Raw genomic sequence first — 288358 nt, 5'->3', positions numbered from 1 at the left:
ATGTTTAATAAAATTATGTTTATGTTTAAAACACTTGTTGCAAATTTCACATTTGAATTCAGGTGCCGACCTACCACAAGTAATACAGTTATTCCTCATGGTATATACTATCATAAATATATTTAAAACATTTGTTCAAATGATTGTCTTAATTCAGAGAGTTGTCGTTCATTGTCGTTCCAGATACCCTTAACTATCAAACAACAAGGTCATGTTTGTATTTACTAAAATTTAATATAGATTAAACAATTTTTTTAAAAGTTAAAATGCTTAAGGGTTGTCAATCTAGTGGTCTCGCATTCCTATATTCCTTACTACTGGGGCAATTCAACTCTACCCGGATGTACAAGTTACTCTTGAGAGTTCCTTAAGTGGATTGGATAGAAGCAGTAGTGATATTTCTAACCCAATGAATAGATTGGATAGAAGCAGTAGTGATATTTCTGAGCCAATGAATGGATTGGATAGAAGCAGTAGTGATATTTCTGAGCCAATGAATAGATTGGATAGAAGCAGTAGTGATATTTCTGAGCCAATGAATAGATTGGATAGAAGCAGTAGTGATATTTCTGAGCCAATGAATAGATTGGATAGAAGCAGTAGTGATATTTCTGAGCCAATGAATGGATTGGATAGAAGCAGTAGTGATATTTCTGAGCCAATGAATAGATTGGATAGAAGCAGTAGTGATATTTCTGAGCCAATGAATGGATTGGATAGAAGCAGTAGTGATATTTCTGAGCCAATGAATAGATTGGATAGAAGCAGTAGTGATATTTCTGAGCCAATGAATGGATTGGATAGAAGCAGTAGTGATATTTCTGACCCAATGAATAGATTGGATAGAAGCAGTAGTGATATTTCTGAGCCAATGAATGGATTGGATAGAAGCAGTAGTGATATTTCTGAGCCAATGAATAGATTGGATAGAAGCAGTAGTGATATTTCTGAGCCAATGAATAGATTGGATAGAAGCAGTAGTGATATTTCTGACCCAGTAAATAGATTGGATAGAAGCAGTAGTGATATTTCTGACCCAGTAAATAGATTGGATAGAAGCAGTAGTGATATTTCTGACCCAGTAAATAGATTGGATAGAAGCAGTAGTGATATTTCTAAGCTAGTTAATAGATTGGATAGAAGCAGTAGTGATATTTCTGACCCAGTAAATAGATTGGATAGAAGCAGTAGTGATATTTCTGAGCCAATGAATGGATTGGATAGAAGCAGTAGTGATATTTCTGACCCAGTAAATAGATTGGATAGAAGCAGTAGTGATATTTCTGACCAGGTAAATAGATGGATAGAAGCAGTAGTGATATTTGTAAGCCAATGAATGGATTGGATAGAAGCAGTAGTGATATTTGTAAGCCAATGAATGGATTGGATAGAAGCAGTAGTGATATTTCTAAGCCAATGAAGGGATTGGATAGAAGCAGTAGTGATATTTCTGACCCAGTAAATAGATTGGATAGAAGCAGTAGTGATATTTCTAAGCTAGTTAATAGATTGGATAGAAGCAGTAGTGATATTTCTGACCCAGTAAATAGATTGGATAGAAGCAGTAGTGATATTTCTGACCCAGTAAATAGATTGGATAAAAGCAGTAGTGATATTTCTGACCCAGTAAATAGATTGGATAGAAGCAGTAGTGATATTTCTGAGCCCATGAATGGATTGGATAGAAGCAGTAGTGATATTTCTAACCCAGTAAATAGATTGGATAGAACAGTAATGATATTTCTAAGCCAATGAATGGATTGGATAGAAGCAGTAGTGATATTTCTGACCCAGTAAATAGATTGGATAGAAGCAGTAGTGATATTTCTGACCCAGTAAATAGATTGGATAGAAGCAGTAGTGATATTTCTAAGCTAGTAAATAGATTGGATAGAGGCAGTAGTGATATTTCGAAGCCAATGAATGGATTGGATAGAAGCAGTAGTGATATTTCTGAGCCAATGAATAGATTGGATAGAAGCAGTAGTGATATTTCGAAGCCAATGAATGGATTGGATAGAAGCAGTCGTGATATTTCTGACCCAGTAAATAGATTGGATAGAAGCAGTAGTGATATTTCTGAGCCCATGAATGGATTGGATAGAAGCAGTAGTGATATTTCTAACCCAGTAAATAGATTGGATAGAAGCAGTAGTGATATTTCTGAGCCAATGAATAGATTGGATAGAAGCAGTAGTGATATTTCGAAGCCAATGAATGGATTGGATAGAAGCAGTCGTGATATTTCTGACCCAGTAAATAGATTGGATAGAAGCAGTAGTGATATTTCTGAGCCCATGAATGGATTGGATAGAAGCAGTAGTGATATTTCTGACCCAGTAAATAGATTGGATAGAAGCAGTAGTGATATTTCTGACCCAGTAAATAGATTGGATAGAAGCAGTAGTGATATTTCTGACCCAGTAAATGGACTGGATAGAAGCAGTAGTGATATTTCTGAGCCAATGAATGGATTGGATAGAAGCAGTAGTGATATTTCTGAGCCCATGAATGGATTGGATAGAAGCAGTAGTGATATTTCTGACCCAGTAAATAGATTGGATAGAAGCAGTAGTGATATTTCTGAGCCAATGAATAGATTGGATAGAAGCAGTAGTGATATTTCTGAGCCCATGAATGGATTGGATAGAAGCAGTAGTGATATTTCTGAGCCAATGAATGGATTGGATAGAAGCAGTAGTGATATTTCTGAGCCCATGAATGGATTGGATAGAAGCAGTAGTGATATTTCTGAGCCCATGAATGGATTGGATAGAAGCAGTAGTGATATTTCTGAGCCAATGAATGGATTGGATAGAAGCAGTAATGATATTTCTGACCCAGTAAATAGATTGGATAGAAGCAGTAGTGATATTTCTAAGGTAGTATATAGACTTGATAGAAGCACAAGTGATATTTACAAGCCAACAAATAGAGGGGATAGTAGTACACGTACCAATGATATTTCTGATTCAGCATATAGTGTCCAAAAAGTCCAAGTCAATACTTCAAGAAATGCCCAAAATGGTATATATTATCAGTATAATGGGTGTGATTCATTTATATGTACCTGTATTTTTTATTTCATTGGGTGTGACAGGCAAATAAAAAAGGTTGGTTTCAAAGGTTTTAACAAAATACTTGTTAATCAGGGTTGAGATCCGCTAACCTCATCCAAGAAAGTTGACAAGAAATACATGTGTAAACATAAACAAATGATCAAAGTAATATCTGCACAGGCTATCATACTCAAGATTAAAGGGGGACATGTTCTCAAAAAAGACCAAGCACTAGGTGCATCGCAAGATGTGCTGTCTGAACACAATTCTAAGATCTTTCCCAATCAAAATTCTTTAAAATCAGGGCAAGTGCACATCATGGGGCAGATAATAGAGATTATTCTTGCAGATGAAATTTTTATTGACACTAAACATAGTTTTTAATTAGCAGGCTTGCTTCCACATGTAAGGAAGGAAGGATATAAGTTTATAGACAGATGCCTAGAAAAAAATCTGTGGAAGGATGCAATACAAAGCTACATGAATGGAAAAAAGTTTATCAGAATATCTTCACTTAATTTAATTCTTTGTCAGTTCAGGGGAGGGAACAAAAAAGCAAAAGAGACTTTAAGAACTGGGCTTGCCGCAATTGTTCAAGAAGAAATGATAGCAAATTTAGCCATAAGAAATCAGCTAAAGACACTGATAAGAACAGAAGTACAGAGAAAGTCTAGTGTGATCACTAATACACCAGGTAGTCCACCCCTGAAAAACTCAACTGTTAGAAACAAATTAGGATTTGCTACAAGATTGAAAAGCAAGAAATCACTAACTACAAAGCTATCGACAGCACTGAAGAGATTTGCTAAACAATCAACAAGTCAAGACAGATCCAAGTTTATAAATGTCCTTTCATCCTTGTTTTCATTGGAAGATAAATCCACTGAAAAAAATAAGTTTGATGGGTATTTCACCAATGATGACATCATAGCAATGATCAGTCTGTCAGGAATTTTAAAAAGAAAAGTAATTTTCAATCAATTATTTCAGGATTCTGACAGTTCACCAGTTTTAAAACTTTCTGAAGCAGATTTTGTAAACTTAGAAGAAAATTCTTCTGGTGTAAGGTTGACTGAGGAATTACGAAAACTGTTGCCGGGCATTATTCCTAAACGTAGAGATGTACTCCGTTCTAAGGCTAATATCAAGCATGAATTTCAGGCAGTGTTGCTACCTAGACGCACTGCTACGGGGTGGTTCATAGACCCAGAGATGATGTTTCAGGTGCTCATATTTAGATACAAATTTCTTGAAAAAAAAGCAATGCAGCATTGGAAAATTTATGGAGATGGACGTGAGATTGGGGGACAGATGAGTACCTATGTTGCAATGAATTGCTTGTGTACTGAAATGTTGCTGAATAAAATGAGTTTCCACATCACGAAAGAAATTTGGCCATTGTACATTTTTATATAGGCATTTATATATATTTTCTTCTATAGGCATCGCCCCGCGTCTGTCTGTCTGTCTGTCTGTGTGTGTGTGTGTGTAAACAACTTAAAGTCAAAAACTGCTGAACCGATTGCCATGATATTTGGTGAGTCCATTACCTTGGGTGTCTAGTTGGGAAATTGTTCAAATCAAAATGATCGCATCACAGGTGTGTGTGATTTTGGTCAAAAAATGTGATTTTTGGTCAAAAAACTTAAACTCAGAAACTACTGGCCAGATTGGTGCGAAATTTGGTGGGAACATTCTTAAGGGGCTGTAAAGTAAGATTTGTTCATGACATGATGATTCTATCAGTAATATGCAAATTACGGCTAAAAATGTATCTTTTTGGTTAAAAATCTATAATTCCAAAACTACTGAGCAGATTGGGCTGAAATTTAATGGGAATGCATCTAGGGATGTATGGATGAAGAAATATTAAGCATACAATGATTCATGAGTGATATGCAAATTAGGTGTAAAATGTTCAATTTTGGTCAAAAACTTATATCTCAAAAAATACTTGGTCAATGAGTCTGAAACTTTAACTTTAAATGCTGATCATGCCCTGGCAATTATAAGTCCTCCATCGGAAGGAGAAGATGATTCTTTTCCACATCCTCTTCAGGGTGTGGTGTCAGAAATGTCCTGTAGTTTTGTGTTGCCCCAAAATGTAAGGGCTGCCTTGCATCTTGATGATTCGTATTCATAGCTTGACCTGGTCAAATTAATTTGGAACAGTTTCTACCAGATGATCCGAATAGATAATGAAGAGAAAATGACAGAATTATTAACAGATAAGCCTGATACATGTATCTTTGTTGACAAGAAGCATTTTAAACACTCACAGGAAGACATCACAAAATATAAGGAAAGTACAGAAGTTTTTTATCAGTTATATAAAATGCGGTATGGTTATGAAGCTCTCCCACCCTACATGATGAAGTATATAGATATTGTGCCACAATTAATGGAAACTCTTCCTTTTCCAATTGGCAGATTGCAGTCTCAGGGTAGGGAGCATGCCAATTATCAACACTCCCGCTTGTACTTTCAGCACTCTACAAGACATGGGGGTGCATATAAACAGGATCCAATTTTAGCACAGTTCTTTCATATTTAGAAAGGTATCAAGTATCAAATGAGTTTGATTAAGGAGAGTGAAGACTCTCGAGAAGCAGCTGATGCTTTCAATAAGTTTTGCAGGGAACATGCTGCTGCTCTTCAAATTCAAAAAGTATTCTGAGTATACAGTGTGAGGAAAAAATGTGTTGAACTTAGAAAAGCTTGTGATACATCAGGATCATTACCATTGTACACATTTGCAAGTAAACTGGCCATGCAGCTCAAATGTGATGAAAGTAATGAAACCAATAATCTTTTCCATAAACTAGTATTTGTGATAATGGTGGAAGGAAAAAATTACCTACAATACAAAAGGTGTGTCAACAAAGAAATATTTAGTTCTTGTCTCACCAGTGAGCAGTATGAGGAAAGATGTACATGTATCTGAATTGTGAAAATTGCCCTGAAACGAAAATTATTAACTACACTTTTGTATATGAAATTTTGGATGTCAAAATATTGGAGAACTTTTGTCGTGTCCAATGTTTAGATGATTGTTTAACTTATGTCTATGAATTCTGATAGCTTTATGTATTTCTAAGTTCAAGAATAGTGTCAGGGTTTTTTTTATTCATCATAACTAAAAGTTTATTTCTCAGCTGAAATGTTCAGGAAACAGAAACTTATGGAAAATATTCTGAATATGAGTACTTATTTCAAATACCACAGTTTTATATCATTATTTGATGAATATCATAATTTGTTATGCTTCATATTATGTCAGGTGTTGTTGTTTTCAAAAGTTTTTTATGTTATGCATTTGGCTGGATTTCATCATGTGTAATTCTTATTTTAATTGTTGTATGTTAGAGTTACCTATAGCAACCACTTCGTGTCAACATACTAGTAAATGTTTGAAATCAAAGCAATAATTTGTGACTGAAATTGAAAATGTGTAATTATTTACCACACTTTATATTACATAATATATACATTTGTATATATATATACATTCATATATACATGTACACATACAGTATTCTAGTCTTGTTATATTTTTCATATTTATTTGTTTCACATGAAATCATGGTATAGCTTTTATTTAATAAGTGAGTTTCAGATATATATTCAACACTTAATTTTTGTATCTATGCCTATGCTGCGCTCATTGTCTTTTCAAATTAACATTATGTTCATGTGTGTTTAAAGAAAAATAAAAAAAGTAGTCCCAGGAGGGTAGGGGCCTGATAAAATTGACACTCAAGGATGTAATCTACTTTGTTGACATAAAAGCTAAACTTCCCTTGTTTATGAGGTACTATTTCTCTAGTCTAAATATGAACTAATGTAGTCCAGAGATAAAAAGGCTGTAATGATAAGATAACGCTACCTGAATCTGAATCTGAATCTGACGCCAACTTTATACTCGTTCGATCGATTAATTACTCAAATTGGTCATTAATATTCATCGGATTATTACCAAAACCTAATCAGTTCTTGCCATTACCCTATTAAGATGTCTATGAAATTTCGTTTGAATTGCTGCAGCCATTTTTTCGGAATCGTGATACAGACACACACACACGCACAGACACACAGACTTCATCGCTATATATTATTAAGACCTTCCTTACAGAAGGTAAAAATGATGTGGTACAGATTATGCTCAATTTTAATACGTGGGATTTTAAAAAAAATTCTCATTGAAGCTATTATGACTGCTAGGTTGCTTGTTATATATTATGATTCAAGTTCATTATTCAAGTGCACAGCCCAACCTGGCTAAGAGCCCAGCCCAACAGCACAGCCCAGATTTTGGTATATGCTGGCTACGTGAGGACTCGTACTGTAACATCTGTTGCATTTTACAATTTTGTTAACTTCCCTATCCCATTTCTTCATTTTTGAATTGAATTCTTAGGGACAAGCTAAAACAGAATCAGAGATAGTAATTGACATAAGAAAAGAAGCTGGAGATGTGCGAATCAAATGGCCTGATGGTGAAATTTGCAGGTGAGTAGTGAATTAAGATAAAAATAGAAACTTCTGTAAGTGCAAAGCCTTTAGCTTTTTAGCAAAACTGAATTGAGAAAATTCAGTAGGCAAGATGGTGTCCATCTGTCTGTGTTTGTCTGTGTGTGGACAACTTAAACTCAAAAACTACCAAACCAAATGACTTGGTACATTGTATTTGGTGGGGGACATTACTTTTGTTGTCTAGTTGGGAAATTATTCAAAGTAAAATGATCACATCACAGGTGTGTGATTTGTGTCATTTAAACTCAAGAACTACTGGGCAGATTGGTCTGAAATTTTGTGGGAATGTTCCTAGGGGTTTGTAGATTAAAATTGTTCATGACATGATGTTTTGGTAAAAAATCTTTACTTCCAAAACTACTAAGCAGATTTTTGATGAAATTTAATGGGGATGCATTTGGGGGTGTATAGATGAAGAAATATTAAGCATATAAGGCAAAAAAAAAAAGGTTTTGTTTCTCGTCCTAAGGTAATTAAAAAAATGATGCGGTGATGGGGGGGTTATGGAAACACACAACTGGTGGATCGATCACCCATAAACATTCCCCATGAACGCTGGCAAACTGTTCTCCCAAGGATTATTTCTGCTTTTGCCATCCCAAGTTACGATCTTGCAACCACCTGATAATGGCATTGTGGAATTCAAAACATCTGTTTGGGCGATCCAAATTATGAAATTTAGGCCACACTTTTGAATGTCTTTGAGTCATCAGAACATGGAAGGCATCTGTGGATGATTCACAATTGAAAGGGGTTCGAAAACAGCAGTGATAGTAATGACGATACAAGAAAGTAGTAGGATACACTGGGAACTCTGTGAACTCTGTACTGTAGTGTAGTGGTGGAAAAGGACATGTAATCGGTTTGCGAGTTGTTGAATGATTTCAACTTTAACAGTTCAGCGTTATGTACTTGTGCGTTGAGCAATTTGGAGAATCGTTCGGTAACAAATGATCGATCGGCGCCTTCATCAAATAAGACGTTAGCAATGGTTTCTTTACCTCGGTAACTTGTGCGAATTCATGCCGTTTTTAATAGTACACGGTGAGGTGGATGTGAACGTTTAGTAGAAGTCGAATTGCGTGATACGTGTGAGAAATTTACGCATACTCGGGGTGTATTGGTACCATTAGAGGTTGAACCGAATTTGCTGTCATCATGCAGTGCGGTATGATGTCGTTGTTTACACACACGACAAGTATATCTGGATTTGCAATAATTAGCAGAATGCTTACCCAGACAGTTGAAACATAGGTGGTCGCGTTTGACGATTTCCTGTCTTCGACTTGGTTCGGAGAACTTGATACAATCATTCGGTGAATGTTGTCCGCTACAGAATGCACATTTTCTTTGAATGGGTTGCGAACGTTCCGCGGATGTAGCACGTGTAGTATGATTCGATTTGGAACGATTATATTCAGTAGTAGTGTGGTTAGATCCACGCGTGGTTTTCGTGTAGAATGCAGAAACCTTTGGTGTATGTACATCTTCATCAGTAAATTGATCGGAGTGATTTCTTCCGATAGAAAGTACGCGAATTTCCTTAGTCATGGCTTTAGTTAAATCTGATAGAGTCCAGTAGTCGTCGTTGCGACTACGAGCAAGTTGCATTTGGAATTCTTTGGGTAATTTATCGAGTAGCATTGGGATGAATTCGTTTTCATTTTTTTCCATGACGTTCAGCTCTCGAATAGTGGTTTCTAATCCATCGTGAAATTGACGCAGACTGTCTGGATTGTTAGTAGGGGGTGGCTGTTCCCATAGATATCTCATGTGAGCGTTGATTATGAGTTGAGTTTGTCCATATCTTTCTTTCAGTAGTTGAACTGCTGTGGTATAATTCGCATCGGTAGTCGCAAAGCCATCGATAGTACGTTTGGCTTCACCTCCGAGGAAACTGCACAAGTAGACGAATTTCTGTACATTTGTCAAATGTTCGTTGTCGTCGATGGCGGATCGAAAATTATCGAAAAACTGATTCCACTGCTTGTGATCTCCATAGAAAATCTCGATTTTCAAGTTTGGTAGCTGTAGGGTTTTGTATGGTGCAGTTGGTCGGAGTTGTTGTGTAGGAATCGGTTGCGGTGAGTTTTCAACAGCGTTGACTCGTGATGTCTCGGTAGTAATACGCGTCTTTTCAGCGGTTTTGACTTTGTCGATGTATACGGCGACATTCGTGCATCGGGCTGAAATATTTCGTTCGAGGTCGGCAGTAGCTCCAAATTCGTGGTGAGAAATATCTAGTTGATCGTACAGTTCTTGACAGACAGTCAAGAGGCTTTCAAGTTTTCGATCGAGTGTGGGCTTCCCAGTGAGGATTTCGTGGAAATCCTTTGTTTCAGCGATTGTAGAATTGTCCACGTACCTCTCCGCGGGTATGAGATCCTCTATGTCCGATGAGTAGGAATTTCGCCTTTTGAGTAGAACTTGTAAAGTCGGCAGAGTTTGCTGTGATCCTGGTCTCGGCACCAAATTGTGGATGATTCACAATTGAAAGGGGTTCGAAAACAACAGTGATAGTAATGACGATACAAGAAAGTAGTAGGATACACTGGGAACTCTGTGAACTCTGTACTTTATATAAATGTGTGTTCCAACTAGTAACGGAAAACTTACATCACATAAGAATGCACGCGCATTCCAACTTGTAACGGAAAGAACGTAGAACACAAAATAAGAATCAATAATAAAAATGTAATTCACGACAGCATCTTTAACAGGTTGCTGTGACACTTAGTCACAGTCTTCGATCAAAACGATCTTTAAGTACTTGCCAAATTCCACTATGTCTTCCAGTTTTCCTTGTAGGGGGACACTCTGGAAATTTCCGTCATATACATGTGACACCAAAGCCTCAATACGGCATAGTTCGTACTGTTCGGGTAGAATAAATCGATCCCCAGAACTTAGAAAACCTTTACATAAGTCCTTGTACAATCTGCATACCTTGGTGGAACTTTCAACATCGATTAGTCCAAATGGACACAAGATTTTGCTGCCAACGGACACTTGAATGGACAAAAGCATAGCAATACAAAAATAAAACATCCCCCTCACTGATCTACCACAGGCAACTGACAACGTACAAAGTATTTCAACTGTAAAAAAAATTCAGTGATTGTAATACTATATATTTATGGTAATTAAAGAATTCTTGTTCTATGCATTTCGTCTTCTTTACATGTTAGTTACATTCGAACGTGTTCATGTTTATCTCAGCGAATGCGTACGCGTTCTCTGTAGTTCGCTTCTCCTCGAACGTAAGCGCACCGTGATATCACACTAGTACACATGAATGATGATATAGATAAGGTGGGAAAGCTTGAGAGGACGTAATCGAAATCCTCACTTCAGTTTGTTCATGAGTAAAATGCATGATTAAACAAAGACTTATCTATGCATATAAAATTGTAGCGTTGTGTTGTCGGGTTTTCTCTTAAATGTTTGAAGGATATTGTTAGTAACTTCCGCATTTCAAGCTTTCCTACCTTGTCTATTTCTACACATACATCGCAAAAGTAGTCATGAAGTATTGTACGATTCATAGAAATATTTGCCACAGTTGTGTTATGTGAACTCAGAAAAGGGGAAATTTAAGAAATAATTTCTAAAAACCGTTGTCCTTATCGTGAAAATTTTGGTCGCTTCGCATAGCATTGCGTATACTATAAACTGTCTGTGTGTCCGCTAGATGTTCTGTCTCACGAGCTTCAACAACACATGTATTACAGAGTACGCGTTCATCCTTATAACATGTATGTACGTGTCTACATGATATGCTATGTTCCAACGTATTCAGACGAAATGTATAGAGGTACCATCAAATTACCAGTACTTTAATTACCCTTTAAATATACTAATACAATCACTGAATTTTTTTTACATTTGAAATACTTCGTACGTTGTCAGTTGCCTGTGGTAGATGGGGGAGGGGGAAACAAAATAAAAACGTACGATGCGCATGGTTTGGAATGACGTGCGCGAGGACGGGAAACAAAACCTTTTTTTTTGGCCTAATAGTACCGTAATTCCTCAGGTTAGCGCCCTGGGTGGTTTCAAGCCCCCCAGACCCCCAAGTTGGGGTTGGGCGGTTTCCTGCGTACCCTATTTTCGCTGTGACCAAAACAATGCCTCATACCTACTATGAGTATTGCAAATGTGCAGTCTGAATACACTGATCAAAAGCTCCGACAATTCTGACTGGATGATAGATGTCTTGAAACAGAATACACATGTGCTGGAAACATACAATGTTGCAATCTTTCATTTTCACTCAATTCTACTATCAAACCAACACACATTGATAAAAACCATGAGCGGTCCCTTTGATGTAATCTCTGCATTTATTAACATTGATACAACGATTTTCCAAGTAAAAAGTACCAGACATTGTCGGAAGACATATGAAAATTAGAATTTACATTAGGTAATGCAGGAATTGGTAATGGCTTCTCCTCTGTGACAAGCACAACTGTTTTTAATGTATATTGGATCGTGACACATGATATTGTGCATGTAGTATGATGTACCCAGTCCCATGACGATAAAGACGTAATACATGTAAGTGTTGACAACTTTCAATGCATGGTCAGTGAATAGCTCTGCCAGTATCATATACCCAACGTGATTGGGTGAAATTGCTCACTTTTTTGTAAGCTGCGATCCTATTGGTCATATATGACGTAGTGACCTAATTACATTAATTATTTCACAACATGGCGACTTGTAAAAAGACCAGCGTAGCGATCACACTTGGAGGTTGGAATGCGCCATATACAGTCATCTTATGAAGGGAAATATACATTTTTAGCAATGTTACATTCCTAGAAAGAATACTGATGTTTCTGTGATGTAAATAGCAGATTGAATTACGACATACCGTCATAGGAAGAATTGAAGCTACGTATGTTGATGTGAGTCCACCCACGTGGAATATGTTTACAGTTACACATCGTTGTATGTACATGTACTACAGAATATACCAATGCATGCCAAGTCATTTTCTAAATCCTCCAAAATAATATAGATTAAAAAATGAAATTCTTCAGTTGTCCCCCCCCCCCCCATTTTGAACTAAATCCCCAAAAATTTTATGCAAAGGAGGGGGGGGGGGGGGGGGGTCAATCAGTATAAGGCGTATTATCGTTCGTATGTAGCCTGCACAACTTCAAATTTATTGTGAGGGAAACCGCCAGCTGTTGTCCCATGGGCGTTACATGAATTTTGATTAAAAGTATACCTTGTCAATCATTTATTAGCTTAGGTATCATACTGTCTTATCATTGGTATGAATATTATACAAATGCTAACTTGTTGCCAAGTAGACCTCTGTAGTAGAACTACTTTTGCGACAGTCCCAAGAGAATTACGTGAATAAATTACGTGCTTGTCAATCATTCAACTCTCATTACAATGCAGTCTCATTATTGCCCCCAACACACATTAGCACTGGCGGTGTCTCAAAGGGGGCAAACATCTTTGGCAGTACGTCAAAATAACGATGAATAAACAATGCAAGGTCAGATTGTGAATGAATTTTTAGACGCATGAATGCGGGAGAATGGGAAGAACAAAAATGTCATTCGTCACATACCAGGATTTACGTTCTTCTTTTATTAGCTCACACATACACAATCATCTAGTCAAAGTTTAGGTATGGGGGGGGGGGGGGGGGGGGGGGGGGACATTGTAAAAAAGAAAGGCCTGGGCGCTTGCCCGTGTGAGGACGCAAACCCGAGGAATTACGGTATCATCAGCAATATGCAAATAAGGTGTAACAATGTGAATGTTGGTCAAAAACGTATATCTCAAACAGTATGCGGTCAATGAAACTGAAACTTGCTGAGACATTTTTCAAAGTGTTATTCTGCAGATTTTGTTCAAAACATTTTGACACAATTGGCCTTGGCCACTAGCAACCATAACCATGCCCACAACCAAATGGCAGTATATTTTGCTTGAATAACATCATCTGGTAAGCAAGTATGTATGCAAATATCCCTAGCAACCATGACCACGCCCATAGCAACAATCAAATGATGGAGTATTTCCCAAAGATAACAGGAATTCTTAGACAACATTCCAAAGTGTAGGCAAATATACCTAGCAACAAGACCACTCCCAAAGAAACAACCAAATGATGATGTATATTGCAAAGATAACAATGGATTAATAGAGTGAAGAAACATGTATGTAAATGTGCCTAGCAACAAAAACATGCCCATAGCAACAGCCAAATGACAAGTGAACATTCAAAAAGTGCATGCAAATATCCCTAGCAACAAGACCATACCCACAGCAACAACCAAATGGTCTCATGTATTATACATGTAGATAGATAACACAGGGATTAATAGACAAATGAATAAACATTAAGAAATATATGCAAATATCCCTAGTAACCATGACCATAGCAACAACCAAATGATAATGTATTTCACAAGGATAACAGGGATTCTTACACAAGTGAACAAACATTCAAAACGTGTATGCAAATATACCTAGCAACAAAACCACTCTCATAGCAACAACCAAATGATGACATATATTGCAAAGATAACAACTGGGATTAATAGAGAGTGAGGAAACATTCAAAAAATGTATGCAAATGTGCCTAGCAACATAACCACGCCCATAGCAACAGCCAAATGATTACATATTGCAAAGATAACAGGGATTAATAGACAAATGAATAAAACATTCGAAAATGTATCCAAATATACCTAGCAACAAGACCACTCCCATAGCAACAGCCATATGATCATGTATGCTGCAATGATAACAACAGGGTTGGATAGGCAACTGCATAATCATTCAGCAAATGAACACCCATACCTAGCCTGAATGCCTTCCGTAAGGCCTAAGGGTATAGTCTTGTAATTTCATGATTTATGCAAGAAATTTAGCTCTATATCTGTGATTCGTCAAGTCCCAATGAAAGTTAGTTGTCAAAAATGTTGTTGAAATGCACAGCACAGGAAAGCTTGCCTTCCTCAACTTTCGTGATCCCCTACATACCTGGGATATGGCATGCAGCTTGGACGGAGGGTACCAAATTACGGGAACTGGCGTACGGTCTCAGAAACTACGCTGTGTATTCAAACAGAATGAAAATTTTCTTTGAAATATAGCCATTTCGATTGACAATGAACCATTTACTAAGATTCTTTAAAGTATTTGACTAGAGAGCAAGCAATTCATTTATGATGGCAGAATTTCCGAGGATGCAATGAACCACGCATGCAAACCTAGCTCTAGCCGAAAACACTTACTTAAAGGGCCTTATTGGGCTTGAGCCAAGGGGAAACTTTCACAAACTGCTACCTGTACCATCGATAGTAGCTGGTCCAAATTTCAAGGCCGTACAGTACATTGCATGTATTTGCGGCTTCATTAAGTGACGCCGTGCAGATACCAATATGTCTATTGAATTCTGCGCTATGCAGGGAATGGATAACACAAGTGTATATGGAAAAAAATGACTGTTTTTACGCTGGTTGTTTATGAGTTTTTCCATGACCACAGAAATAAAGACACCCTAACAGTTTGTTTTTTCCCCAAAATATACTGCCATCATAATCCAGGGCTGTTGTGCCCGACTGTCTCGCTTTCATACATAGCGAGAACATTGCATTATAAGCTTATTACATCATTTCTTAGTTTTTGGAAATCCAATTCAAAGTCTTTTAGGTTATTTTTCTTTTCTTTTTTTAAAGTTTTTTACATTTATATTTATATTTCTTTTACTATTATGTTTAGTGTTTTTGAAGTATTATTATTATTATTACTATTATTTTTATTTTTAAGGTGATATTGATGTGTACTTTCATGTACAGGTAATACCGTAACTTAAATACCAAAAGTGAACAGCAAGACCAAGCTAGAAAACTTGAAAACATCAGAAAGTAACAATTCAAACATCATTTTCAAAACAGAAGCTATTACGTTGATAACTCTTTACTCAGGCCTAAAAAATAATTGTTTGGTTCCGATTATCCAACCCCACCTAGTTTTTCACTGCTGAGTCGACCCTAAACTTTTTTTACGTATTCGAGAAAAAATAAGATGTGAATTCTCACGAGAAATAATGGATGTGGAAACTGACACCAACATAGGAAGACAATACATAATAATACTTTATTTTTTAATACTTTACTTTAATGAGGGCAAAAATAGTTGACGAAACAACTAATCGAGTTTTGTCCTCAGAGAAACTATTCTTCCAATCTGAAACGGCTGTATATCTGATGGGAAGAAATAAACAGTCAACACAGAGACCTTTTGGAAAACAATGGAAACCCTAAACTAGACACTCACACATGAAAAAAAATATATATAATAAAATAGACTAAAAATTCTACCTACACATGTACCCCACCTATGCTAAAATTTGATAATCGGAACCACACATTTTTGTTAGGTTTTATGTTTGATTTTCTTGAAACTAAAAATAGTTATCACCCCAATCTCTGTCCTCGCCCTCATCCCCATCACCTTCCCTCTCAAACACACATTCTTCTGGTAAATCGTATTCTTCTTCAAACTGTACAAGAGTTTCTAGTTCATCAGTAATGTCAAGTATTTCTTCACCCTCTGTTAACACGATGTCATCCACTTCCATATCATTCTCTCCCCTATGTGTATATTCGTTGCTTTCACAATTTTTGCAGTTTTTACAATAACATCCTGGCCCACATTTAAGACCTTTTTTTAACACAACCACATTGTTTGTTTTTGCACCCCCTTTATATTTACAACTCTTTGTGTATTTGTCAACAGTATCTTTAACCATTGCTATATTTTCTTCTGAATCCCACAAGATACTTAAATTGTTACCATTAGCAATAAAACCATGACTATTATAATCTGGTAATACTATCGTACTTTGATGCGACTGATTCCATATTTTAGATACAAAGCAAGACCTCAGCCAATGATACTTAATGGGGTAGGGTTTGGCATATTTTCCTCCTCAAACCGTGTTCTTACTTGTATCCGATACCTTATTATTTCAAGTCACAACTTATTTTTTTTGTATTTTTCACGCTTCATTATCTGTTTCAACCATACCTCATATACGCATACATCTCTGGGAAACACTTCTGTATGTTTTATTATTGCTCATAAAACAAACCAACTGTTGCAGCTTATGTTGAACGATAGCTTTTTGTATTGACCCATTTCCACCTCTAGATCTAATTTTCCTCTAACATTTGTTGTGACATTTTATCACATCATGGGTTTCACAACATTTGTTCATGTATTGTTTTCACATAACTGTCATGTTTTCTATCAATCTGATTAAAATCCGATGTAGATGTCGGCTAATCATTCATTGCTATTTTACCTTCGTTATGGCGAATGACTCGGAAAGCTGAATGTCTTGTCACAAATCTCTCCTTCAACCAACCATCAGCTACTATGTACCTGCAAGACGAAACAATTGTGTGTGTGAAGTTGGTCTGAAATTAATTACGAAATGCTTATATCCAATATTACTATTAGTATTAGAGCTGAGTCAAATCTAGTTTCAAAGACCGAAACGGAATATACCAGAAACTAATTCGCCGTTGTTCCTTCTACTGCTACAATGTCACGTGTATGCGTATAGCTCAGCTCTCGGCATGGCAACACGCGTAGTCAGTGATTCAATAGGAAGGTCGCCATGATGAAAACATCGATTCACGGCTCAACTTTAAATGTCTGTAAGTTTGTATCAAGACCTTGAGCCAAATAGAAATTACGTCTCAATGTTTATCATGATAAATCGATAGCAGGACTTATTTTGAATGTAAATATCATTGCATGTATTTGCGGCATCGCTAAACTTGTAACAATACCCCATAGCATCGTCAAAATGACAGTTTCACTGCATAGAATTTTTTGAAAAATTACATGCGAATACTGACCAACAAGGCTATTCAATATCACCATAAATTAGGTATGGTTGGTTAACGACGAGGATAATATGAAGGGACGAAAATTTCTGTGAAAACCTACTAACGGTCACTGTCCACCTAGAGGGCACTGTGTGAATTCAAATATAATCCTCATAAATATATGCTAATTAGGTACCCTCCGTTCAAGCTGATGTGCGTGTTGAACTTCCTTTTGTCCCACCATGAGTTTACATTCCTTTAATCAATCACTCCGGGAAAATTGTCAAGATTTGTTGAGTGGCGTGCCCTCACTGTACACTAATTATATAGAGGTCAATGTTTAGGTCACCATTATTGATACATTGTCGCGAAATTTTCTTCGCAGGCTAGGCGAGGCTTGGTCTATTTTCCATATTTTGACCACACACATTTGGGTATAAATTATAGATTATTACATTTGATAAATATGTGAGAGTGTATTTATATACTGAGAACATAGAGCTAGATAAATGATTATGTACAAGCCTTGCAACAAATAGCAGTAGTTTGTTATCGAGACAAATCGGAAAAGAACACGGTAAAAAGGAGACAGTTCGAGGTCAATATGATACTTCCTAAACTTCTAATCGAAAATCTAAAAAGACACGATTTCTCTTTATTCATCTGCGCATTAATGTGTGAAATTTGAAAATGATAAATCCATATTTGAGGAAATTGAAACGATGATAAATATTTCACCTGTTTGTGAACTCAGCTGCTCATTGCAAACCTATTTTAAGGCCAAGAGAAAAAAAAATGTTTTCTGGTGAGTTTGAATCACTTAAAAACCCTGCCTCGGTCTTCTTTTTTCTCGTGTTTGTCCAGCCAATGCAGAGTGCAGATCCAAGGGAAACACAAAATAAGGTTGGCATGAAACATCTGAAAACAGAATCTTTCTCAATGTAGAGCACGAGTATAAAGTTGGCGTCAGATTCAGATTCAGGTAGCGTCATATTGAGCATCAGATAGCCTCAGATCCAAATACGCCCGACGGCAGTGAAGCAGAATCCTTCCCTGTAGTCTCAACGGTATTATTTTAGGTTTGAGTCTAGAGGGAAGGATCCTGCTTCACTGCTGTTGGTTGTATTCGGATCTGAGGCCATCTGACGCTCAATATAACGTTCATAAGATAACTCTACCTGAATCTGAATCTGAATCTGATGCCAACTTTATACTCGTTCAATTGATTAATCTTTATCTTATGAATGTTATGAACGCTATATTGAGCGTCAGATAGCCTCAGATCCGAATACAACCAACAGCAGTGAAGCAGGATCCTTCCCTCTAGTCTCAACAGTATTATTTCAGGTTTGAGTCCGTCAGGTGTTTTCGGATCTGAGGCCATCTGATGCTCAATATAACTTTCATAAGATAATGCTACCTGAATCTGAATCTGAATCTGATGCCAACTTCATACTCATTCGATCGATTAATTACTCAAATTGGTCATTAATATTCATCGGATTATTACCAAAATCTAATCAGTTCTTGCCATTACCCTACGGAACATGTCTATGAAATTTCGTTTGAATTGCTGCAGCCATTTTTTCGGAAATGGTGATACAGTCACACACGCACGCACAGACACACAGACTTCATCGCTATATTAACACCTTCCTTACGGAAGATAAATATTGTACAGTTGTGCCATTGGCACTATTTTTAAAATTGTGATGTGTAATTTCCATATAAGTAATCATTTCAATAATTGAATAATTGGGCAATATAAATAGAATGCAAACTTTAAATTTCAGATAATTTAGTGAGTGCAAAAGTGTACATTTATGCTAAAGACGTGCATGATGTGACTTAAAAAATAAATGGTTAATTTGCATAATTAGTGATTTTTTAGCACAACTGAACTGTGGTTCAGTAGTGCTATAGGGATTGCCCTGTGACTGTCTGTCTGTCTGTCTGTCTGTCTGTGTGGATGTGTGTGTGTAAACAACTTAAATTTAAAAAAACACTGAACCAATTGCCATGATATTTGGTGGGCCCATTACCTTGGGTGTCTGGTTGGGAAATGTTCAAGACAAAATGATCTTACTACCCGGTTTTTGATATGTGTCAAAAAATGTGATTTTTAGTCAAAAAACTTAAACTCAAAAACTACTGGGCAGATTGGGCTGAAATTTGGGTGAAACATTCTTCAGGGTGTTTTTACTATTAAAGAAGTGTTCATGATATGATGGTCCCATCCGTGATATGCAAATTAGGGCTAAAATGTCTTTTTGGTCAAAAATCAATAATTTCAAAATCACTGAGCAGATTGGGCTGAAATTTAATGGGAATGCATCTAGGGATGTATGAAGGAAAATAATATTAAGCATACAATGATTCCATGAGTGTTATGCAAATTAAGTGCAAAAATATTCATTTTTGGTCAAAAACTTATATCTCAAAAAGTACTTGGTCAATATTAAAGTCTGAAACTTGGTGAAATGTTTCTGAAAGTGTTATTCTACCGATTTTCTTTGGAATATTTTGACAAAATCGGCCCTAGCAACCATAACCACGCCCATAGTAACAACCAAATGGCAGTATATTTTGGTTAAATTACAACATCTTCTGGTAGGCAAGTGAGTAAACATTTTTAAAATGTATGCAAATATCCCTAGCAATGATGACCACGCCCATAGTAACAGCCAATCGGTGGTGTATTTCACAAAGATAACAGGGATTAATAGACAATTGAATAAACATTCAAAAAAAATGTATGTAAATTTGCCTTGCAACAAGACCAAGCCCATAGCAACAGCCAAATGATCACGTATATGGTGAAGGTAACAACAGGAATTGAAAGACAAATGAATAAACATTCAAAAAATGTATGCAAATGTACCTAGCAACAACACGGCCATAGCAACAGCCAAATAATCACATATATTGCGAAGATAAACTGTCTGTGTGTGTGTCATATGTCGATCTGCGCGCGCGTGTGTGTGTCTGTCTGTCTTTGTCGTCATTTTCTAAAAAACGACTGGCTCAATTGTAATGAAATTTAGTACATATTTGGGGTAATGGCTAGACCTGATTATTTTTTGAGCGGGATCTGGTCATGTTAGAGAAATTTGCATATCAATGAAATTAACTAATTAAGCAATATCTTACGACTGTATAGTTCAATTTCAATATAATTTAGTACATACGTTAACCATTAGCTAGAAAACGCATAAAATTTGTTGATGTACCTTACAGTGTTAATGAATAATTTGCATAATTAATGAGTTTCGGTAAGTACACACTTAAATTTCAATATAATTTACTACATACATTAAACATAACAAAGTCCATATGCCCTATATAGTTGATGTACCTTACAGTGTTAATGACTAATTTGCATGATTAATGATTTTTTCTTCCATAAGGAAGATATGTATTAGTGGGTGAAAAGTCTGTATGTGTGTGTGTGTGTGTCTGTCTGTGTCATTGTTTTCTCCAAAATGGCTGGCTCAATTCAAACAAAATTTGGCACAACTGTTCTGTTGAGTATTGGCAAGAACTGATTAGGTTTTGTTAAAAATTCCTTGAATATTAATGAGCAATTTGCGTAATTAATCAATCGTTCCTCTGGTCACACATGCGCTTCGTTTAGAAAGTTTGCCACCAATGTCTATGCAAGGTAAACCGGAAAGTTGTTCTACACTGAAAAAGATTCTATTTTCATGGGTTTCATGTGTTTCCATTGATATTTTCATTAAATCTGAAGATTATTACATCAAAGCAAGGAGGTGAGCACTGAAAATATACATCATCTGTAAGCTTTATTGCAAAAATATACAGTCACGATCGTCTGCTTACTTCACACCTTTCACGCATGTGTACAATTTGGAGCAGATGGTTCGTCTGTTAATCTCGATCGAAACAAGAATGTATACACTTTACCCAGGGACGGAGTAGGGCAATAATTCCTATCATTAAAGTTTTATGTATTAAAGTTGTTCAACTGTTACGATGCGTACCATGAAGTATGTAAACTTTCTGATGCATAATAGCAATGTTATGCGGGTTTCAATTTTGTTTATTTATTTGCCATGGAAACGGGTGTACATATCCCAGGTATATCGAAAGCCGAGTGCAGTCGAGGATGGCAAGCTTTTCTGGCATTTGAACAACGTTTTTGACAACTAACTTGACAAAATCACAGATGTAGAGCGAAATTTCTTGCATAAATCATGAAATTGCAAGACTACCCTTAGGAAGGCATTCAGTTAAAATCTGGTCAGTAATTAGGATACATCTTAAGAATGCATACTTGAATTTCAATATCATAACAAAGCAAATATTACCAATAAATTTTGTTGATATAGCTTACAGTTTTAATGAAGAATTTGCATAATTAATGATTTTAGGTAACTGGGCTGTATCTTAAAAATGCAAGCTTCAAATTTCATATAATTTGGTACATATATCAACCATAATGATATGCACCTGTCTTATGAACTTTGTTGATACAACTTTTACCTTTAATGAGTATAAATTTGAATAACAAACTATATTCAGTAATTAAGCAGTATCATGCACTCTTCAAATTCCGTATAATTTGGCACATACATTAACTTGAGAAAGCACACTTGTCAAAAAACCTGTTTTTAGTGTTACCATAGTTTTTTTAGTCCCTGCCGGACAAAGTCTGGGACGGGGACTTATGGATTGGGTTCTGTCCGTCCATCCATCCAGAGCCATTTCTTGGAGATGCCACCTGGACCGATTTTTTTCAAACTTGGTACAGGGGCAACATACTATGGCATACATATGCACATGAATTCATTTCATGATACGATCCAATATAGCCGCCTAGCAGCCATTTTGTTTGCGAATTTTCCATGTCCAAAGCCATAACTCAGACATGCTTGAACAGATCTCATTCAAAGTTGGCATTAGGACAGTGTTCTATGACATACATGTGCATATCCATTTTCGTCATGATACAATCCGATATGGCTGCCTGTTAGCAATTTTGTTAGGGCAGTTTACATGTCCAAAGCCATAACTCAGACATGCTTGAACAATGCCAACAATGTGTGTAGGCCTAAAAATCCATGGTTTTGCACTTTAAATCTGGTTATCTGTTGCATGGAGCTGCTGGAGGGTACAGCATATAACAATGTTTCTTAAAAATACTGCAAGGTCTAGATAAATGTATTCCATTATAATTTTTTCCTCCGTAAGGAAGAGGTGTATTAGTGGGTGAAAGTCTGTGTGTGTGTTTGTGTGTCTGTCTCTGTGTCTGTCTGTTACATCGTTTTCTCCAAAACGGCTGGCTGAATTCAAACGAAATTTTGTATACATGTTCTGTAGGGTAATGGCAAGAACTGATTAGGTTTTGAAACATCCCATGAATGTTAATGAGCAGTTTACGTAATTAATGTTTTTTTCTTTCATAAGGAAGAGGTATATTAGTGGGTGGAAGTCTGTGTGTGTGTGTGTGTGTGTGTGTGTGTATCTTTGTCTGTGTGTCTGTCTGTGTCATCATTTTCTCCATAACGGCTGGCTCAATTCAAACGAAATTTTGAAGACATTCTGTAGGGTAATGGCAAGACCTGATTAGGTTTTGGTAAAAATGTTAATGAGCAATTATGTAAGTAATGATTTTCAGGAATTAGGCTATATCTCAAGAATGCATGCTTCGAATTCATTATAACTTGATACATACATTTGCGATACCACAGCGCACCTGTTCTGAAAATATTACTAATGTAGCTTTTAGTTTTAATAAGTAATTGGCATATTTTCAGTAAGCCACAAAAAAGAAAAAAATAATTTCAGGTCAGGAAATGTTGTCTAAAGTGGTGCAGCTTTATCACCATTTTCCAAAAAACAACTGGGTCAATTCAAACGAAGTTTATTGTATGTGTTCTGTAGGGTAGTGACAAGAACTGGTTTCGGTAAACATCCCATGAATATAAACGAGCAATTTACATAATTAATGGTTTTCGGTATATTTTTATTATTTTCTCCGAAAGTGACAGTCAGAATTCTTCGATATTTGGTGTGCATGTTCCCTGGGGGGAGGCTATTCAGATTTGTTCATGCCAAGTTGATCTGTGCCATTTTCAATTTTTTATGATTTTTTTTCATAAAATGACATTTTCATCATCTCCTCACGTACTTCATGTCAGATTGCTTTGATATCTGGTGTGTTGATGTGCAGGGGGTAGCTTACTTAGATTTGTTAATTTCAAGTTAGCACGTCTTCTTTTCTATTTTTTATGATTTTTTTTTGTAATTTAAAAAAAAAATGAATATGTTAATGAGCATTATGACCGCCGCCATATTGGAAATCAGTCTGCGAGACTTTAGGTAAACTTCAACTTTTCAAAAGACACTATTGACGCCAAACAAGCAATGTAATATGTGCTGTAGTCTTAATTCTACGCATTGTGTGCCCAAATGACAAATATTTGTTCGAAACAAGGTTGTAAACTTCAAATCCAAATTCTCCACCCTCCTACAGAATGGTTCATTCCAGTATACGCACCACACGATCAAATGAGAAGTCGTGCATGCCTGAACTGAAGTGTATGGGATGATTTTTGACAGAGTCAGTCGTCAATAAAAACGATAATACTCTTTCTAAAATTATCACATTTTGAAAGGGAAAGTACTTTGTGGTTCATTTATGGAGTTTTGTTTTTGTACGATCAATATTGGTGGCAAAATTACAGTGTCAAAATTACCGATGTGGTAATGCACGACAAGTGAGTTTCCGTACGGCGACAATCCCAAGTACCCGGATGCACGAGGGATTAACCCGGAAGCAAGTCGTTGCCAGCCATTCGTTACAGTGGTAACATCGTCTGAGAAATCACTGCGTTCAGAGTGTCATTATTCACAGAATTGTTTTTTTTGAGTGAAAACCCGTCTTGAATTGTATAACTCTAACAAATGAAGACATGTCAAGTTATATTTTGAAAGTTGTATCGCTAGTTTGAGACGATTTCCTCACGTACTATCGAGGCTTGGACCTTGCTCCAGTTCAGCGGGAAGTTTAGCCAGTCCGATAATTCTTTCTGGTTTAGTTTACAACACTTTTGATCACACAGATTTTGTTTTTGTGATGAAAAGAAATTTAAAAAAAAGATCACTTCAACCATTTCGTTGTGTTTTCTTTATGAAAGGTAATCGAACATGAACGAGTGTTACCGCTGTAACGTATGGCTGAGAATGACTCTCTTCCGGGTACTTGTTGCCGTACGGAAACTAAGATGGCGATTAATACATTTCTTCCCTATGTACATGTATATCTACTACAACTAGTACAAGTTGAATGTTGTTGACTTGGTAAATTTGTTAGAAAATTGAAATTCAAATTGCCTCAAAATTATGTTAGATCCTTAGTTTATGTCATTCATCATTAACATTTTCCAGGGTTAAAGCTGTAAGACACTGGAATTATTTATAGCCAACCTCAAAATCCTCTTCTTTTTTTTTCTTTTTCTTGTGTGCATTTCCCAGTCATTTTTTTTTCAGAGATTTTGTGCAACTTTTCATAACAGTAGATTTATGTTATAAAATGGTGGCTATGGTATAAAAGTACAATACATTACCAACTTCTGTGTAAAATGTGTTTTATAGTGAGACATCATATGAAACCAGTAACCACTTTATTACATCGCTAAAACAAAACTGCATAGTGAAGAACTGATCATGAACCACTTCTACATGTCACCAAAATACAAAAAAAACCAAAAAAAAACCAGCGGAGCTATTCTGACCGATAGGTCGCTTGTTTAATTGTTCATGATTAGTTCTGCAGTTGTCTTTACTGAAGTAGCAATTAAAGTAGATAGAGTTATTTTGTGTTTTCCCATAGATCTGCAGACTGCATTGGCTAGAAAGACACAGGGAAAAAAATATCGAAGTGGGGCACTTCAGTGCTGCGCTGTGAAGAGTAACAATTCCTTCTCTTTTGTTGGCCTTTATTAAAACTACTACTACAGTGAAAGCTATGCTACAACGTTCTATACAAAGCTTCACATTACATGCTGTAGTTGGCCATATGATCGCATCTGCAGGCAATCATACAATCTCTTCACTATTTCAAAATTTAAAATCTTGTTTTTACTTTTTTACCTCTGTTTCTGAAAGCATGCATGGGGAGATCGTCGGTCAAACCTGGTCAGCTTCAACTTCCGGGTGAAATCACCAGCTTTCTACCGAAAATTCTTGCTGGAGAATTCGCCAAGATAAATCCATACAATCTTTTCTTCGATCAAAATTGAAAATCTTCTCTCTTTGTTTTAATATAAATCTTTTGATACTAGAGTGAGTGCGTTTATTCATAAAAAATAACATATTATCACAACAATGCAAATGTGAAAAGTAAAATTATATATATAATTATTAATGAGTGAAAAAAGATGACTTGGTTACTCGTTACATTTGATTCTCCACTACAAATTTGTTTCGTATGGCCAGTGTTGCATATAGTATATTATATAGTATAGATTTTAGTAATTAAATAATATTATATAATAATAATAATATTTGTAATAATCGAGTTTATTTGAATATTAATCAACCTACCTGGGGTAGTTTTCTATGCTGAGTTCAAAAAATGGGGTCATTTTATTACAAATCCTGAGCTGACCAGGTACTAAGTAGTAGTAGTAGTAACTTCAATATTAAAGTTCCAGATTATGTCGCAGTACAATTTGATCAAAACTTATGAGATCATGTTTACAGAGCACACAAACATCGGGAAATTCTACACAAGTGGACAATGTGTAACAATGTGATTTCAATTGTCTATTAATCCCTGTTGTTATCTTTGTGAAATACACGACCGTTTGGCTGTTGCTATGGGCGTGGTCATGGTTGCTATGGTATTTGCATACATTTTTTGAATGTTTATTCATTTGCCTACCATATGATGTTGTTATTTGACCAAAATATACTGCCATTTGGTTGTTGCTAAGGGCGTGGTCATGGTTGCTAGGGCCAATTTTGTCAAAATGTTTTGAAGAATGACATGCAGAAACATCTCACCAAGTTTCAGACTCGGTGACCAAGTACTTTTTGAGATATAAGTTTTTGACCAAAAATGAACATTTTTACACCTAATTTGCATATCACTCATGGAATCATGGTATGCACGCCCATAGCAACAGCCAAATAATCACATATATTGCAAAGATAACAACAGGAATAGAAGACAAATGAATAAACATTCAAAAAATGTATGCAAGTGTGCCTAGCAACAAGACCACGCCCATAGCAACAGCCAAATGATCACATATATTGTGAAGATAACAATGGAGATTAATAGACAATTGAATAAACATTCAAAAAATGTATGTAAATATGCCTAGCAACAAGACCACATCCATAGCAACAGCCAAATGATAGCATATATCATAAAGATAGCAACATGGTTGGATAGGCAACTGGATAGTCATTCACCAAATGAACACTTATTGTTCGCATGTTAGCATTTTTAAAAACTGTACAGTTGTGCTACAACGCCATTGGCGGTATTTTTACTCAGCACGTCTACATTTCCTTTGAAATCACTTGCTTTAAACCTGAACCTATAATTATATATTGAATAAATGGTTTAAAGTAGTCCCAAATAAAGTCAAATGGTGCTTGAACCACATTTTCTTTAGATAAATCAGTTTGCAGCCAAAAGTTACGCAATACTGTGTGTTTCTGTTGATCAGTTTAATATGGTGAAAATGATTTACCATCATGATTATTACATTCGTTATATGTACACCTTGGCATGTTTGTCAATGAATGTCTGCTACACACACCTAGATCTAGATGCCATTGGACGTTTAGGACATGACGTCACAAGCAGGGAGTTTTCCCAGCATCCTTTGTGGCAAATGTTCCCAAAATGTTGGCACACACTGAGGCGCTCAACACAGCAGAATTTGTCAAAGTCACATAATTTTAATACGATTATTTTTTTTTTTTAAATTCACATACATATAAGTCAAAAACACTTAGGTTGAGCTATCTCAAAGTGCCTAATGTATTTAAATTGGACCTTCCCTTTAATACATACAGTTATTACATGCATTCACAGTTGCGCAATCCCTCCATTCAATCTTCCAAATCAAATTGTAGTGATATTCTTTTGACTAGTATGGACATTGGTTGAACTATTTTGACTATATAATCATCAAATTAATATCAGTGACAATGAGCTCTAAGATTCTGATTTTTCTATTTGTCAGTTTTGCTAGCATCTGGTTAAAACATAATTGCCATTGCACACAGTGCAAGCAAGATCACAGTGGTCAAAGATTGGTGGATTCATCAGAGATAGATTTGAAAGCAGTTCCATCTGAAGTCAAAATAACAGGTAAGTAGTGTCCAGCCAAATTGACTCAAACTCAGAATGCATTGTATGTCTTTGAATGTTAAAGGACAGCCACATTTTAAGCCCCCTCCCCAAGGAGTGCTATTACAATTGGCAGCCATATTTGTAGTAAACAATCAGTGTTTGATACTGCAAAACTAAACAACTTCAATCATTGACTCTTCATTATTCCAGACCTTGACCTCCAGGGTCAATTATCAAATCCAGCCTTTTTTTGCATATTGCAGACACTTTGTGGCAATTATGTCTAGCCAGCAACACAGAACAAGGGAAATGTCAATTACCAAAATCCAGCCATTTCCCACATTTTCCACACATCACAAATAAACAAAACATTTATATTACAAACAAAATTCAAAATACCAACATTTATGTTTCTACAAAAATTATGTACTTTGGCGTCCCGATTTGGACTCGTATACTACCAACTTGTGGGCATGTTTTACTGATTTTGAGCATAAATTGGTTGATAATTTTTTGTTGTTCTATTAAATAATGATATATAATTACACAAACTGATTTTTCAGTAGGTATTGGGGCGATGACTTCAGATATTTTTGTCCCGTCCATTGCCGATGTGGGACTGACTATTGCGTTGTAAGCAGATTAGTGAGCCGTTAATTATTTTCGTTCAAATTGTACATAATTTTAAGAGTGCATGATACTGCTTAATTACTGAATATCGTTCATTATTCAAAATACTCATTAAAGGTAAATGTTGTAGCAACAAACTTCATAGGATTTTTAAGATACAGCCTAGTTACCTAAAGTCATTAATTATGCAAATATTTCATAAAAACTGTAAGCTATATCAACAAATTTTATAGGACATATCCACTTTGTTATGGTTAACTTATGTACCAAATGATATTGAAATTCTGTATGCATTCTTATGATATATTTTAGTCACCAAAATCATTAATAATGCAAATTAGTTATTAACACTGTTATAGGGCATATAAAGTTTAAGGTATGAAGTAAATTATATTGAAATTGAAGCATGCAGTCTTAAGATATAGCCTAATTACCAAAAATAATTAAGTATGCAAATTATTCACTAAAATTTTAAGCGAAATCAACAACTTTTATATGACATACACAATTTGTTGTGGTTAATGTAAGTACTGAATTGTATTGAAATTGAAGTATGTATTCCTAGGATATAGTCTAATTACAGAAAATCATTAATTATGCAAATTATTCATTAACACTGTAAGATGCATCAACAAACTTGATAGGACATATGTATTTTCTTATGGTTAATGTATGTACTAAATCATATTGAATTTGAAGTATGCATTCTTAAGATATAGCCTAATTACCAAAAATAATTAATTATGCAAATTATTCACTAAATCTTCAAGTGAAATCAACAACTTTTATAGGAGATATGCACTCTTATGTTTAACGTATGTACTAAATTGTATTGAAATTGAAGTATGCAGTCGTAAGATATAGCCTACATACCAAGAATCATTGATTATGCAAATTATTCATTACACTGAAAGGTACACCAACAAGCTTTATGGGACATATGCGATTGTTATGGTTAACGTGTGTACTGAATTATATTGAAATTGAATTATGTATTCATAAGATATAGCCTAATTACCGAAAATCATTAATCATGCAAATTATTCATTAACAGTTACAATGTACATCAACAAACTTGATAGGACATATGTGTTTTCTTATGGTTAACATATGTACTAAATTATATTGAATTTGAAGTATGCATTCTTAAGATATAGCCTAATTACCAAAAATGATTAATTATGCAAATTATTCATTAGCACTGTAAGGTACATCAACAAATTTTATAGGACAAATGTATGTTGTTATGTTTAACAAATATACTAAATTACATTGAAATTGAAGTATGCAGTCTTAGGATATTGCTTAATTAGTTGATTTCATTGATATGCAAATTTCCCTAATTAAACATTAACAGATCTAGCTCAAAACTTAATCAGGTCTAGCCATTACCCTGGAGATTATACATTCCAAATTTCATTACAATTGTGCCAGCCGATTTTTAGTCCCCGCGGACGAAGTCCGGAACAGGGACTTATGGATTGGGTTCCGTCTGTCCGTCCGTCCGTCCGTCCATCCGTCCGTCCGCAGCTGTTTCTTGGAGATGCCTGGACCGATTTTTTTCAATCTTGGTACAGGGGCAACATACTATGGCATACATATGCACGTCAATTTGTTTTATGATACGATCCAATATGGCAGCCTAGCAACCATTTTGTTTGCGAATTTTCCCTGTCTAAAGCCATAACTCAGACATGCTTTAACAGATCTCATTCAAAGTTGGTATTAGGACAGTGTTCTATGACATGCATGTGCATATCCATTTTCATTGTGATACGATCCAATATGGCTGCCTGGTAGCCATTTTGTTTGTAAATTTTCATGTCCAAAGCCATAACTCAGACATGCTTGAACAGATCTCATTCAAAGTTGGTATTAGGACAGTGTTCTATGACATACATGTGTATATCCATTTTCGTCGTGATACGATCCAATATGGCTGCCTGCCAGCCATTTTGTTTGTGAATTTTCCATGTCCAAAGCCATAACTCAGACATGCTTAAACAGATCTCATTCAAAGTTGGTATTAGGACAGTGTTCTATGACATACATGTGCATATCCATTTTAGTTGTGATACGATCCAATATGGCTGCCTGGCAGCCATTTTGTTTGCGAATTCTCATGTCCAAAGCCATAACTCAGACATGCTTGAACAGATCTCATTTAAAGTTGGTATTAGGACAGTGTTCTATGACATACATGTGCATATCCATTTTCGTCGTGATATGATCCAATATGGCTGCCTGGCAGCCATTTTGTTTGTGAATTTTCCATGTCCAAAGCCATAACTCAGACTCCATTTTCATCATGATATGATCCCCCATACCCAACCAATCCTTTATTGTTGGAGGCATATCCCATGTCCAACAAGCACACACAACATATCTAAGTCTGTTTGTTTTAGGTTCACAAATGTTGTTGCGTGATCAGAGTAGTGATAATTCCTTAAAACCCAATTATAGTGGGGACTATGTCATTATCAATGACTTGTTAGAAAATGATGACACAGACACACACAAACACTCACACAGAGACATTTGTGCCCTAAAGTATCTCCTTCCTTACGGAAGGAAAAAATGGCAGGTTAGATAAACAAGGCTAATACGCATGTGTGGAACTAGTTATGGAAGCAAATTTTGCAGCAATAGCTGCCATTGAACGGTTTTACGGCAAGATAGGTGAATGAACTTTGGTGTCCTGGTATACCGGGTTCTGAAGGGCATCCTAGCGCGTCCCAGTATACTGGGTACTGGTGATGAACACTAAATGTCTCTGTGTCTGTAGTGGCAAATGCATTCGGCGGGTCCTACTAATTACTGCCCGAGACCACCTAAGATGAAACGTAGGGTTCAACTACTGTTACAAGTTGATATCTGCATACCCTAATTGTAACCAGTATATATTGATCCTAGAGACAATAATTCTAGACCTCAATTACATTTTTAGCACAACTGAACTGAGGTTCAGTAGTGCTATAGGGATCGCCCGGTGTCTGTCTGTCTGTCTGTCTGTGTGTGTGTATGTGTGTAAACAACTTAAAGTCAAAAACTGCTGAACCGATTGCCATGATATTTAGTGGGGCCATTACCTTGGGTGTCTAGTTGGGAAATTTTTCAAATCAAAATGATCGCATCACAGGTGTGTGATTTGGGTCAAAAAATGTGATTTTTGGTCAAAAAACTTAAACTCAGAAACTACTGGGCAGATTGGTGCGAAATTTGGTGGGAAGATTCTTTAGGGGGTGTAAAGTAAGATTTGTTCATGACATGATGATTCCATCAGTGATATGCAAATTAGGGCTAAAAATTTGTCTTTTTGGTTAAAAATCTATAATTCCAAAACTACTGAGTAGATTGGGCTGAAATTTGATGGGGATGCATCTAGGGATGTATAGACGAAGATATATTAAGCATACAATGATTCCATGAGTGATATGCAAATTAGGTGTAAGAATGTTCATTTTTGGTCAAAAACTTATATCTCAAAAAGTACTAAGTGAATGAGTTTGAAACTTGGTGAGATGTTTCTAGAAGTGTTATTCTATATCTTTGCTTTTCCTCAAAAATCTTCAACTCTGAAATTACCCAGTAGATTGAGCTTAACTTTGTTGAGAATGTGTAGATTTGTCCTCATTAATAGCTGACACAGTGAGAACAGTACATTGTTAATTAACTATAATGTTTACTTTACTATTTCCTCTGGTGGTAAAGCCTGTAGCATGGCCAGTTTGGTTTATGGCTTGATTATGTAATATGTTGTAAGACAGCTGTTTCATCACCTACCCATATAAACTGAATGTAGCTTGTGTTTAAAATATTACAATAAGACAACCAAGAAAGTTAAACATGTTACATTGGTATGACTTGGTTCCAAATTGATTTTAAAAAATAAAGAAGTACAAAACCTTGTAGACACATCCCTTTAAAGTTTGATTAGGATGTTGCTATACTTGTCTTGTACACTTCCAACATAGGATGGCTGGATTATGATGATGGAAATTAGGTATGAACATTTTGTTTTGGTTACAACTTTAAATCTTCAAAAAATTATATATCTATCATTGCCCTGAACATGAAGTTGTGCGGCAACGCAATATTTGCGCTATTTTTTATGTACCGAAACTTGCCCACAACACAACAGTATATTCAACAGTGAAACCATACAAGTGTATTACACTGACAATTTATTCTGTGACCAGAGAACAGCAATCGGGACCCCAGATTAATCTGCTTCAGGTCAATATATACTGGTTATGATTAGGGTTATTTTAGATATCAACTTATAACAGTAGATGAACCCCTGATTTTACTTCAGGCAATCTATTTTTTGTCTCGGGCAGTTATTAGTAGGACCACATTTGGCTAGCTATACATGTACCAGACAACACATTCTCAGGCACATGTAACTTCTAATAAGCCATGAGTTCACCCTTTGCCTGTATTTATCCAAGCTTGAGTTTAAAAGTTGCAAAATTCTAGCAAGTCGTCTATGCACTACATGCATTTTACATATGCGATGACTTATTGTTTTGGATGCAAGGACTACATACATGTACCCTACATGGTACTAGACTCGGCCTAATTTCAAATTTTCCAAGTTCAATACCTATTTCTGTACAACAAGCAGGTATTTCCTCAGAAAAAAGTGTAGCAAGCATATGAAAGTATGCATTGATACCACACTGTATGTACGCCAAAGTTGTCACTCCGGGAACAAGGCTTTATCCAATGCTGGCATTTCTTTGTTGTGTTTTTGGTTTTGAGAATCTTATGAAGTGAACACCATCCATGTAATTTCAGTCTTGGTCATAATATCAGGAATCCTATGTACATCATTTTTCAACCATACTTTTTAAGTTTCCTTCACTTGATCGATCATATGTGCAATGACATTCAGCTGATGACATTGAGAACAATAGTGTTTTATACTAAGAGTTTGACTCTTCAGCTTGACGACCCTCATGTGGTTGCTATGGACTCAATGGCTCAAGTGGGATCTTCTGCAAGATGAAAAATAGCTTATTAGGACTGCAATAAGAACTGTGGGAGATACAAAATGTACATAAAAATAGTTTTCATTCTGCATATTGTTAAATGAATACAATGAACATTTCATGTAAACTATTTTATTTTGTACATTTACTGTTCTCATGTACATGCATCAATTGATTAGATAATGGGTGCCTACATGTGAGTTGGAGTGGAACTCTTCAACATAACACAACCATTCCACTTAATTGGTTAAAACAAAACAACTACTCAGAAAAAAATAGAGAATGGAATGGAAGAATGAGAAGAATTCAACCACTTAAGGTATGTTAATGTCATCAGTTTGTACAAGGTATTGCCATGCAATATTCTAGAGACTGGACACTCTGGCACAACATACTGTTAAATGACAATGTTGTCAAGCCAGACAGCTCTGGGACAGTGAAGCAGAAAAATAGAGAGGATATTTAAAACTGTGCGAACTCTTACTTTGTCACAAGAGGAGATCAAAATTAGTAGCATGTTGGAAAGCTACACATTTCGCAGCCTGTAGCTACATGTATTAAAGCTATGTGAAAGTGGCCAAACCTAATGACAAGTATGTGAAAGTGGCCAAACCTAATGACAAGTATGTGAAAGTGGCCAAACCTAATGACATGTATGTGAAAGTGGCCAAACCTAATGACAAGTATGTGAAAGTGGCCAAGCCTAATGACAAGTATGTGAAAGTGGCCAATCCTAATGACAAGTATCTGAAAGTCGCCAAACCTAATGACAAGTATGTGAAAGTGGCCAAACCTAATGACATGTATGTGAAAGTGGCCAAACCTAATGACAAGTATGTGAAAGTGGTCAATCCTATTGACAAGTATGTGAAAGTCGCCAAACCTAATGACATGTATGTGATAGTGGCCAAACGTAATGACAAGTATGTGAAAGTGGCCAATCCTAATGACAAGTATGTGAAAGTGGCCAAGCCTAATGAAAAGTATGTGAAAGTGGCCAAACCTAATGACAAGTATGTGAAAGTGGCCAATCCTAATGACAAGTATGTGAAAGTGGGCAATCCTAATGACAAGTATGTAAAAGTGGCCAAACCTCGTGACATGTATGTGAAAGTGGCCAAACCCAATGACAAGTATGTGAAAATGGCCAAACCCAATGACATGTATGTAAAAATGGCCAAACCTAATGACAAGTATTTGAAAGTGGCCAAACCTCGTGACATGTATGTGAAAGTGGCCAAACCCAATGACAAGTATGTGAAAATGGCCAAACCCAATGACATGTATGTGAAAGTGGCCAATCCTAATGACAAGAATGTGAAAGTGGCCAAACCTAATGACAAGTATGTGAAAGTGGCCAAACCTAATGACATGTATGTGAAAGTGGCCAATCCTAATGACATGTATGTGAAAGTGGCCAAACCTAATGACAAGTATTTGAAAGTGGCCAAACCTCATGACATGTATGTGAAAGTGGCCAAACCCAATGACAAGTATGTGAAAATGGCCAAACCCAATGACATGTATGTGAAAGTGGCCAATCCTAATGACAAGAATGTGAAAGTGGCCAAACCTAATGACAAGTATTTGAAAGTGGCCAAACCTAATGACAAGTATGTGAAAGTGGCCAAACCTAATGACAAGTATGTGAAAGTGGCCAAACCTAATGACATGTATGTGAAAGTGGCCAAACCTAATGACAAGTATTTGAAAGTGGCCAAACCTCATGACATGTATGTGAAAGTGGCCAAACCCAATGACAAGTATGTGAAAATGGCCAATCCTAATGACAAGTATCTGAAAGTCGCCAAACCTAATGACAAGTATGTGAAAGTGGCCAAACCTAATGACATGTATGTGAAAGTGGCCAAACCTAATGACAAGTATGTGAAAGTGGTCAATCCTATTGACAAGTATGTGAAAGTCGCCAAACCTAATGACATGTATGTGATAGTGGCCAAACGTAATGACAAGTATGTGAAAGTGGCCAATCCTAATGACAAGTATGTGAAAGTGGCCAAGCCTAATGAAAAGTATGTGAAAGTGGCCAAACCTAATGACAAGTATGTGAAAGTGGCCAATCCTAATGACAAGTATGTGAAAGTGGGCAATCCTAATGACAAGTATGTAAAAGTGGCCAAACCTCGTGACATGTATGTGAAAGTGGCCAAACCCAATGACAAGTATGTGAAAATGGCCAAACCCAATGACATGTATGTGAAAGTGGCCAATCCTAATGACAAGAATGTGAAAGTGGCCAAACCTAATGACAAGTATGTGAAAGTGGCCAAACCTAATGACATGTATGTGAAAGTGGCCAATCCTAATGACATGTATGTGAAAGTGGCCAAACCTAATGACAAGTATTTGAAAGTGGCCAAACCTCATGACATGTATGTGAAAGTGGCCAAACCCAATGACAAGTATGTGAAAATGGCCAAACCCAATGACATGTATGTGAAAGTGGCCAATCCTAATGACAAGAATGTGAAAGTGGCCAAACCTAATGACAAGTATTTGAAAGTGGCCAAACCTAATGACAAGTATGTGAAAGTGGCCAAACCTAATGACAAGTATGTGAAAGTGGCCAAACCTAATGACATGTATGTGAAAGTGGCCAAACCTAATGACAAGTATTTGAAAGTGGCCAAACCTCATGACATGTATGTGAAAGTGGCCAAACCCAATGACAAGTATGTGAAAATGGCCAATCCTAATGACAAGTATCTGAAAGTCGCCAAACCTAATGACAAGTATGTGAAAGTGGCCAAACCTAATGACATGTATGTGAAAGTGGCCAAACCTAATGACAAGTATGTGAAAGTGGTCAATCCTATTGACAAGTATGTGAAAGTCGCCAAACCTAATGACATGTATGTGATAGTGGCCAAACGTAATGACAAGTATGTGAAAGTGGCCAATCCTAATGACAAGTATGTGAAAGTGGCCAAGCCTAATGAAAAGTATGTGAAAGTGGCCAAACCTAATGACAAGTATGTGAAAGTGGCCAATCCTAATGACAAGTATGTGAAAGTGGGCAATCCTAATGACAAGTATGTAAAAGTGGCCAAACCTCGTGACATGTATGTGAAAGTGGCCAAACCCAATGACAAGTATGTGAAAATGGCCAAACCTAATGACAAGTATGTGAAAATGGCCAAACCCAATGACAAGTATGTGAAAATGGAAAAACATAATGACATGTATGTGAAAATGGCCAAACCTAATGACAAGTATGTGAAAATGACCAAACCCAATGACAAGTATGTGAAAATGGAAAAAACATAATGACATGCATGTGAAAGTGGCCAATCCTAATGACATGTATGTGAAAATGGCCAAACCTAATGACAAGTATGTGAAAATGGCCAAACCTAATGACAAGTATGTGAAAATGGCCAAACCCAATGACAAGTATGTGAAAATGGAAAAACATAATGACATGTATGTGAAAGTGGCCAATCCTAATGACATGTATGTGAAAGTGGCCAATCCTAATGACAAGTATGTGAAAGTGACCAAACCTAATGACATGTATGTGAAAGTAGCCAAACCTAATGACATGTATGTGAAAGTGGCCAATCCTAATGACAAGTATGTGAAAATGGCCAATCCTAATGACATGTATGTGAAAGTGGCCAAACCTAATGACATGTATGTGAAAGTGGCCAAACCTAATGACAAGTATGTGAAAATGGCCAATCCTAATGACATGTATGTGAAAGTGGCCAATCCTAATGACAAGTATGTGAAAGTGGCCAATCCTAATGACATGTATGTGAAAGTGGCCAACCTAATGACAAGTATGTGAAAGTGACCAAACCTTGTGACAAGTATGTGAAAGTGGCCAATCCTAATGACAAGTATGTGAAAGTGGCCAATCCTAATGACAAGTATGTGAAAGTGGCCAAACCTAATGACAAGTATGTGAAAGTGGCCAATCCTAATGAAAAGTATGTGAAAGTGGCCAAACCTAATGACAAGTATGTGAAAGTGGCCAAACCTTGTGACAAGTATGTGAAAGTGGCCAATCCTAATGACATGTATTTCTCTGGTGACATTCATTCTATGGTGTATAAACTTTGTTATGTTTAATGTATGAAGTAAATTATATTGAAATTGAAGTATGCAGGCTTAAGGTATAGCCTAATTACCGAAAATAAGTCTGTATATAATATATATATAATAACGACTTCCAGAAGAAGTTAGGATCTGACATCCAACGTATCAAAAAAACTGACAAGATGTTTAATCCGGCGGATAAGACACGTAACTTCTATCAAGTTGAAAAACAACAATATGCAAAGCTCCTTAAAGACAACATCACGAAGACATACAAGAAAGCAGACCCAACAATGTATGATGAAATCAACATGGATGCCAAAAGAATATCTTCTGACCTCGATCTTGACGACAGAATGGAGATAATGGCGTAGTGGCAAGCTTTTATCACTCTCAAAGATCATAAAGACAACTTCGCCAACAACCCTACCTGCAGATTGATCAATCCTACAAAGAGCGAAATGGGTAGAGTGAGTAAAATAATTCTTGATAGAATAAATGCCAAGATCAGGTCTTCCACTGGGGTAAATCAGTGGAAAAATACGGCATCTGTGATTGATTGGCTTACCAAATTACCAGACAAACCTAATTGTACGTTCATCATCTTCGACATCGTTAATTTTTATCCATCTATAACAGAAAATATCTTACGTACATGTAATGCATTAAGCTTCGCGAAACAACATGTTGATATCCCAGATCATGATATAGAAATTCTTATGCACGCCAGGAAATCTCTCCTATTTGATGATAACATTCCATGGGTTAAAAGAGACAACAAAGATATGTTTGACGTGACTATGGGAAGTTATGATGGAGCCGAGATTTGCGAATTAGTGGGTTCCTACATCCTAAGTACTATTGCATCACAGTACTCTAAAGACCATGTAGGTCTATACAGGGATGACGGTTTAGCTGTTTTCCACAAAATATCGGGTAACAAGGCAGAGCAGATAAAGAAAAATATCACAAAAATCTTCAATGACATCGGTCTGAAAGTAACCATTGAAGCTAACCTGAAAATTGTAAATTACCTCGATATCGTATTAGACCTTTCCAGTGGGAAATATTACCCATACAGAAAACCAAATGACAACCCAGTCTACATCAATTCACAGTCAAATCACCCACCGGTTATCATCAAGCATCTCCCAGCAGCCATAAATAGAAGACTGTGTGACATCTCATGTTTTCAACCAGGCAGCACTCCTCTATGATGACGCACTCAAAGCAAGTGGCTATAAAGACAACCTTGCTTTATACACAGATAGAATTAACACCATCAAGAGACGGAGAAATAGGAAACGTAATGTCATCTGGTTTAATCCCCCATACAGTCAAAATGTAAGCAATAACGTCAGGAGAATTTTCCTCCAACTTCTTGGCCGTCACTTCCCTAAGGAGCACAAGTTTCATACAATTTTCAACAAGGGGAATGTGAAAGTGAGCTACAGTTGTATGAATAACATGGTTTCCATCATCAAAGCTCACAATACTATGATCCTTAAATGCAGAAACGAAGCTCCCATAGGGACATGCAACTGTCGTGATAAATCAACTTGCCCGCTTGATGGGAAATGCCGATCTGATAATATCGTCTACAGGGCCCAGGTCAAAATAAACAACAGTGATACCAATCCTACATTGGCTCAACAGAAAACAGCTTCAAAATGCGTTACGGCAACCACAAGTGTTCTTTCGCCAATAACAAATATGGAAATTGTACTGAACTTTCAAAGAGTGTCTGGAAAATAAAGGAGTCGGGCCACCAGTATTCCATCAACTGGGCCATCATTGCCCATGCAGCCGCCTACTCTAATGCAACAAAAAGGTGCAACCTGTGTCTTACAGAGAAGATGTTTATCATCAGTGCAAATAAATCAGGTCTCCTTAATAAACGATCAGAACTGATTTCAAAGTGCCGCCATGAAAACAAATACATTCTTTCATTCCACCATGTCAAACCTCAACGCTCATCACATCCGGGTACCAGTTCTTCTGCGAGTTCGAATTCAATCACTTGAATTTCCGTTAAAATTTAGTCGTCCGAAGATCGCATTCAAACGTGAAACTCTGAGTAACAGCTCCATACCATAACTTGTGTATTTTGTATATATATATATATATATATATATATATATATATATATATATATATATATATATATATATATATATATAACTCGGTGAGTATCAATCTGCTAAAACAGTGCTCTATACCGCAGTGGCAGAGCGTAATAGTTTCTGAATTGTCTGATGATCGCACTATGCGTGAAACTCCGAGTTACAACCAAGAAAGAGTTCCAGTACTACCAAAACTATTACGCTCTGCCACTGCGGTATAGAGCACTGTCTTAGCAGATTGACACTCACCGAGTTATATATATATATATATATATATATATATATATATATATATATATATATATATATATATATATATATATCTACCAAAACTATATATATATATATATATATATTATATATATATACACACATACCTTTCAAGAGTTTTATAAGGGTGGTTCTGTTTCTTTTCAGGGTGAAATTCCATCCTATTCATATGCTGACATTTTAAAAAATGAGGAATCACTATTCAGGTATGTGTACTGTTACAGTTATATATTTTAGCACAATTGAACTGAGGTTCAGTAGTGCTACAGGCATGGTGAAGTGTGTGTTTGTGTGTTACTTAGGGTGTGTAGATGGAAAATTGTTCAAAGGAAAATGATCGCATCAGAGAAGTGCGTTTTTTGTCAAAAAATGCTATTTATAGCACAACTGAACTGACCAGGTTCAGTAGTGCTGTAGGCATGACACAGTGTGTGTCGGTCTGTCTGTATGGATGTGTGTGTATGTAAATGACTTAAAAACAAAACCCGCCAGACCGATCGGCTTGGTATTTGGTGGAGACATTACTTTGGGTGTGTAGATGGAAAATTGTTCAAATGTAACTGATCACATCAGAGATGTGTTTTTTGGATCCAAAAACATGATTTGTTGTGTGAAAACATGCTTTCACTGAGCCTAAGAAATGAAAGGTTCTTGTTTTATTGATGCAATTAAAAACCATTAAATCTTTTATGGGCTTTTTCATACGTCATCTGTATCTGTAGCTGTATCTTTTGGTCAAATAACATCATCTGGTAGGTGAGTGAGTAAACATTAAATAAATATATGCAAATATCCCTAGCAATCATGACCATGCCCATAGCAACATCCAACTAATAACATATATTGCAAATATAACAACAGGAATTAATACACAAATGAATAAACATTCAAAAAATGTATACAAATGTGCCTAGCAAGAAGACCACGCCCATAGCAACAACCAAATGATCATTTTTATTGCAAAGATAATGTCAGGAATTCTTAGACAAGTGAACAAAAACAAAAACATTCAAAAATGTATGCAAATATGTCTACCAACATGACCGCGCCCATAGCAACAGCCAAATGATCACGTATATTGCAAAGATAGCAACATGGTTGGATAGGCAACTGGATAGTCATTCAGCAAATGAACACCTACATATATAGTTAGCATGGACCAGCATGTGGATAAGCATTTTTTGAAAACTGGACAGGTCTGCTACAATTCCATTGACACTATTTTTTGTCTTTACCATATGGAAGATGTGTAGCAAGTTTAATTGGAATTGATGTTGTAGTTTTTTAAATATCGTGTCCACGGACAGACGGACACACACATTTACACACACACACACACACACACCGACAGACAGGAGCATAACATAACACTCCTTTGGGAGGTAAAAAGTGCTTATACTACAAAGACAGTATAAATGAAGTGGGAAGTGATACAAATACAACAAAAAAACAAGTAAAGTTAATGAAAATGCCAAAGAGAAATGATATGTAGCAAAGCAAGCATTGGAATTAGTTTGTCACTGAGTGCTTCAAATATATTTTCTTAGTTAAATCTTGAATTTTTGCCGTTACCTTTTTAATTTTAATGGGGCATGGTAAAGAATAGCTGATTTCCGGGTTCTATTCATTGCTATGTGACGCAGCACCCTCTATCATCAAATATTTCATCTGCAGTGTGGGGTTGATTTTTGGAGTTTTTGGAGTTTTCCATACAAGACTAATAATAAGTATGGCTGCTGCAGATATTGAAAAGATGAAAGTAGGTGAGCTACGGAAGGTGTTGCGGGATCGCTCAAAGAGAGATGAACAATTTCAGTTTCAGACGATAATCGACAGGTTACTTTCCCATCTCCATCATCTAACATCTTGGGATGCAAATCAATAATTTACCGGATGTTGAATTAGCAGACATTTTCATTTATTTACTGTCACTGTGCCAATGGCCATGTTATGTTTCATCTGACTGTGTCAAACAAATCAGTGTCCAAGATGTCCCATATAAGACTTGGGTTTTACCATAGGGAAAAGGACAAATAATCATTTCCATTCCTGTAAGGGAAAAATAAGGAAAGCAATGAGTTTAGAAATAATTCTTTTAAATTACTCTATTTTTTATTATCTTGTACACCTTATGACTTCTTCATGATCAGTTTATCAATTCATACCTTGGGGTCCTTATGCACTTAAATTTGGTTTTTGATATAATAAGTATTCAAATTTGCCCGAAAGCAGCCATATTTGTAGTTAAAAATCAATATTTACTGCATAACTCAAATTCAAACACTGTAATACGCAGACACCCCTTTCCAGTGTTTACCCCATATAATCAGATGCAGGCCATCTTTGGAGACCTTTGACCTTGCCCTTCAGGGTCAGTTATCAAAATGACACCAATTTGTGCCTGTTACTGACACATTGTAGTGTTTATATATTGCCAATTTCTTTTAAATGATGTTCACAAGTGATAGTGAAGAAAAGTAGTATACAGAAACATTATTTTTGGTGCTTTCTACTGAATGGTACTCTTATTTGTGGTAAAGAATCACTCTATTGTATAAGTGACTGTTCACCTTTACCTTGACTTACAGGGTAGACCATCAAAATTAAGCTATTGTGTTACACATTACAGTGACACTTTGTAGCAATTATGTATGGCTAATGGCTTTTAGATCATGGATATTAAATAATACAGAACCAGATAAACATAAACATTGATTATTTTTGGTGGTCATGTAACCTTTTACTCAATGGCAGCCATATTTATAGTGAAAAATCATGATTTACCACATAAACTCAAAAACGTTATACATGGAGACTACATTAAAGTGTTTACCAGCATATTGCCAGGTTTAAACTTTCTTTTGAGACATTGACCTTTGGCCTTGATTCTTTTTTCTTTTCTTTTTTAAAAATAAAATGGTTATGCTGCGAATTGCTCCCAGCGATTTTCTGCCCTTGATTGTTATCTTCAGGTTCAATTATTGAAATTCAACGATTTCCTGCATTATCAGGTACTTTGTAGTATTTATTTGTTGCTACCAATGTGTTTTAAGTCATGTCTCCATTCAGTCACACAGAAGTATAGTATTTTAGCGGGGAATGTGTCTTCTATGAAGACTTGTTTATACCAAACATTGTCTGTATGTATGTACACTACTGGAAGAAAAATAATTCGGGTGATGAACACGCGAGGCATATTCAATGGCCCCTCGTGTAATCTCGAGTAAACACACGTAAACGTGAGTATAGTGGTACATTGCGAGAGACTTCCTCGCGAGTTGATGAATTTCAGTATGACCGGGAGTATGGATAGCATGCATATGTATACAGACAAATTGTGAAACAGGTGCAAGCCTATCTTTTTTGTAGTACACTAGTTCATGGAGACAAATAAATGTAGTGTGTTTTACGATACTTTCGTCTTGACACATGCCATGTCGGATTGTAATCACGACACATCGAAGCCCATCTACAGGGCACCCAGGAACCGTGTGACAAACAAAACAAAACAAAATAAAACAAAACAAAACAAACAAATAAATAAATAAACTATCAAATAAATGACAAATGAACAAGCAAACGAATGACAAGTATAGGGACAAATAAAATAATTAAATAAACCAGCAAATAAACAGATACTCATGGGGGTATACCTAAATATGTTTTTTGTACCCATCACTATACAAAAACACAAGGGTTCACTCAAGGTCTTTCTCTGTCCCTCTTTTCAAGCCTCAAAAAATACCCGAATCAATCTTAAATGACAAAAAACACTCAGTATACGTAATTTACAGGACTCTGGCCTCTCGATTCAGCTAATATTTTTACCTTTCATCGCACATGGACTACAAATATCGGTGATTTAAAAATCAATTTCCACCATCTCCATCGCAGTATATCGCTAATTTGCTAGACGACATGTTTGTGAAATGCATTCTGGTTTTAAAACTTTTCAAAACCGTCTGCAAACACCTTAAAATGACCTTTTTTCAGTCACTTCCCTTCGGATTTACTTCGAGAGTTTTCGGGTATTTCCGGTCCCACCTAGACTACAGGATTTTATGATGTCATAGTCACTAGGTGAACAAAACTCAACAGCATTGTGAAAAAATACATTGCTAGTGGTTGAAACAGACATCAGTAAACAAAAACTACACTCTACATGTCTTATTAAACAACATTTACCGATATTTACTCACACTTTCTCACTAATTGGCAGTGTCTGTGGGTATAAATGCTAAAATATGATCTCCCCATATTATGGCAAAATAAATCAAAACGGCTAGACTACAGTGTAGATATACATAAACACTTGTAATGTCGCTCGCATGTTTCAATTTTTTTTTTTTTAATTATTTGCCGAGGAGAAGCATTACAATATCTTCGACAGGCATAGCGTCGACAGCATATTATAGCCCACTATACTCGACTATACTCACTGATGTGGCCTTTTGAACGGCGCATTTAGCAACAAAGTAAACATATTTATCTTGAATAAATATACTAGCTATTAGATTGTCATATTATCAGCAATAAAATTGTAAAGAATTGAGGAAATTTCGTGAGTTTAGTGTTGTCATTTACATGACTTTAGCAACTCGTCTGGAAGAAAACTTGTATGGTTTCCCTTGTTGCGATATCACTTAATTTAATGCAACAAGCCTATTTAATATTCATTAGAAGAATTCTGGAAAGAATCATGGTATTCGAAGTATACAGTTTAGGAAACCAACAAATCAAATATCGCGATGTGTTCATGATATTAAATATGATTGGACAATATTGACGTCGGCAATCAAGGCCGGACCCCAGCACATGCATGGTTATGAAAGAAAGCCTGCAACTAGATACTTGGCTAGCCACGTCCGGTCCCGTTTCTCAGGGTTTGTTTTGAAGTTAGAGACGTTATTTCTGTACGACTTGAAGAATTTTACAATATATCTGATTGATAAATATGGATTACATCAACACGTGGATAAATTTAACCAGACACGAATGTGCGCTGTGCTCTCCCGATTCCATACGTACATTGTACATACACTGCTTCAGCTTTGATCGGCGGAACTATCCTAGTGTAAACTTACTGCCGCGGCCGTGGTGACTGCACAAAACTTGACAACACTACCCCTCTACCGATATATAATAATCACCTGTATACCGTGATAAAAACAAGCAATAATTCGAGTCCCCAACAAGTCGATGAGACCTACTTCTGTTCTGTCCGATCCGAATGCGAGTTTCTTAGGTTTTATATGGGTTTCAGACTCGGACTAGAGTATTACGCCCTAGACAATAATAGATGTAAACTTGTGTACACAAGCCAAACATGTGACAATACAAGACCACAACGAAAACTGTGAAAAATTTACAGGTCAGTCTCATTTTATGTATGGACAACAAAATTAGGTCGGTCACAGTTCCATTTACATTTACATGTACATGATGTAATGACTCGGAGCGTACTTCCATATGCTCGGAGCAAATCGAATCAATTAGTGTATTATGGGACCAACAAATATATTGTGGCACATGTCCTGATACGCCTTCTTGAAGTTTCCCATTGGTATACTAATAGCTAGTATATTTATTCGAGATGAAATATGTTTACTTTGTTGTTAAATGCACTGTTCAAAAGGCGACGCGAGTACGATTGGGCTAAAATATGCCGTCCTTGGCCCGGGGATGCCGTCAAACATCACGACGGTATCGTAATGCTTCTTATCGGCAAATAATAAAAAATCAGATAAATAAAAGTCAATGAATGTGAGACACCCAACATTACAAGTGTTTATATATATCTAGTCTAGCCATTTTGATTTATTTTGCCATAATATGGGGAGATCATATTTTAGCATTTATACCCACAGACACTGCCAATTAGTCAGAAAGTGTGAGTAAATATCGGTAAATGGTGTTTAATAAGACATGTAGAGTGTAGTTTTTGTTTACTGATGTCTATTACAACCACCAGCAATGTATTTTTTCACAATGCTGTTGAGTTTTATTCACCTGTTGACTACGCTCGTCATAGGCTACGTGCTAACCATGTCTCCTTATGACGTCATAAAATCCCGTGGTCTAGGTAGGACCGGAAATACCCGAAAACTCTCGAAGTAAATCCGAAGGGAAGTGACTGAAAAAAAGGTCATTTTAAGGTGTTTGCAGACGCTTTTGAAAAGTTTTAAAACCAGAATGCATTTCACAAACATGTAGTCTAGCAAATTAGCGATAGTGAATGTGAGCATTTTGAATCACCTTTAAGTTTTCTATAAATCAGCTCAACATCAAAAGCTCCAACCAAATTTACAAGATCTTTAACCAAAATTAGATCTGAATTTATCCAATTGCTGAAAAAGAGTGTTTGTCCTTTGAAAGTAATGTTCTTATTGCACCAAACGATTTGGTTGAGTACAGATTCTGCATCGCTAATAGAAATATTTCCTCCACCACACTCATGCCAGGGAAGGATTACTTCCTTGTAAAACTGAAGTATCGTTTTAAGACATTTACAATGCTTGGGCTCACTAAAGTTCAATTGAAATATTAACTCGGCGATGCCATCTTGATATAAGTTTCCACGATGGAGAATTACAATTAATGGGTTCAGCAGCTAAACGACTCACCCATGATGCCTTTATAGTCCGTTCACACTAGGACATATCCTCCGCAGAATCAGTGACTTAGATTAACTCTGGAGGTAATTTGCGTGTGTGAATGGTCGACTCCAGAGAATTTGTGGATTATTTTACTGCAGAGGTTTTGGTCGATTCAGCTCCGCAGATCCTCCGGAGGCAAGGATTAGCTTGTACGAAGTTGTAGGTGTGAATGCTTTATGCCGGTGTAAGCGCCCTCAATCGGTGTTTTACAGTCATCACACTAATTTCCGGGACAGCAAACTGTCGATGTTGCCAGCTAATTAGTGCGCAATATTGAGAGTTCGATCGACAATTACCGAGCCACATGTTTATATTGTAACTGATGTCACTGCATACTTAGGCCTTTCATGTTTATTAGAACAGTGGTGTGTAGCACCGCAGGTGAAGTCATAAAACTTTGTCCGGAAGAATCCATTTCATGTACTGGTTATAAGTTGGCATAAACATATTTGTATTCATATACTCAACTTTACACACTTTGGTACATTGTAAGCTTGCTAATCTTTATTCAGAACCACCAATGTATAAAAAAAAAATTGAAGTCGGCAACGAATCAAAAATATTGTTATTATGATTGATGCACCACACTGCATCATCCCTTCAATGAATCAGCCTTCCATGTAACGTTTACATGGTTCACTCAAACTATGTCTTATACTAACTGCAATATCTGTAGCATGTACTGTGATTTTGGGGTTCTTTCCTCAGTTTATGTACCATTTTCCGTTCCGATGTTTGACTGGAAGCAATAGCTACAATTTCTCCAACGGTAAAGCAAATGGTCGAAGTGACACTGAAAACGTGAGTGAGATGTCAGCGTACTACCTGTTTCAAAATGTTGCTACTTTTGGGTTTTCCTCACCATCGAATTGCAGAGCCAAACTTACGCGAAATATTAGGAGAATGAGAGGTTAATTTGCTATTTCAACCACCGTATTGCCCAAAATTTAACATGTGTGAGATATGTTTTCGTTATCTGAAAAGATACCTTATGTTAGAGCACACGATGTCTTCGCCACCGTATTTACGGAAACTGCTATCAAAGAGGTTGTTGCCGAGAATAAATATTCTCTTCAGATTTTGTGGATTTCCTTTGTATTGAGTCAATTGACTCTCGATTATAACTTTTAACGATACATTTAGGCCGACATGCGAGCATCACAGCCATAAAAGTTCAAACACTGTGAGCATTGGAGGTACATGTATCTGTGAATATATGGTTTGTGTAAAACGGTTGCTATTGATGTCTACGTTTTAGGTACTTGTCCTCTGGTTTTAATTTTACGATATTTCCATCTTTTCACTGAGACTGAATGTGAATGTACTCGGAAAAGTAATGGGGTGACTGGGGGAACCCGTCCTGTTTTACATGTGCAAGTCAGATGGCGTCACATAATTAATCTGCAAATAAATGCAGCTAGTTCTCAACATCACGTAATTACGTACAATTAGTGTTCGGTAGGATTTTTTTTCGTTTGGTTTACTGAAATATTTCATAGCAGACGACTGATGTGCGAAGTGAAATTGATAACATATATTGGGTCATTTCACCAGTGCCGTAAGTGTTTGGAAGTTGAGTATTGCGTGAATCATTTTTGACTTTTTTACCAGTGAATGTCTACGCCACACTAATTCCTCTGAAGATTGTTCAGTTCAAATGAATTAAAGTAAAGACGATACGAGATTTGATACATACAGATATTGTTACATGTACAGTAACAGACATGCACACAGTGCACAAATCACATACGGAAGTGCAAATTTGCCGCCATAACAACGAAAGGCCTAACGTGGGAAGTATTTCGGAAGGCAGAATTTGCCTGCTGTCTCGTTGCGATATTATTTTCTTATTAGCGGGTTGTTCACCATTTCCATCACTCCTACCTGGCTTACTAGCCGGAGAAAAGAAATTAGTTATTTGCCGTTTTCTCCCGGGGTTTACTCATACTGAAACCGGCGGTGGTTCTCCACTATGTAGGCTATCTGCTGTACTATGTCGACATAGTACAGAGAGACGTTGATTGTCAGGGGCAAATGGGACTAGAGAGCGAAAGAGGTAACAACTGGTGTGACTGAATTCAGAATTTGTACGAATAGAAAACACATGAATTCACGTTGGTCGACATGTTGACGTCGAGCGTGTTGCATGGCTTGTCGAAAGTTAAACTTGGCATCACGACGACGAGTGAAATTGTTAACATGCATGAGAAGACGTCTTCACTTATTTCTCGAACGCATGAACGTATACAGCAATAAAAAACACAAGGCATTCTCTACAATGTCAGTCATGTTGTTTACATGCGTTTACGCCGGCGAATAATGGTGTGTGAACACATACAGCTAATCCCCTCTGTTTACAAATCGTTCTCACCTATTTACGCCAAAGAAAAAAAACACGAAAAAAACAATATGAACATGCCTTTAGATCCTTATTCTGGCAAAATACATCAAGAGCATTAATTCCACCTTCGCAATACTCACCAATTATGGTAGCTCGTTTGACATGGTCAATTTTTGAACCCCAAATAAAGTTGGCAAATAACCTGTCCAAATAGACAAGCAAGTCATTAGGAGCGACACATAAATTAAAAAGGTAGGTAAGTTTTGAAGCAGCTAAGGATTTCAAAACTACTACCCTACCATACAAAGTCAAATTTCTCATTGACCAATGATTCAGAATGTTTTCAATTGAATTCAACTTGGCATCAGAATTTAGCCTTAAAATGGACTCTGTGTCACATGTGAAGTATACACCAAGTGACTTTATTGGTTTATCTGGCCAACTTATATTATCAATCTTTTTTCTCCTCTTTTTCCACTTCCCAACCCAAAGACCCTCTGACTTCCTATTGTTCAAAACAGGTCCAGCAAATTTGCTAAATTTGTTGATAACATAGAGAGCGTTACCAATTGATTCCTCATTTGAAACAAATATTGTAGTATCATCCACTACCTGACGGGTTTTGATTTCTCTTTCAAAAAGATTACCTACTTTGATATTAATACCTTGAATTTCGTTTGAGGTTCTTATTAACCCCAAGAACCTCCACAACCAACAGAAATAATAAGGCAGAGAGTGGACAGACCTGTCTGATACCTGTAGTGAGTTGCACAACCAACAGAAATAATAAGGCAGAGAGTGGACAGACCTGTCTGATACCTCTGGTGAGTTGCACAACCAACAGAAATAATAAGGCAGACAGTGGACAGACCTGTCTGATACCTCTAGTGAGTTGCACAACCAACAGAAATAATAAGGCAGAGAGTGGACAGACCTGTCTGATACCTCTAGTGAGTTGCACAACCAACAGAAATAATAAGGCAGAGAGTGGACAGCCCTGTCTGATACCTCTGGTGAGTTGCACAACCAACAGAAATAATAAGGCAGAGAGTGGACAGACCTGTCTGATACCTCTGGTGAGTTGCACAACCAACAGAAATAATAAGGCAGACAGTGGACAGACCTGTCTGATACCTCTAGTGAGTTGCACAACCAACAGAAATAATAAGGCAGAGAGTGGACAGACCTGTCTGATACCTGTAGTGAGTTGCACAACCAACAGAAATAATAAGGCAGAGAGTGGACAGCCCTGTCTGATACCTCTGGTGAGTTGCACAACCAACAGAAATAATAAGGCAGAGAGTGGACAGACCTGTCTGATACCTCTGGTGAGTTGCACAACCAACAGAAATAATAAGGCAGACAGTGGACAGACCTGTCTGATACCTCTAGTGAGTTGCACAACCAACAGAAATAATAAGGCAGAGAGTGGACAGACCTGTCTGATACCTCTAGTGAGTTGCACAACCAACAGAAATAATAAGGCAGAGAGTGGACAGCCCTGTCTGATACCTCTGGTGAGTTGCACAACCAACAGAAATAATAAGGCAGAGAGTGGACAGACCTGTCTGATACCTCTGGTGAGTTGCACAACCAACAGAAATAATAAGGCAGACAGTGGACAGACCTGTCTGATACCTCTAGTGAGTTGCACAACCAACAGAAATAATAAGGCAGAGAGTGGACAGACCTGTCTGATACCTGTAGTGAGTTGCACAACCAACAGAAATAATAAGGCAGAGAGTGGACAGACCTGTCTGATACCTCTAGTGAGTTGCACAACCAACAAAAATAATAAGGCAGACAGTGGACAGACCTGTCTGATACCTCTAGTGAGTTGCACACGTTTTTGGACAGCCCTTCATTGTTTATGATAAAAGCTTTACAATTAGAATAGATTGTTTTTACCCATGAACAGAAAGTGGTACCAAAATTAAACTTCTTTAAGACTTTACAAAGAAAGTTCCATTCCACAGAATCAAAGGCTTTACAGAAGTCCAGGAATAAGACAGCGCCAGGCATGTTTTCAGTGTCTGTAAAAGAGATGACGTCGTAAATCAGCCTTACATTTTCGCCAATAAATCTTTTCTTGATATGAGCAGTCTGGTCTGTATGTATAACGTGATTCATCATAGGCTGCAAACGTCTTGCCAACACACATGCAAGAATCTTATAGTCAGTATTTAGAAGACTAATAGGTCTCCAATTACCAAGATCACTGTGATCCCCTTTCTTAAAAAGAAGTCTTAGAATAGCGACGGATTGAGATTCCGACAAAAAACCTTTACCCAGTCCTTCCTGAATCGAGCCAAATACTACAAAACCTAAAACATCCCAAAATTCCTTGTAGAACTCGGCAGGTAGCCCATCGTAACCTGGAGTTTTACCACTTTTCATTGAAAGAACTGCCGATTTGCACTCACCCAGTGAAATAGGATTATCCAATGTGTCCTTGTTTTCCTCGGAAAGATAATTCTCTAAGTGAACACTGTCCAAATACTGCTCAATATCAACATCATTAACATTTGTACTAGTATACAGATTTGTATAAAAATCATGAGCTATCGAAAGTATCGTTCGTTGAGTCGAGACCTCCACATCACCATTTTTCAATTTAGTGATAGTATGTTTTGTCCCATTACATTTTTCAAGATTTAGAAAATAACGGTTTGACCTTTCACCTTGAACATACCAATTCGCTCGAGCACGAATTCTAGCACCCGTTGCTTTTTCTTGATAAATTTCCTCTATTTCTTTCTTTACTTTCTCGTCGTATTCAAGAAGTACATTAGGGTCTAGTGATTTGTCAATATTGTTTTCCAAAACCTCTATAGCTTCAAGAGATATTTCAGTTTACGATTATGTTGTATCATTCTTTCCTTGCAGTAAGATATAGTAAACTCACGTATTCGTGCTTTATAAAACTCAAGGGTGAGTTGCAAACTGAAAGAATTATCATTGCATTCATTAATGGAGGTTGTAATGACGTCACACATTTTTTCTTTGTATACATCATCGTTGAGCAGGCTTGTGTTAAACCTCCAAACACCTGGGCCTCGCTTCTCGAGACTATTTTTCACCGTCAGTATAACTGCACGATGATCGATTAAAATTGAGGGTTTGATTACACAACTGTCTATTGACTCTTTTGTAAATTTCGAGGTAAATAAATAATCTAAGCATGTTAAAATGAGGGGATTTTTTTGCCAATATGTAAATCTCATTATTTCGGGATTTCTCTCTCTCCAGATGTCAACTAACTTTAGAGCTTTACATAATTTACATAATGCTGTTTTAGAATTTGAGACTTCAGCGAACCGACCTCCTTTCTTATCCTTGAATGCATCAAAAATACAATTGAAGTCTCCCCCTACAGTGCAAAATTTTCTACTGCATTTACCCAATGGCATTGAAAAATATCATTGAGAAAAGCGTTGCGCTCTCTGTAGTAGTTTGGAGCATATACCGAGACTAAAGTAAACTTTATACAGTCAATTTCACAATTTACAAGAATCTTTCTACTCGAAGAACCCTGCTTACAACTCAACAAGTTAAAGTACATCGATGGCGCTATTAGAATAGCGACCCCATGGCTATTACGCTTTCCAAAGGCATGAAACACCTCCCCACCCCATTGTCTGTCAAATTCAACAACAATATCCTGAGTAACATGTGTTTCTTGTAGAATTATAACATCAACTTTTTGCTTTCGGAGCCAACTAAAAACAGCTGCTCTCTTTATAATATCTCTCAAACCTTTAACATTAACATTTTCAAATAGCTATTAAGCATAATGTGTGTAAAAAAAGTTATACAACATTTATACTAGTCATCCATTTTGGTCAGAGTCACTTGACATTTCTTGGTACGTGTCACGTCGCTTGCTGACTGGCTGGTTTAATGGGGTCGCTGTGCTGACTGGCTGGTTTAATGGGGTCGCTGTTCTCTTTTTTGAGACGGAGATCAACGTTTCTCCATCGGTAGCTTGAAACATCGATAGGATTGTGCGCTGGGAAGTCAAATCCAATGAATGCGAGCGGGTGCGAGCAGGTCCCCTATTACGGGGACACACGTTGGTCTCATCATTGGTAGTTGATGTTGATGCATTTGCGCTACTTGATGCACCTGTCACGATTCCCTTATTGTTATTATTTATTTTCTTCTTCTTTTTCTTCTTGTTTTTGACTTCGACGAAATTGTCATCATACGCTACCCCCTCCCCATCAGTGAAGGGGTATGCGATGTTGTCAATTTCAACGGAGTGGTCGCTTGTACCTTCAGTCTCAAAGGAAGGCATAATTGTTTCATGGAATTTGTTATCGATAAAAGTCTCCAACACACCGATTTCATCTCTTCGTAAAGTTGACTGTGGAGAGAGAGTTTCAACGTTAGCAGCTGGTTGGATATTCAGCTCTATGTTATCTGCACTGGTACATTCATCGGCTTCGGAGTTTCTTTTCCTGCAATCCATGTTGCTTGCTTGTCTTTGCTGTCCATCAAGTTGTTCACGTTGACCTCTGTAAAAAATACTGGTGACGAACTTTCCCATTTTAATGCCATAAGTCGGAATTGACGTTTTGATTGTTTTCACATACACGAATCTGTTACCAGTTTTACAGTCCGTTAGTTTACCATTTACACGTAACGTTCGTCATCGATTGCAGTTATTTCACAGCCATACTTTGCAAGCCCACTGCCAATGAGTGTGTTGTCAGCTGAATATGGTAGGCCTTTTACAGTAAGGCGAATTCCTTCGTGCTGTTTAACAAAGGGATTCTTCACCTGCAGTTGCACCTGGTGATTTCTGATCGTCATGCCTGTGCTCAAATGTTTGGCCCTTTCTGACCTACCTTGCAAGTATATTCTACGTAATCCTCTAGAGAACTGAGTACATTTCAAGCTTTTTGCTTCTATGATTGAAGCAGCTGCTATGTACACTTCTTCTTCTGTCAAATAATCATCTCTATTACTTCTGTGAATCTCATTCAAAACCATGAAGACTGGTTTGACATCATCACTGTTGGCAGCAACCATGATTCACAGTTGATAAACACACACACCAGAGTTTCAATTCCTCAAAGACTACGAATATACCGCCAGCAGGCAAAAATTTTACAACGGTATGATTCAACAGTGTTTATAAATAAGTTCACGAGCTCAAAGGCCACAGACCTGTATATATTTCGGCAAAAGTCCACAAAAACAGCTCGGAGCACAGTCACACACTTTCCGTAGATTGCGATACCACAGCGCCCTCCCTGGGCAAATATTATGGCAAAAAATTTCCTTTCAGTGCACAAATTCGAGGCAAACTTCTTCAACATAAATATCAACCTGGGACAAGTGACACAGGGTCATCCCCACGTGAGAGCTCATGTGTTTGGTCGGAGGGCATGAAGCGGGTATTTAAACTGAATTCAAATACCGGAATGTTGCCGATAATTAACACATATGAATACTGTGCATGTATAGTCCATGTGCGATGAAGGGTAAACATTTTAGCTGAATCGAGAGGCCAGAGTCCTGTAAATTACGTATACTGAGTGTTTATTGTCATTTAAGATTGATTTGGGTGTTTTTTGAGGCTTGAAAAGAGGGACAGAGAAAGACCTTGAGTGAACCCTTGTGTTTTTGTATAGTGATGGGTACAAAAAACGTATTTAGGTATACCCCACGAGGATCTGTTTATTTGCTGGTTTATTTAATTATTTTATTTGTCCCTATACTTGTCGTTTGTTTGCCTGTTCATTTGTCATTTCATTCGATTATTTATTTATTTGTTTGTTTGTTTTGTTTTGTTTTGTTTTGTTTGTCACATGGTTCCTGGGTGCCCTGTGGCCCATCCTTGCATGTTACCATTGCATTGTTATTGTCCTGCTTGTGTTACTTACGAATATGTCTCACTTCATTCTCTACCTTCATGCCATGTCTATTCTGAAACCTTGTTTTCAAATACCTTTAATAATTCACAGTAAGCAGCGTGTGAGCCGGGTGTGTGAAATCTGGTCATTTTTCGATACAAATATTCCTTTACCCGTCTTTGCAATCGACAGACCAGCACGAGTGTACTGTGCTGTGCATAAAGTGAGAGAGGGGGTATATACTCATAAAATGGAACAGCCAGCTTGTGGTGCCTCGCTTTGCCAACGGTACAGTACACATGATAATTATGTCCTGTATTGTCGACCACACACTCGTCGATTGTCTGGTTCAACGACAGCCATTCTTAGACAAAACAATTTGAGGTCAATATCCATCCATCTCGGCTTTTTATGTTACTGTTGATTTTGTAGAAATATGAATTGCAGTGTATTCTGATTTATGTCTCCGCATTGCGGCATATCACCCATAGACGCCGGTACAAGTTACACAGCAATGATGCTGTATCCATGTACCTCCTTGATCATACAGAGACAAGATGTGCTACAGCTAATCATCTATGTATTTCTATGGAAATTTTAGTATGTTGATGAGATTTTACTTCAAACCCACATACACACCAATCCACTACCATTATGGACGTGTTTGTTTATCTCCAAAAATAAAGGAGTGTACTCGCCGTTATAGAATTCAACGTCATCGACTATCAGTTTTATGAAGGTAGGTACATATGTAAAATTTGAACATGAATAGAGTGTGACTTTTACTAGATCCATTGTGTGTGTGCCAGCTAAAATTTTTGGTAAATTAAGATCTGTACGATTTACAAAATCATGGCCAGTGTTTCAAAATTAGGAGTGAACGTTTAGGTCTACATCACAAGAAATATGTGTTCTTGTCTTTGTTTGGTTGTTATCGTTTCAAATCGACCAGTAGAAATCCATATGCTTCACACCCAGCATTAGCAGTGGCATATAACCTTGCTCATTAAACTGTACATTGACATACATTTTGGAGGGAAACAGCTAGATTCAGGGGTCAGACACGATTAGCATAGCTATTTTCTAACTCCTGTTATCCGATGTGATTGCTTTTTTGTATTTGCTTTAAAATTTGTGATGTCATTTTTTTGATCGGGTAATAAAATATATATCATATTATATATCAGATTTTAGCATTGAATCACATGTAGACATGTCATATTTTTGTGAATTTAATATTTACAATACCAACAACATAATATGTAAAAACACCCAAACAAACCCAAATGCATTTGTTTGTGAAGTTTTCGATTTGGTTGGGAAAATACAGTGTGACCCATCCCCTTTTTTTTTTTTTTTTTTTTATTTATCTATTTATTTTTTTACATCGGTACATACATGTTGTACACCTTTATCGAGTTCAAATAGAATATCTTCACACCACACGCAGTTTTGTCATTTTTGGTACAAATTTTGTCTCTTTTTATTTTACAGGAATGGATACTGAGACTTTGATCCCATTATTGACTAGACATGAAAGTGAAACCCCACTTCCCTTCTAGTCCTAAAACTTCCTCAAAACACAAAGACAGAATACTATAAATAAAGAAAAGCACACACGTTCTCGACAAATCAAGGAGTGTACATCGTATGAGTAGTCATGAAAAAAATACAATAAATAAAAAGATTGAAAGATTGATGATTCTGAGATTTTTCGACCCCAATGGGAATGGATGCCATATGCACATTTACCACAATACGTTGTTACATCATCACTCATGACTGTCTAAGTGATTTTCTAATTACGTGTCAAATTTAAATACATTACCATTTATGAACCACATAAGGCAAATACGCCAATTTTGACTAAGATAATGGTGATAAACTAACATTTCAGTCTTCAAAATTTTTAGTCGTTCTGAGCAATATGAACTGTACCAGCCACGGCAAATTCAATACAGACATAGCGTAGTTCTTACCCACAATTATTCACTTGAAACTTGTTAGACTGTAAGATACGTCGTGATGTTTCGCCCTAACCGGCCTCCTCTCACGACTGTACTAGGGACTGTGTTAGGGGTTGCCTGATGTTTGAGTGGAGTCATGATGGGTGAATGGTTGGCGTGACCGGCTTGGAATCTACAGGTTGCAGGTTCGAGCCCCGTCGCTGCCTGCTGTTTGTTTCTGAGTGGCTAAAGTCCTTGGGCAAGATTTGAACCACGACTGTGCCTCAGTCAACCCAGCTGTATAACTGGGGACCTGGTAGGATGTGGGTTGCAATGTGAAGGCTTTAATCCTATGTGCTTAAATGGCTGCAATGGATTGTATGCTCCCCGGGGAGTTGAGGAAGACTAAAGGGCCATTGCGCCATTCTGATCTGAGCCAGGGGTAATAATTGTAATTTTAAAAAAGCGCTTTGAGCATGAAGTGGGAAAGCGCTATATAAGAACCAAACATTATTATTATTATTATTATTATTATGTTTGAGGGCGCCCTGTCACGGCGTACCTTACAGACTAGGAACTTGTAAGGTCAGATTGAAATATGTGTGGAATATAGACCACATAAGGTATAGAGACACCAAATTTGATTATAAACCAACATTTTAGTTCTAAAACAATTGTGGTGTTTCAAGAGTATGGGAACCCACCTCGCTGGCAATACAAAGTTTGACATAGTCATTAGCATAGACTGTAATTTCTTCACCAAGGCATTATTGCGTAATTTGTTCACAATTAATTTGAATATTGTTGATGTGGACAAATATTGGTTTTCTATTTCTCACTTGTGACTTCCATAGCAGTACAACAATAAACAAAATGGAAGCATATTACCATGCACTGAGCATAGTACACATTTGACTGTTTCGTTTATGCGTTTTAACATATATATATTTATATGTAGTAAAAAAATTATTTTTGTATTTAATTTATTTATTTAGTTTGAGTAAGCATTGTAAACAAAATCTGATATATGAGAGAGAGAGAGAGAGAGAGAGAGAGAGAGAGAGAGAGAGAGAGAGAGAGAGAGAGAGAGAGAGAGAGAGAGATCTGGAGGTGATAACATTGAACATCATTCGACACGGTAAACATCAAAGGCTACTGCTACCCCCTTACACTGGGCAACTCATGAAGTAAAGAAAGAAACTTGAGACAAATTGCAGAAAACCCTTTTTTTCTTTTGATGCAACTATCAATCTGCATGAAGCACGTACACGAAACATCACGTGTCAATTCAACTGCTCCGCATATAGTATAATTGTAGAATTGCCCTGTGTAAATGTGAATATGTTCAAATCAGACCACTATAGACTCTTTACAATGCCCTAGGTTTAAATCTAGATGTAGCTTAAAGTTGATTCAAAATGCTCACATTCACTATCGCTAATTTGCGAGATGACATGTTTGTGAAATGCATTCTGGTTTTAAAACTTTTAAAAAGCATCTGCAAACACCTTAAAATGACTTTTTTTCAGTCACTTCCCTTCGGATTTACCCCCACCTAGACCACGCGATTTTATGATGTCATAAGGAGTACACATTAGCACTAAGACTATGACGAGCGTAGTCACTAGGTGAATAAAACTCAACAGCATTGTGAAAAAATACATTGCTAGTTGTTGTAATAGACATCAGTTACAATATAAAACCGAAATATCTCTGCTACACCATCTGTCTGATCGCTATTTATAGTAAATATACGTTGGACAGTTTAGTTTCTTATAAAGTTTCCACTGTGTACAGTAAAATAAAAATGCTTTCATTCATTTTGTTGACTTTTGCATCTTTGATTATTCATGAATTGTCGATCGATGTACTGTTTGAAATTTATGTCCATTCAATTCTTTAAATACAAATGTAATCGTTTTGGTTGTTTTCATTAAATATTAAAGAGTATTTTAGTTGATGCTTTAAAATAGTTAGGGAACAGTGCCATTGAAAACATCTGAAAATAAATGCAATCCGTTCGTTCTGTCGCAAGGGGTGGCGTGGGGGTTCATTTCAGTTTTGATGCGTCAAAATCGCAACTCTTAATAAAACGGAATCAACTATAAAAAACAGTGCTAGTTTACTAATTGTCTTGGTGTTATACTAAGAGATGAAGACTGAAATTAGGTGCATGAATGTCAATTCCTGACCAAGGGGGTATATTATTGATTCAAGTTTGCTGGTACATGACGAACTTATGCCAACCACTTACTACGTTATACGGCATACCACTCATTGTAGCTATTGCTGTGGACATTATCCTATTGCTCAAATTCCTAGTACCTGCAATTTATCAGTTTTATAACTTTAATCATTTCGAGGATCCATTTCCTGATGTCCACTCCAGATGAGTGAGTCCACTGTTTACACGATCCAACAATGTACAAAATTTAAGAAATCAAGAAAACTGCACAAACGTACTGTATGTAGTTCCATGGCATGGGTCATGACAAGTGGACCATATTCCGTACATTCCTCTTTCTCAATCTTTTATCCCATATGTAATTAAGATTGGCGGTACATATTATTGCCTTCAAGTTAGTTTTTGATTATATGCCCGCGGAGCCAAGGTATGATCGGCGCTACACCTAAAGACCCGGTTCGACGCTGCGACCCATGAATCAAATCGTTGCATACAACGTTGCAAGGCCCTGCGACGGAGTGGTTACACGGGACAATTCATCAAATGCGACAAGCTGCATCGTGTAACCAGGCCTTAACGGCGTGCCAATCCAATCCTTGAACCTTGAGTATTTATCAACCAATATCAAGGTTATATTATTTTGTAATATACATGTAATGGGAATTCATTTTTATGCAAAGAATTTCTTTCTGGAACTTTAAAGATAAATAAACTGAATTTTGTACTAGAACTGCGACTTTTCAAGATGTTACATTTAATTTTAACATGGCATCAATTTGCTGAAATTCATTAATTGTCGAAACCCATTCAAACTTCTAAAGATTACAGTTACAGTACGATCAGTTCAGATACTTGGATGTTCACAAGTTTATTGAAATTTACTTTCTGCGTAGTGCTGGGTTTCCGGTAATATTTATAACATTTGCCATGTGGTGTGACCTCTTAGGGTATTCTCGCCTGTGTGGTATATGTATATGTGTCACCTTAGGGCAGGTTTTTTCACCCTTAGTTGTAAAATGGGTAGTGTCTTTTCAGAAGGACAAACTTGGTGTATAAGATGTGGACCAATTGTCACTTTAAAACAATACCTTTCATCAAAAACGGAGACCTGGATGGAACTCTTTAATAAATTCTAGACTGCATGTACTTCGTAATATTCCCCTGCGGATATTTTCACCCCTTGAATAGCTTGTTAGTCCCCGCCGGACGAAGTCCGGGATGGGGACTTATGGATTGGGTTCCATCTGTCGGTGCGTCCGTCCATCCGTCCAGAGCCGATTCTTGGAAATTTTTTCAAACTTGGTACGGGGCAACATACAATGGCATACATATGCACGTCAATTTGTTTCATGATACGATCCAATATGGCCACCTAGCAGCCATTTTGTTTGCGAATTTTCCATGTCCAAATCCATAACTCAGACATGCTTGAACAGATCTCATTCAAAGTTGGCATTAGGACAGTGTTCTATGACATGAATGTGCATATCCATTTTCATTGTGATACGATCCAATATGGCTGCCTGGCAGCCATTTTGTTTGCGAATTTTCCATGTCCAAATCCATAACTCAGACATGCTTGTACAGATCTCATTCAAAGTTGGCATTAGCACATTGTTTTATGACATACATGTGCATATCCATTTTTGTCATGATATGATCCAATATGGCCACCTGTCAGCCATTTTGTTTGCGAATTTTCCATGTCCAAAGCCATAACTCAGACCTGCTTGAACAGGTCCCCCCCCCCCCCCCCCCCGTACCTGACCCATCCTTTATTGTTGAATGGTTTATTCCATCACGTCATCTTGAAGAGTAGGCATGACCCATGTCCAACAAGGAGACACAACATGAGTAGGCATGTTCCATGTCCAACGAGCAGACACAACATATCTAAGTCTGTTTGATTTAGGTTCACAAGTGTTGTTGCATGATCAGAGTAGTGATATCAAGAAAATGACAACATAAACTGCCAGTACCTTAAAACCCGCTCATAGCAGAGACTATGTCATTCTCAGTGACTTGTTCTTAAATGTTGCCCCATAATGCATTGTTACGTTGACTGCGCATGTGTAACTCCCGATTCATCATTCAACCATGCGGTCACTATTGGTTTAAAATGGAGTCGTGGATCACACACCCCTACCAGACCTGGCCAGTAGTAAGCTCAGGGCAATTTTCAAATTTTCTGAAAATTATATACAGACTAAACATATTTGTGGATGTTCACGGGAGGGCGTGGGGGTATTGTCCTAAATTACCACGAATCGATTAGTGTTAAATTGATTGTCTGATTATGAATACCACATTTCGTTAGAATATACCAACTCCACTCTTACTGTTATCTAGTCTGGTTCCCGATGATCGTATTGCGATTACCATTGAAAGTTAATCGCAATACGGTCGTCGGGAACCAGACTAACTGTTATCCTGACGTGGTGTCGACAGTGCTGGTGTCGTTGGCCTATCCAGTGGAGGTGTCGGTGGAATTGGTGACAGAGTGGATTGTGGCGTGGTTGGTTGATTAGCCGGTGGCGGTGATGGTGGTAGGGACGTTTTCCGTATGGATTTCTCTTAGACGTCATTTTTGGCTGCAAGAAACCAAAAGAGCATTGGTGAAACAATATGTAACAGCAGTACAAAACAGACATGGGCTGTCACAAATACAACTTTCATTCTAAACTGTGTAACCTACGGCCCAATTTGAATTACTTCTTACTGTAAATTACCTCTACAATTCTTATCCAATATACTAATCTAGATTTACATGGCAGTGTTCGGTACCAGAGTTACCTAAATTTCCTTTATCAGCAATTACGTACTACAGATGCTGGTTGACGTATGACAACGACATTGTAATTCATACTGCATGGAAATAGAAATTAACCTCCACATCGAATTGCAAATATGCTGTCGTTTAGGTATGACAGTGTTTCAGTATAAATAGTTCTCGACAGCTACCTGGTGAGTATACCTGTATGATTTTTAATACAACTTATTGTGTCAAAGTGTCAATCCATGTACACTGGAATTGATATCATTTTTGGTGGCCCATAAAATAGTGATTGATTGATTGGGTTTTCTTTAAATAGGCGTAGTTTCTATACACTTTGCAGGTAGGAATATATTGTCAAAAAATTGTTATATTTTGGCAAATCTTATGAAATATTACAAGCCCCTATATTTGGCAGTGTTAAAATTGATTCACAATCACATTATGTGCCTTGTCGTCGATAATATATTAGAGTCTAAATACATGAGGACTTCATATGTGTATCAACACTGAAATTTGGAGCACAAATTAGGCAAGACCAGGAAGTGAAACGGCAGACTGTGTCTTCATAACTACTATCCTTGATGATCCGACTTCGAGGCCATGTCATTTTAAAACTGATGCATAGGAAACATAATTTCTTGGTAGTTAGTTTAAGACGGTTTAGACCACTACAGTTATTATGAGTTTTCTCCCCTAAAACGACATTTCGGAATTGGAAAAAAGAACCGCCTGCCATACACGTATTTTGACTTCATGTACCATAGTATCGACAAGAATAACAAACTCAAAATGTAAAACGTTTTTCCTCTCCCAAAACAAAGAATAATCTACTTCTAACTGGAAATTGTATTTACCAATTTTGATGCTTTTTCGTCCTCGAATTGGGTCTTTCGAGCTGTGTGTATTTACCACATTTCCGTAATTTATACAGGTTGGTTTTAACTGTTGTGTTTCTATGTTCTATCATAATGTTCATAGTTCCATGTCTATGCCTAGAGCTCTTAAGAGAATAAGCGGATTATGAATTGGCTTTTTTACAATTATTATTATTATTATTATTGGGTGGCGGTTAAATTCAACGTATATACATTTAAAAACGGGGCATCAGGTATTCCTCCAACTCGGCTCCAAGCTATGTCTGATGTTAAAGAAACCAAAGTTACAGGTACCAATTGAAAATATTCTTATTGTGATTTTGGCGCACGCAAAACGAAATGAACTCTTATCACCCCCTCCCCCATGAATCAATTAACGTCAGTCTTGCATCAGTTTTAAAATAAAACGGCTTTTATGAACTGCATCATGATCGCATGTGAAATGTGAATATGTTTGGTACGCCGAGTACAGATGAATGAGAATGTAGTGAAGGAAGACCAGTGCACAGTGACAGTGGAATTCACACACAATACAATGGATGATCTGTTCTGACTTGAGTTTATATTGACTATGACTGAAGGAAGTAACCCATTGACAATATGAACAATAGGGTAATAGGGCTGAGACGACAGTGGCACCCTCGCTCTCTTTTGAGTGTGACGAGATAAACAATGCGATGAAAGATTTTGGAACTAGCCCAGCTGGACATACTAGTATCTTTACTGATCAATCTATAGTGAAACTGCATTCCTAGGAGTGATTGCATGTACCATGACTTTTACATATACTGTAAAATATCATATCATACACGGGACATTTTTAACACAAACATGTCATCATCCATTTTTACTGATGTACAATAAACCATACCTTTTTAGCAGTCTTCGCTCTTTGTTGCCCTTGTACGTGTTTGGGAAGCTCTTGCCCTCTTGTCTGACTTTTGGCTAGTACTTCCATTTCCACCAGTACTAGCCCCGTTTCTCTTCTCTGCTGACGTATCAGTCGGAGTGTGTAACTTCTCCTCTTGGTGCATTAAAGCGTCCTTGTCGTCTAAAAGAAAAAATGATCATGATAATAAAGTAATTTCATCGAGCCAAAATATGCCAAAACATATCGCACACCTAACCTAGTAACAGTACATATGGGTGTCTTCATGGTAATTCATATGGTCAAATGTATAAGTAGAGTGATCATTTTGATTATTCTCAAAGCTCTTTTCAGAGCATATACGCAGGGTCTGTGATAGAAATAGAAATATTAAACGGTGATGTTGGCTATCTCTGTGCTTTTAAATGTATCTAATGCAAGATGATAAGCACAAAACATTATTTTGTATTGCGAAGGATTAGATTATTTGAACTGTGCGATCCTGTCTGGGGTCTTTTGAGTCAAATAATATAATTCATATTCATATTCATATTATTTATTTAATGCAGGTTTAACATAGAGTTTCCTTCCAATAAACCTGTGAACAGTTGAAGCGTTGGGAATAAATAAACAGAATGTTAAACCAGACTTGTCCTTTGTTTCAAACTCATGAAATACCATGTGTTCTAAACAGAGTAATAGTAATAGTAGTACGTGCGACCTTGCCCTGGGGGGGGGGGGGGATTCCCATAGACGGCAATACGGGGATGGTCCATGCAAAAGGGGTTTGTTTTTTATGCTGCTTGGTATCAGAAATGGTATACTTTTCATGAGGTGGTATGAAAAAGGGTCCAGTGAATCAAAACTGGTGATAATTAACATTCAATATGCAGTCAACACTGAAAGCGTTTTCGTCTATCTCCCTTCTAAACTTCCGTACTCTTGTCGCTCACACCATACTAAATCTGGGGCTAGCTTAACCTGGGAGCTCTGTCTTTTAGTGTTAAAAGACTGGAGCGGAGCTCTTTCGATCGATAGACCGTTGGAATGTAATGATCTCAAACTTTTCTTAAATATCTTCACCCTATCCTAATATGAGATGATATTGTCTTCTTAAGATGTGAACTATGTATGACAGTGTGCTAAGATAGTCTAAAAAGTGCCCTGCAAATCTTCCCTACCAATGATACTACCATTAGATGTGATTTGTTTAATCATGCCATTTAACTTTAAAAGAATATATTAACCATATGTTAACTACGGACAGGATCGCGTCTCCCCGCAGAGGTTGTAGGTGTATCAGTCACAAATAATGTGCAACCACCACTGCAGCACTTTCTACTATGAAATGTTACACATTTGCTACACTTTGACTGGCCACATATGTAAAATCATGTAAATTTCGGTTCCGTACTTCGATTCCACCATAGCGTTCAGACTTATAAACGATTTACTATAAGGCTTACTAGTGTTGTTTTATGTGCATTTTCATTGAAAGACTCCCCCCAATTTCCTCGGGATTTAATCGCGAGTTAACCGCGATATACCCGAACTATTTTTCTTCCAGTAGTGTATGTCTGTATGTATGTATGTATGTATGTATGTCTGTCTGTATGTATGTATGTATGTATGTATGTATGTATGTATGCATGTATGTCTGTTTGAATTCACTTGGTACTGTCACAGTCAGATACTATGAGATCAAATCCAGATATATATTAATTAGTCAACTTAACATAAATTTACTGATTTTTGATGTTTCGCCTTGTACATTTATCTCTTTGTAGCTGGATCTGTGATATCAATGAGCATGGACTTGCAATGGTCAAAGATGTACCTCGTGAAAAGAATCAAGTTGCAAAGGTAAACTTGCTTCCCTTTTATAGCACAACTGAACTGCTTAGGTGCAGTAGTGCTATAAGCATGGTGAAATGTCTGTCTGTCTGTGTGTGTGTGAACAACTTAAATTCAAAAACCGCCACACCAATTGCCTTAAGTTTGTATTTGGTGAGGGCATTACTTTTTGTGTGAAGCTGTGAAATTGTTCATTAACAAATGAAAATGATTGCATAAGAGATGTGTATTTAAAAAACTTAAACTCCAAAACAAGTGTCTTGAGCAGATTGGACTGAAATTGTGTAAGAGCAGAGTTTTTAGATTAAGAATCGTTCATAACATGATGATCCCATCAGTGATATGCAAAAATTAGGTCTAAACACGTATCTGTTTGCGCAAAAATCTATAATTCCAAAATAACTGAGCAGGCTGAGCTGAAATTTAATGGCATGCATCTGGGGATGTGTAGATGAAGGTGAATTCAGAACATGATGAGCCCAGCCCATAGACGATATGCAAATTAACTAAACAAATTTCAAGTTTTGTCAAAAACATATCTTGGAAAACTACATGATGAATGGGGCCGAAACTTGGTAGGGATGTTTCTGGAGGTGTTATAACATAATTGATGAAACTGGCTCTAGCAACCAAGACCACGCCTTTACAAACAGTGAAAAGATGATGTATATTACAAAGATAACAACAGGAATGGGTAGGTAAGTGAATCAAGATTGTTAAAATGTATGCAAATATCCTTAGCAACAAGACCAAGCCCATAGCAACAGCCAAATGAGGGTTAATATAATTACCAGTAGTTATTAAAGCAGCTTTCTTTTTGTAATATTTCCTGATCTTAATTTGCCAATAGGCAGAATTTACATCGAACTTAGAAACCTACAAGGGTGTCTTTGCATTCTTCTACTAGGGGTAGGGGATGACATCCTTGGTTATGTTGGTGTTAAGTGCACAGTAGTCCACACACCAACATTTTCATCTCGTTTTCGATTGAGAACGGGAGCAGAGTGTTATGCAGTCAAATTGATATAAAAATGCTGCTCTCGGAGCATATTTTTGAAAAATCCGGAAATATTTAAATCAAAGCGCAACTGAAACATTAGTTCATTCCCTAATTACTTCACATCTAGATTATGCGAATACCATAATGTTTGGAATGTCGCAATACTTGTTTGATAGGTTGCAACGAGTTCAGAATAATGTGGCACGTGTGGTTAAAGGGTTAAGAAAGTAAGACAGTATCTCCAAAACTCTCATTGAGTTACACTGGCTTCCTGTAAAGGCAAGAGTTGATTTTAAAGTTATCCTCACAGTTTTTAAAGCTCTAAATAACGCAGCACCTGTTTATATTCGTGACATGTTTGTCCGCCCTGATAAGCCTCGTTATAATTTACGCAAAAACTCCGTTAGAAATCTTGTAATTCCCCGTTCTTATAACAAGATTAATGATCGTGCCCTGGCCATTGCAGGACCTAGATTATGGAATATCATTCCTGATGAACTCAAAGACCTTTCAGAACTTGAACTTTTTAAACGAAAACTTAAAACACACCTCTTTAAAATGTATCATGAATTGTGATTTGGTTATTTGACTCAGAGTACAAAATTTATATTATCTTAGCGGTCATTTACGTTCGTTTTAATATTTGACATTTTTTAAGGCTTTTATAACAAGTCTCAGTCTATAATTTTAATGACCATTCACTATCCTTTTAACATTTGACATTTTAAGGGTCTTAACGGTGTACTTGTTTTTGTAGCATTCACCTTATTTATGTTTTTGTATTTTATGTGCAGCGCTTTTGAATATTTTAAATAGAAAAGGCGCTTTAGAAAATAAATAAACTTAAACTTAAACTTAAACATACATTCAAATGTCACACACTACCAAAATATGGATTAAAGTAATAAATTACTAATAAAACAAACATGAGTTGTTTATTTGACATATTACAAATAAAACAAAATATTTATATCACAAACAAATTCAAAATATCAACATCTATGTTCCTACAAAACTTTTGTATACTGGTTAAATGGTCAAAATCGGCAAAAATTTGGCAGAAAATGATATAGTATTCAAAACCGTATAACTCCACTCTAGAATATTGCCTATTGATATAAGGTTGGGATGCGAGCATTGTTGAAGGCTTATTCTGAGCAAAGTATTAACTGTCTTACTAGAAGTGTGGGTGGGTTGGTGAGAAAGTAAGGAGATGTCGCTTATGTTTGGCATCCTTGATGGATTGGCTAACTACATACTATACACTAGTCTTCTATAGTGCCACTTAGCTCACCACACTGCACTGTCTGCCCTTTACTGTTTGAGGAGTGACAAAGTGTCATCGCTGAACGTTTCTCACAGTACTTCGCCAAGAAGATCAAAGACATACAGGCCACTCTAGAAACTACAACAATCGTTGAAGAGTTTGATTCTAGTGAAGTATTCAGCTCATCTACTCTGTCAACATTTAAACCAGTCAATATTGATGCCGTCAGGAAATTTATCATGCAATCACCCACCAAGTCATGCTCTCTTGATCCGATTCCTACATCACTGCTGAAACAATGTCTTGATCCACTTCTCCCATTCATTGCAAATGTTATAAACCTATCTCTACAAACTGTTGAGGTTCCATCCATGTTCAAGTCAGCCATTGTCACACCTCTGCTGAAAAAACCATCCCTAGATCAAAACATTTTAAAGAACTATCGACCCGTTTCTAACCTACCATTTCTGTCCAAAGTGCTTGAGAAAATAGTTGCCTCACAGATTAACAGCTATCTCAACGAGAATTCACTTCTAGAGCCACTTCAGTCAGCGTACCGCAAGTATCACAGCACCGAAACAGCCCTTCTGAAAGTTCATAGTGACATTTGTACATCACTGGACTCTGGAAAATACGTCATACTGATCTTACTCGACCTCTCGGCGGCATTCGATACAATCGACCACAGTTTACTCCTAAATAGGCTATGAAATCTTGGCATCACGGGTACACCATTGAAATGGTTTGAATCCTACCTCAAAAACAGATACCAGGCAGTAAAAATCGAAAACGTCACAAGTGAACCTTCAGTTCTCAAATACGGGGTGCCTCAAGGGTCCGTCCTCGGTCCCCTTTTATTCACAATTTATACAGCACCACTCGGTAATCTGATTCGTCGCCATAACTTAAAGTTTCATCAGTATGCTGATGGTAATGAGCTATACCTTGCGTTCTCCCATCAAGGTTCACCAACTGCTATTCACAGTATGGAGTCCTGCATCCATGATATCAAGGCATGGATGACACTTTATAAATTACAGCTCAGCGACAGCAAAACTGAAGTTCTTGTTATTCGCTCAAAATTCAATCAGCTCCCAGATCCTGTTCGCTCCGTCAATATTGGTTCTGCGTCTATCACACCAGTTACAACAGCACGAAATTTGGGTGTATTCTTTGACAATATCCACATGTATAACCAGCACATCAAGAATACATGTAAATCAATGTACTGTCACCTCCGCCGCATTGGATCTATACGTCAATACATCTCAAGTGCGGATTGCTGTACTTTAATTCATGCTGTTATATCCACTAAACTTGATTACTGTAATTCCTTACTGTATCGTCTCCCTGAATCAGTCACAAACCAACTTCAGCGTGCACAAAACACAGCTGCAAGAATCATCACCCGGTCAAAGAAATATGAACACATAACTCCTACTCTCATCAAACTCCATTGGTTACCAGTTCGTTCTAGAATCGACTACAAGATCTTACTCCTGACTTACAAAGCAATTCATGGTCTTACACCGGAGTACATTTCCGACCTTATACAAGTATATACCAGCTCGCACCTTACGCTCAAAGGACAAAAACCTTCTTACGACAACAAGTTACAAGCAAATCAACTACGGTGGACTTTCTTTCGCTTATGCTGCTCCAAAGCTCGGGAATTCACTGCCAACTGACATTAAACTTGCACCAACTATTGATTGTTTCAAAAGAAAACTGAAGACACATTTGTTTTTTAAAGCCTACGGTGTGGATTAACCATCCAGCGCCCCTGAACAGAACTTTGCCTGGATTTTGGCGCTCTACAAATTATTTTGATTGATTGATTGATTGCCCTATGACCTTTATGTACTCTATGAATATTGAAATTTAACATCTGCGCACTGCATGATTGGGCTTTGAAATGTATTTAAAGCCATATCACTCCGCTCAAGAATATTGCCTATTGTTGTAAGGTTGGGATTTGAGCATTGTTTTGGATATCCCTAAAAGTATAATGACATTGAATTAGATCAACACACCAAATTTTTAGCTCCACTGCCATCGACAGCTGAGCTGAGCTTAAGGGTTAGGTTGATTCTCAGCCTTCATCTGTCGTCCATCCATAAACTTTTCTTCTTTCATCTTCTCCAAAACTACTGGGTCAATTGACCTGAAATTTGATGTGTTGGTATCATTTGATGAGCAGATATAAGTTTGTTCAAGACAAGTTGATTGGGTCATTTTTATGCAAATTATGTCTAAAAATAGAATCTTTGGTGGGTCTTTTTTATGCAAATTATGTCTAAAAATAGAATCTTTGGTAAAAATGCTTCAAAAATCTTCTCCAAAACTACTTGGCCAATTGAGTCGATATTTGTTGAGTAGGTGTCTTGGGATGAGCAAATATAAGTTTGTTCAAGACAAATTGACTTAGTCATTAGTTTGCAAGTTAGGTCTAAGAATAGAATTTACAGTAAAAATGCTTTAAAATATTCTTCTCCAAAACTACTGGGCCAATTGAGTTGAAATTTGTCATGTAGGTGTCTTAGGATGAGCAGATATAAGTCTGTTCATGACAAGTTGATTGGGTTATGAATATGAAAATTGGGGGTAAGAATATAATTGTTCTAAAAATGGTGGCTACATTGATTTTGTATATTAAAAAAGTACAGTATTTTACCAACTTTCCGTGTTAAATATACGTGTTAAATATGTTGTATAGTGTGGGTGAGTTATCATACAAAACCACTAACCACTTTATTACTTTGATAAAACAAAATTGGATAGTTGAAGAGCTGAATAGCAGAACCACTTCTACATGTTACAAAAAAAAGCTCAAAAAAACAGCAGAGCTATTCTGACCAATATGTCAATTGTTAATTCTCCCTTAGCACTGAAGCTAGCGCTGTGTCTAGTGGTGTTATCTGGGGTTACTTAAATGCAGAAAGTTTCTCATGTTTTTATCATGAAAGTATTTCAATGTTTTTATCAAGTGCACACATCTTTCAACCACTAATTGAATTTGCATTTGTTGTTGCTGTAGTTGCAATCCTTTAACTGGGCAGCCCTAGACAAGACCATGCAAAAGGCAGGCTGCCATAAAGGCAAGGGCATAGAGGAAATTCCCCTGTCTGAAGATACACAAGTAAAAGAATATAATTAACCTGTGTGCAGATAACTCGTACTAATTACAATTTGATTCTTACTGTCATTGTCTTCCAACATGTGTACATATTTACACCCTAACTTGAACATCCTATTCCTCCTGGCATTGCAAATCATAGGGGGCTCGTCTTCCAACATTGAATAAGTTGCAATAATAAACAAGTGATGTAGAATATCTATCTATCTATCTAATACATTTATATAGCGCCAAATATCCAAAGAAAACAATGTTCAGTGGCGCTTAGAGTTAGAAAGGAGATGAAAAAGCTCTCTGAAATATGTGGGTTTTCAAGCGTCTTTTGAAAATGTTAACATTGGGAGAGGTTTTAATGTCCAGGGGTAGAGAGTTCCAAAGTTCAGGAGCTGCTGAAGAGAAGGAGCGGCGACCATAGGAAACCAGATTCCATTTGGGTGAATGCAGAAGGCATTTATCCGATGAACGAAGAGTGCGTAATGAAGAACGAGGTGTAATTAAGTTCTTGAGATATTGTGGAGAGATTCCATTTAGGGCTTTATAAGTGAAGAGCAGAAGTTTGAAAACAATACGATGAGATACTGGAAGCCAATGAAGTTGTTTTAGAATAGGGGAATTTCCTGGTGCGCGTAATAATCCTAGCTGCCGTATTTTGGGCACATTGTAAGCGCTGTAAGTGAACGTCAGGCAGACCATATAGTAAGGAATTACAATAGTCCAGCTTCGATGATATGACAGCATGGACGAGGGTGGCACAAGAATCCTGAGAGAGGTATTTCCTGATGTGTCCAATTTTACGAAGGAGGAAGTGAATGGTGCAGCAGGTGGTAATTATGTGTTGTTGAAATGTATAATTGTCATCAAATATGACACCAATGTTTCTCGCAGATGAAGTAGTTTCAATAACACTTGAACATATGTTGATGGAAGTGAGAGGCAACGGCGAATGATCAAATTTGGAACGAATTAAAATGACTTCTGTCTTAGAATCATTTAACTTCAGTTTACTTTGCGTCATCCATTTTTAATATCGTTGACACATTCTTCAATAGAAGATACGGCAGAGGTGGTGTTGGATTTCTTAAAAGACAAGTACAGTTCATTATCGTCGGCGAATTGGTGAAACTGAAGTTTATGACGGCGAATGATCTGACCGAGTGGTGAAATATAAATAGTAAACAATAGAGGTCCTAGGACAGAGCCCTGAGGTACTCCGAACCGTAGCAATTGAGCAAGTGACATTTTCCCATTTACTGTAACTGATTGAAATCTGTCTGTGAGGTAAGAGGAGTTCCTTTGATACCAAGATCTGACAAACGCTTTAGAAGTATTTCGTGATCTATGGTATCAAACGCTGCAGATAGGTCTAATAGAACAAGAAAAACATACAATAAAATGAGATAAAATGAATTAATACTTAGTCTGGGTTCTTTTTTTTTGATAGATCGAGAATGTGCGACTTGATGAGTTAGATGGATTAAATTAAAAGAGCCAGGACTGCTCTACTGTATTAATATTGTGTCAAGTTGCTTGTAACTCAAAATTATTGGCGTGAATTCCTCTGTCGATTTTATGTTACACAGAATTTATTCGTGAAATGATTCTGACAGATATTTAAGTTCATCAAACTTTCTTGGAAATAATAAAGATGAAGCCTTTTATTACACACAAAGCATACACACGAGTATGGGAAGCCGTTATGGCCAAAAGTATTTTTTTATTTTAGCTGTAGTATTTTATATTTTTCGTACTTACAAACTAATTTTAACCGTTTATGTACTTTTATTCCATGGTTACATTATTTTAATTGAAATAAGTTTTTCATTTATTTGAGAATATTGTTTTATTTTTCGTCAAACCAGAATTTTTTAAAGGATTATGTATAATTAAAAGTCAAAATATATTTTTTGTTAATTTAAAAGTTATTTTATTTTATATTTTTAATTTTTAAAAAAAAAATACTTCAACGTTTTTTTTTCTCTCAACTTTATTTTTTTTTTTTTTGGCCCAGTCTGCTGCCTGGCGCCAGTCACGAGCACGTCGTGCTCGTACCCGGCGCCTGTCACGAGTATGTCGTGCTCGTGACAGGCGTGTCCTTCGTCCTCCATTACGACGTGTTTCGGCGTCAAATACACGTTCTTATTACCTTCGAAATTGATCGCTCAAACATTATATCAGATCTGAAAACCGTTAATTTACATGTGATAGTATCTGTTTTTTCCAACAACCGCGACTTCAGCCACGTACACACATATGTACACCGCATGTGATGATGACCGCATGTATGATGTATTACATGATGTAGTACGTAGGATACGATCCATGTGCAACGGGTAAAGGTAGTTAATCTAAAACAACTAAAGTTTGTTGCATCAATAACAATTACATTCATTATTGTGAAACTGACCAGAATTGAAATAAGATGGTACACACTATACTGTGAGCGTGAGCAAAATAGCTTTAGGAACAAAAACATGAGGAAAAGTGAACGCGTATTTCCAATGGGTCAGTCAGGTACTACTTCTAGTACAAGCGCACATGTTGACCTCGACCTGCTGTATTACATATCAACATAAACAAGCTTTTCTATATCGCCTTGTAACGTTGTTATCATTGTTATTGTTATTGTTGTTGTTGTTGTTGTTGTTGTTGTTGTAAAGATTCAGTTTACTTCATCGTTCATTGTAGTATACATTCTCTTGGTGTTCAGAGTACACATGTATCATGAAAAGTTGAGAACAACACGTCTATGTATGTAATACAGCAGGTCGACGTCAACATGTGCGCTCATACTAGAAGCACCTGACTGACCGTTTGAAAATACCTTTACCCGTTGCACATGGATCGTACGCGGCTGAAGTCGCGGTTGTTGGAAAAAACAGATACTATCACGCGTAAATTAACAGTTTTGAGATCTGATATAATGTTTGAGCGGTAATAAGAATGTGTATTTGACGCCGAAACACGTCGTAATGGAGGACGAAGGACACGCCTGTCACGAGCGACATGCTCGTGACCGGTGCCTGTCAGCAGACTCGGCCAAAAAAAAAAAAGTACGAAAAATATAAAATATTATAGCTAAAATAAAAAAAAATAGTCTTGGCCTGAATGGCTTCCCATACACGAGGACATCTCTACTATTCAGAATGGGCTTCTCTACCCACACTCACAAACTTCCTTTGATGCACTATTGCATGTAAACACCTTGACTCGGGTTTTCATGTAACTAGCAGTGTCATTTCTATTATTTTTGTTATTTTCTCTCTCTCTGTCCCTCAGCAGACTGTTAAACCCCTTCTATTTTAGCACAACTGAACTGATAAGGTTCAGTAGTGCTATAGGCATGGTGCAGTGTCTGTCTGTCTGTCTGTTTGTGTGTGTGTGTGTGTGTGTGTGGATGACTTTAACTCAAAAACCACCCGACCAGTTGCCTTGATATTTGGTAGGGACATTACTTTCAGTGTCTAATTAGGAAATTGTTCAAAGCAAAATGATCACATAGCAGGTGATTTGGGTAAAAAATATCATTTTTGGTCATAAAACTCAAAACGTACTGGGCAGATTAATCAGAAATTTAGGGGAATGTTCTTAGGGGTGTGTAGATTAAGATTTGCTCATCATATGATGTTTCCATAAGTACAAGTAATATGCAAATTAAGAAGGAAGTTGTGTCTTTTTGGTAAAAACTGCGGATGAAATTTTTTTAGGGGATGAAGGGGGACTGCGAAATCAAATTTGACCAAAATAATTTCTCCCCAGGCCAACCATAAATTCTGAACCCAGCCTTAGCAACAATCAAATGCCAGTATATTTTGGTAAAATAATAGTGTCATCTGGTAGGCAAGTGAGTAAACAATCAAAAAAATGTATGCAAACGTGTCTAGCAACAAGTCCATGCTCATAGCTACAGCCAAACAATGATGTATATCGCAAAGATTACAGGGATACATAGGCAAGTGAACAAACAGTCAAAAATGTATGCAAATATGCCTTGCAACAGCCATATGATGATGTATATTGCAAATAACTATCTCTTTCAGTTGATGTCAGTTTCCGCATCCACTATTTCTTTTGTCATTATTTGTACACACATTTAATCCATCTAACTAATCAAGTCGCACATTCATGATCTATCAAAAAAAAAAAGAACCCAGACTGAGTATTAATTCATTTTATCTCCTTTTTACCTCCCGTAAGGGTACGGGAGGTATTAAAAGGGGAAGGTGTGTCTGTGTGTCTGTCTGTCTGTCTGTCTGTGTGTCTGTGTCATCATTTTCTAAAAATCGGCTGGCTCAAAAATATAATCTTTAGGGTAATAGCTAGACCTGATTAGGTTTGGAGCCAGATCTGTTAATGTTTAATTAGAGAAATTTGCATATTAATGAAATCAACTAATTACGCAATATCTTAAGACTGCATACTTCAATTTCAATATAATTTAGTATATTCATTCAACATAACAACATACATTTGTCCTATAAAATTTGTTGATGTATCTTACAGCGTTAATGAATAATTTGCATAATTAATTATTTTTGGTAATTAGGCTATATCTTAAGAATACATACTTCAAATTCAACATAATTTAGTACATACGTTAACCATAAGAAAACACATATGTCCTATCAAGTTTGTTGATGCACCATACAGTGTTAATGAATAATTTGCATAATTAATGATTTTCGGTAATTGGGCTATATCTTAAGACAGCATACTTCAATTTCAATACAATTTAGTACATACGTTTACCATAACAAAGCAGATATGTCCTATAAAATCTTTTATATAGCTTAGTTTTAATGAAAAATTTGCATAATTAATGATTTTAGGTAACTAGGTTGTATCTTAAAAATGCAAGCTTCAAATTTTGTATAATATGATACGTACATCATAATAATATGCACCTGTTCTATGAAGTTTGTTGCTACAACTTTTTCTTTAATGAGTATTTTGAATAATAAATGATATTCAGTAATTAAGCAGTATGATACACTCTTACATACATTAACCTAAGAAAGCACGCTTGTCCAAAAAAGAAAGCCTGCTCCATAGCTTTTTAGTTTAAGGAGTTATTTACATAATTAGTGATTCCCTTACGGGAGGCATTCAGTTTAAATCTGGTATTGTATATTCTACATCACTTGTTTATTATTGCTACTTATTCACTGTTGGAAGACGAGCTCCCTATGTGTTTTGGCTACTGTGGAATCCCAGTAGACAAGGTTAAAGAAATGTCTATATGCTATTTTTTGCCATATTTCCAAGGCCCCCTAGCTTACTCTCAGATATATGATCTGAGGCTTACTGAACATTGTTGGTTAAAGGTAAAATGCCTGTCTGTCTGTCAGTCTTGTAGATGATGAGAGTGATTTTGAAATTGAGCTTTAACGGGGATGAAATTTGGTTATGATTTTGAAAGTGTTACTGTTAGTCTGCAAATCATGAGTGTATCATACTTATGTAATTGGCCCTAGCAACCATGACCACGCCATTAGCAACAACCAAATGGCAGTATATGTTGATTAAATAACAACATCATCTGGTAGGCAAGTGAGTAACCATTCAAAAAATGTACTCAAATGTCCTTAGCAACCATGATCATGCCCATAGCAACAGTCAAACGGTGGTGTATTTCACTAAGATAACAGGGACAAGTGAACAAACATTCAAAAACTATGCAAAAATGCCTAGCAACAAGACCATGTCCATGGCAACAGCCAAATGATCACAGATATTGCAAAGATAACAGGGATTAATAGGCAAATGAATAAACATTCAAGAAATGTATGTAAATGTGCCTAGCAATAAGACCATGCCCATAGCAACAGCCAAATGAACGTGCATATTAGGCATGTAGGGTTTGTGTCTTGTGACCATTATGACAAATGGCGGCCATATTTATCCAAAAAAAATCACATTTTTTCTTCTGTAAGGAAGAGATATATTTATGGGTGGAAGTCTTTGTGTCTGTGTCATCATTTTCTCCATAACAGCTTACTCAATTCAAACGAGATTTTGAAGACGTATTCCGCAGGGTAATGGCAAGACTTGATTAGGCTTTGGTAAAAATCTTGTGAATATTAATGAGCAATTTACGTAATTAATGATTTTCGGTAATTAGGCTATATCTAAAGAATGCACGCTTCAAATTCATTATAACTTGGTACACACATTTACAATACCAAAGCGCACCTGTCCCAAAATTATTACTAATGTACCTTTTAGTTTTAATAAGTTATTGGCATATTTTCGATTAGCCACAAAAAAGAATAAAAATAGTTTCTCGTCAGGAAATGTCGTCTAAAGTGGTGCGACTTTATCACCATTTTCTAAAACACGACTGGCTCAATTCAAACAAAATTTATTGCATGTGTTCTGTAGGGCAGTGACAAGAACTGAATAGGTTTCAGTAAACATCCAAGAATATTAACGAGACATTTACATAATTAATGGTTTTCGGTAATTAGGCTATATCTCAAGAATGCACACTTCAAATTCAATATACATGCATTTGCGATACCAAAGCGCACTTGTCCTGAAAATATTATTGATGTAGCTTTTAGTTTTAATAAACTATTGGCATATTTTTGTAGGCCATTAAAAGGGAAAAAATAGTTTTTCGTCAGGAAATGTTGTCTAAAGTGGTACGACGATGCGCTTATTTTTTTTTTTACATTCTCAACAAATGTCACAGTACATGTTGTGGTTGGCCAGGAGATCACTAACAGCAATGAGCAAATAGCAATCAATGAGAAAAAATAACTTATTACATATGTTCTGTTGTATTCCAACAATTGTCTGTAGGAACGACAATCTCAAAACTTTGCCCTTACGGAAGACATTCAGTTTACATCTGGTATCTCATATCTCCAAAGGATTGATACATACGGACACTACTTTAAAGGGGAATGTCATTTTTTCATAAAGTATGGCATCTGGAGATTCATCTCATGATTTTACATCACCAAAAATTTCTTGCAATTTCAGAAAAACATCAAGTTGATTCTATTGCAATCAATCGACTTACCTGATGCATAACAATGAGGCTATATTTGCATACTCAACTCCTGTAGGCAAGAATTCTTTGGTCTTTGGATGACATTGCCCTATCACTGATACTACCTCTCCTAGCCAGTTCTTATTTGCCTAGCACTCTGTACGCATTGTACAGATGCACCACCTTTGCAGGTATTTCCATTCTTTCCTGTCCCTTTGGACATTGCTCTATTTTTGAGGTGACATTATGGTTTTGACCCTTTTAGTTGTACACCAGGTCATTTTATCTGTCATACTTTAACGTATAACATGTTGTCGGTCGGAATTTCCAGTTTGTCAACTCGGCATATTCTACAACTGGAACTACCGTTCTCGTGTTTTCTAGTGTACTTTCTTTTAGAATTCTATGAACATGGATGAAAGTTCTACAACAGAGACCTCTGGGGACCCTGTTTTATGCACTTAGTGCTACAAAACGATGGCCCCTAACAGTGGACACAAGGTATGTGAAGCTTGCGTTGGCATGACCCAACAACAAACTGTGCCGAAACCAGTGACAACCCATAGTTAGTCAAGGAATTATAGCATAAATACAAGTAAGTCCACCTCGAAAGGTAATAGTACCAAGTCGTCCGACATTTTGTCCAGGCAGGATTTGGATATACTATTCTTAATGAACGTTTTGATAATTTTTCTCAACAAATGGCAAATCAGTTAGAAAATTTGTTTGGAAAATGTACCCAGAATCTGCTGAGTGAGGGCGCTGTAGCTCATCATAATAGCACTACTAATAGCTACTCAGCCTACTATGGTTCCCGAGATCGGTGTCATTCCTAGTTCAGCTAAACGTTTTGATAGATCCGATGGGGTATCTCTCTATGCTGGGAATGAGTTTGATGAGACCACAAACCTCCCACAGCAGGAGTTACCATTTAGACATCCTTATCCTTATGGGGATTCCTCACATAGTATAAAGGCTCCTGAGGATCGTTCTATTTCAGACAGTGAGTCAGTTTCAACTGTTCACAGTGTTTCTGAGGGTGATGGCTCTGCAGGGAAATGCACCAGTATTTTAAATCTCATTTCTATGGAACTCAGGCTGTGAGACTACTAAGGAGGATAGTACTGTTCGTCCCTCCTATGTCAATACAGTTGAGGACAAGTCACAATTGCCTCCAAGACTGCCTATTGAAGGTGAGTTGGTTAAAACATGGCAGAGTATGGAGAAACGATTACCTTGTATCCCTAGATACAGGAAGTCTACTGACAGTGTTTTCAGATTGTTAGATAAAGACTTTGAGGAGTTCTCTAGATTTCCCAGTGTGGAACCATTGATTCACACTAAAATAAAGTCTGATCAGATATTCAATGCTTCAACTAAGGTTGCAGACAAAGCAGAAACAGGGATAACAGTACTAGAAAGAGCACTTCGTGTACAATTATGCTGACTGTCACATTCTCTTATCACAACGGCTTTTATTAACAAAGCAATGACAGCAGGCTCTGGTATTTCTGACCAAAGCGCTACAAGGCAGTGTCTATTTCTTAACCCACGATATTATGTCAGCCACAGACCAAAACATCTGGGCAATTGCACTTGCTATTCATGCTAGATGGGAGATATTTTTAGACCAGATGACTTTCCCACTTCTGTTACAAGACAAGTCAAACTTCCTATATGTGGTGACAAGTTGCTTAGGGACTGGTCAGTTTTTCCAGCCGGGGGGGGGGGGGGGGGGGGGGGTGCGGTGGATCAAAAACAGAAAACGGAATTCGGTGGATTCTTTAATCGGGCCGACAAAAAGTTACTGACCCCATCTGTAAGACCCAAAACAGGCTACCCCCCCCCCCCCCCCCATCACTTGATACTAAAACAAGACCCCCCCCCCCCCATATGATATTCACATGACAGGTATTTTTTGATCGTGACTATCTTGCATCTACTTTATACAAGATCCCAGGTTAGCACTATCGTAATTATAATTATTGACTACACAGGGGATTATCACTATCGTAATTATAATTATTGACTACACAGGGTAAATATATTCAAAAGGAGTTTAAAAGCATCTTGACAGTGAAAGGTAGGGGAAAGCTTGAGAAGGGGAATATGTACATCTCTTATTAGGGGGGTCCTAGATCTCCCCTAGAATCCCTGGAGATTTTTAACTCTGAAAAGTCAATTTTTAGACTATTCAGACCCTTTCAGACAATAATTTCCAAGCTTTACAAGACAGCACCAATATGTAAAAAGCAACTACATAGGGTTGAAATATTTTTGAAATATACTTTGATAGCATCTTGACAGTAAGAGGTAGGGGGAGGAGCTTGAGACTGGAATGTGTACACCTCATGTGGGGGTCCGAGGGGTCTCCCTCTAGAAGCACCCTGGAGGATTTTTACTCTTAAAGCCAATATTTAGGCTATTCAGACCCTTTCAAGCAATAACTTAATCCATGCTTTACAAGACAGCACTATCAAGTATCAGAAACTATTCTTTATAACTTACATAGGGTTGAAATATGTTCTTAAAATGTTAAATGGCATCATTATATACATGTAGTAAAGGCCAGCACATCTAATGGTAGTATCATTAATATTGCATGTATATAGTAAAGTCACCGGTATGTTAGAGAACTTTATGTGTCAAATCTAGTGTATAATAGAAACAGGAATCTGATTAGATGTGGTGATTTGTAGTGGCGATAACATGTAGTGTCCAAAATAGAAAGTGTTTTAATCCCTTCTGAAGTGTTAACATAGTGATGAGTACAACAATTTAGATTATTATATAACTTCTTTTATAAACTATCTAATATCAACAAGGTAGCAAGAAAAATAAGTACAAGTACTGCCCTACTGCGTAGAATACATTGTTACTTGCCGACTGAAACTCGTATAATGTTTTACAAAGCTTTCATCCAACCATACATTGACTACTGTAATACTGTCTGGGGTAATTCTTGCAATATTGTATGAATTACAGTTTTGCAAAAAGTGACTCTCAGATTGATTATGGATGCCCCCAGAGCTGCTCCGTCTGCCCCACTTGTTAATGGATGCAGAGTTATGACCGCACAAGAAATAGTTAAGTACAGAACCAGTTGCCTTGTTTACAAAACACTTGACACCTCAATATATTTCAGACATGTTTACAAGGATCAATAATGTATCATCCCGCAATACCAGACTCAGCAGCCAAAACAATGTCCTATATGTCCCCACCATGACAATCAAATTAATGACAATGTCCAGAGCATTAAGACATGCTGATGCAATCACTTTTAATAAGCTTACCGAAAAAGTTAAGAGTTCATCATCTTTAAGCGTTTTTAAGACTAATTTTATAGAAGCATATTTTAAATGAGTTTTATTGTTTCCTGCATATTGTATTTAATTTGTTTATGATTCCTGCATATTGTATTTAATTTGTTTATGATTCCTGCATATTGTATTTAATTTGTTTATGATTCCTGCATATTGTATTTAATTTGTTTATGATTCCTGCATATTGTATTTAATTTGTTTATGATTCCTGCATATTGTATTTAATTTGTTTATGATTCCTGCATATTGTTTATTGTATTTGTCTTATTTGTATTTCTGTGTGTGTTTTAACTTATCCTGTTTTGCTGTCTTTAGAGAGCCCTGGGGAAGACTAGCTTTTAGCTAACCAGGTTATCTGTATGATATTCAACCCTCTTTAAATAAAGTTTATTAAAATTAAGAAAAATGAAAATATGAAGATTACCATTACAAAATTTTCAAGTTCACTTTTGCCCCAAAGTGCAATATAAGTAAAGCATTAATTGTGAAACAGCCAAGCATTATATGACATGATCTGTAACTAGTGTGGTAGCTAGGTAATACATGTATATGTATATGATATGATATGATTTTATTTGGGTGAAAATTTATACAAGTACATATTATTAAAATACAAGGATAAAAAATCACCGAGGATAACACATAAAAGTATTTTTAAAAACATTTATTTCCAATGTGGTCCTCATAGGGGTATTCAAAATGCCATGGCAACAATGTTACAACAACAACAAATGAACAAACAAACAAACAAAATAAAAATAATATTAAATGTATTACAGATGACAGAGCACAAAAAAAAAAAAAAATTATAAAATACACAGACTACACCCACAATTTAAAAAAGGAAGGACTAAAAAGTTACAAAATATTATGTTCTTTAACCTCTAATTTGTTCCATAGAAAAGATTTGACATGGTTTTTAAAACTATTTTTTGTATGAGATTGTTTCACTGAGAGTGGGAGACTATTCCAAAGACCAATGCCTGTGTAAGCGAACGAACTCTTACCCATACCACTGACTCTTGGAACTACACATGACAGTTCACTCGCTCTTCTATATGTATAGTTATGTTTGAACTAATAAGTAATATTAAAGAATTCATGTAAAAAACCGGGACAAGAACAAATATCTACATGTACCACATTTCAGACAAGGCTGTATGCCATTGTGTAGAAAAGATTTTTTTCTTCCATCACAATCCAAAACACAATGACCCCCCCCCCCCCCTCCATCCACAATTTTCAAAACAGCATGACCCCCTCCCCCCTACTGCCAATTTCAAAAACAGGATGACACCCCCCCCCCCCCCAACAAATCCACTGCCCCTCCCCAGGCCAAAGAAATGTTCTGTAATGGTCATATGTTCTATAAATGTTCTATCATGGTCATAATCCTTCATGTTAAAACTGCATTTATTGCATGGCCATGTATGATCATGTTTTGACCATGGTCACACTTGGTAAAATTAAAAATCAGACGTTATGACCATGGTCAACCATGTTCTGCAATGGTCATGGGGTTGGTGCTCAAATGAAAATGGAAGTGACCATGGTCGACCATGGTCACCATTGCTTAGATCTCACCGTGGTCTTAACAAAATTCTAAACCACAGTTGGGCACAGTTAACCATGGTCAACCATGAAAAACCCGGTTACCATGGTTTACATGAAAGCGGGAGTTAAGTGTGACTGTACTGTGCATGCACTCATATGCACAATGTACATTAATAAGATGATATTTTAAATAAAAAAATTTTACATGACTATTGGGTTATTTTGAAGTTGTTAGCTTATATTAGAATATTCATCATGACAATTGGATTGTGTCCGATAATTTGGTCAGTCTGTACATGCTAGACCATGGTCGACCCATACTAGACTGTGGTCAACCATGGTCTGTACTATTAAACCATGGTTGACCATGGTCTATACCTACTAGACCATGGTCAACCATGGTCTATACCTACTAGACCATGGTCAACCATGGTAGAGATGATGGCAAGTCATCAAGACCCTGGTTATACATTTTAGACCTTGGTCAGTAAACCCTGACCATGGTCTGATACCATGGCAGACCGTGGTAGTTCATGGTCAACCATCAAATACCATGGTGACCATGGTAGACCAAGGTTGCTTTTTTGCAGGGGTTGTTATGATAACTATTGAGATTTTGCCCATGATTGGGAGTTAAACCATATCAAAATTAGTGCAGGTTACTCACAGTCAAAGGGCCAGGTCGAAAATAGTAACATCTGTAAAAAGGCTAATGATGAAAGCATACAAAAGTGGTCAAGATCCTTTTACATATCCTTGTTAGAGTTCCGTAACACACCATTGGATGGAACTGATGGATTCTTCCCTAGTTAGTTGCTAAAAAGCAGAATTCTAAAATCAAGACTTCCAACCACAGAAAACTTGATCAAACCACACATTGTTCCCCCAGTGCTCAGTAAATTGAAGGCCAGACAATACTGCTCTGACCACACAGCTAGTCATAACATCCCTCAGCCCATTGCTGGTCTACCAGTCAGATTTTGTAACCCTAGAAATGAATGGGAATACAGAGTAATAAAGGAAACATGCCACAACCTAGATGTGTACTAGTTGAGACACCATCTGGTAAAATGTAGAAAAGAAATCATAGACATGTGTACCCAACACGTGAGGACCCACCACTGGTAGAGTTACCTGTTGATGATGGTGACCCACCAGAACAAGCTGGTAAAACCATTTCAGACCACAGTCATCACATGACTGAACCTAAATTGTCAAGTAGCCCATATGTATCAGTTGATCCAACAAAAGCAGTTCCCTTGACAAAATATGAACACATTAAGGTCCAACAGGATATCACTACTGGTAGTGGCAGAGTGTCCAAAGGAAAAAACATTCAAAAAACATATTCAGTATTGAAATAACCAAAAATCACCATAGTGCATAAGCACAACTGTGATATGCATTGCGAATTTCAATCAAACCTGGCACAAATGTCAGATACAGTTGTCCACATATATTGCTTTGTTGACCTTCATGATCATGGCTGATTGACAGTCACATTTGTCATAAACAATTCAGAATAGGAATTATTGAGTTGAAATGTTGGGGGGGGGGGGGCTTACTGGTCTTAGACGTCTTAGACAAAGACTTAAAAATCTTATTTGGAGCATTGCGTAGCCAATGATACAATGTCACTGTCATGATGATGAATGAGCAGGGTATCAATCAATTTGTCAGTGAATTCATTCAACTTGGGTTGTGTGTAGTATAGTCATTCACCTGCTAACTATATTGATACATTGATTATTCTGTATACTTGGCTAGGTAGCTGAATTGATAGCTCCAGTACAAAGAACAATCTATGGCAAGGTAATTATGGGATCACCATATACAGTTTTATCTTTGTCTATTGTATTTTATGTCAATGATTTGTTTTCAGAGCCCCACAAAAGCACACAATTTATGTAGGGCAACCAAATTTATTTTATGTTTTTCAATGTGGGATATCTCATTTGAAGCAAAGTTTTATTTACTTATAAAACATATCAGTAGTAAATACACAACCTGTTATCATTTCAGGCGAGAAAGTTTTTGAAATTTGGTAAGAAGTGCGAAGAATAGGCTCAGCAATCGCATTAATGCCAGACCCCCTCTGCCTAAATGAACGAAATCATTTATTGTCATATTGGGTTTGTGTGACATTGTATGATCTTTGCTTAGAAAGTCACCATTATTAACATCTGACTAGGTGAGTCAGAAGATAACCATGCAGGATAAAGATGCACATAAAACTCAAGATATGGGCAGAATTACATGCAATATTTAATGCAATACACTGCACAAGGTGATCAGCATAAATTGACGTTGTCCATGAGATTTGCACTGGTAATTTGTTTTCTTACCATGGTTAATGTCTGACAAACATCTTTAAATTTGATTCACAGCCTTCTCTTCAATTCTCTTCATAGGTGTTTGACATTGTGTCTGTCCAAAAACCCATTAATATAGCATATACTCCTACAAAGTTAGGATTTCACATGGACTTGGTTTATTATGAATCGCCACCTGGTTTACAGTTACTCCATGCTCTGAGGTAAGGTTAAACATTTATTAATTTTAAACAGATTTATGTTTTCTGTCCTTTTAGTACAATTGAACTGAAACAATATTAGGGATTGTGTGTGTGTATGTGTGTGTTTTAACCAATTAAAAGTCAAAAGTGTCAGACCGATTGTTTTGGTTTTTGAAAGGTTCAATTGTCCCAACAGGCACTGCCCAGAGGGAACTTATACATTGGGTTCCATCCGTGCATGTGTCTGTGCATGCGTGCGTGCATTCGTTCACCCTCGTATCTCTGGCATGCACCAACTGATTTCAACCAAACCTGGCATAAAGGTAGCATACTATGTGAAACATGTGCGTGCCATTTTTTTTTACTAAAGTTCATCTGGAGAAGATACAGGCTTCTTGGTACACCCTACACTTTATGGAGTAAAGGAGGAATCTTCGTCAGCAACAAAAACAACTGGACCTGTTATTCTCATTGACAAGGACATTTTTAGCAAACTGAACTGATAAGGTTCAGTAATGCTATAGGCATTGCAAAGTGTCTGTCTAGTTGTGTGTATACAACTTAAAGTCAAAAACTACTGGACCAATTGCCATGATATTTGATGGGTATACAGTAAACCTGGAAATTTTCACTAAAGAGTTATTTTCGCTAGAAAACAAAATGCAAAAATAAGTAGTGACTACAACACCTTTTGTACTTGAACACAATGTACCAGTCTGCTAATTAGTGAAAATTAATTGAGATCTTGTTTGAGACTGTATTATTGCAAAATTTTTGAAATAGTGAAAATATCTAGGTTTACAGTACTATTACCTTGTTAAAAAGGGATGTTTCAAAGTCTTCCAAGAATCCTTGCCCATCAGACTGGCAAAATAACTGTTTTAAGACTGCTAGGATGTCTAGTCGGTTAATTGTTCAAATCAAAATGATCTTACCACCAGTGTGTGATTTAGGTAAAAAATACATATTCAACCCTTTCACCACCGATTCCTGCTATTGTGGGAATGCCAAAGTTCATTCACCAACTCACAGTTGGGCCGTTTAATGGCAGCTATTGCAGCAAAAATTACTGCCATAACTGCCATTTTGAATGCATGACTGTCTATGGTTATGTATGATCCATCCAAATGATAAGTGACCGTAATTTTAATGTCCGTTCTTTTGCTGACAAAATTGAAATTAATAAGAAGAAGTAATAAACTGCTCTCATAGCATCATCTACAATATAAATTAAGGTACTGTCCAAAGAAATTTCCACTGAATTTGACTAGAAATACATGGTTGAATACATATACACTGTAGTTGACCATGGGAATAGTGTATACGCTAAAGACATAAACTCTACTTGATCCCCCAACAGCAAATCTAACAGTTGCCTGAGTGAAAGTTGGCAAATTACGCATTTTGTTGCCATTGTCAACGCCCATATTTCCACCTTTGGGTTATTTTTAGCAATATTATAATTATTTTGGATTTTCTTTTTGGTACTGTTTGATAATGACGTTCATACAAGCTCACAGTAGAAAGGTCACTTCACTGGAGGAAAAATTACGCACGATCATAGTTGTTTTCTGATTGGGTTTTTACGTGATTTAACCATTTTTTGACGTCAAATTCAAATTTCATCATGACCAAAGCAAAAGTTGTCTTCCCTAACATCGTTTATGATGTAAATAAAGGTGGTGTTTGGAAAAAATCCTGTTCAATTTTGACTAGGATTACATTGTTTAATACAAGTAGATGACTGACTGAACTTGATGTAGTTTATGTATATGTCACCCTTCTTTGCCTGTCTAATGCATATAAAATGCCCTGAAGTGGTGCAAACTAAATTTATTCTAAAAGGGGCTTTAAATTCGCTGGCACAGAGGTTGGTTTCTTTTATGATATAGGACTTGTTCTGGGGAAAGGGGATAATGACTCTCACAAAGACACAGGTTAATAAAATATAAATGTATCTTATTAACAAACAAGACATCAACCAATGGTTGATATGCAAAACAACAACTTTGATAAACAACAGTCTTAGTATACAACAGTATTTCTCAACAGACTTCTCCACTTTTGTAAGACTTCAACCCAAATTGTATATCCATGAGAAACAAAGCTGTACTTATACGATCTGACAATCCTCATCCATTGCATAATAATTTTATTAAGACTAGGACCAGCATCAGATACCACTCAATTCAATGTCACACAAACAGATTTCGAAACACATTTGTGCCTTCAGCTATCAGAATGCTCAATCAATTGTCTACTAGGTAGACCTGCCTGTTGTTCATACAACGTGTGTAATGTGATATTGTACGTGTTTTGTTGGAATTTTATAATTATACTTTTTATATTTTGCATTGCTTAATCGGTATTTAATCGGAATGGTGCAGTGTTGTATTTATTTTGTTGTAATTTGGGGAACCAAGTCACATTTCCAATTTTTTATTGGACAAATAAAGTTTATTGTTATTATTATTAGTAGTAGTAGTAGTAGTATTAGTATTATTATTATTATTATTATTATTACAAGTGAAGGGGTTTAAATATTATATAATAATAAAGCATTGTGTGAGAGACAATTTAGAGGAATGGTGCCTTTTGGTCCTATTGTCAATAAAATGTATCCGTTTGAGCATATATTTGCTATGCCTGCTCATATTTGTTTGAGGGCGCCCTTTCACAACTTTATCTGTACATACTTAATTCAGCATTCAATTTGTGAGAGTCTAAGTGTGACCTTTTTTTTGTTTCTCATCTCCAGTGGAATAATCAGGTGGGGCGGGCGGGTGAAATAAAAAAAAAGGGGGCAAGGAAAAAATCTGTATTTTTTCAGTTCTACTCTCTGTCCTTTCTGTCTCTGTACAACTTCTCTTCTCTTCTCTTTATTGAACTCCTTCTTTCCTTCATTTTAGCAAGGTTGACAAGTCCGTAGAACAACTTTGTAAGAAGATGAATACTTATCATCCTGATGGGTGTATATCTGTAGCCATGAAATATTGTATGATTTTATCAGGAGTACTAATACATTCGTCCTATTAATTAAAGTGGCATTGACATCGCTTATAATTGTTTCAAGTTATCCAATTTAAACTTTAGTATGTAACTTTTTGAAAAACTTGCGTGATTGAGGAATGTTCATTTATATATATCATTACTTCTATGAAACATTTTTCTTTGGGTTACCATGGCAACAGATGTTCCTAAAATGATAACTATTTTTGAACTCGGCATAACAAACTACTCAAGATAGGGTGGTCAATATGCAAATAAACTATGTTATAATTAAATTTATCATGTTATTTTCCAGATATGTAGGTGTTTAACCAACACAACATTTTTTACTCTACTCTATGTTTCGATGGAAACAGCTGTTCTATTTTAGGCAATTTGTGTTACAACAGATAGCCCCATGTCAAATATGTCAAAAACAAGGAAATTCTTTCACTAATTTTCATTTCTTTCCATGTTTTTTGTCAAATTTTGGAAAAATCATCCATATATTATGGTGATTTTGGTTACCATGGCAATGGATGTTAATAAAATGACCCTTTTTTTGAACTCAGCATAAAAAACTACCCCAGGTAGGGTGGTTAATCAAATAAACTCTATTATTACAAAAATTATTATTATTGTATAATATTATTTAATTATTATTTGAAAATTTATTTATTTTTGGTTTATACATAATATTTTCCAAAGCCTGAACATTTCACTCCTCCATGCATCCAGCTTACAAACTCTCATGTGCACAGACATATCAGAGATGTTTCAAATATGCTCACAGGAAATGCCAGGGGATGTATGTCATCACCACATCATTATGTAAGGGGAGCACAGGAAATTGTCAATGTTTGCAAATACTTAGTCAAATAGAACAGTCACCTTGCCATCCAATGATTTTAAGACCGACTAATTGCTATGCATAACATGCCCATTTAGGCTCCTTTATTGACATTATCTAACACATGTTTCAAGCCTCAGTCTAGTTCAAGCGGAGTGTGGAGAACATTGCTAATTTTGTCTCTGCCTCCCGAGTCAATTCATTTGGTAACCTTCAATGAACTCCGTACGTATACACTGTACTGTGTATGTTACATGTAACCCTCAGACGATTAGCTCCATCAGCTCCCAGCCGATAACGAGCTCACTTTCAACTTTAACTCCGGCATCCTCAACAGAGTCACAGAAATCGCAATGCCACCAGTGAGGGCCTACCTGCCGGGACCTCCCCAGGTAGCCTATACTCCTTACACCTGCTGGTGATCTTCCCAGCTGCAAGTGGTGCTGAGTAGCCCCCACGATAGCCAAAGTTTGTGTTTTGTGTTTCGTTTATTGATTATTAACAGTTAGTTTGTTACCAGGACATTAAAGCTCAAGTTTTTCTAGACATACTTGCCTTTCACTACTTCATTCTACATTAACACAGAGACAGTAACAGGTACCCAATATGTGGGTATAAATATAAGTTACAGTTCTTAACTCAGTTGAGACTCAAATAAAACAGTTTATGATTGTCAGTACACGTTGTAATAGCCAACACACAAATACCACTACTGATAACTTCTCAATGGCGATGCTGGCTTCCCTCTTTCAAAAGGACTAGGGGTTGCTTCGACTGAAGTACAAGTTGGAAATCTCTTTTCAACAATGCAAATATTGAAATATTCAAAATAAGTATAGTTCGTCAATGATGCTGTGCTTATCGTCTACATGAATGAAGTTCTCTAGTCTCATTCACTGTTGTCCTGCCATTCGTCAGAGACAGCACAGTCAAAGTTCAGCAAAGCTCACACTTTTCTCTCACTCTTCTTCACTACTTGTCATTCCTTCTTCACACAACAGAGTGCAACATCGCTGTCTCACTCTCTGTATCTTTGGACAAAATACACTCTATCTATATTTATTACTGACAGGGATAACACAGTTCAGTCTTTCCTTCTAGTCTTGAACTTCATCCCATCCCAAATTCAACTTTGTCTCCCACTCATGATGTCTTTCAACTCCCTAGCTCTCTCACAATAAAGTGGAGAGGGTGCTGTACCACACTACTATATTCCCAGTATGCCCATAAAAAATGCTACATATGGATCAGATTTACCGCTACGTAAGTTCAAAGTTCAAACTCCAGTTTACTTTGATCACTATGTAAATCGAAAATTTAGCGCCACCTTGCTGACATGATTCGGACTCCCACATTACCAACTTTGATGCAGTTTTACTGATTTTGAGAATAATTTTTGTGATGATTTTTCTCTGTTCTGTCAAATAATGAATTAGATTTACACAAAATCCTTGTTTAGAAAGTCCTTGGACGAAGACTTCAGATAATTTTAGTACACTTTCACTGCAAGTGTGGGACTGACGGTTACATAGTAAGTGGGATTCATATGATATCATTAATCTAGCTCAAATTTATTATAACTAAAACAAGTGTGCTCTGCAATGTGGACAAGAAATATTTGGCTGTTCAGTAGGAACTTGTGATAGATTTTGTTCATTGACAATGATTCCCTAAACAACAACAACAACAACATATTGCGTTCAATATCAAGCTCGAGGTATGCAATTTCTGAAAATCAAATGTCCTTTAAGACCTTATTCATCAAATTTCAATCATATTAATTCATAAATTTTTAAAAACCATCCTGATAGTGACACCATATTTCATTTCTGAACTATATATTAAAGTTCAATGTATGTACTGTAAATTTGGGTACTATGCTCTGATATCATTTGTTTGACTACTAGTATTTAACCCCCCCCCCCCCACACACACACACACAAAGTAAAATGTAAAATAATGTGAAATAAAACAAAATGTGCATTTCAATATCGAGCTCACATAGATGTAATTTCTGTAAAGTATAAATTATTTATCCACGTACAACCCTTATATGTTCCTCCAAGCCATCCTGTAGAACTATCAATGTATAATGTGCATATTGCGCTACAGAATGAACAACTTACTTTGTCAATCTCATATGAGCGATCAGTTTTTACGGCCGGGGGTGGGCCGGTAAATCAGAGGGGGGGGGGGGACCTCAATTTGGGACTCAAAGAAGGGGGGGGGGGGGGGGGGTTCACCTTGTTTTCAACTAAACAAAATCATGAGCCATGCTCCTGTACTTCAATGTCCATACATTTAATATCATAACTAGGCCAAAGCCCCTAAGCTCGCACAGCTGGATAAATTCATTTGTGACCAGCTGCCTCACAATGATATCATAGATAGCGCTCTCGGCATGGAGATTGTACATCATACATAGAACTTGTATGTGTAGTCATTGTACCGCAATGCATCCTTGGGTAAAACCACCAAAAAACATCACTTAGTGTATAGGACACGTATGCGTACTAGTCATTGAGCCGCTATGCTGCCGCTTGTGGGCACTGTGCAAGCTATTAAACAAAAAATGTATGTGCATAAAATAAACCATAAACAAATAGCTATAAATATACATTCAAATATAACATAAACTCCGTCTCTTGATACATCCAATACATATGGTATGGTGTCACAACACTGCACCATGGCCACCTTTAAGCAACAGTTATTTGTTAGAAAATTGACTTCTCGCTATTGCACGCCATGAGTTGCATTGTGTCATCTTGTGGTACAAAAACTTGCATGTGTAGCTGTACATGTAACACATAAGAAATGAAATTTACCTTAAGATTTACTGGCTCTAAAATCTGTTCCTCCATTGACCTGAACATGTTGAATTGTGTACAAACATAACCAATTTAGGACACTTTGAAATAATATGTGGAAAACACTGTGACTGAAAGTAACTGTCACAGCCTGTGTCTAGATATTAGATATTCAATGTCTATGTATATAGTTAGTCTAGTTCCTATACATTTTTGTACATATAATGTATGATAACTACGATCATCTCCATTAGAAGTTCCAAATTGATTTATGGTTGATATCAATAGTTCAGTGTAGGGTAAAAACTAAATTCTTTTAGTGAGGGGTGGGGTGAGAGGAGGACTTTTATAATGAAATCTGTTTTGTACCCCAATACAAACATTTCTAAAAATGTCAAATTGAAAAATGGGAAAAACATTTATTATGCATGGCCCTAAAATACATTATTGTGCCAATAAAAAAGCTATTTTTTCCTCACTACATACTGGCTTTGTATTCATAGCACTACATGATACTACATACTGATTTGAAATTGATTGTGCTGTCTGCAACAATTTTACCAATTTAGTTAGAAGGGGTGAGGAAGGGGTTCTGAGGCCTTACTAAAAGAATTAGTTTTTTACCTACTGATCTCAGCCCTAATATGTTGATTTATCATACATGTACAAACTATTGAACTGTTACTTGGCATAGCTATAGTACGAACTACATGTCTTATCAAAAATAACTTTTCTGTGTTTGTGTTTCACTTCTTCTCTGTGACCATCACCAAGTTTAATACATGTTACCAGGCTACATGTGAAACCCCCTTTTGTCTTGCTATTGTTTTACACCATAAACTACCAAGAAAGAAATATATTCCAAGGTGAACACAATATTAATCGGATTCTCAGAGAATATATATTATGTGAATGACTGATAAACAAAGTTATAAACACAGACTTGTTTGATGATGATCTAGTAAAGGGCTATTTACTGTAGCCAGAACTTCTATAGTACTGACACGGTGCAAAGTTATGAGGAAAATTAGATTTTACATCTCCTCTGGAATATCTAGTATTCACATTGAGTGACTGTATACTGAGAGTAAAATTTTGTCAGCAGATCATAATGTTACATTTCCTTGGTATTAGAGTGTATTTATTTTCAAGGCTATCATGTTGCCAGCAATTATACTTGACAACATAGCCAGTAGTAAGTGAATTGAATTTAGTAATCTAGTAATCTGATTTGATGTTATCTCAATTGAGAAACTGCAGTGTTATTGTTATTGTGCCAGCCAAAAATCACTCAAAAATTTAGCTTGTATTAAGACATGAAAAACGCCTTAAGAATGTTATTTTATTTATTAAAAATTGTACTTCCATGAATAGCTGATAACATGCAATAATATGTTAATCTGAATGCAATATAGTGTACCTGAAATTATAATATGTACGACATAAGGTGCATGTGATATAGGTCATTCCAAGAGTGGTGATATTGTTACACTGTGTAACATTGTATCATATCATATCAGATGCTTACTTGTACATCTGCACAGCCTGTGCATACAAAAGCAATGCAAATAAAAGATTGCAACTTAGAAGGTAACACAACCATGAAATCATGGATAATTTATCATTATTCCTGTAAAAATGGAAGGTTTTTTTTTTATATTTTTTTTTTATTTTTTTTTATTAATTTCCAAAACAACTGCAAGACAATACAAAGGCAAACAATACATTACAGAGAAAACACAGGACGTACAAACAGAGAGGGGGAGGGTTAGTTAACTTAATTAAATAAATTAATACATGGGATTGGAAATAATTACAATTGATAAAGAATAATGTAACAATATCTTGAACAGAAATATCCGTCTGTAATGAAAGGACTAAGCACAGAATCCTAACTTAATCACAGGAAAACACCCAATCCCCACTCAGTTGAAAAAAACCAGTTGCATGACTTACAGTAACGTAATAATTACAAAACTAATGATTCCCACTTGTGCTCCAGGGCTCCTCTGCGCGCAAATTTAATTTCCATATCCTTAACACTTTTGAGATAACTAATAAATGAATCAAAATTGGAGTCTGGACGTCTTTCAATTAACCTAGCTTTATACAAAAAAAATTTGCCCAAGATGATAAGGTGATTGACTAAATTGAAGATTTTGTCGCTAATGTCAAACTTACCAAAAATCACATCTGACATAGACAAATGAATATCAGGAACAAAATTAAGGAGTAAAATAAACTTGTCCCAAAAAGCTGTAGCTGCAGGACACTCCCAAAGGAGGTGATGTAAATCTTCATTTTCAGGACACCAGTTGCAACAACTGGTGTCTTTAATTCCCCATGTATTTAATTTCTGGTTTGTGGCGAGAATGTTATGCAAGATTTTAAACTGAAAATTTCTGATTTTTTCCTCCTTGGTTACCCTAAATGAAAGATTCCATATAGTTTTCCAGTCAAACTGTGAACAATCAAAGGAGGAATCCCATTTCCCCAATACAGTTGGGGCTTGAAAAACAGAGTGTAATAACAAATCATATACTTCCTTTGTAGTAACCTTATCAAGTAGTTTTCCTCCAACTTTCGGAACAAAGCGATTCACATTAGGTGTTTGAATAATATTGGGACTATGTGATCTCATCTCTGTCTTCCATTTACGTGGGATTGCATCTAGTAAACCAGCATAAGATAAAAAGTCAATTTGAACATGGAATTTCTGTTTGAAATCATTCCAAGAGAGAATATTACCATAGGGATCAAACAGATCCTTAATGTATAATATACCCCGATCATACAGCCTTCTATAAAACACTGATTTTCCGCCAATCCTAATATGTGAATTATTCCAAATAATCTCCTGAGCTATATCAAGACTGGTTGACGGTTTCTTCCTATATACTTTTGAAAGAGTAAACCAACTGTTTAACGCCTCTTTGTAAAACAAAGGCAAGTGACCTAAGCCTAAACAAGAGGGATCAAAGTTGCAGCAAAGAAGCAATCTAAGACCACCAATTTTATTAAAATAAAATTTAGGAATTATTGACCATGAAGCAGTAGATTCTAAAAGGCGTTTTAGCCACATCACTTTTATTGCCTGATCAGTAATGGCTATTGATGGTAATTTAAGACCCCCTTCTGAAATTTGACCAATCATAGTACTCCATTTCACTTTAGGTCTTTTATTATTCCAAATGAAAGAATTAATAAGTTTCTGAGCTGCAAATTTGATATCCTGAGGAATAACTAAAGAAGACATTTGGTAAATAAACTGGGAAATCCCAAAAGTCTTTGAAAGAAGGATTTTACCCCTAAACCCAATATCCCTGCTAGACCAAATATTTAGCTTTGTCCTCAGAGTGGAATCAGTTTTACCAAAATTATTCTCTAAGTTTGCCGTACTATTATATGATAAATAGATTCCAAGAAGTTTAACTGATTCTGAAGTGGGAGTCAAGCTGCATATTTTATCTTTACACTTACGCAGGGAGCCCATATAAACAAGTTCTGTTTTTGCATTGTTGATTTTAAGACCTGAACAAATAGAAAACAGCTGAATAACTGATAAACATGCAATAACAGAATCTTTGTCATTGAGGAGGATTGACATATCGTCTGCAAATAAAGCCAATTTTGTGCTATTGTTTTCAGGGAGTTTTACCCCTTTTATCTCCTCGGTATTTCTGACAGCAATGGCGAGGAGCTCTATTGACATAATAAAAAGGATCGTAGACAGGGGGCACCCTTGCCTAATACCTCTAGAAGGACTGAACCAACCGGTGGAGTGACGATTATTTAAAACACAACTTTTTATATTAGTGTAAAAAACCTTAACCCATTTAATAACCGAGGGACCAAACCCAAACAGATTCAAAGACTTGAACATAAGCGGCCACTCTAGGCTATCGTATGCCTTCTCTAAATCTACAAGTAGTACGACACCTGGGATATTTGTCATTTTTGTGTACTCAAGACAATCGCGAATAAGGTGAATGTTTTCTGCAATATTCCTACCCTTAATGAAAGCCCTTTGATCAGGGTGAATTACTGAAGAAACGACACTGCTCATTCTCTTAGCAATTGCTTTACTAGCAACTTTATAGTCAATGTTGAGGAGTGAAATTGGTCTCCAGTTCTTGATTTTTTCAAGCGTCTGACCGGACTTTGGAATTAAACTAATTACCGCTTCACATTGCGAAGTAGACATTTCGCCTTGATTAAAAGCATAATTAAGGGCGGCCGTGAAATGGTCTCCCAAATCATCCCATAGAGCAAAATAGAATTCTACCGAAAGGCCATCCGAGCCTGGCGACTTATTTTTTTGCATTGACTTCAATATTTCATAACATTCTTTGTTTGAAAGTATGCCTTCGCAACTTTGTGCATCTTCTGGACGTAATTTAGGAATACGGTTTACGTTGAAGAAGTTTGTATTGATAACGGGGTCATTCATGTCCGGAGAAGTTGTTTTGTAAAGCTTACTATAAAAATGCTTAATATAACTTAGTAAATCACTTCTCTCCGAAATCCGAGTACCATCGTCATGCGTAAGTTCCTTAATTGTTTTCCTAGACGAGTTTTTGGATTCCAAGTTAAGAAAATATTTTGTGCTTTTCTCCCCTTCCTCATACCAGCGCGCTTTTGACCTTATTGCTGCTGCTTTGGATTTATAAATATATATTGACTCTAACTGCTGTTTATAGTCATTGTATTCATTGAGGACACGCTCGTCAAGATTTTCATTAATAAGCGCTTCAAGTCGAGAAATTTGAGAAGTTATTTTCTTTTCTTGGTCTCTTAATTCGCGGGCTTTGTTACGACTATACTTCATTGACATTTCCTTTACCTTAAATTTAAAGAATTCCCAACGTGATTTTGGATTACCGTCGTGATCGTTAAGGATGCTATTCACAAGTTGACGGACTTCCATTATGTAATCTTCTTGAATTAAATGACTATTATTGAATTTCCAAAAATCCAGTCCACGAGCGTCAGCTGTAGAATTTAAAGACAAAGAGACAAGACTGTGGTCAGTCATAATAGCTGGTGTGATGTCACAATTCATCAAATACGATTTCCAGGTGCGCGGGACAAAGAAATAATCAAGCCGGGAGGCTGATCTCCCCCTTCGCCACGTATACTGTACTCTACCAGGGTGAAGCAGACGAAATGCATCTACACAGTGATTTGTGGTTAAAAAACGAAAAACTGCCTTTCTCGATTTTTTTTTATCATCGATAGTACCCACCCCCATAGAGCAACGATCCTGTTCCGGGTCCATTGCAATATTGAAATCACCTCCACACAGAATTGGCAAATGTGGAAAATTCAAACTAAGATGCTGACTTAACTTGTCAATAACATTAATTTGTTCTGTTCCCGCATTGGGTAAATACACATTTACTAACACGAAATGACGTTTGTTGCATTTAACTTCAGTGGCTACATAACTTCCATCTGTACTAAAAATGAATTTCATAATGTCAAAACTGTGGTTTTTCTTGAAAAGAATTGACACACCCCGGCTACGATTTGTCCCGTGGCTAAAAAACATATCACTTCCCCATTCCTTCTGCCAATACCTTTCTGATTGAACGGTGCTATGACATTCTTGCAAAAATACAACATCCACTTTTTTACTTTGCAAAAAATTGAAAATACATTTCCTTTTCCTTTCATCACCTAACCCTCTCACATTCAAAGAAAGAAATTTAAGACAATCCAAAACTACACAAAACACGCAACAAAAAAGTGCGACACGGGAAGGGCACACTAAAGGTGGCCCAAACAAGAGAAAAACTGCAGAGAAGACGCAAGCAAAAAAATAAATAAAGCAGCAAGGTGTACAAAAAGGAAGCACCTCCTCCCAACAAAAACAAACTAGAGATTACACAGGGGGATATCACTATTCAATACAGTATCATAGTAATTTGGAGACCCGTTAAAGTTACATGTACAAAACACTCTTAATTGTTCTATTCCCGCAAAGTTTTTACTCTGCCTTCTGAGTCTCTATACTTCAGGATAGCAGGGTAGGCGATAAACGGCTTCCAAGATGGGTGATCCCTTTTCAATTTTTTCAGAGCTGGTAATAACGCCCGGCGTTCTACACGGAGTTTTGGTGAAAAATCTTGAGAGATGAAAATGTTATTGCCTTGGAATGGGTTTCCTTTTAAAGTGGTTGCAGCTCTCGATAGAATCATTTCTTTTTCATCAGTTCTCACAAATGCAACGTGTATAGGGCGTGGCTTCATGTCCTTGTTTCGATTTTGTACCGGTGTACGGTGCGCTCTTTGTATATCTACTTTGGCATTTTCCAGCTTCATATGCTCCCGTACAAACTTCTTAATAAATTCTGTACAAGATTCACCTTCCACTTTTTCAGGCACGTTATAAAACACCAGGTTATTCCTTCTCAGTCTATTAGCGAAATCATCATGCTCCTCTATTAACTTACTTACATCCGCTCTCTCAGCTTTTGAAATTTTCATTTCACTCACTTCTTTCTGAGTATATTCCAAGGACTCTCGAAGCTCTCCACATTCTTGTTTAACAGACGATACCACTCGAATCAACTCATCTAAACGTGCGTCAATGACATCCAGCTTTGATAAACTTGCAATGATAAAATCGAGTTTACCTTCATTGGAAACAAGGTCACTTGCAACAGGTGTGCTCGGAAGGTTACTAATCCCCAACTACATCCAGAAGCATTGTTTTGAATAGCAGGGGTCACTCAGTCAACAAAGGGAATCGTAACTGAACCCGAAGAAGGGAACAGATGAAAGTTTAACAATGAAATTTCACACAAAGTCTGTCTTTTGATGACTCCTTTGGAAATGTTGACTGCTAAATTCAACAAATATATTCTTAAAAACTGCCAAATGTAGTCAATCTTTCTTAGATGCGTTGCTAGTATTTACTTTAAGTTAGTTTGAAATTGATAAATATTCATACAGTCTACATGGTGATATCACAGGTACATGCACAGGCCTGCCATATTTGAATTTGCCTTGCGAGTTCATATCGTACATAACTGAATTTACATTTCCATGGAAAGTTTTCCCATTTTAGATCATTTGTGTTACAACAGATAGCACAGACTCGTATGTGTGAAAGGTTAGGAAATTGATTTACAATTTTGAATGAATGAATGATATAATGCAATGGAAGTCTATGAGGTATAGTTATATAATGCAATGGAAGTCTATGAGGTATAGTGATATAATGCAATGGAAGTCTATGAGGTATAGTGATATAATGCAATGGAAGTCTATGAGGTATAGTGATATAATGCAATGGAAGTCTATGAGGTATAGTGATATAATGCAATGGAAGTCTATGAGGTATAGTGATATAATGCAATGGAAGTCTATGAGGTATAGTGATATAATACAATGGAAGTCTATGAGGTATAGTGATATAATGCAATGGAAGTCTATGAGGTATAGTTATATAATGCAATGGAAGTCTATGAGGTATAGTGATATAATGCAATGGAAGTCTATGAGGTATAGTGATATAATGCAATGGAAGTCTATGAGGTATAGTTATATAATGCAATGGAAGTCTATGAGGTATAGTGATATAATGCAATGGAAGTCTATGAGATATAGTTATATAATGCAATGGAAGTCTATGAGGTATAGTTATATAATTGCAATGGAAGTCTATGAGGTATAGTGATATAATGCAATGGAAGTCTATGAGGTATAGTGATATAATGCAATGGAAGTCTATGAGGTATAGTGATATAATGCAATGGAAGTCTATGAGGTATAGTGATATAATGCAATGGAAATCTATGAGGTATAGTGGTATAATGCAATGGAAGTCTATGAGATATAGTTATATAATGCAATGGAAGTCTATGAGGTATAGTGATATAATGCAATGGAAGTCTATGAGGTATAGTGATATAATGCAATGGAAGTCTATGAGGTATAGTGATATAATTGCAATGGAAGTCTATGAGGTATAGTGATATAATGCAATGGAAGTCTATGAGGTATAGTGATATAATGCAATGGAAATCTATGAGGTATAGTGATATAATGCAATGGAAGTCTATGAGGTATAGTGATATAATGCAATGGAAGTCTATGAGGTATAGTGATATAATGCAATGGAAGTCTATGAGGTATAGTGATATAATGCAATGGAAATCTATGAGGTATAGTGGTATAATGCAATGGAAGTCTATGAGATATAGTTATATAATGCAATGGAAGTCTATGAGGTATAGTGATATAATGCAATGGAAGTCTATGAGGTATAGTGATATAATGCAATGGAAGTCTATGAGGTATAGTGATATAATTGCAATGGAAGTCTATGAGGTATAGTGATATAATGCAATGGAAGTCTATGAGGTATAGTGATATAATGCAATGGAAGTCTATGAGGTATAGTTATATAATTGCAATGGAAGTCTATGAGGTATAGTGATATAATGCAATGGAAGTCTATGAGGTATAGTGATATAATTGCATTATATAACTATACCTCATAACACAAGCCCATCCATAAAGTTGCCCATGGGCGATCATTTGGCGGGTGGGCGTCTAATGGTTTTTTTTTCAGATTCACTACGGCAAGAATTTTGCCTTGCTATATTGGTAACGTTAGTTTTTATTTAGTTCGAATGTTCTGTTGAAAAAACCCATAAACTTAGAGTGCCAATAAAAAATGGACGTTTTTTCCATGAGAAGAATGTGATCGTGATGGTAGGTACAGACACCTTTGTGCTGAGATCGGTCAACAAGCTGGCAGATGACTCTTAGAGATCCGCAGACGTCACAGTCAATGCGACACACTGCGTATAAAAATAAGTCAGGGTAATTTGCATGTTATGTTATGAGTGCGCACACCAAGTGAATTACATCAAGTGAGAGTTGAAGTAATGTGTAATGTCATGTATAAACGAGTTCATGGAGATTTAACGAATGGTACAAGACTAATGTCAAGTTTATCCAGGGGTGAACAAATCATTGTGTGAACTGGTCGTCCCTGGACCAGTGCTTAAAAAGTCCTGTGGTCCTGCTGAAAAAATTAATGGTGCCAAGTCCCGCTAATGTGAAACATTGAATCTTGCCTATGAATCTGTATATTCAGACATACACCACTTTTAGCTGAACAGTATCCAATTTATAATAATAAATATAAAGTTGACATGCTTGGTTTCAGTCAATTGACAATTCTATTCTATTTGTAATGGTTATTTTTGAGGTATCGACGAAACGATAAACCTTGAATGACGACTTCACTTGGATCTCACGAAGGATCAGGAATTTGACAGAAATATGCGACAAGAACATTGGAAAACAGTGTTAATCATGGTTCAACAGTGCAGTATGACGACAAAAGTTGTACTATGTTTTGTCAAACTTGTCAGGAAAACCCAGACATTTGCAAACAAACCATCACAACTGTACAAAGAAACTGACCCCTTCAAAGTTGATATAAAATCTCACAAAAAAAATAGGAACACATACATTGCCTGACTAGAGGGAGTCTGGACTGTGAACAAATTCAATATGCATCATAATGGTAACTCTTTGTATTTCAGATTTGACCAAGAAGTCAAAGGCGGTGAGAGTTTATTTCTGGATGCTCATTATATGGCAGAAGTTCTTAGGGAAAAGTATCCACAGCACTTTGAAACGTTAGTTAGAGTGCCAGCATCTTTTCAGAAAATTCATTTTGACAGGTTAGTAAGATTCTTTAATGCCTTCAACCTAGAGTATAGGGCTTGAGATTGGCCATATTTGTTAGTTATGATTGTGTTCGTCTGTCCATCCGTCTGTCCGTCCGTCCGGAGCTGTTTCTTGGAGATGCCTGCACCGATTTTTTAAAAACTTGATACAGGGGCAACATACTATAGCACACATATGCACCTAAATTTGTTTCATGATACAATCCAATATGGCTGCCTAGCAACCATTTTGTTTGCAAATTTTCTCTGTCCAAAGCCATAATTCAGACATACTTGAACAGATCTCATTCAAAGCTGGTATTAGCACAGTGTTCTATGACATACATGTGCATATTCATTGTTGTTGTGCTACGATCCAATATGGCTGCCTAACAGCCATTTTGTTTGTGAATTTTCCATGTCCAAAGCTATAACTCAGACATGCTTGAACAGATCTCATTCAAAGTTGATAGCACAGTGTTCTATGACATACATGTGCATATCCATTTTCGTTATGATACAATCCGATATGGCTGCCTTGCAGCCATTTTGTTGTCCAAAGCCATAACTCAGACATGCTTGAACAGGTCCCCCCCCCCCCTGTACCCGACCAATCCTTTATTGTTGAATGGTTTATTCCATGATGTCATCTTGAAGAGTAGGCATGTCCCATGTAATAACATCTTAAATTTGTTTCATGATTAGAGAAGAGTAGGCTTGTCCCATGTAATAACAACGAGGAGACACAACATGAGAATCGCATGTTCCATGTCCAATGAGCAGACACAACATATCTAAGTCTGTTTGATTTTGGTTCACAAGTGTTGTTGCGTGATCAGAGTAGTGATATCAAAAACAACCATTTGAGGCCAAACAACATTAACCAGGTTTGAAAATGACAACATAAACTACCAGTTCCTTAAAACCCAATCATAGCGGGGACTATGTCATTTTCAATGACTTGTTACATATTGGGTTAGTATTTCATATTGGGTTAAGATGTTATTACATGTTGGGTTAGTATTACATATTGGAGGTGTTATTACATATTGGTTTAATATTACATATTGGGTTAAGATGTTATAATTACATATTGGGTTATTATTACATATTGGGTTAGTATTACATATTGGGTTAAGATGTTATTACATATTGGGTTAGTATTACATATTGGGTTAAGATGTTACTACATATTGGGTTAGTATTACATATTGGATTGGGTTATTATTTTATATTGGGTATAATATTGGTTTAAGATGTTACTACATATTGGGTTATTATTACATATTGGGTTAGAATTACATATTGGGTTAAGATGTTATTACATATTGGATTAGTATTACATATTGGGTTAAGATGTTATTACATATTGGGTTAGTATTACATATTGGGTTAAGATGTTATTACATATTGGGTTAGTATTACATATTGGGTTAAGATGTTATTACATGTTGGGTTAGTATTACATATTGGAGGTGTTATTACATATTGGGTAGTCTTGCTGCTAGACGTTCAGGCTTTCTTTCTATACTATAAGCGAACGAATTTCGCAGTGTCAGGGCTTGCCCGAACAGTCTAGCAAATGTCATTTTCAGACCGGACATTCCATTGAGATTACGTTAAGCGGTGGGTTGGGCCATGTATGCATATATATACTTTAATATATTCAATCTCTGCATGCAGTCTGGTTGACAAACACATGTTACGTCATTACTATGTCTTATCGATTTATGGTAATTGTGTTTGATGAGTGTGTAGACGTTGTCATTCACACATTTCAGTTAACACATTGGTGGTTATTTTTACAAGCCCCTCCTTAAGATGAATATGCATGAAAATTTAGCTATTTTCCCCAGTTTGTGTTTGTCACTAATGCGGTTCTCTGATTGGCAGTTATTTATATCCTGATGATATTTGCTAGACCTTGGATGTTCCATCCTCGATAACGATATTTGGTCGTGTGTCGTATTTTATCGGAAGAACATCCAAGGTCTAGCAGATAGACTACATATTGGGGTGATACAGTAGCAATCACGGTGAAAATTGTCTTTCTCCCAAAACAAGATGGAAGGTGGCTGCCAGTCTAAGTACCTCCCTGTAGTTTAGAGCTCATTATGAGACATCTCCTTTTACATGTGAATGTCATCCTTTGTAAAGTAATCTCGCTAATGGACTGTTATTGTAGTTGGTTATCAGTGTTATTTTAATGCATCATTTGATTTTTGCAGGGAATGGCCTGTTTATATGCAGTATCAAAGACCTCATATAGTTGTTAATGTACACAAAGAGGTAAGGACAGTGATTGTTTCCGAGTCCCTAATGGGCAAGCCCGGAGAGGACTACTACAACCTGTCCCTCCACCCATCTGTTGGCCCCTCATCAGCCATATCAGACATAGGCTGGTTTCAACCAAACCTGGCATAATTAGCCGCCACTGTACGTAGCCTAGGATGGGGGCTTACAGATTGGTCTCCATGTGTCCATCCGTACATTTGTCCATCCATCCGTCCGTCCATGCTTCCGGAACCATTTCTTGGACATACATTGACCGATTTCTTTCAAACTTAGTAAATAGATAATGAACTATGAACATGTCATGAGCCATTATTCAGTCGTATGTGAACTCACTGACTTGGTTCAGTTCTAAGACAAGACTAGTGAACTACCTCATATATCCGATTGCCTTGACATTTGGTGGGAACATTACTTCGGGTGTGTAGATGAGAAATTGTTCAAATGAAAATGATTGCATCAGAGATGTGCGTTTTGGGTCAAAAAACATGATTTATGGTGTGTGAAAATGCTTTAACTCAGCTTAGAAATGAAAGGTGAACCTGTACCTCCAAAATGCATGAACTGATTTCAACCAAACCTGGTACAAATGTCAAATGCTATAGAAGGCATATAAATGTCACTTAAAATAGTGGTCATACTTGTCATAAATATTCACATTTCGCTGAATAACTCATCAAGTTTAACAGATGGACCCCATTCAAGTGCCTCTAACCATGTTATCTATGACAAGCTTTTTAATTGCATTGTTTTATTGATGTAATAAAATCATTAAATCTTTTATAGGCTACTTTACATATCAATGCCAATGGCATCAAGATTAACATCTGTTTGAGGTTGCTTGGAAATGCTGTTTTTAGCACATCTGAATTAAATCATAGACACTGACTATGATGAAAATAAGTTCATTCATGCTACAGAGATGTGCGATTTGGGTAAAAAAAAATATTATTTTTGATCAAAAATTTTAAACTCCAAAACTACTTGGCAGAATGACCTGAAATTTGTTGGGAATGTTCTTTGGGGCATGTTAATTTAGATTTGTTCATGGCATGATGATTGCATTAGTGATATGCAAATTGGGGCTAAAAGTGTGTGTTTTTGGTCAAAATTCCAAAACTATTGAGCAGATTGGACTGAAATTTGATGGGGATGCATCTTTGGGTGTATAAATGAAGAAATATCAAGCATATAATGATCTCATGAGTGATATGCAAATTAGGTGTAAAATATGTGAATTTTGGTCAAAACTGTTATTCTGCAGACTTTCTGTAAAACATTTTGACCCTAGCAACAATGACCATGCCCATAACAACAACCCAATGGCAGTGTATTTTGGTCAAATAACATCATCAGGTAGGCAAGTGAGTAAACAGTCAAGCAATGTATGTAGATATCCTTAGCAACCATGACCACAGCCATAGCAACAGCCAAACGGTTGTATATTTCACAAAGATAATAGGGTTTTGTAGACAAGTGAAAATTCAAAAAATGTATGCAAATGTACCTAGCAACAAGACCACGCCCATAGCAAGCCAAAGGATCATGCATATCGCAAAGATAAAAGTGATTAATAGACAATCGAATAAACATTCAAAAATTGTAATGTGAATGTAACTAGCAGCAAGACCACACCCAGGGCAACGCCCAAATGATCACTTATATTGTGAAGATAACAACAGGGATTAATAGATAAATAAATAACATTAAAAAATGTATGCAAATTCAATCAATAATACAGTTATGCTACAATGCCATTGGCGCTATATTTCATGCAATCTAATGTATCACACTACCATCCATGACTGGTGGCAATTCTCTGTAAACATCTATTGTGGGGTCTGAGTCATCTCTGATGACTGTTTGTTATCAGATATTGTAGTTCTATCTTTGCATCACTTTATTGCATGACCTTCATGGTAGTTCAACTGAATGATGGCCATGTTTTCCTAAAATTCTGAATAATAATTTAGTAAGTTGAAATGTTGGGGTGGGGGTGAGGATATAAGTTGCAGGAAAGAAATTCTAGTCAAATGTAAAATTGAGAAAGAAACATATACTGTGTTTTATCATGCCAGTTTTGTTTACTCTCTCGTAAAATTCCGCATTAACTGACTCAGATTAAACTAGACTCAGACCGATTTAACTTCAACAGACGAATGCTCTGGGATAAGTAAATTCTGCTTCCAGTGGAATGTGGTACACATCAAAACATGACATCCATCTTTTCCTTCTAAGTGAAATGAGTCATCAAAAGTAAATGTCCTGATCATGCACAAGTCCCTTAAGTAGTAATATTCTTTGGGTTTTTGTTTTGTTTTTAACCTAACAATAAACTGCTTACAGTTCTTCAGCTTTCAGCTTAACAGTCAACAGTTATTTAACTTTTAACAGTAAAAAGTTCATCAGCTCTTTAACTTTTGATAGTAAATAGTTCCAACAGTTATTTAACTTTTGACAGTAAATAGTTCCAACAGTTATTTAACTTTTGACAGTAAATAGTTCCAACAGTTATTTAACATTTGACAGTAAATAGATCCAACAGTTATTTAACATTTGACGATAAAAAAAAGTTCCAGCAGTTCTTTATCTTTTGACAGTAAATAGTTCCAACAGTTATTTAACTTTTGACAGTAAAAAAAGTTCCAACAGTTATTCAACTTTTGACAGTAAATAGTTCCAACAGTTATTTAACTTTTAACAGTAAATAGTTCCAACAGTTATTTAACTTTTGACAGTAAATAGTTCCAACAGTTATTTAACATTTGACAGTAAATAGATCCAACAGTTATTTAACATTTGACGATAAAAAAAAGTTCCAGCAGTTCTTTATCTTTTGACAGTAAATAGTTCCAACAGTTATTTAACTTTTGACAGTAAAAAAAGTTCCAACAGTTATTCAACTTTTGACAGTAAATAGATCCAGCTGTTATTTAACTTTTAACAGTAAATAGTTCCAACAGTTATTTAACTTTTGACAGTAAATAGTTCCAACAGTTCTTTAACTTTTGACAGTAAATAGTTCCAACAGTTATTTAACTTTTGACAGTAAATAGTTCCAACAGTTATTTAACTTTTGACAGTAAATAGTTCCAACAGTTATTTAACTTTTGACAGTAAATAGTTCCAACAGTTCTTTAACTTTTGACAGTAAATAGTTCCAACATTTATTTAACTTTTGACAGTAAATAGTTCCAACAGTTCTTTAACTTTTGACAGTAAATAGTTCCAACAGTTATTTAACTTTTGACAGTAAATAGTTCCAACAGTTATTTAACTTTTGACAGTAAATAGTTCCAACAGTTATTTAACTTTTGACAGTAAATAGTTTCAACAGTTATTTAGCTTTTAACTGTAAATAGTTCCAACAGTTATTTAACTTTTGACAGTAAATAGATCCAACAGTTCTTTAACTTTTGACAGTAAATAGTTCCAACAGTTCTTTAACTTTTAAAAGTAAATAGTTCCAACATTTATTTAACTTTTGACAGTAAATAATTCCAACAGTTATTTAACTTTTGACAGTAAATAGTTCCAACAGTTATTTAACTTTTGACAGTAAATAGTTCCAACAGTTATTTAACTGTTGACAGTAAATAGTTCCAACAGTTATTTAACTTTTGACAGTAAATAGTTCCAACAGTTATTTAACTTTTGACAGTAAATAGATCCAACAGTTATTTAACTTTTGACAGTAAATAGTTCCAACAGTTCTTTAACTTTTGACAGTAAATAGTTCCAACATTTATTTAAATTTTGACAGTAAATAGTTCCAACAGTTATTTAACTTTTGACAGTAAATAGTTCCAACAGTTATTTAACTTTTGACAGTAAATAGTTCCAACAGTTATTTAACTTTTGACAGTAAATAGTTCCAACAGTTATTTAACTTTTGACAATAAAAAAAGTTCCAACAGTTATTCAACTTTTGACAGTAAATAGTTCCAACAGTTATTTAACTTTTAACAGTAAATAGTTCCAACAGTTATTTAACTTTTGACAGTAAATAGTTCCAACAGTTCTTTAACTTTTAACAGTAAATAGTTCCAAGTTCCAACAGTTATTTAACTTTCGACAGTAAATAGTTCCAACAGTTATTTAACTTTTAACAGTTAAAAGTTCCAGCAGTTCTTTAACTTTTAACAGTAAATTGATCCAACAGTTATTTAACTGTGGACAGTAAAAAGTTCCAGCAGTTCTTTAACTTTTAACAGTAAATAGTTCCAACAGTTATTTAACTTTTAATTCTCAAGTGGAGAAACAACATAGTCATGACTTAACAATAAGTCAAGAATAACTTTCAGGCTGTTGAGGACTACCCATTAACTATATGTCTGTCATTTAGGGGATTATTGTGCCCCTTTACAATAGTATCATCCCATGATAAAGACATCATATTTTACAGATAACTTCCTTGTGTGTTGGTCCACAGGCAGCTTGTGTCACACTAGATTTACTAGGGTTATCCACTGGTGCTTCCACAGATGGTTCCACTGCTGTATCAGTCTCGGGATTTACACGTGTTTTGCTTAAAACCAACACCTTCAGGTGATTGAACAGTTACCTGGTTACCATTTCTATGCACAACAGTGTGTGGAGAGTCATTGAAGTTAGTTGTCAACTTGTTCATCTTTTCTCGTTTCTGTTCTGTTCTCATTTCCCCAGTCCACAATAAAGCTTGCAAAGGTTTTAATTATATAAATCTTTAAAATATTATCACAACTGAACTACAATGTAGGTTCAGTAGTGCTATAGGCATCGAGCGGTGTCTGTCTGTCTGACTGTCCATCTGTCCATCTGTCCATCTGTCTGAGTGTGTGTGTGTGTGTGGGCAACTTAAACTCAGAAACTGCCAGACTGATTGCCTTGGTATTTGGTGGGGACATTACTTGTGGGGTCTAGTAAGGAAATTGTTCAAATGAAAATGATCGCATCACAGGTGTGTGATTTGGGTCAAAAAATATGATTTTGGTCAAAAAACCTAAACTCCAAAACTACTGGGCAGATTGGCATGAAATTTGGTGGGTACATTTTTAGGGGTGAGTATATTCAGATTTGTTCATGGCATGATGGTTCCCTCATTGATATATCAAATTAGGGCAAAAATATGTCAAAAACCTATAATTCCAAAACTGCTCAGCTGGAATTTAATAGGGATGCATCTGTGGGTGTATAGATGAAGAAATATTATGTATTTTTATACAAAATGCATCTCATCAGTAATATGCAAATTAGGTGTAAAAATGTGAATTTTGGTCCAAAATTTATATCTCAAAAAGCACTTGGTCAATGAGACTGAAACTTGGTAAGATGTTTCTAGGAGTGTTATTCTGCAGATTTTCTTCAAAATATTTTGACACAAGACCCATGCCCACAGCAACAGCCATATGATCACATATATTGTGAAGATAACAACGGGGATTAACAGAAAATTGAATAAACATTCAAAAAATGTATGTAAATTTGCCTAGCAACAAGACCACGCCCATAGTAACAGCCAAATAATCACGCATATTGCAAAGATAACGGGAATTGATAGACAAATGAATAAACATTCAAAAAAATGTATGCAAATGTGCCTAGCAACAAGACCATGCCCATAGCAACAGCCAAATGATCACATATATTGCAAAGATAATGAGGATTGATTGACAAATGAATAAACATTTAAAAATGTATGCAAATGTGCCTAGCAACAAGACCACGCCCATACTAACTGCCAAATGATCACATATATTGCAAAGATAACATCAGGAATTCATACATCAGTGAACAAAAACATTCAAAAATGTATGCAAATATATCTAGCAACATGACCACACCCATAGCAACAGCCAAATGATCGCATATATCGCAAAGATAGTCATATGGTTGGATTGGCAACTGGATAGTCTTTCAGCAAACGAACACTTATTGTTAACATGGACTAGCATATGGATAAACATTTTTAAAAACTGTAGTTGTACTACAACACCATTGGCGGTATTTTTCTTCTCTCAGCCGCAATATTTCTTGTGACACAGGGTTAATCACATGCACAAATATGCTTTGACTCATATTTACAAGGCTCATTTTGTCACTTGTAATTCCCTCAGCTGAGCAAAGAAAAAGTTGGATATTTATTAATCTACTTTTCCCCTCATTTCAGATTACTTGTGTTACTTGGGCACCAGCATTTGAAGGTCCTTTGCAGGTTACAGAGGTAGGTTAGCTGCATATAGAACAGATTCAGATATATGACCAGTGTACTTGCCACCTCTGCCAATTTGAGACAAAGCAATTATTTCTTGTGATACACCAAACTTTGATGTTCCTGTATGTCTATCACTTGCTATGAGGTAACTCATGAGAAAACAATGCATTTTCTGTCATTTTGACCAGCAATAAAAATATGGTTTTGCATTAGGAGGGCACACTCTATATATCTAGACCATTACTGTACATGTAATAAGTGTCCCATAATAATCTTTACAACCGGATATGGGTTTTGAGGTTAGGATGGCCTGTATGCTGTATGGGGTCCACAAAACCCCATAGGTTTTATCTTATACCTCCTGAAATACTAAAGTGTGTTTCCAATCAATAATTTGGACATTTTTAGAGACAGTAAGGGACATTATACTGAAAAGAAATTGCCGTTCGTTGTTAATTTCGATGCCTCATCACATATATGGCCGAGCGGATTGATTTCAGTATGTTCATATCCCAAGCTCCTTGCATTGCATGCACATACATGCATATGCTGCCAATGCATGAGAAAAGGAAAACATGCAAAACAAATTACTGTTGACGAGGTTTGGCATTTAATAAAATTCATGATGATTTAAAATGCAACCGATGTTTTGGAAAAATGACTAGCTTACAGTTGTTTATGAGTCCCCGCCGGACAAAGTCCAGACAGGGACTTATGGATTGGGTTCTGTCTGTCTGTGCATCCGTCCGTCCGTCTGTCCAGAGCTGTTTCTTGGAGATGCCTGGACTGATTTTTTAGCACAACTGAACTGAGGTTCAGTAGTGCTATAGGGATCGCCCGGCGGCTGTCTGTCTGTCTGTCTGTGTGTGTGTGTGTGTGTGTGTGTGTGTGTGTGTGTGTGTGTGTGTGTGTGTGAATGTGTGTGTGTAAACAACTTAAAGTCGAAAACTGCTGAACCGATTGCCATGATATTTGGTGGGTCCATTACCTTGGGTGTCTAGTTGGGAAATTGTTCAAATCAAAATGATCGCATCACAGGTGTGTGATTTGGGTCAAAAAAATGTGATTTTTGGTCAAAAAACTTAAACCCAGAAACTACTGGGCAGATTGTTGCGAAATTTGGTGGGAAGATTCTTTAGGGGGTGTAAAGTAAGATTTGTTCATGACATGATGATTCCATCAGTGATATGCAAATTAGGGCTAAAAATGTGTCTTTTTGGTTAAAAATCTATAATTCCAAAACTACTGAGCAGATTGGGCTGAAATTTGATAGGAATGCATCTTGGGATGTATGGACGAAGATATAGTAAGCATACAATGATTCCATGAGTGATATGCAAATTAGGTGTAAGAATGTTCAATTTTGGTCAAAAACTTATATCTCATAAAGTACTTGGTCAATGAGTCTGAAACTTGGCGAGATGTTTCTGAAACTATTATTCTGCAGATTTTCTTCAAAACACTTTGACAAAATTGGCCCTAGCGACCATGACCACGCCCATTAGCAACAACCAAATGGCAGTATATTTTGGTCAAATAACAAAATCATCTGGTAGGCAAGTGAGTAAACATTCAAAAAATGTATGCAAATACCCTAGCAACCATGACCACGCCCATAGCAACAGCCAAACGGTGGTGTATTTCACAAAGATAACAACAGGGATTAATAGACAATTGAATAAACATTCAGAAAAATGTATGTAAATTTGCATAGCAACAAGACCACGCCCATAGCAACAGCAAAATAATCACGTATATTGCAAAGATAACAGGAATAGAAAGACAAATGAATAAATATTCAAAAAATGTATGCAAATACCCTAGTAACCATGACCACGCCCATAGCAACAGCCAAATGGTGATGTATTTCACAAAGATAACAATGGGGTTTAATAGACAATTGAATAAACATTCAAAAAATGTATGTAATTTTGCCTAGCAACAAGACCACGCCCATAGCAACAGCCAAATGATCACGTGTATTGCAAAGACAATATCAGGAATTCATACACAAGTGAACAAAAACATACATAATTGTATGCAAATATATCTAACAACATGACCACGTCCATAGCACCAGCCAAATGATAGCATTTATCGTAAAGATAGCAACATGGTTGGATAGGCAACTGCATAGTTATTCAGCAAATGAACACCTATTGTTAGTATGGACTAGCATATGGATAAACATTTTTAAAAACTGTACAGTTGCGCTACAACGCCATTGGCGGTATTTTTCAAACTTTATACAGGGGCAACATACTATGGCATACATATGTACGTCAATTTGTTTTATGATATGATCCTATATGGCCTCCTAGCAGCCATTTTGTTTGCGAATTTTCCCTGTCCAGGTCCCCCCCCCCCCCCCTCTGTTCCATGTCCAATGAGCAGACACAACATATCTAAGTTAGTTTGATTTAGGTTCACAAGTGTTGTTGCGTGATCAGAGTAGTGATATCAAAAACAACCATATGAGGCCAACTGTGTCCAGACACACACAGTTCACCAACTGTCATTTTCAAACATTAACCAGGTTTGAAAATGACAACATAAACTGCCAGTTCCTTAAAACCCAATCATAGCAGGGAGTATGTCATTTTCCAAAGATTCCTGTAATACCAATATTTCAGGTAATTTGTGTCAACTTGAATCTTATTAAAATCTGGAGGCTTGATTTGCTGTTTCATTTCACATCCACTATCACTTTGCCTTCTTGTTAATGTATACAGCATGTATGACAGATTTGGACTACTGGTGTGATTTCAAATACCAGTTATTTAATATATCGTTCTGGGATTGTCAGCCATTCTGGAGCATATTGTTTGTACAAGTGAGAGTATTCTGTGGACATGACGACCGGGATTAAACTTTAGGGTTTAAAAAGCTGCTTTTATAAGACTGTGTCCAGGCACACATTTCATTCATTCACCAACTTTTATACGTTTGTGTCCAGACACACACAATTCACCAACTTTTAAAAGACTGTGTCCAGGCACGCACATTTCATTCATTCACCAACTTTTATAAGACTGTGTCCAGACACACACAATTCACCAACTTTTATAAGACTGTCCAGGCACACACAATTCACTAACTTTTATAAGACAGTCTCCAGGCATACACAATCCACCAACTTTCATAAGACTGTGTCCAGGCACACACAATTCACCAAATTTTATAAGACTGCGTCCAGACACACACAATTCACCAACTTTTATAAGACTGTCCAGGCACACACAATTCACCAACTTTTATAAGACTGTGTCCAGACACACACAATTCACCAACTTTTATAAGACTGTGTCCAGGCGCACACACATTTCATTCATTCACCAACTTTTATAAGACTGTGTCCAGACACACACAATTCACCAACTTTAATAAGAGTGTGTCCAGACACACACAATTCACCAACTTTTATAAGACTGTGTCCAGACACACACAATTCACCAACTTTTATAAGACTGTGTCCAGGCACTCACATTTCATTCATTCACCAACTTTTATAAGACTATGTCCGGACACACACAATTCACCAACTTTTATAAGACTGTGTCCAGGCACACACAATTCACCAACTTTTATAAGACTGTGTCCACACACACATTTCAGCAACTTTTATAAGACTGTGTCCAGGCACACACATTTCATTCATTCACCAACTTTTATAAGACTGTGTCCAGGCACACACAATTCATCAACTTTTATAAGACTGTGTCCAGACACAAACAATTCACCAACTTTTATAAGACTGTGTCCAGGCACACACAATTCACCAACTTTTATAAGACTGTGTCCAGGCACACACAATTCATCAACTTTTATAAGACTGTGTCCAGACACAAACAATTCATCAACTTTTATAAGACTGTGTCCAGACACAAACAATTCACCAACTTTTATAAGACTGTGTCCAGACACACACAATTCACCAACTTTTATAAGACTGTGTCTACACACACATTTCATTTATTCACCAACTTTTATAAGACTGTGTCCAGACACACACATTTCATTTATTCACCAACTTTTATAAGACTGTGTCCAGACACACACAATTCACCAACTTTTATAAGACTGTGTCCAGGCACACACAATTCACCAACTTTTATAAGACTGTGTCCAGACACACACAATTCACCAACTTTTATAAGACTGTGTCCAGACACACACAATTCACCAACTTTAATAAGAGTGTGTCCAGACACACACAATTCACCAACTTTTATAAGACTGTGTCCAGACACACACAATTCACCAACTTTTATAAGACTGTGTCCAGGCACTCACATTTCATTCATTCACCAACTTTTATAAGACTGTGTCCGGACACACACAATTCACCAACTTTTATAAGACTGTGTCCAGACACAAACAATTCACCAACTTTTATAAGACTGTGTCCAGGCACACACAATTCACCAACTTTTATAAGACTGTGTCCAGGCACACACAATTCATCAACTTTTATAAGACTGTGTCCAAACACAAACAATTCACCAACTTTTATAAGACTGTGTCCAGGCACACACAATTCACCAACTTTTATAAGACTGTGTCCAGGCACACACAATTCATCAACTTTTATAAGACTGTGTCCAGACACAAACAATTCATCAACTTTTATAAGACTGTGTCCAGACACAAACAATTCACCAACTTTTATAAGACTGTGTCCAGACACACACAATTCACCAACTTTTATAAGACTGTGTCTACACACACATTTCATTTATTCACCAACTTTTATAAGACTGTGTCCAGACACACACATTTCATTTATTCACCAACTTTTATAAGACTGTGTCCAGACACACACAATTCACCAACTTTTATAAGACTGTGTCCAGGCACACACAATTCACCAACTTTTATAAGACTGTGTCCAGACACACACAATTCACCAACTTTTATAAGACTGTGTCCAGACACACACAATTCACCAACTTTTATAAGACTGTGTCCAGACACACACAATTCACCAACTTTTATAAGACTGTGTCCAGACACACACAATTCACCAACTTTTATAAGACTGTGTCCAGGCACACACAATTCACCAACTTTTATAAGACTGTGTCCAGACACACACAATTCACCAACTTTTATAAGACTGTGTCCAGGCATGCACAATTCACCGACTTTTATAAGACTGTGTCCAGACACACACATTTCATTTATTCACCAACTTTTATAAGACTGTGTCCAGACACACACAATTCACCAACTTTTATAAGACTGTGTCCAGGCACACACAATTCACCAACTTTTATAAGACTGTGTCTACACAGACATTTCATTTATTCACCAACTTTTATAAGACTGTGTCCAGACACACACAATTCACCAACTTTTATAAGACTGTGTCCAGGCACACACAATTCACCAACTTTCATAAGACTGTGTCCAGACACACACAATTCACCAACTTTTATAAGACTGTGTCCAGGCATGCACAATTTACCGACTTTTATAAGACTGTGATCAGACACACAGAATGCACCAACTTTTATAAGACTGTGTCCAGGCACACACAATTCACCAACTTTTATAAGACTGTGTCCAGACACACACATTTCATCAACCTTGATAAGACTGTGTCCAGACACACACAATTCACCAACTTTTATAAGACTGTGTCCAGACACACAGAATTCACCAACTTTTATAAGACTGTGTCCAGGCACACACAATTCACCAACTTTTATAAGACTGTGTCCAGGCACGCACAATTCACCATTTTTATAAGACTGTGTCCAGACACACACAATTCACCAACTTTTATAAGACTGTGTCCAGGCACACACAATTCACCAACTTTTATAAGACTGTGTCCAGGCACACACAATTCATTCATTCACCAACTTTTATAAGACTGTGTCCAGACACACACAATTCACCAACTTTTATAAGACTGTGTCCAGGCACACACAATTCACCAACTTTCATAAGACTGTGTCCAGACACACACAATTCACCAACTTTCATAAGACTGTGTCCAGGCATGCACAATTCACCGACTTTTATAAGACTGTGTCCAGGCATGCACAATTCACCGACTTTTATAAGACTGTGATCAGACACACAGAATGCACCAACTTTTATAAGACTGTGTCCAAGCACACACAATTCACCAACTTTTATAAGACTGTGTCCAGACACACACAATTCATCAACCTTGATAAGACTGTGTCCAGACACACACAATTCACCAACTTTTATAAGACTGTGTCCAGACACACAGAATTCACCAACTTTTATAAGACTGTGTCCAGGCACACACAATTCACCAACTTTTATAAGACTGTGTCCAGGCACGCACAATTCACCATTTTTATAAGACTGTGTCCAGACACACACAATTCACCAACTTTTATAAGACTGTGTCCAGGCACACACAATTCACCAACTTTTATAAGACTGTGTCCAGGCACACACAATTCATTCATTCACCAACTTTTATAAGACTGTGTCCAGACACACACAATTCACCAACTTTTATAAGACTGTGTCCAGACACACACAATTCACCAACTTTTATAAGACAACATCATGATTCACATGATCACAATTATACATATACAATTGTGAAATGATAAATGTTTGCTATAAAAACTTTGAGTCATGTGTTTTGTTTCCTTCTTTGCATTAAAAGGACGATGTAAAACCTTACTACAAAGCTTACCATGTGTTTGCACAATTATTAGAGGAATCACATTTAAAGGTAAGTTTCCATACTGTAGTACCTTTTGACTGACAACTCATATTAAACTACATATAAATCTTTGAAAGAAGCACAAAGCTGAGTTTATACATGTTTAGACATGGTTTTTACAGTTACTGCATATCTAAAAGATTTGTTGTATCTACAGAAGCACACTTAACCACCACTTGCAACTGACTGAACTCAGACCTGATATAATTCATAAGCGATCTGACGTAATTTATGATACATACCAAAACATGTTCAAGAAATCCCTACTATGCAATCAACTTTCTAACAAAGCTAGAAGACAATCGTAATGTTATAGAAGACATGCATCAACATTAACAATATACTGGAATGTAGTTTTATTAGCACAAATGAACTTCATACAATCTTAGGTTCAGTAGTGCTATAGGCATGGCCAAATGTCTGTCTGTCTGTGTGGATGCGTGGGGTGTAAGTCAAAAGCTGCCAGACCAATTAATTGCCATGATATTTGGTGGGTATATTAACTTTGGTGTCTAGGTTGGAAATTGTTCAAATCAAAATGATCTTACCAAATTGGGTCGAAAAATGTGATTACTAGTCATATCAGTCCTAAATTTGGTGAGAACATTCTTAGGATTGTTGACATTAAGAATTGTTCATGACATGATGGTCTAATCAATGATATGCAAATTAGGTGCAAAAATGTATCTTTTTTCACCGAAATTCTGTAATTCCAAACTACATAGCAGATTGGGTCAAAATTTAATGGAGGTGCATCTAGAGATGTGTAGATGAAGGTGTATTCACAACATGATGATCCCATCAGCAATATGCAAATTAGGTCTAAAATGTCAACTATGGTCAAAAACTTAAATCGTGAAATCTACTGAATGGGGCTGAACCTTGGAGGGAATGTTTCTGGAGATGTTCTACAGTTATTGTTCAAACCATTTTGACACAACTGGCATTAGCAACCATGACCATGCCCTTTGCAACAGTGAAATGATTATGCATATTACAAAGATAAGAACAGAGAATAAAGTGAATAAAGATTTTTTAAATGTAAGCAAATATGCCTAGCAACAAGACCATGCCCATACATGTAGCAACAGCCAAATACAGTTGTGCTATAACACCATTGGTGCCATTTTTATTTACTGGTAGCCATATTGTGGTGAACAATCATGATTTACCACACGAGTTTCTATCCCCATATTGGCAGGTTTAAACTTTCTTTTGAGACATTGACCTTTAACCTAACCTGGATCTTCAGGTTCAATTTCCTGCATTATCACAGACACTTTGCAGTATATTTTTGTTGCCACAATTTCTTTTAAATCATGTCTCCATTCAGTCACATACAAGTAATGTATTTGACGGAACTGTATCTTGTACAAAGACTTGTTACTTGAGTAAAGTTTATAAACTCTGCATGTGCCACATTAAAATAATGGGTTGGTCGGTTGAAAAGACAAGGGGAAAAATAGATTTGCTTACTACAATTCATAATACTTTTAACAGTCTGGATGGCTTAGAAGTTAGAAACATACAGTGACCCATATGTTTTATTACTGGTTTCATTTTGCCATCTTAGCATGATTCAAGCTATGTTTGTAGCACAGCTGAACAGAACTGAGGTTTATTAGTGCTATAAGCATGGTAAAATTTTGTGTGGGCATAACTTTGGTATGCCAATGAAAAATTGTTCAAATTAAAATTTGCACCTCATTTGGGCTGAAAAATGTGATTTTTTGTAAAAATCAAAAAATCTAAAACTACTGAGCAGATCATTAGCATGAAATGTAGTAGGAATAATTCTTGGACAGTATAGATGAAGAATTGTTCATGACTTGATCCCATTTATTAGGTATACAAATGTGACCTTTTTGTCAAAATCTTAAATTTGAAAACTACTCATCAGACAAGACTGGTATTTTGTAGGAATATTTCTGGGGATGTGTAGATGAAGGATTTGATGATCCCATTAGTGATGTGCAAATTAGCTAATGTACAAGTGAGAATTTGGCCATGTAAAGTTATATCTTGAAAATGGGGCTGATATTTAGTGGGATATCCTTGAGATGTCAATCAGCAAATGTTGTTCAAGACATATTGTCTCAACTGGCCCTAACAACAAACCGCGTCAATAACAGTACAGCCAAATGAAAGTTCAAGCTCTGTGTAGGCACTTGACTAAAGATTCAAAAAAATGTTTGAAAATAAGCCTAGCAGCAAGACTGCACAAAGCAAAAGTAAAATAGTAGTGCACATGACAAAGATAAAAATAGTGGATGGCAAATGGATTAATATGAACACATGTATGCCAGAAAGAAGACCATGCCAATGGTAACAACCAAATAATGGATTATATGACAAATATAACAACTGAGATGGATAGGGAAGCGAATAAACATTCTAAAATGAACACGTATGCATAGAGTAACAAACCATTGCTATAGCAATAGTGAAATGATGATGTATATTGCAAAGGTAATATTGATGGATTGGCATGTAGATAAACATTTTGAAAAAATATTAATGTAAACTGTACAGTTATGCTATACCACTACTGTTGCTATTTTCCTTAATGACTCCATGAACACTCTGTTTTGGTATTTTTGTGCCATGCATGGTCTGTATATGTAAAGTCATGTTTCCTTTAATTTGTTTTCCTGCCCAGTTGAAGCACAGATTGCAGCCTGGGGAGTGTATTGTGTTTAATAATCGCAGGATGTTGCATGCAAGAGAAGCATTTTCTCAGGATAGTGGAAGTAGACATTTACAGGTATGATGAAACACAGATGCAGTTTTTCAATTTACATGCACGATTTGGTCCCATTTTACAAGAACCTTGAGTAAATATGATTTTGTGGAAGAATGAAGTGTGACAAAATCATGAACCTTAAGATAAACATAATCAATTTGAAATTAAATGATCAATTTTAATCTCACAGTTTCTACTCCAACATTATTCTAAATAATATTATAGTAATAATATTTGTAATCATTACACTGAATAATACAACTGCGAGTAATTATCCCCTTGGAGAAAATGTCCAGACTACATTAGGTTCTGTCCCATCCATGCGTCTGTGTCCACCTGTATGTCAAACATGCATAGGCAAATTTCAAGCACACCTTCTACAAATGTCAGAAGCTAGTAAGTCTGCATATGCATGTCACTACCGTACTGTGCTTAATGACCTGCAAAGCAACAGTGAAATGGCAGTCATTTTTGTTGTACATTTTAATAGATTGAGACTTTTTTCATGTATCTAAACCAATAAAAATAACAATAATAATATCAATAACAAGCTTACTAATGATACCCTGACCTCTGACCTTCATCTTTAAGGCCGTATAGAAATGAAGTGTCCTAAAATTTCACATTTTACCCTCAAACTATGGAAGGTTAACAGATAGTGACTTCAATCGAGAGTCTGCACCCATGTCTAATCATGAACATTAACCTTGACTTCTATCGCCAAGATCAACGAGTCTTCATCAAACACATAGTCCAAACGTTTAAAGCTGCATGGTCAATTGACCTGAAATTTGGTGTGTATGTATCATTTGATTAGCAATATACAAGTAAGTTTATTCAAGACAAAATGATTGGGACATTGTTTGGTAAATTAGGTCTAAAAATAGAATTTTGGGTAAAAATACTTCAAAAATCTTCTACAAAACAACTGGGCCAATTGAGTTGAAATTTTTTGTGTAGGTGTCTTGGGATCAGTAGATATAAGATTGTTCAAGACAAATTGGATGGGTAATGAATATGCAAATTAGGGTTAAAAATAATACATTTTTTGTAAAATGATGTATATGAAAGTATAATATTTTACCTACTTTCTGTGTGAAATGTGTTCTATAGTGTGTGTGAGTCATCATATGAAACCCCTAACCACTTTATTATTTTGCTGAAATAAAATTGTATAGTGGAAGAGCTGAACAACAGAACCACTTGTACACATTACAAAAAGAAACAAACAAACAAAAACAGCGAAGCTATTCTGACCAATGGGTCGCTTTACATACCTCCCGCTATTTATAAGGTTATCATACCTCTACCTAATTAAAGGGTTTTCATACCCCTCGCTCCCCTAATTAAAGGGTTATCATACCTCCCCCCCTAATTAAAGGGTTACCATACCTCCCCCTTATTAAAGGGTTACCATACCTCCCCCTTATTAAAAGGTTATCATACCTCCCCCTTATTAAAGGGTTACCATACCTCCCCCTAATTAAAAGGTTATCATACCTCCCCCTAATTAAAAGGTTACCATACCTCCCCCTAATTAAAAGGTTATCATACCTCCCCCTAATTAAAAGGTTACCATACCTCCCCCTTATTAAAAGGTTATCATACCTCCCCCTTATTAAAAGATTATCATACCTCCCCCTTATTAAAAGGTTATCATACCTCCCCCTAATTAAAGGGTTACCATACCTCCCCCTTATTAAAAGATTATCATACCTCCCCCTTATTAAAGGGTTACCATACCTCCCCCTCATTAAAGGGTTACCATACCTCCCCCTTATTAAAGGGTTACCATACCTCCCCCTAATTAAAAGGTTACCATACCTCCCCTTATTAAAGGGTGATCATACCTCCCCCTTATTAAAGGGTTACCATACCTCCCCCTCATTAAAGGGTTACCATACCTCCCCCTTATTAAAGGGTTACCATACCTCCCCCTAATTAAAGGGTTACCATACCTCCCCTTATTAAAGGGTTATCATACCTCCCCCTTATTAAAGGGTTACCATACCTCACCCTTATTAAAGGGTTACCATACCTCCCCCTTATTAAAGGGTTACCATACCTCCCCCTAATTAAAGGGTTACCATACCTCCCCCTAATTAAAGGGTTACCATACCTCCCCATTATTAAAGGGTCATCATACCTCCCCCTAATTAAAGGGTTACCATACCTCCCCCTTATTAAAGGGTTACCATACCTCCCCCTAATTGAAGGGTTACCATACCTCCCCTTATTAAAGGGTTATCATACCTCCCCCTTATTAAAGGGTTACCATACCTCCCCCTTTTAAAAGGTTACCATACCCCCCCCTTATTAAAGGGTTACCATACCTCCCCTTATTAAAGGGTTATCATACCTCCTCCCCCTTATTAAAGGGTTACCATACCTCCCCCTTATTAAAGGGTTATCATACTCCCCCTTATTAAAGGGTTATCATACCTCCTCCCCCTAATTAAAAGGTTATCATACCTCCCCCTTATTAAAGGGTTACCATGCCTCCCCCTTATTAAAGGGTTACCATACCTCCCCCTAATTAAAGGGTTATCATACCTCCTCCCCCTTATTAAAGGGTTATCATGCCTCCCCCTTATTAAAGGGTTACCATACCTCCCCCTAATTAAAGGGTTATCATACCTCCTCCCCCTTATTAAAGGGTTACCATGCCTCCCCCTTATTAAAGGGTTACCATACCTCCCCCTTATTAAAGGGTTATCATACCTCCTCCCCCTTATTAAAGGGTTATCATACCTCCCCCTTATTAAAGGGTTATCATACCTCCTCCCCCTTATTAAAGGGTTATCATACCTCCCCCTTATTAAAGGGTTACCATGCCTCCCCCTTATTAAAGGGTTACCATACCTCCCCCTAATTAAAGGGTTATCATACCTCCTCCCCCTTATTAAAGGGTTATCATGCCTCCCCCTTATTAAAGGGTTACCATACCTCCCCCTAATTAAAGGGTTATCATACCTCCTCCCCCTTATTAAAGGGTTATCATGCCTCCCCCTTATTAAAGGGTTACCATACCTCCCCCTTATTAAAGGGTCATCATGCCTCTCCTTATTAAAGGGTTACCATACCTCCCCCTAATTAAAGGGTTACCATACCTCCCCCTAATTAAAGGGTTACCATACCTCCCCCTAATTAAAGGGTTACCATACCTCCCCCTTATTAAAAGGTTACCATACCTCCCCCTAATTAAAGGGTTACCATACCTCCCCCTTATTAAAGGGTTATCATACCTCCCCCTAATTAAAGGGTTACCATATCTCCCCCTTATTAAAGGGTTACCATATCTCCCCCTAATTAAAGGGTTACCATATCTCCCCCTTATTAAAGGGTTATCATACCTCCCCTAATTAAAGAGTTACCATACCTCCCCCTTATTAAAGGGTTACCATATCGCTCCCCTTATTAAAGGGTTACCATACCTCCCCCTAATTAAAGGGTTACCATACCTCCCCCTAATTATAGGGTTACCATACCTCCCCCTAATTAAAGGGTTACCATACCTCCCCCTTATTAAAATGTTACCATACCTCCCCCTAATTAAAAGGTTACCATACCTCCCCTAATTAAAGGGTTACCATACCTCCCCCTTATTAAAAGGTTATTATACCCCTCCCTAATTAAAGGGTTACCATACCTCCCCCTTATTAAAAGGTTATTATACCTCCCCCTAATTAAAATGTTACCATACCTCCCCCTAATTAAAGGGTTACCATACCTCCCCCTTATTAAAAGGTTATCATACCTCCCCCTAATTAAAGGGTTACCATACCCCCCCTTATTAAAGGGTTACCATACCTCCCCCTAATTAAAATGTTACCATACCTCCCCTAATTAAAGGGTTACCATACCCCCCCCCCTTATTAAAAGGTTATCATACCTCCCCCTAATTAAAGGGTTACCATACCTCCCCCTTATTAAAGGGTTATTATACCTCCCCCTTATTAAAGGGTTATCATACCTCCCCCTAATTAAAGGGTTATCATACCTCCCCCTAATTAAAATGTTACCATACCTCCCCTAATTAAAGGGTTACCATACCCCCCCCCCCTTATTAAAAGGTTATCATACCTCCCCCTAATTAAAGGGTTACCATACCTCCCCCTTATTAAAGGGTTATTATACCTCCCCCTTATTAAAGGGTTACCATACCTCCCCCTAATTAAAGGGTTACCATACCTCCCCCTAATTAAAGGGTTACCATACCTCCCCCTTATTAAAGGGTTATCATACCTCCCCCTAATTAAAGGGTTACCATACCTCCCCCTAATTAAAGGGTTACCATACCTCCCCCTAATTAAAGGGTTACCATACCTCCCCCTAATTAAAGGGTTATCATACCTCCCCCTAATTAAAGGGTTACCATACCTCCCCCTTATTAAAGGGTTATCATACCTCCCCCTTATTAAAGGGTTACCATACCTCCCCCTAATTAAAGGGTTACCATACCTCCCCCTTATTAAAGGGTTACCATACCTCCCCCTAATTAAAGGGTTACCATACCTCCCCCTAATTAAAGGGTTACCATACCTCCCCCTAATTAATGGGTTACCATACCTCCCCCTAATTAAAGGGTTACCATACCTCCCCCTTACTAAAAGGTTATCATACCTCCCCCTAATTAAAGGGTTACCATACCTCCCCCTAATTAAAAGGTTACCATACCTCCCCCTAATTAAAGGGTTACCATACCTCCCCCTAATTAAAGGGTTATCATACCTCCCCCTAATTAAAGGGTTACCATACCTCCCCCTTATTAAAGGGTTATCACACCTCCCCCTAATTAAAGGGTTACCATATCTCCCCCTTATTAAAGGGTTACCATACCTCCCCCTAATTAAAGGGTTACCATACCCCCCCCCTAATTAAAGGGTTACCATACCTCCCCCTAATTAAAGGGTTACCATACCTCCCCCTTATTAGAGGGTTATCATACCTCCCCCTTATTAAAGGGTTATCATACCTCCCCCTTATTAAAGGGTTACCATATCTCCCCCTTATTAAAGGGTTACCATATCTCCCCCTTATTAAAGGGTTACCATATCGCTCCCCTTATTAAAGGGTTACCATACCTCCCCCTAATTAAAGGGTTACCATACCTCCCCCTAATTAAAAGGTTACCATACCTCCCCCTAATTAAAAGGTTACCATACCTCCCCCTAATTAAAGGGTTACCATACCTCCCCCTAATTAAAAGGTTATCATACCTCCCCCTAATTAAAGGGTTACCATACCTCCCCCTAATTAAAGGGTTATCATACCTCCCCCTTATTAAAGGGTTTTCATACTTCCCCCTTATTAAAGGGTTATCATACCTCCCCTAATTAAAGGGTTTTCATAGCCCCCTCTAAGTAAAGGGTCATCATACCCACACCCCCCCCCCCCCAATTAAAGGGTTATCATACCACCCCTAATAAAGTTTTTTTAACAATTTCCCAACAAGACACCCAAGGTAATACACCCACAAAATATCATGCTTTTGACTTTAATTTGTTTACACACACACACACACACACACACACAAACAAACAAACAAACAAACAGAGAAACAGACACTTTGCCATGCCTTTAAAAAACTTAGACTCAAAAACTACTGGGCAAATCGGTCTGAAATTTGGTGGGAACATTCTTAGTGGTGTTTAGATAAAGAACTGTTCATAATATGGTGATTCCATGAATGATATGCAAATTAGGGCTCAAAATGTGTCTTTTTGGTCAAAACTCTTTAATTCCAAAACTGCGTAGCAGATTTGGCTGAAATTGAATTGGGATGCACCTGGGTGTATAGATGAAGAAATATTAAGCATATAATGATCTCGTCAGTTATATGCAAATTAGGTGTAACCAGATTTAAACTGAATGCCTTCCATAAGGAATTTCATGATTTATGCAAGAAATTTAGCTCTATATCTGTGATTCGTCAAATCCCAATGAAAGTTAGTTGTCAAAAAATGTTGTTGAAATGTCCGCCACACCTCCTATTCTCAGCAGAATCGACTTCACACGGCTTTCGTGATACCCTACATACCCGGGATATGGCATGTGAGTGTTGAACTTCCTTCTGTACATTAGACAAGTGAACAAACATTCAAAAAGTGTATGCAAATGTGCCTAACAACAAGACCATGCCCATATCAACAGCCAAATGATCGCATATATTGCAATGATAACAACAGGGATTAATAGTAAAATGAATAAACATTCAAAAAATGTATGCAGATATACCTAGCAACACGATTACGCCCATAGCAACAGCTAAATGATCACATATATTTCAAAGATACATTGGAACATCATGGATTCATAGACAAGTGAATGGACATCCAAAAAATATATGCCTAGCTACATAGCCACACACATAGCAACAGCCAAATGATCGTGTATATTGCAAGATAACAACAGGGTAGATATGCAACTTGCAGCAATTGAACAATTATAACTAGGATGGATCAGCATGTGGGTAAACATTTTTAGCACAACTGAACTGAGCCCAGCACCTGTCTGTCTGTGAGTGTGTAAACAACTTAATGTCAAAAATCGCTGAACTGATAGCCATGACATTTGATGGGTCCATTACCTTGGGTGTCTAGTTGGAAAATTGTTCAAATGAAAATGATCTTACCACCGGTTTGTGATTTGGGTCAAAAAATGTGATTTTTGATAAAAAAAATTAAACTCAAAAACTACTGGGGAGATTGGTGTGAAATTTGGGTGAAAACTTAAACTCAAAAAGTACTGGGGAGATTGGTGTGAAATCTGGGTGAAACATTCTTCAGAGTGTTTTTACTAATAATTGTTGATGACATGACGGTCCCATCAGTTATATGCAAATTAGGGCTAAAAATGTGTCTTTTTGGTCAAAAATCTATATTTCCAAAACCACTGAGCAGATTGGGCTGAAATTTAATGGGAATGCATCTAGGGATGTATGGAAGAAATAGTATTAAGCATACAATGATTCCATGAGTGATATGCAAATTAGGTGTAAAAATGTTTATTTTTGGTCAAAAACTTTTATCTCAAAAAGTACTTGGTCAATGAGTCTAAAACTTAGTGAGATGTTTCTGAAAGTATTATTCTGCAGATTTTCTTCTAAACATTTTGGCAAAATTGGCCCTAGCAACCATGACCACGCCCTTAGCAACAACCAAATGGCAGTATATTATAGTCAAGTAACAACATCATCTGCTAGGCAAGTGAGTAAACATTCAAAACAATGTATGCAAATACCCTAGCAACCATGACAACGCCCATAGCAACAGCAAACGGTGGTATATTTCATAAAGATGATAACAGGGATTAATAGACAATTGAATAAACATTCTAAAAATGTATAGAAATTTGCCTAGGAACAAGACCACGCCCATAGCAACAGCCAAATAATCACGTATATCGTAAAGATAACAAACAGGAATTGGAAGACAAATGAATAAACAATCAAAAAATGTATGTAAATTTGCCTAGCAACATGACCATGCCCCATAGCAACAGCCAAATGATCACATACATTTGTATATTGCAAAGATAGCAACATGGTTGGATAGGCAACTGGATTCAGCAAATGAACACTTGGAACACCTAGCATATGAATAAACATTTTCAAACACTGTACAGTTGTGATACAACGCCATTGGTGGTATTTTTAAAATTTGTACAGTTGTGCTACAACGCCATTGGTGCTATTTTTAAGGATTGTATTACCTGCAGGTTTTGCCACCTCACTATTTATTTCTGTTTATATGTATTGTCTTTGTAGGGCTGCTATGTCAACATTGATGAATTCAAAACGAAAGTTCAAGTTATGATGGCATTGAGAGGCACTGGTCAGTTATCCAAACGAGTTGGTAATCAGTGTTTTCTCTAACTTCTTTATGCTAATAATCAGATGGAGATACAAGACCTTTCTTGGAACTCACAACTCAGTCATTTGTAATGGAGTGTATATATTATGCAAGCATATACTTTGCCAAAAATAAACTGTGGAGTTTAATAAGTTGAGTATTTTAAGCTGGTGATTCAAAGCTAAAATAGCTAGCTTGGTAGCCATCTAATATGGGATTTCATGTCTCATGGCAGATCTCACAAGATATGCAAATATGCCTAGCAATGGTTGTTAAGCACATGTCCATGATCAAGCTTTTGCTGTGGTTGTGTCTGTTTAAATGAAATCCAACTTGTTTGTCTGAAAAGATTACTACATTTTGTGACCATCCCCAACTGTAAATCATCATGGGAAACATTGAAAATTTCAAAGTACCAGAACTAAAGAGCATGTTACAAAAATTTTGCCTGACAACAAGTTACACGAAAAATATGCTCATTTCCCTCACCAAGGCAGTATGTGATCTTCAACTCAATGAAAAGTCTAGTGCAACCATCGATAAACATTTCCCAACAAATAAACCACACAGAACGCTTCAAACATTTCCATTCTACCTTAAAACACCAAATGGAAATCTATTGTTTGATTTCGTGTGCAGCGCGCAACCACTAAAAACATCTCCATATGCATAGCAGCAGATGCATTTAGGGAGTCCTTCTACTTACTGCCCGAGGTGAAATCAGGGGTTTAACTTCTGTTATAAGTTGATATCTAAATACTGATCCTAAGCACAATAATCTGAGCCGTGAAGTACTGTTTTTTATGTACTGAATCAGAGTCAATACATACCCGGTAGTGCTCACCGATCTCAACCATGGTCGGGTCGAAAGAAATAGCTGTAAACTCACTCTCACAAGTTGTTTTTAAAAAATTACAAACACCTCATTGAAAAATATTTGATCAATCTGACATGTGGCTTAACTTGTGAATAAGCAGTTCATGGTAAGTCGTTAATTTATTGAATTATAGAACTTATAAAACTGAAGCAAAATGAGTGCATGATTCACCACTCTCATTTATATCAAGTCTAAAAAGATAATGTTTCAATTACTTTGATTGTCAGTCCAGTATGAGGTGTCTCTACCAAATGTAATCAATCCAACAAACATTTTCAAGATGAAATTGCTGAAATCTTTCTTTCTACATAGCTCACAAAGTTAAAATACCCAAAGACTCTCGGGACCATTTAAATGTATATACCCCTTTAGCTCGAGCTACACATTGTATCCCTGATATAGTACAGCTACAGTTTTCTCACCCCTGGACCACTGTGACACCACCGTTTATTCATACTGCAGTATCACATAAAATGTCGCTTACAGCGAACACTTATGTATAATTAATTTCACTGTCTGCATCCAGTGTGGGCTAAAAAAAGTCTGAACACATCCCTACCGCCAGAATTGCACTTAATTGGCCAACCATCCAAGAGCGACACAGCCACAACTTCAATAAACTTGACAAAAAATGTTACTAACAAAGTACCATTATTATACCTTTCTGAACTCTTAACAACCAGTTATTACCATTCATAAATACAACACAAGGACCAAATTCCAGATTTCGAAAGCCCACTCCTGATCCTTCAAATGGCATCTACCAAAATGTGTGGTTCCGATTACGCTCAATTTTAGAATAGGTGGGTAGGTAGATTGTTTGTGTTTATGTTCGTGTTTGTTTGTTTGTGTGTGTGTGTGTGTGTGTGTGTGTGTGTGTGTGTGTGTGTGTCCAGTTCATGTAATGTTTTTCTGGAGTTTGTTTTCCACATAATGCTCTCTGTATTATTGATTTCTTCCCATCAGATGAACGGCTATTACAGATTGAAAGAACAGCATTGTTTTATATTGTCTATTTAAGTGTAAGTTGATTGTCAGTATCCACACCTCATTACCACAGTGGCAGTTCTTTAAGGAGGTGGAAAATTGATGGGGAACTATGATAACTTGGCTTAGACTCTGTGGGGGGTTCTAAAATATTGTGCTTGTGTGTGTGTTTATATTACATTTGTGTATGAATTGGTTGGGTAATGGACAGAACACTTGCAGTGGAACAACAATTACTTATGTTTGGTTTTGATATTAAACATCATATATTAGAAATGGTGTAAATTTTTGAATGGGTCTGAACTATTGCAAGCTCTTTCATCCAAGTTATTGAATTCTATTCAAAACTAAAATGATCTAATATTTTCGTACCCATCGAACAGAGATCGGTTGTGAAGTGTTTCACGAGAAGACTACATAATACCAATGTGGTCTCAGTGTGGGTGAGTTGTCTGTTCGTTCGAAAGCTTGGAAAGGTCCGATTTTACATGTACATGAACTACAAAACCTATGTTTTCCAAGTTGCTATGCCTATTATTTGCTCCTTTTAAGAAATATGTCAGTATCGAAGGCTAAATTCCCACTCTAGCTCTTCCCTTCAGTTAATAGCTTGGAGGTATCATGATATGTGTCCTCACAGTACATTTTATGACCTGTCCAAATCTTAATTGGAAGTAGGCAAACACAGCTGTCCTACTAGCAGAAAGTTTTGCCAGATAAACTGTTCCTTACAGTATGAGTTTCTGTGATGGGGAGTGTGATGTGTTGATTGTGTCCGACATGTCGGATTCCTCCCGACACACCTATCGCGAAGTCGCAAGGCCCTGCAACAGAGCACGTATACAAGGCAATTTGTCGCATGCGTGTGACCGGGCCTTTAAATCTGTGTTGGCATGATGCAGTAATTTTCCATGTAGCCACAGCAAAGGCAACATTAAGTGCTGCATCTTTTTATGTTGATTGAGACAGGATTCACATGTTAAAATGTATCAAAACAACCGACTCTCATTGCCATGGAAAGCAAAATATAATCAGAGTACATTGTTTTCCAAAAGATTTACCATGATACTGAAGATACTTTACGAAGCTAACTTGCCTTCCTCATTAGTTGAAACACCATTTTCAAAGCATATTGTATGTTTTCCGTTGTTTCACTTTGACAATGCATATGACTACACATACCCATGGAGAACTCCAGTAAAATGATCGGTGAACCAGGGTAACATTTACCGGCCTTAAAAGCACTGGGCAAAATGTCCTTATATCCGATGCGATGTCAGCACCATAACATATTAACATGGCAGTTCTATCGGCATGGCACAGTTTAGGCCTGGTTTGACAGTATGGCATCACGAATATCATTAGATATAAATTTTATTTACATATTTATTTATTTGAGGTGTCTATAGGATTATCCCATTTAGAAATTGGACAAGACTAAAATGCATTGAATATTTACAAAACTGATAAAAAAAATGAAATTACCGAAACTTCCGTTAAATTCACAAATCAATTATTTCATTTAAGACATCTTTTCTAAAATTACTAAGACTGGAAAATATGTCAGCGTTTTGCAATGTATTGATAAAACTGAATGTCCTAGTTAAAAACGAGTTTTTGCTTTGAGTAGATTTAAAACGAGTCGCTTTTAAAGTATGGTGGGGACGGCGATTCCTGGATGGTACATGAACATGAAAGGTAACATTGGCAAGTTAAAAGAGCCATTTAGACATTTATATAAAAAGACTGCATCCAGCAAGGTCCTAGGAGATTGAAGGCTTTGAATATTACAATACCGACAAAGATTACTGTAATCGAGGCTTAGCTCCTTTACCATGTAGATGTAATGACTTTGAAAACCATAGATTTTGGAGTATATACATGTACACAGAAAAACAGACATTTCCGAGACTTAGTCACAGCCCATCCATGATCAGTGGCCTCACCCACATGTTATTACATTGTCTCATGTGTTGTCTTATCGTGATGCCCTTTCTCATCCGATCTCTATTAGCGAGTAAGAAAATATGAGATCATTTTCGATTAGAATTCAATAATTGGGAATGAGAATGTTCCATTTTGGTCATTTCAGTGACATTTTATATTTAGAAAGTAGTGTGCTGTAGGTCAACAACACGAAACAGGATGTGTTTACATATAAACGTGACTCTGAATTTATATGGTATACGAGGTTTGACCAGGGAAGTATAAACTTCATCCTTTTTATTGTCATTATTATATCCCTTTACCTTTTTGTTTCCTGACATACAATTTTGAAATTACTTTTATTATATTTCAGACTCTCACAAATTGAATGTAGAATTAAGTATGTACAGATAACTTAAGTTGTGAAAGATGCCCTCAAATGTCAGCCAGCATAGCAAATATGAGCCGGCATAGCAAATATATGTTCAAACGGATACATTTTATTGACAATAGGACCAAAAGGCACCATTCCTCTAAATTGTCTCTCACCCAATTCTTTATTATTATATAATATTTAAACCCCTTCACTTGTAATAATAATGATTAAATAAATATTATATAATAATCATAATTTTAATAAAAAGTACGTTTATTTGAAAATTAACCACCCTACCTAGGGTAGTTTGTTATGCCGAGTTCAAAAAAATGGGGTCATTTTATGATCATATGTTGCCATGGTAACCAAAATCACCATAATATGTTAATCATTTTTCTAAAATTTGACATAAAACATTGAAAAAAATCAAATTTAGTGATTTCCTTCTTTTTGGCATGTATGAGCTAGTGCAATCTGATTAAAATCTGATGTGGTGAAAGCAGCCAGATGCCTTTATTTACCTCTATATTTCCATCATTTTGTGTCATTTGTTTTGTTCTGAGTGATCGCCACATTCCAACATCTGAACCTGTGTAATAGACAATCGTGTTTGAATCTCACACTTTCAATTGGCCAATCAGAATGCACGTTACATTGGCAGCTGCACACACTGGAGAAATTGAAGCGTGCTGATTGGTTGTGAAAACCTTACAATATTGTTGACATTCAATGGGATTGTCTATTACACAGGTTCACATGTGGGAAGGCGGCGATCACTCAGAACAAAACAAGCAACTGAAATATAGGTAAATAAAGGCATCTAGCCGCTTTCACCACATCAGATTTTAATCAGATTGGAGTTAGTGCTACCTGGCGTAACATAAATTGTATATGGATAGCTGTTTCCATGGAAACGTATGTTTTTGTTATATACACATACATCTCACAAATAACATTATAAATCTGATAAATATCTTTTTATTTGCACATTGACCACACTGCAAAGGGTAGTTTGTCATGCTGAGTTAAAAAAAAGTGGTCATTTAAATGAACCTCAGTTTTCATGGTAACCAAAATAACCATATTATGTGGATTTTTGAGAAATTAGACATAAAACACTTTTGAAAATTCAAATTTAGGAAAAAACATCATTGCTGTTGGCATGTATGGGTTGGTGATATCTGTTGAAACAAGGTTTCATGATTTTTGAAATTATCTGTACCAAAGTTATGCACTTCTAAAACTCGCCAGTATAAATTGCAAATACCTAAAATACCAACAGTCCTTGAGAATTCAATCTACACAACTTGGTTCAGTCTTTCATCACAAAATCTCCAAATGTGTACACATACATTTGAGTACAAGTTGACATAGGCGACTTGATACTGTATATCGTTTGTTTATGGATAGAAATTTAAAATCCGACAAAGTTTTGAAGGGCTTATGGTATTCAGCAAAACGAAACGAAATAATGCAACTGAATTTTTTTTAGGAGGCTTATAACATATGTTATATCAGCATCCCTCATGATAGTTAGTGGGGATAGTGTCAAATCTCTTAAATGGGGAAATTAAATTGGCACTTTACCATATATATGCTATCATTTGACTGTTGCCATGACATACTCTCATTGCTAATCATATTTGCATACATTTTATGAATGTTTATTCACTTGTCTGTTGATTACTGTTGTTATCCTTGCAATAGGTACCACCATTCATTTGTTGCTATGGGTATAGTCTTGTTGCTAGGTGTATTTGACATACTCTCATTGCTGGTCATATTTGCATACATTTTATGAATGTTTATTCACTTGTCTGTTGATTACTGTTGTTATCCTTGCAATAGGTACCACCATTCATTTGTTGCTATGGGTATAGTCTTGTTGCTAGGTGTATTTGACATACTCTCATTGCTGGTCATATTTGCATACATTTTATAAATGTTTATTCACTTGTCTGTTGATTACTGTTGTTATCCTTGCAATAGGTACCACCATTCATTTGTTGCTATGGGTATAGTCTTGTTGCTAGGTGTATTTGACTTACTCTCATTGCTAATCATATTTGCATACATTTTATAAATGATTATTCACTTGTCTGTTGATTACTGTTGTTATCCTTGCAATAGGTACCACCATTCATTTGTTGCTATGGGTATAGTCTTGTTGCTAGGTGTATTTGACATACTCTCATTGCTGGTCATATTTGCATACATTTTATAAATGATTATTCACTTGTCTGTTGATTACTGTTGTTATCCTTGCTATAGGTACCACCATTCATTTGTTGCTATGGGTATAGTCTTGTTGCTAGGTGTATTTGACATACTCTCATTGCTGGTCATATTTGCATACATTTTATGAATGTTTATTCACTTGTCTATTGATTACTGTTGTTATCCTTGCAATAGGTACCACCATTCATTTGTTGCTATGGGTATAGTCTTGTTGCTAGGTGTATTTGACATACTCTCATTGCTGGTCATATTTGCATACATTTTATGAATGTTTATTCACTTGTCTATTGATTACTGTTGTTATCCTTGCAATAGGTACCACCATTCATTTGTTGCTATGGGTATAGTCTTGTTGCTAGGTGTATTTGACATACTCTCATTGCTGGTCATATTTGCATACATTTTATAAATGATTATTCACTTGTCTGTTGATTACTGTTGTTATCCTTGCTATAGGTACCACCATTTATTTGTTGTTATGGGCATAGTCTTGTTGCTAGGTGTATTTGCAAACCTTTGTTGAATGTTTATTCCCTTGCTAATTAATGTTTGTCAATATCTTTACAATATACTTAACTGTGTGGCTGTTACTATGGGCATGGTCTTGTTGCTAGGCATATTTGCATACATTTAAAAAATATCTACTTACTTACCTACCTACCCATCCCTGTTGTTATTTTTGTAATGTGCATCACCATTTCATTGTTGCTAAGGGCATGGTCATGGTTACTAAGGCCAGTTTTGAACAATAACTACAGAACAACATCTACAGGAACATCCTCACCAAGTTTCAGCCCCATACCATATGTAGTTTTTAAGATATAAGTTTTTGACCAAAATTGAGATTTGTAGACCTAAATGGATCAACAATAGGTACAATATGTCCTAACATTTTTCGTTTCGTTACGTTTCACTGAATACCATAAGCCTTGTTTCGTTTCGTTGAATACCAATTTGGGATGAGATTCTTGGCTTGGTGTTCTCCACTCCCCTCGATTTTCGACTTAAGGTTTTGGCATGCATTATCTTGGTTATTTTCATGAAAATCTGGATTTCATTCCTGGCAGGGTATATAGACGTTTTTGATAACTTCATTGTTTAAGTTTATGAGCTCGAATTTGGCGTGCAAGTGTACTTCTTAGAACCTCATGGTAGACGCCATTAATTATAACAATAACCTTTGACACCACCATGTGCTTTTTATACGTTAGTAAGATGTAAGTAAGTTGGCAAGCTTTCGTTTTGGTCTGTTATTTCAAGTTTTTTCGGTTATTTTTATATCATATTACTGTATATGTTTTCCTTGGGCCTCGAACTTGACTAGTTTGAACAAACTATTTTTGTGGTCCAGCCAGAAGTTCAAGTTATTTCTTTTATATATACTTTTTTTTTTCTCATTGGCGATGTGATTACTTGATTATTTCATTTTCCTCACTTGATATGTAAAAATTTTTTTCAACCTCTGGCAAATAAATAATATATATATATATGTGTGTGTGTGTGTGTGTGTGTGCGTGTGTGTGTGTGTGTGTGTGTGTGTGTGTGTGTAAGATACACTCTCCTATCAAGTCCAATCAATTAATATATAAAGCAACTTCATTAAACCCAATAAAATGTTGTGTATATCTTTAAAAATATGTATATTTTATATTGGTCCTTCTCTGGTGTCTTTTTCTGTACAAATGTTGACACCGATTTGCTGACCGATTGCAGGTCAGGTCAGGACAGACCTGCCTTGACTGATGTATGGTCGACCTGAGGCAACTTTGCAGAGAGAACGAAATTAAAACAAACTAAAACGATACGAATTTAGAGAGAAGTTTAGAGCTAAGATGTGGGCTTTGTATTTCACAGATATAACATAGCATTTAATACATACCCTTCAACAACTTCGAATGCATAAGAAACAATTACGTATAGACGTGCCATGCACTGTGGGGGATGTAGAAGTAGTCAATTGCAAGTTGTTATGTTGTTGATCATCAGTGAGAAAATAAACAATTGCAGTCATTAAAAGCATCAAGTACATGTGTAATGTTTCATTAGTACTAGTAGCCTGCTTTTACTGCACTTTGACAGAATAGCAAGGGTATCAGTGATCAGTGTGATTGGGCATTAAGGATCCTGCTGTGTTTATTGTGTCTCTGTTATTGGTAGTCGCGAGTTGAAATACATCTCTAGCTCTGTGTCAAGAACGTAATGGTCCATGAGTGAAACACCAAGCCTATGTAATTGTTTCTTTTGCATTAGAAGTTGTCTGAGGGTGTGTATTAAATGTCATTTTACAGGAGTAAAACACCAATGTATCATTTATCATCTGAAATTTTATAAAGTTGGGAGGAAAACTGAAAATTTTGAACAGGCAAATAGTCAGTCCTGTAGTCGCTTGTGAAATCATAGCATTTTTCAATAGGTTTACAACGTGCGCGGAGATAACAACACAAACAAGTGAAATAGCGTTTCAATTTCGTCAAATATGAATATATCATGCTGAAATTTCACACACTAATGCGCAGATGAATAAAGAAAAAATAGTATCCTTTAAGAATTTCGATTCAGAAGTTTAATAAGTATTACATTGACCTCGAACCGTCTTCTTTTTACCATGTTCTTTTCCGATTTCTTCCGATTTGGTGGTGGTGGGGGGGGGGGGTGCCGTGAAATGACTCCCGAACAACTGTAATATGTCAAAAAATTCTCTCTACTGCAGGAGGGGGTGCCTTGTACAACCGATATTTGTAATAAATGCCGACATTATTGTAATCAACCGAAATTTGTAATATAATTACCGATATTTGTAATAAACTGACATTTGTAATATGTTTGTGAACTACATTTTCAATAAAATTTACCGATATTTGTAATAATTTTCAGAAGAAAATGTATAATACAAATGTTGATGAACGTTCTAAAAATACCCCAACCCCAGAGATCAAATGGTTTACCCCTTACGTACAATGTCCATTAATTTCAGAGTTAGAAACCCGTACATCTCTGCTGTCTATCAGTTATCTGGTTTGATTCTCAAACGAATTAATTTCCCGCTATATAAGACTACATACTTTTATTTCAATATAATTCAGTATATACGTTAACCATAACAAATTGCATATGTACTATAAAACTTGTTGGTGTAGCTTAGTTTTAATGAAGTTTAGGTAATTAGGCTGTATCTTAATAATTCAAGCCGCAAATTTCATATAATATGGTACATATATCAACCGTAATAATATGCACCTGTCCTATGATGTTTGTTGATACAACTTTTACCATTACTGAGTAATTTGAATAATTAAGGATATTCAGTCATTAAGCTGTCTCATGCACTCCTCAAATTCCATATAATTTGGCACATACACTAACCCTAAGAAACTGCACTTTCCAAAAAAAAAAAAAGAAAAGAAAAGAAAGGGTGTTAGCATAGTTTTACTAGTTTTAATGAGTAATTCAAGATGGCGCCGTACCATGGCGACACTTCTCCTATTATTCGTGCTTTCAATCCTCCTACTTACACCAGCAGTTCCCACTACGTTTGTTTATAACAGGCAACAACTTGGCAACATCACATCGGATGAACTGTCTTCACTCGAGAAAATTGTCCGCATGGCAGAGAGAATAATCGGTACTGATCTGCCAACACTTGACTCCATATACCACTCGAGGTCATTACGTAAGGCTACTTCCATTTTGAAGGATTCTAGCCATCCTGCAAATAGTCTTTTTAATATTTTACGCTCTGGTCGACGTTATCGCAGCATTATGACATCGTCTGAACGTTTTAGGAAGAGTTTTTATCCCTCTGTAATCCGAATTTTAAACCAGTCATGATCAATCATTTTAATGTTTATTTAGATAATGTTCAGCCACTTTTCCATTTACACTTAATATGGGGCGCTCATGAAAGGTCATTTTCCAATGTTTTTTTTTAAACACATGGCAATAAAGTATCTATCTGTATCTGTAATTTGCATAATTAGCGATATTTGGTAATTAGGCTTTATCATAAGGATGTAAAATGCAAATTTCATATAATTTAGTACATATGTCAACCATAACAATGCGCACATATGGTTTTTTCATGTAGCTTTTATTTTTAATGAATAATTTGCATTATTAACGATCTCCAGTAATTGAGCTATATCTGTGGAATCCAGGCTTCAAATTCCATATAATTTATAATTTAGTACATGCATTAATGCTAACGATGTGCTTGCGTCATTAAAGCTAGATGATGTAACTTATTAGCTGAATGGTTAATTTGCATAATTAATGATTTTTTTAAAATAATTATACAATATGATTACTATGTAAGCTTCAAACTTCATACAGTTTTGAATCATTAACTTTCAATACATCATGTATAATAGCTATAGTTCAGAGGTTTGCATTCCAACAATGTGTGTAGGCCCAAAAATATATGGTTTTGCCCTCACGAGAGGCATTAAGTTTAAATCTGGTATAGATTCATATAATTAATTTTCCAATTAAGGGGTACATCATGTACAATATATCAGCATTTTGCATTACAAAAATGTGTGTAGGACCAAAAATCTATGTTTTTGCTCTTATGAGAGGCATTCGGTGTATTAAACTCTGGTCAAATTTTGTTTGTTATATTATTACTTTTATTAGCATAAAGTTTGCCTTTTCATAAACTTACACTTTATGAGCATATTGTGTTCTGAAGACAGTTATCAACCATTTTATGGTGGTGATGTTCTGTATTTTGTAAACTTTTAACCTGCCTTTTCAGCCAGATTGCAGGTGCTTATTGCATGCAAATGAATGGCATGATTACTTGGAATTTGTTGTTAAATAAAGAAGTTCAAGTTGAGCTTTGAAGTTATAAGAATTCGTCTTTGTATATGTCTGTAAATTTGAGATGTAAACCATTATTATTTTGTCTTGAGGACGTCCCTGGAGGTATTATCTCTTTATAAATGTTGTAACATACCTATTTTTTTCTCACTACTTTTTCATAGCAAGTAGCTGTCGGTCGATTAAAAAACAAGTACAAATTAAAATGATCTTTTCTTCATGTTTTTCTGCCTCTCATTTTCTGTCTTCTTTTTTTAGACTCCTAGCCCTTTCCAAGCTGCTTGCGCCTCTCTACACAATTTGCATGAGCTCAAAAAAGTGGTAATTTTATGAATATCCATTACTATATTAACCCAATCCTGTATTATGTGTATTTTTGACAAAATTTGACATAAAACATGAAAAAAAATTGTAAAACGATTTCCTAACCTATAACATATATGAGTCAGTGCTATCTGTTGTAACACAAATTATATAATTATCTAAGTTCCAAACCAACATATGACATGAACTCGCGAAGCAAATTCAAATATGACTATCCAGCCTGTGAATGATATCACTGTGTAGACTTCACAAATATTTATCAATTTTACATTTAGAATTATATATTTAATAATTTAGCAGCCAACATTTCCAAAGGAGTCATCAAAGGACAGAGTTTGTGTGAAACTTTGTTGTATACCATAAGACTTGTTTCGTTTCGTTTTGTTTCGCCGAATACCATTAGCCTTGATTTCCATGTTGCTGGGAGTCGATCGTTTTCATTGTGATGCATCACATGTACATACAGTCGCAATCATATCAAAGTAAAAAGACGCAACGCTCATTATAATGTTGCTATTTTTGTTTCCATTGTTTTGTCTACCTGAACAATTACTGTGTCATGCCAATCACATGTCAAAAGTGGATGGACACAGCAAAGTACAGTCAGTACTTCACGCTCCTAGGTCAAATAACTTCCACAACGTAAGACATGTCTATCCATCAAAAACTATAACAAAAATGGTCGGAGACAATACGCAATACACCACAGTACGGCCAGATTAAGTGAACACAAAAGTTCAACTAACTTATTTGCATGTACATTTGTTCTCCATGACAATGGTAAGCATGTGTATCTGATGTCCTCATACAGTGGACACTGGAACACAAAGTGAAATTCATTCTCTATTTTGGAGATATTTTTTACTTCCTTACAGTGCATACAAATTCTCTGTTCAACTGGCAATTTCAGGTGACGACCGATTTCAATATTAAGTTTATGGGTTGAACAACGGAAATTTGCTAAAATTCGTTTACGATTATAACTCAACTGATCCAAATACTTTTCCGGTTCAAGAAGGGATTTGAACTTACAGTAAGCCTTAAACACTTAACCTCGTGGAGTCAGTTAAAGTATTATGTACGGCAGACGAGGGGTACATTTCCGCGCTCTCAATGATTGGGCGTTCAAAGCAATTTCCGCGCTCTCAATGACAGAGTTCAAAGCAATTTCCGCGCTCTCAATGATAGAGTTCAAAGCAATTTCACCGCTCTCAATGACTGGGCGTTCAAAGCAATTTCCGCGCTCTCAATGACTGGGCGTTCAAAGCAATTTCCGCGCTCTCAATGAACGAGTTCAAAGCAATTTCAACTCTCTCAATGATAGAGTTCAAAGCAATTTCAGCTCTCTCAATGATAAGAGTTTCAAAGCAATTTCCGCGATGTCAGACATTTCCGCAACAGAAACGATTTCTCTGACAGAAGCGATTTCCCAGACGTACAGAAGTGGAATCCCACAAGTCACGTGTTAGTGACCCGGAAGTACATGTAACTGGTAAAAATTGTGGACACAGTGACGGTGCCTGTGTGTACACATTGTCATTGATAACTACAGTAGGTATTGTCAGAGATAGCTATAGTAACAGGTATTGTCACAGATAACTATAGTAACAGGTATTGCATCCATGGCCAGAAGTCATATATTTTGCAGGAAATACATTTTTACATTTAACTCATGCACGTTTTACATTTTTTTTAACAGAAGTTAGAAATCATTTTTTACATTCTATGACTGCACGAAATACATTCTAAGATCGGGCGGACGGTCCAGGGAGCTTGTAATAAATGCATTTAATACATTCTAGAGTTGCACGAAATACATTCTAGTATTGGGAGATTTAATGCCGTAACAGTAACAGGCATTGTCCGGGATAACTATAGTACCAGGTAGTGTCAGAGATAGCTATAGTAACAGATATTATCAGAGATAACTATAGTAACAGGTATTGTCACAGATAGTTGTTGCGGAAAGCTTGTGGGTGTCACGCCCCGGGTGCCTGTATTTGGCTCGTCTCAGTACTTTAAAGGTGATTCAAAATGCTCAGATTCACTATCGCTAATTTGCTAGACGACATGTTTGTGAAATGCATTCTGGTTTTAAAACTTTTCAAAAGCGTCTGCAAACACCTTAAAATGACCTTTTTTCAGTCACTTCCCTTCGGATTTACTTCGAGAGTTTTCGGGTATTTCCGGTCCCAGCTAGACGACGGGATTTTATGACGTCATAAGGGGTACACGTTAGCACCAAGACTATGACGAGCGTAGTCACTAGGTGAACAAAACTCAACAGCATTGTGACAAAATATTTACTCACACTTTCTGACTAATTGGCAGTGTCTGTGGGTATAAATGCTAAAATATTATCTCCCCATATTATGGCAAAATAAATCAAAACGGCTAGACTATAGTGTAGATATACATAAACACTTGTAATGTCGCTCGCGTGTTTCAATTTATTTATCTGATTTTTTTATTATTTGCCGAGGAGAAGCATTACAATATCTTCGACAGGCATGGCGTCGACAGCATATTATAGCCCACTATACTCGACTATACTCACTGATGTCGCCTTTTGAACGGCGCATTTAGTAACAAAGTAAACATATTTATCTTGAATAAATATACTAGCTATTAGATTGCCATATTATCAGCAATAAAATTGTAAAGAATTGAGGAAATTTCGGGACTTTAGTGCTGTCATTTACATGACTTTAGCAACTCGTCTGGAAGAAAACTTGTATGGTTTCCCTTGTTGCAATATCACTTAATTTAATGCAACAAGCCTATTTAATATTCATTAGAAGAATTCTGTAACGAATCATGGTATTCGAAGTATACAGTTTAGGAAACCAACAAATCAAATATCGCGATGTGTTCATGATATTAAATATGATTGGACAATATTGACGTCGGCAATCAAGGTCGTGACCCCAGCACATGGTTATGAAAGAAAGCCTGCAACTAGATACTTGGCTAGCCACGTCCGGTCCAGTTTCTCAGTGTTTGTTTTGAAGTTAGAGACGTTATTTCTGTACGACTTGAAGAATTTTACAATATATCTGATTGATAAATATGGATTACATCAACACGTGGATAAATTTAACCAGACACGAATGTGCGCCGTGCTCTCTCGATTCCATACACTGCTTCAGCTTTGATCGGCGGAACTATCCTAGTATAAGCTTACTGCCGCGGCCGCGGTGACTGCACAAAACTTGACAACACTACCCCTCTACCGATATATAATAATCACCTGTATACCGTGATAAAAACAAGCAATAATTCGAGTCCCCAACAAGTTTATGAGACCTACTTCTGTTCTGTCCGATCCGAATGCGAGTTTCTTAGGTTTTATATGGGTTTCAGACTCGGACTAGAGTATTACGCCCTAGACAATAATAGATGTAAACTTGTGTTCACAAGCCAAACATGTGACAATACAAGACCACAACGAAAACTGTGAAAAATTTACAGGTCAGTCTCATTTTATATATGGACAACAAAATTAGGTCGGTCACAGTTCCATTTACATGATGCAATGACTCGGAGCGTACTTCCATATGCTCGGAGCAAATCGAATCAATTAGTGTATTATGGGACCAACAAATATATTGTGGCACTTGTCCCGATACGCCTTCTTGAAGTTTCCCATTGGTATTCTAATAGCTAGTATATTTATTCGAGATGAAATATGTTTACTTTGTTGTTAAATGCACGACGCAAGTGTAACAAATTCGGGGGCCTCTACTGTACCCTCCTCCAATGTTACTCTCTCTCTCTCTCTCTCTCTCTCTCTCTCTCTCTCTCTCTCTCTCTCTCTCTCTCTCTCTCTCTCTCTCTCTCTCTCTCTCTCTCTCTCTCTCTCTCTCTCTCTCTCTCCACTCTGTACACGGGATCGACTTGGACTTTTAGGGAATTAGCTCAGACTACACACAATGTTCATGGTTAACCTGGATCATTTGGAAGTGGCCACGGAGCAGATCGAAGCTCCTGACCTCGGACCGTTTCTTCCAAAGACTGAATCCATAATTTTATTATTCCATTAAATTCTTATAAACGTAAAATATACACAATACTCAAATGATTGGGTGATAAAGTAATCAGCACCATAAATGACTAAAACGGAAGTATTGCCGTCGCCTTAATTCAATGCAAATGATATTGACAAATATGAAAACTAGCTAAACAATGTGATCACGTCATTGTTCTTTCAACTGTCTGTAATTAGTCATTAGTTGACATCAACGATCTTATAATAACTTAATGTTGTCATCTTAGAAGAATACTATTCGCGAAATGTAAACATTTGTTCTAAGTATTAATTCATGACAGCTGAGAGTTCACGGTGACCTCGCAAAACATCAAAACTTAGCGAATATTAAAAAGTTGTATTCTCTCATCCGTAACACTATCACCTCCTCCCAAAGTGTGGCGTCCCCGTCACACATTAAAGTATTCAAAATAATTGCCTTTCATAAATGAAACACTTTTTATGATTTTGTAAATCGATAGAAAAGGAGAAAAGTACAAACAATTAAAGAAGTTAAACTTGGAATAGTATGGACGTCTGCTCATTTCTTGAAAAACGGTCTGGTTTCGAGACAGGCAGTTTACTTTCAAAGATTGGAATTGCAGCGATTATCTTTTTCAACATTGACGATAATGCGAGTGGTTATTCAAGAAGTACCTTTAGAGTCATATAGCTCCTCTACCATACAGCGTCTGGCCAGACTATACAATCACTCACACAGCCGTGCCTATCTTTTACCCAGATAAAAATGAACCCCTTTTGAATTTTGACTTGTAAAATCTATCATACAGGTACTCTTCAATGACAACTCAAAATCATGAAATGAATGATCATTTCATTAAACAAGTGGTGTCATTCTTTTTTGTGAAAAAACAACAACTTTACGTCGTTTACGATTGAAAAAAGTTGGACTAGCAGTTATCATACGGGTTTTTAGCATCTGAGGAATTTCAGAAATTCTTGTGGAATTTGAAAGGAAATTTTGCATAGACAATAATACAGCTCATTTCGGTCGGATCTCTGTTTTACACTCAAATTTAAATTCAAATATTTATACTTGTACTGCAGATTCAATAAAATACTATATCAACATGGTTCCTTCCTTTACTGTGTAGGAACTTTACATCACAACCTCATACTCAACTTGTGAGAAACGCATTCATCTGTAGCGTTTCGGCTCACTACATGTATCTTTAGCAAATCTCTACTACCGTATGATTAATGAGTTGTTTGTCCTTCAAAAGTCTTAAACATGTAGTTCACATGCGAACTGCTTCGGTCTGCATCAGCGTCCGATACGCGATATCTCCAATCGCCTGTCAGCTGTTCGATCCCGTTGAAGATTTCACTGCTACAACGTTTGTCAAAGTCTCTATCGCTGTCTACTTATTCACAATTCCACGCTTTGAAACACAATCCCGCCTTCTGAGATGTCTTAGTCCATCACTGCAATATTTTACAAGTTCTAGTTCGAGTTGAATTCCCACCATTGCAACATAATCATTAAAAGTTTCCTTTCGAAAAGTTCTCGAGTCGTGGATTTGTCACTCACCCAGCGGCGTTGTTTGTTTTTCTTCTCAAAGGTTGTCAATTATCCTTCATAAAGTTTAAACTTGTCTTATTACGCACACATTGGTCCTTCTAGTCCAAGGCCGGTTCTTCCACCAATGTAACAAATAGTGGGGGGTTACCTCTACTGTTAAGGTAACCCCCCGCCATGTTACTCTCTCTCTCTCTCCACTGTACTCGGGATCGACTTGGACTTTTAGGGAATTAGCTCAGACTACACACAATGTTCATGGTTAACCTGGATCATTTGGAGGTGGCCACGGAGCAGATCGAAGCTCCTGACCTCAGACCGTCTCTTCCAAAGACTGAATCCATCCTTTTATTATTCCATTATAAACATAAAATATACAATACTCAAATGATTGGGTGATAAAATAATCAGCACCATAAATGACTAAAACGGAAGTATTACCGTCGCCTTAATTCAATGCAAATGATATTGACAAATATGAAAACTAGCCAAACAATGTGATCACGTCATTGTTCTTCCAACTGTCTGTAATCACTCATTACAGTGTGACATCAACGATCTTTTAATAACTTAATGTTGTCATCTCAGAAGAATACTATTCGCACAATGCAAACATTTGTTCTAAGTATTAATTCATGACAGCTGAGAGTTCACGGTGACCTCGCAAAACATCAAAACTTAGCGAATATTAAAAAGTTGTATTCTCTCATCCGTAACACAAGTACGATTGGGCTAAAATATGCCGTCCTTGGCCCGGGGATGCCGTCAAACGTCACGACGGTATCGTAATGCTTCTTGTCGGCAAATAATAAAAAATCAGATTAGTAAAAGTCAATGAATGTGAAACACACGACATTACAAGTGTTTATATATATCTAGTCTAGCCGTTTTGATTTATTTTGCAATAATATGGGGAGATCATATTTTAGCATTTATACCCACAGACACTGCCAATTAGTCAGAAAGTGTGAGTAAATATCGGTAAATGTTGGTTAATAAGACATGTAGAGTGTAGTTTTTGTTTACTGATGTCTATTACAACCACCAGCAATGTATTTTTTCACAATGCTGTTGAGTTTTATTCACCTGTTGACTACGCTCGTCATAGGCTACGTGCTAACCATGTCTCCTTATGACGTCATAAAATCCCGTGGTCTAGGTGGGACCGGAAATACCCGAAAACTCTCGAAGTAAATCCGAATTGAAGTGACCGAAAAAAGGTCATTTTAAGGTGTTTGCAGACGCTTTTGAAAAGTTTTAAAACCAGATAGAATGCATTTCACAAACATGTAGTCTAGCAAATTAGCGATAGTGAATGTGAGCATTTTGAATCACCTTTAAGATAAAAATTGAATGTCTCTGCATCATTGTTAAAAGATACTGAATCACAATATGTCTGATTTATACAATTACGAGAAATAACCATAATTAAATGACCTTGTCCTATATAAGTTATAACACTACACGTTCCTATTGGTAAAGACAACGTCTTTCAAGTCATTTACTTTACCTACGTCGTGTCAAGGATGTTAAGGTAATACTCACCAACTTCTCACTTCTCAGATTCGTGAACTGTGCTGTGGTGGCTCCGAATTACGAGCAAAACGCGAATGTGTCAAAAATAGCCTCGACTTTTTCGAATAGATTTACGAATGCGTGTGTGTTGTTCACGTATTTTCTCGTCGTGGCAGAAAATGACCCGGGGACAGCTGATCCGGGGACTTTCTTCAGGGCCACTTTTAGTCCCGAGCTAGCTAGCATAAGCCTTACCTATCAATTTTTTTCGCATAGTAAAATAGTAATCGCATGGTTAAATGACGCGCATGCGTACTAGTCATTGAGCCGCTTCATTGCCGCTGCGCGAGCTATTAATGAATCTAGTTTTCATCTCGTTACACACACACACACACACACACACACACACACACATATATATATATATATATAAGTTACTTTTACTTTGGGATGGGGGGGGGGGGGTTTGAGCCAGTTTAGTTCTGATCTTACAAAACCGATTTTACTTTTACTGGATGTTTTGTACCCCGAAATGCAAATGTTTCTTTTAAAAATGTCAAACTGAGAAATGGAAGAATTTTTGCTATAATAAATACATGGCAGTAATAAAACGTAAAGTGTCAACGAAAGAGTTATTTTTTACTCGCTTCATACTGGCGTTATTTTCCTAGTACTACATACTATTGCATACTGGTTTGAAATTGATTGTGTGGTTTGAAACAATTTTAAATTTTGGCCAATTTGGTTAGAGGGGGGGGGGTCTGAGGCCTCTTAAAGTATAAGAATTAAGTTTGTTTTATCCTACATTTAACTATTGATCTTGTCCCTAAGGATGTTGATTAACTTTTACTGGGACTACAGAATCACAATCACCGCCATCACGCCACATAACGTCATATACGTGTTATACCTATGCCGTTGTGTGGTAAACTTATCGACAGTGACGATCATTTCCTTTTCGTATACTTGAAATTTCATCTTTTTCACTCGATGTGAGAAATGATTTTTCTGTTTATTTTCAGCTTTGTCACAAAAGTAGAAATTCAACTGCGGTTTATGCAGCTTCCTACTTTCTTTTCCAAGTCTGGAATTTTAATCAGTGAATGTTCAAAGAATGTCCAAACAAAGTTCATTATGTTCAAATGATACCAATAAGCAATCCTAACATTTGTTCTGCATGCATGGGTAAATGTATATCTGTATATATATATATATATGTGTGTGTGTGTGTGTGTGTGTGTGTGTGTGTGTGTGTGTGTGTGTGTGTGTGTGTGTGTGTGTGTGTATATATATATGTGTGTGTGTGTGTGTGTGTGTGTGTGTGTGTGTGTGTGTGTGTGTGTGTGTCTGTAAATTTGAATAATTTCATTTCAAAAACTTCAAATTTCATTTGAATAATTTCATTTCAAAAACCACCTGTTCCACTACATATCACAAAGTCCTTTCAGATTTCTTATAGTTAGGCACATCTTTTGGCCAATTGAGCTGAGGGGTAAGTCGTGTACTATAGGCAAGGCAAGATTTTTGCATTCCAGCAGTTGTGCGTATGAACAAAAAACTCAGACTCAGATCTAGACTTCCCGTACCGTGAAGGCATTCATTTTAAATCTGGTAAGCGAATATTGTCTTCTGCATCCACTATTTCTTGCGAGACTTCACGGTTTTCGCGATTTTATTATTATTTTTCTGGAAAACATAAAAAAGAGTTTAGGATCGGCGTGAAAAACTAGGTGGGGTTGGGTAACCGGAACCAAACAATTTTTTTTCTATTTGGCCTTACGGAGCCTTCAGTATTTACAGGGGGAGGCCCGGAGGAAATCACACATGGCTGTTAAGTAAAACATGACCCTCCTCCATTCTCCATTTGTAAAAAGTAACCCTCCCCTTTGTCCCATTTTCTAAAACATCACAATTGCAACCATACAAATGAAATGATTTTGACCCTGTATTAGAAAGCAATATTTGTACATATAAAGTGACAAACAGTAAAAGACTGGCTAGCTACCTTTCTCTTATAACCATACACAATCTAGTTAGTATCTAAAACGTGCTTTCCATGTTGTGCATACTCTGTCTGATCTGGTCACTTGTAAAAGTTCCCTGATATCATTGTCATCATCATCATCATCATCATCATCACCTTCACCTTCAGTATTGCCATTATCAGTGTCACTCTAATCTGACTCACTGTCACTACTTGAGTCAGTACATGTAAACACTGTCTGTGTTCTCTATGACATTAAAAACTAAATCATCATCATCATCATCACCACCACCACCACCACCACCACCACCATCATCTGACATCATCATCATCATCTTTTAACAACAACATTCACGGACAGTGTGAATGATTACATTAAACAATTTTCTTACAATATATGTAGTTTTATTTTTGTATTTTGGCATGTAAAGTACTCGAAAAATAAATGTCGAGTGCTCATCTCACTTTTACATTTAAAAACAAAACAAAACAAATTGACAATAATTGAATCTTCAATTTCTTTACAAAACTACGGATTGTAAAATGTGACCCTCCACAAACATTGTAATGCAAAATATGACCCTCCCCAAAGAACAGGTTTGTAAAATGTGACCCCCCACCCCCACCCCCGATTCCTCCGGCCCTCCCCCTCGTAAATACTGAAGGCTCCCTTATACATGCCTTATAAGCATATATCTACTTAGGAATAGTAGGGAGCCCTCTACGACACTCTCATGAGAGGGATCCACACTGAAAATGGCGACCGTAAATCACTACGGCAGAAGGTACGTCTCTAAAACTTAAAACAATGTATCAAAGACGAAACTTTTAAGAGTTCACGATTTATTATGTTATTTAAAGTTTGCTATATTTGGCAGCGACACTTTTTTGCTGTGTAAAGCGACCACTCAAGGAACGTATTTGATGGAGTTCACGAACTTGTGGCAGTGCACACAACTGTGATATCAAGCAATACGGTCTGCCGTATTCTCGCCAAAGCTTCCGATGATTGCATTTCAGCCAACGCAATTAAATCTAGTGTATTTAAAGGAATGTGCGATTTTACACTGCTATCACATATTTTCAGAAAGTTGCAAAATTTCATCTTGTTGTGCGATCAATGTTAAACTGAGCTGTATGTCACCGATATTTCATCATCACGTGAGGTTATTTTGTGGGCGTTAATGTATTACACAGTACTATAATACCTTCTCGTAGAACAACAGGTTTTTTGCCCCAGTAATTGCCGTCTACTCATTACTATTTTATTATATGTTCCTTTTCAATTAAGAAAATACGAGACAGTGTTCAAACCCGGTGGTGGCAGTCCCTGGATGGGTGGGTACCCATGCTTGTTAATGTTAGTTACTTATGTTAACGAAATTTCAAAATCAAATGTACCCCTTTTCCCGGAATATTTCAATGAAAAGCACCCTCTTTTTAGTGATTCTGGGAGAAAATCACTGCAAACCCCCCCCCCCCCCCCAACAACAAAAACAACAAAAACAAACAAACAAAAACAAACAAAAAAAACCAACAAAAAACCAATAAAAACAAACAAACAAAAAACACACCCTTATTTCCTAAATCTGGGAAGTTTTACCTTCAAGGACACTGTAGCAGTTTCACTACACCATTCTCAGTAATAAATTTAAGAAGCTACAACTGCTACAAATCCCCATGTGTAAGATCTCATCAAAAATGTGTTCAGGATCCTGAACATATTTTTTTTAAACAATTTTTTTGGTAGAGAGTATCCATCACCTCTTTCAAAGTCAAGCATATCCTATGTCACTGACTATATGTTACCGCATTGTTTTCAATCGGATTAATGCTTCCTCAGGTGTTATTTTCAAGTGGAAATCATACTATATTCTCGAGGTTTCAGCTAACTGCTCATGCTCCATGGACTAGCACGACATCATAATAGACTGCCGAGTAGGACTCCTGTGTTGTGTTGCGGAGTTTTTGTTGCCGTTTTGAACATAAAAATAAATTGATTTGCATATTTACATAGTGAATTTTGGTATTGATGCTTGGGAATTTACTAATTTTTATGAGAAAACCATGGAAGTAATTGCCAAGAGATTTTAAATTGGCCATGCTCGTTGACAGAATTGTAGCTTTGTATGGTTTGGTTTGCAAACCCTGTAAGAGAAAAAAATACAATGAAAAATGGGGAGTCATAACAACATAAAATATGAAATAGAATAAAAAGCATTGTAAACAATAACAGAGCTACAATTACTGCAGCTAGTTATCTAGGATCTAGCTGGGTGGGTGGGGTACATGCTGGTTTCTAGTGCCTCCCCCCACCACAGGGGGGGGGGGCACTCTTTCCTACCACCTGGTAGGTAGCTGATCAAACCAGGCCAGATGTGCATAAAAAATAAATATTAGTTGTAGGTTTGTCTTTTTGATTAAGTCTTATTACATGTATTAAGGTTAAGTTTATTTGAGTACACATAACAAACCCTGGGGAGTTGGTAATGGTACAAAACATAATAGTTTAATAAGAAAACTAATAAACTATCTAAAAGAAGCATTATATAACATAATAAAACTAATGAACTACAAAAGCTATTCACTGAAAAGAAAGAGAAAATAATGTATGGTAATTAGATTTATGGAGATGTATATTTGATCATGTACATGTATTGCAATTATAATATTTTGTAGGTGGTGGTCTCTAAAGTTGCATATTGCTTAATTTGATATTTGCCAAGTGCAATAATTAGATTTGTGTTGTTTATTGTTTCTTTAAATTTTTGTTCTTCTGGTAAGTTTATAAAATTATCAATATATATATCAGCTTCATTAAATAGGTCTTGCCTGTGTAAATCATAAATGGAACATTGTAGAACAAAGTGTTTTTCGTCTTCCTTTTGTGTTAAATTGCATATTTTACATAATCTACTTTTTGGTGGTATCTTGTTGTAACAGCCTTTTTCAATTTCAAGCTTGTGGTCGCTTAGTCGAAATTTACTGATTATATTACTCTTAGTTCAAGGATTATTTAATTTTATTAGATAAGCTTAAAATCCGATTTAATGAGTTTTTAGCACAACTGAACTGAGGTTCAGTAGTGCTATTTCAATACAATTCAGTACATACCTTAATAAATCCCATATGTCCTGTAAAGTTTATTGATGTACCTCACAGTGTTAAAGAACAATTTGCCTTATTAATGAGTTTCGGTATAATTAGGCTATGTCTTAAGACTGCATACTTAAATTTCAGTACCATTCGTACATACTTTAACCATAACAAATCGTATGTATCCTATAATGTTTACTGATGTACTTTACACTGTAAATAAATAATTTGCTTAATTAATGACTTTTGGTATTTAGGCAATATCTTTAGACTGCATACTTCAATTTCCATACAATTTAGTACATGTACGTTAAATGTAACAGAGTGTATATGTATGATAAAAGCCGTCGATTTCACCTAAAGATTTAGGGAACACTTTGCATAATTCATTATTGTCAGTACTTAGGCTTTGTCAAAAAACATTCATTACCGTATTTTTTTGAATATCATTTTAATGGGTAATTTGCATAATTGGTGATTCCCTTACAGGAGGCATTCAATATAAATCTTGTAGATTTTCGATTAGGAATTTAGGAACTATGATATTAACGTCGAAGTTTCTCTAATTTTACCTTGTTGTTTTGCAATTTCTCCCAATATCAAGCTACTGCTGTTTGGTGTGAGCCATGTGATCATGTAATTAATGCAGTATCTCTGGAAATATACACTTTCATTGAACGCATTCATCAGGTGTAATAAAGTATGATTTATAACAATATTATGAAATCTATAAGCCTATGGAAATAAATCGTTGGTCTTCAACACTGTTGATCACGATCTAGCCTACGTGTATTTCTTCGCAAAATTTTAGTAACACTGATGACCTTTACATTGACCTCTATATATTCAGTGCACAGTGAGGGTGCAATGTGTGGTTTGAACAGGGAGTTTGAATTATATTTATGATAGCAAAATGATACCCTTACAGAAGGGCATTCAGTTTAAATCTGGTATTGAATATCATAATTTGTGTTTTTATAGTGTTAACTGTGAGTTTCCATTTCTGTGTGTAGTTTGATAGTTTGTCAAGACACTTTTGTAAACCTTGCTTTTATTGTGAAAGAATAACAATGTCATCAGCATGAAGTAGGCTGCTGATTGACTTATTATATTAGAAACGTCAAAAGGCTTGAATAAAAAAATTTTTGGCAAGTCATTAATGAAAATAGGGAATAGTGTAGGGCTAAAGGCCTGGTTACACAATGCAACTCGACTAGCAACGCACCATGCAATTCGTCGCATGCGACAAATTGCATCGTGTACTCGCCCTGTCGCAGGGTCTTGCGACGTCGCAAGGTGTGTTGCAAGGAAACCGACATGTCGGTTTCCTTGCGACTCGTCGCAAGTTGCTTCTCGAGTTGCTTCGTGAGTTGCACCGTGTAACCACTTCGTCGCGTCGCAAGTAATAACCTTTGACATATACCTACGTGTCAAATGACGTTCAATGTTATGGCCACCATGTTTTTAGTATAAATATTCTATTTCAGCAAGTATTTTTTATATAATTTTGATTTATCACCACGATTACCACTTATCAATAGTATACTATACAATGTCTATGAATGCTTGATCTCCGCTGAATATCATTTTAATTATTTCCAACTTGAATGCAAGTAGCGACATTGGAAAGATCAACATCGCCCTAAATGAACTTCGAATTGAATAGAGTTTTACTATTGATACCTCAACAAGTTTTCAGTCATTTTATTCATAAATATTAGCAATTTCATAGCATTTTTGCCAAATTCCTGCTGCTAGAAGACTTGACCTCGATGACCTGTAACTTTTTATATATCTACACATGTGCAACAGTTAGCTCTTGTGACTCACTATGCAACTAGTTGCATCGTGTACATGCTCCGTCGCAGTTGCAAGCCTCGTCGCATGCGACAAATTGCTTCATGAGTTGCATCATGTAACTGGGCCTTTACGTTACAGCCTTGCTTAACTCATACGGATGATCGAAATTGTTGTGTTAGAAAATTTTTTTTTTCTTCAGTAAGGAAGAGATGTATTTAGTGGGTGAAAGCCTGTGTGTGTGTCTGTCTGTCTGTATGTCTGTCTGTGTCATTGTTTTCTCCAAAACGGCTGGCTCAATTCAAACAAAATTGTGTACACATGTTCCGTAGGGTAATGGCAAGAAGTGATTAGGTTCTGGTAAACATCCCATGAATATTAATGAGCAATTTACGTAATTAATGGTTTTCGGTAATTATGCTATATCAGGGATCTGCCGACGCCGGTCGGCACCGGTCACTAGTGCCCGGGACTCAGTCTTGGTGACCACCACTCAAAGGTTGCCGACCACCACTTTAAAGTGTCACAGTTGGTTTACCATCGACCCCCACACTCACTTTAATAATTGTACATGTACTTTCATTTTCTGCCCACATGGGCGTATTGATTTAAAAGATAATGAAGTATTAAAATGTCTTTGAGAAAAGAACAATGTAGATGACCATTTATTACAATAATGACAAATACTTGACTACTTATAAAGACGAAGTGTGAACTGACAACAGCTGACGCTATACATTGATATCTGCATGTACAGTATGTGTGAATTACAGGGCAAACACGATGCTGCAGATTTTCGACTAACATTCCTCAGCATCGTCAAAAAAGTATAACAGCCTCATATACCTTTTTATGAAGTGTTGGCGTTGTGTCCGATCATTAGTTTTCTGTTCAATTTTACTCTGAAAACACTTTGTTAGAAGTTTGACATTGTACATAGCACGACGATGAAAACACGTAATTCCCAAAATGGCGGGTGGTGACGTCACAAACTATCACAAGGTCTCATGTATCACGAGATTTCATCTAAACGTGATGCGTATGTGTGGATATACGCAACTTTTTAGAGTTTTGAAACTGCAGTCGTCTTTGGATATTTAGTTTGAATGAAACAACTTTAGCTTTTCTGAGAAAACTAATCAAAAATACCGCCAATGGCGTTGCAGCACAACTGTACAGTTTTTAAAATGTTTATCCATATGCTAACAATAGGTGTTCATTTGCTGAATGACTATCCAGTTGCCTATCCAACCATGCTGCTATCTTTACGATATATGCTATTATTTGGCTGTTGCTATGGGCGTGGTCTTGTTACCAGGCATATTTACATACATTTTTTAAATGTTTATTCAATTGTCTATTAATCCCCGTTGTTATCTTCACAATATATGTGATCATTTGACTGTTGCTATGGGTGCAGTCTTGTTGCTAGGCAAATTTACATAAATTTTGGAATGTTTATTCAATTGTCTATTAAACCCTGTTGTTATCTTTGTGAATACATGACCGTTTAGCTGTTGCTATGGGTGTGGTCATGGTTGCTAGGGTATTTGCATAATTTTTTTTCAATATTTACTCACTTGCCTACCAGATGATGTTGTTATTTGTCCAAAATATACTGCCATTTGGTTGTTGCTAAGGGCGTGGTCATGGTTGCTAGGGCCAATTTTGTCACAATGTTTTGAAAATCTGCAGAATAACACTTTCAGAAGCATATCATCAAGTTTCAGACTCATTGACCAAGTACTTTTTGAGATAAGTTTTTGACCAAAAATGAACATTCTTACACGTAATTTGCATATCACTCATGGAATCATTGTATGCTTAATATTTCTTCGTCCATACATCCCTAGATGCATTCCCATTAAATTTCAGCCCAATCTGCTCAGTAGTTTTGGAATTATAGATTTTTGACCAAAAAGACACATTTTTAGCCCTAATTTGCATATTACTGATGGAATCATCATGTCATGAACAAATCTTACTTTACACCCCCTTAAAAATGTTCCCACCAAATTTCACATCAATCTGCCCAGTAGTTTCTGAGTTTAAGTTTTTTGACCAAAAATCACATTTTTTGACCCAAATCACACACCTGTCATGCGATCATTTTGATTTGAACAATTTCCCAACTAGACACCCAAGGTAATGGACCCACCAAATATCATGGCAATCGGCCCAGCAGTTTTTGACTTTAAGTTGTTTACACACACACACACACACAGACAGACAGACAGACAGATGCTGGGCGATCCCTATAGCACTACTGAACCTCAGTTCAGTTGTGCTATAAACTGTGATTGAAAAAAATCGATGTGCAAAGATTGAGATTAGAGTTATAAATCTGTAGAGAAAGAAAAGTTGGTTTTAACTTTTTCATTGGCAACTTTGCTCATACACCATGTACTTTGAGTGCACCATTAATTAATTTATTAATTATGCAAATTAGCATGATTATTAATTAGCGACCAGGACTATTCTCAAGCTTGGCAGAACCCTGCTATATCTCAAGAATGCACACTTCATATTCATTATAACTTGGTACTTACGTGTACATTTGCGATACCAAAGCGCACCTGTCCTAAAAATATTACTAATGTACCTTTTAGTTTTAATAAATTATTGGCACAGTTTCGGTAGGCCACAAAAAAGAAAAAATAGTTTCTGGTCAGAAAATGTTGTCTGAAGTGGTGCAACTTTATCACCATTTTCTAAAAAACAATTGGCTCAATTCAAACAAAATTTATTGCATGTGTTCTGTAGGGTAGGGACAAGAACTGATTAGGTTTCGGTAAACATGTCATGAATATTAATGAGCAATTTACATAATTAATGGTTTTTGGTAATTAGGCTATATCTCAAGAATGCACACTTCAAATTCAATATGATTTGATACATACATTTGCAATACCAAAGCGCACTTGTCCTGAAAATAATATTGATGTAGTGTTTAGTTTTAATAAGTTATTGGCATATTTTTATAGGCTACTAAAAAGGAAAAAATAGTTTATGTCAGGAAATGTTGTCTGAAAGTGGTGCGATGATGCGATTTTTTTTTTTTTACATTCTCAACAAATGTTAATCAATCTACTTATCATTGCAGTTACTGTTCTTTTTGTTTAGTACTTTACAGCGAGTGTGTATGTGGGGCAGATCTCATAGGCTAGTTTATGATTAGTTTTGCAGTTGTCTTCACTGGTGGCAATTAGTGTAGGGAGAGTTACTTTTGTGGTTTCCCTTTCAGCAGACTGAATTGGCTTTCGGAAGAAAAAATTAACATGGAAAGGGGGTACTTAAGTGATGGGTGCTGATCAGAAACAATTTTTTTTTTGGCCTTTAAAACTCTTTCTTTTTTAGTCCCCGCGGACGAAGTCCGGAACAGGGACTTATGGATTGGGTTCTGTCTGTCCGTGTGTCCGATGATATACAGAGGACAGGATAAAAAGACATGTAAAATGTACACAAAAGCAGAAAAGACAAAATTATGATACATTAAAATATATCTGTACAAATTTAAAAATGCAGAACTTAACAAACCTGTATGACCTGACACTAGCTAAAGTTTTGCCATGAAAGGGCATTGCACTACATGAGTAAAAAAGATCTATTAAAAAAAGAATGATGAAAAAATTCAGTTTTAAAAAGTGGCATCTTCATGAAGTATCATCAGAGGATTTGAATGTAACAAATTGACTTAAATTTAAATCGTACATACCAATAAAACATTTAGCCAAAAAGACACAGTTATTTAATTCTCTCCTGTAGCTCAACGGGAGCAAATTCAATTTTATAATCATACGCTCTTTATAATTCACCTCCCGGGGATATCCAACAATATATTTGGTGGCTCTCTTTTGGACACCTTCAAGATGGAGCAATGATTGCTTTGTTGTGACAGCCCAAGACTGGGATGAATAATCGAGAATACTACGGACAAGGGATAAGTACAATTGGCGTTTCATTTTAGTGGAACAGGTGTGGCCACATGTACATTGTTGAATCAGTCCAAGCATGCGGTTAGCTTTTGTAACTGATAAATTAATATGCTTATCCCATAACATATTGGAAGAAACTTCAACTCCTAGATCACGGATACTGTCAACTTTTTCTAGGGAAACACCATGCATTGAATAAGTATAGGTAATGGGGTTGCGTTTTCTACTAATCGTGAGGAGATTGCATTTTTCAGCATTGAAACGCATACTCCATTTCTCACTCCATGATAATAGATTGTTGATATCACTTCTACGGTGAGTGCTATGCTACAACGTTCTATAAAGCTTCACATTACATGTTGTGGTTGGCCAGGAGATCACTAACACTTAACAGCAATGGGCAAATAGCAACCAATGAGAGTAACTTATTGCATATGTTCTGTTGTATTCCAACAATTGTCTGTAGGAACGACAATCTCAAAACTTTGCCCTTACAGAAGGCATTCAGTTTAAATCTGGTCACTTTATAAGTTGCATTTCTGTATGTTTTTGATCATTTTATACATGTTATAAAGGCCATCATGCCAAACACTACCAAACGCTTTTTTTCATATCTACAAAACAGGCATACATTTTTTGTTTTGTTTTTGTTTTTGTTTTTTGAGTTGTTTGTTTTGATGTAAATATTTATTGATAACTAGATATTGCAATTCCTCAGTACATGTAGTTTGATGGAATTGATTTGGATCCTGATTTGTGGATTGGAACAATAATGCTGGTATTCCATGATTTTTGGAAATACATTAGAGCTACATACAATATTGAATATGTGGAGTCATGATGGGTGAATGGTTAGCATGACCGGCTTGGAATCTACAGGTTGCAGGTTCGAGCCCTGTCGCTGCCTGCTGTTTGTTTCTGAGTGGCTAAAGTCCTTGGGCAAGATTTGAACCACGACTGTGCCTCAGTCAACCCAGCTGTATAACTGGGGACCTGGTAGGATGTAGGTTGCAAAGTGAAGGCTTTAATCCTATGCGCTTAAATGGCTGCAATGGATTGTATGCTCCCCGGGGAGTTGAGGAAGACTAAAGGGCCGTTGTGCTGTTCTGATCCGAGCCAGGGGTAATAATTGTAAAGCGCTTTGAGCACGGAGTGGGAAAGCGCTATATAAGAAACCAACATTATTAATAATTTATGGATTGGCTTCATTAAGTGAGATTGACCATATTTTATCATGTTATTGCAAATCTTGTCTTCCACTGTAGCTTTGGTTTTTTTTAGGGTTTTAATAACTTGTTTTATTTCATGGATTGATATTGGGTTTTGGTCATGTTTATTGTTGGGTCTAACCTTTGTTCTAAATTTATAATGTCAGAATTATATCAGTCAATATTTCCTCGTCCACATTGTGGAGCACACTTGTTTTGATTTGATTTATCTAACCCATCAACAAATGAAAATCATACTCCGTCCTTTAAAATTTGGTTTAAATAAGGCTTCCGTTGCAGATAGATGTTTGATTTCCCATAGTACTAAGTTCTGTGTTTCACACGTCAGTGAGCTGGTCAGAGGTTGCGACAGTCACGGTAGACAAAACATGTGAAGAGAGACCTCAATTTCAGTGTCTAATCTTCGCTATCTAATGATTCAATTGTAGATTAAATTGATCAAAGTTGATCTTTTTGTTGCATTGTTTATGTTAACAATTCATTTTATAAATAGAACTGTGCGTTGTCACTGTATCTTGTATGATGGCAACAACACTGTCCCTTACACAGTCAGTATAGTTTATCTTTCACGTTAGTTTACAAACGATCGAAGTTGATTTTGGTGGGGGATTTAAACGTGCCAAAGGGCCCTACTCGAGATACTCTGTCATGTCATCAGATATTTTCTGCAGGATTGATGCCAGGATGCAGCCTCAACAGAACACTTCAAGATTCAGGGAAAAACATTTAGTCGCAAAATGCAACTACTGCCAATAAATTAGTCGCAACCCGACAAAGTTTGGTCGCATATGTGACTAAAATGGTTGCAACTTTGAGCCCTGCCTTGGCAACAGTGAAATGATGCATACTACCACAGACAAGTAAGAACAGATTAGCAACAGCTATTGTTTGAGGTGACAACTTGGGATACCAGCTCAATCCTTACCTCAGGTAGGGTGCAAGGGTCTCTTGACATTTCGAAGTTACGCTGAAAGCTGCTGAGTCCCTCTTCTGGTACTACTGTTTTTTTTTATGTTTAAACAACACCGTGACATAGGTAAGGGTCAAAGGTCCGATAGCGTCATTTTCAACAGAAGCCGACAATTCCTGCGGAAACAGATTGAAAATCGAATGAGATTTAGGTGAGTTAGTGCCTTTTAAAACTTACTTGTTTGGGATGGATGGTTAAAAAACACATAAAATTTCAGAATCTTAATTTTGAATGAAAAATAATATGAATGTCTGTTCTAGAATGTACAAAAAGACTAAAATTACTTCTGATTGGAACAGTTTGTCACACACGAAAAGTGACACTGACATACACCTAGAAATCAACATCTTGGGAGCTTTAGCTGGTGGCATGCAGGCTATAATAACTTTTTAATAGCACATTTCATTCTGTGGTGGTTTTAGATTTCACGCATGTTGTTACTATCAAGGAAATCTTCAAAGTATAACAATAAACAAGACTTTCTTTATTTTTTGTAGAGACAAATATTTTTGTTTTACCTATGATATATTGTGCAAATGTTAATATCAGATCCATGTCAGCTATGAATCCTCAACATCTGTCAAACCTTGTAAAGATGTGCTGTCTCTGTGGTATCAGAATAAAGAAGATGAAAGGAAGGCAGTCTACTATGGTGTGTACTTATAGTAGTGAGGTGCAAGAGATGTACAACATTGATGTAACAAAGGATGATCCAGATATACATCCCACATTTGTCTGTGACACACAGGTGGTTGCTGCAGAAAAAATCAGCAGCACAAGACAAAGAAATTGACTTGTAGAGTTGGTGTTGAGTATACAATGTGCACAAATGATGAAAGGTGTCATATATGTTAATTCACTCTGGCTACGAGGAGCTCAAAAGAAGAAGAGACCTGTACAGAAGAGACAAGACTCGGTATCATCCACATTGAATGATAAAATACAACAACATGTAAGTTTACCACTGACTTTCCATTATTAATATTCTAAAAGTATTTACAATATTTGTTACTGAAAAGATTTTCTTCTCACACTAATTTGTTGTGGTTTTGTTAGCACAACTGAACTACAGTGTGGGTTCAGTAGTGCTATAGGCATCAAGCTGTGTTTGTCCATCTGTGTGTGTGTGTGTGTGTGTGGACAACTTAAACTCAAAAACTGCCAACCCGATTGCCTTGGTATTTGATGGGGAAGATAACAGGGATTGGAAGACAAATGAATGAACATTCAAAAAATGTATGCAAATGTGCCTAGCAACAAGACCATGCCCATAACAACAGCCAAATGATTACATATATTGGGAAGATAACAACGGGGATTAATAGTCAATTGAATAAACATTCCAAAAATGTAATGTAAATGTACCTAGCAACAAGACCATTCCCCTTAGCACCAGTAAGTCCTTTATCTTAATATACATTGTCAGTTTTTAGAATCTTTTTATTACTTTTTTTTTTAAACTTTTTTTTTAGCATAGAAACGTATTGTGAATTTAGGCAGATAAATGAATAAATGATTATTATTATTATATTATTATATTATAGCAACAGCCAAATGACCACATATATTGTGAAGATAAGAGGATAACTAGACAAATGAATAAACATACAAAAAATATATGCAAATGTGCCTAGCAACAAGACCACGCCCATAGCAACAGTCAAATGATCATGTATATTGCAAAGATATCAGAAATTCATACACAAGAGAACAAAAACATTAAAAAATATATGCAAATATATCTAGCAACATGACTACACCCATAGCAACAGCCAAATGATCTTGTATATCGCAAAGATAGCAACATGGTTGGATAGGGAACTGGCATATACACTCATCTCTCACATACAATTTTGCCGTTACTCATGCTGAGTCCCTCTGGTTGAAAGTAAACATCAGTAGCTCCAAAACAATAGTTGGTATCATATACAGGAAGCCAAAAACTGATATTAATGAATTTCATAATAGTTTACTAAGTGTATTGAATGATTGTAGGCTTGATAAAACCCATTGTATTTTAATGGGTGATTTCAACATTGATATAAACACTGTAAATAATTCACTTCAGGTTGAATCACTACTTACATCTTTAGAATGTTTAGGATTATATCAGTTGATATCTACACCAACCAGAGTGACAAGTACTTCTCAAACACTTATAGATCATATCTACACTAATATTTGTTCATACAAAATTCATGCAGGTTCTCTGTTAATATTTCAGATCACTACCCCCATTTTTGCCCTTTTTGAAGGTTATCCAATCAAATTATCATACAAACGTAAAATTACCTTTAGAAATTATAATCATTATCATTATTCTCACTATCATATTGACCTACTAAGTGCTCCATGGGATTCTATATATAACAGTACAGATGTGGCTTCTGCCTACGAGAGATTTCATTCTATATTCAGTGATATATGTAACTGGCATGCACCTCTTACCACTAAGATAGTCAATAATAAGAAAGTAAACAAACCTTGGATCTCTATAGCAATCAAGAAATCGATAAAGACTAAGCACAAACTTTATTCCAAGATGATCAGCTCAAATTTTAATAGATATACTGCCTCTAAATACAAACATTACAGAAATGTTTGGTCTATGTTATTAGGAAAGTGAAAGAATTATATTATGCTAATGTTTTTACAGAAAACAACAGTAACACACTATGGAAGACTATTAACGAAGTCCTTGCAGGTCGGGGTGCAAATGCCAAAAACACTCTACTTGATAATCTTAATGGAATCAACTGTAAAGGTTCAACAGCTAATGATATTGAATTTTTAGAGCCCTCTAAAAATTCATTTTTTATGAGCCCCACAATGGAACATGAAGTGAAAGCATTTATCACTAACCTACTAACCTAAATGCTAAAAGGACTAGTGGTCATGATGACTGTCCAGCTAGATTACTTATTGACGGAGCATCTGTTATAGCTAAACCACTGGCCTACACTTTTAGTCCCCGGCGGACGAAGTCCGGGACAGGGACTTATGGATTGGGTTCCGTCCGTCTGTCCGTGCATCCAGACCTGTTTCTTGGAGATGCCTGGACCAATTTTTTTCAAACTTTGTACAGGGGCAACATACAATGGCATACATATGCACGTCAATTTGTTTCATGATACGATCCAATATGGCCGCCTAGCAGCCATTTTGTTTGTGAATTTTCCCTGTCCAAAGTCATAACTCAGTCATGCTTAAACAGATCTCATTCAAAGTTGGTATTAGGACAGTGTTCTATGACATACATGTGCGTATTCATTGTTGTTGTGATACGATCCAATATGGCCGCCTAACAGCCATTTTGTTTTTTCGAATTTTCCAAGTCCAAAGCCATAACTCAGATATGCCTGAACAGATCTCATTCAAAGTTGGTATTAGCAGTGTTCTATGACATACATGTGCATATCCATTTTCGTTGTGATACGATCCAATATGGCTGGCTGGCAGCATTTTGTTTGTGAATTTTCCAGTTTCCAGGTCCCCCCTCCCTCCCCCCCCCCTCGTACCCAACCCATCCTTTATTGTTGAATGGTTTATTCCATAACGTCATCTTGAAGAGTAGGCATGTCCCATGTCCAACGAGGAGATACAACATGAGTAGGCATGTTCCATGTCCAACGAGCAGACACAACATATCGAAGTCTGTTTGATTTAGGTTCACAAGTGTTGTTGCGTGAGTAGTGATATCAAGAAAATGACAACATAAACTGCCAGTTCCTTAAAACCCAATCATAGCGGGGACTATGTCATTCTCAATGACTTGTTTGTATAGTAACTAGATCGACTGTGCGGGATGTTACGGTGTTGTGTATTAATAGGAGGAATTTTCTTTTTTCTCCTGTGGTATAGGTTTTGCTACCGTGTCTACTGTTAACCCGAGCATGACTAGTGATTTCATGAGCAGTAGGATGCTCTTCTTAAGGCCAATAAAGTACCCTGCCTTAATCCATAGGGTGGATAGTATAAAAGCTGAACATTCTGCTAATTCGTATTTGCTTATCGTGTCAGCTTGGTTGTGTTTCCTTGACAACGGACCGCCATATGCCTGTCATCGATATATTGTATGCAGGGGATGCCCAATGACCAGGCGTAGCTGGTAATGCAGTACCCTATCGTGTGGTAAACGAAAACGGACAGTTTCCATCCGAAAGGTAGAGTGTTGTTAACATACTAAGTCCCCCCCGTCCATTGAAAATCTACTAAATGCCGATCATTGGTATTAATTAGGATGTGGTCATATCCACTTTTATCATCACATTTGAAGTGGCAATCACCCTCTTCCAAATATCTGGTGACTTCTACTAGATTGTCTAATTTGAAAGGTTTTTGTTCTATCCAACAATTTAAGAAATGCATGTCAATACAAATACATGTTTTTTTTGGTTGGCATTACAATGGTTGGGGGAGGGTCACAGCCTACTTTTCCCATACTGAGATTGCACTGGACCTTAACCTGTCTGCTATAGTAGTGGAAATGAATTTTCCAAACTCCTGAGGGCTTTGATAATTCTGAAAGATTTTATGAGGGGGTGTAGGATGGTCGTAGTGTATCCCTTTATATTTTCCTGTGAAGTGGGTAATAAATTCAGAAATTTTTACTCCATTAGCCAGCCAATCCCTGATTTGTTTGTTGTCTTCAAGTGGTTCATCAGCATGTTCCATGTGTCTAGGTGGTTATGGATTTCTCCTGCTACGAATGCATCCGGGTTTCTGAAGGCCAGAGTTGATGGGAAGGCTTTTCTTGTTCCACGAGCTACTACGTTAATGTCCGTGGTTGGTGCAGGCCCTTGCCTGGGGGTACCCTCCGTAAGTTGTTCGAGGTTGTATTTGGGGTTCCACTGTGTGTTCTGTTTCCCAGTAAGGGGTCACAAACTGAATGAGAAAACACGAAATTGCATAACTAGAGGGCACCCCCAGACAGGACCTGCTGAGGCAGGCTACCAATAGGTAGAGGGTTTTTATAGTCACCCCCAGGTCTTATTCTTATCTAATTTCTTTTTGTTTACAATCTCTGGCCGTACTAATCGCAATTATAACATTTAATCTGGGTTATTGGTTTTCTATTCGAGGAGCTTCTTCACTGAGGACTATAAGGCGTGTATCTCCAGGACCTTGTAGGCTGCTGAATAAACTTGGCGACCTTTGCCGTGATTTCTTGTTCTTCCTTGTTACCTAGCAGTAATAAGATGAGATGCCCAGCACTGCTGCCGAAGTCGTTCATCTCAAACTGTGCCAGTACTGCACGGAATCTTCCGAGCTTGGGGTGTGCATTTTTAGTTGCTCTATCTACCAGTAGTCGAAGAGCGTGCAAGAGTTGTGCTCTGGTCTCCCATGTGTTGGTATGCGCTAAATCTGTGACTTTTTGTAGGGCTTCATCCACTGATGAGTTTCCTGCAGCCTTTTCGAGGTCCCCAAGCTTTTTGTGTAGGTTCTCCAGCTGTTGTCTCACCTGTGAACACACAGACATATATTTTATTATCTATGCTAGCCATACTCAAAATTGTAGATTGTACTCCCCGCATACCCATATACATATTATACATTAATTTACATTGTTTGTCCGTCTGTCCTCTGACCGACCATACAGCACCTTGACTTGTGCATATGCATATACTTGTCCCTCATGGACAGTATGGCACCTTAACTCATGCATTCTCAAGCAAGTATACCTCATGGACATTTGCATTTTCTTTTCTTTCTTTTCTTTGTAGAGACCAACATGAACATAACAGGTACATATCAAGTGGAAAGTAAAAGGCCACCCTTCTGCCGTCAACTAGTGGCGAGGGAGGGGCAGCCAGATGAAAAACGAAAAAACACACACAAAAATCGAACGGTATCGGGTAGGTTCCTAATATAGGTGGCAACATATCCCCAAAATGGCCCAACTACACAAGTGTGACAATGGAAGTACCAGGTCGTCTTGCAATAGAAAAGTATAGTATGCCATGTATAAGACACGAAACCCTACCCACACGTAAACGTAAAATGATTATCTCGTAGGTGCACCTACCTGAATCTTTTCTGCTAGAGATGTTTGTTCAATACTCTTCCTGTGCTGGCTTCGTGCTTGGCCAGGTGTGGGCTGTGGCTGAGCTGGTGCTGGCTGGCTGACAGTTGCGTTCATGTTCCCTGCAGGCGGTGCATGGTGCTGAACAAATGTAGTTGCAGGCTGGCTTGGGTTGGTGGCTACCAATGCCTGCTCTTGCCCTTTCCTGTGCGAGGGATGACAACTGTCTCGGTGCTTTTTCCTGTTTTTTATACTCTTTCATTATTTCATGAATATGTATATCCTTACCACCTGGCGGAATACTTTCGCTTCATGGTTAGGTTTTGAATAGACTTCCATTACAATGGTTTACTGATTATTTGCATAATAGATACCAATTTGTCTCTGCAGATGGCAATAAATCATCAAGTCTTGATATTAAATATTGAGTATCACAAGGGTCTGTTCTGGGACCTACTCTTTTCCTAATTTTTATCAATGACATTTTTCATTCTTCTACTTTTTTTTAAGTTTAGGTTGTTTGCTGACGATACCAATCTCTTTCATACTTTTGATAGTAACAGTCATAATATAAATTTAAACATGGTTGATGTACACTTTAGTAAAGTTGTAACATGGTGTAATGCAAACAAACTCACTATTAACCATTTCAAAAGAAATTACATTGTCTTTCGAACAAACAAAAGAAAAGTTGCTCTTTGTGGAAGTCTACACATCAACAATAAGGAAATTAATGAAGTTGATGAAACTTGTTTTGTTGGTATCATCTATATATATACAAAAATCTTAACTGTTCCAAACATGCATACAAAGTGAACTCTATTGTGAGGAAAAAGTTGGCGTTAACTTTTGACTGAGTCAGTTTATACCACAAAGTAATAGTTAATTTACAAAACTGTCATACAACCACATATAACTTATGGCCTTGGGGTCTGGGGCACTACATACCGATCACATCTGACCTGTATCCTCACTTCTAAGCCAGAGCTATAACTTCCAGTGATCGTACAGTAGGCTTCAGTCAACTATTTAATCAATTACACATCATGGAAGTTCTAAATATATTTAACCAACATAGACTTCAGATTTGCACTTTTATGTACGACTTACTTAACGGCAACTTGCCACATCATTTCACTCAATATTGTTCATTTCCCACTCACTATTATAATACACGTTATAAAATTAAGGGCAATATTTCAATCCCAAGAATAAACACTGAAATTGGTAAATTTGCAATGTCATACAGGAGCTATACACTGGAACAACTTACCTTTTGATGTTAGGTCCAAATCATCAAGGAATGTTTTTTGTAACTCACTAAAAGATTTTCTTCACCTGATGTGAATATACTGCAACTCATGTTGATGTACAATGTATATATTTTCATAGATATTTAGGTTTTTTTCACTGCCCTCTTTATACTTTGTGTCTAAGGAGACAGACTTGATTAGCAAGTAGCTATTTTTCTGGTCTCCTTTTACCTACCTCAAAACATCTATTATTTTTATTTTGTATACGAATGTAAAATTTAATAAGTAGGTAATAAAGAAGATATATGATTCAGCAAATGAACACCTTTTGTTAGCATTGACTAGCATATGGATAAACATTAGTTGTGCTACAATGCCATTGGCGCTATTTTTATAAATTGTATTTGTGAAGTAAGTGGTAGTTACCCCTTTTTCACTGCACAATGGACCACTTGGTAAAAAAACTTGGAAGGAAAATAGTCTCTTAGTAAGTTTTACTTTGATGTGTTTATACCATAGCTGAAACCTTTTATAGCTCAAACCTATTATATTATTCTTTTTCATTTTAGAAGGGCCATTCAATTATATAACATAAAGGTACATGTTTACATTATAGAACGAACAGACCAATTCCTGTTCTGACTTTTTAGCTCCGCTGTCAGCGAAAGCTGAAAGTGTAGCTTTAGGTATAGGTTGTATAGAGTATAGAGAGTAGAGTGAATCATAGGTGTCCGTCAAACTTTTATATTTTCATTATTTTCTCCGAAAATGACAGTCAGAATTCTTAGATATTTGGTGTGCATGTTCCCTGGGGGGAGGCTATTCAGCTTTGTTCATGCCAAGTTGATCTGTGCCATTTTCAATTTTTTATGATTTTTTTTCATAAAATGTCATTTTCATCATCTCCGTGTTAGATTGCTTTGATATCTGGTGTGTTGATGCGCAGGGGGTAACTTACTCAGGTTTGTTAATTTCAAGTCAGCACATCTTCATTTTGATTTTTTATGATTTTTTTTTTGTAATTTGAAAAAAAAATGAATATGTTAATGAGTATTATGACCGACGCCATATTGGAAATCAGTCGACGAGACTTTAAGTAAACTGCCACTTTAAGACACTATTGACGTCAAACAAGCAATGTAATATGTGCTATAGTCATAATTCTACGCATTGGGCGCCCAAATGCATGAAGTGACAAGCGTTTATTCGAAACAGGGTTGTAAACTTCAAATCCAAATTCTGCACCCCTTCTACATAATCAGCCAGTCCGCAACATCCTTATTTGCATACTCTATCCTGATTCGACTAGAAGCTGAAGCTGACCTCATTTGACCGGGTGAATTTCCACAGCAAGTAACACAGGACGTTCTTGGTACTCACTAAAATCACACTTCAGACCCACTATAAAAATGTGATGTTTTCAGATAACATGTAACTTGTGATTAATTCTATATTGTCGTGCAATTTGGAGTGACAGTGAACCAGAATTAAGACAACTTCGGTAAGGAAGGCATGCCTAGGCATGCGGTTGAAGTTATGCAAGAGCAGTCTAACTGCGGACTGTGAATCAACCATCAACCAAACTTTGTTTATTGGCCGACAGTCACATGTAAAGTTAAACGACATGAACGTGTCTTGCCATTTCCAAAATGCAAATATTTGGCAAGTAAAAATAATTAAAATAATTACAACTTTAATTTGGCTTCAGACTTTGCATTACGTTTTGCGTATCTTTCCAAGTTTTACATGTAAATCCGAAAAGGTTCTCTCTCGTCATGTCATCAGTGATCATACCGCGAGGGGCTGCTTTGAGTACGAGTGAAGTGAGGCATGTTGAGGTATTTTGTTGAGAATTATAAATATTGCGAAATGTCAAGTACAAGGTTTAAATACAATGGAATGATGAAAAAAATGGCCGAGTCTGCTGACAGGCGCCGGTCACAAGAAACACTGTAAATTAAAATATCAGACGATGTATTAATCGCCATCTTTCTTAGTTTCCGTACGGCGACAATCCCAGGTACCCGGATGCACGAGGGACTAACCCGGAAGCAAGTCGTTGTCAGCCATACGTTACAGTGGTAACATCGTCCGAGAAATCGCTGCGAGTGTCATTATTCACAGAATTGTTGTTTTCGAGTGAAAACGCGTCTTGAATTGTATAACTCTAACAAATGAAGACATGTCAAGTTATATTTTGAAAGTTGTATCGCTAGTTTGAGACGATTTTCTCACGTACTATAGAGGCTTACTTGGACTTGGACCTTACTCCAGTTCATCGGGAAGTTTAGCCAGTCCGATAATTCTTTCTGGTTTAGTTTACAACACTTTTGATCACGCAGATTTTGTTGTTGTGATGAAAAGAAATAAAAAAAAGATCACTTCAACCATTTCGTTGTGTTTTCTTTATGAAAGATAATAGAACATGAACGAGTGTTACCACTGTAACGTATGGCTGAGAATGACTCTCTTTCGGGTACTTGGCGGGGATTGTCGCCGTCCGGAAACTAAGATGGCGATTAATACATTTCTTCCCTATATATATCTACTACAACTTGTACAAGTTGAATGTTGTTGACTTGGTAAATTTGTTAGAAAATTGAAATTCAAATTGCCTCAAAATTATTTTAGATCCCTAGTTTATTTCATTCATCATTAAAATTTTCCAGGGTTAAAGCTGTAAGACACTGGAATTATTTATAGCCAACCTCAAATTCCTCTTATTTTTCTTTTTCTTGTGTGCATTTCCCAGTCATTTTTTTTCTGAGATTTTGTGCAATTTTTCATAACAGTAGATTTTTGTTATAAAAATGGTGACTATGGTATAAAAGTACAATACATTACCAACTTCTGCGTAAAATGTGTTTTATAGTGAGACATCATATGAACCACTAACCACTTTATTGCATCGCTAAAACAAAACTGCATAGTGAAGAGCTGAAGAACTGAACCACTTCTACATGTCACCAAAATAAAAAATAAAATTTAAAAAAAACAGCGGAGCTATTCTGACCGATAGGTCGCTTGTTTAGAATAGTCTTCCCAGATGATGAAAATCCAGCAATGTAAGTAATCGACTCACTGAATATTTTGTACCATTTCTTATTACACGGCTAGACCCAGTTGACCCAGTTGGGGTGACCGAGAACATTTGTTGGATCCGTATATGTCTGCGGCATTGGTGTACAGTGCTAGTAACTCCTCCTAAATTAAATCAAGGTAGGTTAAACTAAACATTGTCCCACTCAATACCTAAATTATAACACCTCTAGCAAATGTTCACACATGTCGAAAGCAGCAATGAACAAAAAAGACTGTGTAAAGCAAAAAAAGCAGCAACATTTGTTACACAAAATTAAATTTTATGTGAAATGTGTGCAAAAAGTTGCAAACATTCCATTTCCAGTCAATCATGCCTTATGATAAGTAAGATAAAGAACCAGACTGGTTCATTATGGGTCAATCACCCTCATTTTTGACCCATAATCTACCAGACTGGTTCTTTATCTATTTCATGTAACTGTCATTGTGATTCTTGAAGTGACACTGTGTAACTAGTACTATTGTAATAATGTATTTCTCTTCTAGTGCAACCAGGTAAATTCAGTTACAATGAACCACTTTCTTGTTTTTCTGTTTTCACAGGTATAGACCCAAACTGACAGACCATGAAGGTTTTGAAGCCAATGAGTTTTATTTTGAGTATGCTGGGCAGATGTATCCTTATAACCCAACTATTGTAACTGATGATGAAATCCATGATTCCATTTCCAACCATGCTAGTTCATCTTTATTCAAAGAACTCGGTCTTAAACTTGCAACAAACAGTACTCTTCCACAAGGCTGGAGCTCAAGTATTTCACCAGATCAGATTTGTGTTGTCCAACATTCCAACAACGTCATTCTTATTGTTACAAATCAGTAACCGTATATTGTAATCTTTCTATCTGCATCTCAGCCCATAACCACATTTACATCCAGATCATCCTTCAATCAAAAAATTCTGGGTAGAGTCAACTCAAAAGTTTCTGAAACTGCTGTTTGAAGTTGCACAACTGAATGTCTGTTGTGGAAATTATGAAGTGGAGTTTGTAAAATTATCTCCCATGGGAAACAGGAAAAGTGCAAAAGTAGCTGCATACAGTGGAACCAACTTCTTTGCAACCTAAAGTGATGGAGTCCACTATCATAGCACAATTTGATCTACTGACTGTCATTTATTGATTGGAGGTCTGAGATGTCCTGTGTGCTGCAAATATCGAGGTACTCTTAGAAATATAGAGTAGGAATATTCACGCTTCTACAGACAGAACCAGTTCAAACTCACATGTATCCTATTCAAAGCTGACCAAACATGAACTGTATAAAAGACTGTATAATATTGTTGAATCAGAGAATCGACAGCTGTTAAAAGAAATTCAGCAAATAAGGAACAGTTGGCATCGGCATTGAAGGACAGTGGTATAAGACTTGAGATTGATATCAGTAGCAGCATACACAACATAATGAATAATAACACACCTGATGTAATGTCAACATTTGGCAAAGATTCCTTTAAAAGATTGTTTTGGTAAGAGCAACTTAAAGCAATCTCCTGTAAGTTACCAAACTAGATGAGGTGGCATCCCATGATAATTAGATGGTGCCTCTCACTTCATCTCAAAACTGCATCTACACCATCGAGAGCCAGACACACCACAAGACACTATTTATTATACTATATAGTACAATAAATCCATACAGTAGTGAGGAGAGGAAGCTGTTCTTCATATCAGATGTCCTGCATCTCATAAAAACTGCAAGAAACTGCTGGGCAAATTCTTTTACTCACAAGAAAAGCAGAATGTTATGGGTGAGTTTGTACATGTACATTTGTAATTTTTTCTTGGCTGTAAAAACTCCTACTGTGAGATCTGTGCTCCAACATTCTATAAAAGCTTTACATTATTACATGTTGTGGTTGGCCGGGCCATAAGGTCGCATCTGCAGGCAATCATGCTGGAGGTGGTGATTCATTGCGTTGCTGAATTTCAAGTACAGGGCCAAAATCCGTTGGGTTTGATTTGTTTCATCATATATCATTACTGCAACACAACTATGTTTACCCAAAAGTGGTTCAGGGTGTACCAGTCCACACTCTGACTTTAATAAATCATTGTATGTAACAAACAATTTCAAAACAGGTGTAAGTTATAAAGGTAGTGCAGACAAGGGAATCACTTGAAAAAAAGGGAAGAAGTATTCTGCAGTAATCATTTGTTTTGGTTTAAATTTGAGTGATTAAAGTTATTTCAACCTTTTATACATTTTTTTAATTTTCTTGTTTTCCGTAACAATTTTAACAGGTGTTGAGTCGGTCAGTAGTCAATGGTTTGGAAATGTGTGGAGGACAAGAGGTAACTGCAACTGTCAAGTTCATTCGTATGTTCAGCAAGTTCTTTGACTGCCTCAATGTTAGGTCACTGAAATGAATCAAGAAGGAAGTCAAATCCAGATGTGAGCCCATACATGGATATTAATGATCCAAGATTTGAGGTGAGTCCAGCCAAATTGTTTTACATGACCCCACCCCCTTTGAATGACATTTTATCATGCAGACTGTGGAGCATTAGTGTGGACTAATTTTTGCACTGTCATCAATCTGACTGTACTTTAAAAAATGAGTTGTGTTTTCAGACACCACACGCTTGATTGTATTTTTTTTTGTTATCTAAAATGGATTGATCAGTGTGCCAGTAGAAACATAAATCTATGTTTGTCAATGTTTATTGTATTAATGACTTGGGAACTGTACATTAAGGTTTTGTATTCTCTCTTCCATTGTTGCCAAATTATTCTATAGTCGTATCCAGATATTAAAAGGCACTGAATCATTAGCTCGTTGGAAATAGTGTAAAAACACATGTCGATTGAATATTTTGAATACTAGTACTTCAATCATCTTTTCTGTGTAAAACAGTGGTTGCAGAATGACTTCCTGGGTTACTTTGAAGAGTGGGAGGAAGAAATTAACAACAGACAAGGAAACTTCACCAAAAGGCAGAAAAGTCAGATGATGTTAAACCACCAAACACTACAAGGCATTCAAATTACAGGTTTGTATATTATGTCCATATTATTTTGACCCCCACCCCACCCAATATAAAAGAATATATATTAAAGTTGAATGTCGGGTATAAAAGGCCCCCCCTAACTTTGTGGGGGTTATTGTCAAATTTGAATGCAGACTGTTAACGTCTTGATTCCTCTCTGAAAGCCATGATAATAATGAGTGGCTGGTGATTTTCACAATAAATTTGGTATGTGTAGACTTGTTAATGTCTGTGGAATGTGGGTGTGGTCACAGAAAGGTGATATGTAAACATGGTAGAGACAATTTCATACAAAACACGGTCAAACTGGGTCTGTTCATTACTAGTGCAAAGCCGTTACTTTTCAAACCCGGGATTAAAACGCCTGCCAATCACACTTATTCAAATATGGGTACTTAAATCCATGAAAGTTTGTGTAGCAATCAACGTTATCTTGAAGTAAATATGATTTGTAATCAGTACCTCTCCGTGTCCAAGCATAACGGTACATGCATGCTTGCTTTCATAAAGTGTTTTCACAATGTCTATGCATAAAGTAACAGTACTGAAACGAAAGATTTCAAAAAGATGAATAACGGACACCACTACTAAGTCACTATGATTGTAGGCCTATATGATTGTACTGTTCTAGGAAACAATATTTTTTCAACAGGATTTTTTTTGATAGTGTTCACACTGAGCCGTGCACTTCCACTTATACGAAACGTGCAAGGAAAGTCCTGGGGTTGTACTAATTGCCAAATTAGCATCATAGTAGATAAAGGAAACTAGTAAAGGGTTGTTTCGGTATATGGCAGTTCTCTTTTTGAGATATGCAATGATTTTGTACACGTTACATAGCAAATTAAAACGTTGTACTATACTCCCACATAACCAACGTATGGTCGGGTTTAGGTATAGAGAGTGCAAGAAATTAACAACAGACAAGGAAACTTCACCAAAAGGCAGAAAAGTCAGATGATGTTAAACCACCAAACACTACAAGGCATTCAAATTACAGGTTTGTATATTATGTCCATATTATTTTGACCCCCACCCCACCCAATATAAAAGAATATATATTAAAGTTGAATGTCGGGTATAAAAGGCCCCCCCTAACTTTGTGGGGGTTATTGTCAAATTTGAATGCAGACTGTTAACGTCTTGATTCCTCTCTGAAAGCCATGATAATAATGAGTGGCTGGTGATTTTCACAATAAATTTGGTATGTGTAGACTTGTTAATGTCTGTGGAATGTGGGTGTGGTCACAGAAAGGTGATATGTAAACATGGTAGAGACAATTTCATACAAAACACGGTCAAACTGGGTCTGTTCATTACTAGTGCAAAGCCGTTACTTTTCAAACCCGGGATTAAAACGCCTGCCAATCACACTTATTCAAATATGGGTACTTAAATCCATGAAAGTTTGTGTAGCAATCAACGTTATCTTGAAGTAAATATGATTTGTAATCAGTACCTCTCCGTGTCCAAGCATAACGGTACATGCATGCTTGCTTTCATAAAGTGTTTTCACAATGTCTATGCATAAAGTAACAGTACTGAAACGAAAGATTTCAAAAAGATGAATAACGGACACCACTACTAAGTCACTATGATTGTAGGCCTATATGATTGTACTGTTCTAGGAAACAATATTTTTTCAACAGGATTTTTTTTGATAGTGTTCACACTGAGCCGTGCACTTCCACTTATACGAAACGTGCAAGGAAAGTCCTGGGGTTGTACTAATTGCCAAATTAGCATCATAGTAGATAAAGGAAACTAGTAAAGGGTTGTTTCGGTATATGGCAGTTCTCTTTTTGAGATATGCAATGATTTTGTACACGTTACATAGCAAATTAAAACGTTGTACTATACTCCCACATAACCAACGTATGGTCGGGTTTAGGTATAGAGAGTGCATCAATTCAATGATGCACTCTGACATCACGTCTCTTTCAACAACGCCAACTATTCGCATTAGACGCCCCTTTACTTTCAAGTAGCGGTCGTCTCTCCATGTCCCATGTCTATCCATGAGGATCCAATACTTTTTATACCAGATTTTACGGAGACAGGTATTGTGATTGCGTGCTGGCTGACCTGTGCCGAACTAACTACATGGCTGTGAACTTGTCAGATATATGGTAGGCACAGGCAGTATCTGCAGACATCTGCCGTGGACTCCTCGAGATAGTTCTGGTTCAGAGCTGGTTATTTTGACTTGGATCTTCAGGGCGGTCGGTTGACCTGTCAGCTATATGTAAGCTCCCAATCTAAAAGGCTAAAAAATGGCGCCATGCATTGTCCTTTGCTGACTCGGATTATTATGGTTTGCGATGTTTTTGTGGAGACAGCAGGGCACCAATATGTGACATTGTTTACAAGTTACAACGAAAATGCTAATTTTCGCTTGGAATATAACACATGTAATACTTCTTTAGAAATCATAAATAACTGGTGTGAGACTTTGTTTACCTTTTGTTTGTTGGTTTTGATTCATTAAAATGAAAATGATATCTTTATATTTGCTTTGGATGGGTAAAAAAATGATCTCGAGTTATAATGTTAGATTTCAGAAAACGAATGACAATGTTATATTGGTCTTGCGAATTTTTCCTTTGCATTTGAAAGTAATCTTGAGGTAGCTTTTGCATTAAGAAAATAATGTTATCTCGAATATTTGTTGCTTTCGATCGGAAAATGATATACAACTTGTTGAATCTTTGGATAATGAGAAGGTTTCTGGAGGTGTCCATATCTTGAGACTATTTGATGCCATTTCTGATGAGATGTGAAGTACAGGCCATTCACATATTTAAAACAGCTGACCTAGCCACACATTTCGTCGTTTATGAATCCTTGGGGCGTATGTATCATGGGTAGGGTTCTTTATTTTTATGAATTACAATATTGTGAACAATTGTATGTTCATATTTGTTTCCCCATGCATCGACTCGTAGTGTCATGTTTGAATGAATGTCAACCGCCAAGACATATGCAACATGTACTAAAATGTTGTATAGAACAATTAAGTAGGCCGGTGGTGATGATTGGTCGATCATTTATACATGTTGTAAGTGTAAGATAATAAACAAGTGGTCCCCACATATTGTAGATTTCCTGTTCATTGAAATATAAACAAACTTTCCCACAATGAACAAGTTTATCTACTGATCGAGTAACATAAAAATCGAGTGTAAGCTTACATAGTCTTTCTGGTCCTAAAATAAACTTAGTGTTTGGATTATATGTTGGGTTTTGGGCTGAAAATCACCACCAAACATGACCCCACAGCAGGACATAGAAATGACATTCAAGTCTTCACTGAATAATTCTAACAGATGTGCTCGTAGAGTTTGTGTTTTCAACTCCACTTGTGCACGTCAACTGAGTATTTCAGAAGAACCAGATCAATACCACTTAATAGAAAGGTGTCAATCGTCTTTCGACGTGGCATATTGTAGTGTCTATTGGTTCTGACAGGATACTCTTTCATCACCTAAAATAGGCGCTAAAACTTTTTGTTTGACCACACCATTTTATGTAAGGGGACCGGGTACTATGTCATGAACCAGTCAACTGCCAATTTATTAATTAACGTGTAGTATTTAGCTTTTAACCATTATCAATACAATTTTAATGATAATTTACATTAAAGAGTGACTTGAACCAAGGCGAGATGGATATCAAATATGATTTTCTTTATCAAATTCGACTTTTTAGTGCCAAATTCAAAAATTATTTATAAGCTTACAATATATCGAATTTTATGTTACAACATGAAACTTTTTTTCGGCACCCTCAAAGCCAGTTTTCCTTGTCCACCATTGATACGATGTTTGGATCACAGGCGTTTCTATATATAACTCGAGTAATGGTTGTATTTGTGACAGCCCGGAGTGGCTGATAGTACGAACATGTAACAGTCTGATCGATCAGACTGTGTAACTCGGCATGCACACTCACGTACTCATCTACACAAATCATAATAATTTAATTATTTTTTCTGGAATTCATGGAGTCGGCATACTCAACACTTAAACTTGGATAAAAATATTTTTATTTATATGTCATAGTTTTAGTCTTTTGGGAGACTTTCACAAAACTCCCAAATGTCCGTCTTGTTCTGTGTTGATGAACTTGTAGCCACATTGACATTCACTGACGTTCTCTATACGCTTGATTCAAACTACTCAATGCAAATTCTTGCAGTTTCTTGTAATAGTGTTATGCTCAGACATCGAAAAGGTCCTACAACACATCATCGGACTATCTTAACGCATATTATAGGACTAAGAGCTCGATCAGAACAGGCCACAGTAAACAGTTCTCAACATGTAGCTTAGTAGCTTGGTTTGCAATGTAATTATTGGATCGGAATGTCAGGGTTTTTTGACAAAAACAGGGCACAATGTCTTTGAATATTTGTAGTCAACCTTAGAGCAGTAACTTATGGAACGTGAAAAAAAAAAAAATTTAGTCACTTGGGTACAGCAGGCTGTCTGAATACTCAAGTCCTGGGACATGCAAGTACATTTACAGTTTATAAATTATTAAATACACAGTATACAAACCTGTATTCAACTCATTCAGTATATTTCAACCAGGTATGGTAAACAGCACAGTTACTCTCGGTAATCCAATTCAACCCTTGTTTTATTTATTTTTGTATTACGTCTTACCAGTATTTACCGAGAAAGACGGTGATTCTCAGCTTGGTCTTTATTATTCAGGATTACGTTAGGATTATGTCGTTTGGGTGTAGACATGCATATTATAATGACATACATACTGAACCTGTGTGATAAACTTACAGCCCTTTATTAAGTCAATTTACAAAAAGATAAAAAGTATGTAAAAAGATTGTTGTTGTATGTACAATAACAATAAATTTACACATTTTTCATTGTTTTCTGAGTTGCAAACATGGACTTTATATAAATTATTTTCTTTCACATTGTATTTCCAAGTAGAAAAAAGGTAGTAGAGTTGTTTTATCAATTAAAATTCCAAGATAAATACTCATTTGTCATCCAAACGTTCACTTTGATGTCACAGACAAGGAATGTTTTCCATGTTTTTTGTTAGGCATATCCGTATCATGTAACAATAGTGTTTTGATCTCTTCACAGTCGGATCCTTCATCAAAGAATAAAGATTTCTTCTTGAGAAGGATGCTCATTTTATTTTAATCAAGACCCAATAGGGCAATGGTTTGGAAAGCAACGACAAGCTGGAGGTTGTAACAAGAACCCAACAGCACAGCAGTATACTTAGAACACCATCAATCTTCAAATGTTACGGCACCAGTAACTGGCTATACTAAAGTGTGCAGAGAAATTCACTTAGGTATTGATGACACACCACTCCAAAAGAGACAGTGTAAATAAAGAGGGAAATAACTGATGACTGTACAAAGTTTTACCAACAAAACATGTTTCACTTTGATTAGATTTGTATTCTAAATTTGTGACGAACCATTGCCATGTAATGTATTTGTGATTGTGGTTGCGATATCATAGATTTCCATGATATCTGTTTCAGGTAATTTACAGTAAAGAATAGTATAATAACTGAAATCCACTCAAGTTGATTCTTCACACTTAATTGACATTTCTATAGACTAATACTGAAAATTCACAATGACTGACCAGGAAACTTTTCATTTTTTTGTTAGATAACAGCAAGTCAGTTATCAAATCTGCAATTATTTACAACCTTTTCATCTTTTTGATCTTTTAGTCTGTATTTGATATCTCTCCCTGGCAGATTTGTGTAATGCTTGACTCTCGACTGAACAGTCTTGCTAATATTTTCAAAGTTGCAAATTTAAATCATCCGACAGGACTCCGGCAATTTTCGACCAATCCACAACCTGTATTGAAACCAGCACAGCATCAAGGACCACCATACAAAGCCTTACCATGTACCTAAAAAATCAAAGCGCAATTATAACTACATGTACATGGCCATGGGAGAAACAAATCATCAACAGAAATATGAAATAAAAACAAACCACCAACACGATCCCATCAAGATGTGATCATCCTTCTTTTGGATTACAATATTGACATTGTAATTGACAAGATTATGTACAATGTAGTGATATCGTAAAAATCATTTTCTACACATCACTGAATTTTTCACACTGGTTCCAAGCATTATACTGACTTGTGACACCACATTGACACTAGATTATTTTTGAAATAGAATAGTTCCTGGTGTAGGTCTTTTGCTTGCCACACTTGATATAACTAGCTGTTGCCAATTGTTAGCACAACTGAACTGGTAAGGTTCAGTTGTGCTATAGGCATGGCAAAGTGTATGTCTATTGTGTGTGTGTGTGCGCGTGTGTAAACAACTTAAAGTAACCCCCCCCCCCCCCCTACCGATTGCAATGATATTTGGTGGGTGTATTACCTTTGGTGTCTCGTTGGGAAATTGCTCAAATCTTACCACCGGTGTGTGATTTGAGTAAAAAAATGTGATTTTTAGTCAAAAAACTTAAACTCAAAAACTATTTTGCAGGTCGGTCTAAAATTTGGTGGGTACATTCTTAGGGGTGTTTAGATTAAGATTTGTTCATGACATTGTGAAAAAATACATTGCTGGTGGTTGTAATAGATATCAGTAAACAAAAACTACACTCTACATGTCTTATTAACCAACATTTACCGATATTTACTCACACTTTCTGACTAATTGGCAGTGTCTGTGGGTATAAATGCTAAAATATGATCTCCCCATATTATGGCAAAATAAATCAAAACGGCTAGACTAGATATATATAAACACTTGTAATGTCGCGTGTTTCACATTCATTGACTTTTATTTATCTGATTTTTTATTATTGGCCGACAAGAAGCATTACGATACCGTCGTGACGTTTGACGGCATCCCCGGGCCAAGGACGGCATATTTTAGCCCAATCTTACTCGCGTCACCTTTTGAACAGTGCATTTAACAACAAAGTAAACATATTTCATCGATGAATCTAGCAGCTCAAAAGTGAGGGGCAGCTATTCAGGAGACAGTAGATGACCTAGTAACTTTCACTTGACGCATATGACGTACCGTTGGAAGACGCTAGCGCTCTGCATATTTGTCATTGATATTGAAAAATTTTCCGACAAGACCTTTTCAGTTATGATTAGCGATATTTATTTTTGCCAAGATTAGTAGGTCTACAATTCCGAGTTTCACAATGTCTCTTGCCATGTCACATTAAGCTTTGAACATTGACTAAATTTAGTCAAGCTTGCATATGAAATGCTAGTCCTGCTTGCAGACGGGCACTGGTCTATATTACCAGCACGACCCTCGACAACAAGGGGGGCGACTTGTTCTGTATGCAAACAGGACTAACAAATATGTGCACCACCTGCAAGGAGGTCCATAGACTATTAAATTAAAATATCAGACGATGTTATGTCTACTACAAGTTGAATGTTGTTGACAATTATGGACGGTGTTTTTGGTAAATTTGTTAGAAAATTGAAATTCGAATTGCCTCAAAATTATTTTAGATCCCTAATTTATTTCATTCATCAATAAAATTTTCCAGGGTTAAAGCTGTAAGACAATGGAATTATTTATAGCCAACTTCAAAAATCCATGTTTTGTGCATTTCTCAGTCATTCTTTTTCTGAGATCGCTAAAACAAAACTGCATATAGTGAAGAGCTAAACAACTGAACCACTTCTACATGTTACCAAAATAAAACAAAAACAAAAAAACAGCGGAGCTATTCTGACCGATAGGTCGCTTGTTATTGTGTGTCATCAACGAAACAACTGCATAGCAATACCTAATACATGAGCAGAAATATGGCTCCAAATCAGAACATAGCCCATATTCTAATCTGACCACTATAGGGAATTCTTTTAGTCTGAACCCATATGGAGAACGGTATACTTACTAATTAAAAGATTATCTAAAGTCTCCACCCCATTGACGACTAATTAATGAGGCGATACCTTTATATGCGGGGAAAGAAACATGTGAACTATCTATTGACTGTGTACCTTCTTTCATCACGTTCCATGGCCCTCGATCCCAAAATACCACATTTTCTCGGTGTCTGTAGCAAAGGAGCTATACACAACCAAATGGCAATATTAAACAAAGGGATTGCAAGTTACAGGAAACAGCTGTTGAAGTGTCTGTTGAATTTGAGAGGTTTTGTAGAGCGTTGGACTGTCCCAGGTTTTCTCTCACGGCAGTATATCATAATGATAATTTGGGCAAATAGTGATTTGTTCTAGCAAGCTACTAATTAACACAAAGCTGATAAACTCAGATAAGACAATGATATCAGGTATCACATTATTAGTAGCAAAACAAAACACAGACTTCTATAACTACACAAAAGAAACAGTTCACACCATATACACAGAATACATGTAACAAAGAATTCAAAATCGGAACAGTTGCGGGGCAAAGTGCTAGATCTAGCACTTCGCCACTTTTTGACAAAGTGGTAGATCTAGTACTTTAGCGAAAACTGACGAAGTGCTAGATCTAGCACTTTGTCAAAAAGTGGCGAAGTGCTAGATCTAGCACTTCAACAAAGAGTGGCAAAGTGTGGCAGAGTGCTAGGTCATCGGTAAATATGTCATGTTATACCGGTAATGGACATGTTATTACTCTGTGTAAAATGTTACTTCCCGTGTTTATAACAACCTTAGAATTTGATTTTCCGTATGTTTTGCCAATGCACAAACAAGTTTCTTCTTCGTAATTTTTAGTAACGTTCAGTTTATTTGTATTTTTTCGATGTTCTATGTGGCGAAAACTACAGCATGTGGTCGTTTCCCTTCCACATTTCGTACTCCTTACAGCGGCTTGACACCACTACCAACAACCGCAGACCGCCATTTTGACAGCTGTCACGTCAAATAACGCACTCCCATATACAGTCGAAACTACGAACATTTTGTTCGGCGTGCGTCACAGACTTCAACTATAGCACGTAGTCATTTCGGTACCACGTTTCGTACTCCGTACTTGACAACGGCTTGACACCACTACCAACAACCGTAGACCTCCATTTTGACAGCTGTTCATGTCAAATAACGCACTCCCATATACAGTCGAAACTTCGAAGATTTCAGAAAGGACAGACATTTAGTTCGGCGTTTGTCAAAGAAATAATATAAAGGAAAACTGAATTTCTTGGTGTGTGTGTGTGGGGGGGGGGGGGGTTAGTGTGTGTCTAGATGCGAGAGCATGATCGTTGAACACGAAAGTAAAGTCTGGGTGTAAGATTATATCATGTTCACTATATTAATATTGAATAGATTCACTTCTTTCGGATCGTTAATAGATGACAAAAAATATTGTTATCGAAAATATAAGTGAGAAAACATATTCGTGTGAACAATTTTAATTTCTGCCCTTCATTGCTGTTAATGTTTTGATAGAAATCTATAAATAACCCGTTACTACTGTTTTGTAAATTCCATATACTTGGTACTGCCAACTTCTTGACTGAAAACGACAATAAATAATCAATGACTTCGCCAGATCTCAAGTAAACCATCACGATATTACTGTTTACTGTGCATTCCTAGACAATCACCAACTTCAATATCGTCCCTTATGTAATTCCTGTTCGCTCAGAAATTATATCCAATGTGGGAAATAATAATAATAGCCATCGGTTATAGTTTGGTTTGGTCCAGAGGAAGTGACTTCATAATGCTACAATTAGCGTGTAGTGTGACGCCAAGGATCGTGGAGCAGTAATAAACGTCACTTCGTGAACTGGATTGCATATCACAAAAGTAAGAAATACAGATGACGACCGTTCGAGAAATAGCGATAGGAAATGGTTTATACGAGAAAGATTGTGGGAGCTCATAGGTAGGGTTGTGATAAGTGGGAACGACTATAGTATGTCTTAAAAGCACATCGCAAGTTAACATGGAATGCATCCCGAAAATAAAGTGCATATTGTCAAACTTATCTTTTTAGAATCCAGCATGGCTGCCAAATCCTGTAATTAAGCTTATTAACCATGATATAGGATCAGGGGGAAAGAAAGGGGTGTCGGTTTGTTTAAAAACAAACACAATGACCCCCATATTGATTTTGTCATTTCAGAGAGATCAACAAAATAAAACTATCCGTTCAAACAGTTTGGAGAAATTTTAAGGATTTTTATAGAATAAATGTGTCCCCCGAGGCGCGCTCAACCTTGTGTAAATCCCCAGAGTTATGACATGATTTTGCACAATATTCTTGTTCTACTACTTCATAGATTAGAATGAAAATAAGCACACAGGTGATTATACTGAAAGATGGATACTTGATAAAGATTCAAATTTATTTCAAGACGTTACGATTGATATATCTTTCCCGCTCTAAAATAGACATGGTACAAGAAATACTGAGTGGCTAGTCCTTGTTAACAGAGTAGATTGCAGATTCTGAAGTACAGTCCTGCCCACAGGCACGAGTTTCCCGAGATATGTATCAGAATGTTTCTATCAGAATACAATACAATGTCAATAATATCGATGATATTGACGTGTTTTAGCCAATTGTATATGAAAGGGGTAAAATAATAACACTTGTTTCTGTAATCGCGCAAGTCAATCCACCGCGAGGTATTGACAAGGCATGTTTGTAACAGAACACACAACCCCCGGGACACAACCGTACGTACGGTAACGTGAACTTTCAACCGGCCGTTTTACTTGGCAAACATTTAACAAACTTCAGATAAATTGTGTCGTTGTTACAATCGGCCAAAGAAAGTTTTGTAGTCGATCATGCGCCACACGACCACGTACACGGACTACTGACATGACGCATGTATGTGACGTTTATCGATGCGAACGACCACGTTATATCCTGCCGTTGGAGGCGCTTCGTTGTTTACAGTCCCGCACTTCGTTGTTTTCTGGCGAAGTGCTAGATCTAGCACTTTGCCCCGCAACTGTTCAATTTTGGACCATTTAGCTACCTCCAGAATAACAAAAGATATGCATAGAATTGCAAAGCAGATTACAATACAAACACTATGAAGTATCTAAATCCTAACAACATAAACATTCTAACCATGTGTGTTAATATACATATCCTAGAGGTCATGGGTTATTGAATAGATTACCATGTATCCATACATTGCCCAGCCCACAACATGTAAATTAGCTGAAAGGAATTTTTCAACTTTTGCTAGACCAGTTCAGGCTGTCGCCCTCACTAGCGACCTTTGTAGTCCAGTTGCCAGATGGCATTTTTTAACATAACCGTGCATTGTGTTAGAGGGAAGGTTTTATGGTTGATATTTGTTCTCCAGGGTGTCCTGAACAAGAATCCACCGGGTGCCACCCTGGCACCCTTGAGCATTTTTTTTAATTTGCATAAATTAAAAAATGATAAATTTATGATGATTTGGCCATTTGGTAGCACATCTATACAACATTAACATGTATGAATGGTCAATATTTGTGAAAACAACTTCTTTTTAATGGTGAAATACAATGTAAAGACTAATTAGATAATTAGCAACTTCCAAAGATAAAAAATAATATAATTTGCATAATTTGCATAAATCGTAGATTGTTTTTTGTGTGATCTTAGTCATTTTTCAATATATTCGAAATGCAATACTTGAATATATTGTGAAAACAGCTACGTTTTGTGATACAATACAGTGTAAATACTAATTAGATGATTAACAACTTCCAAAGATAAAAAAATAATCAGATAGATAATTAGATTGCAAATTTGCAGAAATCGCAAATGGGTATTTTGGATGATCATCATAATTTTTCAATATACTTGAATTGCAATACCTGGATATATTGTGAAAACAACTACCTTTTAATGACACAATTCAGTGTAAGTAATAATTAGATAATTAGCAATTCCAAAGATAAAAAACGAGCTGATTTGCATAATTTGCATAAACCGTAAATGGGTATCTTGTGTGATCTTCGTCATTTTGCAATATACTTGAAATGCAATACCTGGATATACAGTAAAACCAACTACCTGTACTTCTTAATGATGCAATACAGTGTAAGTACTAATTAGATAATTAGCAACCTCCATAGATAAAAACAATCTAATTTGAATAATTTGCATAAATCTTAAATGGGTATTTGTGTGATCTTCGTCATCTTTCAAATGTACTTGAAATGGAATACCTGGATATACTAGTATTCACCCTTGTTGCATCATTCATAAACCTGAGATGAAATGTAAAATTAACTGAGAGTTTAGTGTAAAGATGTGACATGACTGTTCATATAATGTTGGGACTCAAATCTGCATCGATGCTGTGAAGCACTTGTTCATCACAAATAAATTTGTCCACAGCTAATGTATCTTGTCAACTTTATAGAATCTACAAAAGTTCAGTTATATTCTAATTAAACTTTTCAACTTATTCAGTCCATTAGAAAGAATTTTGCCTCATTGTCAAGCATGTACTTTCTCTAAAATATACAATTTTTAAATTTGTTCTATTTGCACATATAAGCTTAATTAATCTAATTATATAGCTATATGAGCGATGATCTGAAGATTGAAATATTAAATATCGAATACACACACATTTATAAGCAGTAAAACATTTAGTTCTCTGATAACAGTAGTAGTCTAATGATAATTTACATGGGCATGCATGTATGGTAGGTGCCATGTAAAACCTGTGAGTTGACTGAAGAAAAAAACATCTCAAACCGTATATTGTTTAACACGTACACTCCACGCATAAAGTTTCTTAGTATAGCAGCACCAAGTTGAATCTATACAGGAAATACGGTCATTTGTTTACAATGGAACACGGTGTACTTATAAATGTCGGTCCAGATAGAATAAAAATCATTGTTAGCCCTAGTAAACAACGAGGGATATTTTACATGAAAACCTAGAGAGTTGATAAACACCAGCCTTAAAACTCTGCATTGTCACAAGACCTTGTGTTTCAGTGTATCTTATCTCACATGTTCTGGAACGTATATCCAGTCATAGTAAATTACATGATGAACTATCTCAAAAGAGGTATACCGGGACTTTGTTTAACCCTAAATATTCACATCGGTACCAGACACTACATAAAACATCCAATGCCAAATAGTGGACAAAAATGTCACACAGTCATGAACTAAAATCACTACAGATATGTGATAAACTTCTAGATAGAGTTCGAATACATGTTGCAGAAGCCCCAAGTGACTTGTATACTGCAGATTCACAGTACAGTAATAATTGTTTTGGATATTTCATCAGCTAAATCATGTGTCTATGAGAAGTGTGGATTCACAAGTAGACAGTGCATTTGCAGAATTTGTTACTGGGTGGCACCCGCCAGATTCTTGTTCAGGACACCCTGGAGAACACATATCAAGCATAAAACCTTCCCTCTAAGACAATGCAAGGTAGGGTGGCCTGGCAACTGGACTATTGGTCGCCTTGACAGTGAGCAGAAAAGCCTGAGGGGTCTAGCAGCAAGACTAATCCACACTGTGGTCAGTGTTGGACGTCCCCGACTGCCACTTGTGGAAAATAGCCAGCATTAGCTGCCGACAGGCTCTATTGTGTATCAGCAAAATACAATATACACAAATGAAATGGTCAAAAAACTTGGCTATACTTTGGAAAGTGTGGACGATATGTACGTGTCTCATCTCTCCATCTATCAAAGGCCTCGGGAAACTTATATTAATCTCTGTGAACAATATGCTGATGATCATGATATCATTTATAATGCTAGAAAATCTAAATGTGTACACTTTAAGGCATCTACAAAACTGTCTGTCATTCCCCCAATCAACCTTTGTGGGAATTTTCTCGAATTCGTATCAAGTTTAATTACTAGTACTTGGGACATGTTTTTACTGATGATCTGAAAGACAATCAGGATATTTTGAAACAGCATAGAGCACTTTGTAGAAGAGCCAACTTTTTATTGAGAAAGTTTTCTGCATGTACTATATCGGTGAAACTGCATCTCCTCACAGTGTTTTGTAATAACATTTATGGAAACCATTTATGGTGTGACTTCAATGTAAGTAGTATGCAAAATATAATTGTCTGTCACAACAATGCATTCCAGAGACTGATAGGACTTCCAAATTCTGCCAGTGCATCTAGAATGTTTGTTTCCAATTCAGTTAATTCTCTCTCTGTTTTGAGACGAAAGGCGGCATTTAGGTTTATGTTACATCTTTTTGACAGTCAAAATGTTCTGATTAATCAGGTTGTTACAAGTGATGTATGGTTTGGTGGGCTTCATGCAGGCCCACTGGTTGAAGATTTTACATTGATTTTTTTTTCTTTTAAAATAATAGCTTTTGTAATATTTTTCTGTTTGTATTTGTCTGTTAAGTAAAAATTAAGCTGTCTTGTAGTATGGGTCTGTAATAAAGTTTAAATAATGGTAATAATGATAATAATAATAATAATAATATCACTATATGGAATGCATAGAACACAAAACAAGGTGTAGAGGTGGTCAGAGGAAATTGACACATAATGACAATGGTTGGGTGATCATATGCAGAACACAGACACATGATGATAGCATTGGGTAGGAATGAGTTGACACTTAAAACAATGGAGATGACAATTGTACACCCAACACATGATCACCCAACACATGAAAAGTGTTGGGTGATCACCTTCAGACAATGGCAATAGATCAATGAGTGTACACAGTAAGGTGACGACGACATGGCAAACACAAAACAACAACAATGTAAGTGGGCTCACAATCAAAAACCAGTAGGCTTTGGTCAATGCATAAAAGGCATAAAAATGTACTTGTCAGCAAAATAAAGTTACACGTATTGCTATGTAGAAGTTTACATTAATTCGCTGTAAATAGAGTGATAGAATCTAATCAATGTAAATAAAAGCCAAGTGTATAAAATGCACAGAAACATGGCATACTTCACCATTCTCATGATTGCATGAGCCAAGCGATACTACAACAGTCAGAGATAGAGAGAGAACAAACATGTCACTTTACAAGTTTATCACATCCAGCAAGTGCAAGAAGTCATCAGATGAAGAAAATGAAGATCCCTTACAGCAAAGTTTGAAGAAAGCTAGAGTTGAGCAGAATACCGAAGATTCATCTAAGTCACCACAGAGATTGAAGCAAGTGGACTTCATAATATTATGCATTCCGTAGTGAGTGGGTTAGAAGTTGCAAGTTGTGGCCATACTAACACATACCTGCAGCTTTGTCAAAAGTTCAATATGCAGCCATATGATCATGACAATTGGAATGGCGAGCTGCAGAAATGCCTCAGACTGTATTGTGTAATGGAACATGAGCAGAGTGCACGTACGTAGCCCATAAAGATGCAGTCAGATGCATGCGAAGTAACAACCAAGAACATCGCTGCAGTAATCCAACCTGGAGTAAACAGTGACGCCATCACTGCTGCCTTCACCGTCATGTACTTCTTAGCTAAGCGGAATATCCCTCATAATGTCTAACTTCGAGCCAACACCAGGCCTACTATACTAACCCAGCTCGGTTTGTCAGTGAAACAGGACTTGAATGTCAGTAAAAGTGTGACTTACTGCAGTGAAAACACAAAGCAAGAAATGATGAATATCCTGTCCTCAGTAGTTGAATAGAAGATGATCTACAAACTCCAGAAGTCTGATGCATTAATCAATGCATTAATTGATGAGGTAACTGATGTTAGTGTGAGAGAATAATTAACTGAAAATACTTAGTAATGAGAATGTTGCTACATATGGAAACGAAGATGTAAGCAGAACTTTTCCTATCCTCAATCGACACGTGAGAAATTATCAACAAATGGAGAAGTTTCAAGAACTATGTTCATGATGCAATTTGAAATCAACCTGATCTGAATCTGACACTATCGCAGGACTCAAAATTAACACCAGCCAATGGCCAGTCAGTGTTTAGGCTGGACTGGAAGATTTTGGAAAGACCTGCCCAACTGGACTGGTAGATTATGCTGCAATGTTAGCTCAGAATTATTTCTATTGGCGTGGTGATGCCAAATGGCAAAGAGTTCCAGTTTGGGGGCCACATATGAGAATGAACTACCTAGTCCTTAGGTGGCGTGTGTAATTTGTTGTCGATTCTTGTTTGTAGAACGTAAGGTGTGACTCAATGTGTATGGCTGGAGAAGATCACAAAATTACTCTGGAGTTAAAGTGGCCATATGGATGAGAATTGGGTATTTATTTTGGATTTTGAAATTATAAAACAACTTTACTGTGTTTTTCTACTACTAAAAACAATGTGAAATAACATACAAAGACCTTGTTTGTTACTCAATTAATTGCAAAAAGATGCAAACAGTGTATAAAGTTTGTTATTGTATGTACAATAACAAACATCTTACACATTTTTTTAATGTTTTTCAATTTATTGAGTTACAATATTCTTGTTCTACTACTTCATAGATTAGAATGAAAATAAGCACACAGGTGATTATACTGAAAGATGGATACTTGATAAAGATTCAAATTTATTTCAAGACGTTACGATTGATATATCTTTCCCGCTCTAAAATAGACATGGTACTGTAACAAGAAATACTGAGTGGCTAGTCCTTGTTTACAGAGTAGATTGCAGATTCTGAAGTACAGTCCTGCCCACAGGCACGAGTTTCCCGAGATATGTATCAGAATGTTTCTATCAGAATACAATACAATGTCAATAATATCGATGATATTGACGTGTTTTAGCCAATTGTATATGAAAGGGGTAAAATAATAACACTTGTTTCTGTGATCGCGCAAGTCAATCCACCGCGAGGTTTTGACAAGGCATGTTTGTAACAGAACACACAACCCCCGGGACACAACCGTACATACGGCAACGTGAAGTTTCAACCGGCCGTTTTACTCGGCAAACATTTAACAAACTTCAGATAAATTGTGTCGTTGTTACAATCGGCCAAAGAAAGTTTTGTAGTCGATCATGCGCCACACGACCACGTACACGGACTACTGACATGACGCATGTATGTGACGTTTATCGATGCGAAGGACCACGTGATATCCTGCCGTTGGAGGCGCTTCATTGTTTACAGTCCCGCACTTCGTTGTTTTCTGGCGAAGTGCTAGATCTAGCACTTCGGCGAAAACTGACGAAGTGCTAGATCTAGCACTTTGTCAAAAAGTGGCGAAGTGCTAGATCTAGCACTTTGCCCCGCAACTGTTCAATTTTGGACCATTTAGCTACCTCCAGAATAACAAAAGATATGCATAGAATTGCAAAGCAGATTACAATACAAACACTATGAAGTATCTAAATCCTAACAACATAAACATTCTAACCATGTGTGTTAATATACATATCCTAGAGGTCATGGGTTATTGAATAGAATACCATGTATCCATACATTGCCCAGCCCACAACATGTAAATTAGCTGAAAGGAATTTTTCAACTTTTGCTAGACCAATTTGAAATCAACCTGATCTGAATCTGACACTATCGCAGGACTCAAAATTAACACCAGCCAATGGCCAGTCAGTGTTTAGGCTGGACTGGAAGATTTTGGAAAGACCTGCCCAACTGGACTGGTAGATTATGCTGCAATGTTAGCTCAGAATTATTTCTATTGGTGTGGTGATGCCAAATGGCAAAGAGTTCCAGTTTGGGGGCCACATATGAGAATGAACTACCTAGTCCTTAGGTGGCGTGTGTAATTTGTTGTTGCAAGTCGATTCTTGTTTGTAGAACGTAAGGTGTGACTCAATGTGTATGGCTGGAGAAGATCACAAAATTACTCTGGAGTTAAAGTGGCCATATGGATGAGAATTGGGTATTTATTTTGGATTTTGAAATTATAAAACAACTTTACTGTGTTTTTCTACTACTAAAAACAATGTGAAATAACATATACAAAGACCTTGTTTGTTACTCAATTAATTGCAAAAAGATGCAAACAGTGTATAAAGTTTGTTATTGTATGTACAATAACAAACATCTTACACATTTTTTAATGTTTTTCAATTTATTGAGTTACAAACAAGGACTTGGTAGATGTTATTTCACATTGATTTTTCAGGTAGAAAAATGGTGGTGTCAGGAAGTCCATATCATACACCGCTGTTCACAGAAATCTAATCACTGGAGTAACGAAATCGTTCACAGAAAGACAAACACAATAGCTAACTAGCTGTGCATGGAAAGTTGGCATGTACGATGAATAGTTGGAGCAGCAGGAATTATCGATATATCTCTCAATCCCAACATAGCTTTCACTATATCAATACTCAAATATGAACAATCTTTTAAGACAAAATTTGAAGAAAAATGTTTGTTTCGGATAACATGACTACAGAAAATAGGGTAGGTGGATCAGAATAGGGTGACCCCCAAGAGAGATAAGATACTTGTTGGTCACCATGCTTCATGATTGGTAAGAGTGTGGTGAGGTGTAAAAGTAAATGAAGACATTGAAAGTTAAGCAGACGAACATGTTATGCAGACTATACTGTGTCGTCTAAAATGACCTAGTTACTCTCTGGAGAATGATTTCATAAATGTGACTACAGATAAGGGAAGGCATGAAGGTTTACATCGTAATATGAGTAAAGTCTTACCATTTTGCCTGATTCAACACATGAAAAAAAGTCTGAAGCTTAAACTAGGGGCGGTCGTGGTATCGGAAACACATCGGTTTTATAAATTTGGCCAATGAAGCTGTAAAAGCTGTTAATGTAAATACCTTGTGTATTTGCAAGTTACTTGTTTGTTGCATGGTGTGGACTGAAAGTGCTAGTGGTGTTGATCAGCATGAATTTTTAAAATGAACAGACTAATTTGTAATGAACAAAAAAAAAAGTGATGCGGACACGCACACAACAACAACAACAATTTTCACATGGAACCAAACTGTGACACAGATTGACCGTGTCGCAAGGTCTGTATTTTTCTATTGGGTCTCACACTTTCCAAGTAAATATTTAAAAATAAATGTGGTATGATTTGGACTAGAATTTTATACTAGTATTTACATTCATGTAGGGTTATATATGAGTTGGTACAGACTCAGATTATGTATGTATTGCATGCAAACGTTTCTTATTATTAGTCCCCGCTGGACAAAGTCCGGGACGGGGACTTATGGATTGGGTTCCTTCTGTCCGTGCGTCCGTCCGTCCGTCCGCAGCCGTTTCTTGGAGATGCCTGGACCGATTTTTTTCAAACTTAGTACAAGGGTAACATACAATGGCATACATATGCACGTCAATTTGTTTCATGATACGATCCAATATGGCCACCTAGCAGCCATTTTGTTTGCAAATTTTCCCTGTCTAAAGCCATAACTCAGACATGCTTGAACAAATCTCATTCAAAGTTGGTATTAGGACAGTGTTCTATGACATACATGTGCATATTCATTGTTGTTGTGATACGATCCAATATGGCCAACTAGCAGCCATTTTGTTTGCGAATTTTCTATGTCCAAAGCCATAACTCAGACATGCTTGAACAGATCTCATTCAAAGTTGGTATGAGGACAGTGTTCTATGACATACATGTGCATATCCATTTTCATCGTGATACGATACAATATGGCTGCCTGGCAGCCATTTTGTTTGCGAATTTTCCATGTCCAAAGCCATAACTCAGACATGCTTGAACAGATCTCATTCAAAGTTGGTATGAGGACAGTGTTCTATGACATACATGTGCATATTCATTGTTGTTGTGATACGATCCAATATGGCCACCTGGCAGCCATTTTGTTTGCGATTTTTCTATGTCCAAAGCCATAACTCAGACATGCTTGAACACAGAACAGATCTCATTCAAAGTTGGTATTAGGACAGTGTTCTATGACATACATGTGCATATCCATTTTCGTGTTGATACGATCCCCCATACCCGACCCATCCTTTATTGTTGTAGGCATGTTCCATGTCCAACAAACAGAAACAACATATCTAAGTCTGATTGATTTAGGTTCACAAGTGTTGTTGCGTGATCAGAGTAGTGATAATTCCTTAAAACCCAATCATAGCGGGGACTATGTCATTCTCAATGACTTGTTTATGTATAGTTTCACCTCATATTTCACACATTCACATACAAGAAATCATAACAGAAACATTTAGATCCAATTTTACATGTAGCAAATATTTATTTATTTCAAGTCTATTGAAATGTTTCTTGTCCCATTTCTGATGATCGAAATGACAATTTAAATGTGTAAATACCGTATGGCCACTTCATAAATTATTCAGTGGAGGTCACTATAGGGTCATTCATGGTACACATAAATTTATCGTTAAAACTTGCTAGTTTGGCAAACAGAATTGGGTGAATTTTCATGGTAAATCACGAGAACATTTAACCAGATTTAAACTGAATGCCTCTCGTAAGGGAATCACTAATTATGCAATAACTCATTAAACTAAAAAAAAACTATTGTAACAGGCTTTTTTGGACAAGCGTGCTTTCTTAGGTTAATGTATGTGCCAAATTATACGGAATTTGAAGAGTGCATGATACTGCTTAATTACTGAATATCATTCATTATTCAAAATACTCATTAAAGGTAAATGTTGTGTAGCAACAAACTTCATAGGGCAGGTGCGTATTATTATGGTTGATATATGTACCATATTATACAAAATTTGAAGCTTGCATTTTTAAGATACAGCCTAGTTACCTAAAATTATTAATTATGTAAATATTTCATGAAAACTGTAAGCTATATCAACAAATTTTATAGGACATATCCGCTTTGTTATGGTTAACGTATGTAATAAATGATATTGAAATTCATGTATGAATTCTTATATCTTGATTACCGAAAAATCATTAATCATGCAAATTAGTTATTAACACTGTAAGGTATATCAACAACTTTATAGGGCATATAAAGTTTAATGTATGAAGTAAATTAATATTGAAATTGAAGCATGCAGTCTTAAGATATAGCCGAATTAACGAAAATAATTAATTATGCAAATTATTCACTAAATCTTCAAGCAAAATTAACAACTTGTACTAAATTATATTGAAATTGAAGTCTGCAGTCTTCAGATATAGCCTAATTACCTAGAATCATTGATTATGCAAATTATTCATTAACACTGTAAGGTACATCAACTAACTTTACAGGACATACACAATGTGTTATGGTTAATGTACATACTGAATTGTATTGAAATTGAAGTATGCAGTCATAAGATATAGCCTAAATACCAAGAATCATTAATTATGCAAATTATATCCATTAACACTGTTAGGTACATCAACAAACTTGATAGGACGTATGTGTTTTTTATGGTTAACGTATGTACTAAATTATATTGAATTTGAAGTATGCATACTTAAGATATAGCCTAATTACCAACAATATTTAATTATGCAAATTATTCATTAATGCTGTAAGGTACATTAACAAATTTTATAGGACAAATGTATGTTGTTATGGTTAACGAATATACTAAATATACTAAATTATATTGAAATTGAAGTATGTAGTCTTAAGATATTGCTTAATTCGTTGATTTCATTGATGTGCAAATTTCCCTAATTAGAATGAACAGATCTCACTCAAAAACTAATCAGGTCTAGCCATTACCCCAAACATTATAGGTACTAAATATCATTATAATTGAGCCAGCCATTTTTTCTTCCGTAAGGAAGAGATATATTTATGGAAGTCTGTCTGTCTGTCTGTCTGTCTGTCTGTCTGTGTCATCGTTTTCTCCATAATGGCGTGCTCAATTCAAACAAAATTTTGAAGACGTATTCTGTAGGGTAATGGCAAGACTTGATTAGGTTTTGGTAAAAATCCTGTGAATATTAATGAGCAATTTACGTAATTAATGATTTTCGATAATTAGGCTATATCTCAAGAATGCACGCTTCAAATTCATTATAACTTGGTACACACATTTGCTATACCAAAGCGCACCTGTCCTGAAAATATTACTAATGTAGCTTTTAGTTTTTATAAGTTATAGGCATATTTTTGATTGGCCACAAAAAAGAAAAAAATAGTTTCCCATCAGGAAATGTCGTCTAAAGTGGTGCGACTTTATCACCATTTTCTAAAACACGACTGGCTCAATTCAAATGAAATTTATTGCATGTGTTCTGTAGGGTAGTGACAAGAACTGATTAGGTTTCGGTAAACATCCCGAGAATATTAACAAGAAATTTACATAATTAATTGTTTTCGGTAATTAGGCTATATCTCAGGAATGCACCCTTCAAATTCAATATAATTTGATACATGCATTTGCGATACCAAAGCGCACTTGTCCTGAAAACATTTTTGATGTAGCTTTTAGTTTTAATAAATTATTGGCATATTTTTGTAGGCCACTAAAAAGGAAAAAATAGTTTCTTGTCAGGAAATGTTGTCTAAAGTGGTACGACGATGCGCTTATTTTTTTTTTACATTCTCAACAAATGTCACAGTACATGTTGTGGTTGGCCAGGAGATCACTAACAGCAATGAGCAAATAGCAATCAATGAGAAAAAATAACTTATTACATATGTTCTGTTGTATTCCAACAATTGTCTGTAGGAACGACAATCTCAAAACTTTGCCCTTACGGAATACATTCAGTTTACATCTGGTTAAGAAAATGGTGACACAGACAGACAGACACACACACACACACACACAGACATCCCCCTTTTATATTAATACCTCCCGTACCCTTAAGGGAGTTAAAAACTAACTTATGGTGTAGGAAAAATCGGACTGACTTGATAATTTGATAATCGAAAAACATCTGATAATGAAATGGTGTCATTCTCATGTGAGGCAATGTATGACATGCACGGCATCCCACTGTCAGTGTTGAACAAACAGCACAGTTGCTGATCTATGTATAGATGTAGTCAAATTTCTCATTCAACACTGTTATTGTGATACACACTTTTGAAAAACAATGAAAAAAATAACCTGACATGCACAAATTTACAGAAATCTTGATGTTTATTGGCAATGTGACAGTTCGCTACTTGCGCTCAATTCAATACGAGAACGATTTCGACGACCACATAATGAAGGCTAACAAAAACCAGGTATTTTTATGTACTAATTGGTCTACTATACATCCCTCATCAATTTGATTGTTATAAATCCGACAGACGACGTTATTTACTAGAAATACCAAATTCATAGTCTTTTGGTTAAAAAAGCATTTTCAGAAGTAACGGTCATGTTGTGAAAATCGCTGTTACAGTAATTTCTACAAGTGTCAATGAAATATGACTTTGACCTTATAGAACAAAGTCAATGATGTTGTCGATCTATATGATGATAGGTCAATATCAACCCCCTGATTTTTACTTTTTTTAAAAAATTTAAAATGAAATCATGTGATATATATGTTGTTGCTGCATTGCTTGCCTAGCTCATTTGCATAGTATTGCCTAGCAACACCTGCACTCCCGCTTATATGTGCACATATGCACATATAACGCTCCATATTGATAAGATTTCTCTAGCGGCTATGGCAGCGGACAACAGTGAATAATGCATTACTGTAGTCAAGCTTGGCTGATTGGATTGCATGGATTAAAGTACAACAAATGTCATCAGTCATGTAGTGCCTTATAGTGACTGATGCAGTGCGACTAAGATTGATTTGCAGGTATTCTTGACATGGTATTTAAATGTGAATATTATCGAAGAATACTCCAATGTTATGAGCTGATGTGACTTATGTAATGGTTACTGAGCCAATGTTTATATGATCGATTGGGTCTGACAAGTGGTTGAATTTAGAATGGATGAGGAGAACTTCAATTTTGTTGTTATTTAGTTGAAGTTTGTTGAGTGTCATCCATTATTTTATATCATGGACACAGGGCTCCACTGAATGTGTAGCGAAAAGTGAATATTGATGGGAAAAGCAAGATATATTTCATGATCATCTGCATACTGTTGAAACTGCAAATTGTAACGGCTTATCAATTCTTCCAGAGGTGTGATGTAAATTGTAAACGAGAGGGCCAAGTACTGATCCTTGTGGCACATGTGTGCTGTGTGTGGTGCAGCTATTGTGTCACTCAGTTGGGATGACTATTCAGCTTTGATAATGATCTCATATCCAATTACTTCTAATGATGTTGCCTAGTTCATACAAAAATGTGTTCCCAACAAGTGACAGTTTGGCAAACTGTGGTAAATGAAAATTTATACAATAGCAATGGAGGGAACTTTATATAATCTGATTGTAGAAGGGAACTTTATATAATCTGATTGTAGAAGGGAACTTTATGTAATCTGATTGTAGAAGGGAACTTTATGTAATCTGATTGTAGAAGCACAAGATGTTTATTTCAAATATACATGTGGAAAATTGAGGTCCCAAGGGATTGTGTGAGTTGGCAATTACTAAAAAGAGAGAGGCTGTGTATTCTTGAGAGTGGTGATTCAGTGCATAATTTGTATTCATCACCAGGCCTACAGTAGTCAGTTTTAATCCACACACAAGCAGAAAAACTGTGTGATGTGGAAAAAGACAAGTACAATTTGTGTGCTTAGAATCAACGCAGTTGATTTCCTTGGTGCATCATGGCTAGCTCCTGGTTATGCCACTGGTGCTGCTGCTGTTTTAAACAAGCAAGACAAGAATGGGAAGAGTCAGACGAATTTTGGGATGAAATTGGGTAAATATGCAATATCTGATAAATTTCTGTATTTTAAAATTAATGTGACTACTGATGTGTCTGAATCATTGTGTCCATTTTGTGTTAGGACATACATGTATTCAGAAATATTAAATGATACAATACTCTTTTATTTTATAATATTTTGTGTTAGGACATACATGTATTCAGAAATATTAAATGATACAATATCTCTTATTTTATAATATTTTCTGTTTCGTAATTATTGCTTTTATGTTAACAGTCTTCTGTCACTTGGATGTAAAATTGATTAGAATTCAGTTGGAGCGATGTGTTGAACTAGAGAGAATCCTTTCAGTTTCACACATGTATGTAGTATGATGAATTCAACTAAATCTATATGCAGGAAGTACACCACAGTGTATATTGTAGGATGAAATTGGATTCAATAGTCTTGCTCCATTTCAAATCATTACTTCAATCAAGCATGCCATAAATTGGTTGGCTTATGTCAGATTGAATCCATATATATTCTAGTTGTTGCTAGAAATAAACTGGTTACTCTACTGTAATGTACAAGAACATTCAATGGTACCATCAATTGTCTGTAAAATCCATCCAGGTATATCTGTTTAATCCACAAAATTGATTTAATAGTCAGCGTTCGCACGGTCCTGGAAAACCCTGGAAAACCCTGGAATTTCAAACCCTCCCTGGAAAAATGCTCCCCACCCCTGGAGACCCCTGGAAAATGATCATGATCGATTAATATTGACAATCAACATGTCTGTGCTTGAGCCACCCATTCATATGCTTCACTACACTGAGTCTCATAAATGTGAAATGGCGAAAATATATTCAAAGTCTTTCACAACCACAATGAATCACGCTGATTAAACCCATACCAGACAACCGATTGAGACACTTTGCCCACAGACCGTGCTTATGCGTAGTTGAATGGGCACTGCAATGTTTGTTTCGATCGAGTCCAGTCGTCATTTCAGCGAGATAATATTGTAACAGTCTCGGGGGTAACAGTAGTTCTGTTAGCAAGATTATCGTAACATTGTAGCAAGTATCAAAGCATCACCAGCCTGATCACCAACCACGATTAGATTTTGTTACAAGTTTGGCGCACAAGTCGACATACTCCAAGCTCACGCATGGCAAAACTAGGGCCTTGGAAAGTGCAGTTGAATTTCTGGGTTGTGGAAGTATGGTTTTGACTTTTATGTCGTTGATAAATGGGTATTTGTTTTACATGTTCTAAAAGATTAAACTACTTTTTTATGTTTGTCAGTACAGTACAGTAACATTCCTAAATGGTCAAGTTGAGTTGAGAAATCACAATGTTCTGCAACACGTGGCGTGGCATCCGTACATAAACATCAAAGCGCAAGGGCTGAATGTATTCAGTTATTCATAGCGCAAAATTTTGTTACGTAAATGACGTTTTTTTTATTCAAAATTTTGAAGAAAAAAATTATTTTTGGTGACCTCTAAATCTAGTCACATCAAACCGTACAATAATGAGGACAACCTTTAGTTTTTAATTTTTTTTCTGGATATGTCTTAATTAGACTGACGAATGCTGCAACTCAAATCTTACACGATCAATGCACTAGCTTGACGAAACGACTACTTAGGGGATAGGACAAAGGTTTCTCCGTTTAACCTTAGCGTGCAAACGTGGTTTTGAAGGAGGAAGATAAACAAGTAGTCTGAATGTAAATTTATGTGATATCGATTTGAAAAGTTAAATCCAGGTTCTGTATTTGAGATGAGATAAATAATGGATAATTATGTTTTGCGATAAATAATGTAGGTGTTTTGTAGCGGTATTTAACGTCTGTTATAGACTACTATAATTAAACAATAATGTACGCCCTCCCAGCCCATAATGGACGAAAGCAAACTTTGAACGACATAATGGGCGAGGCGACAGCCGAGCCCATTTAAGTGCAAAGTTTGCTTGAGTCCATTATGGACTGGGAGGGCATACATTATTGTTATTATTTTATAGTTTTGCCAATTCCAGTGAATTTGTAGACCGAGAAACGCAAAACAACGTTTAATATACACAGCGCTGAACATCGTCTGCCATGTTCGGCCCGGAAGCTGAATACTAATCATAGCGACACACGTACGTACACGTACACACACATATACACTTCAATGAACTGCTGTGAACACAAATTTGTTTCATGAATGCGTTGTATTTTTAAACAGTGGAAATGACAATCATAAGTAACAACATACATTTCGAAAAGATACCTAGTCGTATGAAGAAACAGAACAAATAAGCTTGTATTGTTATGCTCGTTCCGGGGCCGCGATGCCCAATAACGGAGTACATTATCAGTAATAATGTACAGCGATGACGTCACAAAATTCACTGGAATTGGTAATGCTATAATATAATCTTTGAATAATGGCCATCAAGAGAGTTGGCAAGATATATAAAAAATTATGTAAATACTCTTTGAAATCTTTGAAAGTGTGTCATCTTTGAAAGTGTGCCCTCTAGTGTTCCTTAGGGAAATGCAAGTACTAATGAGAAACAATTTCCTGTCTGAGATGTGTGTCACCCCATGTGAAAGCATTTTCTTATCCCTGTGTATCCTTTGTAAATGATTTGAATTGGTTCTATGGTAGATTTGGTACTAACGATTTCAGTAGTCAGTGTGACAGGATGTGTGGGTTGGGGTTGTCGGTGGTCGAGTGGTTAAACCACTTGCCTCTTACCACTGCGGTCGGGGTTCGAACCCCATTCAGGCTTCAATTAAATTTACCACGCTGTAAGTAAGAAGAGAGTCATTCAGTTTGACAGGGTTAAAGAGTATAAAGTAAGAACGGGGAAAGATTTGTTGAACATTTATATTAAGGGCTGATACACGGGTACTGTACAGAGTACGGGTGATGAATGCAGTCATCCCGGCGTTCTGAACTCATGCACCCAAACCCTTACGAAAATGGTTCTATAGAAGTCTATAGAAAGCCATAAAATTTCTATAGAAAATTTTCTATAGAATTGTATAGATTTCTATGGAGTTTTGGCCCCTTATTCTATAGACTTCTATAGAAAATCTTTGGTTTTCTATAGAAATTTGATGGAAATATGTAAACTTTCTATAGAACTGTACACAATTTCTATAGAATTGGATAGCATTTCTATAGAAATATGTAGACTTTCTATAGAACTGTACACAATTTCTATAGAATTGTATAGCATTTCTATAGAAATATGTAGACTTTCTATAGAACTGTACACAATTTCTATAGAATTGGATAGCATTTCTATAGAAATATGTAGACTTTCTATAGAACTGTACACAATTTCTATAGAATTGGATAGCATTTCTATAGAAATATGTAGACTTTCTATAGAACTGTACATAATTTCTATAGAATTGTATAGCATTTCTATAGAAATATGTAGACTTTCTATAGAACTGTACACAATTTCTATAGAATTGTATAGCATTTCTATAGAACTTTTATACAGTTCTCTAAAACTGTCATATTCCATAGATATGCTCTGGAAATGATTTGCTTTTAAAATCTATAAAAGTCATTTCCTATTGCAGTTCTATTGAATATGTATGTAGCCATAACAGGTGGGATGATATAGGGGTATTATTAGTATGAATATATGACTTACTGTCATCTATCCATCAACTAACATAAAGCAATCAAACATACAAAAGTCATTTGTTTATATTTAAAATAGACATTTTAATGCAAAGAATCTAATTTGTCTTGGTACTTGTTACAATGGAAATAAAAATTCACACAAAATCACAAAATTTCAGATAAACATTTTATCGCGTCTGCAGATATCTATCAAGTAAATAGCCATACCATGTAAATACAGTTACTGTCTGCAGATATCTATCAAGTAAATAGCCATACCATGTAAATACAGTTACTGTCAGATATCTATCAAGTAAATAGCCATACCATGTAAATACAGTTACTGTCAGATATCTATCAAGTAAATAGCCATACCATGTAAATACAGTTACTGTCAGATATCTATCAAGTAAATAGCCATACCATGTAAATACAGTTACTGTCTGCAGATATCTATCAAGTAAATAGCCATACCATGTAAATACAGTTACTGTCAGATATCTATCAAGTAAATAGCCATACCATGTAAATACAGTTACTGTCTGCAGATATCTATCAAGTAAATAGCCATATGGTTAATCAATGAAAACAAACTGACAGCGGAGCTAACAAGAGTTACGTATACATTGGATTCTTGCCCTCCGTATACAACTTGTTCTTCATGTGCTGTATGACTTCCTCTTTTTTTATGTCAAACTTTTTGGAGACATGATCTGTAGAAAAAGAAAAAAGAAAAGTATAAGATCAACTATGGCATGTTTTAACTGACTGGCAGAATATATATCTCTACTATATATGCATGTAATTCTTTCATACAAAGCAAAAATATACAATACATGACCGTATAGGTGTGCGAATCATTGGTCTTGGTGAAATGAGTGAATTTCACCTTTGTTAACTTGTTCTACTAAATTGGTTGTACAGATAGATTTCATTCATTAAACTTGACAGGATATGTTTTGCATACAGCAGGACACCCCATCCCATTAAAAACCATTCCTAAGATATGGTGGGATGAAGCCACTGCCTTCAATGAAGTAAAGACTTACATGTAGCAACATTGAAAATATTACAAGAAAACCAGCTGAAACACACAAAGATGAATTTGAATGTTTTGCATGCCTTTCTCATATCTTTTGAAAATGAAATAGCAGTATATGGGATGTGCAAACTATCTGTATAACTAATGTAACAAAATAAGTAGTTAGCTCCCTCCCTGGATCTATACTGACTCTTACACACATGGTGTCATTTCCTTGAAGTCCAAAGTCTGCCTCAAGATCAAAAAACTTGACATAACAAAGATGACCACGGCCTGGCTGGGTGCCTACTATTATGGCTTCACTGTGTGCCAAGGCTGTAAATTATCTGAGTATTGCAATGATCATATCTTTGTTTTACAAGCATAATGTATACCATTGTTCAGATAGTATAAAGTTAACTTCGTACGTACCAACAATAGCTATTTTCTTCTCCAAAGACAATGGTGGTTTTACAACAGACCCCTTCACTGAGTTGCATCTCCTGCCACTATATGAGTGTGTACGAAGTGTCTCTTTGGTGAATACCACCGTCATTAGGTCATACACATATTTCTTGGGTTTCGAGGAGTCGCACCTCGAAATCCTCTCTCTTGAAATGACCTCGCCATCTATAAATAACTATACAAAAAGAATATAATTAAGTATTGTGTTATGACATACATGCAAGAAGCAATAGAACTTGGGGAAAAAGTAGGGTGGTTCACAATTAGTGTATATATTATATATTATAGCCTTGATATTGGATTATATGCCCGAGGTTTTACCTTAAATTGTTTACTATCGCATCGGATTTCCCAAAATTTAAAAGTAAACTAGAAAATAAATTTAAGTATTAATCAATTGCCCACAAATTACTTAACAAGATATTAGTAGATATTCAAGTTTATATCTTCATGTCATAAAAAAGAAATTCCAGAGTGCTCTCTGGAATTTCCCAGATTTAATCCAGATGTTGTAAGATTATTACAAATACATGTGAACTCAAAATCACATTTCACATTTACATTAACCATCCCAATCCCCCACCCCCATTTTCCTGATAGTTGCACATGTAAAATTCTGTCAATAAACAGATATATATTGACAAACAAAAATAATCTCAACCTTATACTGTCTTCTGAAAGCACATCTTACTCTGATAACGTAATACCATTCACATAATAAATAACATATAAATTAAATGCCTTGTTGAAGACTTACATCATTTGTGGTGCAGTCACTGTCAACAGTGGTTGCTTTCTCTGGGCTGCTTGATTTGGAAGGGGTTGCTTGTGTGGCTACTGGTTTTGACTGGCTCATCTGGGTCATTTTTGAAAGTAGATCTGGTAAACCTGTCAGTGAAAATAATCCATAGATAAATATAGAGCAGGTAAACAGGGCCATCAAAACTAGTTATCTATACACCAAGAATAATATAGCATAATATCAACATTGTAATAAAGTTTAACTAATATTAATAGCTATCTCCAAAATCCCATCCCAAAATTCAATATATTTATATTAGATAAAACTTAAATTCCAAAGTGCATAACTTACCTTTCAAAGCCTTTAATGAACACTTGAGATAAAAATTCTCCGCTTTCAGTTCATCGTTCTCTTTCTTAAGGCGCCGTTCCTCTGAATCTCCTTCTTGTGATTTCCTCTGTTCCTGTAAATAATTTTTAAAAAGCAATGTAATGAATTCAATTGACATACTGTATGGAAAGAGATAACTGTTTTTTATGCATTGACAGAAGTCAGATTATTAATTCTTTAGCTCCCCTTTTGAAAGTGGGTTCTGCCTGTGTGTGCTCTTCACAGCTATGTTATTGACAGACTTTGAACTAATTCATTAAATCTGAAACAAATGTGATCTACTTTTAAGGGATACAATGCTGATGAAACTGTTGGATGGCATTTCTTCTGGTTTGAAAATGTTACTTACATGATTTGCTGCAACAACTCCGACATCACTCTCCATTTGTGTTGCCACATTTGATCTTGACTCTTTAATTCTAGTCATCAACTTTAATGAAGAACTTTTCTTGGTAGATTTCTTGACTTTCTTAAATTTCTTGGTTTCTGCTACTTCGTCCTGAAAAAAGCAAAATGAAACCAATGGCAAAAACTGTTAAGCTATTAACACGATGATTGCAACCATTAGATTTCACAGTAAAGCACCCTTGGAACAAATTGGAAAAGTTTATATCATTGCTACTTGTTGTCATGAGTAGTCCAGAAATGGTGACAAGAAAGATGAGGTATACCAATAGTTTAATCATATATACTTACGACATTATCTTCTTCATCTGTGCTGCTGAGTCTCCTTGTTCTTTTTTCCCGTTTCCCCCTCCCCAGCTCTGGTGTCTTCATATTTGCATTGATACTACCACCTTTCCTTGTATACACATTTGCTAAGCGCAAAAGCTCACTCTTATCATCTGTTTTTATAAAAATATAAAACAAAATATCCATTACAATAACTCACATGGCTAGTCATGATGCATATTTCTCCACACAAAATTCCTTGATTATAAATAAATACTGGTTCAATAACATTGCATTGTACTTGTCTTCTTGAGTATAAAATATTCTTCAAGTTGCTTTAAGTTTACCAAAATTAAATTTAAACAAAAAGACTGTTTCTCAATACCTGGAACTTGCATAAATTGCTTTTTCTTTCATTTCTTTTTCACACATACCATACTTTACAGAAAACTTACAATTATTATGTATAAATGTACAGTGTATACATACTTGCATGCAAACTAACCCATCTTCCTTGGAGATAACTGTTTTTTATTCATTGACAGAAGTCAATATACTGCCATACTATTTGACTCTTGAGTGTCCCCTTTGTAATGCAAATTTAGGACACTTAAATTTGCATTTCAATAGTCTTGTTATGTGAAAACAGCTGGGCAAATGTAAACAGGAAGTTTACCAGATTAGCATCCAAACGAGGAGTTGGAAATTTGCTTTTTCTTCCTCCAACACTGTACAAGAATCAAACAGAAAACGAAGCGAAAAACCTTACAGCCATGAATAACAGTATGTTGTGTACTCACCACTGAATTTGATCACACTTGCTTCATATCTTTGCACTTTCCCACCCTTTTTAGAGGGGGGCCACGAAACTATGCACTCCTCATCGAAATCAAACGTCTCATCAGCAACATCTAAATCTTCTATCCATTTCGATTCTCCTACTTCTATAGAACCCTCGTTGTAGAAATCAAACAGGGCAAATCGCATCTTCTCAGGTGGCGTTTAACTTAGAAACTAAAACTACGATTACAAGTATGTCTAAAAAACGGAGCAAAATATCTACGATGTTTACGTTCTGAAAGCCGGATCAGGTGTGTTTATGTTTGGAGGCCAGCTGTTTTTTTAAAACTTCCGCCAAATAACATTGAGGCATGATGGGTAATGTCGTCAGCCAAAACGATACACACACAAAAAAAAAAAAAACACGAAATCTTGTAAGAAACTTGTGAAACAGCACATGATGTACAAGAAGTTACATTTAAGTTGAAATTTGGATAACATAACTTTAACGCCGTACGCATCTCGGCCGAGATTTACATGATACGTACTGCCATGAACCCCTTCCGAAGATGCCCGAACAAATTTCCGAACACTCAAAGTTGTCGCCCCACAATTCAACGCTACTACAAAAATGGCGACTTTCGACTCGGGTATATATAGATCGTAAATTCAACGGCACATTTACACGTATTGAACTGTAATATACTAATAAGTATAGAGAAAGTAAAGAGATTGCAACATGTCCGGCTTGGGGGCCCGAGGTCCATACAAACGGTACCTCAGAGACGTTGAAGAGAGTGTGCCGAAGAAGACGCTACAGCGTTGGCGAAATCTACAAACTACGGACTCAGGGGTAAGTGTACTGTGTACAATGTAGTTTGGTCTGTAACGGACGTGTTCCATTCACTGCTAGCTAGGCTTACATGATTTCTGTATCGTTGAATATACAAGATTCTTCTTTCTTCCGTTTGTAAATTTTGACCATCTAATAAAGCTAAATTTTCAACTGGTCTCTTTTTTTCAAGTCAACAGTATTAATTAATCATCACAAGTTGTTTAAATTAAACCATTAATGTTCTTTATTATTATGTTTATTGTCCCTGAGTGTTCAGTTCAGTTCAGGGATAAGGTAACCAAGATGGATAATATAAATCCCTTTAGTTCAAGAATAATACTATGGCAGAGCGTCGTACAGATTTGTGAAAATGTTGACTGCTGTTGCATTCACCACATGTGATGGTAGACATATTTACAACTATTTTAGTAACCCCCTCCCCCACCATTTCATGTTGTAATGAATATTTTAATTGAATTTTCACCTTTTCTATTAGCTATTAATTGCGTGTCTTTTGAAATAAATCATTCCCTCAACCCTTCTGATAATGATATGAAATTACGTATCACATAAAGCTGACAATACTACTGAAACTTAAAGAAACTGTGGTTGTTGACTTGTATCTGAATCATTTTATGAATTACTCTTGACTTTAGGTTTAAACATTACCCCTAGGGTATGGTATGGAGTCAGATGTAGGAAAGGGTGATCCCAGATCTACATTTAACCCTTTCACCACCGATTCCCGCTACAGCGGGAACGCTCTAGGGCGCCCACCGATTCCCGCTACAGCGGGAACGCCAAAGGTCATTCAACTACTACGACGTTCAAACCGTTTAACGGCAGCTATTGCTGCAAAACTTGCTGCCATAACTAGTTCCACACATGCGTATTAGCCTTGTTTATATAGTCTGCCATTTTGAACACATGTTAGTGGATGGTTTTCTAGCACGATTGGAAAGACGAGCGATCGTAATTTTTGTGTGCGTTTTTCGCCAGAAAGATCGAATTTCAACAACGCGGAAGTAATTAACGGCTCACGTAGCATCTCCTACGATGTCATTTTGACAACTGTCCTGAGAAATTTCCACTGAATTTTTACTCAAAAACATTGTTGAATATATCAGGTCGGTTGTGGGAACGGTATAGGCTTCAGAACTACCACGAGGGCCGAGTGATCTACCGGCGGGGAATTCACCGTTGCCGTAGTGAAAGTTGGCAAATTGCGTAACTTGTTGACCCGTATCATTCGCTCATACTATGGCCTTGGGGCCAGTATTTAGCTCCAAAAGTAATTATTTTGGTCATATTTCTTTCTGGTAATGTTCAATAATGAATAATACTCATACAAGTTCAATTTATACTGGTCAGTGGTACAATGTGGGCGGTAGATTACACACAATCTGAAGATTTTCCGATCACATTTTTGAATGCGTTTTTTAACGATAAAATTCAAATTTCAACATGGCCACACGGAAAATTGTCTCCCCTAACATCGTTTGCGATGTAAATAACGGCTCTGTTCATGAAAAATTCTGTTTAATTTTGACTTTGATGGCATTTATGAATGAAAGGAGATGGCTGTGTGAACTCAATGTACTCAATGTGACGAAAACATTACCGCGGCGTGGGTTCAAATCACAGGCTGCATATTTCCGTTGGTCGGTATGTGCGTCGGCAAATAAAGCCATTTTGCCCATCCGATTTTGGCGCCGATGCTACTGACTTACGGTCATTTTTTGCCGATTTCTGGCATAAATTGAATAATAATTTTTTGTTGTTCTGCTAAATAATGAATTATATTTACAAAAACCAACTTTTCAGAAGGTATCAAGGTGACAACTTTAGATATTTTAAGACACTTTCATTGCCGGTGCGGCACCGTCTGTTGCGTCATAATCGGATTAGTGAGCCGTTAATTAATTTCGTTCAAATTTTTACGACTCAAAATGTCATTTTCTGCCAAATTTTCGCCAATTTTGACAATTTAACCAGTAAAGAGAAGTTTTGTAGGAACATAAATGTTGGTATTTTGAATTTTATTTGTAATATAAATATTTTGTTTATTTGTGATATGTCAATAAATAAACGACTTGTGTTAGTTTTATTAATATTTTATTACTTTAATTCATATTTCGGTTGCGTTTGTGGAATTTGAATGCATATATTTGCAAGTGTGATGTAGAGAATTTATTTTCCAATGAAATGATACCTCATTTTTAAAAAATGAGCAACTCTAAGTATTTTTATATCAATTTGATTACATAACACTCACTCTCACCTGGTGGTCAGTGAGGGGGGTGGTGGAGAACAAACATTCCCAGGGGGCAATTGGTGGTGAAAAGGTTAAAAGAATTGACGAATCCACTTGTATTCCTCCATCATACTTTGGGGTGTTAGAACATGTCAGACTTCTTCCAAGATATTTTCATATGATTTTTTTGTCTGTAAATCATGACATAAAAATATGTAACTCTACTATAGTTTTTTCAAATTCATAGAGAATCTATTATAAAAGTATGGTACGCTGTGTAAGAAATAATGTACCAGTACTGTTTTGTAATATCGATTGTAATTTTTGTCATCCACTTGTAGGGATCAACCTAAAACAGTAACTGTATAAGGTCTTGGGAGTACATTCCAAATGGTTCAAATATTCAATCAATTAATTTGATCAATTCTTTGATTTCAGACCACCCATACTGAGTTAGAAGGCAGAATTTCTTGTCAAAGTAGCAAGGACAGCTCTGACAGCTCTTGTGATGACACCAGCATTGTTGGTGATGATATCCACAGTGATAGTGACAGTAATGCTGGTGATGATATCCACAGTGATAGTGACAGTAATGCTGGTGATGATATCCACAGTGATAGTGACAGTATTGCTGGTGATGATATCCACAGTGATAGTGACAGTAATGCTGGTGATGATATCCACAGTGATAGTGACAGTAATGCTGGTGATGATATCCACAGTGATAGTGACAGTAATGCTGGTGATGATATCCACAGTGATAGTGACAGTAATGCTGGTGATGATATCCACAGTGATAGTGACAGTACTGTTGAAACCAACTCCAGTCTTGATGGAAATGAAGACTTTAATCACAGGGTAAGTTGACTTTTCAATTTATATGTAGTTGTGCTGCTTATTAGTAGTTGCATGGTTACACAATGACAGCTTTGTTCAATCTAAAGGTATAACATTGTGACATTGACACACATCTGTAAGAAATGTCACTTTAGAAACCAGTTTTGGCATCCTATTTACAATAGCAACTCTATTCATTCATTTGATAAACTTTTAATCTGCCAGTTGATGCATAGAAGTACAGTAATCTCGCAAACATGAACAAAATCAAAGAAAACTACAAAATATATCTGTACTAAATTGTGCTTTAATGTTGTCGCAACATATCTCTGTTGTACAAACAGCATGACTTGGGTACATGTATGTTGTATTTTCTGACAATGTTGATAATTGTATTTATCAGCTAAAGTAAATTTGTAGCTAGAAACTTGAAGTAATATTTTATACAGTTCAGCCATGGATGCCGATTGTTGTATTGAAGTCATAATGAAGTCAAATACACATAAAAAATGATACACAGTAATATCAATGTGTATTTATGAAATTGTTGAATTATTTACTTTTTAAAAAATTTGATTGGATATTTTCGTTGGGGATATTTTTGATAAAGGACAGGAAAGTGGACATTTTACCATTCAGGTGACTTGCTTTTTATAAGCACAATGTAATTTGTATTTTGTTTCTTTTACTTTTAGAGTCAACAGGAGGGTAACACTGATGTCACTGAAGAACAAGTTTCTTTGCTGATACAAGCATTTGTTCTAAGACACCGACTAACCAAAGATGCTTTGCAAGATTTGCTACAAATGATTGACCTTATCTCGCCAGGAACTCTTTCAGCATCATCTCCATACATCTTCAAAAAATGTTTTGAAGAAAAAAGCTTGTCATGCAAAAAACACTTTTTTTGCTCCGATTGCTTGTCATATATTGGTGCTGAAGGAGAAGTTGCTATTAATGAGTGTGAAAACTGTAATGAACCAATCAGTGAACAAGATTTACTGATGAAAGGAAATTTTTTCATTGTTCTACCACTCACAGAACAATTGATTGATTTGATGGAAAATCAGAATGTTGAGAAGGAATTGACTAATTCAACTTTGTCAAGAGGTTGTATGTATGAAGCCCTGAAGGATGATGGTAGAATACAGGATGGGGACTTAACTTTATTGTGGAACAGCGATGGAGTTCCTGCCTTCAAGTCATCAGGATTTTCAGTTTGGCCAATACAGTGCATCATTACAGAATTGTCCCCAAAGTGTCAAAAGAAGCACATCCTAATGCCAGGGTTATGGTTTGGCCAGTGCAAACCAGAAATGGATACTTTTTTGACACCATATGTTGAGGAATGCATCAAATTAGGAACAGATGGTTTCTATTGGCAGAATCCAAATTCGACAGAACAAGGGCAGATCAATACACATGTTCACACCTTAGTTTGTTCATCAGACTCTGTTGCCCGTCCAATGATACGCAATTGTAAACAATACAATGGACAGTACGGTTGTGACTGGTGTCTCCACCCAGGGGAATACATTGCAAAAGGCAAAGGTCATGCCCGAGTCTACAGTCATGAGGACCTACCAAATCCTGAACTAAGGAACAGTGAACAATATGAGGAGTGTAGTAGACAGGCCGTTGAAAGTGGTACACCTGTATTAGGTGTTAAAGGCCCTTCTGTTTGTATGTTACTGCCAAATTTTGATGTAGTAAGGGGGTTTGTGCCCGACTATTTACATTGTGTTTTGTTAGGCATAGTCAGGCAGTTAACAAAACTTTGGTTAGACAGTGAAAATAAAGACAAACCTTGGTATTTGTCCCCAGCAAAGCAGCGTGTTGTCAGCGCTCGTCTTAAAGAACAGAAACCACCTTCTGAGATTACCAGAACACCTAGATCTTTAGATAGCAGAAAGTACTGGAAGGGATCTGAATGGAGAGCATTTCTGCTATTCTATTCATTAGTTGTTTTGAAAGGCATTCTTCCCGTAGTCTATCTAAACCACTGGTTTTTGTTAGTATTTACCATACATTGTTTGCTTGATAAAGATGTAAGTAGAGAATCTGCTAATCAAGCAGGTCGTGCTATCTGCAAGTTTGTGGCTCGGGTAGAGCAACTATATGGAAAGGAGAATATGACATTTAATGTTCACATATTATTGCACTTGACAGATAGTGTTAGGAATTGGGGTCCACTCTGGGCAACATCATCTTTTGCCTTTGAAAGTAATAATGGTATGATTATGAAACTTTTCAAAGGAACACAAAGCGTACCTTTCCAGATTTGTAATACGTTTTGCTTGTGGAAAGACCTTTCAAGAAGAGCTGTCACAACACTTGGTGATGACAGTATTTTGAGACCTTTATTTGACAAGTTGACTGATGGTGTAGTGCTTTTGAAAAGTTCTTTCACCAGATGCTCTGATACTGTAGTCACTCTTGGAGCTGCAAGTCATCAACAATTAACAGTTGGAGAACGACTGTGTATAGAAGAGGCAATTGGTCATTGGCTAAACTGTAGGGTTGCAAAGTATTTTAAGCGTTTTGTCTTGTCAGGTGTTCTTTATACATCAAGTCGGTATACCCGAGCAGCAAAGAGATTGAATCATTATTTTATGGGTAATGATGAATGTTTCTACAGTATTCAGAACTTAGTATTAGTGAAACCCGACTGTGTCTGTGATGAAGGGGTACGGTGTCAGTGTTCAGAGAAAGCTTTTCTCATTGTCACTAAGTGCACTACAGGTAGGCCAATATATGTCAACAATAACTTACACATTTCATGCATTCATATAAAAATAGTGCAAAATTCACACAGGACTACAGCTGTTTTGCCATCATTTGTGAGTAGGAAATGTGTTTGCATGGTGTCAAGGGATGTAGTGTATTTGTCTCCTCTTCCAAACCCATATGAAAGGGATTAGGAGAATCATGCCAACTGACATCCACTGGAATGGACATTTCAATTTTTATTGCAAAACATTTATTGTATAAATTCATATTATCAAGGTCAAAATGCTAATCGCTAATATTATGTATAGTTTTGAGAATGCACTAGGAAAACCTGAAAGAAGTTATTTTTATCTTCCAGTAATTCCGGTGGATGTCAGTTAGCATGATTCTCTGAAGTTAATCCCTTTCATATGGGATGAAAGAAATGGTGAATGCACAACACTGATGATGTTGTGCTTTCGAAATTAAATACTGTTTACAATTAAATCAAGTTGCCCCTTGTTTTTTGGTGTACACATCACTTCCTTTTGTAACATGTAAATATTTTGAATGTCAAGCTTTTTCAGCAAATGTAACAGTTTTTATTATTTACACATTGAGGATTTCTGTGTGGAAACTAACAAGTTTCATTGTTTAACCATTTTGAATTGAATGATACATACTTAATATAAATCCTTTTTTGTAATAAAATAATCATTTATATGTAACATACTGTCTTATTGTTGTCATATTTCAAGCTCTTCACATCAGAGTGCCCACTATATCATATACATGTACAGCACAGATCTGTCATTTTTTATCAACCAATGCATACAATATGTTAAAAGTTAATAATATAGTGAGATCCTTGAAGAAACTGCTGGAGATATACCAATCTAATTCATCTAAATTTCTACAATTAGGGTACCCTCTGTATAAAGTCCATCCATTTTCTATAAAACATCTATCAACTTCTGTAGAAAATAGTAACATGATTTTTAAAAAAAAAGGCATTTTCTATAGAAAGTCCATCAACTTCTATAGAAAATAGTAACATGATTAAAAAAACAAATTAAGTCATTTTCTATAGAAAGTCCATCAACTTCTATAGAAAATAGTAACATATGAATGAAAAAAAAACCAAGTCATTTTCTATAGAAAGTCCATCAACTTCTATAGAAAATAGTAACATATGAATGAAAAAAAAACCAAGTCATTTTCTATAGAAAGTTCATCAACTTCTATAGAATTTTTTAAATGAAGATAAAAGTCCAATCAGGAAATTCCACTTCCTTAGAAATCTTTCATGAAAGTAAAAGCCCAACTATTTTCTATTAGACGTCCCATCAAATTCTATAAAAAATTGTTACATGACAAGAGCCAAGGCATTTTCAATAGAAAGTCTATCAACTTTTATAATCTTGGAATTGAAAGCAAACTTACTTTCTGGGAAAACATTGCTATAGATTTTTTTTTTATAGAAAATGTATGAATTTCTATAGAAAATTTTCTATAGAAGTGTAATAGAATGAGAATTTCCATTAAATTTCTATAGAAATATATTCACTTCTATAGAATTCTATAGACTTCTATAGACTTCTATAGACTTCTATAGAACCATTTTCGTAAGGGGAGACACTGTGCTAAAAGGTCGTACTTATTTAGCGTTCAGCCCAGGTTCAGTTCCTTGTAAAATCAAGAGTATGATAAACAACACTTCAATAACTACAGGGTGTGAATGCAATGTAAGTTTACCTCAAGTGAACTCGCTTGAATCAGCCAATATTGGCTTGTTGTAACCATGGCACTAATACTGAGATAATCCACGTTGTAACCTACTTCAGTACTTGCTACAAACTCATGATTGTATCGGACACCCAGTCTGACGGTACAACAAATCCATGCTGTCACAAACCCTGCTTGACACTTCGAGGCAAGATTTATAGATCATTATTTTATGTTCATACATTTATCAATCCAGTCTTGTTTGTAGGATGGCAAAACTAAAATTTCAGCAACAAGAACCCAACTTGGCCAAGTCAGTTTTCAGTGTGCATAACGTACTAGGCTCTTGCCAAGGCATTGTATATCATGTGGTATGCAAGGGGCAATCTGATTGGTTGTAGTGTTTACGTACAAAACAAATAAATTAGCTATGCCATAAATATGGATATAGTATATGAATGCATCCATGGCCAGTGGGAGGCTCGTTAAGAACGTTGCCGTAAAACAGGCTGTGGTTTGCGACGATGAAAATATATGTGTGTATCATGTTCATTGATTTCAGTTCAGCTTTCAATATGATGCAAACTTGCTATTTATTGCAGTGACTTTTTTTCTTCTGTAAGGAAGAGATATATTTATGGGTGGAAGTCTGTGTGTGTGTCTGTCTGTCTGTGTCATCGTTTTCTCCATAACGGCTTGCTCAATTCAAACGAAATTTTGAAAACGTATTCCGTAGGGTAATGGCAAGACTTGAATAGGTTTTTGGTAAAAATCATGTGAATATTAATGAGCAATTTAAGTAATTAATGATTTTCAGTAATTAGGCTATATCTCAAGAATGCACGCTTCAAATTCATTATAACTTAGTACACACATTTGCGATACCAAAGTGCACCTGTCCTGAAAATATTACTAATGTAGCTTTTGGTTTCAATAAGTTATTGGCATATTTTCGATTGGCCACAAAAAAGAAAAAAATAGTTTCTCGTCAGGAAATGTCGTCTAAAGTGGTGCGACTTTATCACCATTTTCTAAAACACGACTGGCTCAATTCAAACGAAATTTATTGCATGTGTTCTGTAGGGTAGTGACAAGAACTGATTAGGTTTCGGTAAACATCCCAAGAATATTAACGAGAAATTTACATAATTAATGGTTTTCCATAATTAGGCTATATCTCAAGAATGCACACTTCAAATTCAGTATAATTTGATATATGCATTTGCGATACCTAAGCGCACTTGTCCTTAATATTATTGATGTAGCTTTTAGTTTTAATAAATTATTGGCATATTTTTGTAGGCCACTAAAAAGGAAAAAATAGTTTCTCGTCAGGAAATGTTGTCTAAAGTGGTACGACGATGCGCTTATTTTTTTTTAGCTCCGCTGTCAGCGAAAGCTGAAAGCGTAGCTTTAGGTATAGGTGGGTATTGAGGTATAGAGAGTAGAGTGAATCATAGGTGTCCGTCAAACTTTTATATTTTTACTATCTACTCCATAAGTGACAGTCGGAATTCTTCGATATTTGGTGTGCATGTTCCCTGGGGGGAGGCTATTCAGATTTGTTCATGCCAAGTTGATCTGTGCCATTTTCAATTTTTTATGATTTTTTTTCATAAAATGTCATTTTCATCAACTCCTTGAAAACCTCTTATTAGATTGCTTTGATATCTGGCGTGTTGATGCGCAGGGGGTAGCTTACTCAGATTTGTTAATTTCAAGTCAGCACATCCTCATTTTTATTTTTTATGATTTTTTTTTTGTAATTTGAAAAAAAATGAATATGTTAATGAGCATAATGACCGACGCCATTTTGGAAATCAGTCGACGAGACTTTAAGTAAACTGCCACTTTTCAAAAGACACTATTGACGTCAAACAAGCAATGTAATATGTGCTATAGTCATAATTCTACGCATTGGGCGCCCAAATGACAAGCGTTTGTTCGAAACAGGGTTGTAAACTTCAAATCCAATTCTGCACCCTTCTACATAATCAGCCAGTCCGCAACATCCTCATTTGCATACTCTATCCTGATTCGACCAGAAGCTGAAGGTGACCTCATTCGACCGAGCGATTTTCCACAGCAAGTATCTTGAGTATCAACACAGGACGTTCTTAGTACTCACTAAAATCACACTTCAGACCCACTATAAAAGTGTGATGTTTTCAGGTAACATGTAACTTGTGGTTAATTCTATATTGTCGTGCAATTTGGAATGACAGTGAACCAGAATTCAGACAACTTGCGTAAGGAAGGGCATGCCAGGCATGCGGTTGAAGTTTAAATATGGCCGACAGTTCACATGTAAAGTTAACGACATGAACGTGTCTTGCCTTTCCAAAATGCAAATATTTGGCAAGTAAAAATAATTAAAATAATTATAACTTTAATTTGGCTTCAGACTTTGCATTATGTTTTGCGTATCTTTCCCCGTTTTACATGTAAATCCGAAAAGGTTCTCTCTCATCATGTCATCAGTGTCAGTGATCATACCGAGGTAGTCCTCGGGTGCACGAGTCTGTATTACTGACTTGACTCTAAACACCGGAGGGGGAGGGACAATTGTCAGAATCGAGTCCCGAATTCCTTCGTATGCAAGCAGGACTACGTGCGGGGCTGCTTTGAGTACGAGCGAAGTGAGGCATGTTGAGGTATTTTGTTGAGAATTATAAATATTGCGAAATGTCAAGTACAAGGTTTAAATACAATGGAATGATGAAAAAAAATGGCCGAGTCTGCTGACAGGCGCCGCGCCGGTCACAAGAAATACTGTAAATTCCATCTTTCTTAGTTTCTGTACGGCGACAACCCCAGGTACCCGGATGCATGAGGGACTAACCCGGAAGCAAGTCGTTGTCAGCCATACGTTACAGTGGTAACATCGTCCGAGAAATCGCTGCGTTCAGAGTGTCACTATTCACAGAATTGTTGTTTTCGAGTGAAAACGCGTCTTGAATTGTATAACTCTAACAAATGAAGACATGTCAAGTTATATTTTGAAAGTTGTATCGCTAGTTTGAGACGATTTTCTCACGTACTATCGAGGCTTACTTGGACTTGGACCTTACTCCAGTTCAGTTTAGCCAGTCCGATAATTCTTTCTGGTTTAGTTTACAACACTTTTGATCACGCAGATTTTGTTGTTGTGATGAAAAGAAATTTAAAAAAAAGATCACTTCAACCATTTCGTTGTGTTTTCTTTATGAAAGGTAATAGAACATGAACGAGTGTTACCACTGTAACGTATGGCTGCCAGAATGACTCTCTTTCTGGTACTTGGCGGGGATTGTCGCCGTCCGGAAACTAAGATGGCGATTAATACATTTCTTCCCTATATATATCTACTACAACTTGTACAAGTTGAATGTTGTGGACTTGGTAAATTTGTTAGAAAATTGAAATTCAAATTGCCTCAAAATTATTTTAGATCCCTAGTTTATTTCATTCATCATTAAAATTTCCCAGGGTTAAAGCTGTAAGACAATGGAATTATTTATAGCCAACCTCAAAATCCTCTTTTTTCTTCTTTTTCTTGTGTGCATTTCCCAGTCATTTTTTTCTGAGATTTTGTGCAATTTTTCATAACAGTAGATTTTTGTTATAAAATGGTGACTATGGTATAAAAGTACAATACATTACCAACTTCTGTGTAAAATGTGTTTTACAGTGAGACATCATATGAACCACTAACCACTTTATTGCATCGCTAAAACAAAACTGCATAGTGAAGAGCTGAAGAACTGACCCACTTCTACGTGTCACCAAAATAAAAAATAAAATTAAAAAAAAAACAGCGGAGCTATTCTGACCGATAGGTCGCTTGTTTACATTCTCAACAAATGTCACAGTACATGTTGTGGTTGGCCAGGAGATCACTAACAGTAATGAGCAAATAGCAATCAATGAGAAAAAATAACTTATTACATATGTTCTGTTGTATTCCAACAATTGTCTGTAGGAACGACAATCTCAAAACTTTGCCCTTACGGAAGACATTCAGTTTAAATCTGGTTGTTTTGAAGATCTACACTGAATTCGAAGGATACTTTTATTGGAAGATTGTAACTGTGTTTGTGTTACTGTAATTATTTAAGTGTGTATAATTTATGTATTTTAATGTGCCTTTTATATTTAGGTGAAGAGAAAGAAAAATTTCTGTAAATGGACAATAAAGTTCTATTCTATTCTGTTCTATTCTATTCTATTCTATTCTATTCTATTCTATTCTATTCTATTCTATTCTATTCTATTCCATTCAATTCTTATCATGTAGTTTTAAATTTCAGTGATGTGTGAATTTATTGCACAACTGAACCCACATATCTGCTTTGGTGCATACATGAACCATAACAAAGCACACATGTCCTAAAAGGATTGTTGGTGTAGTTCTTAGTTTTAATGAGTACTTTGCATATTTAATGATTTTCATTTATCATTAATTATGCAAAGTACTCATTAAAACTAAAAACTACACCAACAAGCTTTCTAGGACATGTGTGTTTTGTTATGGTTCATTTACATGTATGTACCAAATGCAATTTGAACTGAGCATTCTTCAAGATTTAGCGTAATGACTGGAAATCATTAATTATGCAATTCTTCATTAAAACTACATGCTACATCAACAAACTATATACAACATATATGCTTCGTTATGGTTAACACGTGTTGACGTGTGCATTCTTAAGATGTAGCCTAATTTACAAAAAAAACATCAATTATGCAAATGACTAATTAATGTTCATTGGATATTTACCAAAATCTAATCAGTTCTTGTGATTATATATGAAAGGTGTGTAGCAAGTTTCATTAGAATCGGCGCAGTAGCTTGCAAAGCTTGCTTGTATGCAAATGTGCCTAGCAACAAGATCACGCCCATAGCAAAAGCCAAATGATCACATATATTGAGAAGATAACAGGGATTAATAGACAATTGAATAAACATTCTAAAAATGTATGTAAATTTGCCTAGTAACAAGACCACGCCCATAGCAAGTCAAATAATAACGTATATTGCAAAGATAATAGGAATTGAAAGACAATTCAATAAATGTATGCAAATGTGGGCAGCAACAAGACCATGCCCATAGCAACAGCCTAAGATCATGTATATTGCCAAGATAATATCAGGAATTCATACACAAGTGAACAGAAACATTCAAAAATGTATGCAAATGTATCTAGCAACACCCATAGCAACAGCTAAATGATCGCGTATATCGTAAAGATAGCAACATGGTTGGATAGTCGTTCAGCAAATGAACATCTATTGTTAGCATGGACTAGCATATGGATAAACATTTTTAAAAACTGTACAGTTGTGCTACAATGCCATTGGTGGTATTTTTCTTATACTTTGCATACTTAAACATTGATATTTGAATATGTAAAAATGCAGAGAAAATACTATGTCACCACTTTTGTTTTCAGGATAATGACCATTTATTGTATGTACATTTGGGGGTCAAAATAAGTCGATTTTACAACAATAAACTACAGCATGATTTTAGACAGTTAAAGATTATCCCCAGAACACCAAATGAACTTATCATATTTTTTTGCAATCTATATTCATTATTTCATAAAATATTATGTTATTATATCTCAGCTGCTTTACCATTTTTTAGCACAACTGAACTGATGTTCAGTAGTGCTTTAGGGATCGCCCGGCATCTGTGTGTGTAAACAACTTAAAGTCATAAACCGCTGAACCGATTGTCATGATATTTTTGTGGGCCCATTATCTTGGGTGTCTAGTTGGAAAATTGTTCAAATCAAAATGATCGCATGACAGGTGTGTGATTTGGGTCAAAAAAATGTAATTTTTGGTCAAAAAACTTAAACTCAGAAACTACTGGGTAGATTGGTACGAAATTTGGTGGGAACACTCTTAAGGGGGTGTAAAGTAAGATTTGTTCATGACATGATGATTCCATCAGTAATATGCAAAGTAGGGCTAACAATGTGTCTTTTGGTTAAAAATCTGTAATTCCAAAACTACTGAGCAAATTGGGCTGAAATTTAATGGGAATGCATCTAGGGAAGTATGGACGAAGAAATATTAATCATACAATGATTCCATGAGTGATATGCAAATAAGGTGTAAAAATGTTCATGTTTGGTCAAAAACTTGTATCTCAAAAAGTACTTGGTCATTGAGTCTGAAACTTGGTGAGATGTTTCTGAACGTGTTATTCTGCAGATTTTCTTTAAAACATCTTGACATCAATGACAAAAAAATATGGGGTCACCATGTCCGTTTAAATTTAGAATTGAAATGGTCACACCACACCCATCTAAATTTTGACATTTTCGACAGAAATATCTTATGAAATTTTTGTTGAATTTTGACAAAAATTAAAATGAGCTTGTTTATCTTTGCACATATGTATAATGTACCAATGCCCCTTTGTAATTTTACAACAAGAATCATTTTGTGTATGCTAACTTGAAAATGCCAGTAAAAAATGTGACCCCACCCCATCCAAATTTCAACATTTGGAACAAAAATCACATGAAATTGTAAAATATTGGAACACACAGGCACCACAGGATATTTCTATCAGTACATATATATGATAAATCAACTGAACTATTCATATGTGGAGTTTATTTATTTCTCCAAATGCCAAAGTGCTCATAATATTCATAATTGTGACCCCCAACCCCATCAAAATTTCAACAAAAATCACATGAAATTGTACAATATTGGAACACATAGGCACCAAGGGATATTTCTATCAGTTCATATGTATGATAACTCAACTAAACTATTCATGTGTAGAGTTTATTTATTTCTCTAAAAGCCAAAATGGTCATAATATTCATAATTATGACCCCCTACCCCATCCAAATTTCAACATTTTTGGACAAAATTCACTTGAAATTGCATAATATTGGAACACATACGCACCAAGGGATAGTTGTCAGTACATAATTATGTATGATAAATCAACTAAACTATTCCTGTGCAGAGTTTATTTATATCTCCAAATGCCAAAGTGGTCATAATATTCATAACTATTACCCCACCCCATCCAGATTTCAACATTTTGGACAAAATAAACATGAAATTGCATAAGAGTAGAACTCATAGGCACCAAGAGATAGTTATCAATGGATAATTATGTATGATAAATCAACACATTAGGGGTAGGTCAATAGTTCAATGTAGGATAAAATGCTAAATACTATTAGTTAAACCCCCCCCCCCCCCATCCCCTTCTAACTTAATTGGCCAAAATTGAAAATGGCCATCCAATTCCAAAACAGTATGTAATAATGCTATGAATACAAACAAAGCAGTATGTAGTGAGGAAAAAATAGTTCTTTTGTTGACACTTTATAATTAGTGTTGTGTTTTAGTGAAAATTCTTCCATTTCTTAATTTGGGGAAATTTTTTGAAAGCAATAATTGCATGTTTAGGGGTACAAACAGACCCTTTAAAAGTAAAATTGTTTTTGTAGGATGAGAGCTAGACAGCTAAAAACAGCCACCCCAAAAGTGAAAGAATTTAGTTTTTCATTCTACATTGAAATATATATTGATCTTGCACCTTATATCTCAATTGTTGAAATGAAACAGTTGATGTTGATTTCATGTAAGGAAATTGCTTGTGTTTATTGCGAAGTGTGGTCACTATGAAAAATAACTCATCAAATTGAACTATTAAATTAAATAATACTATCAGTAGCTGTTGATCCACTGAACAACACGGCATCCAGTATACATACCTCTAGCGCTGCATAAAGTGGCACTGCACTGTGAGGAACCAAAAGATATGCTACTAGATGTATTTATTGATTTTGGGTACAAGAATAGAACCCCTCATTGAAACATATAGTATTGTTACCATGGATACTTCTTTCATGGGGGAGACAATGTAAATACTACTACTATTAGTTTTTATACAACTTGTATAATTTGTTGCAATTTGAACTGTAGGCTTTATTAGTAAACACTCACTGGAGTCAGTGTGACTAGTGCTAGTGACTAATACTATAAGTACTAGTATAGTTGGCGACACTGATGATAAATAATCTATTTTTGGTTGAATACATCTACTGAAAATTAAACTATAAATTCATTAATTTTAAATTGGCAACACGTTACTATACTGAAACAGGGCTGGATAATGGCCAGGAGTTCCATTGGGAATGTATACATGTCGGAAACTCCTAGACCCCTGGTCCTGTTTGCAGACAGTGCACGCGTTTCACTCGGAAGGGACAACTTACGCCATATGCAAGCAGGACTACTAGACCCCTAGCAAAACCAAACAAGTGTAGACCATCGTGGCAAAATTGGGAGAGCAGAATGCCGACAACAGAACAACTTTTGGAATATATAGGGAGTGTGGTCACTGATTGATGATACATTTCATCAAGTCAAAAATTTATAAACCATTTCCTCTTTTAAGTCATGCATGGTAGTAAAGCTAATTTTCTTCGCAAAGACTTCTGAAACTTAATTATACAAGATTACCTTCCGTTCACCCCTAAATCTCCAAGAGTACGTATAGTGCTCGGAGTCGAAAAACATCTAACACTTCACTTCACTTCCAAACACTTCCGGGTTTGTTTCGCGTTCGAATCGTAACAAGCGTGCCCATTTCAGGTGCGCCAACAGTTGCATTGCTGACATCATTCGAATTTGACACCTCCTACCTTAAGCTAGAGCCTACTTTATACTGAGAATCATGAGTCATTAAAACTACAAGCCATATTATCAAACTTATGACATGCACTTTGTTATCATCAATGTATGTACCAAATTATATTGAATTTGAAGCTTGCATTCTTAAGATATAGCCTAATTACTGAAAACCATTAAATGTGCAAATAGTTCATGAATATTCATAGAATGTTTACCAAAACCTAATAAAAGTTGTAGCCATTACCTTAAAGAACATTTGAATTGAACATGAATTTTTTCAGAAAATGATGATTCAGACAGACAGTCTTTTCATCCCTAAATTATAACCTTCTCTTATTGAAGGTAAAAACTACACTAGCTGTAAATGGAGTATCATTTTTCAATTACCGGTAGACAACCAAACAATATAATATATTCACTGATTGTTGTTAAAATACCAAGAATACACACTGTACAAGTTAATTGCAGCTTGATTTATAATGATTTTAGGTGGTATAATAACAGGTTGAAATTGTGATTGCATTGGGGTGCCTGATTTTTGGTGTGGACATAAATTAATTTAATTCCAATTACTTAATACCAAAAAATAGAAAATTGTAAGATATGTTGAGAACTACAAAAAAATCAGTTAGAAAATTTAAACTGCCTGGGGCAACCAATCAATTTCATGCAGAAATTTATATCATAAGTTATGCAGCGTCTAATAAAAACAGATTTGAACTGAAATATTATTCCATGATTTTATTACTGGGGTAGTTTGATGATCTATTGTATTGTTCATTTCTAAAGCTGGGAATACTTCTGCTTCTTTTATATATATGCGTAATAGTATAGCATGTGTCACTTGTGAACAGACTGTGGTTGTACAAACCAGTCCCCAAGGTGATTTGGCTTAGATTCAGTTATTCAGATCTCTATATACATGTGTAAATGAACACGGAGGCCACGGATTGGACTGTCTGGTGAACTAAATGGTATTATTTTTGAAAAGCAGCAAATTGCAATGTCATGGAGGTCAGTCTGTATTTCTCCAACAGCTTCTTAAACTTATTAGTTTGTCCATCCGTCCGTATTATACATCATTTATAAGACATACAATATCCAATTTCTTTCAAACCTGACACAAAGGTGACACATCATGTGGAGATATGTTCATGTCAATTTATTTTTTCAGCACAATTGAACTGATACAATTCAGTAGTGCTATAGTATAGGCATCGAGTGTATGTATGTCTGTTGTGTGTGTGTATGTGTGGACGACTTAAAGTTTAAACCACCAGACCGATTGCCTTTAATCTTTTATTTCCAAAACTAATAAGTACAATGGGCTGAAATTTAATGGGGACGCATTTTGGGGTGTATACAATGTAGATGAAGATGTATTAAGCACAATGATCTTGTCATTGATATGCAAATTAGGTATTATAATGTGAATTTTGGTCATAAACATATCTCAAAAAGTATATGGTCAATGAGATCTTTCTAGAAGTGTTATTTCGACACAGTTAGCCCTGGCAACCATGACCATTCCAGTATATGTTGCTAAAATAACATCATCTGGTAGGCAAGTGAGGCATTTAAAGAATGTATGCAAATATGCCGAGCAACCATGACCATGCCCATAGCAACAGCCCGGGAACCTGATGTATTTCACAAAGATAACAGTGGAGAATCTTAGACAAGGGAACAAACATTCAAAAAGTGTGTGCAAATGTGCCTAGCAACAAGACCACACCCAAAGCAACAGCCAAATGATGATGTATATCGCAAAGATAACATCAGGGATTCATAGATAAGTGGACGAACATTAAAAAAATGTATGCAGACATGTGTAGCAACATGACCACGTCCATAACAAATGCCAAATGATCGAATATGTTGCAATGATAACAACAGGCTGGATAGGCAACTGGATAATAATTCAGCAAATGAACACATATACCTAGCATGGATCAGCATGTGGATAAACATTTTTTTAAACTGTGCAGTTGTGCGCTACAATGCCATTGTGTTATTTTTGATATATACTACAAATGTCACCAAATGGTGGCCGTATTTGGAGTTAAAAATCAATATTTACCGCATAACTCATAACTGTAATACACAGATGCTCCATTTTATCTTTTGAGACCTTGACCATTGACCTTCAGGGTCAGTTATCAAAATCTAGCCAATTCCTTCCTATCACATATACAGTGTAGTATTTACATATTGTCAATTTTTAAAATCATGTTTAAAAGTAATATTGCAGAAAAGAAGCATTATTTTTGCTCATGAAAGCTTTACTGAGCCATATTTGTAGTAAACAATCACTATAATTAGTAATTTTGCAAGGGCACGAAGCACCCGAAGTGAAGCATGAATTATATGACAACAGAGAAGTGAGATATAACAATGTATAGTCCTTTATTCAGTCATAAAATCCGCAGAAAAATACAAAGCTTTCAACTATAAAAAACAGATTTAAACTGAATGCCTCCCGTAAAGGAATCACTAATTATGCAAATAACTCATTAAACTAAAAAAACTATGGTAACAGGCTTTTTTGGACAAGCGGGCTTTCTGAGGTTAATGTATGTGCCAAATTATACAGAATTTGAAGAGTGCATGATACTGCTTAATTACTGAATATCATTCATTATTCAAAATATTCATTAAAGGTAAAAGTTGTAGGAACAAACTTCATAGGACAGGTGCTTATTATTATGGTTGATATATGGACCACATTAAAATTTGGAGTTTGCATTTTTAAGATACAGCCTAGTTACCTAAAATCATTAATTATGCAAATATTTCATGAAAACTATAAGCTATATCAACAAATTTTATAGGACATATCCGCTTTGTTATGGTTAACATGTAATAAATGATATTGGAATTTAAGTATGCATTCTTAAGATATATTAATTACCAAAATAATTAATTATGCAAATTATTCATTAACGTTGTAAGTTACATCAACAAATTTTATAGGACAAATGTATGTTGTCATGTTTAACGAATATACGTATGCAAATTATTCACTAAATCTTTAAGCAAAATCAACAACTTTTATAGGAGATATGCACTTTGTTATGTTTAACGTATGTACTAAATTGTATTGAAATTGAAGTATGCAGCCTAATTACCAAGAATCATTATTTATGCAAATTATTCATTAACACTAAGGTACATCAACAAGCTTTACAGGACATATGCGATTGTTATGGTTAATGTGTGTACTGAATTATATTGAAATTGAAGTATGCATTCTTAAGATATATCCTAATTACCAAAAATAATTAATTATGCAAATTATTCATTAACTTTGTAAGTTACATCAACAAATTTTATAGGACAAATGTATGTTGTCATGTTTAACGAATATACTAAATTATACTGAAATTGAAGTATGCAGTCTTAAGATATTGCTTAATTAATTTCATTTATATGCAAATTTCCCTAATTAACATGAACAGATCTCACTCAAAAACTAATCAGGTCTAGCCATTATGCCAATCATTATAAGTACTAAATTTCATTATAATTGAGCCAGCCACTTCTAAGAAAATGGTGACACAGAAAGACACACACACACACACACAATTTCCCGTACCCTTTTAAGCGACCCACAATAGTATCTACTACATAATACTGTCCTGTGCATGCTCACATCAGTTCTTTATTGAGTGAGCAGTCAACAGAGCTTCTGTGTCCATAAACAAGGTAACTTCTGAAAAGAGCAAATTGTTCACAATTTATTAAACAACCGAAAGGGTAAGTTAAACATGGAATATGCTCAACAGCATCATGAATGTATCACCTAAACAACCGAAAGGGTAAGTTAAACATGGAACGTTCAACAGCATCATGAATGTATCACCTAAACAACCGAAAGGGTAAGTTAAACATGGAACGTTCAACAGCATCATGAATGTATCTCCTAAACAACCGAAAGGGTAAGTTAAACATGGAACGTTCAACAGCATCATGAATGTATTACCTAAACAACCGAAAGGGTAAGTTAAACATGGAACGTTCAACAGCATCATGAATGTATTACCTAAACAACCGAAAAGGTAAGTTAAACATGGAACGTTCAACAGCATCATGAATGTATCACCTAAACAACCGAAAAGGTAGGTTAAACATGGAACGTTCAACAGCATCATGAATGTATCACCTAAACAACCGAAAAGGTAAGTTAAACATGGAACGTTCAACAGCATCATGAATGTATCACCTAAACAACCGAAAAGGTAAGTTAAACATGGAACGTTCAACAGCATCATGAATGTATCACCTAAACAACCGAAAAGGTAAGTTAAACATGGAACGTTCAACAGCATCATGAATGTATCACCTAAAAAACCGAAAGGGTAAGTTAAACATGGAACGTTCAACAGCATCATGAATGTATCACCTAAAAAACCGAAAGGGTAAGTTAAACATGGAACGTTCAACAGCATCATGAATGTATCACCTAAAAAACCGAAAGGGTAAGTTAAACATGGAACGTTCAACAGCATCATGAATGTATCACCTAAACAACCGAAAAGGTAAGTTAAACATGGAATGTTCAACAGCATCATGAATGTATCACCTAAACAACCGAAAGGGTAAGTTAAACATGGAACGCTCAACAGCATCATGAATGTATCACCTAAACAACCGAAAGGGTAAGTTAAACATGGAACGTTCAACAGCATCATGAATGTATCACCTAAACAACCGAAAAGGGTAAGTTAAACATGGAACGTTCAACAGCATCATGAATGTATCACCTAAACAACCGAAAGGGTAAGTTAAACATGGAACGTTCAACAGCATCATGAATGTATCACCTAAACAACCGAAAGGGTAAGTTAAACATGGAACGTTCAACAGCATCATGAATGTATCACCTAAACAACCGAAAGGGTAAGTTAAACATGGAGCGTTCAACAGCATCATGAATGTATCACCTAAACAACCGAAAGGGTAAGTTAAACATGGAACGTTCAACAGCATCATGTCTGAATGTATCACCTAAACAACCGAAAAGGTAAGTTAAACATGGAACGTTCAACAGCATCATGAATGTATCACCTAAACAACCGAAAAGGTAAGTTAAACATGGAACGTTCAACAGCATCATGAATGTATCACCTAAACAACCGAAAGGGTAAGTTAAACATGGAACGTTCAACAGCATCATGAATGTATCACCTAAACAACCGAAAGGGTAAGTTAAACATGGAACGTTCAACAGCATCATGAATGTATCACCTAAACAACCGAAAGGGTAAGTTAAACATGGAACGTTCAACAGCATCATGAATGTATCACCTTAACAAATTTGTAGATTATTCAAACACTTGTCCAATTGATGTCCTCCAAGTCTTGACTACATCAAATTAACTCAATGAGTCCTATCACTGTATCAGTCTCTTCTGCAATCAAAAAAGAGAGAAATATATTATACAAATTGTAGTTATAAGAATCTTGGATTCTTAGGGATGGGAGGGTGGGACATTTGTTATACATATATGTATCTCACTTCTGTGTTCTCATATAATTCAACCTTTACTTAGGGCACTTCGCGCCCTTGCAAAATTACTAATTATATTTCTAACACAGAAGTCAGATAATCTATGTTTAAAGCCCCGCAGTCCGTATCTATTAATTGTTAACAGTCTAAACTGCCTGTGTATAGGTATTGCTATATTCTGGTTTATGATAAATTTAGTGAAAGTTGTCTAGCGTGACCAATCTGCCATCCTTAAGACTTCACTGAGTGGAATTCCCATCACTGCTGCTTTAGATAACCTCCTTACAAAGTTTCTTGGGGTCAAAGTCACCCTCCTCATTATCAGAACTATCACCGTCATCGGCATTACCTGATGATTTTGAGTTACTATCAACTTGCTATCACTCGAGCTACTACTATTACTACTTTAGCTACTGCTCGAACTAGAACTCACACTCAATGGACTAGGTAATTGCACGTGCTATGTACGTTCATAGGCCTTGTTCTTTTTGGTGATTTTGATGCCCTTTTTTAGCACAACTGAACTGAGGTTCAGTAGTGTCTTTTACTAAGTAGTAATTTTAGCCTTTTTGTAATTATTGTAACCACTTTGTTGTTTTTAGCTTTTTATATTGTTTTACCATGCTTTTAAATTTTATGTACAGCGCTTTTGAATATTAATGAATAGAAAAGGCACTTTAGAAAATAAATAAACTTTAAGCTTTAAACTTTAGTGCTATAGGGATCGCCAGGCGTCCATCTGTCTGTGTTTGTGGATGTAAACAACTAAAAGTCAAAAACCGCTGAACGGATTGCCATGATATTTGGTGGGTCCATTACCTTGGGTGTCTAGTTAGGAAATTGTTCAAATCAAAATGGTCTTACCACCAGTTTGTGATATGGGTCAAAAAATGTGATTTTTGGTCAAAAAACTTAAACTCAAAAACTACTGGGCATAATGGTCCTAAACTCATATCTCAAAAAGTACTTGGTCAGTGAGTCTGAAACTTAGTGAGATGTTTCTGAAAGTGTTATTCTGCAGATTTCCTTCAAGACATTTTAACAAAATTTGCCCTAGCAACCATGACCACGCCCTTAGCAACAATCAAATGGCAGTATATTTTGGTTAAATAACAAAATCTGGTAGGCAAGTGAGTAAACATTCATAAAATGTATGCAAATACCCTAGCAACCATGGCCATGCCCATAGCAACAGCCAAATGAAGGTGTATTCACAAAGAGAACAGGGATTCTTAGACAATGGAATAAACATTCCAAAAATGTATGTAAATTTGCCTAGCAAAAAACCAAGCCCATAGCAACAGCCAAAGAATCACATATATTGCAAAGATAACAGGAATAGAAAGACAAATGAATGAACATTCAAAATATGCAAATGTACCTAGCAACAAGACCAAGCCTATAGCAACAGCCTAATGATCACAGATATTGCGAAGATAACAATAGGAATTGAAAGACAAATGAATAAACATTCAAAAAATGTATTCAAATATGCCTAGCAACAAGACCACACCTATAGCAACAGCAAAATGATCACATATATTGCGAAGATAATGAGGATTAATAAACAAATGAATAAACATTTAAAAATTGTTTGTAAATATGCATAGCAACAAGACCACACCCATAGTAACAGCCAAATGATCACGTATATTGCAAAGATAGCAACATGGTTAGATAGGCAACTGGGTAAATGAACACCTACAATATATTCTTAGCATTGACTAGCATATGGATAAACATTTTTAAGAACTGTACAGTTGTACTACAATGCCATTGGCGGTATTTTTTGGCTCCCTTGTGTGCATGACGTGATGCTTTTGGTATTTTGACACGGATGCATATTTTTCCATATTATCTCCGTCCTTGGACGGGGTATTTTCATGACCCTCAGGTCAGTTATTACTTTCTCTTCCAGGTTCAGACATCGATGCAACTGCAAAATTAGTGCAAACTGTTATATGTCTCCGATAATTCAGCTAGGTGAAATTTTTGAGTCTTCAAAATGGCGAGCTGAATAAAGAAATGATGTGAGCATGCGTAGGACAATATGATGTAGTAGCTAGTATTAGCTAGTATTAAGGGGTTCGTTGTCTTTATTTTTATAGTTGATAGCTTTGTATTTTTGACGTGATTTGACTGAATCATTGTTCATGGCGATGCAAAATTATGCGTATTTACGCAATGGAAATTAATATTAGAAACACGTCACCTAAAAAAAATCCAATCATACAACCCACACTGAAAAATTGCAACATTTTACTGTGTATGTGTTCGGTGTGAAAATTTATGACGGTGTACAGAATCAAATACTTTCACTATGTCTTGGAAAACAAATTACTTTATTGACGTTTAATTTCATGTCAAAGTAATATATAATATAAATATTACGAAAGTAATCGGTCTTAGATCCAATGGGACAGCTGTTATGACAGGATGTCAAAATGGTGTAGGTGTGCATCTAAAAGAACAGAATTTATTCCTTGTCCATGTATCCTGTGACATCGACAGGCTCTAGTAGCCAGTGGCATGAGTTGAGCCATTGACATGATTGCTCAGTACAAGAAAACTGTCAACAACATCTTCATCTTCATCTTTTTTCGCTATTCCGCCATACGTTATCGTTACGAGTGTCCGAGAGAACTAAATAAACTACTCGGCAATTTGGTCAGGCTACGGTCCTGATATATAGTATTTATAGTGACACTGTTGTAACATTTGTATATATTATATATACAATACTATCAATACACTTCCAATTTTCAGTAAAATCTTTGAATCTATCATTAACAAGCAACTTGTTCCCTATCTTGACATTAAACATACATGTATACTCATTAACACACAATTTGGCTTCCGTAAGAAATTTAGTACAAAGCTTGCCATGGCAGACTTGGTCTCAGAAATTAGTGATCATCTTGACAACGGGTTTTCTACTTTTGGGGTCTTTATTGACCTCAAAAAAGCGTTCAACACTATTAACCACGAAATATTAATCAGTAAGCTACATCATTATGGGATTAGAGGTCTCCCTTTAGCATGGTTTAAAAGCTATCAGTAACCTACAACAGTCCGTAACAATTAATAGTGTCTCATCACCCTATAGACAGTTACAGTGTGGCGTTCCACAAGGATCGATTCTTGGCCCCATTTTATTTATAATTTATATTAATGACATCGCAAATGCAACTGACCAATTTCAATTCCGTCTATTCGCAGACGACACGAATTTATTTAAATTTATCAAGGATAATAATATAAACCTTACCCAAACCAATTGTGACTTTCAAAAGGTTTATGATTGGTGTCAAGCAAATAAACTTAAGATCAATGCTGAAAAAACAAATTATATGTATTGATTATTAATACACCCCACAGGAAAATCTCAGTTGAGGGTAATATAGGAATAGACGGGAATGAAATACAGTGCGTCATGTCATCAACCTATCTAGGAGTTACTCTTGATCGCAATCTTACATGGAAATCACATATCCAAAATGTTGTTAATGCTATCACCCGAAAAGTCGGACTTATTGCACAGTTGCAACACTATGTACCGAAAGCCATTCTCTTGTTATTATATAACACACTCATTCTACCACACATTACTTACTGCCTAGAAATATGGGGTAATACCTAGTATGCAACTTCCTTACAGCCAATACTTTTACTTCAAAAGAAAATTGCTCGCCTCATTACTTTTTCTGACTTTCATGCTCATAGCGACCCTCTTTTCAGACAACTTGGTAGTTTAGACATTTATAAACTATGTAAACTGCACACATGCGTTTTCATATTTGACTTGGTGAATAATCACTTTGCCCATGATATAACACATTACTTTAAAAAACCTCCTCACATGTATCCCACCCGTTTCGCGACTCAAAATAATTTCTCTGTCCCTAAAGTTAGCTTATCTCATAGTCAACACAATATCAAGTATGCAGCTGTAACACACTGGAATTCACTCCCAGACTACATAAAAAACATAACCTACAGACATTCATTCAAACATGCCTTAAAAGCTTACTTACTTCAATAAGTAAGTAAGTACTTAGTAACAGGTACTTCAATGTATGTATGTCTATCTTGCTGTTTTTGTTGTTGTTGTTGTTGTTGTAAATCCTATTTATTCATCCACGCAAAGCATTATTTTGACAATTATTCTTATCACATTTTGTTTATTTTTCCACTACCCGAGTTTTACCCAGTATTTTCGACTTAACTCATTCTGTAAGGGTTGTGGGCTTGACTAGTTCTGTAGAACTATTCCTACAACCCCCACCAGGTCCATGTAATTACTGATGTACATGTATTTGATTGAATATTCTTTGACTTAATTTAATTTATATATTTTGTTAATTTATTTGTTATGTATGTTTATTTCCTGGTGAAATCAATAAATCAAAAATCAAATAAAAAACATCAGTTTAAATAGTGACTCTGTCATCGTATATGTAATGTATATATACCTATTCACTAAACATCAGTTTAAATAGTGGCTCCATCATCGTATATGTAATGTATATATACCCATTCACTACACATCAGTTTAAATAGTGACTCCGTCATCGTATATGTAATGTATATATACCCATTCACTACACATCAGTTTAAATAGTGACTCCGTTATCGTATATGTAATGTATATATACCCATTCACTACACATCAGTTTAAATAGTGACTCCGTCATCGTATATGTAATGTAGATATACCCATTCACTACACATCAGTTTAAATAGTGACTCTGTCATCGTATATGTAATGTATACATACCCATTCACTACACATCAGTTTAAATAGTGACTCCATCATCGTATGTGTAATGTATATATATACCCATTCACTATACATCAGTTTAAATAGTGACTCCGTCATCGTATATGTAATGTATACATACCCATTCACTACACATCAGTTTAAATAGTGACTCCATCATCGTATATGTAATGTATATATACCCATTCACTACACATCAGTTTAAATAGTGACTCCATCATCGTATATGTAATGTATATATACCCATTCACTACACATCAGTTTAAATAGTGACTCCATCATCGTATATGTAATGTATATATACCCATTCACTACACATCAGTTTAAATAGTGACTCCGTTATCGTATGTGTATGTATATATACCCATTCACTAAACATCAGTTTAAATAGTGACTCCGTTATCGTATATGTAATGTATATATACCCATTCACTACACATCAGTTTAAATAGTGACTCCGTTATCGTATATGTAATGTATATATACCCATTCACTACACATCAGTTTAAATAGTGACTCTGTCATCGTATGTGTACGTATATATACCCATTCACTAAACATCAGTTTAAATAGTGACTCCGTTATCATATATGTAATGTATATATACCCATTCACTACACATCAGTTTAAATAGTGACTCCGTTATCGTATATGTAATGTATATATACCCATTCACTACATATCAGTTTAAATAGTGACTCCGTTATCATATATGTAATGTATATATACCCATTCACTACACATCAGTTTAAATAGTGACTCCATCATCGTATATGTAATGTAGATATACCCATTCACTACACATCAGTTTAAATAGTGACTCCGTTATCGTATATGTAATGTATATATACCCATTCACTACACATCAGTTTAAATAGTGACTCCGTTATCGTATATGTAATGTATATATATATCACCCATTCACTAAACATCCGTTTAAATAGTGACTCCGTTATCGTATATGTAATGTATGTATACCCATTCACTACACATGAGTTTAAATAGGACTCCCTTGTACCGGTATATGTACTGACATATACTACACATCAGTTTAAATATGACATAACCATTCGAAATATCAGGTTATTTCATTTAATAATAGTTGTTGGGTGTCTGCCAGGTCACAGCTGTGATAATATTAATCCTATTGATTAGTTGTACATTGTCTGTTATTTAATTTGTCTAAATTTGGAAGCATGTAAGTAACACATGTTGGCTGCTTTTGTTAAATGTAGGGATGCTGATTGTCCACTGTGTTGGAATGTCCCATTTTTCATAGGTGTTTAACATTCTATTTATTCTCAGTGAGTCATAATATCTTAACAGAAAGTAAAGCCTTCATCAAATCACCAGTATGGAACATAATGTGACAGCAGCCAATTTACACAGGTAAATTCCAGTTCTCAATTCTGTGTACATTATGGATTTTATCGTCAAGTTAAGGTATCCTGAGTGTACAGTTGATAGATGGTAAAACAACTAATGACACTGTGCAAAGTGATGTTTTAATTTTTCCATATTTCCAGCACTCAGTGATAGTATGTATCTTTCAATTGAGATATGTAAAGCTAGTATACATGTACAATATAGTATGCATTACTTTTGAGAACCCTCATAATATACACACATGTACACTGTTTCTAAGTATCATTGTGTAATTTTGATTTTAAAAGTGAGATCCCCTAGCTGTGCTTTGCTGAGATAATGGGTATACTTCACCTAAAAAACACCCAAAAAGGATAACATACAGTAGTATACTTAGTAGATATTGTTTCAGAAATAGCAAATTCTTATTAATATTGTTTTGATTTTAAAAGAAATATTAAAAGCATGAGCTTTAGCAGAGATTTGTCATACAATACTAAAATCTTTACGGCCCAGATATTATGATTTTGTTGGTTGACATTACACGATGGAAGGGCCGAAACTTAAGGAGGACCCACTCCCCACCACCATAAGCCTACTACTGAGCTCCATAAAACCCATATCTGGCCGTAAAGGTTTTATCCTATACCTCCTGAAATACTAAAATATGTTTACAATGAATAATTTGGACACTACGGTTTAGAGACAATTAGGGACATTATATTGAAAATAAATGGCTGTTTGTTGTAAATCTTGATGTAAGCCAGGCTGCATTATGTGTCTTCCCTGGCAGATTCATATGACCTCAGTACTGTACTGTACTGTACTGTACTGTTCAAGTCACATGAAACACACAAACATAGCTGCCAATGCAAAAAAAAAAGAAAACATACAACACAAAATTACTGCTGAAAAGGTTTCAAATTGGCATTTACCCCCCGGTAATTACATTAAATTTTATAATTTTACTACATTGTATATGCAATAGATATTTCGGGTAAGTGACATTACATGTGTCAAGTTGAGTAACTGCCCTGCCATCATAAACAGCATGCATAATCTCATGATCAAACAACAAAAATATGTAATCTAAACCAAAGGCTTTGTGAAACTGGGCATGAAATGGGTCTTTGTAACACTAAAACTATCAAAAATTAAATCACAAATATTTTATTGTTAATTGAATTTCACAATTTCCATGTACACAGTAATACATTGGGGTCAACTAACATCTGGGCATCTCATTATCAAATTTCAGAATGATACATGTATGTCCATATTTGACGAAATTGATACAAGAAATATTTCACTTGTTTCTAAACGTTACATGTTTTATGTTTTTTCCTGTGCATATTTTATATCCAAAGGCACTCTATCATTACGTACATAGCAAAAATTAAAATGTGCACATAATTCTATGTACAAGTCCTTCAAAGGCACTCTATCATTACGTACACAGCAAAAATTAAAATGTGCACATAATTCTATGTACAAAACCTTCAAAGGCACTCTATCATTACGTACATAGCAAAAATTAATATGTAGTTACTACACATAATTCTATGTACAAGACCTTCAAAGGCACTCTATCATTACGTACATAGCAAAAATTGATATGTACACATAATTCTATGTACAAGACCTTCAAATGATGGTATGAATAATTACTTATTGATCAGTAAAAATCCATCTTTCCAGAACAAACATGCTTAGAACTCGCATATTTACCAGGCGAAATTGACATAAAAATCCACAGGGAGGCAGTCTAATAGAAGAACTAATTTGAATTTTAAATGGACCATCATATAACACATTCTTCTTCTTCTTCTTCTTCTTCTTTAAAAGTACAGTCCTCAGATTCTGACCCACATGGCTAACACTGGGCTCATACAACAGCCAAAGCTCATTGAACACTCATTCCAAGCGCACACAATGGTGGCACACTATAAGTTGTGGACTTTTCTTCTTGCCTGTCTTTAAATTGCAAAGTCATAAATTCCCTTGCTTTTTAGCACAACTGAACTGGGGTCCAGTGTGCTATAGGCATGGTGAAATGTGTGTGTGTGTGTGTGAAAACCACCAGACTGATTGCCTTGGTATTTGGTGGAGAATAGAGCAATGGAAAATTGTTCACAAGAAAATGATTGAATCAGAGGTGTGTGTTTTGGGTAAAAAAAATGTGATTTGTGGTCGAAAAACTTAAACTCCAAAACTACAACAAGGTACATTGGCCTGAAATTTGGTAGTAATGCTTTTGGGGGTGTGTAGATTAAGAATTGCTCATGGTGTGGTGACTCTGTTGGTGATATGCAAATTAGGTCTAAAAATGTGTTGTTTGGTCAAAAGTCTGTAATTCCAAAATTACTGTGCAGATTGGGCTGAAATTTGATAGGAGATTCCTTTAGGGTGTTGAGTTTAGGAATTGTTGATGATGTGATGATCTCATATGTGGTTTGCAAATGAGGTCTAAAAATGTGTCTTTTTAGTCCCCGCCGGACGAAGTCCGGAAGGGGACTTATGGATTGGGTTCCGTCTGTCCTTGCGTCTGTCCGTCCGCAGCCATTTCTTGGAGATGCCTGGACCGATTTTTTTTCAAACTTGGTACAGAGGCAACATACTATGGCATACATATGCGCGTCAATTTGTTTTATGATACGATCCAATATGGCCAACTAGCAGTCATTTTAATTGTTTGTGAATTTTCCCTATCCAAAGCCATAACTCGGACATGCTTGAACAGATCTCATTCAAAGTTGGTATTAGGACAGTGTTCTATGACATACATGTGCATATCCATTTTCGTCGTGATACATTCCGATATTACTGCCTGGCAGCCATTTTGTTTGCGAATTTTCTATGTCCAAAGCCATAACTCAGACATGCTTGAACAGATCTTGTTCAAAGTTGGTATTAGGACAGTGTTCTATGACATACATGTGCATATTCATTGTTGTCGTGATACGATCCAATATGGCTGCCTGGCAGCCATTTTGTTGGCGAATTTTCCATGTCCAAAGCCATAACTCAGACATCCTTGAACAGAGTAGTGATATCAAAAAGAACCATATGAGGCCAAACAACATTAACCAGATTTAAAAATGACAACATAAACTGCCAGTTCCTTAAAACCCAATCATTTTCAATGACTTGTTGATCAATAGCCTAGAATTCCAAAATTACATGGAGCACATGGGCCTGAGATTTGATGGAATCGTTCTTAGGGATGTTTAGATTAAAAAGTGTTCATGATATGATGATTCCATCAGTGATATGCAAATTAGGTAAAAATGTGTCTTTTTGGTCAAAAATTTATATTAATAAAGGGATTTAAAATCCAAAACAACTGAGAAGATTGGGCTGAAATTTAATGGGGATGCCTATGAAGATGTGTACATGAAAGTGTCTCCCATCAGTAATATGCAAATTAGGTCTAACAAGATATACATGTGCGTTTTTGACCACGCACATGTATATCTTGTAACTACACGATGAATGAGGCTGTAACTTGGTGGGAATTTTTCTAGAGGTGTTTATTCTGCAGTTATTATTCAAAACATTTTGACAAAACTGACCCTAGCAAACAGTGAAATGATGATGCATATTACAAAGATAACATCATGGGTAGGTATTAAGTGAATAAAGAATAAAAAAATGTATGTAAATATGCCTATAGAAACAAGACCATGCCCATAGTAACAGCGAAATGGTGGTTTACATTGCTGGGAAGGGTAGGCAAGCAAATAAATATTCAAAATATGTATGCAAATATACCTGCCATATCAGCAAGACCTAGCCATAGCAACATCCAAATGGTGGTGTCTATTTCAAAGATAAACAACAGGCATGGCATCGGTATAGGCATGTGAATGAACATTCCAAAAATCTAAGCAATGCGTAGCAACAAGACCAACTAAGTACATTTTGTGCTACAAAAACAATTGGCGCTATTTTTAGACAAGGCTGTGAATGTATAGGACTTTGCCTTAAACTAAGCCTGAGCACCCTGTGGTCAGACCAAGGGCATGAAGCAACAATGTGTATATCAACACTGGAATAACATTTAAATTAAGACAAAAACATGAAGACAATACAAGTAATTCCCAAAGATAGCACAAATTTTGCCATGGCATCGTGATACATGATAAATATCTGTAGAATGACTACTTCGCTCCAACAAGAAAGGTCTATTACACATCCCACCCTGCAAACTTAAATCCTATGGTGAACGTGCTTTTTCACGCGCTGCCCCGCAATTATGGAACAGTCTTCCGGTTGCTCTGCATCAATCACCAATCCTGGACAAGTTCAGGAAAGACATTAAGACTCATCTTTTTATGAGAGCATTTTGATAAGAACTATTTTTAGTGTCCTGTAAAGTGCCTTTGAACATTCTGAGTAATGGATTCAGGCGCTATATAAATTGTTTGATTGATTGATTGATTGACCAGGTACACATGTATAAGGAGACTCCTATATCATGGCTATTACATCAACTACATGGAGTAATAGACTCCTATATCATGGCTTTTACATCAATGGCATGGAGTAATAAACTCCTATATCATGGCTTTTACATCAACTGCATGGAGTAATAGACTCCTATATCATGACTTTTACATCAACTGCATGGAGTAATAGACTCTTATATCATGACTTTTACATCAACTGCATGGAGTAATAGACTCCTATATCATGACTTTTACATCAACTGCATGGAGTAATAGCCTCCTACATCATGACTTTTACATCAACTGCATGGAGTAATAGACTCCTATATCATGGCTTTTACATCAACTACATGGAGTAATAGACTCCTATATCATGACTTTTACATCAACTGCATGGAGAAATAGACTCCTATATCATGGCTTTTACATCAACTACATGGAGTAATAGACTCCTATATCATGGCTTTTACATCAACTACATGGAGTAATATAGACTCCTATATCATGGCTTTCAGATCAATGGCATGGAGAAATACAGTCTGTTTTATTTTAATAATTAGTGTTTTCTGGCACAATACTAAAATTAATATATAATTTCAATGCACAAAGAAATATAATGTCCTTAGTAAAATATGCTTTGGAATAATACTTTGATTTAGCTTGCCAGTTTGACGCACAGTGTCCAATGTGTGTATTAGCGTATCATGCATGTTGAAAGCAGATTGATTAGCGCCATACATGGCCATACGATTGACTGCTGACATTTTTTTAACGGACGGCCTGCCTGTTTGCAATTACGTGGACTTGCGATTTTGAATCTTGGCTAACTTAATATTGGAACATTGGAACATCAGGAAAATTCCTTGTGCGCTCACATGTGCTCAACATTTGCTCAATTTGCTCATTTGCTAAAAAAGAAGGGTAGGACACTCTGGTATTCTTTCTCTCCGTATGTATGAAACCACATCGCCCTCGTTCGAGGATGCAAAATCTGTTACGGGCAAACTTATGGGTACTTGTAAAGACAGTCATGAGTCAATAAGGCTGCTACATTTTATTCATTCAAATGTATATTTTGAGGAAACACAGATATGATGACTACTGTTTATTGATTATTTTTATGAAAATTTTATGAAAATTATATAGTCCAGACTCAACTGTATGTTGGAGCGTGCTGCAATTCTTTGTCAGCAAATCGTGATTAAAACAAGATATTATCAATTGTGTTTTTGTTTATTTCCCTTGCAAAAGGTGTAACATTTCGGAGCTTCATCTCCAATAATGTGCCATTTCGACAATTTGTTGCAATGTCTTGTAAACTCCACAATGTACTGCAACATGCTGAACACATACCAGTATCTCATCACAAGAGGGCAGCAGGTGGTAACAAGCTTCGGGAGAAAATTCATGGATCACATGGTCAATTTCAAGCGTCCTGATTGGTTTATTTGATGCCGTGTCCTACCCCACTGGCATCTTTCATGTGCAAGTGCACTGAGCTTTGACTTTGTGTCTTGATTATGTTCCATAATCTTGGTAACAGAAATACAATGTATAAGCATTACAAACAAACTGAATCTATTCGTATACTTGTCTTTTGGAATGTACATGTACATATCTATCATGATGCCACTTATTTATATTTTTTCAAAGAATTTCTGGCTTTATAGAATTAACCAGAATCCAGAATATGTGTAAGCATGTAATAAGCTAATAGAATATATTATAAAACATAAAGAAACTGAATGTTCTTTATTGTAATCATTTTCAGATTTCACTAGACATGTTGCCGCATGCCCCTGGTCAGACACACCTGAAAAAATGAATTGGTTGTTTTTATAGTTTCTGTTTTTGTTGTAGTGCAATTGATCCGTATGGCTTTGAGAGACCCGAGGATTTTGACTACCAGACATATGAAGAGTTTATGTCCCACTACTTAGCAGTACTAGCAAGAAGAGCAGGAAAATGGAGTTTGTTATTATCAGCAAGGACAAAGGTGGAACGATCAAGAAAAGGTGATTATCTGAGAGCATTTATCAGAATGAGAAGACAGAATTTGACAAATAGATATCATTACCTAATACTTTTTTCCATTAAGCCAAGGAAAATATGAGTGACATACATATATTGTATAAGAGGAGTGGAAGATGAACATTTGGACTCAAATTTTGAACATCTGAGAATAATAATCTGCATGTAAACATACATGACTATTGTCATAACATATATGTATATTGTCATAACATATAATGGCATTATCATAACATAACGGTACATGTATAACATACATGTACATCATCATAACATACATGTATATTGGCAATAACATACATGTAAGGTACATTGTCATAACATACATGTACAGTGTATAGTTATGTGTGTCTAACTTTTGTCCTGTTAACAGTTTGAGAGTAGTACTCCTTATACAATTAAAGCATATACTTATATGTGTACATCTAATTCTAGCTGTAAGTGATCATTAATTGTTTACAGTCAAAAGATACTGTCGGAAAGGCATTCCAGCTGAACACAGGGGTATGGTATGGATGCATATTAGTGGAGCACAGAAAAGAATGGAAGAAAACCCAGGCTTGTATGAAAAACTTATAAATGGCCCGAGAGATCAACGATTAGTTGAAACCATCAATACAGGTAAGGCAAGGAGACGTAGGAGATGTATTGTCTTGTGGTGCCTTATAGTAGCTACAATTATAAGCTTGGGGGAGGCAGGGAGGGGAGAGAGATGCTACATGATTCCTTACATTTATATGGGTATTTGTGCTTAGGATTGTATTATAATATATCAAATAGACCATATCACATGCTTTTTTGTGAAAATGCAACCATTATCTCAAAGAATCATTCGGTATTGCAGCACACCTAATCCATTTCCTATTTTGTGATTTGTCATGTGATATTTGAAATTCAGCATTGACGGGGTTTATTCATAATGAAGATGATACCATGCACAGAAAAGAAGTCGATAGTTTTGTCCGATAGTGTGATGAAAATTTTCTGTATTTGAATGTCACAAAGTGTAATAAGGACCTTGTCATAGATTTTACGAGGAAAGCTCAAGCAGTCACACCAATTTCTATTAAAGGATAAAGATGTCAAGAGGGTTTGTTTGTATAAGTATCTTGGTATGGGGTTGAATTAAAAATTAAATAGGAGGGAAAATACTGAAAACATGAGATCAGCCGTGAATTTCTAACACAATTTGATACTGTTTTATTTTGATGCATGTTTTGAATCAAAATAACAACTCTCAGTACCATGTTGGAAAGCAAAACATACAATAAAATTACAATCATACTGAAGATATTTTAAGATGTGAAGCTAGCTTGCCTTCTTAGTTAAAACATCATTTTCAAAGCATTTTGTATATTTTCCGTTGTAAGTGTCACTTTGATCATGGCTACACTTGTACCGCTCTGGGGTCGGTGGGAACTCCACTCCGGTAAATTGATCGGGACATGCTTTCTTAGGTTAATGTATATGCCAATTAAATTATACGGAATTTGAAGATTGCATGATACTGCTTAATTACTGAATATTGTTCATTATTCAAAATACTCATTTAAGGTAAATGTTGTATCAACAAACTCCATAGGACAGGTGCATATTATTATGGTTGATATATGGACCATATTATACACAATTTGAAGCTTGCATTTTTAAGATACAGCCTAGTTACCCAAAAATATTAATTAGTCCCCGTCGGACAAAGTCCGGGACGGGGACTTATGGATTGGGTTCCATGCGTCCATCCGTCTATCTGTCCGTCCGTCCAGAGCAGTTTCTTGGAGATGCCTGGACCGATTTTTTTCAAACTTGGTACAGGGGCAAGATACAAAGGCATACATATGCACGTCAATTTGTTTCATGATACGATCCAATATGGTCGCCAAGCAGCCATTTTGTTTGCAAATTTTCCATGTCCAAAGCCATAAGTCAGACATGCTTGAACACATCTCATTCAAAGTTGGTATTAGCACAGTGTTCTATGACATATTATATATTTCATATTATTTATTTTCACCAGACACAAAGGGAAAATGATACACAACTGAGAAGAAAAGAAAAGAAAAACTGTACCTGGTGAGGGCCATAGAAATAGTTCAAGCAGAACTAGTCTAGTCTATGGCCCTGATACTATAAAAATAATAAAATATGTTTATGCATAACTGTACAGAGAAGAAAACAAAACAAAAACTCACATAGTGTATTTATAAGTAAACTAATCATATGAAATGAAATTAATGAAAATAACAGTCAAAAACATATACAAGTTCTGTAGAAGTTACTGAAAGGAATTAATTTTTAGCAAGAAGGTGTTCTTTTAAAGTGTTTTTGAAGGTGCGTCTGTGGGTAATATTTTTGATATGGCTAGGGAGAGAATTCCAATGAGAAGTGGCTGCATATTTAAAATTATGTTTGCTTCGTGTTAAGTTTATTTTGGGTATGTAAAAGTTGTCATTTGTAGCGAACTGGGTAGGGTACACATGAGGAACAACATCGAAATAGTGGTGTATGTCATGGGCAAACTGATTGTTGTGCATGTCAATGATAAGAAGGCAGGTTTGAAATTTACATAATTTATGGACATCTGAAATACCAAGGTCTTTAAATAAGGGGCTTGTGTCGGCACGTATGTCGGAGAAGGTCATCAGACGTGTGATTTTCTTTTGTAGGAGAAGAATTGGTTCCAAGAAGGTTGTGAATGTGTTGCCCTATATTTTGATGCAGTAGTTCAAGTGGGGAAGGATTAATGAGTTATACAATATTAACAGAATTGATTTTGGTACATAGTGTCGAAGTCATGAAATAAGGCCAACCTTTGGGGCAATTGAATTTACAACTTTCTTAATATGTGATTTCCAGTTCATTTGAGAGTCAAGAGAAACTCCAAGATATGTTGTAGATGAAACGTTGTCTATTTGGTTACCATCAATATCTAGAACTCAATCGATGTTAATTTCTTTATGGACGTTTTTTATGATCATATAATTAGTTTTTTTAATATTGATGGTAAGTTAAGTTTGCCCCACACCATTCACAAACCTCTTGGAAATCAGAATTTGCTTGTGAAAGATTTACATACCTATCTTTCATAAACTGAAATACATCATTAGTGTCATCTGCAAAAAGTCTAAACTGAAACGAGTTGGAAGAATTTGCAATATCATTTATATAAATTAGGAATAAGATAGGGCCAAGAATCGATCTTTGCGGGACACCACATTTAATTGTTTTGTATTGAGATGATACGTTATTGATTGTAATGGATTGTTGACGATTTGATAAATAATAGTGCAGCCTCTGATGCCATAATGTTCTAATTTACAGATTAAAATATCGTGATCAATGGTGTCAAATGCCTTTCTAAAGTCAATAAAGATGCCAAAAGTAAGAAGCCCATTATCTAAATTCTCAATTATGTCAGGGACCAGGTCTATAAGAGCCAATTTTGTGCTATAGTTTTTTTGCGAAATCCAAATTGTGTAGGTAATAGAATGTTTTTAGTCTCAAGGTAATTTATAAGCTGTTTATTTACAATTGATTCAAGAATTTTGCTAAAGATTGGGAGGATTGAAATTGGTCTGTAGTTGCTGACTTCTTCGGTTATAGATTGGAGTAATTTTAGCTTTCTTTAATGCATCTGGAAATATCCCTTGGCTCAATGAACAGTTGATAATATGGGTAAAAGGATGAGAAATGATGTGTGCAGCTTCCTTGACTATTTTAGGGTGAATAGAGTCGTGACCCACAGCTTTACGTGGATCTAAGAGATTGATTTCATTTAAAACATCTTGTTCTGAGACTGGATGGAAAAAGTAAGAGTTAGGGTAGTTTCCACCAAGATAATTTTCGAAATTTGTGGTGGAGGTAATGTTGAATATGAGATTTGGGCCAATGTTCGTGAAGAAGTCAATAAATTCATTAGCAATGTTGGAACTATCTGTCAGTGTATGTGTGGTCGGTTTATTAGAGATTATTTTACGAGGGACTAGTTTGTTGGTTGTTTTGTTCAGTAATTCATTGATAACTTGCCACGTTTTGTTTGAGTTGCCTTGGGCTACATGTAGTTTATTCGAATAGTAGCGTTTCTTTGCACACTTGAGCTTGGTTGAAATATTTCAGTATCTTTTGTACTTTTTGTAACGATCATTGTTGGGGTTATTTTTCATTAGTGTAAATAATTTATGTTTGGTATATACTGATTTCACAAGGCAATTAGTTAGCCAAGGTTTACGAATGCTGTTAGAGCGACGAGCTGTTCTGACATGAATATGTTTTGATATTATTTTGTGTAGAATATTGAAGAATGCAGTATATGCATCATTTGGGTCCAGACTGTTGTAAACAGGTTGCCAAGATGCATGGCTTAAGTCTGCTAAGAAAGCATCTGAATTGTAGTTTTTGAAATCAAGTGTTTTGGTCGATGTTTCAGGTTTCATTGTATGTTTCAAGTGATTGATGATACAGAATGTTGGATAGTGATCAGTAATATCGGATTGAATAATACCACAGTTGATGAAATAGTCTGTAATATTTGTGAGGCAGTGATCAATGATTGTGCTGGAGTTAATTGTCAGTGACACATGTGGGAGTTGTGATGATCTGGTACAAATTATATGAGTTTAGAATCGTGTTGTAATGAGTAGCAAGTGACGTGTCAAGAGAGGTGTCAATGATATAGTATTTAAAGCCCAATCACTTTGCTCAAGAATATTGCCTATTGTTAAGGAATGGGTATGAGTATGGTTTCGGCATATTTTGAGCAATGTATACTGCAAATAGAAATGTGCACTGGGGTTGGGAGGGTGGGTCGCTACAAATCGTTCTTGCGTAGTTGCAACTTACATATATGTATATCTCTAAAGATGCCTGGGGTCATATTTCGGTGCTATTATCCATTCATCATCACCCTTGTCTCCCCTTCTCTGTGCGAGGAAATGACAACTGATCTGGTTCTTCTTTCTGCCTTTTATATTGTTTTATTATTTCATGAATATTTATATTTTGAACATCTGGCGTAATGTTTTCGCTATGTGATTGGCCTTTGAATAATATAGTATTTAAAGCCCAATCACTTCGCTCAAGAATATTGCCTATTAAGGAATGGGTATGAGTATGGTTTCGGCAATTCCCTTGCCGTATTATACTGAACAAACACTCCATTTCATTACTCTTCCACACACTTCCCATTCCTAAAATCTCTCCCTTTCCTTACAGGTAAACGACTATCACAACCAGTGATAAATTCTTTAATCCTTCGTTTATTATTATCATTGTTTTGTATAATATACATACAGATTCATTTCAACTTTTGTGTTATTTCCATCCCAAAACTAAAAGGCAGGTAAAAAACCTTTCAGTTGTTCAATTTCTTCGTATCTCGTAGTTATTGCCTGATTTTTATCCACTACCTGAGAAAGATGTTGACCTGGGTTATCAACACACATTACATTTGCCAGTTTTGTGTAATAGTTTGACATCTCTTCCGATCTCCAACCTATGTGATGCATAAGTTCTTTTAAATTTGTTCCTACCATAGCCAAAGTAATTGCGCATGCGCTCCTGCAGCTGTGAGGTGTTTCACCAGTATCGATGTTTAAATCTTGCAGGTACATTTTTAGACGCTGGTAAGCCAGCTGCGATGAAAATGGTTTTTGATCTACCTGCCCACATGGCGTCATTGGTCGGAAGAGATGACCTTTTGAAAGGTCTATTCCTAATTCTTTAGCTAACATGATATACTGTTCTATTGTGTTAACTGGACACATGAGTCGATCCGCACACCGTTTTACAGCGAACATATTTGTGCCTGCTCCTCTAAGAGTTTTCCCAAAAGTGTGATTAAAGACTAGGCTGGAATCGTCAGGAAAACGGAGTATTTCTTGCATTTTTACATGACCTAAATCACCTGCCCTATCACCTGAAAAAAACAGTAGCTTAAAAAAGGCTAAATCTCTAGCAAGTACGTATAACCGACTACGGGAGGTAGCAGATAAGATTTTGCTTAAGATATGATTAACAATAATTCTTATTTTTTCTATGAACATAGGAGGGGCTTGTTTAGGTGTAACGTGTGCCTTCGCCTGTTCCTCTGACATTTTCTTAACATATCTTTCTACAATCAGTGATTCTACTGGATTTTGTCGCTGTAATCTTTGTTCAGAAAACACAACCTGGTAATATGATTTCAATTTTGACACCATATTTCGCAATGTCGTGGCTTGTAACCGTTTTGGGCATGAACATGGTGACACTGCCGGATTTCCAAGATACTGACAGGTATATATATGTATTTTGGGTTTTTGCGTCCTTGTCCTTGTATATAAAAAATCTGACAATATCTTCAGGGTTCGCGTCTACTAGCCTGAGTGGATTTGGGAGTATTAGGAGGAAGTTTTCAAGTTGTTTGATTAAAGACGTTTTTTGTTTTTCATATGCCGATTTTTCTCCTAACAGTTCGTACATGAGTTGATCAATGGTTTGTACATCTAGAAGTTGATTATCGTCTTTTTGGGGTTTTGTCAATCCTCCGGCTGAGTCTACGAGGCTAGAGTTGCACAATTTACAATAAAGTTTTTCGTTTTCGTTCATGCTTCCACATATCCAACAGATCATCTGTAAGATAAAGGGGAAACGTGACAGCCATACTTGAAACATGATTGTATGTAAAGTTTTTTAGAATTTCACGGTCTGAAGTTCACAACTTAGTTGGATATCAACGTATCCTTGCCGTGATGGAGCCAAAATGATCCCAGTTTGTTCTATTCTACCAACAATTTTTGAGCATTTCGCATGTTGTTGAATGGAAACCCAAAATGACTCCAAGAACCGCTTTCTTGGAACAATGACCGTAGCGTGTAATCTATTGTTAACTATATGCTTTATTACTGGGTGCACCAATTTAAAAGGCGGATAAACATATAATACATCACCAGGCTTGAAATTATGACTAAAGAAATTAACGCCTTCGCTGTTACCTTGTGGGAAGGGGGCAATAAAATGTGGCAGCTTTGCGTTAGAACTACATGCCATCACATCTATGCTGTGAGGACTGAATTCTCTATCCACATATTCCCATGCTCTATCGGATAGTGCCATGTTAATGTAGCTTAAATCACGTGACAGGGTGTCGGCAGGGTTCTCAACGGACCTAACATATTCAAGTGTCAATTTTGAGTTCTTCTCTAAACACAGCCGGAATATCTTCTTAATTATGTCATTTAGGGCTACCGACTTTGTACCTAAAGGGCTTGAGTTCCAGGCATGTACAACTGGTAAGCAGTCGATTTTGGCATCTACTCTTATATTGTGAATTTTTTCGTTTAAAGCCACTAAAGCCCGATATAAGGCCTCTGCTTCTTTTACTACGATGGGTAGCTGGCGGAAATGTGGTTCCCACATGTCACCAATGACCTGTGTTTGCAGTTCATTATCTATTCCATTCAGAACTGCACCCCATTTGAAGTCACTGAAATCTGTATATATCTGAAGTGTGAGATGCTTTTCCGACAACCATTGAAATGAGCCTGCTAATTCGATAATTTTCTCCCATTCTGTTAATTCTCCTTTAAGTGCGCCTCGTATTTGGATAACATTTTTTGCACTGGAGCTTGCTGAAGCTATGGCTTTTGCCATATGCCTTATAAATATTCCTGCACACGGAATTGAATGTAAAGGAGATACATTTCCCCATTAATTTTTGAATGGTCACAACATTTACTATACGGGATGATATAGTATCGTGCAATAAAACAAGGAATTTTTCTTTCTTGTCTTGTGGTAACGCAAATGATTTCTACTATTAAACCCAACATAACCAAAGATGTTGTAGGTATCAAAACACTTTTGCTTAGAGCTATGAAATAACCTGCATCTAAGCATAATTTAGCCAGTATAAATGCTGCGGATTCTGCTAATTCATATCGACTGAATGTCGGACGATGGTGGTTTTGTTGCCTCAATACCATTGGGCCCCCATGTCTGTCATCTATATATTGTATATTGGGAACACCAAGTGACCGAGCGTAACTAGTTATACAATAACCTAATGTATGGTACACGAACGCCGATAATTTCCATCCAAAGGGTAGTGTGTTACTCACATACCAGGTTCCAGCCCATTGAAAACCTAACAGCGGTCTATCTGCATTTGCAATTTTAACGTGGTCATAGCCACTCTTATCATCACATTTAAGGTGGCAATCACCCTCCTCCAGGTATCTAGTAACCTCCACTAAACTGTCCAATTTAAAAGGCTCAGATTTTATCCAACAATTTAGGTACCGCATATCTATACACATGCGTGGTTTTTTTGGTTCTATGGTGATAGGCATTACTAGTGCTGGAGGAGGATCATTGCCTACACGTCCCCATACTGAGATAGCCCCTGACTTTATACGTTCAGCTATCGTGGTGGATATGAAACTTCCAAAATTTTGGCAGTTTGGATTATTTTGGAAAATTCTACAAGGAGGAGTTGGATTGTCATATTGTAACCCTTTATATGCTCCTCTGAAATGCGTGAAATATTGTGATATTTTTACACCATCAATGAGCAACTTCTAATTTGCTCTTTGTTTTCTAAATTGTTTATTAAAACCTCCCATGTATCGAGATGGTTGTGAATTTCTCCTGCTGCAAAGTCTTCGGGATTTCTGAAGGCCAGTTCTGATGGGGAAGCTTTAACCATTCCATTAGCCACTGAAACAATACTTGGAGTAGAGGCCGGTCCATGTCAGGGGGCGCCCTCTAGATTCACCCACGAATATGCTGTTCTAGTTCTTATATCGGTGTCTACCATATAATCCATTTCCCAATGTGGACATACAAACTATAGGGGGAAAAAAACAAAGACTAAGTAACTAGAGGGCACCCCCAGACAGGACCTGCAGATGGCAGGCTACCATACAGGTAGAGGGTTTTTGTAGTCACCCCCCTGTCCAAGGGTGTGGTTAAACCAGGTTATTTATGCACAAACGGTGAATAATATGGTAATAATTTTACAATGTTATAGACATACAAAGAACTTGGACACGTACAATACAAAGATCCACGCGGTTAATATCATTCAACATTTTATTTCATTTAATGCCTTATATTCTGAAAATACAATGCAGTATCAACTTTATGCATTCTTCTTTTGTGGGCAATTTCTAGCGTAATGTCCGACAACCCCACAAACATAGCACTTAATTTGACTTTCAGGCAACCTACGGCGGGTATCTGGTCGAGGATGATAGGGAGTGTATCGTGGTGTGCTCGCCTTGTGTTGCATAAATTTGGAGACTTTTGCCGCAATCTCTTCCTCTTCTTTGTTGCCTAGAAGTAGGAGAATCAAATGACCAGACCCTTTTCCAAAATCATTGGTTTCAAATTGTGCTGATACGGCCCTAAATCTCCCTAATTTAGGATGGGCCGATTTCGTGGCTCGGTCTACCAATACTCGTAAGGCATGTAGTAGTTGTGGTCTCGAGTCCCAGGTCGTTGTTTGCGCCAGTTCTATCACCTTCTGTAAGGCCTCCTCTACTGAAGCGGTCCCTGTTGACTTCTCTAATTCGTCGAATTTCTGTTTCAGTTCGGCCAACTGCTGGTGCACCTGTAAAACAACATACACACGTTTTACTGAACTTTCAATACAATGCTCATTTGCATGATCAAGCTACGCTTATCTGTACGCTTTGTCTTGCACCTGGTACGACCCATGCTTCCCTTACGTTACGGACGTCTTCGTGTCTCTCACAAACAAAATTATATTTCACCTCGTGTCCCTTGCGGACATCCATTTTACTTTGTGTCCCTTGCGGACATCCATTTTACTTCGTGTCCCTCACGGACATCCATTTTACTTCGTGTCCCTTGCGGACATCCATTTTACTTCGTGTCCCTCACGGACATCCATTTTACTTCGTGTCCCTCACGGACATACATTTTACTTCGTGTCCCTCACGGACATTTATTTTTCACTTCATGTCCTTTGTGGACAAGATTACCGTCTGTCCCAAAACCCTCACAGACTACAGGAATTACATTTTCAACTATGTCCCTATGGGCAAATCATAGGATCACATATCACCTGGACTCGCGGTTGTGGAAACCGTAAATAACTATACGGTATACCACAGGCGTGCCTCGTCCCTATCTTACCCGTCACATTACGCCCACTTGGTCTACATAGTAAATGATACGACAGCTCCAGGTGTAAATTTCGAAAGCCCTTCCCATTGACAATACGGAAATACACAGGTGTACCCGTCATCGGAGGTTGATAAATAATTCACTTCTCTCGAGGCACGCTTCCAACAAAGTAAAAGAAAATCATGCTTACCTGAGCATTTTGAGCCTGTGGTCCTTGGTCATTCCTCTCAACTTGCACTGGTGTCGCCGGTGGTGTTGGTTTTGCTACTTGTTGAGTCTGTACTGGCGGTGGTGCTGAGTTGGTAGCAACAGGTATCACTACTGGCTGGCGGTGACTCCGGACAAATGTAACGTTTGGACCGGTCGGCGTGGTGACCACTGCAGACGTGCTGGCATTCTGTGAAGTAGGTGCACCGCTGTTGGAGGAAGCCATCTGAACCTAGTGTCTACCCTGGGCTGTGCGAGGAAATGACAACTGATCTGGTTCTTCTTTCTGCCTTTTATATTGTTTTATTATTTCATGAATATTTATATATTTTTGAACATCTGGCGTAATGTTTTCGCTATGTGATTGGCCTTTGAATATTCATGTCACCAAGGATTATGCAAGCTTTCCTGGAAGTAGACAGCTGGTCAAGACATGATTCGAAACTATGGAGGAATTCAAGGTAGGGGTGTGTTGGGTTTCCTGTAATTGACACCTATTATGATTGTTTAGTTGTTAATGATGGTGTCAACAAAGATCGATTCACAATGCATAATATCAATGTTGTGAATACGGGTAAAAGATAAAGAGTTGTGAATAAAAAGTGCAACGCCTCCTCCCCTAGAGTTTTCACGGTCAGAAGTAATCAAATCATAATTTGGTAAATTATAGAAAGAGGTATCTGAATTGGGATTTAACCATGTTTTAGATAGACCCAAGAATTGAAAATTGCAATTTAAAATATTAAGAAGGAAGACAAGATCATCATAATGTTTGGCTAGCGACCTGATGTTTAAATGTAAAAAGGAAAATGAACTTTGAGAGTCAGTAATACTTGCATTAAATTGTTCTGTGGAATAAGATGAACAGTTAGTTTTTACTGGCAAAGAGTTCGTGTTGAAGTCCATTGGTATATCTATGAGTTCAATTCATAATAATAATTCAGACGATTTTGCTGAGATCTGTTATGGTTGATATATGCAGATAGATTGGTCACCGTTGTTTGTCCTTGCGTAAATCTTGCCCTTATTGGTCCAGATGTATTTCCATTTCTCCGTATTTCATTGTTGGTTTGCCTTAAAGAATAGTTGTCTATTTGCCGAGGTTAAATTTTCATTTTATATATCAGGTTGTTGCTGGTGTATCCAAGGTTGTGGGCTGTTTTACCTTTCATTTGTTTCTGTGATGAGTACAGTTTGTTCCAGATAGAGCGTCTGACAAACTTCATGATAATGGGTGCTGGTTAGTGTCTATGGATGTGTGGTCTGCGTGGTAATCTGTGCGATATGTCAATATCATCGATGGAAATGTTGACACCTACTGCAGCAGCAACTTTTTAGCTCCGCTGTCAGCGAAAGCCGAAAGCGTAGCTTTAGGTATAGGTTGGTATAGAGTTAGTCTGTAAGGTACGCCGTGACGGGGTGCCCTCAAACATCGGCCAACCCCTAACACTCCTGTGAGAGGAGGACGGTGAGGGCGACACGTCACGACGTATCTTACAGTCTAGTATAGAGTATAAGTGAATCATAGGTGTCCGTCAACTTTTTTTATTGTCATTATCTTCTTCAAAAGTAACAGTCAGAATTCTTCGATATTTGGTGTGCATGTTCCCTGGGGGGGGGGGGGGAGGGGGTAGGCTATTCAGATTTGTTCATGCCAAGTTGATGTGTGCCATTTTCAATTTTTTTATGATTTTTTTTTCAAAAATGATATTTTCATCATCTCCTCAAATACTACTTGTCAGATTGCTTTGATATCTGGTGTGTTGATGCGTAGAGGGTAGCTTACTCAGATTTGTTAATTTCAAGTCAGCGCATCTTCTTTTCTATTTTTGATGATTTTTTTTTTGTAATTTAAAGAAAAATGAATATGTTAATGAGCATTATGGCCGACGCCATATTGAAAATCAGTCGACGAGACTTTAAGTAAACTGCCACTTTTCAAAACACACTATTGACGTCAAACAAGCAATGTAATATGTGCTACAGTCATAATTCTACGCATTGTGCACCCAAATGACATGTGTTTGTTCAAAACAGGGCTGTAATCTTCAAATCCAAATTCTGCACCCCTTCTACATAATCAGCCAGTCCGCAACACCCACATTTGCATTCATCGTGTGCATCTGATCTATCCTTCAGATCGCGACCGTTACTCTTTGAATGGCTGCTCACGGGCCTTATTTTTGGGTATTTTCAACTCGCCGTAACTTTCACTAGAGTCCACCATTTTAGATACTGTAAATGCCTAAACCTCAACTGACATCTCTTCTTTCGTGCCAGCAAAATAAATTTTGGCATTACATTTAGGAAAACCGATTTTCCGACGAATTCGGGACGCATACTTGAGGCCCTGAAATTTTGACCCGGTTTTTCGCTCATAATTTCCTCAATACAAACCGGAAAGTTTACAAATATTACAAAAAGGTGGATTTTTATGTGTTTTAAATAACCATGGCAAGTAAATTTAGTAGGATCGTTGTGTAATGGTCCGTTCAAGAATTTTCGGTAGAAAACGACTGATTTGACCCGGAAGCTGAAGCTGACCTCGTTTGAACGGACAATTTTCCAGAGCAAGCAGCAATGCAACAGTACTCACTAAAATCACACTTCAGACCCACTATAAAAGTTTGATGTTTTCGAGGAGACACAACATGAGTAGGCATGTTCCATGTCCAACGAGCAGACACAACATATCTAAGTCTGTTTGATTTAGGTTCACAAGTGTTGTTGCGTGATCAGAGTAGTGATATCAAGAAAATGACAACATAAACTGCCAGTTCCTTAAAACCCAATCATTCTATATTGTCGTGCAATTTGGAGTGACAGTCTCGAATGAAGACAACTTGCGTAAGCAAGGCATGCCTTGTCCATAAGGCGTGCATAAGGCGTACAGTGAATCGACCAATCACCATAAGGCGTACAGTGAATCGACCAAACTTTGTTTATTGGCCGACAGTTTACATATAAATGCAGATAACTAGTGTTAGTTATCTGTGATGTAAATGACATGAACATGTCTTGCTAATTCCAAAATGCAAATATTTGGCAAGTAAAAATAATTAAGATAATTACAACTTTAATTTGGCTTCAGACTTTGCATTATGTTTTGCGTATCTTTCCCCGTTTTAGTACTTTAACGTGTAAATCCGAAATGGTTCTCTCTAGTCATGTCAGTGATCATACCGGGGCTGCTTTGAGTACGAGCGAGGTGAAACATGTTGAGGTATTTTGTTGAGAATTATAAATATAGCGAAATGTCAAGTACAAGGTTTAAATACAATGGAATGATGAAAAATAAATTGACCGAGTCTGCTGACAGGCGCCGGTCACGAGACACTTCGTAAATTTAAATATTAGACGATGCTATGTCTACTACAAGTTGAATGTTGTTGACAAATAAGCTTATGGACAGTGTTTTTGGTAAATTTGTTAGAAAATTGACATTCGAATTGCCTCAAAATTGTTTTAGATCCCTAGCTTATTTCATTCATTATTAAAATTTTCCAGGGTTAAAGCTGTAAGGCACTGGAATTATTTGTAGCCAACCTCAAAAATCCTCTGTGTGTATGTGTGTGTGTGCACATTTCCCAGTCATTATTTTTCTGAGATTTTGTGTAATTTTCATAACAGTAAAATTTTTTTATAAAATGGTGACTATGGTATAAAAGTACAATATTTTACCAACTTTCTGTGTAAAATGTGTTTCATAGTGAGACATCATATGAAACCACTAACCACTTTATTACATTGCTACCAAAATAAAAACTAAAAAGAACAGCGGATCCGGAGCTATTCTGACCGATAGGTCACTTGTTTCACAATTTCGTCAGTATTTTCGTTTTCTTCTTCCGGTATCCCAGATATTTCTATGTTATTTTGACGTGTATACTGCCGTGGTTCATTCAGTTCATTCGTCGTTTTGGTCAGCTGCTCTTTCAGGTCTTTGTTGTCACTTTTGAGGTTCTGCAGTTGTTCTGTAAGATTGTCGAAGCTGTTACAGACGTATGTTACAGATTTATGTAGATCCAGAAGTTTACCTTCCATATCTAGCATACAAAACTAGAGTGAATATGAGAGTTTTTGTTGCACACACACGTCTTTACACAGTTACGTCTTTAGTGTTACATGTGCATATCCATTTTCATCGTGGTATGATCCAATATGGCTGCCTGGCAGCCATTTTGTTAGCGAATTTTCCATGTCCAAAGCCATAACTCAGACATGCTTGAACAGATTGACTATGGTGATTGTATGTGTATCAATTTTACTGTTCCACCGTTGATTGTTGTGCTTTGTCATTTTGTTATGTTTCTTATTTGTTATAGTATCTATGGCAATCTTGAACATCGAATATATACACCTACAAGAACGAGTGTGCTTGTTAGTCACTAAGGGGATACAAGCTTGACTGGCTTTGCTATTTCTTGATCCCTTTTTGCCATTTATTCTGTATATGTATCTTTTTAATATTTATTTTTATTATTATTATATTGGTTAATAAACTTATTATTATATATATCTAATTCAAAGTTGGTATTAGGACAGTGTTCTATGACATACGTGTGCATATCCATTTTCGTCGTGATACAATCCCATATGGCTGCCTGGCAGCGATTTTGTTGGTGCAGTTTTCATTTCCAAAGCCATAACTCAGACATGATTGAACAGGTCGTCCCCCCCCCCCCCCCCCCCCGTACTTGACCCTTTATTGTTGAATGGTTTATTCCATCACGTCATCTTGAAGAGTAGGCATGTCCCATGTCCAACGAGGAGACACAACATGAGTAGGCATGTTCCATGTCCAACGAGCAGACACAACATATCTAAGTCTGTTTGATTTAGGTTCACAAGTGTTGTTGCGTGATCAGAGTAGTGATATCAAGAAAATGACAACATAAACTGCCAGTTCCTTAAAACCCAATCATAGTGGGGGCTATGTCATTCTCAATGCAAATATTTCATGAACACTGTAAGCTATATCAACAAATTTTATAGGACATATTCGCTTTGATATATATGTACTAAGTTATATTGAAATTCAAGTATGCATTCTTATGATATATCTTATTTACCGAAAATCATTAATCATGTAAATTAGTTATTAACACTGTAAGGTACATCAACAACTTTATAGGGCATATAAAGTTTGTTATGTTTAATGTATGAAGTAAATTATATTGAAATTGAAGCATGCTGTCTTAAGATATAGCCTAACTATCGAAAATAATTATGTAAATTATTCACTAATTCTTCAAGCGAAATCAACAACTTTTATAGGAGATATGCTCTGTTATATGTAACATATGTACTAAATTGTATTGAAATTGAAGTATGCAGTCTTAAGATATAGCCTAATTACCAAAAATCATTAATTATGCAAATTATTCATTAACACTGTAAGGTACATCAACTATATAGGACATACAGAATTTGTTATAGTTAATGTATGCACTGAATTATATTGAAATTGAAGTATGCAGTCGTAAGATATAGCCTAATTACCAAGAATCATTAATTATGCAAATTATTCATTAACACTGTAAAGTGCATCAACAAGCTTTACAGGACATATGTGATTGTTATGGTTAACTTGTGTACTGAATTATATTGATATTGAACTATGTATTCTTAAGATATAGCCTAATTACTGAAAATCATTAATTATGCAAATTATTCATGAACACTGTAAGGTACATCAACAAACTTGATAGGACATATGTGTTTTCTTGTGGTTTATATATGTATTTAATTATATTGAATTTGAAATATGCATTCTTAAGATATAGCCTAATTTAAAAAAAAATTAATTATGCAAATTATTCATTACCGCTGTAACAAATTTTATAGGACAGATGTATGTTGTTATGTTTAACGAATACAATAAATTATATTGAAATTGAAGCGTGCAGTTTTAAGATATTGCTTAATTAGTTGATTTCATTGATATGCAAATTTCCCTAATTAACATGAACAGATCTCGCTCAAAAGCTAATCAGGTCTAACCATTACCCAAAACATTATATGTACCAAATTTCATTATAATTGAGCCAGCCGTTTTTAAGAAAATGGTGACACAGTCACACACACACACACACACACACACACACAGACGGACACATGACAGACACTAATTAGACAACTAATTCAAGAATACAAAAATTAATTCTAGACTACATTAAACTAATTCTAGCACAATGAAATAATTTGGGCAGTACATAATATTACTTACAGTAGTAGTTTTATTATTTCTACAAAATTGTGACCAGAACGGGCGCCCCCATAGATAAGGCACATGTGTGTGTGTGTGTGTGTGTGTGTATGTGTGTAAACAACTTAAAGTCAAAAACAGCTGAACCGATTGCCATGATATTTGGTGGGTCTATTACCTTGAGTATCTAGTTCGAAAATTGTTCAAATCAAAATGATCTTACCACCGGTTTGTGATTTGGGTCAAAAAATGTTATTTTTGGTCAAAAATTTTAAACTCAAAAACTACTGGGCAGTATAGGCTGAAATTTGGGTGAAACATTCTTCAGGGTGTTTTTACTAAGAATTGTTCATGATATGATGGTCCCATCAGTGATATGCAAATTAGGCCTAAAAATGTGTCTTTTTGGTCCAAAAGAAATATTAAGCATACAATGATTCCATGAGTGATATGCAAATTAGGTGTAAAAATGTTCATTTTTGGGTTTTTTGGTCAAAAACTCATATCTCAAAAAGTACTTGGTCAGTGAGTCTGAAACTTGGTGAGATGTTTCTGATCTGTGTTATTCTGGCGATTTTCTTCAAAATATGTTGACAAAATTGGCCCTAGCAACCATGACCATGCCCTTAGCAACAACCAAATAGCAGTATATTTTGCTCAAATAACAGCATCTTCTGGTAGGCAAATGAGTAAACATTAAAAAAAATGTATGCAAATATCCCTAGCAATCATGACCACACCCATAGTAACAGCCAAATGGTCGCGCATTTCACAAAGATAACAACAGGGATTATAGACAATTAAATAAACATTCAAAAATGTATGTAAATTTGCCTAGCAACAGCCAAATGGTCACATATATTGTGAAGATAACAACAGGTATTAATAGACCATTGAATAAACATTCCAAAAATGTATGTAAATTTGCCTAGCAACAAGACCACGCCCATAGCAACAGCCAAATAATCACGTATATTGCAAAGATAACAGGAATAGAAAGATGAATAAACATTCAAAAAATGTATGCAAATATCCCAAGCAACCATGACCACGCCCATAGCAACAGCTAAATGATCACAGATATTGGGAAGATAACAACGGGGATTAATAGACAATTGAATAAATATTCCTAAAAATGTATGCATATGTGCCTAGCAACAAGACCACGCCCATAGCAACAGCCAAATGATAACCTGTTGCAAAGATAACAAGAGGATTAATAGAAAAAAACAATTTCAGGTAAAATGTTCAAGTTGTGTTTGGAACAAAAGTTGAATTGAATACAATGGTTTACCAACACAGATGAATTTCCATTTGAAGACATAGCTCTTCTTTAGTTAGTAAGTGTATGTATTTACTTCTTTAAAAATCTTTGGAAATTATATAAATGAAAGTGATCACATCAGAGATATACAAATGTAAATTTATGAGTCCCAATGAGGTTCCTTCAAGGCATATGGCCTGATGTACAGTCAAAATGCGTAGATTATTCATGTTGATTATGATGTCAATTGGCACCTTCTCTAATTGGTGCCATAGAGAAAATGTCACTCAGAGTTGGAGTTGCCTATAGTAATGAGCAGCCAGGTAAGTATGCACTTTGATTAACAAAACTACATAAATTTTCTATTTGTAAACTATAGAGGTCTACATGTATAGCAGTATTAAAACAGTATATATATATATATGACAAGTATTAATCATTTTTTGTGCACATATACCTATGACTTTGTATTCTTGCACTGCAGACATCCACAGAACATTCCCAGACAACATTTATTTCAAAGATGGCACAGATGAGGGTAAAAGACGTCCATTATTTAATGTTCTAGTGGCGTATGGTCATCATAATTCTGGTGTTGGATACTGTCAGGGACTTAATTTTATTACTGGTCTTCTACTACTGGTAGTCAAAGATGATGAAATGGTGTTTTTTCTCCTAGACACACTACTTGATAAAATTTTACCAGGTAAATCAGTGTTTGACAAAGTAGTTGTCATTATCTTTATCATGAGTGACATCTTCTTGCAGCTACGGGAATCCTCAAATAAAAAGACATTAAGATAAAATGTCCTTGATGCATGATCATGATTTCTATAGAAGTGATTATTGATTTCTTAAATAAAGAAACCAAAAAGCGAAGCTGTTAACGTTGTTTGCAAATTTGAGTGAAGGTTGAATAGAAAACAATCATGTCAAAGTTCATTTGATACAATAAATGAGAGTGAAATATTAAGTATTCAAATTTGTTATCTGACTTGTTTGTGGTATAATTGAGATGAAACTTGCCAAAGTAGCTAGTAGGAAATAAGATGAGCAATACTTTTGCAATGGTCAGTCATGACCTGTACTATCCGAAGGCAGCCAAATAACGTTCAGATGAAATAAAGGAAATTTCACTCAGTGGGATGAAAAATAATATAGGAACCATATGTTTTTAGTCCCCAACATGCACCACCTGGAGGGGACTTATACTTTGGGTTTCATCTATCCATGCATGCATGCATTCATTCGTCCTCATATCTCTGGCATGCACCAACTAATTTCAACCAAATCTGGTGTAAAAGTAACATACTGTGTGAGACGTATACTCATCACTTTGTTTTGCAACTGGATCAAATATGACCAAATGGCAGCCATAGTTGTTGTTAGTTTTAATTTCACAATATGCATCATAACATAGGAGGAATAATACATTGTGACTCCATTCAAGTGCCATTATCAAATATGAGCTTTCTCTTAAGACCTGACCTGTGACCTTGAAATTCTTCGTCAAAGTCATATAACCAAATTTGGGTTATCTTAAAGGTTTTTGAATCAAACATTTTAAACAACAACTTCAAGTAAAAAAGAAAACCGCCAGACCAATTGCCATGATATTTGGTTGGGACATTACTTAAGGCATGTAGATGGGAAATTGTTCAAATGAAAATGATCGCATCAGAGATGTACATTTTGAGTCAAAGAAATTTTTGGGGGGGTCAAAATACTTAAATTCCAAAAGTAATGGGGCAGATTGGCCAGAAATTTGGTGGGAATGTTCTTGGGGGTGTTTAGTTTAAGAATTATTCATGATGTAGATGTGATGATCTTATTAGTGATATGCAAATTAGGGCTAAAAATGTGTCTTTTTGGTCAAAAGTCTATAATTCCAAAATTACTGAGCAGATGGGGCTGAGATTTAATGGGGATGCCTATAGGGATGTGTACATGAAGATGTAGTCACAATATGATCATCCCATCAGAAATATGCAAGTTAGGTCTAAAAATCTCAACTTCCATCAAAAACATATCTTGAAAATGCAAGGTGAATGGGGCTGAAACTTGGTAGGGATGTTTCTGGAGGTGTTATCTGCAGTTCTTGTTCAAAACATTGTGACACAACTGGCCCTAGCAACCATGCCCATGCCCTTAGCAACAGTGAAGTGATAATGCATATTTACAAAGATAACAGAGACAGGTAGGTAAATGAATAAAGAATGAAAAAATGTGTTAATATGGCTTGCAAAGATGAAAACTGAGAAGGGTAGGCAGTGAAAAAAGATTCCGAAAATGTATGAAATTATGCCTAGCAACAACACCATGCCCATAGCAACAGCCAAATACAGTTGTTCTACAATGCCATTGGCACTATTTTTTTTTAATTTTCTATGTTAACTCAAGAAGTTGAATAAACAAAGATTCCATTCAAATGTCTGTACCCCAAAGGTCAGTTTTCTTGACATTTGCCTTTGATCTCCATATTCAAGGTGAAATTGGTCAATAAACTATGAAAATTTGCACCATAAATTTTCCATAATACACACAAGTTGGGGACTATGTCTTCGATTGAAGGCTTAAAATTTATTTATTGGCAACATGAAAGGTATAATTACCCATCACAGATAGTAATTAGAATCTGGTTCATCACATTCTCTATATGTTTTAAAATTTTTAATGAAAAATTCTGTTTGTAGACCCCATAATAACACAAAACAGGCTTTTCAGTTACTCATCAGCATTGTCAGGAGTGTACTACAGTGTCTTCTGAGATACATTACAATAGCCCATTTAATGCACCCCTGACAATGCTGACAAAGACGTCAGCCAAAATTTATGGATTCTTTTCTAAGAATTTATTGACTCTGTATAAAAGTTGAAATATTCATTAAAAGGAATTTCATATCTAATTATTATATTCCTTTACTGACAGATTACTACACACAAGACATGCTTGGTTTGAAAGCTGACCAAGAAGTACTAGCAGAACTTATAAAGCTAAAATTTCCACAACTTTATGCACACGTAGAAAAAGAAGGTGTACCCTGGTCTCTGCCCACAACAAAATGGTTTATATGTCTCTATTTAGAAGTCTTGCCAATTGAAGTAAGTTCTCTTTCTGTTCCTGAATAAAACAAAAGAACACCCAAAGAAAATAATGATAATTAAATGATTTATAATAATGACAATTTTGATAACAATAATAATAATGATGATAATAATAATGCAAATTTATAATGCGACTATAGTATTCTCTGAAGAGCTCCACGCACAGACACAGAACTACTAACACTTGATTTAAGCTGAATGCCCTCCCATAAGGGCTAAACCATAGAATTTTGGTTTTGCACACACATTGTTGGAATGCAACATTCTGAGCTATAGCTATTATACCATGTACATGATGAATTGGAAAATTAACTATCAGAAACTATATGAAATTTGGAGCTTGCATAGTTAACGTATTCCTAATTATCCAAAATAATTAATTATGCAAATTAAACCTCAATGAAAAACTACATAAAAAAACTACATCAAACACGTATGATTTGTTATGGTTGATGTATGTACCACAGTAAATGAAATTTGAAGTTTGTATTCATAAGATATAGCCTAGATACCAAAAATCATTGATTATGCAAATGAGTCATTACAACTAAATATTATGCTGACAGACTTTATAGGACATGTGTAGTTATTATGATTGATGTATGTACCAAATGTTGCAAAATTTGAAGTGTGGACTCTTTACTAATAAAATTGAAAATTCTTAATTACTGAAAACCATCAATTATGCAAATGACTAATTAATGTTCATTGGATGTTTACCAAAATCCGATCAGTTCTTGTGATTAGGAATATGGAAGGCGTGTAGCAAGTTTTATTACAATCATGATATCTTGTCCACAAACAGATAGATACACACAATCATGTATACACACACACAGACAGACAAAACCATAACATAACCTCCCCTTATGGTGGGTGGGGGGGGGGGTTAAAAATGACAGGATACAGAGAAACAATTTGAAAACATTGAAGAATGTAGAAAGAAGTGTGTAAGTAAGTGGAGTGAGATTGAAGCTTGAAATAAGTTTTAAAGGCAGAGTGGAAGGAAGACAGAGTAAGAGTGACGAAGACTGGGGAAGACAGTTCCCAATTGCAGTGTAAGGAAAAGAAAGTTTGCCAAGCTTCTTGGTGACAAATGTAGCCAATGCAAGAGTATAGAAGTGGTTCAACATGATCGCACTTTGAGGCTTTGCACAAAAGGCATGTGGCTGCATTCTGTATGTGCTGTAGTTTGTTAGTAAGATTCTTAATACAACCATAAAGCAGACCATTACAGTTGTCTAAGCGAGACACACAGACAAGAGTCTTGGTGGCCTGTTGCATTTGAAAATGATGGATTGAAACAATCTGACGAAGGTGAATATACGACAGGTTGCAGACATTCTGAACATGCTCTGCTATGTTCAAATGACTTTCAAGAGTGACACTAAGGTTCTTGACGTGAGGCAAAGTGCACAAAGTGCATCACCGACATGGATGTGGGTGAGGAGAGACTATATTGGCCAGCCTAGGTGACATGATAAGCATACCTTTGGTTTTACAGTCATTTAATTGGAGTTTGTTGTGAGTCATCCTTTATAGATACAGTTCTGCATGGTTTTGATCATGAGTTGAATTAGGTCAATTTGAATACTTTTATACAAGTGATTGTTATCAGCATATGCATGATGATAGACAGAATGTGAACTTACAAGATCAAAAAGAGGTTGGGTGTACAAAACAAATAGAACCGATCCGAGAACTGAACCATGAGGAACGCCAAATGCCAGAACAGATGAATCCAACCATGACCCATTAACTGTGACAGTTGCAAATTTGTTTGTAAGACTTACGCCAGGTAAGAACAGAATCGGTGATACCATAAGTGTGTTTGAGTTGATGGAATAAGATATTACAATAAAATTCAAATGAGCAATGTGAAAGGAATAGACGTTTAATTTCATTTGGATCAAGGGATGCTATTTTAAGGAGAGATGTTACAAGTGCAGTTTTGAAGACAGTAAGGAAGGACCCAGAAGAGAGCAAGTTATTAATCACTGATGTTAGGAAGGGTAGCAAGGTATCGAGCCATTCAACTAGTAATTTAACCAGTTGGAAAAGGATCAAGATCACAAGTTTGGAAGCAGATTTAAGAATTGTTTTCCTAACAGTGTCATCAGAAACCTGGTCAAATTGATTGAAAAACCAACCCCGGAACCGAGGCTCAGTTTTAGAGGGAGCGGGAGATTGTTGTGAATCAAGATTGTCTCTGATACACCAGACTTTCTTTCTTGTTTTTCTCTATTTTGTACCACCTGTACCCTTATTAAAAGGGAGATGTTTGTCTCTGTGTCTGTCATGCGTCTATCTGTGTGTGTGTGTCTGTCTGTGTCACCAATTTCTTAAAAACGGCTGGCTCAATTATAATAAAATTTAGTACCTATAATGACCTGATTAGTTTTTGAGCGAGATCTGTTCATGTTAATTAGGGAAATTTGCATATCAATGAAATCAACTAATTAAGCAATATCTTAAGACTGCATACTTCAATTTCAATATAATTTAGTGTATTCATTAAACTTAACAACATACATCTGTCCTATAAAATTTGTTGAAGTACCTTACAGCGTAAATGGATAATTTGCATAATTAATTATTTTTTGTAATTAGGCTATATCTTAAGAATGCATACATGTACTTCAAATTCAATATAATTTAGTACATTAACCATAAGAAAACACATATGTCCTATCAAGTTTGTTGATGTACCTTACAGTGTTATTGAATAATTTGCATAATTACTGATTTTTGGTAATTAGGCTATATCTTAAAGTTGTAAAATTGTTTAAAATTGCCATTTTTTCAAGATTTTGAAATCAAATTTTGCCGTTGGTATCATATTCTATGCACTAAGTTACATTGATTCTGCATTGACTTGGTTGATATTGATTGCTGGTAAAATTGTAATTGTTAAAAAATATAAAAATATTTTTTTGTGTACGTACACAAATGTTACGGTCGAAAGATGTGTACTTGACGTGTGACGTATAATTCGTACATGCGCACAATATTGTTGGTATTGTTGCTAATAGACAACATGGCACCGAACATGATTGATGGTAATGTGGAACTGCTCCATTCCGCTAGTAAAAACAGGTGGGGGAAAAGAAATGAGGGCAAAATCAACATTTTTAGTGAGATACACCGATGGAATGCAGTCAAAGAAGAAACTGGTCAGACAAAACACATGGACGTTACAAGATTGCTGTTAAATAAGTCTAAAATCGGTAAATGATAACATGACAAGTACCGTAATAGTACTATTAGTAGTATTTTTATGTAGTGACTTTGTACGATCACAGAACTAATTAAGTATTTTTCACTCTTCAATATGTATTTGCCTAAACACGTCTATATTATCGACATTTTACTGTATTCTGATAAAAAATACTCCACAGCATATCTCGAGAACCTTGTCCCTGTGAACACCGGCCCCCACCACGTCACGACGACTAACGCGACCCAGCGGTGAATTGTAATATTAATTAGACTATGTAGTTATGCAAGTGTCACAATTGCCTGTCTATTCCCCAGCCGATCAGACCATCAGCCATAGACAGAGCTGTGAAAATTTACCTTGGGTTCCCGCTGCTGAGTTATATTGGAGCGCATCCTTGCCGTGGGGTTAACGTCCCACAGGATGCGAATTAAACGATAACTAATCGCCTACAATTCAACACATCAGCCATACTTTATTCTCCGTCATCAACGCACTACAGTTCACAGGTTTGCAATACCAGACCCTTACATACTATGGTCTGCATACTACAACTAACCGGACCTTACAACGCACCGGTCCGCACTACTCTGCGGTTCACGCTCAACTCTCTGTAAAACTACAAACCACATGTAAACCTGGGTATTTCCCGCTCAAACTGGCTACAATGTTACTAACTGTCCGGAGGTGACGTAGTTCTTCCAGATTGGTCCAGAAATAGCGAAAATGACCCAGCTCTACAAAGTAAAAGTACTAGCTGTCCCAATAACACGCTTTTGGTCTAACAAACAGTAAGTAGTAATTAATATGGTAACTAATAAACTACTAAACAAACTTTACGAGGTGGCGGCTCACACCGTCACACAAGTAAACCTGGGCAGCTTGATATATTGTGGAATTTTGCTGGAAATAAAATACATGCCAACACGGCTTTCTTATAGCGATGATCTTGACGACATTATCTTACACATCCATGATTATATGTACGCGAACTGGGATGTGATGATGCACTGCAGCCTAAAAATTTTATCGTATGATCGCACGTCAAGTATCGAAGTCTATGCATTCGGAGAGGGGTATGTGTTGAACTATTTAGCGAGCTGGGCATTTGCTAACATTCCTTCCATAAATATTTGTAATAGATTGATAATTGAAAGTGAATTTGCTTGTGTTATGAGGCAAAACTTGTTTATACAGTGATTTTTCCCAGAGTTGAGCCACTTTCTCCTGATAATGATCGGTACCATTGTCAAAATGAACGCATGTCACAAGAAGCACAGTGAGGTCTGCGTCTGCCATGCAATTATCATTGACGTTGTAAAATGTATCACGTCGTTATGTTTCATTGCATGCCCTTGAATAAATACCATCGCCTGTCGCACATTGAGCAGTTTATATAGTCACCTGCTGAGAAATAAAAATTTTTTGGATCGTCTGTCGACATTGAAGTGAAGTAGGTAACGTAGATAGGTAAAACTGATCACTCAATGTGACATTCACGCTCATCAGAACAAACATTACTGCCAAGATAGCCCTGTTTGCAGACGGTGCAGCATGCAGGGGTCTATGTTGCTCAACTCGTACGAAGGGACGACGGACACCTTATGCAAACGGGTCTACAGGTTTCTTCAACTGTAGTTCCAAATATCAAATATACTTATAAATGTTACAGACACAACCACCGTGACTTGTGATTCCTCTGTGGCTGTGGCAACGATTTCGACATGTACAATGTATTGTTTTCACTACCGGTGATTGACAATGTACGATAACTTCTGTTGGTTTTATTTTCAATTCAGGGGCGAAAATCAATAGCTAGAATGTAGCACAAAAGTAATAAAAAGTGACAATGTGACACTTCTGTATGTCATGTAAAATGAACTTGCCGATACAACCAGAAACTATATACAACAATTGCACAATAATTATAGCTTTCAACTTTCAAGGATAGCAAACATAGCTCTTCGTTTGCCTATGCTACGGAAGGCAGATACTTTGAACGTGTCAGCCATGATAGTGAAGTCGCGTCCCAAATTCTCGCGTGATCTCGTCTCTTAAATGACGTGGCAATTTGTGCGGTAATGGCGAGAGGTTCAAAACATTTTTTGGGGGTTTTTTTGTACGTGGGAATAAATTATTATTATTATTATTATTAACATAAGTGATGCTCCAGTAGGCCAATCAAATGGTTCACTGCAGATCAAATGAAGAAAAATAAAAAGAACCATCAGTTATGGCCTAGTCAGAAGGAAACCATGTGACCGGCCTTTGAAGGCTTGGAGTCCAGTGCCAGAGATGTCTGCAACAACATACTCAGGAAGACTGTTCCATATCCCGCCAGCCGAGTGCATGAAGCTTCTCTCCAGTGAGTAGGTTCTAGTTCTAGCAACTGGGATGGTGAGTGCATGGTCTGGCATAGATGTACTAGACCGAGTTACACGTCGTCTATCCAGTGGAGGACACTGCCTGGTGTGCATTCTGCATCTTGTTAAAGAAATCAAAGAAGCGCTGAGGAAGTAAACTAGAGGAAATAATGTTGGTAGCACAGTACAATGGAAACCTTCCTCATAACCTTAACGACTATTTTCAAACTGTTGATCATAGTCGAATTAGCAGGCATAAACTTGAGAGAAACCTAGCCATTCCTCACACTGCTGGTCAATTGTGAATCTCATTTGAAAGTGCTAAACTGTGGAACAGCTTACCAATTAATATAAAGGGTGGTTTTAGGAAAACTTAGCCTTATGTGGGATATATTAACAGATGACTTTCTGACTCACTTTCTCCTCTCACTGTCATTTACCTCTGTAGTTGTATTAGTAATGCATTTCCAACTCATTCGGCCCTTTACATTGCATACCAAATTTGAGGTAGAGCCATACTTGATTAGTGAAAAGCTTCTTTTTTTTTGCCTCCAACGTTTCCAATGTCTTTAAATATTTAGTTGACATGTATGATATTAGATACTTTTCTTTTTTGGCAATAAAGTGAATATTTATTATGTAGTGACACACTGAACAATTGCTTGCAGGTTTGGCTTTCCAAGATTCTTTGATTGAAGTAATGGACTAGTATTGTTGCAGTGCTCAAGAAGACTTAGAATCTGGTTGATGAACTGTGAATCAGTGAATCAGTTCGTTCCACTTGGTGGAGGATGATACAAAGAGAAAAAGTTATATAATTAATTAATTACATGCTACGGTAGAGAAAGTGATATCTGGGCGAGTTCAAAAGTGGTGTGTTCATATGGAAACTTACTTTGGTACAAAATGCACAAGGAAAAGATGTCATTGTAGATGACGGCAAGACCGCCTCCTCATGTGGGACGAGGAAATCATTTAATTTGTTAGCCAGCTGGTGTTAAATCTGCACACTTAGCTTCGTCACCCTTGGCTTTCAACCAGGTTTCAGTAAGGAACATAAGTTGAACTTCATATTCTTTAATAAAGGATGTGATTTCAGTTTTAATCGGAGTGTTGACTGAATGAGCGTTGAAGAGCACAGTATTTATCTACTTGGGTGATAAAGAAACAGCTGGCTGAGTTGAAATAGGGATGAGATTGTTGCAACTGATCACAGGTTTAGTCATTGTGTTCTGTAGAACTTGCATACTGTATCTTGGGATCACAGGACGGTGAAAAGCTTTCACAATAGAAGGAAGTGGAATTGTAATGAGGTTGTTGTGGCAAATACTTCTTGCTTTCTTAACAGGTGACAGGTATGACTGACGACAATTAACTGTCTACAATAGGAATTTGACGTTGTTTGTATTTACATGAAGAGCATCCCCTCCTAGTGGTGGTTTTGCATATTAAAATCCAGTGCTTTCAGTCGCTGCGAGGTGGAGGCGTTGACTCTCCTTAGCAAAGGATCACCACAAACTTTCATTCTCTTGGAAATTAGAGCAAGACTTGAATAGAAGAGTGAGGACATTTTGAACACTTGGTGATTAGCCACAATAAAACATGGATATTGCCTTAGAATCTAAATAAACTCTTCAGTGTAGTTGTCGCAGCCCAAAACGAAGTATGAGGAGGGGAAAACTGAAGTGAACTTGAGAGGCTAAAAGAGACAAAGCACAAGGCGTGAACTCATTAGCTTCAATACTGATATTTGATATTTAAGTGTACGGTTCCCTTCATCAACAACAAACAGAGATTACAAATGTAGGGCTCCCTTCATCAACAAAAAACAGAGATTACAAATGTAGGGCTCCCTTCTTCAACAACAAACAGAGATTACACATGTAGGGCTCCCTTCTTCAACAACAAACAGAGATTACAAATGTAGGGCTCCCTTCATCAACAACAAACAGAGATTACAAGCAAATGTAGGGCTCCCTTCTTCAACAACAAACAGAGATTACAAATGTAGGGCTCCCTTCTTCAACAACAAACAGAGATTACAAATGTAGGGCTCCCTTTATCAACAACAAACAGAGATTTCAATACTAATGTTAAGAAATAATCAATGCATGTGAAAGTCAGAATTGTCAATTACTTGTTATCAGACATTTTAGAGTCACTAAGACACTAAAACCTGCAGTTGAGCTCACAATGTGTGCTCATTTTACAGGCTTATTATTATCACCTATTGAGGATATTTTGAGACGACTAAAACATTTTGCAGAAATGAATCGGGCAACAGATATTTTGATATAGAATCTTCCCCTAAATGTGCATGTTTCTTTTTTGAGTAACTGTTTTATTTGATGTTTGACTTGTCTTACAGACAGTACTAAGGATATGGGATAGTTTATTTTACGAAGGATCAAAGATTGTATTTCGTGTAGCACTCACACTGCTAGGCTTAAACCAGGATCTCCTCATGAAGACTACAACATTCCCCAATGTTGTTGAAGCATTCAAAAAGATTACAACCAGTGCAAAAAATGTTGACTGCCATGTATTTATGCAGGTATGTACTTAATCAAGTTTCCTTTTAATTTCTTGAGTGCTTGCTATATTGATTGACATGAACAGTCACAATGAACAACCAAAATGATGACAAAGTACACATCACAAATAGAGTACATGCAGCTACTGACACTTTTCAATAAGGCCATTTTGTTGGTCATTATGGCTAGAGTGACTGGCTCTGAATCTGCTGGTTGCCAGTTCAAGACTGACCATATTCCCATTTACTCCTGAATGGCCAGTGTATGGACAACACTGAAAGCTAAGATAGGGACCTCATTTGAGTGCCTACACCCATGTTATCCATAATGGGCTTCCTAATGAGACCTTGAACTTGGACCTTGACCTTTATTTTCAAGGTCATGCAAATCAAAAAGCCAAAACATTGGAAATTCACATGTACACTCGGTGACCTCTTTGATGTATATGGGCCGTCTTCAACCAAACCTGGCACAAATTTCAGAAACAGTAGTCTAATATGCACAATACTTTGTTTTATGACCTTGGCAATAATGGTTGAATGGTGGCCATATTTATAATATTTCACATTTTATGTACTAAGACTGGAAGCTTATATATTATTGCCTTTATATTGGGTTATATGCCCGAGGTGCAAGGATATGATCAGCACAATGCATACAGCGGAGTGTTGATCGAATCCCTGCACTAAGGGCATATCGTCCTATATCAAGGCTATAATATTTTTATTATATATTATCTGGGAATTCATTTTCATGCAAGGAATTTCATGTCAGGAACTAGTTTTGTACAACCAACCTCTTTTTGATCTTGTAATTTCACATTCTGTCTATCATCATGCATATGCTGATAACAATCACTTGTATAAAAGTATTCAAATTGACCTAATTCAACTCATGATCAAAACCATGCAGAACTGTATCTATGGTGTTAAAGATGAATTGAACTGAATTTTTTCAAATTTTACATAAAATATTAAAATAGCATCAGATTACTATACTATATACGGGTTTCTACGCATTTTTGCTTGGACACCTCATTTGCATAATGTACAAAACAAAGTCACATGTCAATCATTTTGGTCATATCATTGTGTTCAGGATAACTAGTACTTCAGAATGCCGGGTTGTCATATTACACATGTACAAAATAGCAGTGCTGGCATCAAAATAGATTGTGTGATGTTCGCCATAGGATCATTTATTTTGGATACGGGCCGCTATGTCATTATCACCTTCTCCATTGAAATCAATGCATATCGAGACTGGTCCAATATATGTGACATATAATAATGGAATATACAGACCACTACGTCACACTTTCTCCATTGCAAACAATGCATACAGGGGCTGGTCCAATATACAGACCACTACGTCACACTTGCTCCATTGCAAACAATGCATACAGGGGCTGGTCCAATATACAGACCACTACGTCACACTTTCTCCATTGCAAACAATGCATACAGGGGCTGGTCCAATATACAGACCACTACGTCACACTTTCTCCATTGCAAACAATGCATACAGGGGCTGGTCCAATATACAGACCACTGTGTCACACTTTCTCCATTGTAAACAATGCATACAGGGGCTGGTCCAATATACAGACCACTACGTCACACTTTCTCCATTGTAAACAATGCATACAGGGGCTGGTCCAATATACAGACCACTGTGTCACACTTTCTCCATTGTAAACAATGCATACAGGGGCTGGTCCAATATACAGACCACTGTGTCACACTTTCTCCATTGCAAACAATGCATACAGGGGCTGGTCCAATATACAGACCACTACGTCACACTTGCTCCATTGCAAACAATGCATACAGGGGCTGGTCCAATATACAGACCACTGTGTCACACTTTCTCCATTGCAAACAATGCATACAGGGGCTGGTCCAATATACAGACCACTACGTCACACTTTCTCCATTGTAAACAATGCATACAGGGGCTGGTCCAATATACAGACCACTACGTCACACTTTCTCCATTGTAAACAATGCATACAGGGGCTGGTCCAATATACAGACCACTACGTCACACTTTCTCCATTGCAAACAATGCATACAGGGGCTGGTCCAATATACAGACCACTGTGTCACACTTTCTCCATTGCAAACAATGCATACAGGGGCTGGTCCAATATACAGACCACTACGTCACACTTTCTCAATTGCAAACAATGCATACAGGGACTGGTCCAATATACAGACCACTGTGTCACACTTTCTCCATTGTAAACAATGCATACAGGGGTGGTCCAATATACAGACCACTGTGTCACACTTTCCCCATTGCAAACAATGCATACAGGGACTGGTCCAATATACAGACCACTGTGTCACCCTTTCTCCATTGTAAACAATGCATACAGGGGCTGGTCCAATATACAGACCACTACGTCACACTTTCCCCATTGCAAACAATGCATACAGGGACTGGTCCAATATACAGACCACTGTGTCACACTTTCTCCATTGTAAACAATGCATACAGGGGCTGGTCCAATATACAGACCACTACGTCACACTTTCTCCATTGTAAACAATGCATACAGGGGCTGGTCCAATATACAGACCACTGTGTCACACTTTCTCCATTGTAAACAATGCATACAGGGGTGGTCCAATATACAGACCACTACGTCACACTTTCTCAATTGTAAACAATGCATACAGGGGTGGTCCAATATACAGACCACTACGTCACCCTTTCTCCATTGTAAACAATGCATACAGGGGTGGTCCAATATACAGACCACTACGTCACACTTTCTCCATTGTAAACAATGCATACAGGGGTGGTCCAATATACAGACCACTACGTCACACTTTCTCAATTGTAAACAATGCATACAGGGGCTGGTCCAATATACAGACCACTGTGTCACACTTTCTCCATTGTAAACAATGCATACAGGGGTGGTCCAATATACAGACCACTACGTCACACTTTCTCAATTGTAAACAATGCATACAGGGACTGGTCCAATATACAGACCACTGTGTCACACTTTCTCCATTGTAAACAATGCATACAGGGGCTGGTCCAATATACAGACCACTGTGTCACACTTTCTCCATTGTAAACAATGCATACAGGGGTGGTCCAATATACAGACCACTACGTCACACTTTCTCAATTGTAAACAATGCATACAGGGGCTGGTCCAATATACAGACCACTGTGTCACACTTTCTCCATTGTAAACAATGCATACAGGGGTGGTCCAGTATATGTGACATATAATAATACTCATTTTAGTGTGTACATACGCGTGCATAATGAACTTTCACATGAGATATTGAGCTTTGACCTGCCACTATCTTCAAAGACAAAGGGACAAAAATTAATCATAGTGCATTATATCAGACAAGAAAGAGATCAGCAATGGGCCCTCACCCATTATCCAACAGTACTCTCGAGTAAACATTACTCTCTTATCATTGAAAAAACCTTCAAATGTGTGAATCTGCTCAGCTTATACCTATACTCGCATAAATTAACAAACCATAATAAACGGATAGATGTTTATTATCATTTTATTGGGATATTGTATTGGTATAATCCCTACATATAGATGAACGTGTTGTTGCCATTCCAGGGTTTCCTTTACTGTAAACAAATAGTGAATATCCCTTTATCAACAAAATTGTTATGATTTCAATCGACCAAAACTACACATATTGAATGCAATTCCCATGACAAAATGTCATGAGAAATTTGAAAAGTAACCAACAGTTTATACATGACAAGAGTCTTGTGTTGACTATCTCAGGCCTGCTTTACATACTCCCTTGCTTTACATGTACAACAATTACAGCAATAGACAGTAGATGTAAATTTATCACCCATATCAAGTACACAGTCACACAAACTGCATAGACCCTCGTGTAAAAATCTGAAATATTATGACTACGGAATGAAGTATGTGAGTGACTTACTACATCACCGCAGAACACAACTTGACCTATCATGAGATTTTGTAGTGCAGTGTGTAACTTTTACCTTATTTCTGCATTTTTAGCTCCCGTATGAGAGCTGATGTCGTGGCGATGTCTGTCTGTCTGTCTGTCTGTCTGTGCAGAAATGTTGTTCCACTGATATCTCAAAAAGTACTGAAGCAAATGTTCTACAATTTACTATGTGGCATTGTCAGACTGTAACTTAGTGCTGATTAGTTTTTGGTGGGAGTGGCCTTCATAATTAATGTTAATTAGCATAATTAATGATTTGATAAATGGGGCTATACATGCATAACGGCTGCACCAAATTCAATGAAACTTGCTACATCTACGGATCATACAAAGATATAAAAGCACTAGCACTTGTTAGTTAATTCGTCCGGCGAGGGACTTATGGATTGGGTTCCGTCTGTCCGTCCGTCCGTCCGTCCGTCCGCAGCCGTTTCTTGGAGATGCCTGGACCAATTTTTTTCAAACTTGGTACAGGGGTAACATACTATCATGGCATACATATGCACATTAATTTGTTTTACGATACGATCCAATATGGCCGCCTAGCAGCCATTTTGTTTGCGAATTTTCCCTGTCGATCCAAAGCCATAACTCAGACATGCGTAAACAGATCTCATACAAAGTTGGTATTAGGACAGTGTTTTATGACATACATGTGCATATCCATTTTCGTCGTGGTACAATCCGATATGGCTGCCTGGCAGCCATTTTGTTTGCGAATTTTCCATGTCCAAATATAACTCAGACATGCTTGAACAGATCTCGTTCAAAGTTGGTATTAGGACAGTGTTCTATGACATACATGTGCATATTCATTGTTGTCGTGATACGATCCAATATGGCTGCCTGGCAGCCATTTTGTTTGTGAATTTTCCATATCCAAAGCCATAACTCAGACATGCTTGAACAGATCTCATACAAAGTTGGTATTAGCACAGTGTTCTGTGACATACATGTGCATATCCATTTTCGTCATGATACAATCCGATATGGCTGCCTGGCAGCCATTTTGTTGGTGCAGTTTTCATGTCCAAAGCCATAACATAATGCTTGAACAGAGTAGTGATATCAAAAACAACCATATGAGGCCAAACAACATCAACCATGTTTGAAAATGACAACATAAACTGCCAGTTCCTTAAAACCCAATCATAGCGGGGGTATGTCATTTTCAATGACTTGTTTTACAGTGAGAGAACTGTTCAGAGGTCGTATTTCACTTTATAGAAATGGCTGCTGTATTGAGTTAACTTTACAAATTACATGTATCTCCTGAAAGACGTTTTTTCCATGATTTTTCTGATTTTTCCGAATAAATTAGGACAATTTCTTTCTTTCTTTAAATTGGAAAGTAGTTTATTACTGAAAGATAATGTCATGAGCAGGTAAGATCCACGTATATTGTCCGGGTTTTGCAACTAAGCTTCAACCGAAAGTTATGGTGCAAGGTATAGGAATCTATGCAACACGTATCTGAAATCCCCTTCTTCTTCTGTTACCAGGCTTTCCAAATCGTGGTTAAAAAAACAGGGAAAGTATGGTGTGTTGGAAAGTTAAATTTAATATTTCTGTTGGAATGTTTTGAAGAGATATTTTCATACAGTGTGCTTCTTAAGGGCAAATTTGCATAATAAATGAATGTTTGTAACTCAGGTTATGCACCCAGAAGGGCATTATAAAATTTGATGAAACTTGTAACAGATATTGATCATACAGAGATATGATAGTTCTTAATGAAATTTAGTGCTGTCAATTAATTGCTCATTTGCATAATTGACGAACTTTGGCAATTAGGGCCTATACCAAGAGAGACTTTCTGTTATCTTTGTAGAGCAAATCATATCCTCACTGTTCATCTATGTAACACAGTTGTGTAAATCTCTTAGTGCAGTGTGATCTGTGAAAATTTGAATATGACCCATCGTATACAAAATGTATCAACAGTTTCATGTGCCCCATGGCCATTTCCTGATGTGGAGAGCTTGTCTGGGGGAGTTTTGAAACTACTTGCTGTTATCATTATCTTGGTACATGATTGGTTACTTATTAGAACAGGTTTTCATTGATATCACTGATGGCCATTGCAGTGAAGCATTTTCTGTTCTTCTGTTCATACTGAAAACATCACTCAGAAAAATTCATACCACCTCGTCACCATTTCATTGTCACTAAAAATTGACACTTGCTCTTTTCGAGCTTCGTTACTAGATTACCAAACGTGTTATGTGAATGGGCCGCTCACTACATGCTCTGCGGTAAACATGGTTCGCAGGTAATGTTACATGTAAGGCATTGTTCAAGAATAAATGACTCTCTCGATGTATACCAGTTCACAGTTCTCTCCAGAGACATACAATTTGTACCAATGAATCTCTTGGTGTATACCAGTTCACAGTTCTCTCCAGCGACATACAATTTGAATCAATAAATCTCTCAGTGTATACCAGTTCACAGTTCTCTCCAGCGACATACAATTTGTATCAATGAATCTCTCGGTGTATACCGGTTCACAGTTCTCTCCAGCGACATACAATTTGTACCAATGAATCTCACGGTGTATACCAGTTCACAGTTCTCTCCAGCGACATACAATTTGTATCAATAAATCTCTCAGTGTATACCAGTTCACAGTTCTCTCCAGCGACATACAATTTGTATCAATGAATCTCTCGGTGTATACCGGTTCACAGTTCTCTCCAGCGACATACAATTTGTACCAATGAATCTCTTGGTGTATACCAGTTCACAGTTCTCTCCAGCGACATACAATTTGTACCAATGAATCTCACGGTGTATACCAGTTCACAGTTCTCTCCAGCGACATACAATTTGTATCAATAAATCTCTCAGTGTATACCAGTTCACAGTTCTCTCCAGCGACATACAATTTGTATCAATGAATCTCTCGGTGTATACCGGTTCACAGTTCTCTCCAGCGACATACAATTTGTACCAATGAATCTCTCGGTGTATACCGGTTCACAGTTCTCTCCAGCGACATACAATTTGTATCAATAAATCTCTCGGTGTATACCGGTTCACAGTTCTCTCCAGCGACATACAATTTGTACCAATGAATCTCTTGGTGTATACCAGTTCACAGTTCTCTCCAGCGACATACAATTTGTACCAATGAATCTCTTGGTGTATAACGGTTCACAGTTCTCTCCAGCGACATACAATTTGTATCAATGAATCTCTCGGTGTATAACGGTTCACAGTTCTCTCCAGCGACATACAATTTGTACCAATGAATCTCTCGGTGTATACCAGTTCACAGTTCTCTCCAGCGACATACAATTTGTATCAATAAATCTCTCAGTGTATACCAGTTCACAGTTCTCTCCAGCGACATACAATTTGTATCAATAAATCTCTCGGTGTATAATGGTTCATAGTTCTCTCCAGCGACATACAATTTGTACCAATGAATCTCTTGGTGTATAACGGTTCACAGTTCTCTCCAGCGACATACAATTTGTATCAATGAATCTCTCAGTGTATAACGGTTCATAGTTCTCTCCAGCGACATACAATTTGTACCAATGAATCTCTCGGTGTATACCGGTTCACAGTTCTCTCCAGCGACATACAATTTGTACCAATGAATCTCTCGGTGTATACCAGTTCATAGTTCTCTCCAGCGACATACAATTTGTACCAATGAATCTCTCGGTGTATACCGGTTCATAGTTCTCTCCAGCGACATACAATTTGTATCAATGAATCTCTCGGTGTATACCGGTTCATAGTTCTCTCCAGCGACATACAATTTGTATCAATGAATCTCTCGGTGTATAACGGTTCACAGTTCTCTCCAGCGACATACAATTTGTACCAATGAATCTCTCGGTGTATAACGGTTCATAGTTCTCTCCAGCGACATACAATTTGTACCAATGAATCTCTCGGTGTATAACGGTTCATAGTTCTCTCCAGCGACATACAATTTGTATCAATAAATCTCTCAGTGTATACCAGTTCACAGTTCTCTCCAGCGACATACAATTTGTACCAATGAATCTCTCGGTGTATAACGGTTCACAGTTCTCTCCAGCGACATACAATTTGTATCAATAAATCTCTCGGTGTATACCGGTTCACAGTTCTCTCCAGCGACATACAATTTGTATCAATAAATCTCTCGGTGTATACCGGTTCACAGTTCTCTCCAGCGACATACAATTTGTATCAATAAATCTCTCGGTGTATACCGGTTCACAGTTCTCTCCAGCGACATACAATTTGTATCAATAAATCTCTCGGTGTATACCAGTTCACAGTTCTCTCCAGCGACATACAATTTGTATCAATGAATCTCTCGGTGTATACCGGTTCACAGTTCTCTCCAGCGACATACAATTTGTACCAATGAATCTCTTGGTGTATACCGGTTCACAGTTCTCTCCAGCGACATACAATTTGTATCAATAAATCTCTCAGTGTATACCAGTTCACAGTTCTCTCCAGCGACATACAATTTGTACCAATGAATCTCTCGGTGTATAACGGTTCACAGTTCTCTCCAGCGACATACAATTTGTATCAATAAATCTCTCGGTGTATACCAGTTCACAGTTCTCTCCAGCGACATACAATTTGTATCAATAAATCTCTCGGTGTATAACGGTTCACAGTTCTCTCCAGCGACATACAATTTGTATCAATAAATCTCTCGGTGTATAACGGTTCACAGTTCTCTCCAGCGACATACAATTTGTATCAATAAATCTCTCGGTGTATACCAGTTCACAGTTCTCTCCAGCGACATACAATTTGTATCAATAAATCTCTCGGTGTGTAACGGTTCACAGTTCTCTCCAGCGACATACAATTTGTATCAATAAATCTCTCAGTGTATACCAGTTCACAGTTCTCTCCAGCGACATACAATTTGTACCAATGAATCTCTCGGTGTATACCAGTTCACAGTTCTCTCCAGCGACATACAATTTGTACCAATGAATCTCTCGGTGTATACCAGTTCACAGTTCTCTCCAGAGACATACAATTTGTATCAATAAATCTCTCGGTGTATAACGGTTCACAGTTCTCTCCAGCGACATACAATTTGTATCAATAAATCTCTCGGTGTATACCAGTTCACAGTTCTCTCCAGCGACATACAATTTGTATCAATAAATCTCTCGGTGTATAACGGTTCACAGTTCTCTCCAGCGACATACAATTTGTACCAATGAATCTCTCGGTGTATACTGGTTCACAGTTCTCTCCAGCGACATACAATTTGTATCAATAAATCTCTCGGTGTATACCGGTTCACAGTTCTCTCCAGCGACATACAATTTGTATCAATAAATCTCTCGGTGTATACCGGTTCACAGTTCTCTCCAGCGACATACAATTTGTACCAATGAATCTCTCGGTGTATAACGGTTCATAGTTCTCTCCAGCGACATACAATTTGTATCAATAAATCTCTCGGTGTATAACGGTTCACAGTTCTCTCCAGCGACATACAATTTGTACCAATGAATCTCTCGGTGTATACCGGTTCACAGTTCTCTCCAGCGACATACAATTTGTACCAATGAATCTCTCGGTGTATACCGGTTCACAGTTCTCTCCAGCGACATACAATTTGTATCAATAAATCTCTCAGTGTATACCAGTTCACAGTTCTCTCCAGCGACATACAATTTGTATCAATAAATCTCTCGGTGTATAATGGTTCATAGTTCTCTCCAGCGACATACAATTTGTATCAATGCATTTGCAATTGTGTCTCTGTCAAGTTGAAAGTTAACACTGTCGTTCATGTCATGGAACTTATTTATTGAAATTGAAATTGAAATTGATTTATTATCCAAAAAAATAAATTAATTAACATCACAATTATATCAAAAGGGAAAAGAATGAATTTGGATTGTGCACTGCAGTACCATACCATCAGTGCGAAGTGTAGAGTGTTATGTAAACTGTGGTACAGTCTGCCTCAGATAGCCATTCTAACAGATTCGTTCAGAGTTCATTCTAGCTTGGAGCACATATTTCCAGAGAGTGATTACCATAGAAAATTGAAAGCCCAGAAAGATAACAGTAAACCACTGTACAGAGTATTGTTGCATATTATTAATGTTTTCTTGTGACATTTTGGAAGTGCAAGCTGTGTATGTTTGAACAGATAGCATTGTCCACTAGCCACCCCCAGCGTGGTGGTTTTGGTGTGTGGATGATGTACATACACTCTATGATCAAGAAACTGTACCGGTATACTGTTTAATTCACCAACCATCTCAACAGTATTAACCCACATATCAAGTTCACCATAGAAGAAGAGTTAGACAACACAACTCTATTCCTTGATACCCTACCTTATCATGACCTCGATGGCCATCTATCAACTAGTATGTATCAAAAACCTACCCATACTGACCAGTATCGCCATTTCTGTTCAAACCATCCGTTACAACACACGCGTTGGGCAGTCCGGACTCTACACCACAGAGCAGAGAGGACAAGGACAACCTTAATTAATAGGGAGCTGGAACATGTAAGCTGTGCCCATGCTAACTGTAGGTACCCAAAGTGAGTCACTAGGGTCAACGGCAAACCAAAATCAGCCAAACTACATCTACACAGAGACAGTCTGAACCTTCGAGATGTACAGTTTCGGTTGGTGTACCCTATGTGAGGAGACTTTTTGAGAGCTTAGTCCAAATATTCAAGGAGTATGGTCAGGTCTGCATGTGGACCAGCATATCACATCAAGTGTAGGGGCAGTGGTCACGATGATGAGACCTGTGAAGAGGGATACATCGGGAAATAGAGAGGACTCCGAAAGTCAGAATAAGTGAACATCGTAGACCAAGATGCACATCATCAGAGGTCTCCAGACATCTACATAAGGATCACCCAGGTCATTCATTCCACCCTGACAATGTTACAATTTTGGATTGTGACTCGAAGGATACGGAAGTGATTCATATTCAGACTTTAAAAGCATTTATGAACCGTGATGGGGGACGTTACCAACTTTCGAGAATTTGGGACAATTGTCTGAAGTCACGCATGTGTCGTGACTTCAGAAAACACTGACGAAGCCATGGTGGATACCTGGCGAAAATTTTGGTGAGCTAATTGTAAATTAAGGTGCCGTACAAAGTTAGATCCATTATTAAACTTAGACATGTAATGTTCATACAAACTAGGAAAAGACGCACCACAATGGGCATAATTAATGATTGCATAAATGGGGCTACACATGCAGAACGGCTGCACCAAATTCAATGAAACTTACTACATCTACAAACTATACAAAGGTATATGGGAGCATTTTCAGTTCATCTCTGATTAACATTATTGGCATCCATCCATAATACATCATTTTTCAGACATAAAATATATATGATTTCTTTCAAACCTGGCCATAGAAATGCCATTCAAATGTGTACCCCACATTATCAAATGCAAACTATCTTTTGAGACCTTTGACCTTAACCTCCAGGGTCAATTATCAAAATGAAGTCAATTTCTACCTATCACAGACACATTGTAGTATTTACATACTGCCAACTTCTTTTAAAGCATGTTCACAAGTAATATAATAATGAATACAATACAATAGAACTTTATTGATCCTTATAACAGGAAATTTCAGTGTCAGCCATAAAAATAATTAATTGACAAAATAAAAACAATAAATATATAAAACTATTATATATATATTATATATATATATATATTATATATATATATATATATATATATATATATATATATATATATATATATATACATATAATTTCATTCTTCTTTCGCCAAGTAGAGTGCTCGATCACCTTGGAGATCTATCATACATAAAATGAAAGAAGACGAGTCTGATATTACATAGTGGAATTACACTACGGACCGTTTCACCCGAAGGATCGTCAGGTGTAATAGTGTGGTTTAATAGTATTCGTTAGCTATACATTCTGCTTTATGTACATAACTTGTGTGTGTTCACTGACGGCTGTGTGTACACAAAAATATTGTCAACAAAGGTTACGTATTATTAAGTAAGAACTTGTTAGCGTGCCGGCATTTACTGATTAATTCAGTTCTGCTGTTCAAGTTCGTTGATTTGTCGGCAGTTATAATAAAATATTTTTCCCAGAGGCATAGTTGACATCGTTTGGTAACGTTAGAGTATGAGGAAGCCTGCTTGAGAACTGACCAGTGTACGTCGTAATTAGTGTTGCTGTCTTTTAGGTGCCAAATGTATTTACTGAGCGCAGTGAACACACACAAGTTATGTACATAAAGCAGAATGTATAGCTAACGAATACTATTAAACCACACTATTACACCTGACGATCCTTCTGGTGAAACGGTCCGTAGTGTAATTCCACAATGTAATATCAGACTCGTCTTCTTTCATTTTATGTATATATATATATATATATATATAGTTTTGGTAGTACTGGAACTCTTTCTTGAAAGAAAGAGTTCCAGTACTACCAAAACTATTACGCTCTGCCGCCACTGCGGTATAGAGCACTGTCTTAGCAGATTGATACTCACCGAGTTATATATATATATATAACAGTCATGGGTCATCATTGTGCTCAATGTATGCTGACGATGCCAAAATATATCGCATAGTTAGAACACAAGATGATTGTATTTCTCTTCAAACAGACATTAATAATGTCTACAAATGGTGTAATACATGGAAATTGAAGCTCAATGTGGGGAAGTGTAATGTAATTACATTTAGTAACAAAAAGAAACTGATTACATACAATTACAGTATTGCTGATGGTCCCCTTGTTCGTGTTCATAGTATCAAAGATCTTGGTATTCTACTTTCTTCACATATGTCTTTTAACACCCATATTGATAGTATTGTCAGGAAAGCTTTTAGAATGATGGGTTTTATCAAACGTACATGTGCCAATTTTTCCAACATTTCTACATTAAGATCTTTATATGTGACCCATGTTAGAAGCCATCTTGAGTACTGCAGTGTAATTTGGTCACCATGGCAAGTAACTCAAATTGATAAAATCGAACGTGTACAGCAGAAATTTATTAAATTTTTATGTTTTAAATCAAATGTGCAATATACTTCAATAGATTACGATTCACTATGTGCTAGGTTTAAGCTTCCCCCACTGGTGAGGAGGCGAAAGTTTTTAGATGCTATTTTTGTTTACAAACTGGTCAATTCACGCTATAATTGTCCATCCATTTTGTACAAGGTTTGTTTTAATGTACAGAGCAGACAGTTACGTAATAACCATATCTTTCGCATCAGTGCCTCCAGAGTAAATCTGAGAAAATATTCCCCAATTTTAAGATGTTTAACCACTTGTAATGACGTTTTTAAAGCAAATCCAAACATAGATTTATTTAGTCCTGTTTCCGCCTTTCGGCGTGTGCTTCAGGCTGCGTGTTTTTAATAATTTTTCCTGTTTTGTTGTTTTTATTTCTGTGTTTGCCTTTTATGTCATGTCACTTCTGTTATTGCTACCCCTTGTTTTATCTTTTTAGTGCTTGTTTTTCCTTATTTGTTTTTAAAGGTGCCTGTAAATGGGCTTTATGCCCGTTGGTTTACCTGAATAAATAAATAAATAAATAAATAAATATATATATATATCCTAATATTTTCTTGATCTATTCTGCAAAATTGGAAAATACCCTGGACAAAACTCCCACTTTGTGATACAGCAGTCAAAGTTGAACTGTGGAATGCAACAGTAACAAGTAATACAGTGTATTTAGTAATAACAACTTGCCATTATTACCAGAAATATGACCTCTCACAGCAAGGTATGGAATGGTAATTGGCAAATAGCATTGGATGTGTCTTCAATGTAGACTTATTGTTGTAAACTAGATTAATTGTCTTCAACCATTCTCTTTTGTCTTTAACAGAGTATCTTCAAAGTCCCTGGATCACTACCAATGTCCATGGTCAGTAAAATGAGGGAGTCTTGTAGAGCTAAAGTTGTATGACAAAATGCTGCCAGACAACTATTTGTTTTACCAGTGGTCCTGGTGTCTCATGAAGAGGAATAGATGTGATTGTGAAAGAAATTGGTGTCCTCAATAATCGGGCATCAACCAAAATTTATCAATTTTCCAATTATGCTGCAGTAACTGACAGTACATTTATTTATAAATTATGAATTCTCAGGCGATTCTACTGATGTGAAGTATGCTTCAAGGCCTCTGTCATTGGTCTGTTCTACTTTTAAAATTTGCAAATGGGAGATTCAAATCTACTTTAGACCACAGTGTGTTTCAAGTTCCATTGTCATTAGCCATTGTTCTAAATTTAAGCTTTGCATACACGACATTGTATACTAAAATCTACTTTAGATCACAGGGTGTTTCAATGTCCACTGTCATTGATCTACATTTAAATTTTGCACATATTTAAATCTACTTTGGTCTGCAATGTATTTCAAGGTCCTTTTGGCCAATTCTACAAATGAACATTGCATATATTACTCTGTACTGTACATGTGCCTCAAAAATGTAAAACATGTCATTTTAAATTTCATTGATGTGCAAAGTACTTCCAGGTCTGGTTTTATTGGATTATATTCAATTTATTTATTTATTCAAATATACTTCAGGTAAGGTGCCAAGAACTCTCATTGTCTCAAGCAGCTTGCAATCAGCCTTGCCTATAGTCAATGCAAATAAACATCATATATGTCCTCTGTCATTTGCCAATGTTATCATGCAATTTACATAAACTACTTCATGCAGTGAACATTCTAGCAGCTTTGTAATACTTTGGGATTCAAATCTTTTCCCCAGGTATTACAATGGGCTTTCTCCATCCATCCAACCGTCCTGTAATATGTCATTTCTCAGACATGCAATGTACATTTTCATTCATACCTGACACATAGGTGTTATTGCACAGCACTTTGTTTGCAATATATGCAAATTTGACCAAATGGCCGATATATTTGGATTTAAAAATCAATAATTGCTATTTAACTCTAAAACTATAATACATAGCGACTTCATTCAAATGTCTATCCCTTTACAATCAGGTACTAGCTTCATTTTAAGATCTTGACCTTTGACCTCAATTAAAGACATCTAGTCATTTCTTCGATATCACATGCACTCACTCACTCACTTTCTTTTAAATCATTTTAACAGGTAATACAGGCAGGGAGATACATACACAAGTATTATTTTTGGAGATCATATCAATTTTATTAATATCAGCCACATTTGTAGTTAAAACCCAATATTTATCGTGAACTCAAAAATTGTCTTAAATAGAGACTTCATTCAAATGCCTTCCCAACATAGTTAGATATAAGCTTTTTATTAAGAGATTGACATTTCACCTTGACCTTCAGTTTCAGTTATTAAATCAAGTCATTTCTTGCTTATAACAGTCTTGATTTAGTTGATGTAGTATTTATTGGTTGCAAATTTCATCTTAATCACATTATACTATGTAATAGGAGAAACGCGAGATATGCATAAGAAATAATTACAATTTTATGTGATATTTAATATTCATATTGTGCATGATTTTGTCAATGTATAAATTTTTATTCGGTCACTTGATAATGATTGCACTAGTGGGTAATGATCCCATTTTAACTTGGACTCATCCTTGTATGTGTTCAAATTATAAATGTTGGTGGCACTCTTTACTATAACCCTGACATGACAACAGTATTGTACCTACTACTAAGGACAGACAGTAAACACACTTTACTATAACCCTGATATGACAACAGTATTGTACCTACTACTAAGGACAGACAGTAAACACACTTACTATAACCCTGATATGACAACAGTATTGTACCTACTACTAAGCACAGACAGTAAACACACTTACTATAACCCTGATATGACAACAGTATTGTACCTACTGCTAAGGACAGACAGTAAACACACTTTACTATAACCCTGATATGACAACAGTATTGTACCTACTACTAAGGACAGACAGTAAACACACTTTACTATAACCCTGATATGACAACAGTATTGTACCTACTACTAAGGACGGACAGTAATCACACTTTACTATAACCCTGACATGACAATAGTATTGTACCTACTACTAACGATGGACAGTAAACACACTTTACTATAACCCTGACATGACAATAGTATTGTACCTACTACTAAGGACAGACAGTAAACACACTTTACTATAACCCTGATATGACAACAGTATTGTACCTACTACTAAGGACAGACAGTAAACACACTTTACTATAACCCTGATATGACAACAGTATTGTACCTACTACTAAGGACAGACAGTAAACACACTTTACTATAACCCTGATATGACAACAGTATTGTACCTACTACTAAGGACAGACAGTAAACACACTTTACTATAACCCTGATATGACAACAGTATTGTACCTACTACTAAGGACAGACAGTAAACACACTTTACTATAACCCTGATATGACAACAGTATTGTACCTACTACTAAGGACAGACAGTAAACACACTTTACTATAACCCTGATATGACAACAGTATTGTACCTACTACTAAGGACAGACAGTAAACACACTTTACTATAACCCTGATATGACAACAGTATTGTACCTACTACTAAGGACAGACAGTAAACACACTTTACTATAACCCTGATATGACAACAGTATTGTACCTACTACTAAGGACAGACAGTAAACACACTTTACTATAACCCTGATATGACAACAGTATTGTACCTACTACTAAGGACAGACAGTAAACACACTTTACTATAACCCTGATATGACAACAGTATTGTACCTACTACTAAGGACGGACAGTAAACACACTTTACTATAACCCTGATATGACAACAGTATTGCACCTACTACTAAGGACAGACAGTAAACACACTTTACTATAACCCTGACATGACAACAGTATTGTACCTACTACTAAGGACAGACAGTAAACACACTTTACTATAACCCTGACATGACAACAGTATTGTACCTACTACTAAGGACAGACAGTAAACACACTTTACTATAACCCTGACATGACAACAGTATTGTACCTACTACTAAGGACAGACAGTAAACACACTTTACTATAACCCTGACATGACAACAGTATTGTACCTACTACTAAGGACAGACAGTAAACACACTTTACTATAACCCTGACATGACAACAGTATTGTACCTACTACTAAGGACAGACAGTAAACACACTTTACTATAACCCTGATATGACAACAGTATTGTACCTACTACTAAGGACAGACAGTAAACACACTTTACTATAACCCTGACATGACAACAGTATTGTACCTACTACTAAGGACAGACAGTAAACACACTTTACTATAACCCTGACATGACAACAGTATTGTACCTACTACTAAGGACGGACAGTAAACACACTTTACTATAACCCTGATATGACAACAGTATTGTACCTACTACTAAGGACAGACAGTAAACACACTTTACTATAACCCTGATATGACAACAGTATTGTACCTAGTACTAAGGACGGACAGTAAACACACTTTACTATAACCCTGATATGACAACAGTATTGTACCTACTACTAAGGACAGACAGTAAACACACTTACTATAACCCTGATATGACAACAGTATTGTACCTACTACTAAGGACAGACAGTAAACACACTTTACTATAACCCTGATATGACAACAGTATTGTACCTACTACTAAGGACAGACAGTAAACACACTTTACTATAACCCTGATATGACAACAGTATTGTACCTACTACTAAGGACGGACAGTAAACACACTTTACTATAACCCTGATATGACAACAGTATTGTACCTACTACTAAGGACAGACAGTAAACACACTTTACTATAACCCTGATATGACAACAGTATTGTACCTACTACTAAGGACAGACAGTAAACACACTTTACTATAACCCTGATATGACAACAGTATTGTACCTACTACTAAGGACAGACAGTAAACACACTTTACTATAACCCTGATATGACAACAGTATTGTACCTACTACTAAGGACGGACAGTAAACACACTTTACTATAACCCTGATATGACAACAGTATTGTACCTACTACTAAGGACGGACAGTAAACACACTTTACTATAACCCTGATATGACAACAGTATTGTACCTACTACTAAGGACGGACAGTAAACACACTTTACTATAACCCTGATATGACAACAGTATTGTACCTACTACTAAGGACGGACAGTAAACACACTTTACTATAACCCTGATATGACAACAGTATTGTACCTACTACTAAGGACGGACAGTAAACACACTTTACTATAACCCTGATATGACAACAGTATTGTACCTACTACTAAGGACAGACAGTAAACACACTTTACTATAACCCTGATATGACAACAGTATTGTACCTACTACTAAGGACAGACAGTAAACACACTTTACTATAACCCTGACATGACAACAGTATTGTACCTACTACTAAGGACGGACAGTAAACACACTTTACTATAACCCTGACATGACAATAGTATTTTACCTACTACTAAGGACAGACAGTAAACACACTTTACTATAACCCTGACATGACAACAATATTGTACCTACTACTAAGGACAGACAGTAAACACACTTTACTATAACCCTGACATGACAACAGTATTGTACCTACTACTAAGGACAGACAGTAAACACACTTTACTACAACCCTGATATGACAACAGTATTGTACCTACTACTAAGGACAGACAGTAAACACACTTTACTATAACCCTGATATGACAACAGTATTGTACCTACTACTAAGGACGGACAGTAAACACACTTTACTATAACCCTGATATGACAACAGTATTGTACCTACTACTAAGGACAGACAGTAAACACACTTTACTATAACCCTGATATGACAACAGTATTGTACCTACTACTAAGGACAGACAGTAAACACACTTTACTATAACCCTGATATGACAACAGTATTGTACCTACTACTAACGACGGACAGTAAACACACTTTACTATAACCCTGACATGACAACAGTATTGTACCTACTACTAAGGACAGACAGTAAACACACTTTACTATAACCCTGACATGACAACAGTATTGTACCTACTACTAAGGACAGACAGTAAACACACTTTACTATAACCCTGACATGACAACAGTATTGTACCTACTACTAAGGACAGACAGTAAACACACTTTACTATAACCCTGATATGACAACAGTATTGTACCTACTACTAAGGACAGACAGTAAACACACTTTACTATAACCCTGACATGACAACATTATTGTACCTACTACTAAGGACAGACAGTAAACACACTTTACTATAACCCTGACATGACAACAGTATTGTACCTACTACTAAGGACAGACAGTAAACACACTTTACTATAACCCTGACATGACAACAGTATTGTACCTACTACTAAGGACAGACAGTAAACACACTTTACTATAACCCTGACATGACAACAGTATTGTACCTACTACTAAGGACAGACAGTAAACACACTTTACTATAACCCTGACATGACAACAGTATTGTACCTACTACTAAGGACAGACAGTAAACACACTTTACTATAACCCTGATATGACAACAGTATTGTACCTACTACTAAGGACAGACAGTAAACACACTTTACTATAACCCTGATATGACAACAGTATTGTACCTACTACTAAGGACAGACAGTAAACACACTTTACTATAACCCTGATATGACAACAGTATTGTACCTACTACTAAGGACAGACAGTAAACACACTTTACTATAACCCTGATATGACAAC

At 36.4% G+C, this 288358-nt stretch overlaps 3 protein-coding genes across 7 annotated transcripts in view; all 3 read left to right on the top strand.

The window, feature by feature from the left end:
• Positions 1-127287, top strand: part of LOC144442505 (gamma-butyrobetaine dioxygenase-like) — a 161620-nt gene extending 34333 nt beyond the window's left edge. The window contains exons 3-15 of the mRNA XM_078131866.1: positions 7477-7568; positions 27697-27824; positions 33610-33749; positions 40033-40091; positions 65181-65256; positions 84292-84336; positions 84936-85060; positions 101253-101393; positions 103607-103667; positions 109819-109872; positions 116522-116590; positions 119241-119345; positions 127093-127287. Coding sequence (XP_077987992.1) covers positions 7477-7568; positions 27697-27824; positions 33610-33749; positions 40033-40091; positions 65181-65256; positions 84292-84336; positions 84936-85060; positions 101253-101393; positions 103607-103667; positions 109819-109872; positions 116522-116590; positions 119241-119345; positions 127093-127200 — 1203 coding nt within the window. The 3' untranslated portion in view covers positions 127201-127287. The remainder of the gene's footprint in view (positions 1-7476; positions 7569-27696; positions 27825-33609; positions 33750-40032; positions 40092-65180; positions 65257-84291; positions 84337-84935; positions 85061-101252; positions 101394-103606; positions 103668-109818; positions 109873-116521; positions 116591-119240; positions 119346-127092) is intronic.
• A 21246-nt stretch (positions 127288-148533) lies between these two features.
• LOC144442224 (growth hormone-regulated TBC protein 1-A-like) lies at positions 148534-283978 on the top strand. 5 transcript variants are annotated; one of them, XM_078131504.1, is made up of 8 exons: positions 148558-148574; positions 233061-233144; positions 239429-239583; positions 240062-240220; positions 257888-258109; positions 260333-260505; positions 268457-268642; positions 282488-283978. In XM_078131504.1, the coding sequence occupies exons 2-8, from the start codon at positions 233110-233112 to the stop codon at positions 282566-282568; spliced, it is 1011 nt and encodes a 336-aa protein (XP_077987630.1). In that variant the 5' UTR covers positions 148558-148574; positions 233061-233109; the 3' UTR covers positions 282569-283978. The 5 variants fall into 5 exon arrangements, 2 of the variants coding, with proteins under 2 accessions (XP_077987631.1, XP_077987630.1); XR_013481618.1 differs by lacking the exons at positions 233061-233144; positions 239429-239583; positions 240062-240220; ... (2 more) ...; positions 268457-268642; positions 282488-283978 and adding exons at positions 158518-158967; positions 159366-159768; positions 169209-169310; ... (1 more) ...; positions 171437-171626; positions 172051-172186 and having other exon boundaries at positions 148534-148574; XR_013481617.1 differs by lacking the exons at positions 233061-233144; positions 239429-239583; positions 240062-240220; ... (2 more) ...; positions 268457-268642; positions 282488-283978 and adding exons at positions 158518-158967; positions 159314-159768; positions 169209-169310; ... (1 more) ...; positions 171437-171626; positions 172051-172186 and having other exon boundaries at positions 148534-148574.
• Positions 205187-211675, top strand: LOC144442615 (uncharacterized). Its single transcript, XM_078131994.1, has 3 exons — positions 205187-205300; positions 207975-208394; positions 209069-211675. Exons 1-3 carry the CDS (start codon positions 205187-205189, stop codon positions 211292-211294), a joined length of 2760 nt encoding a protein of 919 aa, XP_077988120.1. The 3' UTR covers positions 211295-211675.
• Positions 283979-288358: the final 4380 nt, after the last annotated feature.

Source organism: Glandiceps talaboti, chromosome 11, assembly GCF_964340395.1.
Source record: "Glandiceps talaboti chromosome 11, keGlaTala1.1, whole genome shotgun sequence".
Taxonomy (NCBI): domain Eukaryota; kingdom Metazoa; phylum Hemichordata; class Enteropneusta; family Spengelidae; genus Glandiceps; species Glandiceps talaboti.
Note: the sequence above shows the minus strand (reverse complement) of the source record. Positions and strands in the feature narration are given on the sequence as shown.

Excerpts from the sequence above, each read along its gene's own strand:
- LOC144442615 (XM_078131994.1), top strand. The coding sequence starts at position 205,187 with ATGTCCGGCTTGGGGGCCCGAGGTCCATACAAACGGTACCTCAGAGAC. Across the intron at positions 205,301-207,974 it reads TACAAACTACGGACTCAGGG|ACCACCCATACTGAGTTAGA; the intron begins GTAAGTGTACTG and ends CTTTGATTTCAG. Across the intron at positions 208,395-209,068 it reads ATGAAGACTTTAATCACAGG|AGTCAACAGGAGGGTAACAC; the intron begins GTAAGTTGACTT and ends TTTTACTTTTAG.
- LOC144442224 (XM_078131504.1), top strand. The coding sequence starts at position 233,110 with ATGGAACATAATGTGACAGCAGCCAATTTACACAG. Across the intron at positions 240,221-257,887 it reads AGTTGAAACCATCAATACAG|ACATCCACAGAACATTCCCA; the intron begins GTAAGGCAAGGA and ends CTTGCACTGCAG. Across the intron at positions 260,506-268,456 it reads TAGAAGTCTTGCCAATTGAA|ACAGTACTAAGGATATGGGA; the intron begins GTAAGTTCTCTT and ends CTTGTCTTACAG.